Source organism: Dromiciops gliroides, chromosome 2 (assembly GCF_019393635.1).
Source record: "Dromiciops gliroides isolate mDroGli1 chromosome 2, mDroGli1.pri, whole genome shotgun sequence".
NCBI lineage: Eukaryota > Metazoa > Chordata > Mammalia > Microbiotheria > Microbiotheriidae > Dromiciops > Dromiciops gliroides.
This window is the reverse complement of record NC_057862.1, coordinates 224,355,044-224,604,861: the sequence shown is the minus strand read 5'-3', so window position 1 is coordinate 224,604,861 and position 249,818 is coordinate 224,355,044. Positions and strand designations below refer to the sequence as shown.

Sequence of the window (249,818 nt, the reverse complement as noted above, 5' to 3'; positions counted from 1 at the left end):
ATAGGGAGAGGAGGAAGAAACAATCGAAGAGAAAGTCTGAAAGTTCCAGTCCAACACCCTAATTCCAAACTTTAAAAAATATTAAATAAAACCTACCAAATATACCTTAATCAACTATGCATGAATGCTTACATAGCTTCCTACTCTACATTTAAATCCATTAAAAAGGAAATGTAATAACTAATCATGCATAAATAACAGCATTTGATTTATTTAAGAGATCTTCAAGAGAAAGTTACATAGGGTCATAGAGGACCACAGCAGAGGGCATTGATTCTTATGACCAGATAATATCAGAAAAATAAATGATAGAACCTGATTCCTTGCAACTGTAAGTGCCAAAATAATAATGGGAGTATTATCGTAAGACCACTTTAAATGTGAATTGCTGTTAGTTTAGTCATTTTTTAGTCCAAGACTACCCTTCTAATTAGGTAAAAAATCTTTACTACTTACATACATGTCTATGTTTTGAGAAGAAGAGAAAGAGTCAATTTCTTAAACGTCTTCCCTGAACAAAATCAAAACAGTCATAACTTGTTTTTGACTATGCCTCTTGGATTATTTATATTAATACTAAAAATAAATAATAATCACAGTTATATACCTCTTTAAGGTTGACATTGCTATCATTTGATTTTTCACAACCAGGATAGGTAAGTGCTATTTTCATCACAATTTTTCAAATAAGGAAATTAAAGCTCAAGGAAGTTAAATAATTCACCCAATGTCACCCAACTAGTAATTGTCAGAAACAAGCTTTAACTCTGGTCTTGCTAACTCCAATTCTATCATACACTCCACTGTGCTGCCTACCTCTTCTTTTTCACCCTCATCTATTTTTCACCCTTTATCACTAAATAGTTACTATAAAAAATACCACACATAGAAACTGGACATGTGATTTCATTGCTGTTGGGGAAATACCAGTAGACTTATACAGGCAAGCACCTTCTCTGTAATTTATAGTTTTATAGGTTTGCCTACAACACTGTCAAATGGCCATCATTTGTTTGAGGCAAGGATTGAACTCACTTTTACCAGCACTCCATCTAAGACTCCATACTTTCCTCTCCTCATGGGGCAGGGGATATCAGAATGAGAGGGACAACAACAATTATACACACACATACTCATAAAATCAACATTTATTAAGTACCTACTATGTGCCAGGCACTGTTTTAAGCACTGTTTTAAGCACAGATACTCCCTGTCTTCAAGGGGCTTATAGTCTAATGGGGGAAGACAGTACACAAAAGGAAACTGAAGGGTGTAGGAGGAAGACACCAGGGAGTATATGGCACTGTGGTATCTTATTCCATGAATTTGAAACCAGGCAGATGAATAGTGGAATGAGCTGGAAGTCCAAGTTCTGCCCTCTCTAAAGGAAAGCTTTGGAAAAGATTAGTACTCTACCTTTCAGCCTTGGAATCAGAAAAGACAGGAAACCTAGGGAGGTAGTATTCATGTTGGAAGCAGGTGATCAGATTTGAAGTGATGAGCTTATACTGGATAGGGAAACTCATTCCATGGAGCTGAATCTAGGTAGAGGTATAGATAGGGAGTGGAATACCAATGCCCAATGTCCAATGGCATATATATGATCATTGGCAAAACTGTTACATTTCAAAAGACCTTCCAGTGAATAAACAATCTATGAGAAAACTGGTAAAAAGGAATCAAGTAAGTTATATCCAAGAAAGATTTTATTTCTCTGTCAAGATTGTAATTTTAATCATTTTTAAAAGCTGGGTATAGTTTAACATATAAAGGCTTTCACTTAAATCAAGCTATGAATAATCCATAGAATTAAGTAATCTGAAAGTAATGCAAAAAGCTTGCACTTTGTCTCTCCAAATAGAATTTTCAGAGAGTTCACATTTGTGTTATGCAACATGATGCTTTAATAATGAAAAAAAAATATGGAGTAACAAAAGACTATGGGAAGTGCTGGGTGTCTCAGGTTTCTACTTGTTTTCCTCATTCGTTTTTTCCTCCCAAATTATGTCTGATTTCAGTCAATAGAAGTCCTTTAAATTGCTCTCTTGCTCCCTTTCTTCAAAAATGTGATTACAAATAATAAAAAATAGAATGCTAGTTAATATCTTTCATTATCAGTAGACAATGGAGTATGGACTCTGTGAGTTGCACAGTTGTACAGGGATTTGATTTTATTTTTCTATTTTGCTTTTAGTCATGATTTATTCTGTGTAAAAGCTAAGAGCCTTATAATGATTGGCCAAAGCCCTGTGTCAATTTTGACCTGTTTCAATAAATATAAGACCTGAATAAAGATATCGCCAAACTATGTGGAGGCTATTGTGAACCAGGAGTGTATGTGTTGTTAACAATGGACTGACCACATTTTAAGAACAGTATATTATTGTGGAAGCACATATCTTTTCCCTGTCTTAGATCTCTTCACAGTATTATACTAGCAACAAGAATATATTTTCATTTCTATTGTGTGTTGGCAAAATAAAGACTATCCCTGAATGATCCTATAGTTCCAGTTTCAGAGTAGGGTGCAATATGGAAGAAATGAATAAAACTTGGGCAGATTGCCCTGAAGGATGTTTTTGATTCTTTGGGGGAAAAAATCTCTAATGCAGGAATAGCTTCCAAAAAAGTTCAATGCCAGACTAGCCAAATCAAACTCATTGTTTCTAGTTTTGTCTCCTGTTGGAACTGTTTACTTCATGGAAGGACGTTTGGAGAAAATCAACTCAGAAGATAGAAAATGAGAGGTCCAAGCTACCAGTCTGAATCAATCCAAAGTGTCATTCCCCTCCCATGTAAGAAGAGCAATAGGTGTGGGATTCTTCACTTGAAATCAAATATAAGAGCAGTGTGAGGGCATTTTCTTACAAATTACATGTGCATGTTTTTTAGGTGATCAATGGAGGTTGAAGAGAGGAGTTTTTACTAGAATTAGCTTTCTAATTAATGGGAGTGAATTTAAAAATGGCCTTCAGAGGAACAGCTGTGTTATCTATTGTTTATGGAACAGCCTCATAGTCATACTTGTTTTTGGCATTGAAATAGAAATGAGCATGATTTGCATAAGTGGAATGTTACTTGCTCAGTTGATTATTTATTATTCTCCATTTTCCCTTTTCCTGTGTGTCATTTGTTCTATTATTTTAATGAACCTTGGCATTTAGACACAGAATGACTGTCAGCTCTGTAACCTCACTGCACAGTGTAAAGAAATGGATATAGATCATTTACACTATTCTAGATAAAGAGGAAATTTAACAGTATACATTCGGATTAGCTCAGATTAACAATAGTTGTTGCTCTAAACAAGTGACTGTCCAAAAGACAGACATTGGCTGAAATTAAATAATATCCTTATTAGATAATATATGTAAAGTACCTGCAAATCCTAAAGCACTGAATAAATTCTAGTATTCTCCTGAAAAGGGCATTTATCACTTTTAGGATGAAAATTTATTGGCCTTAGAGAAAGCTTATGCACAGCAGGTGTATTGTTGAGTGATCTGAGGACCTTTGCCTCAACCACTGGAAAATTTAAATGCTGTCAATCCATTATTTAAGTTAAGAATTGCATTTGAATTTGTGTCCCCAGAATAAGCTGTAAATACATTTACAAACCTTATAAACCAAAGAAATAAAACTTGGATGGCACCTTTATGAGGATAGTGATGCCAAAAGAAAACTTACATATATTATATAGTACCATAAGATTTTTTCTCATAGTAATCCTCTAAGAAGCATATGGTTCCCATTTAGAGATGAGGAAAGTAAGGCTTAGAGAGAATACTATAGCTCACAGAGTTGTAATTTAACTAAGACTCAAAATTGGTTAAGAACCTTGGTTTACAGTTACTCCGGCAACAAGCAACAGTGTTGTCTGTCATTTTCAACTGTATTAGAGATCAATAAAGGAAAGCAGACATTGTACTTCACAGACCTCTTAGTTCAATTTTTTCTAACATGTGCACCTTTGTAGTTAAGTATATTTGAATTATCCCTGTAACAAACTTCCACAAGAGTAAAAACTATGATTAACTTAAAATTGTGAATTTTTTACTTAATTATTCCTTACTCAGCTGTACTCTTCTGAACTTCACTATGGAGTCTAGAACCTTATCCTACAAGATCACATTAACTATGAAACTCATACCTAGTCAGTATTCTCAGGGGCCCTCTTTCTAATGGAAGGGGTGGAGGGTAGACATGGATAACTCCTCCTAGATTATCCATGTAAGAAGGGCACCCAGCACAACTATTTCCCCATTTTCCACCTAGCTACTCATCATTCCCCAACCCCTCATGGAATTCACTCCCTCCCTGCAAGGTTCTCTCCTCCTCCATTGCCTTCCCTCATTTGATTTTGAGGTCTTTGAAGTCAGGGACAAACTTTTTTTTTCTTTCTATACCTAGCACTTATTATTAGGTACTGTGTACCTGATATGTAGTGGCTGCGTAATAAATGTTTATTAACTTACTGACTTCTAGTATAGTGAGTTGCACAAAGTACTCATTTAAATGAATGAATACTAGAGTGTTCATTCTTTTAAAACTGATGAGTTTTAGGGATGTAAGTCTTTTGTTAGGGACAGCTATAGTAGATAGAACATTGGGCTTAGAATCAGGAAAACTCATCTTCATGAGTTCAAATTCAAACACTATCTATGTTACTGGGCAAGTCACTTAATCCATTTTGCCTCTGTTCTTCATCTGTAAAATGAGCTGGAGAAGCAAATGGAAAACCACTTTAATATCTTTGCCAAGAAGACTACAAATGGGGTCATGAAGAGTCAGACACAACTGGAAAATAATTTTTAAAAATGTAAGCCACTGTTTGGGATATTATAGCTCCCTCTGAAGGTACTTGCTATACCCATTAACACCTCACTGAAGGGGCAGCTAGGTGGTGCAGTGGACCTGAGGACCTGGGTTCAAAAATGGCCTCAGAGACTTGATACTTACTAGCTGTGTGACCCTGGGCAAGTTATTTAACCCTCATTGCCCTGCCCAAAAGAGAGAAAAAAAAAGAAAAATACAAAACAAACAAAAAAAATCCACCTCACTGAAAGGGCTGGAGATATCTTCTGGGTTTGGCAATTGTCAACCCACTCACATCTCATTGAGAAAGAGTGATTAAGATTCAGCATCTAGGAATGATTTGCTACCTCATGGTAGACTGATCATGAGAGGCAGTGTGGTGCATTGGAATATCAAGCAGTCAGTGAACATTTATTAAGCACTTATTATATGCCAGACACTACATATGAAGAAACAAGGAAAGGACAAACAAAAACAATAGTCACTTTTATCAAGAAGCACATATTCTCCTATATTTTCTCCAAGAAGCAAAGTTTTTTCTAATGGGGCGGCAATATGTAAATATCTATGTACGTAATATATTTGTATATAATCTCAAGGGAGATTAGCAGGGGCTGGGGAAGTGAGGGAAGAATACTGAATTTGGCATCAGAGATCAGGCATTCAGATCATGACTACCTTTTGAGACCTTGAACAAATTACTTAGTGTCTGGGACTCAATTTTTCCTTAGCTATGAAGTAAGGGAATCATAGTAGATGACCTTTCAAGTCCCTTCTAACTCTACATCTATAAATGCTCTGCAAATGTTTTAATTAATCTACTTTTGGATCCTTGTATACTATTTGAGGAGCTCTGCTTTAGGGGTATAAAGCACAAAATCTGGTAATGGGATTATAGTTCCAGAACAGCCTTCTACCTTCAGGCAGGACAGTACCTTGTCTATCTATGACAGATGGTTCCTTCTCAATTATGTTTTCTGTCCATCTGTGTCTTTTTCTAGTTAATGTGAGGCAAATAATTCCTTGTCTATGGGTGGGCTTATAAAATAGGTTTGCTGGATAATGGGTTAAAATGAGCATTCTGAAAGCAAACCTGAGAAATGTGATTCATTCCATATTCATTTATGTGATGGAATTTCTCCACTCTCTTTCCCCACTTGTTTGTGTGTCAACCTTTTCTATTTGAAATATTAAAATAGGAATGAAAAAGAATGAAAATACTTCCTGGAGATAATTCTTTTGAAGGATTGTCTTCTAAATTTTTCTTTCTGTCTGCAAGCTGTGCACTAGTCAATGAAATATTCAACAAATACTGTTCCACTGTCTTCCTTATCACATGCTTCTATTTTACAAAACAGATTGTTTACAACTGTGCTGCCCTTCTGCCTAATGGGCACCCTGGGGGAATGTTTTTGGCTTTGAGATTCTGCTACATATTTTCAACAAACAGCAGCATTGGAACCAATGAAATCTGAGAGTAGTAAACTGTATTCAGTGATCTCTCTGAATGGGATTGTATATGTTTTTTCTTCCTTTGGGGGATGAAGGAAAAGGACACAGGGAGGAGTGAAATGCAGGAACAAATAAGCAAATGATTTTTTTAAAAAAAGAGTGGAATATTTCTTATGAGCTGAAATTTTGCACTGGACTCAACTCTCAGAATAGCAGAAGTTGTAACTTTGCTCTTGTAGACTAAGAAAGGAATGTTAGGTTGCTTTCCTTTGGGCTTCCTGGTTCAGGGGCAGCTCTTCACCAGACACCACTCAAAGATACAGTGGTGTATTTGAGGAGTCAGGAGCCATTATGCAATCCCATTTTGCAAAGGAGTAATACAACTCAGCTACTGTAGGTCTTTATTCTCTCATTTGTGGAGTGCTCAAGAAATTATTAATGGTTATCATTCTGAGTCCACATGTACTTGGTTCCTGATTCAAACTCTTCTCTCAACTGATACAGGGATACACTAAAATGCCAAAAGGAGGGTTGGAAGTCCAAATTCCTCCAGTCCATTTGATGTTCTCAAGATACTCCTCTGGATACTTTTTTTTTTCATTTCATACTTTTGCTACATTAGCACAATGAAATTTTCCAAGTAGTTTATTGTTTCCACAAGTTTTGGAAGTTTCATTGATGAACTGTGGAAAAATATTACTTTCAAACAGCTTCCTTCATAATCCTTCTTAACTTATGGATCTTGGTTCTTACAGATATACCAACATATTTCTCTCCTAAACAAATAATCATTCCTCCTATAGTTATAGGGCCAGTCTTAACCTCCATTTTAATAATTTGGCCTTTACTTATGAAGCTGTTCAAGAGTGCTTTTAGTTCTGAAAGAGTTGTGTCATGTAAAGCAGATGCAGTAGTAACTGAGCACTGTATTTCTCCATGACGCACACTCATCATGGTAGATAATGCTGAAATGACTCCTGGGGTAATGTTTAAGTGACCATTTTCATCAAGAAATTTCATGAAATTGGGTGTGACGGGGGAAAACTCCTCTTTTGTGATTATGTCACTAAGAGTTTTTATCTTAACAGAATGCTTTATATATGGATTCATAATAGAGTCAATCATTTTGAGTTCCTTCAAAAGTTTTATTACTGAGTAACTCCTTTTCTACCACATCCAGTTTATTTTACTTAGATGTGGCAGAATAAAGAACAGTGACATATCTACCTTAAAAACCATACACTTGAATTGGAAGCCTGATAAGTTTGGAAAATTGTCTGCCCACTGAAGTGGTGAAACAGTGTACCTTCTGGGCCTTCCTGAATGCACTGGGAGCCACTATCTTCTCTGGTGGTTGCTGTCCCTCTGTCTACTTTTTATGGATTACCAGGCAGGTCCTTCTTTTTTTTGCAGGGAAATGGGGGTAAAGTGACTTGCCCAGGGTCACACAGCTAGTAAGTATCAAGTGTCTGAGGCTAGATTTGAACTTAGAACTCAGGTACTCCTGAATCCAGGGCTGGTGCTTTATCCACTGCTCCACCTAGCTGCCGCCTAGACAGTTGCTTCTTAAGGATTTAAGCTAGAACTCCATGATCCTTCTTATTTCTGGGATGTAGGCTTTTTTCAACTCCCTTGATAATTTATAGATGATCTTTGAGTATGACCAAGTCTTTTCACCTTATCAGAACATTATTCTTATGTAACATCAAAGGCATTTTAGCACTTACTCAAAGGACTCTGACTTATTGATTCTAAAATTTGTGTGGGAGGGGAAGAGGGGGTTTGGGAGTTTAAGCACCCCAAATATGAGATGAGGAGCTGAAAGTAGCTGCTGAAAAAGGATGCAGAAATAAATTGAATTTGTGGGATTAACAATTAGGAAGCATCATGATAATGTGAAAAGAACCTGGAAGTAAGAGTAAAAAAATCTCATTCTATTCTTGACTTTGAAACATTGGGCAAATAACTTCCTAAATGTTTCACATCTACCTAAAATAATCTAAATCTAAAATCTAGTTCTAAACAATAATAATAATAATAATAATAATAATAATAATAATAATAATAATAATAATAATATAGACTTTAAATAATCTTCCTAATACATATGTCTGACCATGTCACTATCCTGTTCAAGAAGATTCAGTGACTACTTATTACTTTTAGAATAAATGACAAAATCTTTAATTTGTAACTTCTAATCCTTTACTTGAACTTCAGTCTACTTTCTGAATAGTATTACACATAACAGCCCTTCAATTTACATTCCAAACTGACCTAGTTGGTGTTTTCTGTATTTGTCATTCCTTCTCCAGTCTCAGTGCCTTTGCCCAATGCTTAGACTGTTCCCTCAACTCACTTAGACAACCTCTGGCCTCCATCAAAGCTCAGTGGATATGCAACCACTTCTAGAAAGTCATTCCTTATTCCCTTATATTTAGCATGCATGCTTATCAGTTAGAAAGTGTTATCATCCAAGTAGAGTGTAAGTTTCTTAAGGGCAGATGCTAGCTTTCATGTTGTTTTTAAATCACTATCCCCTAGCAAAGTAATTTTTTCATAGTAAGTGCTTAAGAAATGTTTGCTGGATTAAACTGGGTTATAATTATCCCCTATGTATCTCACATTCTCCTCCTTAAACTGAATTAAAGGGTTGGATTTGATCATCTCTAAGAACTCTTCTAGTTCTCAGAATTTTTTCTAAAAAATGCTAAAGTGGGGCAAACCTTAATAATCAAACTGCATGGCAATAGATGATGAACTTTTGGCTAATAATTAAACTCTTTAGCTCAAAGCAGTTGAACTAATATCTTCAGGCCATCCCATGTAACATTGAATTCAAAAAGCATTATTGTAGGTTAATCATCTTAAGTGTGTGCATAACATTTTCAGAGGCTTTTTTTAAATGGGGAAAGCAATTGTAGTGGATATCCTATGAATGACTCAGGCCAAGAATTTTGGAATGAGTTAGCCTAAAGTATTTGTATGTATATATGCATGTTTATATTTCTCTGATGTATGGTAGTTAATTTGCTAATTTGTAAAAGGTTTTCAACTTAATGCTTGGCAGAGATACTAAACTGTGTTCCTGGAAAAAAGCAAACCCTTGGAAAATTGCTTGGAGGTAGGAGTTAGAAAAAAGGGATATGGGGGAAGGGAGCTGTGGTTTATTAGAATGTATAGAGTGATTATAAGAATAAATTAGATAAAGTATATGGAGTACCAAAGTGGTAGAGAGTCATTTAGAAAAAAAAAAGAACAAAGAAACGTTTAAGTTTTAAAAAAAAATGTAACTGAAAATCTTATTTTTTTTCTAAATTTGAGGATAAGAATCTGGTTTTAACATTATGCATTGCAGATGCAGGCATACATGCATGAGCATGTACACAAACATATGGAAAATAAAAGATTTCTGATAACCGCCGACTTCTTGAAAGTTAAAGATACAAAAGTCAAAGATGGGCACATATTTGTGATTCTTTGAGATTCAGGGGATGATAGAACATGTGATGAGCTGAAAAAAATGCAATTTCTTCTCTGTTAATATATATTGCCATAAGGTCTATAACAAGGTACCAGGTGAGGCCTTTCTTGATGATAATGGCTAGTGATTGTCCTAGAATTTCTGAAGCAATACAAGGCAATAAATGTGTAAGGTGATTTTCTGATGACATAATATAGAGCTAGAGATGACTCCTTCCATATATCTGCTTGTATTTTAAAAGATTCTATTTTGCCTCCACACTTTTTCTGTTTTGCTGTGGTGGTTAGTTTAGGGTTTCATCATTCCTTCCTATTTAAAGATAGCTCATTTTCAAATTCAGTAACTTAATAAAATAAAAACAAACAAACAAAACCAGAATTAGGTTGGCAAATAAATAACCTTTGCAGACACTGCAATTTGGCCTTCTAGATTAAATTGGGTCCTTAAAAATAGCCACTGAGGTCCACAGAAAATCACTCAACCCTGGCCTCATCAAACATTATACAATTCAACTCCTTGTGAGTCATATGTTTTCTGAATTCCCTTCTCTTTGTTCCATAAAAGAAAAAAAAGTCTTATCACCACCTTTCCTGCCATACACACGCTCAATTAGGAAAACAAAATCTTTCCTTCTTAAAAAATGCCTTGTTTGGAAGAAGTCAAATACTTCTTTCTCTTAAACAGTAATCAGTAAGACCACATCCAGCTGTCTTTGAGAAATAGAAAATGTTGTGCAATAGAGGTGGGTCTTGTGGCAGGACATTAACTCTTTAGATACTATGATTCATTCCTAAAAAGATTCTATGATAAGTGCATAAAGGAATCACAGAATTAGAATTTGAAGGGGCTTTAATATTTATTTCACTTCTAACTCCCCATTTTTCAGAAGAAGAAATAAGATCCAGGGGGACTATGACTTGTTCAGAGGCATGTTATATGTCCTTCATTTTTGAAGAGGGACAATGACATCACAGAGTGATGTCTTGACTTGCTCATGAATTGGGTTTGTGAGACAGAGTTGCACAGTCCTCAACCTCAATCTCATCTAGTCATTGAATGAAAATGAGAAGATAGAAGTGAGGATGACTGCTGATGGACTAGGGTGCAATGAATAACCTTGGCATCTTCAATGCCTGACCAAGCTCTAAGTGCTCTGTAATGTCTGTTTCAGCCATCTTCATAGCTGTTGGAATAAATTGTTCTTATTCACTCATTCTTCCAAGGGAAGTCTTCCCATGCTTGGAGTAGACATCTCCCCAACTCACCAATGGGTTTGAAATCTGTCATTTACCTTCTAAACTACCATGGTTTGGCCACAGTATTTGCTAAAACTTTTTGGAGCCACAGGTAACAGCTGAGTGAAAGGTGGACACAAAAGGTGGAAGAGTAGCCCTGAATAAGGCTTGACAGACCCTCACATCGCAGTTGCTAGTTTTCATTGAACACCCCAGGGATGCATAGGAAAGAAGTGATGAAACAGGGGTGAGAATCAAAGACCTCTATTTCCAAAACAGATATTTTCCCACTCTCACAGTATGCAGAAAATCCTTTTAATTCACTTATTTCTTTTCAGATGGTCAGGAGCATATTACTCTCAAGTGATAGCAAATTCCCTGGTAAATTCTCCCTGGTAGTAAATCCTCATTGATGCTTACTCAAGAAAGGTTCAGGTATGTATTAGTTTAGCTTCTGACCTCACATCTGATTAAAAGCCTAGGACTGACAAAGACCAGTGGAAGGGTAAAAAGATGGGAACAGCAAATATTTATGTGATTCAGCAGCAGGTACCCTATAATTTGTTTTTTTGTTTGTTTGCTTACAATTCTCGGAGGAGTATTCATCCAAACTTTATTGAGTAGTATTATCTGCAAGACAATTTGCTAGTTGAAGCTTCCCACACTATACATAGTAATATGAAATATAAAGGGATTCTGAAGCACTCTTTTTTATGCTCTATGCAGACAGGTATTGTCTTACTTAATTGTTGTGTTTCTAGCAATGCTCTGGCTCTTGGAGCCATTACTAAATATTAATCTACGCTGACCTGCATCACCTATTATTTTTCTACCTTAACACCTATGTTTCCTTTCTCTTTCCCCTACATTGTGTTTTGGCACATCTGAGGCAGTATCTAGAAGAATCATATACATTTCATCTTTGTGCTCACTTTGAAATATTTTTAATTAGTTGACTATTTTTATTGTTTAAGTGAGCACAGTACATCATCAGAGAAGGTTGCCTTTTTCTTCCTCAATGCATTCTTCTGTTTCTAGTTAATAAATGCTTTGGAGTTGAAGAGGTCTCAGAGAAGCTGCATAGATTTGCATAAGGCTAGTTTCTCTACTTTTATATTTCAGCCTGCATTTCTGGATCAAGTTGAAAACTTGTTGAAAAGATTGAATACAATTTAATTGAGCTTACCTAGCCTGATTCTTGACCCCTATTCATGGATGTGACTGCCTTTTAAAATGAACCTAAATTTATGAATCACCCACTTGACACTTAATCATGCAAATTAATGACACTTGATAAATACTCCTTTTCAAATTGCAATGACGATTAAAATGTGTGTTTTTGTTAACTGTGCCATTTATAGCTCCCTAATTTCAGACGGAGAAGAACACAAGCTCATTTGTTCCATAAATGTTTACAATCTTGTGGCAATGTCTCTGAGTTTAAAATAACCATGTGTCTATTCAAGGCACTTAATTATTAAAACACTTTCTTGACCTCTGATCAAATGTCAAACTCATCTTGTAGAAAGGACTCTGTCTAATTTAAACACACACTGATTCAGATTCTTTCTAGTGAAATAATAGCCAGAATGTTTAAGGCATTATCTCAGAGAGAGACTGAACTATTGTCCACCTAGATTTACTCCCAGTATCACTTCTCCAGAGTTCAGTGACAGTTTATACATAACCTATTTAAGTTCTTCCAAGGTACTATGGTACCTTGTTCCAGTTATGTTTAGTCAGTTTTGTCACGTACAGTTCTTCATGATGCCAATTGGGAGTTTCTTGGAAAAGATACTAAAGCAGTTTGCCCTTTCTCCTGCTCATTTTACAGATGAGGAATTGAGACAAATTGTGTAAAGTGACTTTCTTAGAGTCACACAGCTAGAAAGTGTCTGAGGTCAAATTTGAACTCTGAAAGAAAAGTTTCCTGACTCCAGGTGTGGAACTGTAATGATTGGAATGATGGCACCTGCTGGAGACTTACTGTAGGAAAGCTCCACCATGAGGAGAAGGCCTCTGAGGGCAAGGTCATGCTGCTTTTATTTTGCATCAGGAAGTGATGGTTGCTTATGGGAGGAAGAGGGGTTAGGCTGGCTCCCTCGCTCTCTTTTGTCAGGATGCTGGTGGAGAATGGAGCTAGAAATGCACTCTCCCTTTGATAGATAGATGAATCTAGGCTTTTCTCTCTCTCTTCATCAAATTCTTATTCTCCTTAATAAATGCTTAAAAGTCTAACTCTTGCTAAAGCTCATAATTTATTGGAGACCACTCATTAGTTATTTGAGACAGACTAGCTAGAATTTTAGCTGCATACAGCACTCTATCCACTGTGTCACCTAAATACCCACTTTGCTTCTTCCTCATATGTACATTTCATTGAATGGAAGAAAATAGAATGAAATGAAGGCTCAAAGTTTAAAGGAAATTAGAGGACATGAGGCCAACTTCTCTTGCAATTCATAAACCAAACAATAGTCATCATAAGTGATGACCCCTTTTCTGTACAAACACATCCAAAAACAGGGAGCTCACTACTTTACCAGTAGACCATTTTGTTCTTGTTTAGATTTAAATATCTGAAAGTTTGTCCTTATATTTAGCCAATTTTTGCCTCTTTTTTATCATCAAACCTTTCTTTTTTGTCATCAGGTAAAAATATTTAATTTATTTTAAACATTATCCTTTCTCTTCAATTTCTTTTGAAAATGTAAAGACAGTGAGGCAATATGTCACTAGCAGTCAAGAAATCACCCTCATGATGACATAGGTCTTCTTCAACAACAGAGGATAAACAACAATAACAAAAATAATAACAACATTTTATTATAAATTACTTCATCAGCTTTTCTTTCCCCTATATCAGAGCTCGAAATCCTGAGAGGAATACATATTTTTTTTTCTTTGCAACAAATATTAATATTATTTTTTTCAAGTTACATGTAAGGGTAGTTTTCGACATTCATTTTCATAAGATTTAGAGTTCCAAATTTTTCTCCCTCCCTCCCTCCCTTTCCTCCTCCCCTCCACAAGACATTAACCAGGCTACATATGTACAATCCACAAATGCTCTTTTTATCAGTTCTTTCTATAGAGGGGGTGGGGGGATAATATGCATTGTCATTAGTCCCTTGGGGTTTTCTTGGATCATTGTATTGCTGAGAGTAGTCAAGTCATTCATAATTGCTCATCAAATAATACTGCTATCACTATGCACAATGTCCTCCCAGTTCTGCTCACTTCACTATACGTCAGATCATAGGAGTCTTTCCAGGTTTTTCTGGTATCATCCTGTTTGTCATTTCCTAAAGCACAATACCATTCCACCACAATCATATACCACAGCTTCTTCCATCATTCCTAAATTGATGGACATTCCCTTGATTCCCAATTCTTAGCCACCACAAAGAGTTGTTATAAATAATTTTTGTACAATTTTTCCTCCTTTTCTCTTTTTCATGATTACTATTGTTAATTGTTTCCCTCCATCCTATTTTCTTCCCCAGGATATTTACTCTATTATCTATCTTCTTTCACCCTATCCCTCTTCAAAAGGTATTTCCTTCTGTCTATCCCCTCCCCCAATCTGTCCTCCTTTCTTTTGCCCCTCTCTCTTTATCCCCTTCCCCATCTATTTTCCTGCAGGCTTAGATAGATTACTCCACCCAAATGAGTGTGCACATTATTCCCTCCTTGAGCCAATTCTGATGAGATTGAGGTCTTTGAGCCCATTCTGATGAGTGCTGCCATTCAGTTTAGGTCTTTTCATCACGAATACCTGAAGGTCCTCCTTTTTATTAAAGTTCCATTTTTTCCTCTGAAAGATTATGTTCAGTTTTTCTGGATATGTGTTTTGTGCTTGTAATCCCAATTCCTTTGTCTCCTGGAATATCAAGTACTTGAATGCTATATGTATATATATATATATATATATATATATATATGTATATGTGTATATATATATATATATATATATATATATATATATATATATAAATTTCTTTTTGCAGGGCAATGAGGGCTAAGTGACTTGCCCAGGGTCATACATCTAGTAAGTGTCAAGTGTCTGAGGCTGCATTTGAACTCAGGTCCTCCTGAATCCAGGACCAGTGAGTTATCCACTGTGCCACCTAGCTACCCCCCAGGTTTACATATATATATATATATATATATAATATTAAACACATTTCTGCATTAATCATGTTATAAAAAACAATCAGAGCAATAAGGAAAAACCTCACAATAGAAAAACAACAGCCCCCAAACAAAAGAAATAGTATTGTTCAATCAGCATCCATACTCCACAGTTCTTTTTTTTTTCTGGATTTGGACATCCCCTTCCATCATGAGGACCCTGGACCTCTCCTGTACCATTGCATTGGTGAGAAGAATATAGTCCATCACAGTTGATCAATACACAATGTTGATGATATTGTGTACAGTGTTCTTCTGGTTCTGCTCATCTCACTCATCATCAGTTCATGCAAGTCCTTCCAGGTTTCTCTGAACTCCTTCTGCTCATTGTTTCTTACAACATAATAGAATTCCATTCCATTCATATATCACAACTTGTTTAGCCATTCCCCAATTGATGGGCAACCCCTCAATTTCCAATTCCTTGCCACCACAAAAAGAGCAGCTATAAATATTTTTGTATATGTGAGTCCTTTTCCCTTTGTTATTATCTCTTTGGGAAAAAGACCCAAAACTGATATTGCTGCATCAAAGGGTATGCACAGCTTTATAGCCCTTTGGGCATAATTCCAGATTGCCCTCCAGAATGGTTGGATTAGTTCAGAGCTCCACCAACAATGCATTAGCATTAGCATTCCAATTTTCCCACAGTTTCTCCAGCATTTATTATTTTCCTTTTTTTTCATATTAGTCAGTCTGATAGGTGTCAGGTGGTACCTCAGAGTTGTTTCAATTTGCATCTCTCTAATCTATAGTGATTTAGAGCACTTTTTCATATGGGAATAGATAGCTTTGATTTCTTCATCAGAAAACTGCCTGTTCATATCTTTTGACTATTACTTAATTGGGGAATGACTTGGATTCATATAAATTTGATTTAGTTCCCTATATATTTAAGAAATGAGACCTTTATCAGAAGTACTTCCAATAAAAATTGCTTCCCAGCTTTCTGCATCCCTTCTAATTTTGGATACATTTCAGTACTTGAATTCTTTATTTTTGGAAACTTGCAATATTTGCTCCTTGACCTGGGATCCCTGGAATTTGGCTATAATATTCCTGGAAGTTTTCCTTTTGGGATCTCTTTCAGGAGGTGATTGGTGGATTCTTTTACATTCTATTTTACCTTCTGCTTCTAGAATATCAGGGCAATTTTCCATGAGAATATCTTGGAAGATGATATCTAAGCTCTTTCCTTGATCATGGTTTTCATGTACACCACTGATTTTCAAATTATCTCTCCTGGACCTGTTTTCCAGGTCAGCAGTTTTTCCCAGAAGATATTTCACATTGCCCTCTTTTTTTATTCATTTGTATTTATTTTATTGTGTCTTGGTTTCTCATAAATTCACTGTTCAATCCTAATTCTTAGGCTATTATTTTCATCAGAGAGCTTTTCCACTTAACCCCCATTGCCTCACTTAAAAAAAAGAATAATGTATATTGCCTACATTAATAATAAATATAATTACTAAATTTGTCTTAAAGTTAGTGAAAATGAAGATATTTCTTCTCCATCCATGTTCATGGATTCCCTCAAATCTATACACAGACCTAGGGTTTAAAATCCAGCTAAATAATCCCTTTACTAAACAATAAGTTTTATTGAGCAAGCCAATACTTGGTACTTTTAGTTATATTTTATTTATTTATTTAGAATTTTTTTCCCAAGTTACATGTAAAAACAAATTTTAACATTGATTTTTAAAACGTTGTCTTCCAAATTCTCTTCCTCTCTCCCTCCCCATGCCCCCTTAAGAACTCAAGCAATTTGGGGTAGCTAGTTGGTGCAGTGGATAGAGCACCGGTCCTGGAGTCAGGAGTACCTGAGTTCAAATGCAGCCTCAGACACTTAACCCCAATTGCCTCACTTAAAAAAAAAAAAGAATTCAAGCAATTCAACATAAGTTATATATGTACAGTCATGCAAAACATTTCCACATTAGTCAGGTTGTGTGTGTGTGTGTGTGTGTGTGTGTGTGTGAGTTTGTTTTTTTTAGTGTGGCAATTGGGGTTTAGTGACTTGCCCAGGGTCACACAGCTAGTAAGTGTTAAGTGTCTGAGGCCGGATTTGAACCCAGGTACTCCTGACTCCAGGGCTGGTGCTCTATCCACTGCGCCACCTAGCAGCCCCAACAAAAAACTTTTAAAAAAGGAACTAACAAATAATAATTATACTTCACTCTGTATATAGTTTTAGTTTAGTTTGTTTTTTGTTTATTTTGTTTTGTTTTTTTTAGTGAGGCAATTGGGGTTAAGTGACTTGCCCAGGGTCACACAGCTTGTTATGTGTTAAGTGTCTGAAGCCGAATTTGAACTCAGGTACTCCTGACTCCAGGGCCAGTGCTCTATCAACTGTACCACCTAGCTGCCCCTCACTCAGTATTTAGATACTATCAGTTCTTTCTCTGTAGATGGATCGCATTTTTCATAAGTCCTTCAGAGTTGTCTTGGATCATTTCATTGCTTAAAATAACTGTCATTCACAGAACATCATCTCATAATATTGCTGTTATTTTGTATACAGTACATTTTAGTTTGCATCAGTTCATGTCTGACTCTCCAAACTTTTCTGATAGCACCCTGCTCATCATTTCCTACAGTCCAATAGTGTTACATCATAATCTCATGCAATGATTTGTCCAGCTATTCCCCAATTGATGAGCATCACCCCAATTTCAAATTCAACTTTGTTTAATCTTTTAGAAAACCAATCTAGCAGTGGTATTGCTAGGTTGAAGAGTATCCATGGTTTTATAGCCCTTTGGCCATAGTTCCAAATTGATCCACAGAATGTTTGAATCAGTTTACAAGTTTAATGAGAGTGTATTAATTTCTCATTTTCCCCATAACACCCACAATATTTGTCATTTTCCTCTGCTATCCTATTATCCAATCCAATAGTGTAAGGTAGTACCCAGAATTGTTTTGACCTAAATCTTTCCAATCAATAGTAAGTTGGAACATGTTTTTTTTTTTCAACAGGGCTATAGGTGGCTTTTATTACTTCATCTAAAAACTTCACACCTTTTGATCATCTATCAATTGGGGAATGGCTCTCATTTTAACAAATTTGACTCAGTTTTCCATGTGCTTGATAACTGAGGCCTATCAGACAAACTTGCTTTACATTTTTTTTTTTAAGTGAGGCAATTGGGGTTAAGTGACTTGCCCAGGGTCACACAGCTAGTAAATGTTAAGTGTCTGAGGCCGGATTTGAACTCAGGCCCTCCTGACTCCAGGGCCGGTGCTCTATCCACTGTGCCACCTAGCTGCCCCTGCGCCACCTAGCTGCCCCACATTTTTTTTTTATAGTTACTATTGCTAACTGTATTTCCCTCCATTCTCTTCCCTCCCCTTGATATTTACTCTATTTTCTATCTTCTTTAATCCTACCCCTCCTCAAAAGCGTTTTGCTACTGACTCCCCCCTCCCTTGCTCTATCCCCAATTTTTCCTCCCTTTCATCACCCCTCCCCCTTTAAACCCTTCACTAGCTTCACCTACTATTTCCCGAAGGGCAAGATATATTCCTATACCTAATCGAGTGTGTATGCTATTCCTTTTTTAAGGGATTTTTGATAAGAGTAAGGTTCACTAACTCCCTTGTACCTCCCCCTTCCCACCCCCTCACCCCATAAACTATCTAGCTTCTTTTATTTCTTTATTTTTTGCTTGTTTGTTTTTTTCAAGGGGCAATGGGGATTAAGTGACTTACCCAGGGTCACACAGCTAGTTAAGTGTCAAGTGTCTGAGGCTGGATTTGAACTCATGTCCTCCTGAATCCCGGGCCGGTGCTTTATCCACTGTGCCACCTAGCTGCCCCTCTAGCTTATTTTATGTGTGTTACTTTACCCCATTCCACCTCTCCCTTTCCCTTTCTCCCAGTGTATTCCTCTCATCCTTTATTTTTTTAAGATGTCATCCCTTCATATTCAACTCACACCTGTGCCCTCTATCTAAATATACTCCATTCAGCTGCCTTAATAATGAGAGAGTTCTTATGACTTACAAGTGTCATCTTCCCACATGGGAATCTAAACATATTAATCTTTTAATATCCCTCATGAGTTCTTTTTCCTGTATACTGTTTTATGCTTCTCTAGGTCTTTGTATTTGAAAGTCAAATTTTCTATTCAGCTCAGGTCTTTTCCTTGCAAATGCCTGAAAGTCCTCGCTTTCATTGAATTCTAATTTTTCCCCATGAAAGATTATATTCAGTTTACTGGATAGGTGATTCTTTGTTATAATCCCAGTTTCTTTGCCCTCTGGCTTATTATATTCCATGCCTTCTGATCCTTTAATTTAGAAGCTGCTAGATCTTGTGTTATCCTGATTGTGGCTCCACAATACATGAATTTTTTCCTTCTGTCTCTTTGAAATATTTCTCCTTACCCTTGGAGCTCTGGAATTTAGCTATAATATTCCTGAAATTTTTCATTTTGGGATCTCTTTCAGAAGGTGATCAGCAGATTCTTTCAATTTCTATTTTACCTTCTGTTTCTAGAACAGCAGGGTGATGTTCCCCCAGTATTTCTTGGAAGGTGATGTATAAGCTCTTATTTTGATCATAGATTTCAGGTAGTCCAATAATTTTCAAATTCTCTCCTGCATCTATTTTCTAGGTCAGTTTTTTTTAATTAGATATTTCATATTGCCTTCTGTTTTTTCATTCCTTTGGTTTTCTTAATTGTATCTTAATTTCTCATAAGGTCATTAGCTTCCACTTGCTCATTTCTAATTTTTAAGCAATTATTTTCTTCAGAGAGTTTTTGTACCTCCTTTTCCATTTGGCCAATTTGGCTTTTCAAGCTGTTGACTTTTGTTTTTTCATCAGTTTCCTGCATTTCTCTCATTTCTCTTTGCATTTTTTCTGCTACCTCGCTTACTTTATTTTCAAAGTCCTTTTTGAGTGCTTCTATGGCCTGAAGCCAATTCTTATTTTTCTTGGAAGCTTTGGATGTAGGAGCCCTGCCCTTGCCATCCTCTTCTGAATGTGCATCTCCATCTTCTTTGTCACCAAAGAAACTTTCTAGGGTCAGCATTGTTGTTTTTTTCTCTCTGCTAATTTTCCTAGCCTATTTCTTGACTTTTACTTCTTTTTTAAAGTGGGACACTACTTCCAGGATTCACTATTTCGAGTTTCAGGGGGGGTTCAAGATAGTATGATTTAAGAAGAGGCGTGTTCACCTGTCCCCTGGCTTGTGCTCTGGTCTCTAAGCAACCACAGTCCTGCTTGCTCTTTAACCCTAGAACTGATTCCTATTTCACTGTGGCTGCAAGCTCTGGAGTTCCTGTGCCCCTCCCCTGCCTAAGCCACCACTCAAGACTGCTTCCTGGATCTGAGCATGGGCAAAACAACAGAGTCTCACCTCAGTGCCAGCAGAGACCCCTGTAATCTCCTGCTGCCCAACCACTAGACCCCCTCACTGTCTATGGGCTGAGTTCCAGTAGTAGTTGCTGATGTGGCTCCTAAAGAGGCTCCTAAAGCCTCTTTCTCTGGGGCAGCCAGCTTGTGGCTGGATCTGTGCTGGCACAGCCTGTACAGGTCTGTGCTCCACTCTCACCCTGGTACAACAGACCTTTCCTGCCGATCTTCTAAGTGATCTTTGGCTGGAAAATTATCTCATCCTGTCCTTTTGTAACTTTTCCTGCTCCAGAAATTGTCTTATGACATTATTTGAAGGCATTTAGAGGGGTCCTGCAGAGAGCTCAGGGAAGTCACTGCCCTTCTTCTGCCATCTTGGATCTACCTCCTAGTTATATTTTTATGTGCCAAATCTCACATATTAAATTATAAGATACCCTTGGGAAAAAATGTGCTCTTTTATCCTTTTGTTTCTCCTTCCCAGCACTCAATACATTGCAGTTTACATGAGTTATTGTTTTTATATTGTCTATTTGAAGATGTACTACTCTATTCTCTAGCTGTATCTCAGATACTTCTGGAGGCTGAATAAACTCTTTCAGCCCCATAGGAGCCAAATGATACCAACATAATTTATTGAAGAACATTCTTCTGAAGATGTTAAGGATGCATCAAAGGAAAGTGTATTTGTAAAAATAGACAATTAAAAGATTTTAATGTGAGAATTGGAAACTAATTTTAAAGTTGAAAATACTAATCATCCTCCCCTAAAATCCTTGCCTAATGCCTGATTCTAGAGATAACCCTGGATTCTCAAAGTCTATGCTACTAGAGGTCAAGATAAGACAAGTTATACTGAACAGAAGTTTCTAGTGTGGGTCTTATGATAGACTGTGACACCTTAGTGGAGTAAATTAGGCATTGCATTGAGACATGAAGGCCTAAATTTTAAATTCTTCCTGAAAAAACTCACTCTATGGCACTGGGATAGTCATGAAAACCTCTCTGTGCCTCAGTTTTCTCAACTTTAAAATGAGGGATTGGAATTGTTTGCCAAAAATTGTCCTGTCTCATTGACCCTCATGAGAAACCTGCAAAGTAGATATTACAGAATTTTACAGGAAGAAACTGAGGCTCAGAGAAGTCAAGTGATGTTCACAGGTTCCCATAACTAGGAAATTTCAGCAGCAGAACTTGCACCAAAGATGTATTTACTTCAACTCCTGTACTCCATTCTAGATAGATAGATAGATAGATAGATAGATAGATAGATAGATAGATAGATAGATAGATAGATAGATAGATAGATAGTTTCTTCTTTGTACTTAGTCTGAAAACTAGGAGTTAATCCACCTGATGATGGTGAGCCAACAGGGTAAAATGACTTGCTTAGGGTCACACATCTATAAAAGTCTGAGACTAGATTTGAACTCAGGAATTCCTAATTCCAGGCTCGATTCACTCCCCCACCTAGGTAACCATTCCCAATTTACAGATGAAGACACTGAGGCAGCTAGAGTTCAAGTGATTTTTTTTTCAGGTACATGTAGATAACATCAATTGCCAGGTGTGAATTCGTCTTCTTGACTCCTAGAGCAGTATTCTTTCCTCTGATTCTCAGCTATCAAAGAAATAATAATGTGTCAAGTCCAGCTGAGCCCAATTAACAGTCCCTTTGTATTCTGACAAGTTCAGACCACATATGGAAGTATAATTATAAGCATTTTAAGAGGGATACTGACAAGCAAGAGAGTACCTTGGAGAGGAAAATGAGAGTAATATGGGTTCAGAAGCAATATAATATTAGTAATTAAAGATAGTCTTAACACTTATCCCAGGGAAGAAATAATAAAACATGAACAATCTAGGTATCTACTGGGTAGAACTGTGTAAAGAATACTGGACTGGCAATCAGGAAACTGGTCTTTGAGATGCTAGTTATATGTATGTTCTTTGAAAAAATCACTTTACTCTTCAATGTCTTAGTACTCTCATATGTACCATGAAGGGTTTGGACTATATCAGGTGTTCTTTACCTATAATTAGTGAATTTTTAAAATAGATGGAGAGAAGGGATAGACACACACACATACACACACACACACACAGAGAGAGAGAGAGAGAGAGAGAGAGAGAGAGAGAGAGAGAGAGAACTGTATTTCCATTTGATTGGCTTCCTTTGTAAATGTGACATGGGGGATTTGTGTTGGTGCCTAGGTATTCCTCAATAAAGAATTATATTCTTGCACACAGTCCAATTAGAATTAAAATCATCTTTTATTTGATGCTAGGAAAGTGACCAGGTAGAAAATCAATGGCTTCACCCCTCAGGGAGGAGGGTTTAGAGACACTCTTCTCCTAGAACAGAGGGAACAGGTTGTCCACTTGAAAACTGGAAAGTTACATATTGGGGTGTGGGAATTGTAGTAATATTAAGTTGTAGAGAATGTTTCAATTTTTGTTTTTATTATATGTTTCATGTGTAACAACTGGACAATAATTGTAAAAGCTCTACAAGATTCTGAATTTCCTTAGACATGTTTTTGAGAAGTCTCATTGTTTGATTTGGTTATTGGCAATGCTACTTAAAGCTGTGTTAAGATCAATTTTGTAGGAAATTTTCCAGCTTATTACCAGTATCTGAAACACCTGAGAGACTTTAGACTTACATCCAAAATTCTACAGCTGAGAATTGTTAGTTGATCATCAGCATCCACACATGAAAGACTTTCACTTCACAACTACACCCAGAGCACATCCCAAGAACCATCTGAGATAAGACTTTCAAAGAATTAAATGGACATTTTCCTGTTTTTCTTTTCCCCATTGCATACACTAATATTCACCTACTAAAGAAGAGTGCCCCCTTTAGTTTTTTGTTTGTAATGTCCACCTGCTAAAGGGGAGTGCCCCCTTTCATTTACTGTCAATGTATCACTCAATTTCTTTTATTTCTTTTCATTCCCTTTACATTGTTAGTCATAAGTATCTGTAATGTTATAGCTTAATGTAAAGAAACCATGTTTATTCATGAAACACTGGTGGCAGTGTGAGAACCAGGGGCCTGACCCCTTATTGAGAAAGCATGAAATGACATTTCAAAGGTATTTGAATGCTACCAGCCAATTACCTTGGAGCTGTTTGTGGGGACCATCCTTCTTCTGGTTCAACAGGGGGCTTCCGATAGAAACTGAGGAAAAATTCAGTCTCTTATATAGGTGACGGCGGCTTTCTCTCTCTCTCTCTCTCTCTCTCTCTCTCTCTCTCTCTCTCTTTGCTAACTCCTAATATACTTTAATAAATGCTTAAAAGCCAAAACTATTGCTTAATTTATAACTTAGCTAGTTCTTACCCCCCACACTGAGGGGGGGGGCAGGTAAGTTGAACACACATTAGATTTTTTAAACATGACAGGAGGAAGCTTGAATACTTGTCATATTCCTGAGAGTCAAGGGGGATTTTTTTTTTAATGATGATCCTGACCTTCAGCATTATCTCTGTTTCCTAGCTCTGGCCAGGTAGGAGCCATGCCTAATTGACATTTCTTACTATAAAATTTTATCTCCCCTTACTCCATCAATATGTCTGTTTTGATTTCTAGTTGTTCAATCTAAACTTTAATAGTTCCTTGTGGGGCAGCTAGGTAGCACAATTAATAGAAAACCAACCCTAGAGTCTGGAGGACCTGAGTTCAAATGCAGCCTCAGACACTTGACACTTACTAGCTATGTGACCCTGGGCAAGTCACTTAACCCCAACTGCCTCACCAAAATAAAAAAAAAATAGTCCCTTGGCTCATTGATGTGTCTGTCTTGTTATCTGGTCATCTTTGGTTTTGCTTCTTATGAGAGTCACTTATTCTGATTTATCCTAATCCCCATGTCATATGTATTTAATTTTGTTCATTTACACAAATAAACAAGAAAATAAACAAACACCCCAATAAATAAATAAATTAATATATACATAAATAAATGGATGAATGAATGAAAGAATAAACATATAAATAAGTAAATAGTTGGGTATATGTATTTGAATAAATAAATAAATAGAAAAATGACTAAGTAAATAAATTAATGAATAGATAGATAAATGTGTATATACACACATACATATATCTACGTGTATGTATATGTTTATATGTATGTTAATTTATATGTACATGTATACATATGTGTAAATACACATATGCGTATTTATATTTATGTAACTATTATATGACTTGTGAGATACTTTGTTATTAGACAATGTTTGTTGTTTTCTACGTGGAGTTGGCAGCTGTGGAGGAAGAAGTGCTCTATAGAAATGTAGACCTATACTTTATCTGAAATTTATAGTCTTAGAGAGTTATCTGAGACACTGAGAGTGACTGACTGTCTAAGGTTAAAGTCAAAATGTCCGCATGTGTCAGGGGAAGGACTTGAACATAGGTTTTCTCTGATTCTGAGGCCAGCTGTCTCCATCCACTAAATCATTTTGTCTCTCAGAGTAAGGACCCAACATACAAACACAGAGATACAAAAGTATACTCATAGAATTTAGTGTTTTATTTACAAACTAGAGTGCATGTGCCATGTACTTTGGGGAAGGATTAATTTGTGTGTAACCACATTTGTACTTCAGAATGAAAATGGAAATAAAAGCAATGTTTCCCCTGCATGATGAACATGTCATATATTCTGTTTTAATGCCATATCTGGTAATACCCTGTTAACATCCCACAGCATGACATTGGAATTACCTGCTGTCTGGAAATAAAATGATCACCAAGAGAGATCTAAGATTAAAAATGGGGAACTGTATTTGGGGGCATGAAAGTGGAATGCTGGAACAGACTTAACAGAGAGGGGGGATTCTTAACTAATCTGAGCAAGGATTTCATACTCCATTATTTAGTTTCTAGTTAGTTATTCCACTAGATCATTTAAGAGAACTGTGAGAATTGGACCCACACCCCCTGCTGAGAGGGACATTGTGAGAATCAGGCCTGAAAAGAAAATATGTGACTTTAGTGTCCAGAAGTGATTCTTCTAGGGTTTTGAAGGTCGGATTGGCATCCAGAAGTTGTGTCTAACCCCTGTGGGTTGTGTCAATCAGTGCTACCAGCCAATTAGCTTGGAGCCGTGTGTGGGGATGGCCCTGCTTTCAGTTTCAGAGGGGTTTCTGGGAGAAGCAGCTATAGATCTGGGTCTGTTGGTTTGAGAATCAGCTGTTGGTGGGAGGAATACTCTGTCTCTCTCTTAGATAGCTAATTGAAGGCTGTTTTTCGGCTATCTTTCTCTCGTTCTCTCTCTCCCCTAACCTCTAATATACTTTCATATACATATATGTGTGTGTGTATATATATCTATATCTATATCTCTATATATTTACATATAGATCTATATACATATTTAGCAACAAACATTTATTTTATTTTTTCCAGTTACATGTAAGGGTAGTTTTCAACATTCATTTTCATAAGGTTTAGAGTTCTAAATTGTAACGATTGGAATGACGCCACCTGCTGGATACTTACTGTAGAAGAGTTCTTGGCGGGAGGAAGTGACGCAGACTAGTGGGAGGAGGAAGGAAGAGACGGGCGCTGACTCTGGGGCTCTTTCCTGAGGACGCTGGCGGAGAAGGGAGCTAAAAATGTGCTCTCCCTTTAATAGATAGGAATCTAGGCCTTTTTCTCTCTCTTTACCAAATTCTTATTCTCCTTAATAAATGCTTAAAAGTCTAACTCTTGCTAAAGCTTATAATTTATTGGCGACCACTCATTAGATATTTTAGACAGTTTAGCTAGAATTTTACCCCTTAACAGATGGCTGACCACGAAGAGGAAAGCTGAACCTCACTTCTGATCTTCCAGTTGGGTAAGAAATTTCCCCTACCCTTTAAACTGCTAAGTACTGGCGCACTGGCTGTGTTTTCCCTTTAAATTTTTTCGAATGGACCTTTTAAACTCCCTAATTACCCTATTTTTGATTTTAGTCTGTTTAACCAGACAAATGGGAGATAAGATCATGTTAATGCTTTGTTTTTGTGGATTTTCTATTTTTCTTTTTATTTTTGTTAAAAGAGCCAGCAACTTACTCACACAAGGAAATATCTCTCCCTCTCCCAACCATGCTTTTTCAGAGAAACCTGAAGAGATTCCTGCAGCTTTTCCCAGTTCTAACACTAATTGTTGCTCTAATTTTGCATGCCTGGAGGCAATGACCCACCCTCTAGAAGCTTTTAATCCCCTAGCACCTGGAGGCAAAGTGGGGGAAGAGGAATCCAGGCCTGAGTTCAAAATCAAGTCTGATTCAAATTGTGTTGGTCCCTCCCCTCCTCTCCAGACCCCACCCTCTACTCCTCCTATGGCCAAGCCCATAGCTTCCCCTGCCTGGGAAGTCCAGAGATCTGATGCGCATGCTCAACTTTCTCTAACTACATTTGCAGCTTCAGGCTCAGCCCTTTCCCAGCCTGGCTGTGCTTCTGAGACAACCTTAGAAAGCCCTTTAAATTCCAGATATGCTTGTTTTGTTCATAATTTTGCTAACCTGCTTTTGTCTTTCATTAGTAATCTTATAAAGCATTTGTATGGTGAAAAGACTGACAGACAATATAGAGGGGTTAAAGAAGAAAAACTTAAGCTGAATAAGAATGACAATCATCACCATAGTTCAAGACTCTGCTTCTTTTGCCATGGAAGGGTACATATTTTACAGAAATGTAGAAGTAAGCAGCAAGGTATTGATATGAGTATTGGGGATTTTAGATATCGGAATCAAAAGTGTTCTGAATTCACTCAGAGTAATAATGTCAGTTCAGAGGTTACATAGGATTTCTATGCTATTATATATACATTTTGAAATTAATGGTATGGGTTTATTTTCATAGAGATTTTCATGCTTTTGAGATTGTGTCTTATACTTAGTTTTTAAAACAAGGAGAATATTTGTAAAAGCTTTTTAGTCATGTGATCAAGTTTATATTTTATAATACTCTTTAAGTTCATGTTCATTTAGATTTCCTTAGTTTGAATTTCACTGTCTTTTATTGTTCCATGTGTATTTTCTTCTATTCATTTGTCTATCTAATTTTGAAACATTGCAAGATGGTTTTGATTTTATTATACAATGTTAATTCTAGGAGTATTGTGCTCCCATATTCTGAGTTGTTTGTTTTTGTTATTTTTTCTCAACTGATTATTTGATCAAACTCTTTAAAGCATTTCCCTGGCAAATTGTTTGCCATGGCAAGTGTAAATTGATTCTAGAAGTATTATTTTTGATAAGCATATTCCAAAAAAAAAAAAAAAAGAGGGGAACATTTGTAAAAGTTTTCTTTTTTCAAAAAAAAAGTTGTCTTTGAGATTGTGTTGTGCTTTAACTTGTATTTAAGTATGTTCTGATTTTTCACAAAAGTAATTGTATACTAAGTAAAAAAAAGGGTATTATTTGAAATTGTTGCATAATTATATATTGTGTTCTGAGTCAAGATGTATTCACATTTTTTGCAATCATTTATTATCCTCAATTTTTAAATCCATATGAGACTTGGATTATGGGAATTTATCATTTAAGACATTAATTGCCTTTATTCTGAGTTATCAGATGCCAGTTGGCCAAGATGCCATCCAATCACAAGAGGAATACATGCAAGAGCAGACACTGAACTGTCACATGAGGGGAGACATGCATGAAGTCAAGGTACGGCCGAGGGAACGGCTTTTGACAAATGTTGAGGTTGGATTCTCTTGGTTTAATATTTTATTCTCTTTTTCCCCACAATATTGTACAGATGGCTGGAAGTATTCATCCCACCCATCTCACTTCTACACCTGGCTTCTATGCTCCCTCCTATATGCCTGATGCCATGGACATCTCAATCCCATGCATCTGATTAAGTCTGACTCAGTTTCCTCCAATATGTTCGGTGGCATGGACATATATTCCATCCACCTATTTTAAGCCTGGCATACTGCATGGACAGTACATACTGCTCAAGTGTGGGAATGCTCATATCCCATCATTTCTCTGTTCTTTTATGGTAACCCCCATAATTATCTCAGGTGTCATGATAAATACAGTGTTGAATTTGGCCTTGACACCTGTTACCAATTATATTAGATTTTTTAATTTCTCATAATGGCGTGAGGATAATTAGGCAGATGATGCAAAAAGTGATGAAACAAAGATAAAAAATTATTTTTAATAATTAATATCGCAGCAATTGTCTTCTCAATTACCCTCCATAAGGGGGGGACTATAGTAATATTATAATTTTAAAGAATGTTTCAATTTTTGTTTTATTATATGTTTCATGTATAACAACCAAGATTCTGAATTCCCTTAGACATGTTTTTGAGAACTTTCATTGTTTGATTTGATTATTGACAAAGCTATTTTAAAGTTGTGTTAAGCTCAATTTTGTAGGAAATTTTCCTGGCTGATTACCAGCATCCACACATCAACCCCTGAAAAGACTTCCATTCCACGACTACACCTAGAGGACATCTGAGAAAAGACTTTCAGAGACTTTAAATGAACAGTTTTGATTTGTTGTTTTTGTTGTTTTTTTCTCTTTCTGTTATAATATACACCATCTGTAACATGTATTCTCTGCAGAGGCCCTCCCTTTGCAAGACTAATGTCAAAGCGTCAGTTCATGAGGACAAAAAAAAATCGCCCCTCTGGACAAAACTTTCCTCTCTTCCTTTTCTATATTGTTGTTCACATATTATTAGTTATCAATAGTTATTATATTCTTTTTACTGTTCCGTCAAGGAAACATTTTGTTTCTTGAGGAACAACAGGGGGGACTGTAACGATTGGAATGACGCCACCTGCTGGATACTTACTGTAGAAGAGTTCTTGGCGGGAGGAAGTGACGCAGACTAGTGGGAGGAGGAAGGAAGAGACGGGCGCTGACTCTGGGGCTCTTTCCTGAGGACGCTGGCGGAGAAGGGAGCTAAAAATGTGCTCTCCCTTTAATAGATAGGAATCTAGGCCTTTTTCTCTCTCTTTACCAAATTCTTATTCTCCTTAATAAATGCTTAAAAGTCTAACTCTTGCTAAAGCTTATAATTTATTGGCGACCACTCATTAGATATTTTAGACAGTTTAGCTAGAATTTTACCCCTTAACAAAATTTTTCTCCCTCCCTCCCTTTCCTCCCCCCTCCACAAGATCACAACTAGGTTATATATGTACTATCTATAAGTGCTCTTTTTTGTCAGTTCTTTCTGTGGGGGTGGATAGTAAGCTTCCTTATTAGTTCCTTGGGATGGTCTTAGATCAATGCATTGCTGAGAGTAGTCAAGTCATTCACAATTGCTCATTGAAACATACTGCTGTCACTATGCACAATATCCTCCTGCCTCTACTCACTTCACTATACATGGATGTTCATTAGTCTTTCCAGGTTTTTCTGGGATCATCCTGTTTGTCATTTCCTATAGGACAAGACTATTCCACCACAATCATATAGCACAACTTCTTCCATCATTCCTCAAATGATGGATATACCCTTGATTCTAAATTCTTAGCCTCCACAAAGAGTTGCTATAAATATTTTTTGTACAATTTTCCCCCTTTTATCTTTTTCATGATTAATATTGTTAACTGTTTCCCTTCTATCCTATTCCCATCCCCATGATATGTATTCTATTATCCATCTTCTTTCATCCTATCACTCTTCAAAAGGGATTTGCTTCTGTCTGTCCCCTCCCTCACTTTGCCCTTCCTTCTTTTGCCCCTCCCTCTTTATCCCCTTCCCCTCCTATTTTCCTGCACGGTTGGAGAGATTACTCCACCCAATTGAGTGTGTACATTATTCCCTCCTAATGAGATTGAGGTCTTTGAGCCTTTTCTGATGAGTGTAAAATTCAATTCCTGCCCTGCTCCTCTCCTGCCTACTCCATAAGCCTTTTCCTATTTCTTTCATGGAGGATTTCACCTCTGTATTTCCCCCTCCCCAAGTGCATTCCCCTCAAACCTCAATTTAACTCTAAGGATGTCATCATGGAGCAGCTAGGTGACATAGTGGACAAAGCCTACCCCTGGACCCAGTGGGATTCCAGCCAAAACACAGCCTTGGACACAAGACAATCACCCACTGCACGACCCTAGATATGTCCCCCAACTCCAGTTTTTTATGGTTCACTAGGGTCTTCTATTTGAAAGTCAAATTTGCCATTCAGTTCAGGTATTTTCATGATGAATACCTGAAACTCCTCCTTTTCATTAAAGTCCCATTTTTTCCTCTGAAAGATTATTCTAAGTTTTGCTGGGTAGGTGATTCTTGGTTGTAATCCCATTTCCTTTGCCCTTTGGAATATCATATTCCATGCCCTCTGGTCCTTTAATATAGAAGGTTCTAGATCTTGTGCTTTCATGATTGGGGCTCCACAGTACTTGAATTCCTTCTTTTTGGCAGCTTGCAATATTTTCTCCTTGACCTCTGAGCTCTGGAATTTGGATAAAATCTTCCTAGGAGTTTTCCTTTTGGGATCTCTTTCTGGAGGTGATCGGTGAATTCTTTCAATTTCTATTTTAGCTTCTGATTCTAGAATTGCAGGGCAATTTTCCCTGAGAATATCTTGGAAGATGATATCTAAACTCTTTCTTTGATCATAGTTTTCAGGTAGACCAACAATTTTCAAATTATCTCTCCTGGACCTATTTTACAGGTCAGCGGTTTTTCCCAGAAGATATTTCACATTGCCCTCTATTTTTTTATTCATTTGGATTTGCTTTATTGTGTCTTGGTTTCTCATAAAAACACTGCCTTCCATTTGTTCAATCCTAATTCTTAGGCAATTATTTTCATCAGAGAACTTTTCCATTTGACTTTTCAAGCTGTTGACTTTTTTCTCATGTCTTTCCTGCATCACCTTCATTTCTCTTTCCATTTTTTCCTCTACCTCTCTAACTTTATCTTCAAAGTCTTTTTTGAGTGCCTCTAGGGCTTGAGACAAATTCATATTTTTCTTAGAAGCTTTAGGTATAGTGGCCCTGATGTTGACATCTTCTTCTGAGGGTGCACCATGTTCTTCCGAGTTACTGAAGAAATTTTCTGTGGTCCTCACCTTTCTCTGTCTGCTCATGTTGCCTTTCTTTTACTTGACTTTTAGCTCCTTAAAGTGGGGCACTGTTTCCAGGCCTCAGTATCCCAAGCTTCATAAGTCCCAAGTGGTATGATTTAAGGAGGATCAGGTTCTTCACTTGCCTGGCCTATTCCCTGGTCTGTAGATGACCCAAGGCCAAATTGCTAATGTGTTGTGATTGTTAGCTCTAATGAGCCTGTGCCCTTCCCCCACCTGGGCCACTGCTTCTCAAGCCTACCTCCTGGTTCTCGACAGGGGTGAAAAATCTAAGTTCTGCCTCAGCACCAGAATAGACCCCTGTAGTCTCCCCCTTGCCCAGGGCTCAGCCCTCTCACCAGACTGTGAGCTTTGTTCCAGATGACACTGGTGCTTCAGCTGATTCAGAGGCTCTGGGGGTCTCCCTCTCTGGTGAGGCCTTCCTGGTACTGGATCTTTGTCAGGGTGACTGTGGGGTTGGGCTTGACTCCTGTATCAGCACAGCAGCTCTCTCCTTCTGACCTTTCCAGCTGTTCTTGGTTAGAAAATGATTTCAGTACATTCTTCCATGAGTTTTGCTGCTCCAGGGATTTTCCTATGGTGTTATTTGGATTTTTTTGGAGCGATTGTGTCATGAGTTCAAGAGCTCACTGTCTTTCCTCCACCATCTTAATACTTTAATAAATGCTTAATGTCGAAAGACTGTTGAAAAAGCTTCTAATTTAAGCTGACCCCACATTAGAGTTTAAACATCACAGCTAGAATTTTAGGATCCACAGATGACAGGTAAGTTATCTGCTTCTGAATTTATTCTCTACCTTATAAAATTGTTCTATCTACTATACCATGGTATTGTAAAACTTAAGAAATATAAATGCATGTTTTCTCACTATATCTATAGTTGAAATAATATCTTGGTACTTAGTGATTCACTTGTCTGATTTTCACAGGCTGATAGAAACCTACAAAATTGTACTTTATTTACCAAAAGAACCATACTGTACATGAAAGTATACTGTGGCAGGGTTTTTCCCAAAAAAATGATCAGGGATAAGAAGGTACCATTCCCTTTGCCTTCTCATTTTGGGCCCCTCTTTTTCTTGATTATTTTTATTTCTCAAATAACAAGTATTTTTTATCTATTAATCTTTCCCTCCTACTTACTATGTGTGAGATACACACATACATATACACATATATCTATATACATATATATCTTTAAGTTACTGATCTTTATGTGAATATGTACATGTATATATCCATATGTGTATTTACATATATTTGGAAACCTATGTATTTATAAGAATAAAATTTTAGGAGCTTAAAACTGTAAGACAACTTTTGGTATATTTCATATATAAACATCAATATATTAACTCTGCAACATATCCCTACTTTAAAGATTTCTTTCTTTTTATTAGAAACTGCCTCAGACAGAAAATACTTGTTCTCCTTGCCAAGCAGAGAGATATAAGAGCCAAAGGCAATATCACTTTAGAATATAAACTCATTTATAAAATTTTCTGGAAAAGAATGCTGAAAGATTATGAGCAGTGTTGCCTCATAAAACAGTGAGAAGCAATGAAAGGAAAAAAGAATAAGTTTAAAGAAAGCTTGCTGAGTTTTCCTACTGAGCAAAGTCATCCTGAGGGCATCTGAGTATGAAACTAGAAGGAGGACAGCAAAAAAATGAATAATAGAAAAGATCTGTAAAGATTCTATAAACAATTATTTTCACAATCAAGGATGGTGCATCCACACCCTTTGAATTTGAACATGATAAAAATACCTAAGCAAGCTAATTGATGAGTTGGAAAAGAGAACAAAGGAAACAAAGATGGCATAAGCAGTTGGGCATACTAAATATATACAGAGTAGGGGTTTGTTGGAAATCACAGTTTTGTGGGTTTTAGGATCAGTTCACAAGATATTTAAAGAAAATGCCAAATGATTAGAAATACATTTCAGACTACTTTATTGCAAAGGGGAAAAAAAGGTAACCAAGAGAAAATAAAAATCTATTGATCCCTATTCTTAAATTTTATTTCATTATTCATTTTTATTTATTTTGTGTAAAATTATTAGGTTAATATAGTGCATCCTTAATTGAATTATTTTAAGGGAACAGGACATATTTTGTAATCAATAATTCTATAGTAAATTATATAAATACAATCAAAGGATATAGAGATTTCAAGGGCCCAAGGTACAGATTTGCTTTTAACTATTAAAATATTGATTTGGTATAACAGAATGCTACCTTAAAGTACTTTCTTCCACAAATTGCTTCTTATGTTATGTGTATGGTGAAAAATTGTGCATGATTATTTGAACTATTATACCAGAGATAATATTGTTCAATTAATGTTGAGTATTATAAGAGATCCAAAATAACAAGATAATTATTGAGCAGAGAAGTTTTGCCACTATAATGGAGGAAATATAATACAGTGGGCAAGTTGAAGAGGTTTAACCTGCAGATGGTGAATCCCAAAATATTGCAGCTTCATAAGTGATATACATTTGAAAAAACAAGTATATGATGAACATTTATTTTCCAGTACCTGGGGGACAAACTATAGACCTTATCAATCAGTATTTATACCTTGAATGGTCATTTTGAATGAACAATCAGTTGAGGCCACAACTGAATAAGAGGAAGAGAGCCAATTGGCTTGCTTTTGGAAATTAATTCATTTTAATGACCAAATCCCAAAGGACTCATGATGAAAAACGCTATCTGCCTCCAGAAAAAAGAACAGATACCTTTTGAATATAAATCAGAGCATGCTTTCTTTTTCTTTCTTTTCCTTCCTTTTTTTCTTTTTTCCTTCCTTCCTTCCTTCCTTCCTTCCTTCCTTCCTTCCTTCCTTCCTTCCTTCCTTCCTTCCTTCCTTCCTTCCTTCCTTCCTTTCTTTCTCTCTCTTCCTCCCTCCTTCCTTGTTTCCTTCCTTTCTTATTTTCTTGCACAAAATGACTAATACTGAAATTTTTATATGATTACACATGTAAAACATACCAGATTGCTTACTATCTTAGGAATATAGGAAAGAAGGGAGGGAAGTATAAAATTTGGGAACTAAAAAATTTTTTAAAAGGATGTTAAAATTGATTGTACATATAATTAAAGAAAAAACTTTTTAAAAGACAAAAAAAATCTAATTTCACCTCCACAATATGTTAAAGCATCAGATGGAGACATTAGTTGACTTTGTGAATATACTTGATGTCCCCAAATTCTTTTTTACTTTTTGTGAGGCATTTGGGGTTAAGTGACTTGCCCAGGGTCACACAGCTAGTAAGTGTTCAGTATCTGAGGCCGGATTTGAACTCAAGTACTCCTGACTCCAAGGCCGATGCTCTACACACTGTGCCACCTAGCTGCCCCTATTTTTTTTGTCCCCAAATTCTTAATGCGGCTTTAACTTTTTTTATACTTTTAATAGCTTAACTGAACTAAGATTTTTTGGTGTGAGGGAAAAATCCATCCTTTTCTCAATAATGCTCAGGAACTCAGCAGCAAAGTGACAAAGGCTTTATTTTCTTCTCATGAGAAGGAGGCACCCTAGTGTGCAGCTAGTGGGTGCCGAGAAAGAGGACTCACAGGCCCTGTTTTATACCCTAGTCCCTAACACAAATGGACCCTCCCCTTTTTCATCACTGGTGGGGTTACAATCTACACTTTTTTGCCTGAAAATTTTCTAACTTTCTAAGCCAACTATTTTCATTCCCAGCTTATTCAAACAACTTCAATAGTTCTAAGATAAAAAAGTTTTAAAAATAAATTAGAGAGCCTATATCAAAATAAATTCAACAGACATCATGAGGGAACAATGAGAAATGGTAACATCCTTAGCTCCTAATTTTGATCTAGACTAATGCACAAAATAATGTAGAGGTAGACTTTTCAAGCCTTCAATTAATTCAACAAATGTTTATTGAACAACTGTTCTATGCCAGCCACTGCAATTAGTACTAGGAATGCAAAAACACAACCAAGAGAATTCCTGCCCTGAAGGAGCTTACAGTTGAACAGAAGCAGTATATCCATGCAAATATACAATTTCAAAAACAAAACAAAAATAAAATGTAATTTGAAAGGAGCACTAACAATTGGGAGAATCAAAAATGTTCTGTTGAAATATTTGGCATTTGAAATTAATCTTGAATGAAATTTATTTCCGGAGAAGTGAGGAGGAAAAGCATTCTAGATATGAAGAACAGCATATACAAAACAACATAGGCAAGAGATGAAATATCATGTATTGGGAAACAAAAGTAGATCATCTTGGCTGGAATGTAGAAATATCACATTAGTTTGGAAAGAGGCTGCTGACAGATTGGGAAGGGATTAGAGTACAAACAGAACAGTTTGTATTTTATGTTAAAAGCAATAATGGGCCACTGAAATTCTTGAGTAAGGAAGTGAAATGGTCAACATTGCACTTTATAAATATCAATTTGGAGGCTGATTTTAGAATAGGTTTGAAAACATAGAGGCTGGATGCAAGGAAGACAATTAGGATATATAAGATTGTTTTCTGAATCATGTGACCAATGACTTGTGAGAAATACATTTTCTCTTATCTTTACAATCTCTCAAAATTCTACAAACTCAGAAATATGAGCAATATAGAAATAAATTGTCTCTACAGAGTATAGGACAACATAAACCCTATTGGTTAAGAGAAGGAGGAGGAGAAGGAAAAGAAGGAAGAGGAAGAAGAGCAAGAAAAGACAGACAGAAAGACAGAAAGAGAAAGAAAGAAAGAAAGAAAGAAAGAAAGAAAGAAAGAAAGAAAGAAAGAAAGAAAGAAAGAAAGAAAGAAAGAAAGAAAAAGAAAGAAAGAGAGAGAGAAACCTATGGGAGAATATGTGAGATAGCAATGGGAGGAATTTAAAGAAATGGTAAAGAAAGTGGAAAATCTTGATTCATGGAGAAGTGGAGATACCACTTAAGAATTCTTCTATAGGAAAGAAAGACTACACAATGTGAGTTGGAGACATTAACTGGTTATAATCTTTGGGGATTCCATGGTTAAGAAGACATCTAAGAGATACTGGGCTTCCATGCACAGTATTCTTTAAAACACGTAGAATCAGAGCTATGGAAAGCAACTGACATCTGGAATAATATGAAGTTATGGATCCAGGGAGGAAATAACATGAGATATGAAGGAAATTAACATGGAGAGGACAATAACATATTACATAATTAGGTCAAGTGGAAAATTTCTACCATTGTATAATATCTATCCATCTCCTGTAGGAAATCATATGTACATCAAAATATGTACATTAATTTTATAACATGAGGAAGGCAGAACTTAATATAATAAACAAATATAGGAACAGTAAATCAAAGAAGAAAAGTTTAATATAGATTGAAACAGAATAGTTCAGATTCATTAAGGGAACAAAAGAAAATTTTTAAATAAATGTTCAGAAAATAAAAAGAAAACATACAAAAGAAGTTGAAGGAGAGGAATTATTGAACTACATGAAAATCAGGATAAAGAGAGAGCCTAGATATCATATTTCAAGAAATTATAAAGGGAAATTGTCCTGATATTCTAAAATCAGAGTGTAAAATAGAAATTGAAGAGAATCACAAATTACTTCCTGAAAAGAGACTCCAAAATAAAAATTCACAGGAATATTAAAAGTAGATTCCAAAGCTCCCAGGTCAAAGAGAAAATACTCCAAGTATCTAAAAAGAAACCATTTGGGGGGAAGCTAGGTGGTATGGTGGATAGAGCACTGGCCCTGGAGTCAGGAGAACCTGAGTTCAAATCCAGCCTCAGACACATGACACTTGCTAGCTGTGTCACTTTGGGCAAGTCACTTAACCCTCAATGCCCAACCAAAAACATAAAAAAAAGAAACCATTTGAATCCCATGGTAACATAGTCACGATAATATATGATTCAACATCAAGCACCATAAAGGAACAGAAGGCTTGGAATATGATATTACAGGAGACAGAGGAGCTAAGATTACAACCAAAATTAACCTATGGAAGAAAACTGAGTATAGTCCTGAAAAGGGAAAATGTTCCCCTCTCAGTGCTAGAAAAATATAACCATAAAATAAATAAGAAAGAAGCTAAAGAGATAAGTATAATTTTAAGAAAGTTAGATATGGTAGACTTCTCAAGAAAACTGAATGGGAGTTGAAAGGTATATAAAATTTTCTTTGCTGTACATATCACCTTCACAAAAACTGACCATGCATTAGGGCATAAAAACCACATAAAGAAATACAGAAAGCAGAAATATTAAATGAAACTTTTTCATATCATGATAAAATAAAATCTATATTCAATAAAGTTCCATTGAAATATAGGACAAAAATAATTGGAAACTAAATATCCTAATGCTAAAGAATGAATGGGTCAAATAACAAAACATAGAAATAATCAATATTTTTATCAAAGAGAATGTCAACAATAAGACAATGTGCCAAAATTTGTGGGATATAAGCAAAACATTATTTGAGGAAAAATTTTGATCTCTACAAGCACATATAAACAAAAGAGAGAAATAGATAAAAGAATTAGACATGCAAATTAAAAAAACAAACTATATAATAAAATAAAATCCCCAATTGAATATCAAAATGCAAATCCTGAAAATCAAAGGATAGATGAATAAAATAGAAAGTTAAAAACATTGAACTAATAAATAAAACTAAGGGCTAGTTTTATGGGAAAAATAAAATCAATAAACTAGATAAACCATTGATAAATTTGGTTTAAGAAAAGAAAGAAGAGAATCAAATGATCAGTATCTAAAATGAAAAGACTGAATGCACCACCACTGAAGATAAAAATAAGCAACTATTGGGATCTATTTTACCCATTTATGTGGCAGTAAAACTGATAATCTAAGGCAAATAGATGAATATTTATTTTTTAAAAACATGAATTGTTTAAAATAACAGATGAGGAAATCGAGTATTCAAATAACCTTAGAAAATGAAATTGAACAACCTTTAAATGAGCTCCCTTAGGAAAAAAAAATACTACCCAGGGCCAATGGATTTACAAGTGAATTCTGCTAAACACTTAAGGAACAATTAAGCACAATATCATATGAACTATATGAAAAAAATTAAGTAAGGAAGATGTCTTAACATGTTTTTTTAAATAATACAAATATGGTTTTGAGACTTCAACTGGGCAGAGTAAAAAACAGAAACAGAAAACTATAGAGAAATTTCCCAAATAAATATTGTTGAAAAATTTAAATAAAATATTAGCAAGGAGATGAAATCAATGTATCACAAATAACATATAGTATTACCATATGGGATTCATGCCAACATGGTTGTTTCAGTATTAGGAAAAAAAATAATTTACCACATTAAAATTAACACAAGAAAAAATCATGTATTTATCTCAATAGGTTGAGAAAAAGTATTTAGCAAAATTTAATATTTACCCACATTAAAAACAATAAAAAGCATAGGATTAAATGGAGTCTTCCTTAAAATGATAAATAGTATCTAACTAAAACAAAGAACAAGGGTTATTTGTATGGGGAATAAGCTAGAAGCCTTCTCAGTAAGAAAAGGGATGAAGCAAGGTTGTCCATTATTCCACTATTATTTTATATTCATATTAAAAACACTAACACTAGCAATGAGACGGGGAAAGAAATTGAAAGAATATAAGTACGCAAAAAAGAAACAAAACTATCACTCTCTGCAGATGACATGATGGCATACTTAGGGAGCCCTACAGGATGAACTAAAACTTACTTGAAACAAGTAACAACTTTAGCAAAGTTGTAGGATATAAAATAAATCTATATAAATCATTTGTAGTTTCATATATTAACATCACAACCCAGCACAAAAAAAGGTAGAAAGATAAATTCCATTAAAATAACTATAAACACCATATAACACTTGTGAATTTACCTGCCAAGACAAATGTAGGGACTAGAGGAACACAGTTACAAAACATGTTTCACACCAGGTAAGATAGATTACAAATAAATGGAGAAATATTAATTCCTAATAGGTTGACTAAGTCAATCTAACAAAAATGACAACTCCATCTAAATTAATTTATTTGCAGTGCTATACCACTAAAAATAGTTAATTTTATAGAACTCAGGAGAAAAAGGCAGTTATAAGATTTATCTGGAAAGACAAAAGGTCAAGAATATCAAGAGAATGGGAAAAATGTGAAGGATGGTGAGCTAAGTATACCAGATTTCAAGTTACATTAATAAAGTGAGAATTAGCCAAACAATCTGGTACTAAGAACAAAACAGGTGCATCAGTGGAATAGATTAGGTAACCAATACACAGTAGTAAACCTAGTATTTACTAAACCCAAAGATGCAATCTTTGGGGGGAATAGCTAACCATTAGCCAAAAATTGTTTGGAAAACTGAAAAATATTTTTGAAGAACCTAGGCATAGACCAGCATCTCAACCTACATACCAAAAATAATATCAAAATATATAAATAATTAAGACATAAAGGGGGATACTATTAGTATGTCAAAGAGATCAAAGAAAAGGGGGAAAAACCTTTTATGTATTAAAAAAATATTTATAGCAGCTCATTTTGTGGTGGCCAGGAATTGGAAATTAAGGGGATGCCCATCAATTGCAGACTCATTGAACAAAATTTGGTATGTGATTGTGATTTTATACTATTGTAATAGAATAAATAATGAGCAATATAGTTTCCAAGCAAGCTGGGATGACATAAAATGATTTGGCATTAAGTGAGCAATAACAGGTAAACACTGTACATAGTAACAGCAATATTATAAGGATCAACTCGGAAAGAGATGACTACACTGGTCAAGATTATGATACAAGACAATTCCAGAACACCTATAATGAAAAAATGCTATCTATCTCCAGAGAGAGGACTGAAGCATTCTGAGTGCAGATTGAAGCACCCTTCCTTCTTTCCTTCCTTCCTTCCTTTCTGTCTTTTCTTTTTCTTGCTCTTGTTCTGCCTCCTCTTTTACCTCCTAATTCTTCCTCTTCTTTCAAAAAGCTGGGGCAATTTACTCTTTGTTCTGTGTGGTTTTCATTTTTGATTTCTTAAAATATACCTTTGAAAAGAGACATCTTTGCAAAAGCTCATTGTGTTTTAAATGGAGCTACTTGACTCTACCTTGAAACCCAAATTACTCTGGCATTTATTGAATGGTCAATAGCCCTAACCAAGTCAAGGCTCTATAGCTCATTATTTAGATTTTTTGACTTAGAATGAGTTTAAATAGCAATTGATTTTTTTTCTGGCCAGAAACTCTGAGGGTCTTCTCAGCCATGTTGATATCTTTGTAATGGTAAGTTGAGTCATCTTCTGTATCAACTCTTATCCAGCCTTTTCTCATTGAATAGTCAAGGCCTCAGATAAACTGAGATCTGGGAAAGACCTTGATTTAGAAAGGCCAGGATCATCCACCTCGGCCATGTCCAGTCATCTTGACCTTTGTCTGGGAGCCACTGGACTCCAGTGACTCTGGAAGAGACAGTGAGGATAATGATTTTGGGTAGCTCTGGCCCACTCATATCCAATTCACACAACAAATCAAAACATCACCCTTGTGATATCATTGTTCTTCTTTCATAATGAAGGATGAAAAACAACAATCATTGATTATAAATTATACTCCCCTTATTATCAGTCACCTCAGTAAAGCTGAATATCTCTTGGGATATTTTAGTGTAGGTATTAGGTCACTTTATGCAAGAGACCATTCCTAGTCTTTCTGAATGTTTGTACCTTTCCTCTGATATTACCTCCAATTTGGCCTGTATACATCTTTTACTTATAGAGGTGTTTCCATGCTATGTCTTCCATTAGAATATGTGCTCCTTGAGGAAAGGGAGTGTTTCCTGCCTTTTTTCTTTGTCTTCACAATGTATAACATAGTGCCTGGCTCTATAGATAAAATGCTTAATTGAGATAGTGGAAAGAAAGAATAGCTTTGGAAGTTTTACTCATATTCAATACCTTTTACTTTCTGTCTCTTGTATAGAGCTCTATGTAGGTATACACATTATATGTATACAGACATATGTGTGTCTGTATATGGATATGCATATATGTAAGCTGTGTATATGCTTATATGTAAAGATCACGATATGTTATGGGAGGATTAAGGGCCCTGATTACCCCAGAAGTTGTCTGGGGAGGTCAAGGAACTTTTTCCTTGAAACCCCAGGAATTTTCCCCTGAGATCAAGGAGGCCTCTCCTAGAGCTCAACCAAAGGACAGAGACACCCAAGACATAAGCAGCACCAGATGGAACTGAGCACGTTCCAGGACCAGCACACTACATTTCAGTCCTCCTCACCACATGGATCAGGTAATCCTGTTAGGCATAGCTGTACCAGGAGAGGACAAAGAAACCACCCACCAGCAGACTGCTGGGACCCACCAGGATGCAGTTAACACCCATCACCAGATTGCCCACGACTCATCATCAAACTACCCCAACCCACCACTAGATGACTTCCAACCCATCAACCAATAAGGGACATTTTACCCACGACATCTTAGCCCTATAAAAGGGTACTCCCCAAGCTAGTCAGGGATGAAAATGTTTTTTAAACCTTCTTCCCAGCCAGTTTCTCTTGTACCCCAATAAACCTGTTCTTTTATTCCTAAACAGGACTTGTCCAAGAGTGTAATTCTTTACAGAGGAACCCTAAAGACTCACGTGCTTTCTCCCCATATCAGATGGATGTAGTACCAATTCTATCCCTTCTGGACTGCTTATCTTTATTGCATTTTTTCCTTTCCTTGAAGAATCTGCCATTAGATACAGATAATGTCTTTGATGATTGTGCTGTCTAACGGAAGACAGTTAATGAAGTCAATGTAGATCTGTCCCAAATTGGTCACATATTTCTTGGCATAGTGATTTAACCTGAATGATAACTTTGTTCTAAGGTATATTTCTGCCAGTTCCTGTTTTTAATTTCTAATTGCAGGTTATTGAAATTCAGAGATCTTGACAGTATTTTCCTCATGACAATGTATCAAATCCCAGAACCTGGAATCAATCGCCGTGATTCCAGTGATATAATGTTCAAAATAAAGTAATTTAACTTTATATTGTCAAGTTTAAGCTCCAGATGACTTTGAAAAAATACAAAATAATATAACCTCTTAAATAATTTATAAACACAAGTTTAAACAGAATTTTATCATAATGAAATAATCACGGTTAAAACAAATCTTTCCAAAGTTTACTACCATGTTTACAACCAATGTAGCTTTTTGATTAAATAAGCAAAAAAAAAAAATGGGATAAGGAATTTTCTTTAAAAGATGGGTGCTTTTCTTTTTCTCTAAATACCAACTGAATCATGTACTTTGTTTAAGAAAATGAGGTCATTTTAAAAACACTAGCATGGAGGATGGGACAAGTGCTTTTTCGCTCTATGCCTTTTGTGTTAAGTTCAGCCAAGCAACTAAGGGTTTCATGCTTCCTTTGGTGGCTAACAGTGTTTCCCTTTACAAAATTGCAGCCATTAGAGATTTTTCACATTTGCTGCATTTTTAGATGAAATAGATTTAAGGAAGGAAGCAATGTCAGTGCAAAGCTTTGAGACTTGAGTGCCTAAGTTTTGCTTTGAGATGTGGGATATATAAATAAGACTTTCAAGGAGCATTCTTTAAGAGCAACAGAAATAGAAAGTGTACTTTCTCATTCCAAATTAAAACTAGACACCCAGTAGGGCAAATGTTCAACAAGCAGAGGATGGGTCCATATGTGAAGATCTCTCCAAAGATATTCAGAATAGGTAAAGATAGCATACAAGTGATAGCTCAACCATAAAATATTAATCCCCAAATAATGCCACTAAGGATATAGTCAATTTCATATGCTGCATAGGATGTTGCTTTTGTAAATGAACATGAGATGATGAAAGGTGGACTGATTGACAGGGGGGAACAAAAGTGTTATAGCAAGAATAAAGCATACCTCCTTTAGGAAAAAACAAACAAACAAACAAACAAAAAACCAGTCTAGCTCTATGTATGTATACCTTCCAGCCCAGTGGGGGGAAAAAAAAAACTGCTGATAGGATCTGCAATCCTTGATTTGGTTTTCATCCTGACTATTTACATAAAATTTCCAAATGACCACTATCATTAGCATTCAGGATAACTATTCATTCTCTTTGAGGGGCTACTCATCCCTCCTTCCTCCTTTTCTTGCCTTCTTCCTTTGGTGGTATTTTGGGACATTTTAAAATTTCAATTTTAATAGTAGACTATATGAAAATATATTTTACCCTCTACTACAATATTATTTTAGTGAGGTATTTAGTTACCTGAAATCTTTCTAAATGCCTTCCTTGCTGCCCCTACCATAGTGTCTCTTATATTGTAGGTTTATAACAAATGATAATTGACTTATTTATTGGTAAAAATAATGAATATGTTCTTAGAATCTTATCAATGATGTAGATTAAAATAACTGGACTCTTTATCTCTATATCATAACATATTTATGAGATATAATGTGTTTGGATACTTGATTTGGAGTAAAAGGGCCATGTCTGATTATTCATATCAGGGACCTTTATGTCATAATGCTAATATGATAGCAGTCCTTAAACATCAGAGAAAAAAGAAAGCATAGCACATAGGGAAGAACAATATTTAATGCATTAATCTACAGGATAGCATGAGTTCTCCTAGATTCTTAGCCTGCTATCATTCTCCCTTTCTCACACACATCAGCTTTTCTAATAGCAGGTTTGTGCTTCTGGCTTTTGCCATGTTGCTCCACTCTTTTCCTCAACATGTTGACATCCTGTGATTGTCTTGTTCATAATTTGTGGTGCTTGTCCTGGACACAATTATCCTTACTTTTGTCTCTGTGCCACTGACCATTAATTTCACCAAGTTCCTCAACCTTTTAGTGTATGACTTTCCTAATCTCTAAAATGAAGGAGTGGAGATATGGTACAAGACTGAGTCCCTTATAGATCTAAATAGATTATCCTAAGATGGTAAAGCATGCTAAAGTAAGTAATAATACAACATTCAACTAAAACTTTGAATACATTAATCTTTTAGTCTCAGTCAAGATCTAGCATCATGGGGTTGTGGAAGAACCCTGTACATGGAATGACCAGACCAGAGTTTTACCTCTAGTTTCCAATACATACTTTCTATGTAGGTATGACCAAGTCATTTCTCTGCTTTGAACCTTATTTCCTCATTATTAACATGAGGGTAATACTTGCCCTAGCAACCTCACTGTATTATATAGGGATTGTCTTGTAGACTGAAAAGAACCATGGAAATATGACATATTATAATTCTGCCTTGATTAACAAACATTCGTTACCATAAGTTTATAAAAGACTTTGCATGTAGACACACAAAAACCAAATAAACAAATAAATCCTCACCACCACTACCACCAAAAGACCCAAAATAATTTCATCTGTTCTTAGTCTTTAAGAGGCTAACAGGAGCCAGATAGGTAGTAGCCATAAATGGAGGCTGATTCTGTTCCTCCACGTATGCTCCATTACTCATTGAGAAAGCTTCATACTATAACTGAGAACCATTTTTGTGCAAGAACCCAGCTATAGAAACTATTTCTATGACTATCACTGGACTTAGGAGGATAGATTTCAATCATAGCCCCTCTCAAGACCTGTGTTTGCTAGCCATTTAATTCCAGAACCTATTGTCACAAGTGGAAGTGATATCTCCTTTTTTCTTGGGTCAACAAACTAAGAAAATAAATCCGGGGGAAAAAATACTATTCTTTTGTCACTACCAAACTACTAATTGCAATAATTCTTGTTTAGTTAATCTTTGATATTCTGCACATATTTTGGAGATTCTCTCAAATACTATTTTGTTGTCTATGTCTGTTATTTCTAGATAATTTTCTTTTCTGATTTCTTATAATAAGGTATTCTATTTATTTTTCATTTTTTTTCCTGGAAGATCAATATTGCTTTAATTATCTTTTTTATATGGTTACTTCACCTTCATTCTTCTTGTGTTTATACCTCATGTTTTATTATGGTCTAGTCTTTTCTTCAAAATATTTCACTTTTTGTTGGACTTGTTGATATTTTCCTTGAGAAATTACGTCTGTCATTTGTTTTACTCTTTTAGCTTTTTTGAAGAATTATGGAAATTGTTGGAATTGTCTATTGTTGTTACATCTAGAACTTACATGATTTATTTTAATAGCTCCATCTTCCTGAAGAAATTTTGCTGAGATTTCCTTATTTTTCATGAAGGAAAATTAGAAGTACTTATTTATTGAAATGGCATATTTCTTCAAATACTTATGAATTTCTCTACATTTCTTTATTTAATCAATTGCTTCTTATTTTTTTGTTTTTAAATTATTTTTAGTTTGAACAAAAACAAAACACAAAAAAGACAACATTTCCATGTACACAATACAACATAAAGGATGCAATATAAAACCATGAATTTCTATTTCACACTGTTTAAACTGCTTATTTTTCTGTGAAGTCTCTTCTGTAAGTGTGCTTCTTAACTTCAGTCCTTTTCTTTTTATAGGACCAGCACTCTTGCATTCTTACAATAGCCCTTGATGCCTGACCTATGTATGTACTATCTGTCCATAGGAGTTAAATGTGATCTAGAGCTCTCAAACTATGAGTAATCCTTTGAGATATCACCACAAAAACTCTGAGGGGTCCATTTTCATTCTTATCTCCCAGACTGAATTTCCTCAGTCCCTGGTCTAATTTCTGGGATGTCATAAAGAAGTACTAAGAAGAGGACCCCTTAGGGCAGTATTAATGCAAAATCCCCAAAATCCTTCACAATTCTCTTCTTTAACATTTTTTCACTCCTGCTACTGGCTGCATATTTCATCCTTTATATTAATATTTCCAGCCTTGTCCCCATTCTCTTCTGCTCTTTTCTCCTGTTTCACAACATTTTTTTTTCTTTCCTATCAAGGCTCAGGGATGATCTCATCAAAGTTTACCAATATGGGTTAGCTAGTTGGTGCGGTGGATAAAGCACTGGCCCTGGATTCAGGAGTACCTGAGTTCAAATCTAGCCTCAGACACTTGACACTTAATAGCTGTGTGACCCTGGGCAAGTCACTTAACCCCCATTGCCCCGCAAAAAAAAAAAAAAAAACAAGTTTTCCAATGTCCCCTGTCCTCTAAAACACACCCTAGGCTTGGACTAAAGTTATAGATATCGATAGGATGCAGGACCACACCAGGACAAGTTAATTATAGTCTAGAAGGGGCATGGGACACTGTGGGGCAGGTAAGGGAGGAGGGAATTGGGGATCAGAAGTGACTTCTTGATAAGCAAGTTTTCAGTAATTTTGTTGGAACTACGTTTTGGTTAGTTCTTTGAATATGTCTCCTTATTGCATTTGCTCCTTTAGGAAATGTTTTATTAGTTTTCTTGTATTGAACGGTAGATTTTTTCTCATTCCCCTCTTTTCCAGGACTTTCCCCTATTACTTCATATTGTCTTCTTTTTGTCTCCTAATTATTTGTTCTTTGGAGATATCTTTATCTTGCTGATTTAGATAAGAGGCTTACTGGACAGGAATTGCCTCCAACTCTCTTTCAGGATGCCTGAAACACATTAGGAACTCAATAAACAATATATATTTACTAGTTAAAGTGCTTATTGTTTATAAAAGCCACAAGGTTAGAGCTCACCACAGCTTCTAAGGGAAACTAATATTAATAATAAATAGACAAGATCATGGACATTTGTGGTAAAAATGACTTTAAATTCAATAGAGCTATGCTTAGCTTGACTCCCAACATGTGTTCTCTAATTTCCACGTAGCCACAACTCTTTAGTGAACCATAAAGGAAGGAGACCAAAAGTCACCTCATAGCATGATCTTGGCCCATGAATCAGTAGAAATACTGCTGATTAAGAAGGTCAGAGAAGAGTTTAATCATGTATGCTTGACTGGAGAATTAAACAGGGAAATTATTGACCTGGACAAAGCAGTAGAGCATGGCCAGATAAAGGCAAACATAATAAAAATGTCAAAGAGCCTCACTGTAACAAGAATAATCATCAAGCAATTATGTTACTTAGGTAGTAAGAGGGCTAAACATCACTTGTCCTATGAAAGTCTACATTTTTTAAAGTTGCATAATTATTTCTTCTTAGTGCTTGGCTATGGAAATCACTGGGTTAGTTACAGTTTATAAAACCATGTACCAAGTAATGAAAGCTCCTAAGCAAGAACATTTTAGGTCCAACTATTCAAGAATTTTCACTTCCCTAAATAGATAGAAAAAAAATTACCAGTCATACAACACAGATAATTCTTTGCCTCAGGCATGGCATTGTTGTCTCAAATGAATTTCTATTTTTAACAACCAGAAATAAAGACAAAATATAATTGTTAAATCATGGGATTAATTTTCTAGTAAAGGTGCCATCCTCTGGGAAATTTCTGGGGGGTGGGGGAGGAGCAGGTGGGAAGGAGGAAGAGGGATAGTAGCAGTGTGGTTACATTGTGGTTAGAAAATAAATGAGCAAGGCTTGGGTTAATGTCCTGCCTTATAACCTTGCAGAAAATGCAAGCCAAAGGCAGAACCAAACAATTTTAAAGTAATGGGTCAAATAAAATTTTGGAACTTCAGAGCACATATAAGATTAGGATGAGACATTTTTCTGGTCCAAGGCAACTTGTAAGGTTGGAAGGAGAATTCTTTGTGGCACAGGGTTGGAGCTGGTCAGGCCAGGAATGGCAGCAACAATAGAAGCAAGCCTTGGAGGCAGCAGCTATAACAGGAACAATAGCAGTTGGTAGAAGTCTCATTGCCCATAGACAATAAAAGGACAGGACAACAGTTCAGAAAGACATTAGAGGGGATCCCTTGTAATGATTGGAATGATGCCAACTGCTGGAGAGCTACTGTAGGAAATCTCCACCATGAGGAGAAGGCATCTGAGGGCAAGCCATGTGGTCAATTCCTTGGCTTCAGGAAGTGACATTTGCTCATTGCTACTTTCTATAAAGCTACCAGCCAATCAACTTGAGGAGCCTCCCATTTCTGGGAGGAGGACATGAAGTAGGAAGGAGATGCTGGCAGAGGGGTTCTTCCTCTTTTTGGTTCCTGACCTCACCATGGCAGGTCGGATTCTGGGGCCTCTTAGAAATAGTTACATTTTTACATTTCTCTCTAATCATTAGATGCCAATGCTTTTTAATAAATACTTAATTACTCTTGCTAAAGCTTATAATTTATTGGCGACCACTCCTTAGATATTTTAGACAGACTAACTAGGATTTTAACCGCTTACACCCTGCTCTGGAACTTGGTGTAGGTTTGGACACTAGTTGGCAACTTACCTAGTTGACCTTACCTTGTTATGGGTAGCATTTCTAGCATAGAGATATCTTAAGGAATCAGGAGTCCTTCCTAGATAAGGACCAGAAAGCAGGCCCAGGGAACAATGATCACATCTCTCCCTAGATCATGAAACCTTGGAAGTACTGCAAATTTATACATCCCCAGAATTAATTGTGAAAAGAGTAGCATGAAAAAACTTGGCGCTAAAAACAGTGAATGTCCTTCCCTCCACAAGTGAATAGAAACAACTCTAACATAAAGTTCAAATTCAAGAAATAGTCTATTGTAAGGAATTAATTGTGATTTGGGGTTTTCATAACCTTATTTTTGATTTATTATGATCAGACTGAAAAAATGTAAACTTAAAAGCCAAGAGAAGATGGGTGAGTACTTTGGGAGATAATTGAACAAACAAGAGGAACTCTGACCACAGGGAACATTTATTGAAACTAAATAACTAAGCCTCCCCGCCCCCATGCCCACATGAGTCTGGCTATATTATAATGCAGACAGTCCATGTGGGTGTGCTGAGCCTTTTGGAGACTCAGCATGGCTAAAAACCACCTCTCCCCTTCCTGTGGGGGAGTCAGATTCAGGTGGATACAGTTAAAGAGGTGGTTAGAGAGGGTTCTGAGGGAAACAGGGAAGGAAGGAAGGGACAGTTTGAGGAGCTGCTGGGGTTTTTTGACCTTTGGACCAAAACAGAAGAGACTATAGCTAATAGCTATTGATGTCAGGTATTGGTGAGTTTGTGTTATTTTTAGGTCTTTGGAGCTGGCTGGGCTGGAGGTAGGTTCAGGTTCCTGGGGCCTTTTTAACCCAGACATTTATACATTGTTTCTAGTTCTATTAATATGTTGTTTCTAGTTCTATTAATCTCACTTGTGTGATTCAGATATTGTTTTAAATTTGTTCCCATTAATAAACCTATGTATTGTTTTTGAAAGAGGCTGCTTCTTTTCTTACCTCAATATTAAGACAAGCCACCCAATTAACTCTTCCCATACTAAATTTGACCCTTACATTATAAAATTAACAAACAATAACAACAATTGCAAATGAATCTTACCATAAAAATCTGCTATGGTGAAAGAGATCGAGGCACAAATTTAGAAAAGGACAATGATGTCAAAACATATACGAGCAAAGACTGAAAGAAAAATGCATATTAGAAAAAGTTAAATAAGAATTTTTTGAAAGTTTAAAAATTAAATGAAAAAAGAGTACAAAAAGTGATTTTATAAATCAAATAAAGACGCTAGAGGAAAAATTTGGAAAGGTAATGAAAGAAAATTATGAAAAAAAATTAATAGCTTTGTAAAAAGGTACAGAAAAACTGAAGAAAAAACTCTTAAAAAGCAGAATTTGCAAAATGGAGAAAGAAGTATGAAATTTAAGTAAATAAAATAACTTTTAAAATATTGTTATTAATCAAAGAGAAGCTAATGACTCCATGAGAAACAGTAAAATGAAATTGAAAGAATAAAACAAAAAGAAGTAAATATGAAATATCTCATTTGAAAAAATAAACAACCTGTAAAATAGATAAAAGAGATATTAAAAAAAAGCTTAGATATTATATTTTGAAAAAGTATAGAAGAAAACCTCCCAAATATCTTTGAACAACAGGGCAAAATAGAAATTTAAAGAATCGCCCAATCACCCTTGAAACTTTAAGAATATTATAGTCATATTCCAAAGTTCCCAGGTCAAGGAGAAAATACTTAGAGAAGCTGGAAAGAAACCATTTAAGCACCTAAGAGTCACATGGACATTTAGCTGCTACTACATTTAAAAAAGTAGAAGGCTTATGATATAATATTCTAGAAGGCAAAGAATAGCATACCCAGAAAAAATGAGTATAATTCTTCGGGGGGTAAAATGAATATTTAATGAAATAGAATACTCCTGATGAAAAGACTAGAGCTGAATAGAAAATATGATATTTAAGTAGAACCAAGAGAAGCTTTTTAAAAGGTAAACATGAGGGGGCATCTAGGTGGCGCAGTGGATAGAGCACCGGCCCTGGAGTCAGGAGTACCTGAGTTCAAATCCGGCCTCAGACACTTAACACTTACTAGCTATGTGACCCTGGGCAAGTCACTTAACCCCAATTGCCTCACTAAAAAAAAAAAAAAAAGTAAACATGAAAGATAATTCATAAGAAAATTAATTACTTTAAACTGTTTACATTCCTATTTGTAAAGATGATACATGTGACTCCTAAAGAGCTTTATGATTATTAGAGAAGTTATATTCTACATAGATAGAAGGTATTTGTATGACTTGCTTACGTTGGGTTAATCTCAGGAAAAAAAAATGAAGGAGTGAGGAAGAAGGATGCACTGGAAAAAGGTGGCAGGGAGAGGAAGAATGAGGGAAATAATATCACATAAAAGAGGTAAACAAGGAAGAGTTTTTGTGGTGAAAAGGAAAATGGCATTCAGGGGGTGGCAAATGGCCAGATTTGCTTGAACTCTTGCTCATTTAAACTGGTTCAAAGAGAGAATAGACACACACACATACATACACACACATGTGTTTCTGTATATCTATCTATCTATCTATATACATACATACATATATTGATATTGATATTCATAAATTGTCTTTTATCCTATTTCTATGTTGAGTAATATAGATTTCCATATGTGTATTTATATGTATTTGTGTGTGTATATATGCACATTTGGTATAGTAATCTTTTTTTACCCAATAGGGAATTCAGAGGAGAAACAAAAAAAAGAAAGGGGAAGGTAATAAGAGAGAAGACACATTAGGAGAGCAGTGCTAAGAAGGTATAACCTTACAATTTAGCCCACAGCAAGTAATTTAGCCTTTCTGTGTCCCAGGCAACTATTTAATATTAGAAACTTTAGGAGAGGTCTTGCTTTGTATCAGCATGGGAGATTCTACACTGGAATTCTTTTTTTACTTATGAAATCACAGGCTCTGGACCATCTTTCACCCATCTTCAAAAAAAAAATGTTCAGAAGTAGAACCTACCTCTCATAGTGGATAAAATGCTGGGCTTAGAGTAACAAATACCTGAGTTCAAACACTGCATCTGACAATTATTCAATGAGTTACCCTGGGCAAGTCATTTAGCCTGGAGTTGGATCAGCTAACTCCCTAATAATTATTTAATAAGTCACCAGTGAATTCTGTGACCTGATCAGGAGAAGTCTCTCCCACATGAAATACTTCTTATGCTAAAATTGTATATGTATAAATAATAATGATAGCTTTTACATAATGCTTAAATTTTACAAAATACTTTGCAAAAATTACTCCAATTGATATTTACTACAATCATAGGAAATAGGTGCTATTATTATTCCCATTTTACAAATGGAAAAACTGAAGCAGAGAACAATTAAGTGCTTTGTCAAGAATCACATAACTAGTTTGTCAGATGCTGTATTTGAACTCAGTTCTTCTTGATGCCTAGTTCCAGAACTCCATGCTCTGTATTATCTTATGAGAGAAATAAACTTGTGGGAAAGGCCCAGATAGTTGAGATTTTATTAATTCATCTAGGCTGAAAAGAAAGTGCTGAGGTAATTGTAGTCTCAGGAGCTGATGATCTTTACTTGATTCTCTTCATACAGGTGCCCATATATGTCTGCTTTAATAATGTGATCTATGCTTTTGGCTCAGGAGTGTGCTTCAGCAAGTTCATATTGGCTTTCCAAGTCAATTGTTAAATTGGGAGGGAGACTTTATACCTAAAAAATAAGCAAATGCTACAATTTAATTTATTATTGTGTTGATTGCCCTGACTTAAGTGATGGAAAAATGTTAAGGACCCAGATTAAAATTAAAATTGTGCCAAGGCAGGTAGGTGGTGCAGTGGATAGAGCACTGGCACCGGAATCAGGAGGACCTGAGTTCAAATCTGCCCTCATACACTTAACACTTATTAGCTGTGTGAACCTGGGCAAGTCACTTAATCCCAATTGCCTCACAAAAAAAAATAAATAAAAATGTGCCATGCATGCACACATACACACACACACACACACATATATATACATATATATATACATATATATATATACATATATATATACATATATACATATATATATATATATATATATATATATATATATATATATATTGGTGGGGGGAGCTATTTGGTTTTTTGTTTTTGTTTTTGTTTTTGTTTTTGTTTTGTTTTGTTTTGTTTTGTGGGGCTATGGGGGTTAAGTGACTTGCCCAGGATCACACAGCTAGTAAGTGTCAAGTGTCTGAGGCCGGATTTGAACTCAGATACTCCTGAATCGGGGGGGATGGGGGGGAGGAACTATTTGTTAAACAATTATTAGCACATCCTTGTTGTGGCCTCTTTACCATTCTTACTGCTTTCAATGAGCCACCACTTGGGATTGATAGAAACTACAATGGTCAAATCCCCTTTGTTTTGGTGTTTTGCAGGGCAATGAGAATTAAGTGACTTGCTCAGGGTCACACAGCTAGTAAGTGTCAAGTGTCTGTGGCCAGATTTGAACTCAGGTCCTCCTGAATCTAGGGCCAGCTCTTTATCCACTGTGCCACCTAGCTTCCCCACCGTCAAATCCTCTGAACAAATAAATAAATAAATAAGGGTCCACCTGCGGGTCAGGGAAGAAGAGAGCATAGAGAATAACAGTCTTTATGAAAACCATCAGCTCTCAAGTATTGAGAGTTGCAGTGCTCCCATCCAAGAGCCAGGCACGTGGCTGCTGTTAGCTGGACTGAAGCAAAAGATTAGTGGCCAATTCCATGAAAAATTAAGAAATAAAATGGTTTGGGGGTGGGGTAGTGTTTCATTTTCTCAGCAGCTCAAACTAATTATTACCAGCAGGTCCATTTGGCAAATGGCAGGTTTCCTTTTTTTTTTTTTTTTAACTTGCCTGTAAGTTAAAGACATCAGTCTCTTATTTGTTTTCTGCCCCACCCTTGAATACTAATGAAGTGTTCCAAGCCAGCTACTCCTCACACCTTCTTTCTCCTTTTATAAGCTTTGATTTGCCAGTAAATTATATATGAATAAAAAACAGGGATATAGAGAAGTGAGCCCATAAAAGCACACACTCTTGTGCCTGTTCCCTGTTGCTAGCAATCCAGAAATGGCCACATGTTCACAGCATGCATTGTTTGGCAGCTGCCCCCGTCTTTTCTTCTCCTACCACTATGCTTACAATGCTGGCAGGGTCAGGGCAGTAAAATGCATTTTTCCATAATCACTCGACAATGTTTTCATAAAACCCCTGACTTTTACAAACAAGGGAAGTACCACAAGGGAATTGTCCAGACAACTGAAGGATTGATGCTCACCCAGTCTGAAGAGGTCATAGAATGAAAGAATGGGAGGGATGAGAGAGTGGAATAATGCATATATACATGTACTCATTTCGGCTATGGTTTACAACTTGGCTCTTGTATAAGCCAAACTGGTTTTCTATTTTCTCCCACACATTATATGATTAAGGCAATATGTTGCAAAATTTCAAGAAATCATAAATTCTGAGAACTGCTTCAGGTATAGAAAAATGTTCAAGGCTTTGTGGAAGGCAGTAGTGTTTTTTTTTGTTTTGTTTTGTTTTTCTTTTGTTAACATCATAAGGATGGGTAGATTGAGGTTATGTAAACAAATAAAGATCCCCACCTCTCAATAAGAAATAAAAAATTAAACTTATTTAATGCTTAATTTTTACAAAATATTTCTAAGCTAATCAATCAAAAAGCATTTATTAATCATCAATTATTGTCAGGCACCTTGTTAAAGACATTCCTTGCCTCACTTCTTACCTACTAGAATCATTGAATGGATGTTGCCTCAGGCAAATTGAAATCTGGGGGAAAAAGTTCAGTTTCCCACCATATCTGGGGCCATCTCCAGGCATTTTAATGTTTACTTTGCCAATGGACCCAGGTGGCTCTGGAGGATTTGACTGAGGCTGCTGACTTCCTGTAGCCCTCCCTCATTTAAATCCCATTCACTGCAAGTCATGACATCACCTCAGGATGTAATGGTTCTCTTTGAGAATGAAGATCAAACAAAGCAAAAACAAAAAATAGATCTCATTAAAAGAGATAAGGAAGGAAACTACATCTTCCTAAAAAGTACCATAGATAATGAAGTGATAGCAATACTAAACATATATGCACCAAATTCTTAGAGGAGAAGTTAAATGAGTTACAAGAGGAAATGGACAGTAAAACTATACTAGTGGAGATCTTAACCTTCCCCTCTCAGAACTAGATAAATCTAACCATAAAATAAATAAGAAAGAAGTTAAAGAAGTGAATAGAATTTTAGAAAAGTTAGATAAGATAAACATCTGGAGAAAATTGAATGGGAATAGAAAGGAATATGCCTTTTTTTCTCAGCAGCACATGGCACTTGCACAAAAATTGACCATGTATTAGGGCACAAAAACCTAATAGTCAAAGGTAGAAAGGCAGAAAAAATAGTAAATGCATCCCTCTCACATCATGATGCAATAAAAATTACATGTAATAAATTGCCATGGAAACATAGACTGAAAATTAATTGGAAACTAAATAATCTCATCCTAAAGAATGAGTGGCTCAAACAACAAATTATAGAAACAATCCATAACTGCATCAATGAGAATGACAAAAATGAGACAACATACCCAGATTTATGGGATGCAGCCAAAGCAGTTGTTAGGGGAAATTTTATTGTGTAAATGCTTACATGAATAAAATAGAGAAAGAGGAAATCAATGAATTGGGCATGTAACTAAAAAAGGTAGAAAAAGAATAAATTTCAAATCCCCAATTAAATACTAAATTAGAAATTCAGAAAATCAAAGGAGAGATTAATAAAATTGAAAGTAAGAAAACTATAGAATTAATAAATAAAACTAAGAGCTGCTTTTATGAAAAAATATCAATAAAATGCATAAACCTTTGGTCAATTTGATTAAAAAGAGAATGAAGGTCAAAACAACAACCATTTTAAGTTCTGGGTCATAAAAAAGACAACAATAAAACAATTCCATCCCTCAAAGAGCTTAAAGTCTATTAGAGAATTCAACATGAACATATAGTCATCAAGTATAATTATTTGATTAAATTTAGAATTTTAAGGTGAAAACTAATCCCCCCTTCTTGCTGGGTAAAGGGGATTATACATATTCTCTCCAAACCACATCTTTCTATTCTTGTAAGTTTATTCCAGAAGGAGTAGCTATTCCCTCAAAGCTATGCCTTAGATTGACCTAACTACTCACTTAGAGACAGATTCTCTTAGGAATTTGCATTCTAAGGCTTACCTGAATCAGGTTGCCAAAATGACTTCATTAATCTAGGAGCCTATGATTTCTTTGCATTAGAATCATCTCTGTACTATTTGTAGGAGCTTATGTAAGTTATTGATAAATATCAAAACTAAAAAATTGTCTCAAAATTATGGCTGAGAGATCCTTATTTAGAATTATATAAACATTTTTGACAGATATTTAAATCACAAACCTAGCTGAATTCTGTGTATTTCCACCTAGCAATTCCTAGTTTGCCCTCCATGCTTCAAGTTATATTAATAACTTATTATATTATTATATTAATTATTAATAATTAAAGGCATACAACATAAAGGAGTTTTTATGAATCTGGATCATAGTTTTGTGTCAAGGACAGTACAACTCCTTAGAAACAAATTATGATGATGATGATGATGATGATGATGATGATGGGGCAATGAGGGTTAAGTGACTTGCCTAGGGTCACACAGCTAGTAAGTGTTAAGTACCTGAAGCTGGATTTGAACTCAGGTCTTCCTTAATCCAGAGGCAGTGTTTTATCCACTGTACCACCTAGCTTCCCTCTTAGAAACAAATTATATTAGGATTTATAAACAAACTTATAGGAAATTTGGTATAAATGCCAGTCACTTGTGGTTGAAGGTAGAGGCAAAGGGTAGAAGAAGCAACTGAAATACTTCATTGGTTTTCTCAGTCTTTTGGAAAAGAAAATTTTGTGTCACATCTCAGTGAGTTATTTGACTAACCAGAGGTCCCTTGGCAGGACATGAATGTCACTATGTGACACAATGGATAGAGTATTAGGTCTGGAGTCAGGAAGTTCTGAGTTCAAATCAGTTCTCAAACACTAGCTCTATGACTCTGGGATATCATTTAACATGTTTGCCACAATTTCTTTACCTGTAAAGGACGGATAATAATAACACCAACTTCTCAGGGTTGATATGAAGATCAAGTGGTATGTATGTGTGAGTGTGTGTGTGTATGTATGTGTCTACACATGTGTAGGTTGTATTATGTACACAGTAAACATGTGTACTACACAGGCATGTACAAATGGACACACTATACAAGTGCATGCATACATACATACATATGTTCACACATACATGCACTTGCTTAGCACAATGCCTGGAACATATAATAACCAATTAATATATGTTTAATAATTGATTATTATCTTCCCTTTCCTTGCTCAGGCAACACATTTTTGTTTGTTTGTTTGTTTGTTTGTGGGACAATGAGGATTAAGTGACTTGCCCCGGGTCACACAGCTAATAAGTGTCAAGTTTCTGAGGCCAGATTTGAACTCAGGTCCTCCTGAATCCAGGGCCAGTGCTTTATCCACTGTGCCACCTAGATGCCCCCAGGTAACTTCTTTTATATCAAAAGCTTAATCACCATTTAAATTACATGAAATTTGTCTATATGATTTGCTATTTTTTTTTTATAATCCATAAAAGTCCCTCCCCATTTGTCTCTTGCTAAAACCAAAAGCATTGCTCACAGTTGCTATCTTGCAGATTATCAAAGAGACCTAAAGGAAAATGATAAATTTTGGAAGGGATATAGGAAAATAAGGATATTTATTCATTGGTGGTGGGTCTGTGAACAGATTCAAACACTTTGGGAAGAATTATAACCCAAAATTATAAACAAAAGGTTACTCAATAGAGTATATCTTTTTCCTGTGGCAAATACCTGCTAGGCCTATCTCTCTCTCTCTCTCTCTCTCTCTCTCTCTCACACACACACACACACACACATACACACACACACACACACACATACACACATGATCAAGGAAATATGACATGTTCCTACATATGCACAAATATTTACACCGGATCTTTTTGGCCTGCCTATCAGATAAGGCATGGCTGAATATGTTTTATTTTATGAACATAATGGAATTCTATTATGATGTAAGAAGTAAGGAAATAGATTTTTTTTCTTTTTAAATAGATTACTTCAAGGGAGCATGGTGCAGAATCACACAGACATGCATGCATCTTTGTATTCAGGTAATGAGGAAAATTTATTTTGTTTGATTATAATTGTCACACTTATTTTTTTTTTAATTTTCTATTGCTTTCTTTTAATAATGTGGGGAAATAGAATTCTGTTCATTTAAAAGAAATAACAAAAATTGGGGGGTGCTACAGATGTTGGATGCAGCATGTACTTTCAGATGAGGTCACTAAATTATTAATTTTACTTAATTGTTTTCACTCTGTTACAAGAGTAACAAGTAACTCTCAAGGGTGAGAGTAAATGTTTGTGATGTAAAAGTAAATCACATCAAGCCCTTATCTGGAGTCCTGGTATTCATTCTTGTAATGGTAATACAAGACATTCTGTTCTGCACAACTTCATTCTCCATCTGCTCATCAGGGAGTCTGATTAATTCTCCAACTGGTAGTAAGTGGTTGTAGTAGATTATCTTTGCAATACCGCCTCCAGTCTCTGCAAACAGTCAAGTGGTCCAGTATCTCCACAATTAACAATTAAGTATCCATCCATTCATCCTTCTATTCATCTATTCACCCACCTACCCACCTACCCACTCATCCATCCATCCATCTATCCATCTATCTGCAGTCCAGATATTCTATGCAAAACTATTGAAGGTTTTGACAATGAATTCAGACATCATATCATTTTGTTTACTTCTTTCATGATTCTTTCTGAGTTGAAATGGTAGTTAGATTCCTTGAACTTCTCTCAGACAAGAAATGTACTGGCTGTTAGTATGTGCAGACTCTTTATTCACAGATACTCCAAAATCTAACTCAATCTGTAGATATGGCTATTCCTCAAAATCAACAGGTAAGATATAAATTCAATCAAATTGTTCAAGATAGAATTTCCAGGTATATTTGGAAATGTATATGTTGGCAACTAGGTGATACAGTGGATAGAATGCTAGACCTGGTATTAGGAATGGATAATTTTGAGAAAGTCTCACAGTTATCTATATGACCCTGGACAAGTTACTTAGTGTTGCTCTTCAGTTTCCTCATCTGTAACATAAGGCATAATAAAAGAACCAATTTCCTAGGATTTTTATAAAGTCCATATGAGTTAGTATTTATAAGATCCTTTGCAAATATTAAAGTGTAATATAAATACAAGTTATTATTTTTATTGTTATTGGTGATGGTAGCAGAAGAAGGAACAGCAGTACTGATTTTTTAATATCTCATTTCTAACTGTAATATTTTTTAATCAACATATTGTTGAAATGTTTGTACACATATAACCTATATCTGATTGCCTACTACCTCAGGGAGGACTTATGGAAGGGAAAGAAGGAGGGATAAAAATTAGAAGCCAAAATTATAAATAAAAATGTTTATTACTTTAAAAATAAATTAAGCAAATGAATGAATGAATAGATAAATAAATGAATGAATGAATGAACAAATGAATGAATGAATACATAAATAGATGAATAAATAGATAAATAAATAAATTGATTAAACAAATAAAGAAAGAAATGAATGAATGAGTGAGTGAATAAATAAATTAGTGAATAGGTAGATGAATAAATAAATAAATGGTTGGATGGGTAAATAAGCATATAAATGGTTGAATGAATGAATGAATGAATGAATGAATTCAATAGAACATTTAAAAAAAGAACCTTTCTGATTGTGGCTCCCTTTGAGTTTGGTGCTATTTTAAATTTCATGATGCCAGACTAAGATAATATCACATTTAAAAGTACAATTTCAAAGACTTCTTATTGGTCTGAATGGATCTTGAGAAAAGTATATAGATTAAGAAAATATTTTCTGGTACTACATGAAACTTTCTGACTACTGATTAGGTAACCATATGCATACCCTGTGAAGCTGTCATTCATAATAATTTATGACATGTTTGTACTTCCTATTTCCAGAAGAAGAGGTCAATGAAGGTAACGTCCAAAGGTCTGATTTAGACTTAATTTCTCCAAATATATAGCAGGATTTGTTAGGATTTTTGTACAACTCAAGTAGAGAATACTCTGATACCCATCACAGACATTAATGGGCTATCAGCCCTTGGGCTATTAAGATAATGGTGGCCATGTTGACAATGCAGAGAGGGTGTTGAATGAGGAGTCAAAGAATCTTGGAAAAGTTATTTAAACTCTGTATCTCAATTTCCTCATTTTAAAAATGTGTGCCTTTTACTAGATGGCCTCTAAGTTCCCTTCCAGCTGTAATTCTATGATTTTATATTAAGCTGATGGAATGATCACAAGCCTTTTCAAGTTCTATAACACTATCCTGTTTCCCAAAATATTAAGACATAACAGAAAACCTACAGCACAAGATACACGATGGTGATTTTTAGAAAACACATAGACAAGAATTATATATGTTTAGAAATAACAGATTACTCATTATCTGTACTAGTGAAAGGAGTATTCACATTCATGAAATCACAGCGTCCATGAAGTATTAAAGTTCACAAATTATCTCAAAAGCAGGAGAAATACGCATATGAATAATCATCATCACCATCATCAAAGGTTTCAGGGAGTCAACATGGGGCCCCTAGGAGATGTTCCTACTTCTATTCAGAGTCAACTAACCCAGAATTCAGGGCCCTGATCAATGTGATAGAACAGTTATTGAGAAAATATTATTCCTCTGGGAGGGGGCATTCTTTATGTGTCAGGTACAGAGCTATATACTTTACAAATATTATCTCATGGGGGCAGCTAGTTGCCACAGTGGATAAAGCACCTGCCTTTGACTCAGGAGGACCTGAGTTCAAATCCGAGCTCAGACACTTGACATGTACTAGATGTGTGACTATTGGAAAGTCACTTAACCCTCATTGCCCCAACAAAAAAAAAAAAAAGAAGAAGAAAAAAAGACCCCCCCAAAACAAACAAACAAACAAACAAACAAACAACAGCAACAACAAAACACACATTTTATCTCAATTGGCTTAGATGAAGCTATCTAAACCAATTATGGTGAACAATTATTGTGTACCAGTTATTGTGTTGTGGGTACTTTAAGCCTCATGGAAACTCTGCAGAGTAAGGGCTATTATTATTCCCATTTTACAAATGAGGAGACTGAGAAAAACTGAAGTTAAGTGACTTGCCCAGGGGCACCCTAATGCTAATAAGTGTTTGAGGCTAGACTTTAACTCAGATCATTCTGATGCCAGTTACAGCACTCTACAATAGACTATAGTAGAAGCTACTACATTTCCTTGGTTCACAGTTCCCTTAGTGTCTCAGTAATTTTGTTTCAGCAGCCATAGGTCAAAAGAAAGGTCTACCAGTTACATATATTGAGGAGTTAAGTCAAAACAATTTAATAAGTATTTATGTCTTACCAATTTAGTAGTTATTTGAAAAATATATAATACAATTGAAATAAAAGATTATATTTTTATTTCATTCTTAAATAACCATGATAACTTACTAATAGAATGTGTACATCTCTTGGGCACTATACAACTTCTCAAAACTTGATATCAGATGAACACTATCATCTTCATTTCCTGTACCATATTGCTTTTTGTATCGTACCTGCTTTTTATCACAATGCCCCAAACCCAGCTTTACAAAGATATAACACTGCAAATGGGAAAGTTCAAGAAGTTATTGTTGCAGTCAAAATTACAAATAAACAAAAATACTTTAAACATTTGAGAATGTCATCAAAAGAAATAAAGCACAATTTAATATCAAAGCTGGATTTCCATGAGCTAGCAGCTCTGGGCATCTAAAATATGATCATTATCATTGTGTTTTCCTTGAAAATGTAAAATATTCTGTTATGCCCCCATGAGTTAGTTATAGCTTCTTGGGTGCCAGAGTATTCATTTTGAGAATTGGGACTAGCAAAGGCTTTGGGGTTGCAACCTCTTTATTATTGTAGCTATTTTACTAGTAACTATATTATACTTTCCAGGTGAAAGAGGGAGGATTTTATCCATAGTTTTTTGCAAATACCTTGTACGCACAAGGCTGGTTACTCCATTATGGGAATATGTGGGATCTTTAGACATTTGTTGTTGTTGTTGAGTTGTTTTTGTTGTGTCCATCTCTTTGTGTCCCCATTTCGGGGTTTTTCTTGGTGAAGATACTTTCAGTAGTTTGTCATTTCTTTCTCCTGCTCATTTTATAGATGAGGAAACTGAGCCAAACAGAATGAGGTGACTCACCCAGAGTTCATACACGAGGTCAGATATGAACTCATGAAAATGAGTCCTCTTGATTCCAAGTTCAGTGCTCCATCCAGTGTACCCTTCCCCTATAGAAACTGCTAAAATCTAATGTACTTGACCAGTGATTGACCCTTGTACTTATGAAGTTCTGATATACACAATAACTTATTTAGCCGGTTTTATCTAAGGTAGAGATGTAAGGTATGAAAGTCTCTCTTGATCATAATCAGTTTAGTAAACTATACTATCCTAATCACAATGCCTTTGAGCTTGATTAAAGGGGTTGGGGTAGGAGTTGGAGGTTGAAAGTAGGGTTGGTAATCCAGCTGCTGGCTTATTGAAGATGCCTAAGGCCACTCTATCATTTGATCTCTGTTAATCTGTTCAACAGAAGCTATCAGATATATTGAAGGAATAAGAGTTCTGGGCTCTTCATGGGGATATGTACCCCAACATAAGCCTGAGCCACTGTCTGTACTTACCAGTGAGACTAAAGAGCTGGGAAGCTGCATGCTTTCATATCTGTGACTAATGAACTGCTTAACTATCTATCCTTGAATGCTTGAGACCTTCTTAGAACCTCATCTATGATCTCCTCATAGCTGTGCAATTGACCTGGTTTGTACATTCTCTGAGTTGTACTTGGCTGATCTCAAGGTAGCACATATAGTCCATTATTGGGCCCTTACTGACAGCCTTTTCAACTTGCTAGGTTCTATCAGAGCCATGATTCTTTTGGCCTGTCCTTCAAGAAAACAATGCAATTTGTGTACTGATCCAATCATTCTGGAGATCAATTAGGAACTATGCCCAAAGAGCTATGAAACTACACATACCCTTTTACTAAACAATACCATTATTAGACCTGTATCCCAAATTTTCGAGATGGAGATAGAGATAGAGATAGAAGTATAGGTATAGGTATAGATATAGATAGAGTTATAGGTATAGGTATACATGATATAGAAACAGGTATAGGTATAATATATAATGTATAATATATAATATATAAAAATATACATATGCTATATATGTGTGTATATAAGTATGTGTGTATGTATATATGTATGTGGGGGTATGTATACTATACATATACTATGTATACATATATGTATAGTATGTATAATTTCATATATACATATATGAAAATATCTATTTAACAAACATATTTGTAGCAGCTCTTTTTGTGATGGTTAAGAATTGGAAATTGAGTGCATACCCATCAATTTGTGAATGGCTAAACAAATTGTGTTATATAATTGAAATGGAATATTATTATTCCATAAGAAATGAAAAGAAGGAAGAAGTTATGTGTACTGATACTGAGTAAAGTGAGCAGAACCAGGAGACAATAGCAGCAATATTGTATGATGAACTGAATGACTTAGATTTCTCAGCAATACAGTGATCCAAGACAATCCCAAAGGACTCATGATGAAAAACACAATTTGCCTCCAGAAAAAAAAAAAGAACAGATATCTTTTGCATATAAAACAGAGTATGCTATTTCTTTCTTTTACTTTCTTTCTCTCTTCCTTCCTTCCTTCTTTCCTTCCTTTCTTATTTTCTTATATAAATTGACTAATTTACACATGTATAACTTATATCAGATTGCTTATTATCTCAGGAATAGGGAAAAGAAGGGAGGAGGGAATAAAATTTGGAACTAAAAAATTTTAAAAAGAATGATAAAATTGATTGTACATGTAATTAAAGAATAAAACTTTTTAAAATATGAAAAAGAATCTAATTTCACCTCCACAATACTTTAAAGCATCAGAAGACATTAGTTTAATTTGTGAATATACTTGATGTCCCCGAATTCTTAATGCAGTTTTAACTTTTTTTTAACTTTTAATAGCTTAACTGAACTAAGATTTTGGGGGCGACTTGAAGAGAGACATCTATTCAGCCTAGTAGAAGGAACACTAAAGTTCTAAAGAGGAGAACCTAAGGTTGAATCCTGCTTCAAACATTTAAAACTACATACTTATTACCTTGAAAAATGAATCTTGAGATGCAGAAGCATTTATTTAAACTTTTAATATTCAAATTTAAAATTATTTAAAGTGTGGTCTTTGCTTCCAGGCCTGTGGAAATAGAAATGTACATTGAGAATGTGAAATATATGAATATGTCATAGGATTCTTTATTCATACAAATTAGGACCTGGATTTATTGACTATATGACCTTATTCAAGTCATTTAACTACTATTTTCCTTAGTGTCAAGATCTGTAAAATGTCACATCCCTCCCAAGGTAGTTGTAAGAATAAAATGAGATGGTATACCTAAATTACTTTGTAAAATTTAAAGTACTATAGAAATGTAATCAATTATCTTTATTTTTGCTACAGATGAATATGATTATTGTTGTTTGTTCTTTGTCCTCAAAGAGGATCATGATATTGTGAAGTGATGTCATGAATTGCAGTGAATTGAATTTAGGTGAGGGAGGGCTGTGCAAAGTCACTAGCCTCACTCTCCTCCAGAGCCATCTAGGGCCAGTGGTAAAGATATACACCAGGACGACTGGAGATGGGCCAGGATGTTTGAGACAATTGGGGTGAAGTGACTTGCCAGGGTCTCACATCTATTAAGTATCAAGTGTCTGAGGTCAGATTTGAACTCACATTCTCCTGACTCTAAGACCAGTACTTTATCTACTGTGCCACATAGACGCCCTGATGAATATGATATATTATATACAGAATGTCCCTGAATAAAACAATCAAGTTAGCTTATAACATTCTCATAGTTACTATACACCATAGGTTGAAAGTATTTTTATTCTTACTTTACACATGAATAATTTCATACCTAAAGGTATAATCCTACCACCTCCCTATTAACTCTAGGATCAGAAGCAATTTCGTCCTTTTGTCAGTTAAAATCTTTTACATTCAGATTTCCCTACTTGATGTTCATCACATATGACATTCTTATGTCTTGATGCCTTTGCATAGTCTATCCCTGATTGCTCCAATGCATTTCCTCTTCACCTGCAGGTTCTTGGAGTACATTTCTTTTAAAACTCAGCTCAAAAAATCTACCTTCTACAGGACCCCTTTTCTAATCTCCCAGGTGCTAATGCTACCCTGCTTCTACAAAATAACCTTATGTTTATTTAATCTATGCAGCACATTTTGAGCATGTGGTATCAATATCCCAATCTCTCTTTCTGTTTCTATCTCTGTCCCTCTCTGTCCCTGTCTGTTTGTCCATCTGTCTGTCCATCTATTTCTCTTTCAACTAATTTTAACTAAGCAGTATCAAGTCTGAACTCTAAATAAGTCTGCTCCTTTAGTTAGGCACTAAGGCAGTTCTCTTTAATCCTGAGATTCTCAAAATTTTATTCTTTATAAGCTTTGAGAGATTTCCCTATTCCATACTTACAGAGCAGTAAAGAGGAACACAGGAGAGAATGTTAGGAGTTTCTCCTCCTTCAAGTTAAATGAAAACACTAGAATAAGGCAGACTTTCCCCCAGGAATCTCTTCATCCACAGGAGTCATCTCTCCCTTTTTACCAATCAGAACTGTTCCCTTTTCAACATTATAACCATACTGCCAGCTGTTCTCAGTTTTTGTCCTTTTTTTCCTCCATCAGCTTCTTAATTTTGGTGGTTTAGTGTTTTTAATTCTGCTATATTAGCCTCTGTAAGAAGTTTCTCTAGTAATGTCTCTCTGACTTCTCTGATTTCTCTACTCAACTCACCTTTTTCTGTCATTGATTTCTGATCTCCAGTTTTGTATGCCTTAAATTAGGGCCTCCTTGTAAGTGACCCGTGTCTGTGTTAAGCTGAGATACCAAAAATTCACCTTTCTGTAAAACAGGAGATAAATAGTCCATATGTCAATGTCACATAGTTCTACACCATTCCCTTTATTCAGAGATTCCTAATATTAACATTCTGGGTCTGAAAACAATGATATTCTTAGTGATAGTTTTTTAAAAAGTGTACTGAAGCTATCTCTACCATTAGTCAATACCTTTTCCTCTGAAGAAATATTTTCTTTCAGAACTTTAATGGGCATAGGTGCTTTTATTTGAAGTTCACTCAGCAAAGTTTTGTGATTCTCCACAAGCTACATTTCTTAGTATTTTACACAAAATGTCATTTTTCTTCCTTCCCAAGAAATAAAATGTCCATATAAGAAAGAGGCAGCCTATATATTATTATATATGTGTATGTATGCATGTATGGTACATATGTGTATATTTGTGTACATATATACACATATGCATATGCATACATATATTTACTATTTTCGTGTGCTATATACACATATACATATACACATACACACACACACACACATATATATATATACACACATAATTACATATGCTTTCCTTTCTCATATAATATATAGTTATCCCTTCACCATCGTGGGGGTTAGTAGTATAGTACCCCCTCAATCTGGAGAACCTGTATAAAGTTTTCTGGCCCTCCCTTCATGCGAGAGAAGAAGTCTTTATTATTATGTCATTAAAAAACAAAGTATGTTGATATTATGCAATTCGTATACCTATACCTATACCTATACCTATATTTATCCCTATATCTAATCCATTTCTGAGTTTCTAAACATTTTTCTCTGTTGTTTACAGGCCTTTTTATGTCATCTGTAGCTTCTACAAGGCTTCCAAAAAGTTCCCATTTAATTTCTGATGCCAACCACCAATGTATTGAAGCCACAATGATGAAAGTCATGATGTGGGAGGGATAACTATGTATACCCATACACATACACCTATATCCATATACATGCACACACATATATTTATAGGCTCTCCTTTCTCATAAAATACACAAATCCTTTTTCATATGCTATATGTATGTGTATATATGTGTATATACCACCTATCTCGATATGTATGTATATATTATATATGTATAAATATATGTATATGTAGCCTCTTTCTAATGTGATATATGTTCATGTTTTGTATATGGACTATATACATCATTATATTTGTGCAAGTTTGTTGTTTCTCCTGGTTGAATATACTGTTTATTTTTAACATTTTTATTCTCAGAATATAGCACAATGCCTAGAGTAGAGTATTTGCTTGTATTAGTAGGTGCATAGTGTATGTTGACTTGTTGTTTGGTTGATACAGTGTGTAATGAGAGTGACTTGCTTGAGGTCAAAACAGTTGTAAGTTGCAGAACAAGGGTCCCTTTTGATTCTTCATCCAATGATTTTTGTACTATACTATATTACACTCTCAAAGCTTAAATAGTCCTTGGGGAGACTGAATTGGGACACAGTTTGTGTCCTTTAGTCACTAAATCTCTAGGCAATTGTTGTTTGCCTAGGGGATATATAGCTGTAGCAACATCAAAAAGAACATTAGTTCAGAGAGAAGGTAACACCTCTCTGACCAAATGGAATCAATACTACTATCTTTTATGTAATAGAATTAGGGGGAAATAGAGGCAAGAAGGTAATAGCTGAAGACAGCCACAAACTGGTATGGTCTGGAATTAGGATTAAATTTCAAGGAAGAGTGCATATATTTATTGGAGGCAGGGGGACATACAGATAGTCTATTCCAGACTGAACTATTTTTAACAGATTTAAAGAAAAAAGGAGTATAAAATTGAAGGAAGTCTTTAAAACATCTAGCATAATGATAACTAAATAAGAATTCACTCTCTATCACTGGCATTTGATCTAGAAACCTTTATTTGAAGACTTCTAGTGAGGGGGGCTCACTACCTTCTCAATTTTGGATAGCTCTAATGGTTATGATTTTTTCACATGTTTTTATCTGAACCTAAAATTCCATTGATATAGGGACAACCTGATAAGGATACAGCTCCCATCAATGAAGGCTAATGTTATTCAGAACACTGGAAATTGATTCCCAGAGGCAAAACTGAGATAGAATGAAACCAGGAAGCTCCTGAACTCTTCCAAATTTCCCTCAGAATCAACTTAAATTAAGTTTCTCAACAGATTCTGGTGCTGCAAAACCTGCAAAACATGGAGTGAATTACTTTTCCATCTTAATATAACCTAGAAGATCATTGGGAAATATTTGCTTCATCTGGGTAAAAGGGGAGTATAGTTTAGGGCAGAGGGTATCTGGTTAAGCCAGCAAAAGACTCCTAGTCACAGCACAGATCAGCAGGTGAAGACCTGAGGTCCTAGTTCATCAGGTTAGTGGCACGGAAGGCCAGTTTCAAGGCATTTGGTGCCAACAAAGAAGGCAATATACCAGCTGGGGTACCTGCTACCCAAGAGTCTAGTTGGCTAGACTGGGTAACTCTGGTGCAGTGGAAGCTGCTGACATCTTAGAGCAGAAAGCTAGTGACTTGACTCCTGGCCCCCAATAAAAGAAGCTCCAGATACTTCACACTGTACCCTGGGAGCAGAACTCAACTTTAAAAGGCACAAAAGAGGCTAAAATATGAAGAAACAAAAAAGAACGCTTATCATTGACAATTACTATAGTGACAGGGAAGATCAAAACATAAATTCACAAGAGGACATCAATGATAAAACATCTACATGTGAAGCCTTAAAGGGGCAGAAAAATTTGTCTTTAGGCCACAAGGCCCTCTTGGAAGAGCTCATAAAAGAATTTAATAAGCCAAATAAGAGGGGGAAAAGAAAAATTGGGAAAAGAAATGTGAGTTATGCAAGAGAGAGTCAATAGCTTGGCAAAAGGACAAAAATTGAATGAAGAAAAAAACTCATTAAAAAATGAAATTGGCCAAATGAAAAAGGAGGTGGAAAAGCTGGTTGGAGAAAATAATTACTTAAGAATCAGAATTGGGCATATGAAAGTTATGACTCAATGAGACAACAGGAAAAGTAAAGCAGAATCAAACGAATATAAAAAGTAGGAAAAATACCATAAAATACCTCTTCAGAAAAACAACACACCTGGAAAATAGATCCAAGAGAGACAATATAAGAATTGCACTACCCAAGGACAATGATTATAAAAAAAGAGCCTAAATAAAACTTTTCATGGAATTATCAAGGAGAACTGTCCAAATGTCTTGCAACCAGAGGAAAAAAATACTCATTGAAAGAATCTACTGATCACCTACTGAAAGAGACCCCAAAAGGAAAACTTCAAGGAATATTGCAGTTAAGTTCCAGAACTAGTAAGTAAAGGAGAAAATACTACAAGGAGCTACAAAGAAATAATTTAAATATCAAGGAACAACAATCAGAATTGCACAGTACCTGGCAGGTTCAACATTAAGTGATCAGAGGGCTTGGGATTTGATATTCCAGAAGACAAAGGAATTGGGATTACAACCAAGAATGTACTGCCCAATAAAATTAATCATAATATCTCACGGGTAAAGATAGACATTCAATGAAATAGGGGACTTTAAAACTTTCCTAAAGAAAAGCCCAGAACTGAACAGAAAATTCAATCTACAAATACAAGACTCAAGAGATGCATGAAAAGGTAAAAAGGGGAAAAAACAAAGAAACAAACAAAAACCATGTTACTCATTAAAGTTAAAATGTTTGCATCCCTACATGGGAATAAGATACTTGTAACTCTTGAGAACTATTTCTTTATAAGGCAGATAGGAGGAGTACACACTGACAGAATGTGTGGGTATAAGTTGATTTTGATGTGATGATATTAAAAAAGACTTAAGGGATAATAAAAAGTAGTATACTGGGAGAAGAGGAAAGGAAAGGCAGAATTGGAAAAATAACATCAAAGAAAGAGGCATACAAGACCTATTGCAGTAGAGGGAAAGAAGAGAGGGGCAAGCTTTGTTTTGACCTTACTCTCATCTGATTTGGCTCAAAGAGGGAATAACATAGACCCTCAATTGGGTATAGAATTTTATCTTACCTTATAGGAAATAAAAGGGAAAAGGGGAAAGAAAAGGGTGGGGTGCTGATAGAAGGAAGGATAAACTAGGAGGGGAAAAGGGAAATGACAAAAGGGAAGAAGAGGTGATAGAAGGGAGGGTAGACTGAGATGGCCAGAAACAAAACACCAGTGAGAATGGACAGGGGGAAAGGAAAGAGAAAAGTACTAACAAGGGGAAAAATAGTATGCAGGGTAAAAGACAACAATCATATTTGTGAATGTGAATGGGATGAACTCTCCTATAAGATGGAAGCAGATAGCAAAATGGATTAAAAACCAGAATCCTACGATATGTTGTTTACAAGAAACGTATTTGAAGCAGAGAGATACATACAGAGTAAAGGTAAAAGTCTGGAGCAGAATATATTATGCTTCAGCTGAAATAAACACAAAAATCAGAACACTGGAAATATGTGACTTTAGGCCCCATAGCCATTATGTGCAATGTGGGACTTGAATCCAGATCTTTCTGACTCAGAGGTTAGCTCTTCATACATTAGGACATGTTTCCTCTTCTTTATTCATATCAAATATAAATCTATTTCTGCAACCGTTACCCATAGCTTCTCAGTTAAGTCCTCTGCATTGAAGAAAAAGTTTGTTCTCTTTTCCATGTGATAACCCTTCATATAATTGACAACTGCTACTATGACTTCATATGACTTCTTTATACAAAGTTGATTGTCTACTGTTCTTTCAACTGGTATTTATTTGGCACGCTGAAGTGTGAGGGCTATTCAGCAGGACTCGTGCCTCTGTTATGAGGGCTTGCTGAGCCCTTTTCAGGGCTGCTCTTCACTTTTGTTGTCCATCTGTCATCCAACTCTTACCTGTGACTAGAAAGAAATTGTGGCATACTCAGCAGCCTCAGTCCCAGTAAACCATCTCAACAGATAGGCTAAGCAAGATTGTGGGTAAAAGATAGTCCTCAAACCCATTGTTGAGATTGGGGAATGTCTATCCCAAATATGTGAAGACTTCCCCCATGAAGAATGGGAGGATGAGAACAATTTGTTACAATGGCCATGAAGGAGGCTGAAACAGGAGCTGTGGAATGCTTGAAGCCCAGACAGACTTTGAAAACACCAAAATCATTCACTGTATCCTGATCCATATCCTGGGTCATTAACTTTGACCTTTGTCCTGCTATTGGACATTGATGACTCTAGAAGAAAGAGTCAGGCTGACAACTTTGTGCAACTCTGCCTCACTGAAATTCAATTCACACATGAGTCAAGACATCACCCTATGATGTCATTGGCCCTCTTCAAAAACAAAGGAGAAACAACAACAACTTGGCATGCTATATCTAGTTTGTGGTTATCATTTTGGTTACCCTCTAAATAATCTCCAGTTCATCAGTGTCCTTCAAAAAAATCATGTCCATAGTTGAATACACCAAACCAGATGTTTCCTGGCCAGGTTAAGATTACAGAAGAACAACCACTTCCCTCATTCTATTGTGACTTATTTAATATCTCCTTGGATAACATTACAGTTTCCTCCTGTTGAGGCTTATATCCCTGCTCCCAATACCTTTTCACACACACACACACACACACACACACACACACACACATAATGGGAGATAAACTACAATAAGGGGACATCTCTTGTCTGTGTCCTTATTGATATAATAATGTCTTTCCTGAAGGAAACCTTTTTGGTTTCCTCTAATAATATCTAGGCTACATACCTAGAGATTAGTGGGTACCCTAAATAGCCACTGGTAAGGAAAAGATGCCAGCCAAGAACAATAAAAAGAAAGAGAAGAGGACTTTGCAGCATATCTTACTGAAGCACCATGAAAGAATTGTCCAGTATAATACCTCCTGCTCTAACTGAAAATGAATTATTCAGATCTTGTGAGGTCTGGAAGCTACTTAAGTTTGCTAATGCTGGAATATAGGATACTTAATAGTTTTTCATTTTTATTTTAATGTACTTTATAATACTGTGACTAAAATACTTGAGAATGGGGAGTTAGGATTGCCTTCTGGTCTAACAATGAAAAATTTTTCTTTGGCTTAGGGACTAAAGCTGATCAAAATATAATATTTTCTCAATAATTTCACATGGGGCAGTTGCAGTTTTAAGATAATTCTTACCCTATCATGAATCAGCATGATATATCCATGAACCATTACAAATAAACAACTTCAGAAAGTCCAAAAATGAACAAAAAAGTTATCTATTATCTCTACGTTTTCCTTCTTAGCTGAGTAACTAGGAATCTAAATACCAAATTCAGTGTTTCTTTAAGTGGAAAGAGAAGTAAAAAGCTGTCTTCACATGTCTTTCTAATGATGAGAAGAAAAGACAATTTTATACATATCTCCATAAAGTGAATGACCAACCATTTGAAAAACTGATGTGGCTAACAGCCCAATTCATATCCATTATTCTCTGTATTGGTCAAGATAGCTGATATGAAAAGACAATTCTTCAGTTCAATTTTACTGAGTAGAGTTTCTGTGTTTTTCACCCATTTATATTATTATTACAGAATTATTGGCAATACTTCATTAATCAAGAAATAGGCATGCTCTTAGAACATTAAACCTCAAAGCTGCTGGAAACAGGGAAAGAGGAACTGTGGTATGGTGGATAGATAGTGGATATAGAAGATATAGTGATATCTTCTGTCCAAAAGACCTGCATTCAAATGAGTCAGGTAGACATGTAATAAACATTTGTTAATTACCTAATACATCCCAGGCACTATCCTAAGAACTAGGGAACCAAAGAAAGGCAATAAACTGTCAATGCTTTCAAGGAGATCTTATCCTATTTTAGACAATTTTTACCTCAGTGATGTGCTTAAATTCTCTGAGCCTGTGTCCTCATCTGTGAAATGAAAGGGGTTGGACTTAATGACTTCTAAAGTTTCCTTCCAACTTTAATTCTATGATCCTAAGATTTGAATCAGTTTTAAACTTTTGAAGGTAAGTAAAATTTTTGCAATGATCCAGCTTGTGTTATCTATTTTAACAGTGTGATATTTTGGGGGAAAATTCAGTATATCATTCTGAATGAAATAGAATTGGAATGTTTAGGATAGAATAGAATTGGAGTGTTTAGATTAGGCTCCATTTATGTTATATCCAGAAACATTGGCTTGACTCTCTAACAAGTGACTTAAATTTCAAAGTTAGAAGAGAACATAGAGGTCACTTATTCCAAACACCACTCAAAGTCTAAGTGAATATATTCTATACTATTACCAACAAATGCACTTCCAAGCTCAATCTGAAGAAGACTAGTAAGAGAGAACTCATTCTTCATTTGAGGTAGACTATTGTAATTTTGGAAATCTCTAATTTTTAGCAAGTTATTCCTGAAATTGAGTTTAACTCTACTTCACTATAATTTCACTAGTTCATTTTCTGCCTGCGTGGTTTAAGGGAAAAGAATCTGTTCCCTGCTTAATCAGTACTTTAAGGAAGCTATGTTGATACTAGTATTCTCTCCATAGGTGCAAATTCTTTTCTTTGAATCCCTTCTCCTCCTATGTGATTATTGTCCATTCCTCCATAGATAACTTCATTTTTGTTGTTCTTATTTAGTTACTATCAGTCATGTCCAACTCTTCATGATGCCATTTAAGGTTTCCTTCACAAAGATGTCAGAATTGTTTACCATTTTCTTCTCCAGGTCATTTGACAGATGAGGAAACTGAGGCAAACTGTTTTAAATGACATGCCCAGGGTCATACAACTCATAAGTGTCTGAGGCCAAATTTGAACTCAGGTCTTCCTAAATCCAGGCCTTGTGCTTTATCCACTATACTACCCAGCTATTGCTCAAAGGATGTATCCAATCTTCTTCCTCTAGATCAGGGGTTCAAAACAAGGGATCAGTGTTTTAAAAAGCGGCTTTGGGTCTTTATTTCATTTTGAGGCTTCAGAGGACATTTACCGCACTCCACTATTACCTGTTATTTGTTTAATATAACCAATAAACCTCCTTTTAGAAACCTACATTTCTTCAGTGAATTCCCTTATACCACTTCTAGATGACATGAATTCAAACACCTGAAAGTAATTATTTTGTGCCTTCTAAATCTCTATTTACTTACTGGCTTAAATACCCTTGGTTATTTTTTAAGCTTCTTTTTTATGGCTTTGAGCCCCTTCACAATCCTGATAATCTTACTCAAAATGTGTTCTAACTTGTCAATGCTCATCCTAAAAGATGTTATATTGAAATGTCCTGCATGAGTTATTTGTGGTAAAAATGTTGATCATCTGGTAGCCTTTTCACCCATTCTTTGTGTGGTAATCTTGAAAGAATTGGTCATTAGTTTAGTCCTTGAAGTCTTTCCAACTTTGTAGTATATTCCAAAACTTTTGCTCCACTGACATGGCTTTGAAAAATAATGGGTAATCTCCCTGACATATAACATTGCAATTGAACCTTTGTGGAGTACTGTATATAAAATATACAGATTACATACTTAATCTATTCTTCTCAATCAATTCAAAGAGTTTTAAATTTACATTTAAGATTTGATATCCTTTTAGAATTAAAAACAATCAGGGAGGGAGGAAGCTACTTTTCCTGAAATTTTCAAAAGGATTAAAGAAAACAGAGGAACTTCTTTTTTATAAAGATGAAATTTGTTTCAGGAAGATTCAGCCTATGGAATCAAATAAGCTTTAAAGTCTGAGAAATCTGTGGGTAGATATTGACAACACTGCACAGTAATATGACTTTAATGCCCTATGAAACAGTCACGTGGATGCTCTTGTAGGGCTCCTAAGATGAGTTACTTGGCAAAGAGATCTGTTTATAATGAAATTAGAGAACAAGTTGACATATATGTTCAAAATCAGGGGTAGGTCTTGTCATCAGCTTTTAAGAGTAGGCAGCATATATGTTTCAAAGGCTTCTATCAAGTACTTTCAGTTTCCCTTGGTGTTCCAAAGGGAGACAAGGTGGGAGGGAGGGGAGAAAATGGATTAGTTTATTTGCTTAGAAAAAGAAATATTATTATTTTGTGGGGGTGATCCATCCACCAGAAAGATAATTCAGAATGTTTCTTGCCCACACATTGCAATTAGGCCCTGGAAATGTGGCCAATGTCAACTCTTCCAGTGAGTGTCAGGGATACTTTGATGTCTAGCCGAGCACACAAGACTTGAGTTTTCTTGTCTGCTCCAAAAGACCACACAGGCAAAAAGCTTACAGTTAGCAACTAAGAGCTCAGAGTCTCTGTCTCAGAAAGTATATATGTGATATTAAGTTCAAATTATATTATAGAAACCAAACAAAGAACTTGACATAGGTGTTTGTAAATGAATGTTATCTTAATGACCTGTCCTTTTCAGGTATAAAGCAAGATAACAGAATGTTTGATTGTAATTTCTGTGGCTTATTTATTTATGCATTTATTTGTTTGACAGGTGAATTCCATCAGGAAAAGGGCAATTTGTATGACAACCACATGATGTTTATAAGAAAATATCATGCTTCTTGAACAATAGCTTTACCATTTATAAATAACCTTACTATTGAGAAATTGGAAAGCCTCCAGAGGAAGGAGCCTAGGATGGTGAATGATTTCAAGATCATGTCTTGAGAGAATCAATTAAAGAGGTGGGAATTTTTATTCTGGGGCAGAAAACACTCAGGGAGTGGTTGGAAACAAAAATAACTGTCTTCACATATTTGAAGTTCTGCCATTGCAAGAAGAATTAGATAAGTTTCATTTAACCCCAAAAGGTAGATCTAGGAGCAAGGTATGGAAATTGCTAAGAGGCAAATTTTAGTTTAATATAAAGTTGGGGGATGGTGGTGAAGCACAACAACTTGGAAAAACTTAGAGCTTTCCATCAGTGAAACAGGATGCCTCAGGAGACAGTATGTTCCCTTTTCCTAGAAGTATTCAATCAAAATATTTCATAGAAGAGATTCATGTTACAATATAGGTTAGAGTAGTTGCTTTCTATAGCCCCTTCCCATTCTGAGATTCTTGACTCTATTATCATAGTTAATGACAAATATTGCTATTATAGATACATAGGTGATGATGATGATAGATGATTTAATCAATGAAAAACAAGAATAAAAAACTAAATAGGTAGCAAAAATATTTATTTTAGTATAGTTCAGATTTTGAAAAATGTAGTCACTCACCATAGTATGATTTATCTTATGGTTTTACACAGATAGATCAGTCATGACAACAAATGAAACAAAAACTTAAGCTAATGTTAGCACAATGTAATTAATATACACAAAGGTAGCTATAAAAAGGAGAAAAACCATGAAACTCTCCTCCTAGTGGGTTGATAATAATAGCTAATATTTGTAGAGCACATTGAGGTTTGCCACACACTAAATTAGTTGTCTCATTTATCTTTGTAATAATCTTGTGATGTTGGTATTATTGTTTTCTTGATTTTCAAGAGGAGATTATATCTAAGCAACTTAAATACCCTCATATGACTAAATTTCTGAGTCAGGATTCCTTCTGACTGCAAGTACAGTACTCTATCAATGATACCATATAGCTTCTTTTTGATCACAGAAGAATTTCAGAAGGCATCCTGGATATGTGCTTCCAGCCTATCCCCCCCCCTTTTTTTTTTTTTTGCATGGCAATGAGGGTTAACTGACTTGCTCAGGGTAACACAGCTAGTAAGTGTCAAGTGTCTGAAGCTGGATTTGAACTCAGGTACTTCTGAATCCAGGGCTGGTACTTTATCCACTGCCAGGCCATTTTTTTAAGACAAACTTTTATTTTTTAAATAAGTTTCTCCTGTCTCTATAATAGAACTTTTCCCCCACTATTCTCAGGAGTCAATCTGTAAGGAAAAGACTGGCTATCAAATTAATTTAAAGCCTGAAAAACAACTTATTTTCAAATACTTCTCCTTGAAAATGTTTACATATGAAATGACTCTTCAAGTGAATTGTTAATAATTACCAAAAATATAGATGTTTTCTGAAGCACATGTTTTATTTGATACAAAAGCATTATAAAAGAGAAATAAAAATAAGCATTAGCCTGATTTTCTTTTTTGGATACAGAAATAGATATAGATAGAAATAGATGCAGATAGAACTTTAAGGCTAGAAGCAACCTTGAAAATTATCTGCTTCATTACCACATTTGACAGATGAGAAAACAGAGGACTAAAGAGAGGAAATGATTTACTTCTAATAACACACCTTATTAGCTGTGGTAGGATTAGAACCTGAATACCAGCCCATAGCTCTTTACTAATATCAGTCACCTTCTGTTCATACCCTTTGACCCAGTGGTACCACAGCTCAGTCTGTATCTCAAAGAGATCATAGAAAAGGGAAAAGGACCCACATGTACAAAAATATTTATAGCAGCTCTCCTTGTGGTGGCAAAGCATTGGAAATCAAGGGAATGCCCATCAATAGGGGAATGGCTAAACAAATTGTGGTATATGGATGTAATGGAATATTATTGTGTTGTAAGAACTGATGAGTAGGAGGAGTTCAGAGAAACCTGGAAGGACTTACATGAACTGATGCTGACTGAGAGGAGCAGAACCAGGAGAACATTGTACACAGTAACAACAACATTGTGTGATGAACAATGGTGATAGACTTGACTCTTCTCAGCAGTGTAAAGATCCAAAACAATTTCAAAGAACTCATGATAGAAAATGTATTAGATGATCTTGAAGGTTTCTTTTAGCTTGAAATCCGTAATATTATATCTCAATGCACAGTGAGTAGATCATATGATTTTGGTTGGGAGTTGACTTGCCCCTTTTTAGGGGCTCATAGGTAAGATAGTCTAGTAGACTCTAGTATATATTACCACTGAGGCCTGGAGTAATCAGTCTGCCTAAAAGCAGGAAAGGTTAGAAAAAAAACCTCACCATTCTCCTTAACAGCTTTTTTACTTCACCATGAATATAGTCATTTTAAATATGTTTGAAAATAGAGTCATAAGCTAATGTATGTAAGTGGGCTCAATAACAGAAAATATTAATGAGGAAGAATATAAAAAGAGAGGAACATCAAGGAAGTAACCAAGTTCTGCCTTCTTTGTGGTCAAGGACAAAAGTATACACATTCCATAATTGACAGTTTTATAGACAAGGCATTTTGCGAACATTATCTAATTTGAAGTCCCATAACAATCTTGTAGGGGGATGTGTTACTGGTGTAATAATAATCTTAAAGAAGAGGAAACTTATGCTCACAAAATTTATGCGCATTCCACTCAATCAAACTCAATCTAACAAGCATTTAATATGTGACTGTTATGTAGAAGATGCTTTTTCAGGTGATAGGGCTACATTGAAAAAAATTAAAATAGTTCTTGCTCTCAATGAACTAATCTTCCATTGGTGAATTATCAAACAAATGGTGCCAGATGTAAAATTTAAATTAAAGATTATCTGATTCCAAGTCCAACAGTCTATATATTATTCTATGAATCAATTCAGCAAATATTATATCAAACATGCATCTTTGTTTTTAGTAAAATCTGTTTGAGCATAAATGACATGGTAAACATTTGTTATAATGACTATACATTGGAAATAATATTTTAATTAAAATAGATGGTTAAGAGGTATTAGATATTGTGGCCATGGAATCCATATATTTAAGAAAGATAACTGAGGAGGTGGAGCCAAGATGGCAGAGAGGAAGCAGCAAGCTGCCTGAGCTCTCCTTCTGTTCCCTCAAAACAAACATTAAATCAAGCCTCTGGACGGATTCTGAAACTACAGAACCTGCAAAGAGACAGAGAGACACAGTCCTCCAACCAGAGATAATTTAGAAGACTTCAGGAAAAGGTCGGTCTGACTCGGGCAAAAGGGAGGCCCAGCGCAGGGCAGCAACCCAGCGCCAAGGGGGTCTGGGCAAGTCAGCAGGAGCTGCGGGCCACAGCCGAACAACTGAGGCTCCCGGAACCTGGTTCAAAAATCTGGTGGCCAAGAAGGACAGTGGAAAAACTTACCTGCACCGGCCGAGAGGGCCACGAACAGCGGGATCAGACGCCGGGGTCTGGCGCCTGGCTGGCCGAGCACAATCATACAGGAAGTGCAGGGCGGGGCATCTCCACACACCATAAAGGCCTCAGAGTAAAAGCCCGGTCACACAGAACCTATACACCTGCACAAGAAGCCCAAAACAGGGACCCTGGTGCCCCCAGAGCAGACCTCAACTTAAAGAATAAATAAATAAGCTGCAATAATGAGTAAGAAGCAAAAAAGAGCCCTCTCCATTGAGAGCTTCTGTATCAATAGGGAAGAAGCCAACACAAACTCAGATGAGGACAATAGCCTCAAATTGTCTACATCTGAAGCCTGACAAGGGAAGGTGAATTGGTCGCAAGAACAAAAAGCCTTCCTGGAAGAGCTCAAAAAGGATTTTAAAAATCAATTGCAAGAGGTAGAAGAAAAAATAGGGAGAGAAATGAAAGCAAAACAAAAAAACTATGAAAAAAGAATCAGCAGCCTGGAAAAGGAAGCTGAAGAAAACAAAGCCTTAAAAAATTCATTTGGCCAAATGGAAAAAAAGCTGCATAATCTCACTGAAGAAAACAATACCTTAAAAAATTCACTTAGCCAAATGGAAAAAAAGGTGCATAATCTCACTGAAGAAAACAATGCCTTAAAAATTAAAGTGGGACAGTTGGAAGATAAGGAATCCATGAGACACCAAGAATCAGTCAAGCAGAATAAAAAAAATGAAAAAATAGAAGAAAATGTGAAATACCTCATTGGAAAGACAACTGATCTGGAAAACAGATCGAGGAGAGACAATTTGAGAATCATTGGACTGCCTGAAAGCCATGACCAGAAAAAGAAACTAGATACCATATTCCAGGAAATTATTAAGGAGAACTGCCCTGATATCATAGAATCAGAGGATAAAATCATCATTGAAAGAATCCATCGATCACCTCCTGAAAGAGACCCCAAAAGGAAAACTCCAAGGAATATTGTAGCCAAATTCCAGAATTATCAGGTGAAGGAGAAAATACTCCAAGCAGCCAGAAAGAAGCAATTTAAATATCATGGAGCCACAGTCAGGATTGCTCAGGACCTGGCAGCTTCAACATTAAAGGACCGCAAGGCTTGGAATATGATATTCCGGAAGGCAAAGGAGATTGGATTGCAGCCGAGAATCTATTACCCAGCAAAAATGTGCATTTTCTTTCAGGGGAAAAGATGGACATTTAATGACATTGGGGACTTTCAATCTTTCCTGGTGTAAAGACCAGAACTAAATAGAAAATTTGATCTCAACATACAAGACTCAAGAGAAGTTTAAAAAGGTAAACAGAGGGGAAAAAAAAAGTTACCCTATTAGGTTAAACTGTTTATATCCCTACACAGGAAGATAATACTCATAACTCTTAAGAACTGTAAATGTATTTGGGCAGAGAGAAGGACTTTATATAGAGGGTATAAATATGAATTGTCTTTGATGTGATGATACAAAAGAATTAAGGGGATAAAAAGGGAGTCTATGGGGAGGAGAGGAAAGGGGAGGTGGAATGGGATGAATTATATCATATGAAGAGGTGGAAAAAAACCTATTATAATAGAGGGAAAGAAAGGAGGGGGGAACATGGTTTCAACCCTATTCTCATTAGATTTGACTCAAAGAGGGAATAACATATACGTTCATTGGGATAAAGAAACTTAACTCATTCTTTAGGGAAACAAAAGGGGAAGGGAAAGGGGGGGACTGATAGAAGGGAGGACAAAAGCAAGGGAGAAAAGGGTAAAGAAAAGAGAGGGGGGTGATAAAAAGGGAGGGCAGATCGGGGGAGGCAAGGGTAAGAAGTAAAACGTCGGTGAGGAGGAATAGGGTGAAAGAAGGGGGGAAAGTACAAAGGGGGTAAATAGAATGGAGGGGAATAGACAGTCAGTAATAATAACTGTGAATGTGAATGGGATGAACTCTGCTATAAAACGGAAGCGAATTGCAGAGTGGATTAAAAACCAGAACCCTACAATATGCTGTTTACAAGAAACACATTTGAAGCAGAGAGATACACACAGAGTAAAGGTAAAAGGCTGGAGCAGAATATATTATGCCTCAGCTAAAGTAAAAAAGGCAGGGGTAGCAATCCTTATCTCAGACAAAGTGCAGGCAAAAATAGATCTCATTAAAAGAGATAAGGAAGGAAATTACATCTTACTTAAAGGTACTATAGATAATGAAGTAATATCAATATTGAATATGTATGCGCCAAGTGGTATAGCATCCAAGTTCTTAGAGGAGAAGTTAAATGAGTTACAAGAGGAATTAGATAGTAATACTATACTAGTGGGGGATCTGAATCTCCCCCTCTCAGAATTAGATAAATCTAGCCAAAAAATAAATAAGAAAGAAGTGAAAGAGGTGAATAGATTACTAGAAAAGTTAGACATGATAGATGTCTGGAGAAAATTGAATGAGGATAGAAAGGAATATACCTTTCTCTCAGCAGTCCATGGCACATTTTCAAAAATTGACCATGTATTAGGGCACAAAAACATCATAGTCAAATGTAGAAAGGCAGAAATAGTAAATGCATCCTTCTCAGATCATGATGCAATAAAAATTACATGTAAGAAAGAGCCAGGGAAAAGTAGAATGAAAATCAATTGGAAACTAAATAATTTCATTCTAAAGAATGAATGGGCCAAACAAGAAATCATAGAAACAATCAATAACTTTATCCAAGAGAATGACAATAATGAGACAACATACCAAAATCTATGGGATGCAGCCAAAGCAGTGCTTAGGGGAAAATTTATAGCTCTAAATGCTTACATGAATAAGAAAGAGAAAGAGGAGATTAATGAATTGGGCATGCAACTTAAAAAGCTAGAAAAAGAACAAATTAGAAATCCCCAATTAGACACTAAATTAGAGATCCTGAAAATTAAAGGAGAAATCAATAAGATTGAAAGCAATAAAACTATAGAATTAATCAATAAAACTAAGAGCTGGTTTTATGAAAAAACCAATAAAATAGATAAAATATTGGTTAATTTGATTAAAAAAAAGAAAGAAGAAAACCAAATTACCAGTATCAAAAATGAAAAGGGTGATGTTACCACCAATGAAGTGGAAATTAAAGCAATAATTAGGAAATATTTTGCCCAACTGTATGCCAATAAATTTGACAATCTAAATGAAATGGATGAATATTTACAAAAATACAAACTGCCCAGGTTAACTGAAGAGGAAATAAAATCCTTAAATAAACCCATATTAGAAAAAGACATTGAACAAGCTATTAATGAACTCCCTAAGAAAAAATCCCCAGGGCCAGATGGGTTTACGGGTGAATTTTACCAAACATTTAAAGAACAATTAATTCAATATTATACAAATTATTTGGAAAAATAGGTGAAGAAGGAGTTCTACCAAATTCGTTTTATGACACAAATATGGTGGTGATACCGGAACCAGGCAAAGCAAAAACAGAGAAAGAAAATTATAGACCAATTTCGCTAATGAATATTGATGCTAAAATCTTAAATAAGATATTAGCAAGGAGATTACAGCAAGTGATCACCAGGATAATACACTATGACCAGGTGGGATTTATACCAGGAATGCAGGGCTGGTTCAACATTAGGAAAACTATTAACATAATCAACTACATCAATAAGAAAACCAACCAAAATCATATGATTATCTCAATAGATGCAGAGAAAGCTTTTGACAAAGTACAGCACCCATTCCTAATAAAAACACTAGAGAGTTTAGGAATAGGGGGAGCTTTCCTTAGAATAATAAACAGTATCTACCTAAAGCCATCAGCAAGTATTATATGCAATGGAGATAAATTAGAGGCCTTCCCAATAAGATCAGGGGTGAAACAGGGATGTCCATTATCACCCCTATTATTTAATATTGTTCTAGAAATGTTAGCTTTAGCAATCAGAGAAGAGAAGGGAATTAAAGGAATTAGAATAGGCAAGGAGGAAACAAAACTATCACTCTTTGCAGATGATATGATGGTATACTTAAGGAATCCTCGAGAATCAAGTCAAAAATTACTTGAAACAATTAACAACTTTAGCAAAGTAGCAGGATATAAAATAAATCCACATAAATCATCAGCATTTCTATACATGACCAACAAAGTCCAGCAGCAAGAGATAGAAAGAGAAATTCCATTTAAAGTAAGGGTAGATAATATAAAATACTTGGGAGTCTACTTGCCAAGACAAACCCAGGAACTCTATGAACACAACTACCAAACACTCTTCACACAAATCAAATCAGATCTAAATAATTGGAAAGATATCAATTGCTCATGGATAGGCAGAGCTAATATAGTAAAAATGACAATACTGCCTAAATTAATTTACTTATTCAGTGCCATACCAATCAGGCTACCTAAAAATTATTTTATACAGCTAGAAAAAATAATAACAAAATTCATCTGGAAAAACAAAAAATCAAGAATATCCAGGGAAATAATGAAAAAAAAGTTCACAGGAAGGTGGGTTAGCGGTACCAAACCTGGAGCTTTACTATAAAGCGGCAGTCATCAAAACTATCTGGTACTGGCTAAAAAATAGAGTGGTAGATCAATGGAATAGGCTAGGCTCAGGAAATGCAGTAGTAAATGACACTAGTAATGTAGTGTTTGGTAAACCCAAAGACTCCAGCTTCTGGGATAGGAACTCAGTATTTGACAAAAATTGCTGGGAAAACTGGAAGATTGTATGGCAGAAATTAGGCTTAGACCAACATCTTACACCTTATACTAAAATAAGGTCAAAATGGATACATGATTTAGACATAAGAGGTGATACCATAGGTAAATTAGGAGAGAAAGGAATAGTGTACCTATCAGATCTTTGGAAAGGAAAACAGTTTTTGACCAAACATGAGATAGAGTATATTATAAAATGCAAAGTGGATGATTTTGATTATATTAAATTAAAAAATTTTTGTACAAACAGAAGCAATGCATCCAAAATTGGAAGGGAGGCAGAAAGCTGGGAAACAATTTTTGAGGCCAGTGCTTCTGATAAAGGCCTCATCTCTAAAATATATAGGGAATTAAATCAAATTTATAAGAATCCAAGTCATTCCCCAATTGAGAAATGGTCAAAGGATATGAACAGGCAGTTTTCTGATGAAGAAACCAAAGCTATCTATTCCCATATGAAAAAATGCTCTAAATCTCTAATGATTAGAGAGATGCAAATTAAAACAACTCTGAGGTACCACCTGACACCTATCAGATTGGCTAAAATGACAAAAAAGGAAGATAATAAATGTTGGAGAGGCTGTGGGAAAATTGGAACACTAATGCATTGTTGGTGGAGCTGTGAGCTGATCCAACCATTCTGGAGAGCAATTTGGAATTATGCCCAAAGGGTGATAAAGCTGTGCATACCCTTTGACCCAGCAATCCCACTTTTAGGTCTTTTGCCCAAAGAAATCATAGAAGGGGGAAAGGGACCCACATGTACAAAAATATTTATAGCTGCTCTTTATGTGGTAGCAAGGAATTGGAAGTTGAGGGGGTGCCCATCAATTGGGGAATGGCTGGACAAGTTGTGGTATATGAATACAATGGAATACTGTTGTGCTGTAAGAAATGATGAGCAGGAAGAGTTCAGAGAAACCTGGAGGGTCTTACGTGAGCTGATGATGAGTGAGATGAGCAGAACCAGAAGAACATTGTACACAGTATCATCAACATTGAGTGTTGACCTACTGTGATGGACTATATTCTTCTCACCAATGCAATGGTACAGAAGAGTTCCAGGGAACTCATGATAGAAGAGGATCTCCAAATCCAAGAAAAAAAAAAGAAAGAAAGAACTGTGGAGTATAGATGCTGATTGAACCATATTATTTCTTTTGTTTTGGGTGCTGTTGTTTTTTTTTCTATTTTGAGGTTTTGCATCACTGCTCTGATTCTTTCTCTTGTAACAGGATTAATGCAGAAATAGGATTAATGTTATTATGTGTATATATATATATATATATGTATATGTATAGAGATATATAGATATAACCTATATCAGATTACCTGCTGTCTAGGGGAGGGGGGGAGGGAGGGGAGGGAGGGAGAAAAATCTGAAATTGTAAAGCATGTATAAACAAAAGTTGAGAACTATCTTTACATGTAACAGAAAAAATAAAATATCTCATAAAAAAAGAAAGATAACTACATGTGCTTGAGTATCTCTAAACTGCCAAGCAACCATGTATCCTTCAATACATTGAGTTATCTCTATTCTTGTTCATCACAAGGCATCAACCTCATCTGTTCAAAATATATGGAGAATTCTTGGGTCAGGTAGGTGGAGCAGTGGATAAAGTACCAGCCCTGTATTCAAGAGGAACAGAGTTCAAAACTGGCCTCAAACACTTGACAATTACTAGCTGTGTGACCTGGTAAGTTACTTAACAGTCCCCCCAAAAAAGGGAAAAGGAGAATTCTTTTTATCATAAAAGTATTTTGGTATTTTCCAGTCACCTGTAAAGATAGTTTCCAACATTTGTTTTCATAAGGTTTTTATTTCCAAATTTTTCCCCCTCCCTCTCTTCCCTCCTAGCTCCTCAAGACAGAAAGCAATCTGATACAGGTTATACATGTGTAATCACATTAAACATATTTCTGTATTAGTCATGTTGTGTTAAGAAGAATCAGAACAAAATGAAAAAACCTCAAAAAAGAAAAAAAACATGCAAAAAAAGTAGTAACAGTATGGTTAAATCTGCATTAAGAACCCACAGTTCTTTTTGCTGGACATGCAGAACATTTTCCATCATGAGTCCTTTGGAATTGTCTTGGATCCATTTTATTGCTGAGAAGAGCCAAATCTATCAAAGTTGATCATCACACAATTTTGTTGTTACTGTGTACACTGTTCTCCTGGTTCTGCTCACTTCTCTTAGCATCGGTCCACTTAAATCTTTCCAATTTTTTCTGGAATCTTCCTTATCATTTTTTATAGAACAATAGTATTTCATTACATTCATATACTGCAACTTATTAAGGCATTCCCCAACTGATGGACATTCATTCAAATTATAATTCTTTGCCTCCATAAAGAGAGCTGCTATAAAAATTTAGGAAATTCTTTAAATGAATTAAACATACCAGTAAGAATTTGGAAGTAGAATTCATATACTCATATGCACACAATTCATGAACACACACAAAATATGTATGTGCAGATATTGTATGTGAATATGAATATATTCACTTATATGTATGTGTTGTAAACGTGCATATTTGTATTATGTTTTATAGATGCATGTCATGTACATGTGTTTACATACATGTGTATTTGTAGTGATTGGTTGATCAAGAAAGCCTCTTATCAGTCTGAGTCCAACAACCAATTTGATGAGATTATAGCTAAGGATTGGGATAAGAGCCCTTACCTAATGCTAGGATGAGACAGTGAACTCTTTATTTATCCTCAATGAGAATTACTTCATGTTTACTGGTTGACTGAGGCCCCTCTTGTTGGAGGAGTCTTTCCAAATTTGTATTCACTAAATGTGAGGAGAAATGGCTCTGCCACCTTTTTGAATCCTCTATTTCCACAGGCTTTTGTTCCTTCATATTTATAACAAGGTGATGGGCAAAGGGATTTTTCTTTCCCCGTCCTTTAATAGATATGACAACTTACAGCAGAAGCATATGGAAGTAAGAGACATATGCTTGTTCAAGTGAGATAACTCAATACTTGACTGCTGTTTCTGCTTTTCTGATTCTTTTTCTAAGCTTGGTTCTGAGACCAGGAAACCTGTGAAATGGGCTTTCTAAGCTTAGGAGTTACCTCATGGGTTTGAAAGCTCCTAAGTTTCAGAATTGGTTTCCAAGAAGAGATTTCCTTAGCACAGTTTTTAAGAGAAGAAGGCATACAACAGGATCACCCTACAGATGGCAGACTAAAACCATTTGATGAGTGGCCAAGAGATCTGATAATTACTGCTTTTTGCTCAGATAGTGTAGGTCAAAGGTGAATGCAAAATATCTGTTCAGCAATCTCATGAAGGACCTTTAGCTTACAAGGACAGTATAATGATTTTAATTGAGTATTTTCAGTTTCCTGTGTTTGGTCATGTGGTTCTGAGTTCTTTGTTTCTCACAGTTTCTGTGCTGGGGAAAAAATATGATGGTATACTATATCTGCTACCAACATTGTACCTTGTGCACCTTTGTGGGAGGAAACTTTTTAAAATGACATTTTTGGAGATTTTAGAACCATTTTAAAGCTTAGCTTTGTTTTTAGACCTCTCCTGGAGATAACAAGGTAAGAGTTAAAGAGAGCTTGATTGAATTGGAATCAGAGGTCCCAGTACAGACCAATGCTTGAACAAGCTCATTATAAAAGGGAGATCTAGACCATAGGGTACATTTTGGGAGGGGGGGCAGTGGGGACTAAGTGACTTGCCCAGGGTCACACAGCCAGTAAGTGTCAAGTGTCTGAGGCTGGATTTGAATTCAGGTTCTCCTGAATCCAGGGCTGGTGCTATATCCACTGCACCACCTAGCTGCCCCTGGGTACATTTATTTTTAATAAATGAATTCAAAATTGATGTCTGAGACATTGGAAAAAGGGTTACACTAAAGAATTACATGCTCAAGTTAAGCTCAAGTATTTTGTTTCACATTTGATTTTAACCTACTCCAATACTCAGTCACCAATTTCTAGAAAACCATTTTTAAAATGTTTTTAATTTTAATGTGAACATTTTTGAATTACTGAGACAATAGGAAAGAAGAAAAAGAAAGACTAATTTGGGAAAATTACAATTTCAAAAATAGGACCAGATGAGCTATGAGAAGTTTAAACAACTCTATTATTAGAGGAAATGGTTTAATTCTCAAACTCATTAAATCACTTTAACTAGATTTCTCCCCCTCTTTAAACAAGTCTTTAGTAAATCCATGAGAACCACTCTTGAGTTGCATTATTAAAACATCTTTGATTTATAAATATAGTGCAAAGGAATAAAAACAACAGACGGTGTCCTATGAAAAGAAAGTCTAATTGCTAAAATGCCCTTTTGGTTCATTCAACAGACGTTAAAATTTCTGCCAAGCATCTGTGCTTATGTCAGTTACATCTTTCAACACTGTTGTCAGGTGCCCTTCATCTGTACCCCTAGAATTCAGGCTTCTCTGTGTCCATAATTAAGCCTAGAATTATTGGGGGGTGGAATTCATGTCATGGGATGATTATGAAGGGACCTAAGCTACATTTCATTTCTAGAAATGCTGATGATGGAATGAGATTGTTATGTTTCCCCTTTCAATTACTCACAACCTAATTCCCACTTTGTTTTTCTAGCACTTTCCTCCCTTTATTTGAATGGCAGAAATATTAGCTAAGTTTGTCAGTTTAGCTGCCTGTCCCCTGGAGAAAACTTAGTTCAGAGTGACCTCATGCTTACAGCATGCATGACTCTCCTCCGTATAGTACTCTCTATCAATAAGGGGCTAAAAAAGGCCACACTCTGTCTCCACTGCCTCCACAAGAGAGCTTTATGATGAAGCTTATCCTACAGGGAGGGGGAATCTTGGTCATAGCTGAATTCTATGGCTTATGTTGAGAGTGAACTTTTCGACTCCTAGTGTCTGCCATATCAAATTAATCAGAATAAAGGCGGCTGTTTGCCTGATTATTTATAACATCACAGGAAACTTGGAATGACTTATTAAAGATGGAAATAGTTCTCTTCCCTCTGAAATGAGGCCTGACTTTGCCAAGATATACAGCAACTGGCTGTGTGAGAGAATAGTGTAAAATGCCTCAGAGTTCCAAGGTTATTAAAACATACCTGGCCTTATTTAAAAGCAGTAACGAGCTACCCAGAGCCAAAAGCAAGTACCCAGAAGAAAATCTCAAGGGAATGCTCATCATGGCACATGGAGCTACTTGGACTGGCCTTGGTTTATAAATACAAAAACAAAAATCATGTGAATATCATCCTGCTGATAGAATTTTGCTGACCATAGGATATGGTTGAGTGTGTTTATCATCTTAATAGGCAAAGGGGATCTGAGCTTAAGAGGTGACTTTGAAAGGTTTGAATTTTTTTCTTCTTTTTAATGTTAGCATCTTGGCTTACTTTATAGCACTGGCAAGAGATCACTGATAAGGGATGGTGAATCACTTTTTCAAAGTAAATGCTTCTTGAATAAATATTTTTGTAGCAATAAAACAAGTTATCAGATGACCCTGTCCTCTGGAGCACTGAAGAGAGGAGGGATTACCCCTAGTATCATTTTCATGTGCCAGCACCAATTAGTTGCAAAGTCTAATGACAAATATGATATCTTACCTTGTTGAGTCCTGTGTAATGATGAAAACCAAGAAATTCCCAATGAATGGAAGGAATTTTTCAGTAATATAAACAAAACTTCTTTTACATGTGTTTTCTGATATATCATTTCCCAACCTTTTCTTTCTGATTGCTTGAAAAACAATATAAAAGTAAATAACTATCTCAATTCTTCTCTGATATCATTAATTAGTGTCCTAATTAGTTTCTATAAAAAAGCATGTCTATAAATTTTAAAATAGGTAAATAAAATTAGGTTTTAGGATGTAATAGGACACAATTGGATGTAAACATGTATCACAGAATATAGGGAGCCTATGTTCTGTTTCCTGAGCCCTGTGTATGTCCACAGACATACTACCATTGTCAGGAAGGTGAACACTTTCATTAGCATTAAGTGACATTTAGAGGGTAATGTTTCTGAACAAAAAGTCAAGACAATGCCAAGTTTCGTTGGACGGAAAGGTAAAAAGGGAGTAAGGAGAGAAATAGTAGTTGGAAAAAAGGAAGAAATAAAAGGGGAAGGAAGGAAGGAAGGGAGAGATGGAGGCAGGGAAGAAGGAAAGGAAAGGTGGAGGAATGGAGAAATAGAGGAGAGGAGGGAAAGAGGAAAGGAGTGCGGGAGGAATAGAGGAAGGAAAGGAGAAAGGGAGGGAAGAAGAAAGAAGAAGGAAGGAAAGACAGGAGGGAGGGAGGGAGGAAAAAGGGAATTATTTAATGTTACCAAGAATGTTATTATGTATCTTTCTATGAATCCCAAGGCATAGGTTGCTTACTTTAGAATAGAACACAGAAGGTTTGAATTTATTCCTGGAGCCTTCTTGGGAAAGCCCTTCAATTTACTGTGCCTCGAGTCCTTCTAAATGAAATGAAGATAATTACAATAAATAATGATAAATTAATAGTATCAGAGTGTTTGGAACACTTAAAAATGAACTATATAATGCTTAGTCATCATTTTCAAATATAGTTTTCTTTAACCTTCCTTAAGTTGATAACATAGAAAAAGAGTGACTAGAACATGGTTAGGGAGGATAAGTATTTCTATAATTATTTGCTATTAAGTCTTGTGCCTTATATACCCCTAAGGAGATAAAAGACATAAAGGTCTGATACATGCCAGAATTTCCTTATAGGCACCTTTTGTGGTATAAAATATCTAGAAATAATTTTGGTACACACTGATAAGGAGAATGGCCAAACATATTTTAATATACAGAGGTAATTGCATATTATTGAGGATAAGAATCAACAAATAAGAAATTCAAAGAATCAGAGGGAAAATGAAAACAGGAGTATTTTTTTTAAAGTTTAGAAGTAATTAAATGAAAACAGCAATAAATAGCAAATTAGTTCTGATTAAGTTCAATAATGGAACAATCATAGTCTTAGTGAACTGGTGTCACATAATTTCTTACTTTTTATAAGGACATAGTAGACTACAAGTAGGGAATATTGCATATTGTAAAGAACTAGATGGATCAGCTGGTATTATCTTGCTTTGGCATTATTCTTGATGGTTCAAAAGCAAAATAGGGAGGGGGTATATTAAGAAATTACTGAGCTCCAGAAAACAAAATGCACCCACAATACTAAATATATATGGTTTATAATACCTCTATTAGTTAAAATATTTTTGAGTTGACTCATAACAAAAAAAAAGAGCAGATCATGGAGTGTTATGTTATACTTCTTTATCATTTTTTTCAAAATGAGAGGAGTTCAAGGAAAAATTATTCTCAAACAGAATGACTCATATTACTTTGGAGCTGACTTGTTATATTGTTTGCATGTATTTAAAATATGACCCAGGTATTTTTACCTAATAAAATCTGGAGATATTTCATTGTTGAAATATCCCTCATTAAATATTTCTATACACATTGGTCTTTTAAATCTCAGGCAAAGACATAAAATAATATTACCTTGTTTAACATGTTTATTCCATATTATACATTAAAATCTTGATTGCATGTAAAACATAAATTTTATTATTATAATTATAGAGTTAAACTGAATTCTGCTGCCTCTAGTTTTGTCACATAGTTGAGAACAACAATCCCTCAAGCATGCTGGAGAGAAACTGACAATTTCATTCTTGCCAAAAAACATAGGTTACAACCTGCTTGTGCCTAATCCTTTAACCCTTTTCATCACATTTTTCCCCTTATATAAAGCAAAAGTATTAAAATCAGGCTTTGTAGCAATGATTATTTATTCACAAATATCTACTTTTATGATTGTTATTGTGTATAGAAAGTTAAACCTCATCTTTTTGACTATTAAGAATTTCATCTAATTGTTCTTTATTTTGAATCATTTACTAAATTATTTGAAAAGTAAATATAATTTTATAATTAATAGAAAGCCAGGCTTAAAAGTGGGGGTTTTGCTTTCAAGTTCCATTTTTGACCATATTGACTATGTGTTTCTGGGCAAATCACGTGATCTCTTCATTCTCTAAGTAACTCTAAGACATGGAAGTAGGTGACTGTGGTCATGCAAGGTCTCTTATCCCTACTACTAAAAGAGGGTAAGTCAAGAGAATTGCTTGATCTCAGGAGTTGTAAGGTATAACAAGTCAATTGGGTATCTATACTAAGTCTGGAAGGTTACCAGGCTTCTGAAACTCAGAGGGGGAGCATAAACCTAAAAGGTCCCTCGTATTCCCGGGACCCCAATATTAAGGGAGTCACCCAAATAATGCTCCATATATCAAATTTTGGCCCTTACACCCCTCTGGCTCTCTGGTTGGACACTGACTGGAAAGTAGAGATAGGGTCTCTAAGACCTCCATTTAAGAAGAGGGGCAAGCATAGTCTGCCTTGAGTTAATGTTTGTTGTTACCCCATTAGATTATAAGGTCATTGAGGTCAGACACTATTTTTTTTTATTTTTAGTTGTATTTGCAGCAATAGGTTATGTACAGTGCCTGACATATAGTAGATACTTAATAAATGTTTGTTGACTACTGATTGTAAGAGGCCACTGCACTTTCAGACTGGCCTGGATAGGAAAACACACCTTCCTACTTTCTATTGCCTGCCACACACCCCCAAAAAAGGAGAGGAAAAAATAAAAACCTGTTTGAAGGAGTACAATATAACCTATGAAATCACAGATCCGCCCCCTAACCTATTCTATAATAAACATTTTGTGAAAACATATCTTTCCTTTCTTCATTTTTCCCCTCATACAGCATATAATGTGAATTGCATGATAAAAATTTCTAAAAATTAATGGAGTAGCTCACTGATAATATAGTTTTGCTTCTTTTCTTTTAAGAACTTTCTTTTTCTTTTCTTTTTTTTTAAATGAATTATAGGGAGCAGCTTGGTGGTCTAGTGGATAGAGGAGTACCTGAGTTCAAATCCAGCCTCAGACACTTAACACTTACTAGCTGCGAGACCCTGGGCAAGTCACTTAACCCCAATTGCCTCACTAAAAAAAAAATAAATAAATAAATAAATTATAGGGGCAGCTAGGTGGTGCAGTGGATAAAGCACTTGCATTGGATTCAGGAGCACCTGAGTTCAAGTCCAGCCTCAGACACTTGACACTTACTAGCTGTGTGACCCTGGGCAAGTCACTTAACCCTCATTGCCCTGCAAAATTTCTGTGTGTGTGTGTGTGTGTGTGTGTGTGTGTGTATTTAGCAAAGAAGAAACAAAGTTGATGATTCCCTTTCCATAGAACTTTCATTCTTTCATTCAATAAGTATAGGAAGTGTCCACTCTGTTCCAAGCTCCGTGCTTCGGGCTAAGAATAAAAAGACAGGAACAAAGTAAATTCTGGCCTCAATGAGTTTACATTCTATTGGGGTAGAGGGGGAGAAGAGAATGTACACAGAAAAGTAAATACAAAATATACATAAATTAAACTCAAAATAATTTCAAACAGCTTTGAAACAAGGGATTTAGAGAAATCAAGGTAAAGAGATGGTCTCAAAAGTTTCCTGATACAGATGTGATAAAAAAATAAAAATATTATTTGAAAAGATAATCTATTTTTTATTTTATTATTTTTTCCTTGGAAAAATGTCTACCCAAAGTAGACTAACCTTGAAGTTTCCATTTTATATGTTTTTTTTTTCCCTTCCCTCAACTTTCTACTCATACAGAAAGAAGTTTGACTATCATATTGCCTTTGGTTATGCTTTCAGTAAAAGTAAAGCTAAAAGTATAGATAGGGAATTTCCAGAGATAGTCTGTAATCGTCTTAAATAAATTTAAATATTTTTTTTCTATTACAAATAAATCCTAGACTGAAGATATTTTAGATTTTCCTGGATTTATTAAGGAATTTCCTGAATTTTAAAAAAATATATCCAGAAGCTGATTTTAGTTGAAAGTAACATTCTGTGGAATGCAAGTTAATCTCCCATTTTGATGCAGAAGATCTCAACTTTTGAAATGAACACATTACTTTTTATTTGGACTTTAAGTCAAAACATCACTTTATGTGCCAATATCTGGCTCATGCTCAGTGGCTAGAATTAGAGATCAATTATGAAAGTGATTTGATTGGAACCTCAGCTATAGAAAATGAGAACCAAATAATATTCACATAAATATACACTGGGAAAGTCAAGAAAATGTGCCCCAAAGCACAGAGAAGGATAGGGTACGAGGGTAATTTAGTTAGCCAGAAGGAAACCTGAAAGCATTTGATGCCTGAATATTGGAGGGGTAGCACCAAAAAGTGGGATACAGGTAGAAAGAAGGGAAGGTGTCACTATGTCACTTAATTCATAATTTGTTCCTACTCCTGAACCCTGTGAACATACCTCCATCCAACATCCCAAGATTTGGGTTCTAGAAATTGGATCTTCTAGGATTAGTATAATGAAGTATTTTGAATTATTTTTGTCCAGTTACTCTTAAGATTAATGCCATGAAAAAAGCAACTTGGGCTCTTGACTAGTTGTTTAGAGGAAATGATACAAGTATAAAGCTTTGAACATTTAAAATTAGAAAGGTCAAACCACCACAGAAGATACTGTAGGAAATTGTCTGAGACAACTTGCAGAATGACATAAGGCATTTTTAAAAATACACATTACTTATGCCTACAGGACATTCTATTAATAAATTCTTTCTGTGCTAAAGCAAATCAAATCAGTATTGGCAAACTATTTTACATGCCACCAATAAGATCCTGATTTCTTGTTTCTCCTTTTACCCGTAAAGAGACATAGAGTATGACCATTTCCTGACCCAGAGTGAAATCTGGGAATTAGTAGAATTGCATTTACTAAAGGTAACAAGGGAATTACTTAGTAAGCAGAACATGAAATTTTAATTTAAAATTTATTTTTTACTCACTGCTTGTTCTCAGCACTTAATGGAGTTATAGAGTAGTAATGGTTTGCTTACAGGCAAGCAATTAAGCACCTACAGTCACTCAACAGGACATAGATTTTATATGAATAACTGTTTTATAAATAAACAAGTAGAATAATGAAATGTTTCCTTTTCCTTTATAAGTATATATTTTTCTGTTTTTAAAAGGCAGATCTACTGTAAATAAAAATCAATTTTCATTTTAGAACTATTAAAATATTTAATTCTCAATTCCACTCATTTTAATTTCTTTGATAATATGAAGTTATTTTTATGATGATAATAGTGTCTCAGTTTACAAACATTCTTTGATCAGTGGTGACTCACTTAACAAAATTCTGACCTAAAAGAATTAACAATGGAAGCCAAGGTATACTTTATTGAATGGATACAGGATAGAATATGATCTCCATCACAGATGTAGAAGGGGAAGATTTGTATTTCAAAAGATATAGATCCAATAAATATGAATGAAAAGTTGCACTGGACCTCCTATAGCTCCAAATGAATCTGTGATTCATTTTAAAGTACTGGGGAGCCATAATTAAACAGCAAATTCTAAATAGATCTTGGGATTTTAGTGCTCTGTTAACATTAAATGTGTTAGGAGTGTGATTGTGGCAGACCAAAAAGTTAACATAGTCTTGGAATGTGTTAAGAGAAGCATAGATTCTGGGATGAGAAAATTATAGTCTCTTAGTACTCAACTTTAGTCAGCACATCTAAAGTATTGTGTTCAATATTGAGTGTTGTTAAGCTGTAAATTGTCCAGAGGAAGATAACCATCATGCTGATGGGCCTTGAGTTCATGTCATATGAGAGTTTTATAATGGAATTAAAGATATTTTGCCTATAGTAAAGAAGATTCAGGGGAAGCTCTATCACTATATTTGAGTATTTGAAGGGCTGCCATGTGGAAGGCTCCAGAGGGGAAAACCTGGGGAAAAAATGATAAACGTTGTAGGGAGGTAAATCAAGGAAATCAAAACAATAACAACAACAACAAACAACAAAGTTCCTATAAATTAGAGCTGCCCAAATGCAAAATGTTCTTTCTCAAGAAACAGTGGATTTCCTCATTTGAAATCTTCAGGCAGAATCTGGATGATGATTAGTTAGATATAATATTCCTTTCAGATTTCTATTAGAGTATATACCTGCCAAGGTCCCTTCCAATTCTGAGATTCTAGAAGTAAAATTTCATTAGTGTTTTGTTTCATTTTGTTTTAATCCCTCCAACAAGGTAGATCACAGCCCACGCTGTGAGATTTTCAAATTTTTTTTAAATTTCTGTTTTTGTTTGTTTTTAAATTGGATTTCTCTATTTTGCCCCAGTTTGGTGTGTATTGGACACTCACAGAGCCTGCTGATTATTACATAGAAATTTTGACCTGCACTATTTCTGATTTGGACCAGTTAACATTTCTTTAGGTAACCTGGTAACTCTCTCATCCAAAGGGCTCACTGTATCAGAGACAGACTTAGCAAGAATATCCAGTTGGCTTTAGCCTTACTGCAATTGAGATTTCCTGAGCTCCAGAAATCTACCAGCCTCAGCCTTCCATAATAGCAGGGATTACAGGTGTGGACAACCACTATGGACTCATTCATATCATTATGTCTTCCAATAAATTTTTCTCAGAGTAGAAACAAATGGATGACACAGACATCCATTCATTCCTCCTCACTGTTACTATGTAACTGGCTTCTCTCTGTCTCTCCGTCTGTCACTTTGTCTCTCTCTATTCTGTCAGTGTCTCTATCTCTGTGGCTCTTCATTCTTTATCTCACTGATAGGTCAATAATTTAAGAATCCATGATATTATATCATCTTTGGGAAATAATCTGTCTACTGCTATATAGCATAACCCCTCCATAATTAGGTAGATTGCCTTCAAGAATTATTTTGCATTACATGATATACAAAGAGTAGTTGTTCAACCTATAAGAATGTTAAAATAAGAAAATGTGCGATGAATTTATAACAACTAAAGAGGAATCTACAAAACCATAAAGCAGATTCATCATACACGGCAAAGCCTTCATGAATTAACATTGTGGCTCTAACCCATGTGGCTTCTATGCCCATGAAGATGCAAATGCAAAATACATTGATTTTGACGAGCAATGAATAAGCATGTAGGTGGAGTAGGGGAACAGAAAAGGAAACATTAGGCAAGACAGAGCTAGCTAGGTGTGAGTGGGTTTTGAGAATGAAAGAAAGTAGACTAGCAACACAGACAGATTTCTGGAGTGCCAGAAGGTTCAGTGGAAAGAGCACTAGCACTTGAGTCAAAGAATCTGAGTTCAGAACTTGCTTTGGTACTTGCTAATAGGTTCTTTTTTTCTATAAAAGTATTTTATTATTTTCCAGTTACATGTAGATATAGTTTGCAACATTTGTTTTCATGAGATTTCTAGTTTCAATTTTTTTCTCCCTTCTTCCTCCCTCCCCAAAACAGCTAGCAATCCAATATAGGTTATATATGTACAATAACAGTAAACATATTCCTGCATTAGTCATGCTTTGCAAGAAGAATGAGGGCAAAAAGCAAAAACCTCAAAAAACAACAAAAAAATAAAGATAGTATTGTTCAGTTCAGTTCAATTCTTTTTTTTTTTCTGGACTTGGAGAGCATTTTCCATCATGAATCCTTTGGAACTATCTTGGACCATTATATTGCTAAGAAAAATCAAGTCCATCACAATTGATCAACACACAATGTTGTTGATACTGTGTACAATGTTCTCCTGGTTCTGCTCACTTCACTCAGCATCAGTTCCTGTAAGTCCTTCCAGGTTTCTCTGAAATCTGCCTGCTTATCAATAGTATTCCATTACATTCTTATACCACAAATTGTGCAGCCATTTTCCAATTGATGAGCATCCCCTCAATTTCCAATTCCTTGTCACCAGAAAAAGAGCAGCCATAAATATTTTTGTACATGTGGGTCCTTTTTCCCTTTTTTATGATCTCTTTGGGGAAAAGACCTAGTAGAGGTATTGCTGGGTCAAAGGGTATGCACAGCTTTATAGCCCTTTGGGCATAGTTCCAACTTGCTCTCCAGATTGGTTGGATCAGTTCACAGCTCCATCAACAATGTATTAGTGTTCCAATTTTCTACAGCTTCTCCAATATTTATTATTTTCCTTTTTTTGTCATATTAGCCAATCTGTTAGGTGTCAGGTGGTACCTCAGAGTTATTTTAATTTGCATTTCTCTAATCAATAGTGATTTAGAGCATTTTTTCATATGACAATAGATTGCTAATAGTTTTTTTACCTAAAATGAGGAGATTGAACTAGATGACCTCTGAGGCCCTTCTAGCTCTAATTTCATAATCCTATGACACCTCCTGCCAAAAAATGGGATAAAAGAGGGATCTTAGATTTGAAACTCCAGGAAATTTTCTTCTCATTAAAACATATTCAGAATAAGTGACTATGTGTATTTAGCACATATATGGAAGAAGATAAATCAGAATAGAAGGGGATGAGAAATACAAAGTACCATTGAATCCACACCCTCCCACCCTCAGCTACTGTTCATTCAAAAATATTTAAAACAGGGAGCAGCTAGGTTGCACAATGGATAAAGCATTGGCTCTGGATTCAGGAGGACCTGAGTTCAAATCTGACCTCAGACACTTGACACTTACTAGATGCATGACACTGGACAAGTCACTTAACCTTAATTGCCCTGCAAAAAAAAGAGCAAGAAAAAATTTTAAATTAAAAACAAACTAATAATAACAATAATACTTGTAATGAAGAAAATTCTCAAGGCCTTTTCCTGGTTCTAAATTCTGTAATAAGAATTGGGAAACTCATATTCTTGATTTTACCTTGTTTGAAGGAAACATTGAATTCAATAGTGTTTTATACTTTGCATTAGGGAGTTCAGTTAGATCATCTTTAATCTCTTCCAAATCTATTATGTTCCCCTTCTATGCATGAATACTGGGAATGAAGGGCAAGAAAGTAAGGAAAAAGTATGTAGACTGCTAGCCAAATAAAGTGCTGTGTTTCTAAAAATTGAAGTGTTTTATTTAGCCTGTATAGAAACAAAGGATGGTTGTGTCTACATGACTCCAAAATATTTGGATGAAAAATTTTAGCCATCACCAAGATGTTTGATCTTCAAGACCTTAAATGTAAGCATATTTAAAACACTGAAAAGGGTAGTTGATCATTTTTGTCTGTTCACCTTGTTATTTAGAAATGTGTAGATGCAGCCCATATCTATATATATCATATATGTGTAAGTTCCATTTAATATTACCTTAAGTTAGTCTAGGGGTTGAAAGGGACAGGGGTAGCTCTTAATTAACCTTTTTGTCAGTCATCACAAATTTATTGTTAGAGCAGTAAAATGTTATTAGTTATACAGTTGAGGACCCTTATGGGAAACAGAGACAGGCACAGAGACAGACAGAGACAGAGAGACAGACACAGACAGAGACCAACACAGGGACAGAGAAACAGGGTAAGAGAGAAAGAGATAGAGATACAGAGAGAGAGGCAGAGACAGAGAGAAAGAGCAAGAGACAAAGAAAGAGAGACACAGAGTACGAGAAATAGTGGTACATGGTTTCCCTTTTGTTGATGGTTCACTCTGTTGTAGTAAACACTTTCTAAGAATTTAATGAAAATCACCCAGTATGTACCTAGACACAATATCCATTATAAAAATGCAGATAGTAAATAAACAGTATTTAAACAGAGCAGGAAACAACCACGAGTAAGTGATGCCATTTCCTCAGGAAGAAATAAAGCAAATAGAAGGGAAGTGTAGAGGTAATAAAGTCACCAGGTACCAACAAAGTTTAGAGTCAAAGGGTATGCCACTTTGTAAGTGGGTTAATGAGTCAATGTGAAAACTACTCAAGATTATATGCTTCTGAGGATTATAGTATACTTCACCTACAAAATAAACCCAAAACAAACAAAGAAACAAAAACCAAACACAAAACTGACTACTAGACTTTTCCCTTTCCCATCTCCCATTTTAGAAACTACAATGTTCACAATCTTCCGAAAATCCTTTAATTCCTCCTTTCAGGAGAGAAGAGCTACACTTCCCATCACCACCCATGCAAATAATAGGCTGTAGGATATTAATATTGGAATGAACCTGATAAATAATCTTGTCTAATGCTATCATTTTATACCTGAGAAACAAATCAAATAGAGAGCTTCTTCTCATGTAATGCACCAATAACCCTTATGTAGTTCATATTATTACATAAAGGAAAACTAACAGCCTGTCCTCATTTTAAGTTGAATTAAAATCAATCTGATTAACATGATAGATTTACCATTCAATGTGATAAAACTAGAGGTACTTTGCTTTGGAAGCTTTTGAGGATCAATTCCAATTGGTTCCCACTGAGTGGAGTTGATACTTTCTAGATGATTTGCAAACTGAGAGGCAGAAGGACAGATAAGGGATAAACTCTTGGTAGAAGAGGCAGTCTTATATTTTATATACCCATAGTTCATAAAAATTAATAGGTTGTGATGTCTGTTTTGTATCTGGCTTACTCAATCTGTGTCTCTATTTCTGCATCTGTGTCTGTTTCTGTATGTATGTATATGACAAGTCTCAAACCTGTTGGAAAATTAGGGGGACATATACCCTAAGTACATGAAGACTTTTCCCCAGCAGAATTGGTGGATGAAAACAATTTGTTCCAGTGATCATGAAAGTGGCTGAAACAGGCTCTCTGGAGTGCTTATAACTTGTCAGGCATCAGAGATGCCAAGGTCATCTACTGCATCCTGGGCCATCATGAGTCAACTTGACTTTTGTCCTGCCACTAGATTTTAATGACTCAGGAAGAGAGAGTGGGGTTGTTGACTTTGCACAATTGTGCTTTACTTAAATCCAGTTCAGGCATGAGTCAAGATATCACCCATAATATCACTGGTCCTGTTAAAAAAAAAAAATGAAAGTTGAACAACTAGCTATCTGTCTATCTAACTATCTTTATCATCTATATATCTCTATCTCGATGTCTACCTCTATCATCATCTACATCTACACCTATATAATCTACAAGTATACATGTGTGCCCATATATAGATACACATATCTGTATATATGTGTGGATGCATATAGATTGTAAATATTTGTTTGCTGTTTTCTACTCCCATTTGATTGTGACTTTCCTTAGAGAGGGATTATTTTGGTGTTTGTATTTTTTCATAGTTCCTGTTACATAATAAGCACTTAATAAATACATCTTAAATTTACTTACATGTATTGTATAAGTCATTCTAGGTACAGTTAAATAATTTATAATTAAATGCAATATTTGCTTTATTTCTATGGAGAAAAATGGTCAATAGGTAATGGATTATAAATGTTAGGCTTTATTATAGCATTATTTACATTAGAAAAACAGATTTTAGGAGGCAGCTAGGTGACACAGTGGATAAAGCACCGGCCCTGGATTCAGGAGTACCTAAGTTCAAATCCGGCCTCAGACACTTGACACTTACTAGCTATGTGACCCTGGACAAGTCACTTAACCCCCATGGCCCCGCAAAAAACAAACAAACAAACAAACAAACAAACAACAAAACAAAAAACAAAACCAAAAATCCAGCAGATTTTACTTGTATCTTTTCACTTTCAGGGTCTTTTCTGAACATAGCCCTGTATCAGTGAATACCTGCCACTGGTATCTGATATGCTGATGCATTCTTAGTACTACTGGTCCTTACCAAACACACAACCACTGCTATACTTCTTACAGCTACATTTTATAGTTGTCTCCCCCAAATAGAATAATTACCTTGAAAACAGGCTATATTGATGTTTTTTTCTATTTTTATCCTCAACACAGCATAATTCTTTTCACATAATAATTCACTTAATACATGCCTCATGTTAATTCATTAATTTCTTCCTTTTTTCTTCATTAATCAGTATAAGGACTATCTGATTATGAAACTGTAAATTATCTCAAAAAATAAAACATTTTCATTCTTTCCCTTCTGTTCTTATACAAGGATTGGTTGAATAACATTTAAGTAAAGATTTGAACATCATCTAATCTATCCTAGAGAACTCACCTCCACATTTCCAGAGGGGATTATAAGTCAACTGCAAAAATGAATTCTACCTTTCTTTCCTTGCTTCAAGAATATAATGCAATGCTGACATTAATGGATAGGATGATCAATTTTTAAAACTGTACGTTTAATAGCCTGACCAAGAGACTGAAAGACCAAGAGAATATGATAGTCCATGTGAATTTTTCAGCTACATTCTTCATCTTAGCACTACAATGACGCTACTGTCAGCAACAGTCTAAGCACAATTCTTTCCAAGGAATAACAGTACAATAAATGTTCTGCTATTCCCTTGTTGTCCGTCAGTGCTTTTCAAAGAAACTTAGATAGAGTTGAAAAGATTAATGAATGAAACTGAATCCCTTATTATGTCACATGCACTCAAAAACCTGCCTGCCTTTTAGTCAAATTAGAGGTTGACACTAAATCATGAAAAGGTATAAAAAGAATAGTATAGCAACCAAAATTTGCTACAGAATAAAATGTTAGTGTTCTACATAAAGATAGAAGGAGGACAGAAACTCTAGATTAAATAAAAGCCTTCCAATGTTGTCATAGATTAAGTAGATGTTATTCTATGTGATTTGCTGTACTTTGGGCCCCATATAGAAGAGGAAGTAGAATGTAATAGAAATTTGAAGAAAAATAGCGATGTTTGAGATAGTTGTAAACTTCTTGGGAAGTTGATTAACAAGTTAAATATTATAAATACCAGGCATCAGGAGTGGTGGTTATCAAATTGAAACTGAATAGATAATAATGTACAAAGAATAAAATGGTAGATTTAGCACAGGCAGAACATGATATTATAGGTTTGAATCAGTTAGTGTCAAAGAACTGTAGCCACATCCTTTTTGTAAAAGAAAGGAAAAATACTGGCTGTGTGAACTTAGGTAAGTTATTTCTCTCAGTGTTCTAAGCAACTCTCTAAGAATATAAATTTCAAAGAAGGTATTGACCTGTATTATATATATATATATATATATATATATATATATATATATATATATAACCTATATCAAGTTACCTGCTGTCTAGGGGAGGGGGGAGGGAGGGGAGGCAAGGGAGGGAGGGAGAAAAATCAGAAATTCAAAAGCTTGTATAAACAAAAGTTGAGAACTATCTTTACATGTAATGGGAAAAATAAATAAATAAAATACTTTATTTTAAAAAAAGAATAGCTAATATGGGAATTTTTCCATGACTACTCATGTATAACTTATTTTTAATTGCTTGAGTTCTTGCGGGTGGGGGGTGGGAATGGAGGGGGGAAGAGAAGTTGGAACACAAAATATTTTAAAAATTGATGTTAAAATTTTGTTTTTACATATATTTTGGAAAATAAAATTCTATTAAAAAACTAATAATAAAAAAAGAAGAAGAATTTCTTCACCTGGAAGTTCTCTATAAACAATGAAAACAAAGGACCAGTCCTTCACCTTGAAGTTATACCTTTCAGTCTCTAACCTTGAATTTATGCTTATCACTCAATATATCTACAAACAAATTAGCAATTTGACCATCTGTATTGTTGCATGGTTTCCCTCAATGGTTCAAATTAAATAAGTGTTTCTTCAATAACAACAGTTCTGCCAAATTGGGTCAAAATATTGTTGCATGTGTAGACATAGTTGTGGATGGAAATTAAAGACACGAGGCAGATGGGTAGACTGTAGGAAATGTTATTCAAGTCTTCCTAAGGTTAATTATTCTCTCCTTTTCCTTTTCAAGGTCTCCTGCATAAATGACAGAAGAATGCAATCAGTATAGTACTTGTTAAAAAGGAAAAGAAAACACCACCACCAAGGACACTAAGAAGTGAAGTAATGCATTTTTAATGAATTATTTTCCTTTATGACCTTAGCCAAGTCTCTTCACTGTAGGTATTTTATCATTTGTAAAATATGAGTGTTATACTAGTTGATGTCCAAATTTCCTTATATAATTTTGATAGATATATGATAGATACATAATAGATAGGTAGATAGATTCTATACTTTAGATAGATAGATATAGATATACACACACATATATTTAATACATACATATATGCATATGTGTGTATGTATATATGTGTGTGTATTCCTAAGAAAGCCTTTCCACAAATATCCATACATATAGTATATAATACATATAATACTATACTTGGGTACATGGAAAGAGTTTTAATAAGGAGTTCAGACCCAGAAAACAATTTCTGAAAAGAAAAATAAGTGTTTTACCACTAAGCTTATATACTTATTTATTGAACATAATATTCCAGGAAATAGGACAAACCCTCTCTAGCCTATGTTATTCATTACCACCCAAGAGAAAGTTTTATGTAGTTATTTTTAAATTAAAATATTTTTTCCTTTAAACTTTGTATATTTTTATCTTTTTTTAATGTAATTCTCATAGATGGAGTATACTTCAAATTACAATACCATTTCCACCAATGAGAACATTATTGTCTTCTTACTTCTGTATCCTGAGCATCCCCCAGCCAAATATATCCACACAACACCAATACCACCATGAAGTTAGGATTCCCTTTAATAGGTAAGTGGAACTGTCTGGAAAGGTACTTTGATGGTCTGCAACACTTACAAATTTGGTCTTCTTTTGGGGGAAGAATACATTCAGCATAACTGAATTAATTTGGGTATTTTTCCCCACTTAATATGTTGTCATCCCATGTGTTATGAGTATGTATAAGTATAAAATAACATGAAAAGAAGCAGAGGAAATGCACCTTTCAGAGCTGTTCTCTTTATACTTTTTATTTTGTGTAAGACTGAAAAGAAGACATTTTAATAGGGTAGACATAAATGGATGGATGGATGGATGGATGGATGGATGGATGGATGGATGGATGGATAGGTGATTTATGGGTAATCACTTCTCTCCTGGTACCCTATTTTAATGAACACTTAAAGCATAGAGTTGACATTGGATTCTTAAAATCTATATCAGAGGAAGAAATTTACTAATGTAGAAAGGGTTAATACATGGCCAGAAAATGGACTATGTATTATCTAAGGCCCAGCCTCCCTAATCCAGGGAGATCTATAACTAGAAGTTTGACCTTCATGTAATGAATTGGTCATAAAAACACCTGATTTAACATCTAACAAGTATGGTGAAAAGTTTTGATCTCTATCTGTGAAGGGAGTATAACACTGGAGAAAATTCAGATCCTAATTTTTCAGATTACCTTATACACTGTCAGAGGGTAGAACTCACCAAATGAGAGTACCTTAAAATCATAGGATGTTTTAGAATTTAGAGAATGCTTTCTTGTAATAACAGTAAACTCAATTTATATTTTATTACATTTTAAATAACCCAATTTTCATTTCAGCCTCACTACAAACTCGTGAACTAGGTAAGAGAGTTATTAGTATTTCCCTCCTATCAAGGACGAAATTGAGATCCAAGAAAGAGTATGTAAATTAACTAGTTATATAGCTAATTGCAGATTGAATTAGGCCTGATTCTTACCCCTTTCAACTCAGTAGTCCTTACTAAATAAATGTTTAGGGGACCTGGTTGTTTAAAAATACTGTTTTATTTTCCAATTTAGAAGTTTTAGTATATTTTTCATCCTGGGTATATTATATATAGTCATATATAGGCTCAGAGCACCCAGTAATCAGATCTACATGATGATATAATCTGAAACATATATACAGACATATATACACAGATAGGTGTATTATACATATATGTATTTTCATAAGTGCATATATTATGATACATAACATGCTTATATATTATTTATATCTGCATGTGTGTGCACATATATGTATATATGTGTGTGTATAATTTTTACAAGTTAACCGTGCTCTTCAGCTACATTAGTGGCAGTTTGATATTTGGGAGGTATGTGGAATGAAATTAAATTTATTGGGGTTAGGCTGTGAAAATAGGATCTGCATATGTAGGAATAATGTAATGTATCATATCATGAAAAAAGAAGCTTCCTTCTTCCTGTGCCTCTGATTCATCTATTGCCAGTGTGCTTATAAACTGTTAAATCTATTTAATGGAATGAGCTTCCAAGGAGGTTAGGGGATCATGATCTCTGGAGATGTCCAAAGCCAGACTAGATAATTAACTACTCTGAATGTTTGAGGAATGATAAAATATATTTTGCAAAAATATATCAGGATGGTTTAGATGAACTTAGAAAACCCATTCTGACCTGTGACTATATAAATTTGATTTCTTTAGATGTTGCAGAAATGGAAACTTATTCAGACTACAGTTTCTATAAGGAAGAATTGTATAAATATTTCAAACCTTTGTGGAAATAATATATTCACTTCAAAGATACTAATTACCATATATACAACTATTAAGCTAGAAGTGATCATTGAGTCCAGCCCCCTGTCTTTGAGAAGAACAACATTTGCAAACTCCATGAAAGTGAAGAATATATCCTATTTTAAGAGCTATTGAGAGAAGGAAAGGCTATAACCTTCATGAATAAGCAATTTCAGTTTTTAACTATCTTCACTGCTCAGAAATTCTTCCTCTTGTTACAAAGTAAGCATATTTTCCTCTTGTTTTCTCTTCTAGGTTTCTTGGGTTAACTGGTCAGTATCCTGTCTTGAAATGGCTTTTTATATTGAAAGGAAGATAATAAATTGTTCTTTCAGACTTATTTTCTCTGGATTAAATAAGTCTAGTTCATGTACCCTCCTTTCTATATCTTTTTTTCCAAGAATTTTTGGAATAGTTATCTTTGATCCTCCCTTCAAAATGCACTCCATGCTTTTCAATTAGTTTATGAAGTGCATACCTAAAGCGAGTTTTGCAGTAACAATGCAATTAGTACTGAATCTAGGGGAATTATATACATATAGTTTACTCCTATTCATTTTAAGTCTCAGTTTCATGTTTTTTGGTTATATTTCTCTATTAGTACTAGATTTCTTTTGACATTATTTGCATTTATATTTTTCATTTTTGAATTTGATGAGTTGTTTCTTTTTTGAGAATCTATTGATTTGTACTCATTCCTAAGAATTTTCTTTGTACTTTCTGATGTTTCATCTAATTTATCATGCTTGGTTTGGTTCTAGACATTTTCTCCTTGGCTTGAGGTTGATGTCATTTCTATAATTAATGATGACATTTCCCCCAAAATTGAGATAATTAAAGAAAGATAAATCAGAAGTATTCCATAGCAACTACTATTTGTTAAAAGTAACTGTGATATAAATGTGGAGAATTTAGAATCTGAAGGGTTCTAGTAATATTTCCTTTATTTACAAGTTATATAACCCTATGTAAGAAAGCTAATAGTACCAAAATAATCTAGCTTCTAGTGTTCTTTTGAGGCTTTAGCCACATAACTTAATGGTTTATTAATTGACTGTTATTTGAACAACTTCTGTCTGTGTCTCTGTCAGTCTTTCTCTGTCTCTTTTTCTGTTCCCCTCCCCCTCTCTATAATGTGCTAGACCCCAAGCATACAAATGGTTTTTTAAAAAATATACATACATAGTAGTTGTCCTTAAGAACCATGCAATTAATCTTGTTGGGCGCATGAGACAGGAAACCAAATAACTGTAATACAATTTATAAATTGTTGTTGTCCTCAAGGAGTTTGCAATTAATCTAGTAAATGAGAAGAAACAGGCAGATATATAATTAATAATTTATAAGTTAAAAATTTTATATTCACAAAATCCAAATAGAATGATATATGAAAATAATGGAGGGAAAGATTGCTCCTATTCAGTATTATGGAGGAAGTAGAAACTGAGATTTGTCTTTAAGGAAAATGAGATTTCACTAAGTGTAGGTGGACTACACAGGAAACACTTGTAGTCATAAGAGATAATTTGTGAAAATTTGTAAGCAGGAAAAATAGAACATGAGTAAGGAACATCAATAAGTCAAAGTTATGTAGTGTGCAATGGAGATTATCATGAAATTAAGTTTGGGATATTTTCTTTAAAGGCTTTGAGTTCTCAGCTAGTGAGTTTATGTTTTATTTGGTAAATAACTGAGAGCCACTGAAAGATAACAAGCTAGGAAGTAACATGATCTGAGCTGTTAATATAGATTTCTTTGTCAGTAGTGAAAGGATGTATTGGTTAGATGAGGGACTAGTAGTAAAAGAAATTAGAAAGTTATTACAATAGCCTGAGAGAAAGGCAATGAAAATCTGAGTTAGAGTATTCATGGAAGGAATTGAAATGAAAAGATAAACATGAAAATCTTATGCAACTTTGAAAGAACATGAGATTGCAGGATTCTTCTTCTGTTCTTATGCATGTATTTTGAATAAGTTTTTATCATGTCTTTATTTTCTAATCTCTACAGTTTTCTCCAGGACTCCTTCCATTCCACCTTCTAAAGAGCCATTCTTTAGAAGACATAGCATCTTTAAAGGGAAAAAAAAATTGGCATAGCTGAACAATCCTATGAAAAAGTATGAAAATATGTGAATTTATATTTATGAACAGTTTTCCTCTGCAAAGGTGTTATGTAGGCATGTATTCTCCAAACTTCTTTTTAATATTGCAATATTTACTTTTGATGAAAATAATAAATGTTAGAGAAGATGTGGAAAAATTTGAACACTAATTCATTGTTGTTGAAGATGTGAACTGATCCAACCCTTTTAGAGAGCAATTTGGAACTATGCTCAAAGGGCTAAGGGACTGTGCATACCCTTTGACCCAGTAATACCACTACTAGGTCAGTATCACAAAGAGACTATAGAAAATGGAAAAGGACACACTTACAAAACTATAGCATGTCTCTTTATGGTGGCAAAGAACTGGAAATCGAGGGAATGCCCATCAATTGGGGAATAGCTGAACAAGTTGAAGTATGTGAATGGAATGGAATACTATTGTGCTATAACAAATGATGAACAGGCAGATTTCAGGAAAAAAAATACTGGAAAGACTTAAGTGGACTAATGCTGAGTGAAGTGATCAGAATCAGGAGAACATTGTACATAGTAACAGCAACATTGTATGATGATCAACTCTGATAGACTTGGCTCTTCTCAGCAGTACACTGATCCAAGACAATTCCAAAGAACCCATGATGGAAAAGGTTCTCCACATCCAGAAAAAGAACTTTGGATTCTGAATGCAGATTGAACCATACTATACTGTTTCTACTTTTTGGTTTTTCTTTTTCCTTTTTTGAGGTTTTTTCCTTGTGTTCTGATTCTTCTTTCATAACATGACTAATGAAGAAATATGTTTAATATGACTACCTATATAACCTATATCAGAGTGCTTTCTGTCTTGTGGAGGGGGGAGGGAGAAAAATTTGGAACTAAAAATTTTCTGAAAAAATGTTGAAAACAATCTTTACATGTAACTGAAAAATAATGAAATATTTTAATGGAAAAAATACTTTTGATGTGTGTGTTTATGTGTATGTGTATGTGGGGTTCCATTTCCAGCTACAATATTGTAGTTTTTTTATACTGTTGTCTTGAGTCTACCTGCTTCACACTGCAAAGTTTTATCGCAAACATAGTTTCTACTTTCTGTTTTCATATTTGTACTTGCAATGGACTTATTTTCTGGGATAATAAAATCTGGAAACTTTTAATGAACAATTCTTTTCCTTGTTTTTGGTGCTTTGTCCTCTTTGCTAATGTCTCTACTAATAGATTTTAGATTGATATTTTGTATATTATCAATGTCTGTACCATTATACATTCTTGGATGGAGTGGAGAAGACTTTGATTTTATTATTTCTATAGCATATCTAATAGTTTCTATAATTATTATTGAGGAGAGAGGGAGAGATAAAGACAGAGAGAGACAGAGACTGAGAGAGACAGAGAGAGAAAGATAATTAATCAAAAAACCTGAATCCAATTCTGCAGGAGTTGGGAAGGGCTAATGATGAAGATAACAAAGTAATGATCAACAGAATCCACAGTTTGCAAAGGGAGAGGTAATGGTGGTAGAAGGAGGTATGCTTCAAGTTTCATTTAGCATTACATTTTATTATCCCATTAACAAATAAGAAATGTTACAAGAATGAAGGATGAACGGACCACAATTCAACCAATATAGGGTTATTCTGTATTATTGAGAAGTCAAAAAAGATATTGTTAAATTATTAAATATTACTAAATTCAAGGGAGTTTAAGCTGCTGCTACTACTACACAACATATTCTACAAAGCTTAGCCAACTAATCAATAAAGTACCAATTGAGAAGTATTTGAGTAATTCCTGCCCAAAATACCTACAATAATACATTTTAAAAGAAAATGAAGGATACTAAAACATTTAATTTTCAAACTGTATAAACATTAGAAAGACAATCAAGATAAATCAAAACTCTCAAGAAAAGAGAAATAAAATCAATTAATTTTATCTTAAATAAATCAATGAACTGATCTGGTTTCCTACAACATGCCACTAAAACAAATAGATTGAAAGTTAAAGAAGGAGTGGGCAGTTATGTGGTGCAGTGGATAAAGCACCAGCCCTGGATTCAGGAGTACCTGAGTTCAAATCCAGCCTCAGACACTTGACACTTACTAGCTGTGTAACCCTGGGAGAGTCACTTAATCTCCCATAGCCCTGCAAAAAATAAATAAATAAATAAAGACGGAAACATATAAAATTCCCAGCTAAATAAATAATTCTTAAAAATTGTTAAAAGAATCACAAAATTGAAGACAAACCAAAAATAAGATCAGAGAATTGTTACTATGACTATAGAGGTGATCTCAGTATACCATGTTCATACCTGAAGATATGTGTACCATGTCTTCTTTTCTGCTGACCGGTGGGTCAGTAACTAGGGAAGAAATGTTATGTTTGCATTTTCAGTCATATATCTCATATACTATGGTCTTGCTTGGTATGTGGCACTTTTATTGGGTTCTACTTCGTACAAAGAAGTCTATGAGTCCCTGGGTCAGAAGAGGCAATCAGCTACATATCTTTTTCCATGCACTGCTACTCCTCCTGTTTCTTCTATTCAGAATGTTCCTTGAAAGGGTCTTATACTTAATTATGTACTATTGAACTATATAGAACTCACTCGAGCCTGTCTTCCAAAATTAGTGTGGTAAAGTCCCGAAAATTTTCACCATATACAAATAGGTAGTCAATAAGTAATAATTATTAGAATTGCTTTTATTTATATGTACTACTTTTTAATTACTTAATGTTTCCTATACATTCTCTCATTAAATCTTTACAATAGCCAGATGAGTTAATCATATATTAGCTGATATTTCTTTTTTTATAGATAAGAGAGAGACCAAGAGACAGAAAGAGGGAGAGACAGAGACAGAGAAAGATGGGGAGAGTCATTCCACATCAACGGTATTATATTCAGTTCTATGTGCCACATTTGAGGAAAATCTGCAAATTGTCCATAGGAAGGAAAATAAGATGATGAAGAGCTTTAAGCTAATGACATATAAATATTCACTGGAGAACCTAGGGGCATTTAGCTTAGCCCACACACACACACACAAAAAAAAAAAAAAAGAAAGAAAGAAAAAAGAATCTTGATAGTTATCATCAACAAAGAGGATTCACTATGCTTGATTTAAAATGTGGACATTAAAAAAGAGCAAAATTAAGCTTTGTATAAGGAAAACTTCCTAACAATTAGAACTATCACAAAATGGAATGAGCAGCCACCAGAAGTAGCAGATTCTCTCTTATTAGAGATCTTTCATTAAAGGCTAGATAATCACTTATCAAGTTTGTTGTAGGAAGAAATAGTTTTTCAAATTTGGGTTGCATCAAAATCTCTTCCAAATCTGAAATCCTATGATTTTGTGAGATTAAGAAGCATTAAAATGACTTCCCCAAGGCCATGTGGCTAGTAAGAGTTAGAATAAGAAGGGCAGAGTTTGAATCTCAGCTCTGAGTATGCTACACACATTACCTCTCCAGATATTTTGTGATGATAATGAAATATTTCTTTTAATATTGTAAGAATCACACAGTCCTTATTGCTCTGTGGATTCCATTTCATTCCCAGTAAATTCAGTGGAGCAGAAAATGAGGCAATATATAATCCACTCCGCCTCCCCCTTTCCTGGATTAGTGCCTGGATACTGAGAGTAAGCTTACAAGGTGACAAAACAGCCAATGAATTCATTCTATTCAATTAAATAATCAATCAGCCTAGGTAGTTGGTATTAATTTCCCCAGTCAGACAGTTGGTTGCTGACTGACCTTACTAAGAAACTGGTTGTAATGGCCACAGGCTGACTCAATAGCCTAATAAACATCGTTAGAATCATTCATACATATAGAGATGACATATGAATTGTTTAATCTTGGCAGCAGCAGCCTTTGACAATAGGGTGAAGTAGCAAAGTTTGTTTTCAGGGTCCTAAAAGAATGATAATAATAATGGCTCATATGCATATGTCACTATACAAAGTATGTTCCTCATAACAACATAGAGAATTAGGTTAAAGGTTATTACCTTTGGTTTACAGACAAGGAGGTATAGGATAACATGACTTAGTGCATGCCTTAGTATCTCTTCCAGAATTTGTCATTTTTATTTTCTCTCATATTAGCCATTCTGAAAAACATGAGTTGGTATTTCAGAGTTGTTTTAATATGCATTTTACTAATCAATTGCGATTTAGAAAAAAAAATCAATGTGACTATTGATATCTTTGATTTATCCTGAAAACTGCCCTGTTTATATCCTTTGTTGATGTATCAGCTGGAGAATGACACTTATTTATATACATTTGGCTCAGTTCCTTGTATATTTGAGAAATGAGGTCTTTATCAGAAAAATTTACTGAAACTCCCCCACCCCAGTTTCTAGATTTCCTTCTGATTTTGACTGCATTAGTCTTATTTGTAGAAAACATTTTTAATTTCATGTAATCAAAATTATCCACTTTGCCTCCAATGACCCTCTCTATATCTTCTTTGGTCATAAATTCTTCCCTTGTCCATATATATATATATATATATATATATATAACAGGTAAATTTTCTATGCTTTCCTAATTTAATTATGAAATCAACATTTTTAACCTTATTTTGGTATAATGGTGTGAAGGATTGGTCTATGCCTACTTTCTTACTTTCTTCCAAACTGCTTTCCAGTCATACCAGAAATATTTGTTAAATAGTGAGGGTTTTTTTGTTTTGTTTTGTTTTTGTTTCTGTTTGTTGTTGTTGGGTTTTGTGTTTGTTTGTTTGTTTGGGGTTTTTTTTGGTTTTGGTTTTTTATGCCAAAAGCTTAGATCTTTGGTTTCATCAAACACTAAGTCATTATGGTCAATTACTTCTGTCTATTGTGTACCTAATTTATTCCACTGATCTGCCACTATATTTCTTAGTCAGTACCAGATTATTTTGATGATTACCACTTAGCAATGCAGTTTGAAATGTGTTCCTTCACATGAATTTTGTTAAACTCTTTTTATTCAATTCTATAAAATAATTATTTGGTAGTTTTATTGGTATGACATTGAATAAATAAAGTTAGTTAGAATTGTAATTTTTTTTTATATTGGCTTGACCTAACCAGGAGCAATTAATATTTCTCCAATTGTTTAGAATTGCTTTTAATAATGTAAAAAAAATGTTTTGTAATTGTGTTCATATAGTCATTTTGTCACTGAGTTTGTCATGGCAATTTGACTCCTAAGTATTTTATATTGTCTGGTGGGGTTTTTTTGGTTTTTGGTTTTTTTGTTTGTTTGGGTTTTTTTGATGGGACGATAAGGGTTAAGTGAATTGCCCAGGGTCACACAGCTAGTAAGTGTCAAGTGTCTGAGGCCAAATTTGGACTCAGGTCCTCCTGAATCCAGGGCCAGTGCTTTATCCAATGAGCCACCTAGCTGCCCCTGTCTAAAGTTATTTAAATGAAAATTGTCTTCCTAATTCTTCCTGCTGTGTTTTCTTGGTAATATATAGAAATCTAATTATTTATGTGGCTTTATTTTATATCTTGTAACTTTGCTAAAGTTGTTAATTCTTTCAACTTTTTAAAAAAAATAATTCTTTAGGGTTCTCTAAGGACATCACCATATCATCTGCAAAGCATGGTAGTTTTTTGTCCTCACCTCCTATTTTTATTCCTTCAATTTCTTTTTTGTTGTCTTATTGCAATAGCTAACATTTCTAGTACAATATTGCATGATATTGGTGATAATGGACATCCTTATTTCTTTCCTGATTTTATTAGAGTCTTCAAGTTTATCTCCATTACAGATAATGCATGATCTTGGTTTAAGATATTTGCCACTTATCAATTTTCTTAAAAAGAGTTAAAACATTTCCTATGTTTTCTAGTGTTTTTTAAAACAGGAATGGGTGTTATATTGTGTTAAAAACTTTTTTTGGCTTCTATTGAGATAAACACGTTTTTTGGGGGGGTTGATTTTGTGATTAAAGTGATTGATTAATTGTTCTAAAAGTTTTACTATTATTGAAACTGATCTGAAATTCTGGTATAACTCCTATCTGTACATTGTGTATAATTATTTATTTTGGTTCTATAATTTCCTTGTTAGAATTTTATTTAATTTTTTTTGATATCCATTACTGAAATTGGTTTATAGCCTTCTTTTTTTTTTTTTTTGGTTTTTACTTTCCATGGTTCAGACATCAAAGTAATATTTGCAACATAAAAGAAATTTTGTAGGACTCTACCTATTTTTTAAATAGTTATATAATATTGGGATTCATGTTCCTCAAAAGCTTAGTAGAATTCAATTCTAAATCTATCTGGTCCTGGGGCTTTTTTCTTAAGGAGCACACTTATCATTTGTTTGGTTTCTTTTTTTTAGATTAGGATTATTTAAGTGTTCTTATTTCCTCTTCTCTTAATATCTGCAATTCATATTTTTACAAATATTCATCCATTTTACTTCAACTATGATTTTACTGGCTTATAATTGAGAAAATAACTTCTAAGAATTGCCTTAATTTCATCTTTATTGTGTTGCAAAAATTTCTGTTGTACGGTTAAGATGATGAAAAACAGTCTCCTAGCCAAAGAAAATAGGTTAATTGAGAGACAGATACTGTCTCATAATAAAACTGCTCTCAGGTCTAGGACCCAAAGACCCCGGGCCTTGGGATCCATGGATATTTATACACGAGAATTCCTCCAACAAATTAAACACAACTCAAGTGGTATGTGTACAATAAGCATGAAATAAAGAGAAAGAAACATCAGTCTTTCATCATCCAAATTGCTAACCCTTTGGATTTCATTTTTCCACCTAAAATGGTGCCTCCTTGGGTGCTGGCCACTTGGCTGCTGGCCACTAAAGTGACAATAGATCAGAATCAGATGACTGCAAGAGGAATAGATGAATGTTAGTTAGATGTTTTCTTAGACCTGATGGCAAAATAGCTTTTGAATTTGCTCTACTAGTATCTGTCTTACTTCCTTCATTATTATTATTAGCTTAAGCTACTAAAGAATACCCAGACATGGTTTTTTTGTTTGTTTGTTTGTTTGTTTTTGTTTTTATTTTTTAGTGAGGCAATTGGGGTTAAGTGACTTGCCCAGGGTCACAGAGCTAGTAAGTGTTAAGTGTCTGAGGCCGGATTTGAACTCAGGTACTACTGACTCCAGGGCCGGTGCTCTATCCACTGCTCCACCTAGCTGCCCCAAGACATGTTAAATCACAGTTTTGTAGTATATGAATTGATTATTACCATAGTTAAATCACTTATATCTAAGGGATCTGGAAAATCTCATTTACAATGGGTGTTCTGCTCATTGTTTTTTTTAAATTTTAGATGCTCACTATTTCATTATCTCTTTTTAAATCGAATTGTCCAAAGATTTATCTATTTTGTTGGTTTGTTAAGTTTGTTTTTTTAATTTTGTTTTGATACTGACAATTAACCAAGACAAATAAACAACAACAACAACGACAAAAGATGACTCCCAGTTATTCATCAATTCAGTGGAATATATCTTTTAATTCAGTTTTTGATCTCTTTGATTTTCAGAATTTCTTTGTTTTTTCTTGTGTGTGGAATTCTATAGAAGTCATTTAGGATATTCATATCCAAATTCATTGATATATTATTCATTTGGTTAATGGAAGTTTTGGATGTATAAATTTTCCCCAAGTACTGCTTTGTATTTTGAGCAAAGTATTTTAATACACTGTTGAATTGTCATTTTTTTCTTGGATTAAATCATCTATTGTTTTATGTTTATTTTTACCTACATACATTTTATGATTCTTTAGTCTCCATTTAAGTTCCACTTCTTTCTTCAAAGCCTTTTAAGTAATTTGAATTTTTATTGGGTTGTACAAACAAGAGTAATGTTTAATATCTTTATTTCCCTATATCTTTCATATAATGCTGAGCCAGATGATTTATTTTATTATTGTTTTTCCTTGGTTTTTCTTGATCATTGTTCTAACTGGTTCTATTCTTAGATATTTGAAAGGGTGTATGTATTAAGGCTCTTCTCTCTGAATTTCCACAATATCATCTTAACTAAAGTCCCTAACAAATAGCACTCTCATTTTATAGGAGAATTTGAGTTTCAGTGAATGTGAATTTTACATGGTTATAAGAATGTCCACTGATAGACCTAATGTGAGGCACAGACTGTCAACTCCCAATCCATTTCTCTTCTCACTATAACAAGCAGTATCAAGTTGAGAAACTAACCACTACCTTCCAATTTCTGCTTTTTGATATTCTAGCCTTCCTTAAAGGTCTAGATCAAATACTAACATCTTTATCAAGTTATTCTCAATCTTAGAAACAAATGACATCTCTCTCAGCCAATCTCAAAATACTTTCTGCTCTTTTCCTGCAGCGGTGATATCTTATCTAATTGGTTTTATATTTATATATGTTTTATCTCCCTCTACTCGATTGATTGATTCAGCCATTCATTCATTCATTTATTCATTCCGTGAATACTTATTCAAGGCCCTATTTTGTGCAGAAGATTATATTGGGTTCTGGAGGACACTACTTGTGGAGTACACTGAGAAGGGATAAGACAAAAACACAGGTTATAAGTAATAGATACAAAATATAACATAAGTGCATCAAAGATGCACAATATAAAATGTTATGTGAGATATAATTGGGGAATGTTACTACTGATTGAATAGATTGGGATACTTTCCATGAAAGAGATGACAAGCTGTGACTAATAGTATACTTATGTGGGCAGCTAGGTGGCACAGTGGATAAAACACCTGCCCTGGATTCAGGAGTACCTGGATTCAAATATGGACTCAGACACTTGACACTTACTAGCTGTATGACCTGGGCAAGCCACTTAACCCTCATTTGCTCTGCAAAAATAGATAGATAGATAGATAGATAGATAGATAGATAGATAGATAGATAGATAGATAGATAGATAGATAGATGAATGAATGAAAGAATGAATGGATAGATAAATTAATGAATAAGTGAATTAATGAATAAATAAATAGATAAATAAATGAAGATTATACTTATTAATTCAAATGGCTAAGAATAGATGGAATATCATTTGAAGCATAAACAATAGTTTCTACAATATATAACACTGTCTGAGTGGGGATAAAACTTACTTGGAAGTCAGGGAAAACTCTACATAAGTGTAAAAAAGTGAATTATTGAATTTATTGAATGCCCAGAAAAGTTTTAAAAAAATACTTGCTAGGTAATAAGGATTCAATCTGTTTTGGGAAGAATAAAATTACCCAATCTATGCATAATTAAGCTTACTCTATCAAGAAGATGAAGGCTGGACGGGAGGATGGGGAGTGAGGAGGTAGAGAGATTTGCAAATGAACCATTTCAGAAGTGAATATAATGATGGACTATACTATGTTCTACACTATAATATAGTTAACCATACCATAAAATACCATACCATACTATACCATACCATATCATACCATACTATACCATACCATATCATAGCATACCATACCATACTATACCATACCATATCATAACATACCACATCACACCACACCACACCACATCACACTACAATACACTATGCTGTTTTCAATGGAATTGGTAATAGGAAAGAAAAGGCCTAGAGATAGGTAGTATTTCTATACAGGGGGCAACCTGGGTAAATTCAGAAAACTTCATCATCATATTGGCTGCAAGTTAATGCCTTTTTTCAGTCATAGTATTTTAAAATACTTTGAACAAGGTCGGAGAGAAATTGGGCTCAGTATTGGTGATCAAATACCACATTGAATAAATTACAATGATTGAAGGATGAGAGTATTATGTATGGGGCACAGAAAGAAAAAAAAAGACAAAATGCACCAAAAACCCTCTTGCTTTAGAATTAGGAATTGGGAAGTCCAATACACATACTAGCTGTGATTATAGGCAAATCATTTAACCTCTCAGTATTTCAGACAATTTATCTCTCAGAGGATGATTTATCCATTAATTGTTGATCTGTGTAGGTTCAGAGAGTTTCCATATCAGAGATTCACCATATCGATGAAATCATATGTCCAGAACAAATATATACACATGCATCTTAAGCACTGAAGCAGCTGAGTTGTGGAGTGGATAGAGGTCTAGAATTATAGTCATTAAGAATTGAGCTTGGGGGCAGCTAGGTGGTGCAGTGGATAGAGAACTGGCCCTAGAGTCAGGAGTACCTGAGTTCAAATTTGGCCTCAGACACTTAACACTTTCTAGTTGTGTGACCCTGGGCAAGTCACTTAACCCCAATTGCCTCACTAAGAAAAAAAAAAAAAGAATTGAGCTTGAATTCTTTCTAAATTGCTTTCTAACTTACTATATTTGGACCTGAATAAAGCCATATAACCTCTCTCAGCCTCAGTTTTCCCATATCAAAAATGACAAAAATAATAACTACTACACAGTGTTATTGTGAGGAAGAAATGAGATAACATGTAAAGCTTTTTTGCAAACCTTAACTATAAATGCTAGCTTTTGGTGTTATTGAATGCTTATGTCACCAGAAAAGGAAGAAGTTTTAGTTCTCGTTCATGTCACGATATTGCCTTTAAATATCTAGCCTTTATCTAGCTCACATACTACAGGTTCAATGCTGTTATTAGTCATTTGACTAACCTGTGCACTCTAGTTCAAGTTAAAAATGATTTTAACAGATGCTAAATCTTCAACAAATAATAGCTTTTATGAAGACACTGTGCCATTAGTACTAGTGAGCAAAAGGGGATTTTTAGGTAAGTGTATGGTAAAAACTGACAATGCATAAGTTGTGGTTAAGGGTGGTGGTGGGAGGGGGGAACGTCTTACAGAGGTTTCTGAGAGAAACTGAACAATTTAGGAGTTTCAGGCTCAGAGCTTTCTAATCATTAGACAGTAAATGATTTTAAAATTTAGGTCACCATCAATGTTACCATCAAATAAATCAACTGTCAACAGTCTTTCATGCCTCAGTAGACTCCAAAACCTTGCCCAAACTAAGGTGGTGTGGGTATTCTGCCTATGAAACCAATCTCATGCTCTGATGATAGCTGATAGGTCTGATAGTTTTCAGTTTAGGATGACAAGAATGAGGCCTCCATTCTTCTTCCCGATATTTCCACACCATGCAGTTATGCATCCTCCTTTTAATTCTTCTTTATGTATTGCCTCTCCCTAGAACATGATGAATTCCATCAGGGTAGGGATTATTTTGCTTACTTACCTTTGTGTCTCCAGCACACAATGCTTTGCCATTCTAAATACAAGCTATAAGCTGTCTATCTATCTATCTATCTATCTATCTATCTATCTATCTATCTATCTATCTATCTATCTATCTATCATCTATCTATCTATTATCGTCATTGATCTAATTGCTACAGCTATCACTTAACGTGCTGGCATCAAAGCATAAAAACAGTTAAAGAGACATTTGGAACAAATTCTTTATATGAATTGAATCCTGAGATAATGTATATATTTGAAGGTGTTATTCCTAATTCACCCAAGTGAATGAAGAGAATGCTCTGAATCTTAAAAATGTCCTTAAACATACACACACACACACACACACACACACACACAATCATGTATATATGTATTGATTGACTTTTAGTATTAAGATAATCAGTAGGTCTGTATCTGGGTAGTTGTTCCTGGGCATAGAGGCTATTTAAAACTCTTGGTCCAGATGAACTACATGAGTCTAGCAGTCTTCCTATTTTTCATATTATGATGGTCAGGACTTTTTTTTTTTGCAAGGAAGTAATAGAGGAACCCCATACATATGGTCCCTGAATAACCTGAGTACTTGCTATGGTTGATAGAGGTCTAGTTTTCAAAAAAGCCTTGACTCTGTCCTATGCTATGTGACCATAAGGAAATCACTTAAATTTTCAGTAACCCCAGGCACTTCTCTAAGACTACCAAGTAGCAGCAAGTTGCTGATATGAGTAATTTGAGGGACCTTGCACAGAAAGAATTCTAAGTGGTTCTCAAACTATTTGAGTATTGGGACCCTTTATAGTCTTCAAAATTATCAAAGAACCCAAAGGAATTCTTGACTATGTTATAGGCCAATCATAAATTAAAATATATTAATGCTATTATGGAAATAGTTTAGATGTTTCAGATACCCTGAAATGATTCTCGGGCCCCTCAGGGGACCCCAGAGCACACTTTGAGTCCCAGTGCTCTGTACTTATAAAATCAGATAACTATGCCTCACTAAAAAGTAAATAAGAAAAAACATCAAAAATCCTTTGGAATACAGTCTATATATTTCCCCTTTTTTCAATGTTTGTGGTACAAGACGTAGGAGAAAATAAAACAATGCTTGAAATCAAGGACTTCAGAACATTCTGATAAATCTAAATAGTTGTATTGCAGTCATTTTAATGTGCTAAATTGCAACTGGCTTTTAAAAATCACCCTTTGGAAAACTATCTGAAGCATGACCCCATGGTCTGTCATTTCCAAATCCATATTTCACAGGCTATACTTAGTTACAAAGCTCTCTGATCACCTGCTTCTGGGCCAAGAGGGTTAATGTTAGCAAAGCCAATCTCCTCTTCTGTGTTTCAGTGGAGATGTGCCCTTGCCCATAACTCAATTCTGACTTACTGATCAGGAACAATGATGTTGGTATTTTAAAAAAGGATAATTTTAAATTCATTTCCATGTCTTCCAAACAAAATATTTTTCTAGTTCTTTTTGTTGGCATTAGATGCTAATTTGATCTGTTTAATGTATGCCACTTGAGCATTGGGGAGATTCTTGAGGTAATTTTTTTTTTTTTGCGGGTCAGTGAGGGTTAAGTGACTTGCCCAGGGTCACACAGCTAGTAAATGTCAAGTATCTGGGGCTGGATTTGAACTCAGGTCCTCCCGAGGGGGCAGCTAGGTGGCCCAGTGCATAAAGCACCGACCCTGGATTCAGGAGGACCTGAGTTCAAATCCAGCCTCAGACACTTGACACTTACCGGCTGTGTGACCCTGGGCAAGTCACTTAACCCCCACTACCCTGCAAAAAAAAAAAAACAATCAGGAGACCTTCTGAATCCAGGGCTGATGCTTTATCCACTGTGCCACCTAGCTGACCCTTGATTTATGTTTTTAAGCAGAGAATATTAAAATGGGGTTTGCACAATTCCAGAGCTCAAAATAACTATGTGACTTCACTCTGGCTATTCCAGAATCCTGGAATGAACTGTCCATAACATTCTCTTAGAACCCTATCTGCTAATATATTTACCAGGACTTCACCATCACTGGAGGCTCACATCTGTATAGCTGAATGATGTCTTCTACCCATCTGAAGAAAATTCTCTAGGAAGGGAAATATATTTTAAAGTTTACAATTACATAATGATCCCTGAGTTTTGGAACAGTGGAGATGGTGGTTAAGAGTTTGTGTGTGTGTGTGTGTGTGTGTGTGTGTGTGTGTGTGTGTGTGTGTTTCTAGTGTCTTGTGTAACTGCTCCCATCTGACCATGTAATACTGAGAAAGTCACTTAACCCCTTTAATTCTTAATTTTCACATCTATAAAATAAGGTAGAATAGAAAAACTCTAAAGTAATTTCTATTTCCAATCCATGATCCAAGATTCAGGCAATGTCCAAAGTATTCAATAGGCAGGATGAATTTAATTGAAAATAAGGCTATAGATGACCCACTAGGGGTCACCTCTGGCTCATTGGATTCTATCTCGGTAAAGTCATCAAATCCCAAAACAGCTAGCATAGGAAGTCTAGACAATGTTGGAGACAGTTTTCCTCCTTTCTCTATCTTTGTTCCACCCTTTAGTCCCACAGGGGACTAAATCTAGGGTATTGTAGTATATATCCTTCTTGGGCTTAAGCCAGCTCAGGAGACAGGCAGGCTGTCACAACAGGCATGTCCCAGGTGCATAGCTTTGTTAAGAGATGATCACAGATCTCGAATTAGGAGCTCAGCTTCTCTTCAAACCTGGCATCATTACATGAAATGGAATGTCAGCGGAAATACTTTGATTGTATAAGGAAAGCCTTGTCTGTCTGCCTACAGCCCATGAGCTGCTTGAGGGATCAGGAGCCAGACTTCCTGAGGTTTCCTTCAATTGTCTTCATGACAGTGTGTACGCACGTGTGTGTGCGCGCGCACGAGCACACACACACACACACACACCACTTAGCTATAAACAGATTTGGCCTCAGCCTCCTGCTGAAAAGTGAGTCTTCCAATGATTCATTTTCAACTTTCTTAGTTCTGAAACTGACAGTTTTATTAATTAGAGGAATTTCATTATTTTACAAGGCCAGCTGTGAAACTAGGGGCAAGTGAGTCCCTTAGGCACACTTCCCATTATACATCAATCTGCATACATCAAAAAAAATGTACATAGGCACATTCTATATGCAAGCATATATCATCATCTGTCACATTTGAAGTGATAAGGTGAAACTAACCTTTACATTTTTTTCTCTATGCCAGTTAGGTTACTGATTTACCTGAAGTATCATCAGTGTAGTAACTACTTATTTGAAGAATAATTTCTATAAAATAAAACAAAATTCAAATATATACACAAAGCACATTGCAAATCATGACCTAATTTTCTCTAATTGAGGGAATACCTTTCAAAGAGCCAAGACCTGAAAGAAAGCAGGATGGTCTTTAAATATGCATGCACAAGACAATTAGGTGCAATTAAGCATCTCACATGTGAATGGAATTAGTCCCCAATGGTCTGAGGCCTTAATCTATCTTGCTCTTTCACAGACCTTGAGAATCATCTTGTGTTCCAAGGACAAAAAACTTTTATTAATTGCCTATCCATCAGCAAGGGAATTCCAGTGAGATCCTTTTCCAGGAAAGAAAGTAAAAGTATATATTTAAAGAGTAACTTCATAAAACTGGGACTGGATTGGGGGGAGGCATAAAAATAATATTTAAAGAATTTGTCCTCATAATGATGATGATCAGTTATGGCTTGAATGAGGGTTTAGAAAAAACTGTTGAGTAAAGATAAAGGCAGATGGAAAACAGAAATTTCTAGCTTTTCTGTTGAAATGTATTCATATAATGAGATGTACAACAGGGTGATCATTTGGGCCACTCTCTGCATAAAGACAGATGTTCTGGAGCTGGGGGAAAGAGATCAAAACTGATATGAATTCCCATAGGTAGGAATGTTTTCCTCTCCATTTTTTGGTGGTCGTTACTGGGAATGATTAATTGAAATTCCATTGGATATATTTAAGAGTATCACAAAGGAGAAAATGGGCTAGATGCTGGCATCACATCTAGGTATGTGAGACCCATCCTTACAGAGGTAGCATAGAATGAGAGGCAACAGTTATGGAGAGGATATATTTTGTTTGTATGCTTTGGTGAGAGAGCACTGAGACCTACAGGTGACTGCAGCAGCAGAAACCTTTCAGTACCATAGAAAATGAAAGATGGAAACGAGAATAGAGGCCAAGAGCTTTAATATTAACTCAGAAAACATGTTTTAGAACTCCTTTTCATAAAGGTTAATAATGATTAGTATAATGTACATGGTGATCTAATTGCTTATACCAGGCAAATGGTATACTGAGCTTATCTGTGAATAGCACATCAAAGATGAGAACAGAAAAAGCTGCTTTAGCATGAATTGTTTACAGACCTAATTTAATTAACCTGAATTGATTAAGTAATCTGAATTGATCAATATTTTTCTCATATGAAGGAGTGTGTCTTGTTCTTTGTGCTCTTCCCTCCCCCCCCCCCAAATTCCCATGCACTAGGAAAATGAGTCTTAAGAACACACAATCATTTCTAGGGAGGCACCCCACAGAGGCCCAGGGAATTATTTTTATTAATTTATATTAATTTTACTTCATCTAACTTATCACCTAAATACATGAGATAAGAATTTGTTGATAGTATTGAATATTATCTACTATTTCCTACATCTGGTCACAGTGAGAATATATCTGAAGAAAGATGTAAATCCTGCTCTACATGACTCTAAGAACACCCATGGCAGGATACTTCTTTTAGTAGGGTATGTTCCATGATATTTTCACTTGAAATTGAAAATCAAACAATATTTCCCCACTGAAATAATGGTAAAATATAGAATAGGTTATTAACCTGGTGTCTGTGATTTTTTAAAAAACAATATTTCAATAACTCTCAGTATAATTGGTTTTCTTTGCAGTCCTCTGTATCTTAATTTATGTTTTTAGAAATATTACTCTAAGAAGTGATCCATAAGTTTCATTATACTGATAAAGAGGCTCATGGCATAAAAATGAGGTTAAGAACCCCACAAATAAGGCATGATATTTCTAGCCAAAGATCTGTGGTCTAACTTAGAAACTTCCATAATCAAAATATTTAATCATCTAAAACTGATATATGTATCAATCATACTGTATACAACTTTCTAAAGTGGACATAAATCAGCAAAACAGAGAATTAAAGTAAAGCAATCACTTAAAAGTTTACTCAGGGGGGCAGCTAGGTGGCACAGTGGATAAAGCACCAGCCCTGGATTCAGGAGGACCTGAGTTCAAATCCAGCCTCAGACACTTGACACTTACTAGCTGTGTGACCCTGGGCAAGTCACTTAACCCTCAATGCCCTGTAAAACAAAACAAAAAAACAAAAAACAAAAAGTTTACTCAGTATGATACAATGACCTAGTATACTTTACAAGGCCCTAATTTCATAATTCTTGCCTTGTTTTAACTGTAATTATATATATATATATATATATATATATATATCACCTTAATCAAGGTTTTTTGATGGCATTTTGGGCTTTTGGCAAAATCAAGAAATTATGTTATTGCCTCCTTTTTTGATTATAAATCTCCTTATAGAAAGAATGGATATTTGAGAAAATTTCACTAGGATTCTATATGGAAAGTAATATCACATAGGAGAAAGTGTATAGAGTTCAGAGTGTGAAAGATCCATGTTCAAATCCCACCTCTAAAATAGATTTTACTTTTATTTTTCAATTTTACCAAAATTTCAGCATTATTAACTGTTGTCAAAACTGTTACCAAATTTATCATCATGAAAAAAATCATTCATTAAGTGCTTAGTTCCCATCATTCTATTAGATGGAGTACAGAGTTGTCAGTACTAAAATATGTTTCCAAACAATATCCAAGCTAGGATAGATAATATTGATATTGATACAGAATAAAAGTATAAAAATCTTAATAGTAAGGAGAATAAACAAATGAAATATAAAATATAAAGGAAGGGGATAAAAAAAGATTGTTTTAAGTACCTAATATGTGACAGTCACTGTGCTATGTGCTTTACAAATATTTTCTCACTCAATCCTCAGAACAATCCTGGGATTTAGGTGCTCTTATCCCCATTTTTTTTTTGGTGGGGCAATGAGGGTTAAGTGACTTGTCCAGGGTCACACAGCTAGTAAGTGTCAATTGTCTGAGGCTGGATTTGAACTCAGGTCCTCCTGAATCCAGGGCCAGTGCTTTACCGACTGCACCACCTAGCTGCTCTTATCCCCATTTTATAATTGAAGAATCCATGATAGTAATTGACTTGCTGAGGGTCAGACAGCTAGTAAGTGACAGACACCAGATTTGACTCTGTGCTCGATCTATTGTGCCACCTAATACGAGGGGTCAGTACATTCTGTAAATGAGAGATGTTTGTGAGAACACTGGGAGAAAATATAGTAGAGGAAATCTTTAGCACTTTTCTAGCCCCTGCAGTCACCACATTGTTTTCCTTTTCAAAGGTGCCTGAAAGGCCTTCCCCTACCTGCTCTATTTAAACAAATCCTATGCATCTTTCAGGGTCATCAGTATTTCTACATGAAACCTTTCTCAAGGACACTTCATCAGTTTCTTCCTTCTTAAGAGTGCTATTAGACTCATTGACTGTATCACTCAATTTTGCTGTCAATTGTTATGAATACAGAAAGTACTGTGCAAGGAAATTAGTATTTTTATTCCTTTCATTTTATGTTAAAGTGTTGCTCAAAAAAAAATCTTTGAAATTCAAGAATTTGAAGGGACCTCAGTAGCCATTTAATCTAACCAGAATAAGGCTGAAAGCATCATAGTTAATTTTATTCAGGCAATCCAAAACCAGCATTAATTGCTCTAGTCCTTAATCCTCTGAGCCAATGAAGTCCCTAAGATGATCTCAAAACAATTTGAGGACAACACACACAAACACACACACACACACACCAAACAAACAACATACACTACAAAACAAAAACAAAATCTAAAAACATCCCAAAAAATTGGCCAGCCTGCACGAAAGTAGGGGTGAATTTGGAATAGGATACTGTGAGGGAAAAATCCATCCTCTTCTCAATAATTCTCAGTATCTCAGCAGCGAAGTGAAAAAGGCTTTATTTTCTTCTCATGAGAAGGAGGCACCCAAGTGTGCAGCTAGTGGGTGCCCTGAAAGGGGGCTTGCAGGCCCTGTTTTATACCCTAGTCCCTAACTTGAATGGACCTTCCCCTTTTTCATCACTGGGGTTACAATCTACATGCAAAAACTAGCTAATCAGAACGTAGTATTCCCACCCCTCTTCCTTGTATGGGTATAACTCAGGCGTGGACGTTATACTTCCTAATATGGACAAAACTCTGGAGAAGACCTTATTGAGACCAGGGCTCCTTGAACCATGTGACCTTGCTAATCTGAGGGGGATGAGGGGATCTGAGACCTTTGTCCTACAAACAGGTCAGGGGGAGTATGACTGACTGTTATATCCAAATTGAGAGGAGACAACTACCCATTTCTCACAGATCCTATTTCTACCATACCAGCCTTTGTTAAGTAAACTGTATCCCTGGCTAGAAGCTTGTAATCATTTTATTTTAATTTCTGGTTCAGAAATGAAAATACCATTCTCAGACACCATCTTCTAAACCAAATGTTCACTCACATCAGCTTTTTACTTTTTTTCTAAACTCTGTCACTAATGAGCAGGAGTGATTAAAAAACAACAACACCCCATTTGTGTCCCTAAAGTTTTCAGTTTTGTACCTAGGATTCCATTATACAGCGTGTCCCAATAATATTGGGGCACACATAAACTAATAGTTTCAAACTCCACTAACTCTTTTGGAACACCCTGTATTTGGCAGCAGACTCTAAATTCTTCCTTGTAGTAGTGTTTGTGCCTATTTGAATCATGCAGCAGTGGGCAATAGTCATAATTGTTTTTGATAAGCCATGGAGTGTGGGGTGAGAGAGAGCCCTTACCTTAGATGATTGCCCCAGAAGGGCAACAGACCTCTCTACTGATACCAGGTCAACAAATAGCTGGCTCAGTAGCCCTCAGCAGGATGTCACCACTATTCTTCCTGTACAATTGGCATTATTATATAATGCAATGATTCCTGTGGCATGGTTTTAGTCAAAGTAATTTTGTAATATTATATGAAATGTTGTGAAGGCCTGCTTGTCTATTTGCCAATATTGATGTAACAATTATATCCTAATTCAGAGGGATTTCTAAAAAACATACTACGTAACTGGCACTAAACTAAGTGTTTTATTTTTATTTATTACAATTATAATCTCATTTGAACCTTATAACCATCCCGAGTAGGAGGTGCTATCATTATCCTGACATTAGAGTTGAGAATACTGAGTAAATACAGTTAAGTGAATTACAAATTCACACAATTAGTAACTATCTGGTGTCATATTTGAACTCAAGGCTTCCTGACTTCAGGTCCACAACTCTATGCACTGTACCACTAGCTGCCTAGACCTAGGCCTTGTGATTACATAATTATAAAAAAAATCCCATATGAGAAAACTTCCTCTACTAATACAATTTGTCATCTTCTCTGAAATTTTCAATCTTAGAGAGTCACCTAGAACACTGAAATGTAAGAATCCCACAAACACTACTTGTCACAGATAGGATCTAAACACAGTTTTTCTTGTTCAGTAGCCAGCTTTATACCCCTTATGCAAAATTGCTTCTTCTGTTTAATACTATTTTTCAAACTATTTATTATATTTTAGATTTGTAACCCCCCAAAATCTATCTTTTCCTTCTGGAGGTACTTTGCTTTTAGCTATGGGGCAGGGGGTTGACAAGGTCACTGCAATAAAATGATTATTAATCATTCTTTCTGGGAAATAAATTGTCATTGTTTGAAGTCTCTTCATCTGCCATAGTGTTCTTCTGGCCCCAATCTGCTTAGATTCCTCTTAGCTTCAGACTCAGGTCACCCAAATTTAGAATAGGCTTCAGAAAACCTAGTCTTACGTCCTTGTAGCTTGTTTCTTGTGGAATTGTGGCTTTAACCTTACCTGTTAGTCAATTGTCACTGCAACAGGGGATTACGCTTAAATCAAACTAGTCCCTTGTCTGCAGAATTTGTTGACTCTAATCTGTCAATCAACCTGTCATCCTTAGCTAATACTTGGGCCATTCACACTTATACAGGAGACTTGGGAAATTATAAGAGAGCAACTTTTGTGCATATTTTGAATGTCCCATAACAACTGGCCAATACTCCTTCTTATAGTAAAAGCTAAATAAATTAGTTTGGGTCGATTGATTATTTCTACTTAAAGTCATGATGAAAGCAAAATGATTCCTGTCATGCTGTCCAGGGAGAAAAACCTGTCCTGACCCTTATAAGCTGTCTGCTAAGGCCTAAAGCATGAAATTTGATTACTAGACTTTTAGCTCTCCCATTGCAGAACAGCAAATGCTATTAGCCATAAATGTTATTGGTAGCATTGAAATATTATGTAGCTGCTACTTTGATTCAGATAATGCTTCATGGTTTGCATGCAAGACATTCACTTTGGCTTTTTAGAATAGTTGCTAATTTCTCAAATTTGTGGCCTTTTATTTCTCTCTTTTTTTTTTTTTTGTCTTCTCATGGACAGAACACATTTGAAATACCAAAAGACAATACTAGCAAACACAGAGGGTCCTAGTAGCTAACGGCCTGATGATATTTTAATATAGTAATCTTTGGCCACTGTGATTCAATCAGAACAAGATACTGCATTTGATGCTTTCTAAATCTAACAGATCATAGTGAATTTTATATGCTCCCATATGTAATCCTGCATTCCATAAACAGGCCATAAATTGCCAGGAGATAAATTACTTGGTATGAATGAACATAGTGATAAAGTTCTCAATAAAGGGGGGGAGCAAAACCAAAATGTTTTATGTAAGGAAATCATGAAAATAACTTGAAGTAAGCTTTTTGTTTACTTATTTATTTTTTGTCATTTTGAAGAGGGAAGAAAAAAAATGGAGCTTGACCTTAAAAGGATGTCTTTATAAAGTGGAAAACAGGAATAATACAGTATCATTGAATTGTCTTCTTTGTTTAATCATGTCAAATTTAAACCTTTCAGACTTAGGTTCTTTCAGTATTTGAACTCATTTCAATAAGCATTTATTTAGCACCTATGGTATACCATTCCCTATGTTAGATTCAGGGCCTGTCACTGTGAGGAGCATAAAATCTGTTATAATGACACTCCTAAATCTCTTCTCTGTGCTAAACTTCAGTTCCTTCAACAAAACCTTATTCAAAAAAATCCTTATTCACTACTTCTCAAACCTCTCCAAAACAAAAATTATGCTCCAAAAATAAAGGAAATATTAAAAAGGAGAGAAGCAGCCAATCAGGAGGACATAGATTCTGATAGACAGACACAGACAGATGGACAGACAGATGGACTGATGACATGAAATTCACTGGCCTTGAACTCATTCAGTACACCTACCCGACCATCCATGACTCCAAAACTGAGGCTGCATTAGTAGACACAAGGACTGGAAACAGGCTTACAACAAATGTCACCCCCAATCCCTGGTCCATCCACCCTCTTTCCAATGCAGTGGAGTCCCAAGCTTCATGATGCAGAGGTTGTTTTTCTATGTACAGGTTTGTAGCAGTCCTTTAAAAGCAAAACCATACTGGGGCTCACCAAGTCAGAGGTATCTCTGCAAGCCCTGAACTGCTTGAGAAGAAGCCTAAATCTGTGGTGAAGAGGCAGAGGACCCTTACTACCAGTATGGTAGCTTTCTGAACTACCAACACCAAGCCAGAAAAATTAAGAACAAAGGGATTTTGACAGGATACCAGATCAAGCCACCAAGTGTGGGTGTGGGGGAGAGGAGAGATGCAGCACTCCACTAAGATTGAGTGAAAGAGCTCAATATCCTAAAAGAGCTGTCTTCAAGTCATTTGGGGCAGAGGCCTAAGCTCAGGCCTTTTGACATCCAGCCACCAAACAAACCACCATCATGTGGGACAAAATCAGAAAGTAAATATGGAAAAATCAGGTTAAAAAAACTTAAGTTACCAAAGGTCTCAGGAAGTAAAATCAGAGATCCTGAATATAAGCAGATAAATAATCAGGAAAAAATATTAACTACAGAAAGAAAAATGGCTTTCAGATCTAGTAAATGAGATCAGGAATCTACAAATAAATAGTGCAAACCAAAGAGTCCTGTAGAATATGAAAACAAAGTGGAAACACTATACTGTTTCTAAGTGGTTTAAAAGTAAAATAAGAATTATGATTATAACTATAAAGCAGAATTTATGGCCTGTATAGGAAAAAAATTGCAGAAAACCTAGAATATAAAATGACAAATCTCATCACAGAAACAAAAGAAGGAAAAAAAGATTGGGAAAGCAAATATACAGAAGTAAAAAACACTAGAAAAAGAGAAACAAAAAACAAAAACAAAAAAACAACAACAAAAAAACTAACATTAAAAGAAAATATACTCGCTTTGCAAACAAATCTACTAATCTCTCAAAGACTGGATGTGTAGACAGAACCTAAAGATCATAGGTCTCCAAGAAGGTAATAGGACAAAAATACACAAATCAACAACAACAGCAACAAAATACAACACAATAATGCAAGAAAAAATAAAAGGGAATTGCAAAAAAGTTCTTGATATAGAAAATGAAATACTGATTTAAATAATGCACAGATCGCTACCAGAAACAAACAAAAGATGCTACCATCTTTAAGACACATCATAGTTATATTTAGCAATTCAGTTAAAAAATCAGCTATATAAGCAATCAAGAGAAAAATGTTCAAATATGGAGGAAAGTAAATGCAAATAAAGCAAGACTATTCTGCATACATATCCACATCCACACACACACACACACACACACCAAAAGTAGAAGGAAATGGAATACTGTTCTGAGGAGCAAGAGAACTCAGGATGCAGTCAAGGGTGTCATCCTACAATCTGAGCTTAACCATTCATGGAAAAGATATATGTTGAATAATAAAAAAAGCATTTGAAACATTTTTATAAAGAAAACCATAACTGAAGAGATTTGTTTTTGAAACACTCCAAACAAGAAAATGCAGAAGGAGTAATATAAGCAGACATCACAGCAACAATCAAAATGATTCTGGAAACACCAGTAAGACATTTCTTTCTAAATGTAGAAAAGGAGATGGACAGAAAATGGAGGCAGTCTGCTTACAGGTGATCATTTTTTGTGGGACTATATTACAATCTGGGGATGGGGGTATAGAAAAGGGAAGAGAGGAGCAATGAGATAGAGAGGAACATGTGATATGCTAGAATCAAATCAAGGGCTAGAAATGCTCCTATTGGTGAAAAGAGAGGGTCTTTGAAGGTAGATAGGTTCATTACACAAGTTATGGCTTGAGGAATTTGGTGCTTGAAAAGTCTATTCATGTTACCTCAAAAAGGGGTTGGGCGTGGAACTTCTGGAGATGACTGTCACCTGAATGGGAAGCCAAGTACACACTGAGAAGATTTTGAGGCCAAAGAAGGGGAGGGGTAAGGAAATAAGTGGTGGGCTGCATATTTAGGGAAGTAATAGGGGAGGAGTCTGCACATGAAATAGTATAATCTCTGACACCTGGACTAATTGACATTGTTCCTGGAATGAGGCACAAGCAATAAAAGCAATGTATGGGAAAAGCTCTACAAGGAAATGGCAGAAAACACCAACAGGGAGATCCTAGAATGAATACTTTGGAAACTTTGCATGATTTAAGAATAAAAGAGAAAGATCATATAATTATGGGGATTATCAACGTATGTGGGTCTATGGTAATGAGAAAGAGAATGTGGAAAATTAAGAGAGTGAGAGAAAACCTTTTTGGAATAGATAAAGAAAGAAATTTAAGAATAATGAATTGAAAGAGAAGAGAAGGGGGATATCTATTTGACTGACAGAGAAAAAAACTAGGAAGACATATAAACTAGTAAAAGGAAAAAGGATCTAATAATCAAAACATCAAAGGGAAATAGGGTAATAAAGAAGAAGAGGATCAGGGGAAAGAAGAATAGAAACAGTGGGAACAAGACCACCCTGAAAATAATAATAATAATAATAATAATAATAGGCAGCTAGGTGGCGCAGTGGATAGAGCACCGGCCCTGGATTCAGGAGTACCTGAGTTCAAATCCGGCCTCAGACACTTGACACTTACTAGCTGTGTGACCCTGGGCAAGTCACTTAACCCCTATTGCCCTGCAAAAATAAAAAAATAAAAGAAGAAGAAGAAGAAGAAGAAGAAGAAGAAGAAGAAGAAGAAGAAGAAGAAGAAGAAGAAGAAGAAGAGGAAGAAGAAGAAGAAGCAATTGAAGGAACATAGTACTGTAATTAAAGCAAAAGAGGGGGAAAATCATAACTTGAAAAAAAAACCTAATATTAGAAACAGGAGAAAAATATAAATCTAACTCTACTAATTTTAAATGTGAATGAATTAAACTATCTAATGAAAAAGGTGTGACAGATTGGATAAGAAAAAAACAACCCTACAATCTTATTCACACACAAAAAGTAAATCTAGGCCAAGAGGATAGAGAGAAGCCAACAGGTTGCCTGAGCTCTCCTTTGGTTCCTTCAAAAAACACATTAAATCAGGCCTCTAAACAGATTCTGAAATTACAGAACCCACAAACAGACAGAGAGACATGATCTTCCAACCCGAGATAATTTAGAAGACTTCAGGAAAGGTCAGTCTCACTCGGGCAAAAGGGGAGCACAGTGCACCTCAACACAGCACAGCTTGGAGGGGGTGAGGGCAAGTCAGCAGGAAGCTCTCGGCCACAGCCAAGCAAGTGAGGCCCCTTGAAATTGGCTCACCAACCTGGTGGCTCAGCAGGCCAGTAGTGAGATCCACCAGCACCAGCAGAGAGGGCAGGCTGCCAGTTAGAAGGCCACCCACAGGACAGGCATGACCAGGCACGGCCATACCAGCAGCCCAGGAGTAAGCTCAGGGAGCAGGCCAGGGAACTGAGAAATCCTCAAACCATAGAGACCTCAGAGTAGAGACCCATTGACACAGCCCCTATCTCCCAGCACAAGAAGCTTGAAACGGTGACCCTGGTGCCCTAGGAGCAGACCTCAACCTTAACAAAAAAACAAAAAAAACAAAAAAACAAGAAAAAAAGCTGCAATATGAATAAGAAAGAAAAAAGAGCTCTTACCATTGAGAGTTTCTGTGTAGACAGGAAAGAGCTAAACAGAAACTCAGATGAGGACAATACTTTCAAATTACCTACATGTGAAACCTCAATAGGGAAGATGAATTGGTATCAAGACCAAAAAGCCCTCTTGGAGGAGCTCAAAAAGGATTTTAAAAAGCAATTGAGAGGGGCAGCTAGGTGGCGCGGTGGATAAAGCTCTGGTCCTGGATTCAGGACTACCTGAGTTCAAATCCGGCCTCAGACACTTACTAGCTGTGTGACCCTGGACAAGTCACTTAACCCCCATTGCCCACCAAAAACAAAAAAAACAAAACAACAAAAAAAGCAATTGAGACAGGTAAAAGAAAAAATGGGAACAACACAGGAAAATTATGAAAAAAGAATCAGCGTGGAAAAGGAAGCACAAAGATTGACTGAAGAAAACAATTCCTTAAAAAATTCATTTGGGTAAATAGAAAAGGAGGTGCATAATTTCACTGAAGAAAACAATGCCTTAAAAATTTGAATTGGTGGGGGCAGTGAGGTGGTGCAGTGGATAGAGCACCGGCCTTGGAGTCAGGAGTACCTGAGTTCAAATCTGGCCTCAGACACTTAACACTTTGTAGCTGTGTGACCCTGGGCAAATCACTTAACCCCAATTGCCTCACCAAAAAAAAAAAAATTGAATTGGACAGTTGGAAGCTAATAACTCCATGAGAAACCAGGAATCAGTCAAACAGAACCAAAAGAATGAAAAAAAAAATAGAAGAAAATGTGAAATACCTCATTGGAAAGACAAGTGACCTGGAAAACAGATCCAGGAGAGAAAATTTGAGAATCACTGAACTGCCTGAAAGCCATGATCAGAAAAAGAGTCTAGACATGAAATTCAAGGAAATTATCAAGAAGAACTGCCCTGATATTATAGAATCAGAGGATAAAATTGTCATTGAAAGAATCCACTGATCACCTCCTGAAAGAGACCCCAAAAGGAAAACTCCAAGCAATATTGTGGCCAAATTCCAGAATTATTAGGTGAAAGAGAAAATATTCCAAGCACCCAGAAAGAAGCAATTTAAATATGATGGAGTCACAGTCAGGATTGCTCCGGACCTGGCAACTTCAACATTAAAGGATCACAAAGCTTGGAATATGATATTCCTGAAGGCAAAGGAGCTTGGATTGCAGCCAAGAATCTATTACCAAGAAAAACTGATCATTCTTTTTCAAGGCAAAAGATGGATATTCAATGAAATATGAGACTTTCAAGGTTTCTTGATGAAAAGACCAGAACTGAATAGAAAATTTGATCTTAACATACAAGACTCAAGAGAAGTTTAAAAAGGTAAATGGGGGGGGGAGTTATTCCATAAGGTTAAACTGTTTACATACCTACATGGGAAAATAATACTTATAATTCTTGAGAACTGTATGTATATATATATATATATATATATATATATATATATATATATATATATATATATATATATATATATATATATATACTTGGGCAGACATAAGGATTATAGACAGAGGGTATAAATATGAATTGTCTATTATGTGATGATATAAAGAAAATTAAGTGGTTAAAGAAGGAGTTCACAGGGAAAAGAGGAAAATGGGAGGTGGAATGCATTGAATTACATCATATGAAGAGGTCCAAAAACCCTTTTACATTAGAGGGACAGAAAGGACGGGTGAACATTGTTTCAACATTTACTCTCACTAGATTTGATTCAAAGTGGGAATAACATACATTCATTTGGATAAAGAAACTTAGCTTATTCTTTTTAATTTTTTTTTCTTTTCTAATTTTTTTTTCTTAGCTTAGCTTATTCTTTAGGGAAGCAAAAGGATAAGGGGAAAGGGGGGACTGTTAGAAGGGAGGGCAGAAGCAGGGGAGAAAAGGGAGGGGGACTGATAAAAGGAAGGGTAGATTGGGGAAAGAAGCAAAACATTGGTGAGGAAGAATAGAGTGAAGGAAGTGGGGAAAAGTACAAATGGGATAAATAGAATGGAGGGATATAGACAGTTAGTAAAAATAACTATGAATGTGAATTGGATGAACTCTGCCATAAAACAGAAGCTAATAGCAGTGTCTATTAAATACCAGAATCCCATAATATGCTTTTTACAAGAAACACATTTGAAGCAGAGAGATACATAAAGAGTAAATGTAAAAGGTTGGAACAGAATATATCATGCTTCAGCTAAAGTAAAAAAAAAAAAAATTAGGGGTAGCAATCCTTATCTCAGACAGAGCAAAGGCAAAAATAGATCTAATTAAAAGAGATAAGGAAGGAAACTACATCTTGCTAAAAGGTACTATAGATAATGAAGTAATATCAATATTAAACATGTATGCATCAAGTGGTATAGCATCCAAATTCTTAGAGGAGAAGTTAAATGAGTTACAAGAGGAAATAGACAGCAAAACTATACTAGTGGGGGATCTGAATCTTCCCCTCTCAGAATTAGATAAATCTAGCCACAAAATTAAAAAAAGAAAGAGAAGTTAAATAGGTGAATAGAATGTTAGCAAAGTTAGAGATGATAGATATCTGGAGAAAACTGAATGGGGAAAGAAAGGAATGTACCTTTTTCTCAGCAGTACATGGCACATATTCAAAAACTGACCATGAATTAGGACACAAAAACCTCATGCTCAAATGTAAAAAGGCAGAAATAGTAAATGTATCCTTCTCAGATCATGATGCAATAAAAATTACATGTAATAAAGAGCCATAGAAAAATAGACTGAAAATTAATTGGAAACTAAATAATTTCATTCTAAAGAATGTCATAGAAACAATCAATAACTTCATCCAAGAGAATGACAATAATGAGACAACATACCAAAATCTATGGGATGAAGCCAAAGCAGTGCTTAGGGGAAATTTTATATCTCTAAATGCTTACATCAACAAAAAAGAGAAAGAGGAGATCAATGAATTGAGCATACAACTTAAAAAGCTAGAAAAAGAACAAATTAGAAATTCCCAATTAAATACTAAATTAGAAATCCTGAAAATCAAAGAAGAAATTAATAAAATTGAAAGCAAGAAAACTGTAGAATTAATAAAATTAAGAGCTGGTTTAATTTAAAAAACAACAAAAATAGATAAACTATTGGTTAATTTTATTTTAAAAAAGAAAGAATAAAACCAAATTAAGAGTATCAAAAATGTGTGTCAAGATAATGGAATGTGGTAGATAAGGGGATTTAACAGATACTCAAAAGCCCACCTGGAGATTGAATTAAACTGATTGAATTAAGTGAGAGTGATTGACTACTGATTAGCCTATGTCAAGTTAACAAGATTGTAAGCACATCTAGCTAGCCCTTAAGAAGGTATTGTTCTCAGAAGCTAAAAACCTTAACTGGAGACCACCTTCAAGTCCAGTGAACCAATGGATTTGAATGACACCAGCCAATAAGCTTGAAGAACCTCCCATTTCTGGGAGGAGAACATGAAGGAAGGAGTTGACTCTGGGGGAGGACGTCTTCGTCTTGGGTTTGAGACATAGGTTTGGTGGCAGGACTTCAAGTGGGTGATTAGGAAGGCTAGGATTTCCATGCTTTTAGGAATCTGATTTCAATCTTTCTCTTTCTTTACTATCTTATATCTTTTAATAAACCATTAAAGCCTAAACTCTTGGTGAATTTATCAGTGATTTTAGCCAGTTTCCCCCAAAAACTGGGGGGACAGATTAGAACACACATTTAGAATTTTAAAATAAACAGTTTGGCTGACCACAAAGAGGAAAGCTGAACCTCGATCTTCTGATCTTCCAGTTTGGTAAGAATTTTTTTTTTCCTTATTTACCCATGTGCCTGTCTCTTTAAAATGTGTTTCTCTTAACAGCTAGGCACCTAGGTTAAGTATATATTTTAACCCTTAAGTACTCTTAGCCTTCTATTTTCAAGCCTGGGGACTGTGGTACTAAGCCTCTTCTCCTGGCTTTTCAACCAGGCCAAGATTGACCTTAAGTTTAAGTTTGGTCCTTATGTATTTGAATGTTCTATTCCTATTTTAATTTTTACTTTTCTTTGTGTTATAGTGAGGAAAATTTTGAATTACAAAAAGGGGTGGAAGATAGTATATTTTATATCTTTCAGGACTCCAGCCCCTTGAGAAAATAATTGCAGCATGGGGCACCTACAAGCTACCAATTCATCCAGGCATGACAATAGCAAGGCTTATCAAACTGTGTTTTATGTGGCATAAAAAATATTCTAGCTTACTGGAAAACAAATGGTTAGAGAATGGATCTTTTGACCAATTAACACTGAAAACTCTACAAATGATCCTTCATTTTGAGCCCCCCCAAAATGTAATTTATTGTAACCTATGGAATGTAGCAAGTAAGGAATTGACTGAAAAGGGAAAAAGGAGGTAGGCTTTGGGCCTGAATATGAATGTGAATCTGCCTCTCAGGCTGACACATCAATGAAGGAAAGAAAAAAAAAGAAAAAAAAAGAGAAAATTCATGTTTAGAGGAGACAGAAAGGATAAAAATCCTCCCCCTTCATGAGATCCCCTCCAATGATAAGAATGATATTGTAGTAAGTCTTAGAAGATATATACCATTTAGCCCCAAAGATTTAGGTATATGGAAACAAGATATTCTTAAATTTGATGAGGACCCCACAGGGGTTATTGGCCATTATAGAACAATTTTCAGAGGATATCGGCCCACTTGGAATGATGTTAATGAGCTTATGGAAGCAATATTATCCCCAGGGGAAAGAGCAGACATAATAGCTGCAGCCAATGGCCTGGAAGCCACAAGAAAGGTTGATATTGGGTGGCCTATTGAAGACCCTAAATGGGACCCCAATAACCCTAGGCATTTTGATCTGTTGAAAAAGGCAAGAGATACATTGCTGAAGGCAATGGAATCCTGTGCGAGAAGGACTGATAACTGTCAAAAATTTATAGATACAGTTCAGAGTCCTTATGAGAGACTTAAAAGATTCTATGATAGGTTGTGTAAGCATGCCAAACAACATGTTGTGCTAGACCCATTAAACTCTAGTGTGAGATTAAAATTGGATATTAGATCATAAATCTCCCCTACTTAACCTTTCCCTTAATTTATCTCCCAGACTAGTAAATGGAAGAAGCTTCTGGTTTTCTAGATAGAGCCTTTATTGTATGGTAGTCACAAGGTGATGTTGATTAGAAGGATAGGAAAGTAGAAATACAATACAAATCGTCTTAAGTCTAGGCTTAGTCTATATTCTGTATAAAACTCACCAAACCGAAGGCCACTTTTGGGGAGAGAGACCGAGTCAAGCGCGTGCTGTTAACCAAGACCCGGGACAAATCCAGTCCGTGTCGCTCTGTGCAGCGCAGCCAGGAGACCAGCGGAGCCGAAAAAAGCCCCACTTCTGTTCTCTCCACCCCGGAAGTCGAGTGCGTAGCAGGCAGTCTGACGTGCGCAGCAGGCGGACTGTTGGTCTCCTCCCCAAAAGGGTGGTCCTTCAAAAACTGGCATCTTTCAGTTATCCTAACCGACTGTTAAAAAACTTTCATATTTTCTTACCACACTAGAGATTCCCATATTATCTGTTCTCATTTTGTATACCGGTCCTTCCCAGAAATTTAGAAATATTTTAAAAGGCAGTGACCAGACTGGAATAATTTGAGTCCTGACAGAGAAAAAGCAACAAATATTTATGAAGGAAATGAGAGGGAGGAAAAGAACAGACAAGGATTTTGAGCTCCAGTACAGGAAATAACGAGGCAGTGAAGCTGGGCACTTGAGAATCACTACCAACCCCAAAATCACAGTGAACACTACTGTCAACCCTAGAAATGTTATGAATGCCAGAATTAATATTAAACCCCTAAATTTTGTCAGTGCTGCCAAAAACAAGGATATTTTATAGGATTTTGTAGGATGTTGAAACAAGACATAAATGAAAATACACCCATATTAGAAAAAGAAATTGAACAAGCCATTAATGAACCCTCTAAGAATAAATCTCCACAGCCAGATGGGTTTACAAGTGAATTCTACCAAACATTTAAAGAACAATTAATTCCAATATAATACAAATTATTTGGAAAAACAGGTGAAGAAGGATTTCTACCAAATTCCTTTTATGACACAAATATGGTGTCGATACAAAAACCAGACAGAACCAAATCAGATAAATAAAATTATAGATTAATTTCCCTAATGAATATTGATACAAAAATCTTAAATAAGATTTTTGCAAAGAGATTACAGCTAGTGATCACCAGGATAATACTCTAAGACCAGGTGGGATTTATACCAGTAATGCAGGGCTGGTTCAACATTAGGAAAACTGTCAACATAATCAACCACATTAATAAGAAAACTAATAAAAATTATATGATTATCTCAATAGATGCAGAGAAAGCTTTTGACAAAATACATCACCCATTCCTAATAAAAACACTAGAGAGCTTAGGAATATGTAGAGCTTTCCTTAAAATAATAAGCATCTACCTATAACCATCAGCAGGCATTATATATAATGGAGCTAAGTTAGAGGCCTTCCCAATAAAATCAGGGGTGAAACACGGATGTCCATTATCACCTCTATTATTTAATATTGTACTAGAAATGTTAGCTTTAGCAATCAGAGAAGAAAAAGAAATTAAAGGAATCAGAATAGTCAAGGAAGAAACAAAACTTTTACTCTTTGCAGATGATATGATGGTATACTTAGAGAATCCTAGGGAATCAACTCAACAATTACCTGAAACAATTAAAAACTTTAGCAAAGTAGCAGGATATAAAATAAATCCACAAAAATCATTAGCATTTCTATACATGACCAACAAAGTCCAGCAGCAAGAGATAGAAAGAGAAATTCCATTTAAAATAACAGTAGACAATATAAAATACTTGGGACTCTACTTGCCAAGCCAAACCCAGGCACTCTACGAACAAAATTACAAAACACTTTTCACACAAATCAAATCAGATCCAAATAATTAGAAAAAATATAATTTCCTCATGGACAGGCTGAGCTAATATAATAAAAATGACAATTCTACCTAAATTAATTTACATATCCAGGGCCACACCAATCAGACTATATACAAATTATTTTATAGAACTAGAAAAAATAATAACAAAATTAATTTGGAAGAACAAAAGGTCAAGAATATCAAGGGAACTAATGAAAAATGCATAGGAAGATGGGCTATCTGTGCCAAATCTGAAGCTCTGCTATTAAGCAGTAGTCATCAAAACTATCTGGTACTGACTAGGAAATAGAGTGGAGGATCAATGGAATAGGTAAGGCACAGGAGACACAGTAGTCAATGACTTTAGTAATGTACTGTTTGATAAACCCAAAGACTCCAGCTTCTGGGATAGTGTAATGATTGGAATGACAACACCTACTGGAGACTTACTATAGGAAAGTTCTGCCATGAAGTGAAGGTCTTTGAGGGCAAAACCAGGAGTCTTTTCTTTGGTGTCAGGAAATGATGTTTGCTTGTGGGAGGAAGAAGGGGGGAGCCTGGCTCTCTGACTGGGGCTTTTTCCTGAGGATGCTGGTGGATAAGGGAGTGAGAAATGTGCTCTCCCTTTAATAGATAGATGAATGTAGGTCTTTCTCTCTCTCTTTACCACATTTTTATTCTCCTTAATGAATTCTTAAAAGTCTAACTCTTGCTAAAGCTTATAATTTATTGGCGACCACTCATTAGATATTTTAGACAGTTTAGATAGAATTTTAGCCTTAACAATAGGAACTCAATATTTGACCAAAACTTCTGGGAAAACTGGTAGATATTATGGCAGAAACCATTCATAGACCAACATCTTACATCTTATACTAAAATAAGGTCAAAATGGGTACATGATTTAGACATAAGAGGTGATACCATAGGTAACTTAGGAGATGAAGGAATGGTTTACCTCTCAGATCTTTGGAAAGGAGAACAGTTTATGACTAAACATAAGATAGAGAATAGTATGAAATGCAAAATGGATGATTTTGATTGCATAAAATTAAAAAGGTTTTTTACAAACAGAAGTAATTCATCCAAAATTAGAGGAGAGACAGAAATCTGGGAAATAATTTTTATACCCAGTACTTCTGATAAAGGCCTCTTTTCTAAAATATATTGAGAACGAAATCAAATTGATAAGAATCCAAGTCATTTCCCAATTGAATTGGAAATTGAGGGGCTGCCCATCAGTTGGGGAATGGCTGAACAAGTTGTGGTATATGAATATAATGGAATTCTATTGTGTTATAAAAAATGATGTGCAGGCAGATTTCAAAGAAACCTGGAAGGACTTGAATGAACTGATGATGAGTGAGAGGAGCAGAACCAGGAGAACATTGTACACAGTATCATCAATATTATGTGTTGATCGATTGTGATAGACTTGATTCTTCTCAGTAATACAATGGTCCAAGATAGTTCCAAAGGACTCATGATGGAAAATGCTCTCCGAATCCAGAAAAAAAGAAACTTGTGGAATGTAGATGCAGATCGAACTATACTATTTCTATTTGTTGTTATTGTTTTTTTTTCTTTTTTGAAGTTTTTCCTTTTTGCTCTGATTCTTCTCTCATAACATGACTAATGCAAAAATATGTTTAATATGATTTTACATATATAGCCTATATCAGATTACTTGCTGTCTTGGGGAGGTGGTAGGAAGGGGAGGGAGGGAGAAAATTTTGAAACTAGAAATCTTATAAAAACAAATGTTGAAACGTATCTCTAAATGTAACTAGAAAATAATAAAATATTTATATGAAAAACTAGTAAATCTAAAAAATAAAGACACACAAAATACAGCTAAGGAAATTGGGGAAAATTAATACGCATCAAAAGTGAATAAAAGAAACCACAGATGTTATAATCATACTACCTGACAAAGAAAAAACAAATATTTAAAAAAAGAAAATGAATAAACAGAGAAACTATATTATGTCAAAACATAGACAACAAACCAATTTCAATAATAAACTCATAAGCTCCAAATATCCCTCAATATCAATATTCATAAAGGCAACATCTGAGCTACCAGAAGATATACATAGTTATATAATAGCAACTGAAGGCTTCAATATATTTATCTCAACTTTGTATAATTCTAAATGAAATGTAAGCAAAAGGGAAAATGTGGAACTGAACAAAGTTCTGGAGGAATGAGTTAAAAGAATTATGGTATTGTCTAAATGAGACAACAAAAGAAAATACATATTTTTCTTTTTGCTGAGCACACATAGATCTTTTACAAAAAATTGAGCATATGGGGCAGCTAGGTGGCACAGTGGATAGAGCACCGGCCCTGGAGTCAGGAGTATGTGAGATTTAAAATTGGATATTAAATCATAAATTTCCCCTCTTTAACCTTTCCCTTAATTTATCTCCCAGACTAGTAAATGGAAGAAGCTTCTGGTTTTCTAGTTAGAGCTTTTATTGTATGGTAGTCACAAGGTGATGTTCATTAGAAGGATAGGAAAGTAGAAACACAATACAAATCATCTTAAGTCTAAGCTTAGTCTATATTCCATATAAAACTCACCAATAGAGAAGACCACCTTTGGGGAGAGAGAGACCGTCTGTGCAGCGCAGTCAGGAGACCAGCAGAGCAGGAAAAAAGCCCCACTTCCATTCTCTCCTTGCCTTTTAAGCTCGCACCCCGGAAGTGGAGTGCTAGCAGGCAGTCTGACATGCGCAGCAGGCGGACTGGCATGCGTAGCTCATGCCGTTGGTCTCCTCCCCGAAAGGGTGGTCCTTAAAAAAACTGGCGTCTTTCAGTTATCCTAACCGACTGTTAAAAAACTTTCATATTTTTTTACCACAAGTACCTGAGTTCAAATCTGGCCTCAGACACTTAACACTTACTAGCTGTGTGACCTTAGGCAAGTCACTTGACCCCAATTACCTCACTAAAAAAAAAAAAAAATTGAGCATATGCTAGAGTACAGATATGTTATAAACAAATGTAAAAAAAAAGTAGACATACTATAGAACATAAGGCAAAAGAATGGTAATTGGTTCAGGGAACATAAACAAATGATACAAATCCAACTGGAGATTTAACAATGAAATCCTAAATAATGAATGGGTCATAGAACAAATGAAAGAAACAATTACTATGATAAAGAAAATGATAATGACAAAATAAAAACCCAAATTTCTAGGATGCAGCTAATGCAGTCCTCAGGTAAAAATTGTATCCTTATAAACGTGCATTAACAAAATGTAAAAAGAAAGGGTTAATTAACTGAATATGCATCTAAAATTCAAAACCTGAAAAATAAACAAACCCAAACTAAAAGAAGGAGAGATGTTAAAAATGAGAGAAGAAATGGATAATTTGGAAATAAAGCAACCCATAGAAATGGGTTCTTTGAAAAGAATAATAAAGTTAATAGGGTCAGCTAGGTGGTTCAATGGATAGAGCACCAGTCCTGGATTCAGGAGGACCTGAGTTCAAATTTGACCCCACGTGCTTGACACTTACCAGCTGTGTCATCCTGGGCAAGTCATTTAACCTTCATTGACCCACAAAAAATAATTAATTAATTAATAGGTAAATAAATAAATAAATAAAATTAAATTAATAAACACTTAGCCAATATTACTTTTTAAAAGAGAGTAGAAAAACAAATGAATAAAATAGCAAATGAATAAGGTGAAATCACAGAAAAATCAGAAGAAATAAAAAGTAATCAGCATATACTGTGCATAGTTATGTATTGACAAATATGAAAATACAAAAGAAATAGATTTATACCTTCAAAAATTTCAAGTACTCAAACTATAAGACCAAATATAGATCTAAAATAACTCATAACCCAAAAGTTCCATTAGAGTTGAATGCACAGCAATATTTCATCTTCTTAATTTTCCAGTTTGCTTAGCCATTCTAGAATTAATAGGCACCTACATTGTTTTGTTTTTACCTCCATAAAAGGTATTGCTATGGATAGTATGGTACATATATATATATTCGCCTTTCTTTCTGTTGTTGACCTTCTTGGGATAAGGAGGGATAACACTTCCAAACCAAAAATATATTATAAAGCAGCAATTTGCAAAACTACCTGGTATTATATAAATCATAGAGAGATAGATAAATGGAACAGACTACACAAAAGCAAATTTTAAAAAACAGAACAAAACAATCTAGTGTTTGATAAAGTGGAAAACAAAGTGTTTTCATTGTTCTTCAGTTATTTTTCAGTCATGTCTGAGTTGGTGTTTTCTGGAGGGGTTTTCCATTTCATTCTCCATCTTATTTACACATGAACAAACTGAGGCAAATAGGGTTAAGTGACTTTTCCAGGGATACACAGCTAGTAAGTGTCTAAGGCTAGATTTGAAATAAGGAAGATTAGTCTTCTTGACACCAGACCTAGCACTGTATCCATTGTAACACCATTATGTAGCCCATATTTATCCAATTTTCCCACAAGATGAAAAACTAAATATGAGCAACTTTATCAAATAATTGCCTAAGCCTTGGTACACTATCTCTTCCATATTTTCTTGATTTATCTGTCCTATAAGTGAAAACAAGATTAATTGTTCAAACTAGCTCTTGATGAAGTTCTACCAACTTTGTGATTGATCTCTATTTTTTTGTACATGCCAGTGATTTCTTTAACATAGGGAGACCTCAGTAAGAAAATCCCATTTTTCAATGAAAATTAACAACTATTCTGCATTAAAGTGTTAGAGAGTTGCCTTGTATATTGATAAGTTAAATGAAGACCACTTCTAAATGTAGAACAATCATCATATTAATAAAACCTTATAGAATTTTGCCATGTAGCAAAGTCAAATACACTTGTCTACAATTATAGTATCAACTTTCCAGTTTTTTTGTTTACTTTTAAACAGGAGCAAGTTTTGTTTCTTACATATTCATGTGTCACTTCTTCCATTCTCCATGATTTTTCAATAGCTTAGAAATGATACCTAATTTTATTTTCAATATTTTTAGATTTATTACAACTTGGGCTAGTGACTTGCCTTTTTTTCCATTATTGTTAATCATTACTCATTCACCTCAAGTAGTAGTTCCACCTTTTATGTGATCTTCTGCTTTCTCTTCCTAAAATAGTCTATTATTTATCTGATTTTTCATAATTATCTTGAAGCTTTCATAATACACATTCCATTCTAAATTGTATGTTTATCATTTCTTTTCTTGTGCACCCTACTAAAGCAGGGATCCTACCACTCATTTGTATTTTTCCAATACCCTATAAATGCTATAGTTGATATTAAATATTTGCTGCTCTTTTGGGGTAGAATTACAAATATGTGTGTGTGTGTGTGTGTCTGAGGTGGTATGCAATTTTTTTCAAATATAGCCTAATTTCTGTCTGACTCTTCCTTCTACATTCTTCTCTCTGCTTTTTTCAACACCCTTGCAACCTGAAAGATAAAAATCTTTTAAATTCCACCCCCAAATGTTTTAAAAAGCTTAATTGTCATTTAATTTCTTCATGAGTATATATCCTGCCTTGCCAATAATATCATACACTTATCAAAAGCAGAGAAAATATTGTGAGGAATACACTCCCTTCTCATTTCTATCTTTCAGAGTACTTATTGTCCAGAGAGTCAGACCAAGATGACATAGCAGAGAAGCACTCAGCCAAGCTTCCCCAAATTCCCTTCTAAAAAAGGCTAAAAATACATTTCAAATTGAATTCTGGAGCAGCAGAAGTAAGAGGTCAGGTGAAACAATTTTCCATCCCAAGACAACTTAGGAGATCAGCAGGAAAGATCTGTCTCACTGGGATGGTCAAGACTGGTGAATAGCAAAGACCTCACAGTACATTCCATAAACCAGTGACAGCAGTGGGCTCTGGAGGGAGCTGAATTGGTGTGAGCAGCAACTTTGGGAGCTCTCAACCTACAGACGGTGGGAGTGAAGGGAGGGGTAAGATTTCTGGTTAGAAGTATAGAAAGGGACGCTTTGCTGGTGTTGCATTTAGTACTTGTGACATTGCCCACATGAAGCTCTGGATGCCAATTCCAAGGGCACACTTGTGGTCTACATTGAAAGTAAGAAAAGTACCTGAGTTCAAATCCCAGCCTCAGACACTTGACACTTACTAGCTGTGTAACCCTGGGCAAGTCACTTAACCCCCATTACCCCGCAAAAAAAAAAATACATAAAAAAAGAAAGTAAGAAAACCATTAAAATAATAACTAAAACTAGGAGGTTTTGGGGAGAAAAGCAATAACATAGACAAACCAATAGTTAATTATATTTTAAAAAAAGAAAGAAGAAAACCAAATCACCAGTATCAAAACTGAAAGGGGTTAATTCTCCACAAATGAAGATGAAATTAAAGCAATTATTAAGAGATATTTTGCCTGATTATATGCCAATAAATCTGACAATCTAAGTGAAATGGATGAATATTTGCAAATGTGTGAGGGGTGTGTGTGTGTGTGTGTGTGTGTGTGTGTGTGTGTGTGTAAATTGTACAGATTAAGAGAAGAGGAAAAAATACTTAAAACTATGTGGGGGAAAAAATGATCAAGCCATCAATTAACTGCCTAAGAAAACATCCACAGGGCCAAATGATTCATAAGTAAATTCTACCAAAATTTAAAGAGTAATTAATTCCAATGGGAAATATAAGCAAAAAGGAAGTTTCACCAAGTTCCTTTTTACAACAGAAATATGGTGCTCATATCTAAACCAGGAAGAGCAAAAGCAGAGAAAGAAAACTACAGACTAATTTCCCTAATGAATATTGATGCAAACTTTTAAATAAAATATTAGTAGATATAAAAGAAATGTATCACTAATATTATACACTATGACCAGGTGTGATTTCCACCAGGAATGCAGGGCTGGTTCAGTTTTAGGTATACTATGATCATAATTGATCACATCAATGATAAAATCAACAACAATTATACAATTATCTCAATCGATGCAGAAAAAACTAACACTCATTCCTATTAAAAATAAGACTAGAAAGCATCTGAATCAATGCAGACTTTCTTAAAATGATAAATAGTATCTATCTAAATCATCAGCAGGCTTGATCTGAAATGATGATGTTAGAAGAGTTCCCAATCAGATCAGAGGTGAAGTAAGGATTACCATTATCACCACTATTATTTAATAATGTTCCAGAAATGATAGCTATAGCAATAAGACAAGAAAAAACAAATTGAAAGATTTAAAATAGGCAATGAGGAAGCAAAAAAATTACTCTTTATAGATGATCTGATGGTATACTTAGAAAATCCTACCAATCAACCCCCCAAAAACTACTAGAAATGACTAAGAACTTCAGCAAAGTTGTAGAATCTAAAATGAATGCATATAAATCATAAGTATTTTTATATATAACCAAGGAAGTTCAGCAGTAAGAGATAGAAAGGAAAATTCCATTTAAAATAACTATAAACAATATAAAATTTTTCAGAGTCACCTGCTGAGACAAACCCAGGAACTATATAAACACAATTAAAAAACACTTGTCATACAAATAAAATCAGATCTTAACAACCAAGGAAATATTAATTGATCATACATAGGCTGTCAACATAATAAAAATGACAAATTTACCTAAATTAATTTACTTATTCAGTGCCATAAATAATCAAATTACCAAAGAATTACTTCATTGAGCCTTAAAAAAAAAAACTTAATGTGGAAGAACAAAAAGTCAAGAATATGAAGGAAATCAATGAAAAAAAATGTGAAGAAAGGTGCCTCAGCAGTGCAATATCTCAAACTATTATTACAAAGTGGTAATCATCAAAATATTCTGGTACTAAGAAATAGAGTGGTAGATCAATAGAATAGATTAGGTACACAATTTTAGTAATTTTCAGTGGTTTCCAGCTCTTTCCAGGTCATTTTATAGGTGGGGAAACTGAGGCAAAAATGGTTAAGTGTCTCCCCGGGATAACTTAGCTAGTAAGTCTGAGACCAGATTTGACCTCAAGTCTTCCTGATTCCAGGACAGGTGCTCTATCCATTTTGACACCTTACTGACAATACTCAGGTACACAACACACCACAGTGAAGGAGAATAGTAATCTACTATTTGGAAAGCCAGAAGTTCCAAGATTTTGGAACAAGAAATCATTTTTTGACAAAAATTGCAGGCAAAACTGGAAAGCAGTTTGGCAGAAACTAGGAATACAACAACATCTCACACTATATACCAATTTTTTTTTGAGGTTATTGGGGTTAAGTGACTTGCCCAGGGTCATACAGCTAGTTAAGTGTTAAGTGTCTGAGGCTGGATTTGAATTCAGGTCCTCCTGACTCCAGGATCAGTGCTCTATCCAGTGCGCCACCTAGCTGCCCCAATATACCAATTTATAGTCAAAATAAATACATGATTTCAACATAAAGTTTGATATGATAAATTAAAGTAACAGGAATGTTTAACCTGTCAGATTTATGGAAAAGTGGAGAATTTATGACCAAACAAGAAATAGATAGAATGACAGGATATAAAATGGATCATTTTGATTACACCAAATTAAAAAAAAAAAAGGTTTTGCACAAACAAAACCAATACAACCAATATTAAAAGAAATTAAAGAAATGGGGGGGGAGGGGGATACAGCAATTTCTCTCATAAATTCCTCATTTGCCAAATATAGAGAGAATTGAGTCAAATTTATAAGAATGAGTCATTCTCCAATTGAAAAATGGTCAAAGGTTATGAACAGGCAGTTTTCTGAAGAAGAAATCAAAGCTATTTATAGTCATATGAAAATGTTCTAAATCACTACTACTTAGAGACTTGCAAATTAAAATTACTCTACTTGCAAATTAAAACTACTTCATACCTATCAGATTGGCTAATATGACAGAAAAAGAAAATAACCAATGTTGGAGAGGATGTAGAAAAATAAAGAGGACGCTGTTGGTGGAGTTTTGACCTGATCCAACTATTCTGGAGAACAATTTGTAACTATTCCCAAAAGGTTATACAACTATGCATACCCTTTGATCCAACAATGCTACTACTAGGTCTGTGCCCCCAAAGAGTTCAAAGAAAAAGAAAAGTACCTATATGTATAAAAATATTTATAGCAGCTATTTTTGTTGTTGCAAGGAATTAGAAATTGAAATTAGGAAATGCTCGCCAGTTGGGGAGTAGCTAAACAAATTATGGTATATAATCATGAAGCAATATCATTCTGCTATAGGATATGATAAGCAGTACAGTTTCAGAAAATCATGAGATGACTTACAAAAACTGAATCAAAGTGAAATGAGTAGAACCAGGAGAATATTGTATACAGTAACTGTGATGTTGTACTGTATTGTATTGCACTCTCAATTGTGAATGACAGGTATTCTCAGCAACACAATGTAGCAGTACAATTCCAAAAATTTATTATGATTATTGTGATTCATCTCCAGAGAAAGAACTTATGGAGTCTGATTGAAGATAAAAGTATACTTTTTAAAAAAACAACTCTATTATTTGTTTTGGTCTGCATTTTTGACAGTATGTCTAATATGGTTGGAACTATGGCCAGAAGACTATAAAACCATGCATACTCTTCGACCTAGCAATACCAGTACTAGGTTGGTATCCTAAAAGAAATTTTTAAAAAGTTGAATTCAAAATTGCGGTGATACCCATGAATTGGGGAATGGCTGAACAAATTGTGGGATGAGATTAGGATGGAACACTATTGGGCTGTAAGAAATGATGAGCAGGAAGGTATCAGAAGGACTTATGAAAAGTGAAATCCATCTACAGAGAAAGAACTGATGATATCTTAATATAGATTGAAGTATTTTTTATAGTTTCTCTTTCTAATTTTTTTGTCTGTTTTCTTTCGCAAAGTGACTAATGTGTAAATATTTTGCATGACTGTACATGTATAACTTATATTGAAATGCTTGAGTTTTAAGGGGTGGTAGGGAGGGAGGGAAGAAGAGAATTTGGAAAACAAAGTTTTAAAAATCGATGTAAAAATTGTTTTTACATTTAACGGTGAAAATTCTAAATAAATAAATATACAAACAAATGAATCAATGAATATATACATGTATATGTATGTAAATAGAAATTTGAAAAAAATCATGCCTAAAATGGAAATGTTTTGCATGACTGAGCATGTAACATTGGCATCTAATTTCTTGCTTTCTCAAGTAGGAGTGAGTAAGAGAATTTGGAACTCAAAATTTAGAATAAAAAAAGAATGTTAAGACTTCTTGTTTACATGTAATTGAAAAAAATAAAGTAAAAATTAAATGTAAAAAATAAAATATTTATTCTCTTTCAAGGCTTAGATCAGCAGACATCCCTTTTCTGGAATCCCCTTGATCTCTTGTGGCTGTTAAATGCTTTATCTCTCTTTAAAATGCCCTGTATTTTCTTGTTTATTCATAAAACCCATCCTCTGGTACTTTACCCATGTAGAATGTAAGATCCTGCCATTTATTTATTTTTGTATCTGTATCCTCAGTACCTAACACACAATGTCTTACATACTTCAGTACTCTTTCCAATGGTGCAGATAACAGCCCTCCTATACTTTATAATCTTTTGTGATCTTTGATCATCTACTCCCATAAATCTACCATACTCCATCCATTAAATCATTCAAAATGTGGTGGCCTTCATGTAGCTATCTTGTAATTTCATGAACAAGACCATTTTACCTCTCTACTATATGTTTCTCTGATAATAACTTTCATGTCATTTCTCTTGAATGGTTCTTAGTTACTAATATGTTGTCGCCTATTCATATCTATCAGACATCTCCATTACCCCTTAGGTGACCTTCACATTTGAAACTTCACAGCATGCCTTATACTATTACTCACGGCCACACAATGTTTCAGAAGGATATTTATATTAAAACGATGGACTTTTGTTTTGAGGAGTATGCTGGTATCATTAAAAGTACTATAATTTCCCCAATATAATCTAACCTATTCAAATCCTTTTATTAAATACTTTCCCTATTTTACTGTGCATCTACTGTGTCTAAATTAATATATGCAATGATTAACCAGATCAGGAAAATAGACATTATTTCTCTCTCTCTCTCTCTCATGAACATACACAGACACACACACACACACACACTCAATCTCTCCTGTGTGCCTAGTTAGGCTTTTGAATCATTATGAATCTCATTTAGGGTGCTCTGCAGTCTCTCGGGTTTTGATATAATCAACAAAATGCTATTTTCAAACAGGACCATCTGGAGGATCTCACCATATGATGATGATTTCTCTTTGCTTTATACTCCATGCTGGACTTCCTCCTTTTCACTGAGGTTATCAAATATCTTTTGCAAACATGTATCTCCTTGTGTTAAATCTCAGTGGAAATGTAAGTAAAGAGATGTATATTTCTGTTTCTTTTCTTTTTATTTCCTTTTTTTTTTTTTCAGGACAATGAGGGTTAAGTGACTTGCCCAGGATTTAAACTCAGGCCAGTGCTTTATCCACTACAACACCTAGCGGCCCCCCAAGAGACGGATGTTTCTAATCATACAGTTATTACAGTATTACAGATCTCTATTATCTCTTTTAAGGAATTTGGTGAGTTTAACATAGAGAGTCTTTAAGGTGAATGACATTTTGATCTAGTGGGTAAAATAGATTTTTTTTCATTTCTTATTAGCCAACACACAATAAGTACAGAGAAATCTGGTACTCTCTACACCTTTCAGTCAGATATGTTACTAAGGTAGGTTGTAGCACAGTGGATGCTGGGCCTTGAATCAAGAAGACCTGAATTCAAATCTGGACTCAGACATTTACTAGCTGTGTGACTCTGAGCAAGTCACTTAACCTCTATTTGCCTATTTCCTCAATTATAAAATGAGGATAATAAAAGCACACATTTAGCAAATTTGTAGTGAGGCTCAAACGATATATATACATATACATATATATATATATATACGTATATATATACATATATATTTTTAAGTGCCTAGCACAGTACCTAGAACATAGTAGGTACTATGCAAATCCTTGTTCCCTTCTTTTCCCGTTACCTTACTATAGAAGTATTATCTACCTTAGAATATATAGTAGTGTACAAAGTTTTCCTACTGCCTTCTCATCCAGGATGACTTCACTATTAATACCCTATTCTAAAAAAAGATTTTTATAGAAATGAAAAATTTTTTGCATTATCTTGTTTTACTTTTTCATGTAATAATATTCATTATTTTTTCTTAAGCACTCATTATCCTTCTCTTTTTCAATTATTTTAAGATTTGATTTTTAATACCTTCAAAAGTGTCATCAACAAGCTGGTCTTTATTGGTGTATATTTTTTGTAGTTCAGCTTCACTTCCCATTCAGTTTTCTTTGGAACCATTATCGCTTCCTTAAATGTAGTAGGTATTTTATAAGAATTGGCTGAATTTAATCATTCAATAAGGTATGGAACCATGCATGTCAATGGCCTAAGATTTATATTGTTTGTATTTTTTTTAATTTAGCCACAGAAAACATGAGTTCAAGTGAAATAAGGTGTGTTACATTCTTTACAAAGCAATATAAAAATATCAATGTATAAAGGAGGAATAAAGGAAGAGAACAAACATTTAGTAAGTGCCTACTTATAGATTATCTATGTGTCAGGCACTGTTTAAAATGTTTTACAAATATCTTATTTGATCTTCACAACAAGTATGCCAGCTAGGTCCTATTATTACCCCCTTTTGTATTTCAAGAAACTGACGAAAAGAGAGGTTAAGTGACTTCCCATAGTCACAGAGCTAATAAGTGTCCGGGGTCACATTTGAACTCAAGGCTTCTGACTACAGTTAGCACTCTACTGCACTAATAATTATTAAATAAACTAGCTAATAATTTAATGAATAAAAAGTTCATCTTGAATCAGATTCATTTTAAACTAAAATGAATTGAACAAAAGCGTTATACTTAGTTTGGAGATAACATGGAAAATAAATAATATGCTTACATTTGAGTTTTTAGTGCAACCCAGTCTATATAGAATAACCCTTTCCCCTCCCCCTTCCCCCAGTGGAAATTCAATCTCCCAAAGGGCTCCAGAAGACACAATTCTCAGCTTTTGACTTTCTTCACAAATTCACAGACTTTCATGAACTCTGAGAAATAATAAAATTGGTATAATAAGGCAGATTATGGATATATAGGTTTAAGAGCATTCATTTTGTAAGAAATTCCTCAGATTTTGCAAAACTCAGCCCAAACCACTCATTTTGGATTGATATTGCTATCATATTGAATAATGTGAACTTTTGTTTATAGATGATGCTGACATAACTCTCCATGGGAACGAATGAGATGTCTGTGGCTTACCTATTTTCATAGCCATGTTGGAATTTACATACAACTATCAATCTACAGGATTGTACTTTGCTCAGGATATTGATGCTATATCAGCTTTACACCTCATTTCCAGCTTTCCTTCTATGCTATTTTTATGCTTCTTTATAAGCACATTTTCAGAGAAAGTGCAACAAGGTAGAGATTACATTGTATGTTTCTAAAAGCAGACCTGTATTGAATCCATTAGCATATCTATAGTTCCTAGAAGAGTGTATTATACAGAGATACTTTTAAGAATTGAATTGATTTACTAGTCTGTTTTAGTGGAATAATTATTGGACTAGGAATAAGATGGAGATTTTAGCCCCATTTTTGCTCTTAACTCTTGTGATCTTGGGTAAATCTTTTTAGCTTTTTGGGCCTCACTTTCCTCATCTATTAAATGGGACAGGTTAGACTATATAAATGATACCTAATGTCCAGTACAAACAAAACAAACACACACATACACACACATGTATGACACTATATGGGAAAGTGCTTTGACAAGGGAATGTTGTTGATCCGTAGTTTCATTAATGTCTAACTCTTCATTATCCCATTTGGTGTTTTCTTGGCAAAGATATTAAACTGGTTTGGCATTTCCTTCCTCACTCATTTTACAGATGAGGGAACTGAAGCAAAAAGGGCTAAGTGATTTGCCTAGGCTCATATAACTATTAAATATCTGAGGCTGAATTTGAACTCCAGTCTTCCTGACTCCAGGCCCAGTAGTTCTCTATCCACTGTACCATCTAGCTGCTTCTGATGAGGTAATAGTGCTATGCAAATGTTTAATATTACTATAGGAATCTGCTGATGCTGCTTCCAGAAGACTGAATGATGAATTGAAATTTGACTATAAAAGAGGTCCAATTTCTATAGAGATAAGCAGTATGTAGAGGGAAAAACAGTTGTAATGATATCTATAACACTTGCTGGGCTTCTGGCCTTGGTCAAGTTTCTTCACCATACTAATGTTGATTTTGTTTTTGGGTAAAATGGAAATAATACCTACTTATCTGCTCAATTTGTGAAGCTATGTGAATATTGTAAATTATGCCATGTGAGTATAGCTTAGAAGAAATAGGCGTGTTTAAATGGAGGATGAAAGAGTTAGATGGGATACCATAACTGTTTATCTTGTGTGTACCAGTGCATTTATACATTATATGAACATACAGTTATACCTTCTACACTGTGTTTTTCCATTTCCCATAATGGTTTCAATATATCGCAGATCTACATAAGAAATTAACTGGGAATTTGGGGGGAGTTTTGCAGAAGCTACAAACAACACAGAAAAAGTTAAGAAACTCAGAAATGCATAATATATGTAAAGTATTATATAATATCAAAATATTTTATCTTTTAATATCATAATAATTCAGACTTCTTCACTGGTATGAAGAAAGGGCCAAAAATTTTTATGTGGATTTTCCAGATCATGGGAGCAGTACACCCTTAAAACCCATAATATGAAAAGGATAACTTTGAATATATGTATGTGTGTGGATATATATATATATACATATATATACATATGTGTGTATGTCTATATACACATATATAAACACCTGTATGTGTGTATATATGCATCTATATGTATACGCATATCTATATCTCTATGTATAAATATATGACATGAAACTATGAGTGGAAGTTCTGTTAGAGTTCAGCTCAATAGGAAAAAAACCAACAAAACAATTTCTTGCAATTAGAATTATGTAAAATTATAGTGGTCTGTGTTGCACATTAATGAATCACTGAAAGGCCAAATAAACCACCTGTCGAGGATGTTGCAGAGAGAATGTGAGATCTCATATGAATTAGACTTATCCTCTGATATATAAAATCATAAGAATATATATTAGACCTGAAAGGTACCTAAGAAGCTATTTTCAGGGTGTCCCCAAAGTCCCAAATTTTCTTAGAGTTAAAAACTGTGCTAAAAATTTTGAGACACTATATGTATATCTGAATTCTCCCATTTTATTGGTGAAGAAAAAACTCAGGTAAGTGAAGCAAATTGACCAAGGACACATAGCTAGTTAGTACCAGGGCTTGTAAATGATCCCAGGAAAAGTGCTTCATAAATGTTTAAGTATTATATGTAGTTAATCTATTACTATTGCCTTGTAGATCTTTTATTCAATGACCATTCTAAGTACTGAGACACTCATCAACATAGGTATGGTCACTGGGCAATGGATTTTCTTTTACTACTGAATATCAAAAATATTATCTTCTAAGTAAAAAAAAAAATTGAGTTTCAATATGTATCGGTAAAGAAAATATATACCTCTATTAGACTGTTTGCTCATTGAGAACATGGATGGTCTTTTGCCTTTTTTTTTCCTATCCCCGAAATTTAATAGGCACATAGTAGGTTCTTAATGACTTACTGAATAATTGAATGCAGATTTTAAGCATAGAAGTACTTCTATTATCCTATTTAGACAGGAATTTCATTAAAACATTACTTACTATAGCAGGAGGGTGACTATCTGGCACAATAGATAGAGTGCTCAGCCTGGAGATATGAAGACCTAAGTTCAAATATGGCCTCAGAGATTAACTACCTGTGTGATCCTGGGAAAGTCACTTAGCTCTGTTTGCCTCAGTTTCTTCATATATAAAATGAGCTGAAGAAGGAAATGGCCAATCACACCAGTATCTTTGCTAAGAAAATCCCAAAAGATGTCAAAAAGAGTCAAATATGACTGAACAACAACTCTAGCAGGAATTGCAGCATAAATTGGGTTGATCTTGGAGCCAAAGACTTTAGGCCCTTTACAATAATATAATTCTATATAATTTATTATATGTCATCATTATTATTGATGGTAATCATAATTATAATGATGATCCTAATCTTCAATTCAATTAAATGAGTATTTATTAAGGGATTTCCAATGTGTTTATCATTTTATTGGGTGTTCTGGAAAGATTTAATAGAAATATGTAATACAGTCCCTCAATTGAGGATCTTTTATGCAAGAGACGTAAAATCCATTCAGAGTACAAGGTAGGCTCACATCAAATAATTGCTAGCATCATAAAATAGGACTTAAAATTCATATTTGAATATGATCTACTGCTAAATTATTGATACATAAATTGTGTATGGAATAGCCAAAATGTGCAGTTCACTATTGGTTTGTTTTAGAAAGGAAGGTTTCAGAAAGGAGCTAAGACAACAGTTGGAGTATTGTATTCAATTCTTGGTGCCATATTTTAGAAAGGGCAAGGATATACTGGAATGGATCTAGAAAAGGGAAAGAACACTAATGCATGAGGGTAATAAAGGTAAAAATAATAACAAATTAAGTTCATCTAGACTTTAATAATTGCGAAGAGCTTTAACCAAGTATCTCTTTTAATCATCACAATAATCATATCAGGGAGGTATTTCAGATGTTATGATCCTTATTTTTTAGATGAAGAAACTGAAACTCAGAGAGGGTAAAATGTTTGCTCATTCCCACACAAAAAATGCTAACAAGAATTCATACCTAGGAACCAGCTAGATGGCACAGTGGATAACGCACTGGCCCTGGTTTCAGGAAGACCTGAGTTCAAATCTGACCTCAGATACTTGACATTTACTAGCTGTGTGACCCTGGGCAAGTCACTTAACCCGCATTACCCTAAAAAAAAAAAAAAAAAAAAGAATTCATACCCAGATCTGTCCTGGCCTAAGTACAGTGCTCTTCCACTACACTATACTCTCCTTCAGATTTTGAACTGAAAGCTTCTCACTCAAAAATGTGGTGTTCTTTCTATTATATTATACTGGTTGAAATAAAAAGAATGTTGAATTTTCCTGATAATCTTGGAGTCATAGGACATTAGTTTGAATGTTTGTTCTTTGACTTACTACCTGCATATTATTGGGTAACTCACTATACCTCCTAAGCTTTGGTTTCCTAATCTGTGAAGGAGAGTATTTAACTCAATGAATTCTGAAGTCCATGCCAGTACTATAGCTAAATTCTTATACTAGAATATGAAAAGAAGATAAAAGCTGACTTGTTTTAACTGACAAAGGGTTAAAACCTAGGGTAAATAAGTCAAACAATGAACAATTTGGAGTATATAAAAGTTGACTATGCCACTTTTGATGGATGATCTCCTTACTAATGTTCTTCAGGAGGATACAGAATGACTACATCAGGAAGAGGGTCATTGCAAATGTGATTTCTGTTCAGGTATGATTTGGAATAGATAACTTTTTTTTTTTTTTTTAGTGAGGCAATTGGGGTTAAGTGACCTGCCCAGGGTCACATAGCTAGTAAGTGTCAAGTGTCTGAGGCCGGATTTGAACTCAGGTACTCCTGACTCCAGAGCCGGTGCTCTATCCACTGTGCCACCTAGCTGCCCCTGGAATAGATTACTTTTAAAGTTCTTTTCAGCTCTAACATTTTTCAACTTTGTAGTTGAGAAAAAGCTCTGAAAGGATTGGAAGATATAAAAGATAGTTCTTTGGAAGTAGCCTTTATAGAGAACTAAGAACATATCTAAGAGATGAGAGAGATTCACTGTGATGAATAGCATAGAGAATCCTTTTTGGAAGAGAAGAAGGATTGCTTTTCTGCAGTGCTCAGGTGACCGAAAACATATATTTTTAGTAGACCTGCCCAGTCAACACAGGTTTGGAACTAAGGATATAGATGATGGGGATGACCTAGATTTGGAGTGTTATGATAAGGGGTGATATGAGATAGTATTAATAATAATAATAATAATAATAATAATGAATAGTGCTCATACTATATTCCAGGCACTGTGCTAAGTGCTTTACCAGTATCTAATTTGATACTAACAAAAACCATGAGATGTAGGTGCTATTATTATCCCCATTTTACAAATGAGGCCACTGAGGGAGGCAAAGGTTAAACATCTGCCTAAAGTCACACAGCTAATAAGTGTATGAGGTCAGAGTTGATAAGTGTGAGAATATTTTTAACTACTTGTGGGCCTAATCTGTTGACTTTTGACTGGCTGGCTATCTGACTGCTATTAATTTTCTAAACCAATCTGTTAGGGCCATTTAAAATTTTCCACACTTGCTCCTCCCAAATTGATAAGCAAATGATTAAGAAGCCTCTCCTAATTTAACAGCAGAAAGTTTATTTATAGAAATAAATGTAAGAGATAAGGGTAAAGAAATGCAAAGTCATAGGACCTTCTTGGTGTGTCTCTCTCACCCATGCATCTCCTTAGCTTCCATGTAGCATCCTCTCATTGAAAAGGCCCTGCTTCACTCGTTAACTTCTTTCTCACTACCTTAATGATGAACCCCTGAAAAGCCCCTAACTCGGTACTCTCCTTCCTCTGTCTGCCCCCCCCCTCAGTCTCTAGTGTCTCTTCTTATTAATTTTCTCCCTCAGGTGAAACCTGGGCTTGCTGCCCCCAGGGCTGGCTGAGTCCCATGCCACCCTTTTCAAGCCAGGGACTGGTCAAAGGAAACCCTGACATCTCTCCCATTTTTCCATGACCCTCTCCGCTGTGCACATGGGCTGTGCTGTGCCTTGCCTGGGGCTTTTCATCCTCTCAGTTTAGCCAGGCTCAGAGTCCCTCCTGCAGCTGAAGCAGAGGGGGAGGGGCAGCTCTGCTTGGGGAACCTGAGGCTAATTTTAACACCTACATAAGGAATGAAGAAATTCAATAGTAGAGAATAGTATAGTGTTGACCTATGTGCCATCCCAAGGAATTGAGCCTAGTAAGTATGGAGAGTGTAACCAGCATGGGAATACTGGCCTGGAAAAGTCCTACATAAGAGACATGAAGTTGTAGTGGTATAATAAGGCATAGAAAGAGATGGAATGGTAAAATATCATAATTTAATATAAGAATTTGGAATTCTTCAACATGGCATCCATGTACAGAATAGTAAGCTCAATTATGCGATGATCCATATGAATATTTTAGGTGGAATACATGGATATGTTATGGGAGTTGAATAGATTGAAGAACTGAAAAGTCCTCTATTTTAGAAAATATCAACAAATATGTTGGAATCTCCTAATATGAGTGTACAACTTGTCATGGAGGAGACTATGATCCAGGAACTAAACTCATTGAAAAGGGAGAGAGAATGTCCTGAGAATTATTAAGTAGCAGTCACCAAGATTTGAACTGAGTGATGCATTTGGATAATGTGACTCTAAAATCAGGAGAATTCAGTATTTACTAGGGGGAGTAAAGGGAGAGTCTGGAAGTGGAGATGAGGAACAAAGACTATTTTGACTCAGCAACCAATTCCAGTGAGTCTGGGAATGGGTAGTATGAGAAAAAAAGTATAATCAGAAAAAAGTGGCAGCATAGCACATAAAAGAATCCTTGATCACCACATCACTCCAAGATGCCAAGCTTCTTTCAGCTTGAGGCTGGCTGCCTATCTTGGCATGACAGCCCAGGCAGTTGAATTTCTAGACCTTTAGTTGTGCTGGCATTTCCTTCAAGGCTTATTGCAGGAGTTTGGGGAAAAGTGTGTGTCAAGAAATAAACTGCCAGTTTGAGTGCGCCTAATTGTGCAATTAGGCGAACCATTGCAAACTTTATAGCATTACTGTAGGAAGGCAATTACTTGCTGCCATACAAGTGTTGTGAAGTGGAACTGAAAGAAGTTTGCAATGCCAAAGGAGGAGTGGCCAACTTCCAAGCTTGAAGGTATCTGGAAAGGTCTATGAATTCTAGTGTAGGGAGCTAATTAGGGATAACTATGTTTTTTGGAACATGATAACAAATGATGGAAATAATTTTGCTTCTAATCCAATACAATTGTGTCACAGGGAACCTGTTGTGCATCATATAGAGGTAATACATTGCATGGTGGATAGAGCAATAGTCAAAGAGTCAGGAAAGGCTAACTTCAAAGCCTATCTCTTAAAATTACTTGTGTGAGCCTGGGCTAATTGCTTAACTTGTAGTTGCCTTAGGCAACTCAAGTTGTGTGTGTGTGTGTGTGTGTGTGTGTGTGTGTGTGTGTGTGTGTGTGTGTGTGTGTAGCTATAGCATGAACAGAAGGCAAACCCCAGTGAAAAGTATTGGCAGACAGGCTAACCCAGGTTGAAGGTAACTAACAGGCTTTTCCAATTGACATGAAGGTGGTTGAAGCAAGTACTGGGAAGCACTTAGAGCTTGGCAAGATATCAAAGACACCTAAGTCATCCATTATAACCCAAGCCATTGATAGTATTCCTGACTTTTGTCTTGCCAATGAACTTTGAGCACTCTGGAAAAGAGAGTGAGGCTGATGACTTTGCCCAACTCTACCTCACTTAAATCCATCTCATCTTTAAGTCAAGTCAAGATATCACTTATTTTGATGCCATTGGTTTGCTGTGAAGATGAAGGATGAACAATAACATCTACACATACTTACCATGTGTATATGCATGTATATATACTCATATACACATATGTTATTGTATACAGGTATATATGTTTGCATATACTTGGGAGATATGTATACATATATGTGTATTTGTATGTGTATATGTTTATATACAGAAGTATGTATGGGAGGTATGTGTATATATATGCATTCATATATGTGTGCACATGCACACACACATATATACACACATACATATATATGTACTTGTACTCATGTGTATTCTACATGCTGTTTCCCCAGCTAGAATGCAATTTTCTTTTATATCCCCATAATTTAAGACAGTTCCTGTACATGGTAAATACTTAATAAATTCTTCTTGATCTATCAATTTGAAAAAAAAATGTCTATAAGGTCATCATCACCAACATCAACATCATTTAACCAAACTATATTGATCTTTATTTGGGGACACTGTGTCAAAAGAAATTTGCATATTGCATTTGTGCATTTGGGTGAGGTTACCCAAAGGGCACAAAGAGGTTCTTGGTGGGCAGGAATAAACAAGATGCAATATATTACAAACGAGGATTTATGAAGGAGAAAGAGCATATAGAATTCCCTGAAAGAAATAATGGCAAAAATGATGTACTGATCATAGGGAAAGAATGAAAACTAACAAATAAACAACCTTGGTGCTCCAATGCTTTCTTCACAATCTCAAATGAATGAGAAGGCAGTGAGCACATTGAGTATAAAACCCTTGTTATTCATCTTAGGTGAAGAAATAGTCAAGCATTGCATAGAATGGTCTGAAATCTATTCTTTGCCATCTGCATTGTTGAAGGGAATACCCATGTCAGTGTTATCACAGATACATAGCAGAATTCCACTGTAAATAGACTGATTCTAAACTAAATCACATAATACCTAAATGAAAATAAATGATGAGACATTAAAAGCATTTATATAATTTACTCTTTCTCTGTGGAGGCAGGTACAGACATGAAATCTTACTGCAGAGTTATCATTCTTTATGAATCAAGGATGGGGAACTTTCTCTTCATTTTCTTGTACTATTTATCACGCAACTTTTGCTTTCTAGTTAAGGCAGACACTGGCTTATAGTGATATTACCTATAACACTGGTGGAAAAATAACTTCCATAGAAAAGCACCCATGCCGGGCTATAACAAATATTCCCATTGTTTATTTTACTCCTGAGAAAAATGGAACTCAAGCGAATGAAGTAATGGCTTGGAAATTACTTATATCTGGATGCTGTTTTATTCTGGATATTCTTTGCAGTCTTGAATAACCTCTTCTATTCATTCCTTAGTTGAGACTTCCTTCCAAGAAAAGTCAAATTTCAATTTTGCACACTGAATTCAAGGACCATATTGAAAACAAATGTGAACTTATTCTAAAATAACCTGATGCTATTTTTTCCATACGTATTTTCCCTCTATTATCTCCCCCACCCCCAACACACACACACTCACACACACACACACACACACACACACACACACTTCTTTTTTTTCTGAAGTCTGAAGTTTTTTCTGTCTTGCTTTAAGCATTTTTTAAAAAGAGGCAAACTGACAAAATTAAATTCTGGCAAACTCTACAGGTATATAATGTTTCTAGGTAGAGACAAGAATAGCAGAAAACATCATATGTGAAATGTAAATCATCTTACTTTTTCACTATGTCCATTTTACTCTGTTTCCTTATTGGAGACTGCCATTCCCCTGCTCCTTGTAGATGAAAGCAGAGCAGAGCCAGGCCAAATTGTGACCTCTGGGAAGTTTATCTTTGATGTCTTCCCACTTCCTTTCCCTTTATCCCTCTTCCTCTTGGTGGAGCTCCTGCCCCACTACCACATACCACATACAGGCTAGTCAGACAGAGCCTTGTTGTCTCAAATGTCAGAGTCTTCACTAATGTGTACGATAACAACAAGAATAACAAAAGTATTTCCCTGCATCCCTGGGGAGGGCAACTTCAACTTTAATGAAATTCAGTGAACATTTACCCAGAACTATGCTTGGTTCTCCTATGGTAAAAGATAACTCTTTAATACTGAAAAGCCATCAAAACCCCAAGGAATGGGGGGCAGCTAGGTGTCTCAGTGGATAAAGCATCAACCCTGGATTCAGGAGGACCTAAATTCAAATCCAGCCTCAGACACTTGACACTTATTAGCTGTGTGACCCTGGACAAGTCACTTAACCCACATTGCCCCCACAAAAAACAAACAAACAAACAAAAAAGTGCAAGGAATAAGTTTCAAATGCATGACTTTCAGATATTCTGAGACTCTATTAGGGACATTATAAAAAACATAGTTATAGATATAGAAGGCAATTTAGGGATTAACTCATACATCTCCCCTTATTTTTTTTTTTAAGTGAGGCAATTGGTGTTAAGTGACTTGCCCAGGGTCACACAGATAGTAAGTGTTAAGTGTCTGAGGCCGCATTTGAACTCAGGTATTCCTGAATCCAGGGCCAGTGCTCTATCCACTGCGCCACCTAGCCGCCCCCATCTCCCCTTATTTAAAGATAAGGAAACTAAGTTCTAGAGAGGCAAAATTTCCTTGCCCACAGTCACACATATAATCTGTTGGTATGTTGTCAAATATTAAAATATAGCTTTTGTATCTGCCTGTCTCCTACAAACAGATCAGAGAAATAATGTTTAATCTTTCCTACAAATTAATAAACAGATCAGAGAAATTATAATATATCTCCTACTAACTAGAAAGAGAACATTATATCTGCCTGTCTCCTACAATGAACCAGATCAGAGAAATAATTTCTCCTACAAATCAGAGACAGAAAAAAAAAAATACATCTCCTACAAAAACAGATCAGAAACAGACAGAAAAACATAATATCAATTTAATATTTTATTGTCCCAAAAAGAAAGTTAACAAAACACATAATCATGTGGAGACTTCCCTCCTAAGAGAGAAGCTCAGAGGACTCCCCATTTCTGAGGATATATATGGTTGTAGTCCACTGATTACAGGCAGTCATCTGTTTCAATAGTATGATAAAGAAATCAACCCAGAACCAAAAAGTAGTTTAACAATTTCAGTTATAACAAGTATGGAGGAAATACAGAAGCATCATGATAAGACTACAGGATTCCAAAAAAGGGTTTGGAAAGGATGAAGAAGCTTAGATGTTACCATAAGATAGGGACTTACTATCCTGAGGGAAAAGAAGTCACTAGGTAAGGTCTTTTATCTGCTAGCTATCTGTGTTAAGTTTGGAGTTCAGTTGAAAGACATTTTGAGCCTATTAATCCTATTAATCCAGGGTTTCATAAAATGCCCCTTGGATAATAAGGTACCTCCATCAAATCCAGGTGATCCATTGTAAAGAATTAATTGTTATTTGAGATTTTTATGCCTTGGTGAACACTTGCCTGGGGCTCCACAAACCGCAAGGTGCTCCATCCACTGGTTGTAGCCGTTGCCAGGGCTCTGGCACCTCACATCATCACCACTTGCCTACGCCTACATGGGCCTGGCAAAATTATAATGATTGGAAGCCTAGTGAGGGCAGTCATGTGACTGTCAGTGTGGCCATCCCATTGGCTGGGGCTGTGTGGGGAGTTTCTAGGTTTGGGGGAGGAGAATTGGGCATTCTGGGTGGAAGCTGGAAAGCGGCAGGCATTCTGCTGTGTAGTTTCAGCTGATTCCTGAGCAGTGGTATTTTTTCAGGTATTATAATTTCCCTTTCCCCATTTTATTTCCTTTCCCTTGATCCTACTGATCCTGTTTGTGTTTTTTTTTAAGTTTCTTCTTGTTAAAATAAATCTTGTTCTGTTTTGAGGGAGACTTCCTGTCTCCTTCCTTGCCCCAATATTGCGGTGAGCCGCTTAACCAGCACTCCCCAAATAAAAATTGGTCCCCACACCATGTATTCATATTAAAATTATGTATACATACATATATACATATATACACATACATATATAATTTTTCTTCCTTAGAGGTTCTCTTCAAACCACACTCTGTTGGTTATATCGAAATCAGTCAAGTTCCTTGTTGTAGAGAATGTTTCATCTTTGTATTTATTTTAGCTCCATCAACTAACATAGTTTTTGGCATAGAGTGCTTAATATTTTTTGATCAATTGATGGAAAAGAAGAACTTTAAAGAAATTATTCATGAGCTGTAAGCATTCCACTCTTTATAGTCTCTCTCTTTAGCCACTTTTTGCTCTTAAACCTCTACTAGCCTTGGAAAATAGTTGAAAAATATACAATCAATTACTATTCATCCATTTTGGAGACTCAAGTCTTAATGACACATTATATGTTGAAATAAGTACTAGACTGGAGGGTAAAACGCTTGGATTTCAGTCATTGCTATGTCACTTTAAATAACCTTTTCTAATCTCTTTAGATCTGTTTCCTCCTTTGTAAAATGAGACAATCGAACTAGATAAGAGATCTTAATCTTGTGTGTATGTGCCTGTGCTTTTTGTGTATGTGTGTGTGTGTGTGTGTGTGTGTGTGTATGTGATATACCCCTTTGACACTCTAGGATAACTTATGGATACCTTCTCAGAATTATATTTTTAAATACATAAAATAAAATTCATAGGATTAAAAAGGAAATCAATTATATGACATGCTTGCTATATGTGTGTGTGTGTGTATCACATATGTAAAAAGATCACAGACACCAGGTTAAGAAGATCTCTAAGGATCATTCCAGCCCTGTGAGTCTATATAATTTTCTTATATTGACACTTGCTGGTTGGTCATTATTAGGATGTTTAAGTTCTTAGCTTTGGATTTAATTCTATGAAAAAAATAACGTTCTACTTTCATGGGCAGTTATGACAACTGATTAAATAACGTTTATTATAAAGACTGAGCTTTGAGGAGGTAAAGGATTTTATTTTCACAGCTGCCTTTGCCCTGGATTTTAGCTAGAACTACTTATGCAATCATCAGGGGGAAAAAAAGAAAGAAAGAAAAAAGAAAAGTACTTTGGGTTATGCTCAGCCCACAGGGAAGCAGGAAATACTGAAAATCTCACAAGAAATCCCATTCTTATGTAATTTCCATTCTAATTACCCTCATTCTAATAGTCTTGATAAGATTTCCAGCTTCTTATTTGTGTAAACTGACATCAAATTTTGAACCTTTTGCAGTTCATCCATCACTACTGGAGCCCACCCACCTGTTCTCTATATTTTTGTCAATGGTAGTAATGTTTAGAACCTATGTTTGAAGGTGAAGAGCCTAAATAACAGCAACTACAAGGGCATGTGTATACAGCTGTGGCTGACTCAGATCTGGACAAAAGGCTTAGTTATTTCAATACCTCTTGGACTATCCTGATCACTCTGCAAGTGATTGAGTCATAGACATATCACTTTTATCTCCTTCCAGGATATCTTAACTTTGCTACATTATAAAATTTACATTTGCATATGAATGTTTAATTCTATTGAAATTTCATTTAATTTCATCTGTTTACTAATTATTTTATGGTACCTTCTCAATACATCTCATTAATTGTCCAGCATTCTCTTGAGGTGACTTTTATATAAAGGTAGACCTAGATGAAAATGATATTAAAAATGTAAAAAATAATAAAAATGTTGGGAAAATGTGTATTATAATTTCCTTTTATAAATGGGTAAACTGATAAGGAATAGGCTACTTTTTATGGGGGGGGGGGCAATCAGGTTAAGTGACTTGCCCAGGATCACACAACTAGTAAGTGTCAAGTGTCTGAGACCTGATTTAAACTCAGGTCCTCCTGAATCCAGATCAGGTGCTTTATCCACTGAGCCACCTAGCTGCCCCCAAGCATCCTGCTTCTTTTCTTTTTTTTTTTTTTTTTGGTGGGGCAATTAGCGTTTAGTAACCTGCCCAGGATCACAGGGATAGTAAGAGTCAAGTGTATGAGGCAGGATTTGAATTCAGGTCTTCCAGAATCCAGGGTCAGTGTTTTATCCACCTAGCTGCCCCAGAATAGGCTACTTTCACTAATGAAAGTTATTTAGTGTCAGAGGTGGACTTTGATCTTAGAACTAATACTAAGTCTACTATTAATTGCCTTTTTAATTTAAGAATGGATATTAACAAAACCTATCACCATTTCTAAAGAAGTTTAACTCGTATAAAGACATTATCAAGATAAGAAAACTATAAAAAGGCTAGAAATTTTCTCAACCAACAAATATTAGCTCTCCTTGCTGAGTGGAAAAAGATGGGAGCCAAAGGCAACAACACCAGTTTAGAATAAAAGCTCTTCTGTAAAATCTTAGAGAGAATATAGTGGAAAATTATGAGCATAATTATTTCATAAAGTAGCAAGAAGCAGTTGAGGGAAAACAAGTTTATAGAAAGCTTGGCGATAGACCTAAATAAGAAAATCATCTGAGTGATACTAAAAGATGAAATTGAACTGAGAGAAACAAGCAGGAGAGAAATGGAAAAGATCTGTAAAGATTTTGATAAGAAACTCTTCCCTACCAATTAAAGTGTAATCACCACATTTCAACTGTAATATCACAGTCCTAGATGATAAAGTTGAAATAGCACTGAGAAAAATAAAGATGGGAAGATCATCTGAACTAGATCAAATATACACAAAGAACATCAATCCTATTGGAGGGAAGATAATTTTGAGAACATTAAAGTATGGCAAAGGTATCAAATATTTAGCCTACAGGCTAAGCATAGCCCTTAACACTCCGAAGTTCAACCTGAATCAGATTAAAATGTAATTCAGAAATATTTAACAAAATAAGAAAAGATAGATATTAAAATTTTAAATTAAGTCAATCTGCGACCCACAGGATGCTTGTGTATAGATTAATGGCTCCCATTTCAATATGAATTTGACACCATTGAGGTATTCATTCATGAGGTATATGAAAAAGGGAATATAACAGAGGTTTAGGAAAATAGTATACCACATTATTAAAAAAAAACAAAAATAACCATGGCAGAGAATACTGGTAACTATAGGACTGCATGTTGACTTTCATATTTCTACAGAATATCTATAAGAAGAATCATACATTTCAAGAAAATACTTGGTAAAGGACTGAAAAAGAAATAGTCATGCTTTCATAATATTTTTCTGTAGTAGATCACATCTTTACCAATACCCAATTTATAGAAAGTTGTTGAGAATAAAATATACCTTTATACTAATTGTTTATTTACTATGAAAGAGAATTATTCAGCAGGAAAAATAATTAAAAGCTCTTCTTGAACACAGTATCTTCCTCACATATGCCAAAATCACACAGGTTCCTTGAAAGATATGACAAAAGAAGTGACTTTGGCCTTTCTGGTTATTATTAATTTTTGTATTTTGTATTTTTTTATTTTTTTTAGTGAGGCAAGTGGGGTTAAGTGACTCGCCCAGGGTCACACAGCTAGTAAGTGTTAAGTGTCTGAGGCCAGATTTGAATTCAGGTCCTCCTGACTCCAGGGCCGGTGCTCTATCCACTGTGCCACCTGACTGCCCCCTCTGGTTATTATTATTAAAAGCATATATCAATTGAGGAGATTTTGTTTGCCAAAAGTATTTGCTTTTACCACAGAGGGTATCCTACACAGTGTACAAATAAAGGAGGAATTACCAAGATATGATGAAATCCTCTAAATGAGGAATGATATTGTGCTGATTGCAACAAGCTCTGGCAGACTAAAGAGCGACCAACAATAAAAAGACCAAGTGTGTCAACTGAGATAAAAGTTTGCTTGGTTCTTTGAGGTGTTCTTCAGTTCTGATCCTTCTAATGGAATGGAGTCTGTATTCATTCAAGAGTCTGGCCTAAATAATAACAGGAAAAGGCAGTTGGTGGAAGACTATTTCTATTTTGCAGACTATGATATTCATTTGGAGAGGCACTACATAGATCTCGTCTATCAGCACATATATCATAGACACTGAAAATGAACAATGAGCTGGTCCCAGAATTGAGCAGGAGAGGTTAGTGGGCTGAATTTCTTTTTTACAAAATTAGTGCTTTTTCAATGGCCCCAATGTTACTCTGAAACAGAGGCCATGTTTTTTATAATCACTACTTTTCAGGCAGTGCTATCTGGCAAGGAGATTTAACACACAACAATCTTTGGAAAATTAAACCTGAGGGTCACCCAAAGAATAACAGAAAGGAACTAGTTAGTCATAAAGAACATCATGCATAAGGCAGCTAGTTGGCACAGTGGAAAAAGCACCAGCCCTGGATTCAGGAGGACCTGAGTTCAAATCCAGACTCAGATACTTGACACTTATAGCTGTGTGACCCAGGGCAAGTCACTTAACCCTCATTGCCCTGCCCCCACCCCAAAAAAAGAATATCATGCATCGCAAATGAAATCATGTAAAGAACATAATTAGAAAGGTATATGAAAATTTTAAAAAATGTGAACTGGTCATGAAGTAAGGGTAGGAGATAGTAAAGTGACAATTTCTGTACCTCTTTGGTACAGAACACATTCCAAAACTAAAAAACATATTCCAAAAACTCAAAGAATGCCCAAAGTAAGTTGGCTGAAGGGGAAAATTGAATGGAATTTCTTGTCTCTCCAGTGCCTGGTACATAGTATGTGATTAATAAATGCTTGTTGATTGAATGTTGAAAAATTTAGGTAATAATACTATAGAAAAAGACATGGATGAATTAGATTAAAATCTTCATTATCAGATGTGTCTATATCATTGAAAGTATTCTTTTGAAGCAATTAAAGTAAAAGTAAATGGTGTTAAATGTTAAAGTTAAAGTAAATAGTGTAAAAAAATCTTAATTACATTACCTAGAATCAAGTTCCAACTCTACTATTTTCTATACATATGATCTTAGGAAACAAAGTTCTCACTGGGACTCAGTTTCTGCATCTGTGATTTAAGGAGTTAGAAAAGCATGGCATGGGGCAGCTAGGTGGCACAGTGGATAGAGCAACAGCCCTGGAGTCAGGAGGACCTGAGTTCAAATCCAGCCTCAGACATTTAACACTTACTAGCTGTGTGACCCTGGGCAAGTCAGTTAACCCCAATTGTCTCACCAAAAAAAAAAAAAAAAAAAGAAAAGCATGGCAGCTTACAAGATAGTTTTATAGACTTGGAATCAAGGAGATGAGTTCAAATCCTGAATGGAGGCAAATCATTTGAATTTTTTAAGCCTCGGTTCTTTTGTCTAATAAAAGGTGCCTTTTATAAGTTTGTCACTACTTGTGGTATTAGGGAGTTTATTCCCCCCAAAAAATAAATGAGAATATAAAGGTGGCTAGAAATCATGATTAACACACACACACACACACACACACACACACACACACACACAAATGAGGATAACCTTCAGGAATCTACAGAGAAAAAGATATGACAGAGAAAGGAAATTAACTTAATGAAAGTAAATTTGGACAAGACACTTAAAAAAAAAGATTAGTAAAATATGTCAGAAAGACTTATGTAGAAAAAATAACTATACCAAAAAGTATTGGAAACCAGTAAGCATAGGAGAATAATAAAGTAACCAACTATTGCATATCAAGATTGCTGAGGGGAGTACACAAAAAACAACATGTAAAATGGGAACTAAGCCAAGTTAACAAAAGAAAATAAAACATGGTTTTTTGGGGGAAATAGCAAGTTAAATATAGATAACAAAATGTAGATATATAGATAGAAATATCTATATCAGTAGATATGCATATAAATGTATATAATATGTATTATAATTTTACCCAACCTTGTATGTATATACATATAAATGTATATGCATATAAATGTATATAATATGTATTATAAAATACTCAACCTTGCCTCTGACTTTGCACAGACTTCCCCACCCTGTCTGGAATTTCTTCAGGTTTCAGGTCAGGTATTTATCTGTACTTTCTATGTGCTTCACTCCAGCTACTGCTCTGGAGATTTCACAAATCTAATTCTTGGTCAGTTATTCTTGAAAATTCATCAAATGCTTCACTTGGTATACAATATGGCTTCCTTAGTACCTATAAGGTATCCAAAGTAGTGTGTATTATTTCTGAGAGATCAGGCCTCACCTGTCATAACAAGACAGCCTCTGGAAAGATCTTGAAATCTGAGGCATTCTCGCACCTGCTGACAAATTTTCCCAGTAGAGCATCTTCCTCCCTTGCTGTATTACATATTTCTTGGCAGCCTATAGGGAAAGCTGTCAAGATTATATATTAAGTTATTTCATATTATCACCTCAGGTTTTTGTTTTATGTGATTCTCCCTCCTCTTTTGGAAGGAAGAGATATTGTATGTGTTACTATTAAGGCGAAGCAAAGGAAAATGTTCATACTAATTTCTCTGTTGGGAAACTTTCAGATCAGTTGTGAAAAACACTTGAGAAGATTAACAAGTTTACCTTGTTAGTTAAATTGTTATTCCCCCCCAGTTTCCATAAGCCTGTCTAATACAGGAAGGCTCTCTGAATCTAAATGTATCCATGCCTATGGTACTTCTTGTTGTTTGGTCATGTCTGACTCTTTGTGATGTCATTTGGGGTTTTCTTGGCAAACATACTGGACTGATTTGCCATTTCCTTCTCCCACTCATTATACAGATAAGGAAACTGAAGCAGACAGAGTTAAGTAAATTACCCAGGGTCACAAAGGTAGCAAGTGTATGAGGCTAGATTTGAACTCAGGAAGATGAGTCTTCTTGACTCTAGGAATGGCACTCTATCCACTGTGACAATTAGATGTCCATATATACTGTACTACGGCAGGAGTATCAGGAGAGAATTTAGTGATATGAGCAATTATTTTAGGTTTAGGGAAGAGAAGGCAATAAGGACAAAGTAGGCAAGAGATGTGGATTACCTAAGACATCATGATATAATGGACAACAGAATTGTTAGCGGTATGATGCAGGGTAATCTCTGAGCTGGAGTTTCCTTAGAGAGACTGAGCAGTCCTATCTTATAGGATTGTTCTGAGGATCTAATGTCACATCCTTTGTGAAACCTCAAAGGCTTTACCTCCACTCTGGGCCTTTTGCTCCTACCCTGGACTTGTGATTAGCTCTGGCTTCACCATTTCTAATTTGACTCAACATATGCCAGGCTACTGCTCCCTACCCATCTTCCTGCCCTACAATCAGATGAAATCCCTTCCTTCATTATGTTTTCTACTAGCTCTGCAGACAGTAATCAGTTCAACAGTATTATTCCAAGAAAGAAAATGTCAATCAATTGCTCTATGACTTAATTCATCACATCAAAGTTTCCCAGACCATAATACCCTCCCTGACTACTTTTTCATACATGGATTATCTTCCCTTTATACATTTTGTTTTTTTTTTTTTTTAGTGAGGCAATTGGGGCCAAGTGACTTGCCCAGGGTCACACAGCTAGTAAGTGTTAAGTGTCTGAGGCCAAATTTGAACTCAGGTACTCCTGACTCCAGGGCCAGTGCTCTATCTACTGCACCACCTAGCTGCACCCCCTTTATACCTTAAAATAAAAAATTTTTGAGGCCAGCACTGTCTTGGGTTTTTGGTCTTTGTATCCCCAATATCTATCGTAATGCCTTGGTACATATTGAGTACTTAATACATTTGTCATTAATTCATATTCGTTCACATAAATGAAAGCATTATTATTGTCTAATGCCCTGATATGCATTACAAGGATAAATTTCCTCTCTTCCTAAAGCACGATTGGTTAAGTATAGAATCTCCCAGGATTTTGTGATCAGTCACTAAATACAGGGGGGAAAATACAAAATTTGGCTGCAGATTGACCTATAATAAATTCATATCCACCGGAAATAAAGCCTTTGCATATTTGGCATTTGGCTTCAGCCCCATGTCTCCACACACACAGCTTTACATACCAACAGTGCAGGAATTCTCCACTGAGAAAGTAATTTTAATGGCTGGGTCATTCAGATAAACAGAAATCTGATAGAAACATGATCAATTCTCCAGCATGTAATTCATAAGGAATTGCAACTTCAACATAACTAGGAATTTATATGCACACAGGCACATACAGTTAGGAAAAGATGCATCTGTTTTTATAAACTCACTTGAAACCTATTCAGTTTCTTCCTGAGAAAAAATATAAGCATAAGTCACTCACTGGGCATCAGAATGTATTTTGTATGTGAATCTTTCAAATGTTCATGTGTTTAATGTCTTCTTTCTAATAGCTGGATAATTAGAACCGTCTCCTTAATTTATATTCACAGCCATAGTCAAATAGTAGGCTATCATTTGTTCTCGCCTACATTTCTTTAACTTTCAAGTTCAACATTTCTTCTTTGATAGCTGTCTTCACTGAGTTACCTAACTTTTCTGTTTTATTGTTAAAGAAAAACTATTTTTTGGTCATCAAACACAATAAACCCTGATAAAACATTCTTGCTGAAGCTATTTAGAGTTTAAAATATGATTTTTAAAAGGGTAAATGACTTTTGTTCACTGTGGGGAAATTGGGGGGACAGAGTTAGATTAATTTTAATGATGTATAAATTAGAAAATAGAAAGATAATTTAGTTTTTGTTCTTGCTATTGATTTCATCATGTCTTTTCAGTATTTTGTGGAGTGAAAAGTGATGTTGTTGAATACAATGAGTCACAGATAGCAAGTGGCTAATACTTTGGCATTTATTTTGGTATATATGACCTTTCAAAAGTTAATTTACTTCAGAAAATGCATAAAAGAATTAGATAGCCCAAGGTTTTCATAGAACTTCCATGCAGGTTAGAATTCCTGCTAGTTTAACTGTGCCGGTAGCTGAGGCCAATGAGCAGTGACTTGGACCAGAGTCAGAGAGCTAGTCTATAAATCTACTCACAATGGCCAAAAGCAATAGAAATCTAACAAAGGTCTCATTAGAATTCTCATTCACATCCAATGATGTCAATCTCGAATGGAATTTATAATGACTTATGTTGAATAGCATGCCTTTTATCTCTCTAAAAAACCCTAAGCATTCTGTGGAATGCTTTGTCATCCTAAAAGACATCTTTTAATAACCTTTGTCAATGGGTATTCTTCTCTTTAAATTCATATTGCAATCAGTTAATTCATACTATAAATGTTCAATCGATGATGATAAATGACAAATCCCAGTAAAACAGTCCTTTTCCTCAAGATTAAAATAGTGAGCCTGTGTGAGTTTGTATGTAATATCCAGTTACATACAAATGAAAAATGTACCATTCCATTTTATGGGAACACATTAGCCATTGTTTCCTTCTTTTCTGTTACTAGTTTTGATTGTTTGGTGTTTTAGTTTTGTTTTGATTCTTTACCAACTCATTCTGAGAAGCAAGATGAAAAACAGAAGGAAAGCTATAGGTTAATGTATGTCAATCATCTGCATGAACATATAAGCTAGGTTTCAATCTGGCTGGCTAACAAATGTGACAATTTTGGATTAGCCGATAATTTTTTTTTTTATAACTAATACCCATTGTCACAGATAATGCTGAAGTAGCTCTTCCTGGGTGGATTAGTGCCACCCTAGTCATGAGGGCAACATTAGATCCACAGATTAGTATTGGATTTTCCCTTATGAAGCCAACTGAAATAGCCACTGAGAAAACCCAAAAGATATGTTCTTTCATTTGGTGAATCATTTCTGTATAAGTAGATGACTTGAGTGAGCTACCACAGTAATGATGTGAGGTACACAGTTCTCTAAGGTCAAGTCAGCTACACTGGAAAAAACTGTGACCAAATAAGGATTAGGAATACTTACAAAACTCTTACTAATCTAGTAAATTGGAACTTCGGTACTTTATTTCAGAATCTCTCATCAGCATAAGACACTCTCACACCATATAACAGCTTAAGAAATTAGAAGGTCAAGTAAAAATTGAATGAAATTGTGATGAGTATTTGTCAAAAATTCTGAATTTTCTTCGAGTTTTTCCTCTAATGTGATTCAACATCAATATATTTTATTTAAGCAAAGAATGGAGGAACTGGACTTTAAAGATAAAAATGAAATGTGTCTGTTACAAAGTGATCAGAGTCTAATAGAGGAGCTTATAATGCATAACATAAACTTTTATTGGAGAAACAGCATGGATTAGTGAATAGTGAATAAGGTCTTGGAATCAAGAAGATATGAATTTGGGGGCAGCTAGTTGGTGCAGTAGATAAAGTACCTGTCCTGGATTCAGGAGGACCTGAGTTCAAATCCAGATCCAGACACTTGACACTTACTAGCTGTGTTACCCTAGGCAAGTCAGTTAACCCTCATTGCCCTGCAAAACAAACAAACAAAACCAAGAAGATATTAATTCAAGTGATGTTTCTGACATATATTGCCTTTGTGACCATGGGCAAGTCAGTTAGTTCTAAGTGTCCTGGGTAACTCTTTAGAAATATAAGATACTGAGCAGGAATTGATAGAGAAAATTTACTCAGAAAGCTTTCTTTAATAAACAAAAAACAGCATCCAGTCCAAAAATGTAATAATAAAAAGATTCAGAAGCTATAAAATTCATTAAACTTTTTCAATGTACAGAAATTTCATCTATCTACTTCTCAGAATACCCAGCATAATTATATGTTCATGCATATAAAGAAATTAGTAAAAGATCCTTACTAGCTATGTTAGGTACAATGAATTGAAGCAATCCGTATGTTTTGAAAGTCTACTTAATGTCTCCAGTTCTTGATCATACAAAAGTTGTGGAAAGCAACATTTGAAATAATCAATTTATAATTAAATTGATTACAAAGCACTCTTTACTGAAGGGTGTGGTAATAATATGTTTTAAAGTCATATAATTATTGTAAAAATGTACGTAAATATTAATTATTATTAATAATGTACTCAGAATTTTAAAAATGCAAAATCTGTAGATCTTTTCCCCCCCACAATCCATGATTCTTCTGGAAATTAGTCAAATTGTGAGCCTATATTCTTAGAGAGTTGCCAGATATCCAGGGAGGTTCTAACTAATCTGTAGTAATAAAACTTATAGATAGATGTAAGAGATGAGATTTGAATACATATCATCTTGACACAAGTCCATTCCTCCATCCATTATATAATTCTGCCTTTCCTTGGAAGAACATATTTAATAAAAGTAACAGCACTAATTTCATACAGTGCTTTAAAGTATTTGATATATGTGTTCCCACAAAAACCTATGAGATAATGTAAATATTATTTTCCTCATAATTTTGTGAAGTAGGACTCTGAGTTTAAGTAATTTATTTATTCACCCATTCATTTATATACTTGTTTATTCATTTTTTGTTTACTATATTTGGATATAAACCTAGGCATTCTGACCTACTACTCTTATTATATACCGACGCCTCTATCTAGAAGGAACTCGCAATCAGACCAAAAAACTATTGTGAAATTAAGTATTGAATCCATAGTCCTGGCAGAGCTTGGGGTTATTCATGGATTAGACTAAATAACAACCCAAGCCCTGATACCAACATCAATATCCAAACCTCAAGTGAAAATGTACACCAAGCTGTACCTTAGAAGATGATCTAAGCACCCTGTAGGCATAGACTATAGAAGGAAGATTTATATTGAAAATTGAATTTCTTAAATGGAAAAATTGATGTTACCACTTCCTTATGTTTCCATTGAAAAGACAGGTGCATAAGAAAGCCAAGATATATCCTCTATAAGCTTTTAGAGTTAATTCCAAAGACTAAATGTAAAAAACAGGCAAAATCCAGATTTAACAGCTGTTTTTTTCCCCCTTTATGTAAGCATTCAATGTCAAATAATAAAAAATGCAGACTTTATTTTTAAGTACTCACTGTCTAAGACTAGGCACCCAGAGTCTACTTAGACATGCATTCTTCTTTCCCTGCTGAGTAGGGATCGACCTCTTCAATACAACAGTTTATCCTAATTGGTCCTATTAGAAAAATGAGGTGCATTTCTCTGACTAGCTGCCCAAACAATAAGCCCCAGCTGTTTTCCCTTTGCCTGAGATAAATGATCTCTGGCCCATTCATTCTTTAGGGTTCCACATCCCCTGACCTTAGGACCCAACTATAGACCAAATCCAGAGAGGATTTTATATAAAGACGTGTAATCTCTAAGGAGAATGACTGACTTTCTAGAGAAGTGAAACTGCCTTATTACTTCATATTATTCTGGCTGCTAAGAAATATTTACTGAGTAAAACCACATCCATTTTGGCTCAGTTCCACCAGTACTATGTCAACTCATTGGCCATTGGACAGAAATTACATACTGCATGTATCAACAATTAAAAGGATGTCTATATATAACAAATTACATATATAACATTATATATTCATAACTATGTATTTATGCATGCATATATGTATACATATCTGTATACATTTAGATTAGAGGTGCCATTCCACTATGGATAGAAAATCACTTTGGCAGTGATAAAGAATTCACATCCTGCCTCTGATAGATGTGAACTCTGAGATAATTGGAAGTCAGTTAAGATTTCAGCTATCCAAGATCCTCCTAAAGAATATAAATTACGGACATGCATCTGTAAAGAAAGTTTCACAACAATGAAATGATAAATCTGTGCCAAAATAGACATGGTCTAAAAATGGATAGTAGCACCTGAAAACCTGTATAGAAATAAGTATTATACATACATATATACATACACACATATATACTCATATAAGTATACATATAAACACATGTTTATGGTATATATATTCACACATATATAGATATATAGCCTGTATTAGTGCATGTGTGGATATATCAATATATGTACATATAGACAGAGGAGGAGACAGAGATAGAAAGGGAGAGAGTTAGACAGAGAGAGCTCATCTACTCATTTGAAAATAGCAGTAAGCAAAAATAAAAGAAGGAAAGTTTATGTAGCATATTGGTACCTCTCAGATACTAAAAAAACTAAGATGAATAAATGTAATTTATGGGTAAATCTTTTTATTGAGAACTTTTATCATGGTATGAGCACATATGTTTTATATTAGTGGAGGAAGCAACCATGTAAATGAATTCAGATTGATACCAATTTTAGAGTTAATTACAAAATACTTACAATCCTTTCTCAATTACCAAAGGAAAGGCACACGTTTTCTCCCTACCCCAAATATATCAAAGAAGCATAAGAATATATAGAAAAGTCTTTAGCTTTTAAATGTCCCAAACTTTTCCCACAAAGAACATTGTTGCCTATACATTGGCTAAGTGAGGCAAGTTTCTCTTAAGATGGTATGTAAAAAGCAAAGTGTGCAGACATATCTATGTGCCTTAAACTAATAGAAAATAAACATTTCAGTTGGCAATCTAAGTAGTCCTATATGACAAATAGGATGAGAACAAGGACAACAGGAATAATGTTACTAGCAAAACAATATTTCTGCAGCATTAATCTAAGGAATGTGAATTAGGGGAAAAACTATATATATATATATATATATATATATTTCTCTTCCTTCTTCTCCACAAATAACACTCATCATTTTCCACCACCCAATTCTATTTCTTTAGCATCTTTATTGGCAGTATTAGGACATTTAAAGCAGTTGCTAAGTACAAATAAACCTGATTGTCTTAGGAATGATAACTGACTTTGATCTTCAGGCAGACAAAGCTGATGTCTTCAGAGGCCCACATGTGAGCTGTTAACATGGTGAATTCTCAGATGAAGAAGCAGTTCACATTTTGAACAACTGAGACTACCCTCTTCATAATAAAGATGTAAAGATCCAAATTTGGATTGAAAATGAGAAGTTTCATGACTATTATACATATTTTAAATATGCTACTAAAAGCAAATGATTTCTACTCTTATCCCCCATCCCTTTCTTCCCTTTTGAGAGCTGAATTCATTGAGAATTATGATTAAAACTGTAACATTTATTGCAAATTAATACCCCAGGCCTGCATATCATTTTGTTACCTGATACTGTTTACCAACAGTATCATTAAACCCTTTGTTTAGGGCATCTGAAACTGTGATTCTGTTCACCTATTTCCCCTCTGTTACCACCCTTATTAACTCACACCCACACCCATATACTTCCCTTCTGCCTCCCCCACACTCATACACACACCCTCTTTAGGAACCATAGGAATTGAAGATCAAAAAGAAGAATCAGTCTTCTTTTTTTCCTTTCTTTTATTCTTTGAGTTGAAAGTTATATTTCACTTGCAGATGTGAGAAAACAAAGGAAAAAGGCATGCTGGGAGAAGTAAACAGATAGTAACCAACAGTAGTTAAAATTGGATTTGAATACCTCCCACTTTGGTAGGAGCTGCCTGGAGGTTCCAGTCATTTAGTAATATTTTTTTTTCAGAATTACTTTCTGTGTGATGGGATCTAGTAACACAGAGGTTTACAGTAGTTTCCAAGAGCCCTTCAAATCATGTGAATGAAAACTTACACAAAAGAACCAAATGTAATCAGACCAAAGTGTTTATTTTGTTTTAGGAGCTGGAGCCTTAGGTTACATTTCCTGTCACAGTGCAGAAGCTTCAAACTATAGATATAAATTCTACAAGCTGACTTAAGAGGCAAAAGTTGTTCTTTAATGCATATTTGCCTAAGAGCACTCATTAGAGAAAAAAATTTAAAATAAATGCTAACTTTTTTTGTGTCTCAAGCAGTTCTAAAAAATGAAACTATTTATCAAGGAGAATGCCCAATATTTAAATTAAATTCTAAGTGGGCCTCACTGCTCACCACACCAGACCAGGCATATAAAACCTTCAGAGCCACTGTCTGCCATTGCTGGATGATATAATAGTTTAAAGTAGTGCTCAAGATTTATGAAATGAGCGGCAGGTATGGTGAGAGAAGAAAATAGAGATTCTAAGAGGAAGCCTCAGAAAAGAGAAATAAATGTGGTGCTGGACTTAAGTTGAATACTAATCTCAGTCTGATAATTTGCAAAAAGTAAAAATGACCATAGAATCACATCTTTGAATGAGAACCTGCTGTCATAATTTTGAACAGAAATAATGAGAATTTCATGAAATCAGGAAGCAATACCTATGGTCTAGGCCTAAACAAGTAGCTGACTTTAGTCAAGAAACTTCAACCCAGTCTCAAGATAAAAAACAATACCCAAAACAACAATAACAAAAGTCTCACACAATTTCAGAAGATTGGGAAGTCTCTTTTTCCCCCTTAGTAAAACTCATATGGTTGTGATTCCTCACTCACCAGATTTTCGTCTGTAGTAATAAGGTTCAATTTTGGAGGATGTGGTAGTGTCATTTATGATGAAATAGAGCTGTCCATTTCCAATGTAATTCACTTGTATGACCCCCCAGGGCATAAGAATTGGGTTTGATCTCTAGAACCTGCCAAATATGGATGGAAAAAAAGGGGGGTGGGAGTAAAAAAAAGAAGGGGAAAACAGAAAAAAAGAAACTACACGGGACTGCTGTCAAAAGTATTTTCTAAGCAGGAAATGGAAATGATAAGATTTGTTATGTTTCCTACATCAGGAAATTTAAAATAGAAGAAATTGTCCAATTGCTTATTGACAGTGTAAACCCTCATATGCAGATTCATTCGACAAATAGGTTATGTGAGTTTTTCCACTGTCCAGTTTTACTCTCTAAGACTTGCCAAAAAATTCCTAGTAGTTAAATATATTTATAAAGGTAGGCCTCTTTCCTCTTATCTTACTGCCCAAATCCCAATCCTTCTGGTGAGAGGTTTTAGCACTACTATTGAAGTTGACTGTACCACTCATTTTACCCATCTTCACTATGTTCCAATAGCTATAGTGTAATGCCAGTCATGTCACTTATTTGGTTGTTTGTGTCTGTGTTCACCAAAGCCATTTCTACACCAAGTCTCCTGATATAATTTCCATTTTCCGGAACCAAAAACTTCTACACTCCTCCTTCCATTGTCTTATCCAGAATCAAGCTTCCATGCCACTTTGAAGTCACCTTCACAGTATTTCACTTAATCTCTCCTTGCCCACTAACCATCCCATATGCTTTCTGCTTTTTGTGTCTAAAGTCCAGGAGACAGCTATCTACAATAGGTGCCTCCACTTCCTCTCTTATCACTCTTATTTTGAACTCTCAACAATCTGTCTTCCAACTTCATTGTTCAACTGAAAGTATTACCTCCAGACTCACCCACAATCTCTAAACTGTAACCATTTCTCTTGATCCTTATCTTTCTCAACCTTTCTACAGACTTTAATACTGTCAGTCACTCTCTTCTCCTTGACAGACTCTTCTCTCTAGGTTTTCATAACACTACTCTTTCTTGGTTCTCCTCCCACCTATCTGACTCATTCTCATTTGGAACAATTAAAAATTTGAGAGACATACTTTCTGAGTAATTTAATCATTTTGTTAATAAGGCCAGCAGGTTATTAATAAAAGTTTGGTCATTGGATATCTCTCAGACCTGGACTTTGAAAGAAGGTGGCAAGCACTGAATCTCCCCAAGATAGTCATTATTAATAATTATTTCTCACACATTATCATTTTCTATATCTTTATCTATCACGCCATTTAACCATGAATGTCCCATAGGGCTCTGTTCTTTACTCTCTTATTTTCTCCATCAATAGTTTCACTTTATGATCCCATGAACATAACATCTCTATTTGAATGAATCCTAATCTACTTATTCTCACCTAAAATTTCTAGATATACTCTACTTCTTTTGTGCCACTGATTTCTCCTGGTTCTTCTCCTTCTCTAAACATTTCATCTCCTTTTTTAAAAATTTTTTCTTTTTCTTTTATTTTTTGTGGAGCAAAGGGGTTAAGTGACTTGCCCAGGGTCATGCAGGTAGCAAGTGTCAAGTGTCTGAGACCGGATTTGAACTCACGTCCTCCTCAATCCAAGGCTGGTGCTTTATCCCTTGCACCACTTAGCTGCCCCTAAACATTTCATCTCAATACTTTGTTGGATCTTTAACCAAGTTATATCCACTAACTACAAGTTACTCACAGTGCTCTACCCCAAGCCTTCTTCCCTTTTCCCTCTCTACTTTTTCTCTAGCTGATCTCATCAACTCACATGGATTCAATTACATCTATGCCAATGATTCTTCAAACTACTTATTCATCTGTGATCTCTCTGATAACTTCCAGTCTCACACCTTCAAATGCCAATTACACATATAGAACTAGATGTTCTATAACTAACTTAAGTTCAATATGTGCAAAATTGAACTAAATACAATAATATAGTAACTCCCTTTTAAACTTCCCTGTTATTACCGAAGAATTGATCATCTGGAGTCAAATATAAAATCTTTTTGTATTAAAAACTCTCCAACATGTACCTTTCTCTACCAATTTTGTTTTGTTTTGGTTTGTTTTTTACCTTTCACCCCTCCATTTCGATTATGATCCATTAAAAAAATTAACTCCTTGATGTTTCTCAAACAAAATAAAACACTTATTGTGTGACCTCGGGTAAGTCACTTGACCCTCATTGCCCTGCAAAAAACCAAACACTTCAAAAAACCAACTTTCATGATCATCACTGAAAATAAATTTGTGTGTAGAGGAGATAAAGCATTAAAATAATCTCTAATGAAATTTAACAAGTAGCCATAAAAGAAAAGCAGATATAGAACATTTTCTTTTATTGAATTTCATGTGTATGTTTATACATACATGCATACATTTGTGTGTATGCATATACCTATATGTATATATACATATATTTATATACACACATATTTTTCAGGACTATAAAATAAGCAAATAACTAAATAAAAAAATTAGATAGATGGATGTATATTTTCATGCAAAAAAATGTAATGGATTAATACTTTTCTTACTTTCATATTTTTAAAGGGAGAAAAAAATATGCCTATAAAGGTTTTACAAAAATTTAAGACTCATAAACACAATAACAAAATAACAAATTTCTCTTAAAAATAACAATAAGTGAAAGGATTTATGTTCATATTTGGACCATAATAAATAAAATAGCAAAATAATAATTGCCCTTAATAGCATAGTATTCCAAATATAATTTGTCAAGTGTCTGAGGTGGGATTTGAACTCAGGTCTTCCGAATCCAGGGCCAGTGCTTTATCCACTGCACCACCTAGCTTTCCCATTGCTTTGTTTTTTAGAAGACTTTCTCAAAATAATGTAGCATAACATTACACTTTCTGTTTTTGATCCTTAATTTGTGTTTCAATTATTTTATCAATAATACATCTTCACATATACACGTTGAATATAAAATAACCAGATTTGCTGATGATAAAAAGATAAGCTTTTTGTCAAATTTATTATTTTACATTTTCTAAAGACAATAAATTTTCCTACTCTTTGCCCCCAAGGTGGATTGTTATTATCACCCCACCTTTGACACACCAAAAACAAACAAAAATCCCCCCACTAATTGAAAGATTTAATCCCTGTTGAACAAATGTCTATATTTCAGAGACATAAACAAAATATTGATAAAATTAATTTGAAGATACAAAAGTCCTACATATCAAAGGAAATAATGGGAAGGGAGTAAGAAAGAGGAAAGATAGCATTTCTATGGCTCAAAATATATTCTTAAGCAATAATTATCAAAACTACTTGATACTGGTTTAAAATGGAAAAGAATGTAAATGGATAAGAATATACAAAGAAGAATCAGGGGAAAAAATCAAAATCTGTATACCACTGTCAAATCAATCCATAAATTACTTGGAAAGTATGGGATATGTGGGGCCCCCCATCAAAAGTTGAAAATGCTAATATCCACAAATGGGGGCTGGACTCCTCCCAGTCTAAAAAGGGGTTACCTCCCCTCCCCCTTCCCAGAAAACTGAATCACATGATGAGAGAGACCCAAGGTTGGTCATGTGGGGAAGGAGTTTAAAGGGCTGTCTCTGTGTCTCCTCCCCCCATTGACTGCACTGCATTCCGATTGGCTAGTTTTTGTGCCAATGTCTTGGCACATAAATTATAACTGGGAAAGAAGGGAGGGGCCAGCCCTGTTAAAAGATAAAAGGGCTCAGGCCCATGTTTTGCTGCCATTCCATTAGGGAACAGGCCCATTCTCCCGAGGATGTAAATAAAGACCTATGATACTTTTCCAACACTGAATCCCAGACATTTTTAAGTGGGGTTTCTCACAGAAAGTAATTTTTATTTAACAAATATTTTAGGAAAAGTACAAAGTATTTAGAAGAGACTATGTCAGATATCATTCACTGTTATAAGGGGGAAAATTCTTAACCAAATGAGGGCTATAACAAAAATTACAATAGATAATTTTGATTACATGAAAAACAATTTTTTCCGTAAAAAAAATGATGAAGTTAGGATAAAAAGACAATGCATCAATTGAGGAAAAAATTGTATCAAATATCTTTGGTAAAGGTATAAAAGGTACGTATCAAGGGTAGAAATAGAATTAGTCCAGATACATAAAATTAAGGTGTCTTCATTGCCTAACAGAGCAAAGCATATGAACAAATAGTTCTTGATATAAAAATGGAAACCATGTATAAAATGATTCCTACAAACCAGCAATATAAAATGCAAATTAAAAGGACCAAGAAGTTTTACCTCCCACCAAGAGTAGAGTAATAAAAGTGACACGAGTAGTAAAAAAGACAAAACTTACATGAATATTGGACTGTCTCTGGGAGGGCAGGAACACTTAGGTGATATGAAAACAATTTCAAATTATGCTTTAAAAAAAAGTGATTTAGGTGTTCATAATCTTTGCCCAAGAGATTTCACATGGAGACATTTAACAAAAAGATGTAAAAAGACAGAAAGATTTCATATACAGCAAAATGTTTTTTAAGTACTTCTTGTGACAGCAAATAATTTTTAAAAAATAATTCCAACCATTTGAGAATGTCTAAACAAATTTTATAGCATGCATATAATGGAGTAGTATTATGCTTTAAGAATAATTAAATATGAAAAGTGTAGGGAAGCATGGGAAGATTTCTTAATATTTGATTCTATGTGAAACAAATAGAACATGGAAAAATATATACATTTATTACAGTATTGTAAATGGCAAGAACAGGAATATTAAGCCATGCGATATTGAATTATAATGGCAGGAGATTTGACCCTGCAGGAAACTATACCTCCCTGTGCTTTTTTTTTTTTCACAGTTGGGGATCTATAGGCACTTCTTGTATGGAATACTGTCTAACAGTAGTTTGCTAGACTGTTTCCTCTCTCTCTCTCTCTCTCTCTCTCTCTCTCTCTCTCTCTCTCTCTCTCTCTCACACACACACACGCACACACACACACACACACACACACACACACAATATGCTCTTGCTCCCATGCTCATTCTCCCTCCCTTTTTTCCTCCTTCACTTTTTAGAAAACAGTCTTTGATAAGAAGGGGAGAGGGGAGAAATATATTTGGGAATTAATGTGATGTAAAAACAAAAGATAATAATAAAACTATGATTGAGAATCCCAATGAGATTTTGCTGACATACTGAATGTTACTTTCCCATTTTCACTAGGCTCTATGTGTAAAAGACATAATCCTTGAACCCAGGATTTTCTGACTCTAGGTTGCTATGTTAGGCTACCAACTACATATTGAAGAAAAAAAATCACTTTAAAATTGCTAACCAATATCTGTGGAATATGGAGATTTTCTTTTTGAGGGAACTTTTTCTCTATGTGTTTTGCCTTTCATTATTTTCAATCCATTGATGATCCAAGTGCAAACTGCAGGTCTATCACTATGATGTCTAATTGCAGAGACCCAGCTAAGTCCACTAAACTTTGTTCATTTGGCATGTTTCAAGAGAACATTAAGGGACATGTCATAAATTTTCTCCTCCTTTTCCTTTTGCTCTTCCTTCCTTCCTTCCTTTCTCTTCCTTCCTTCCTTGTTTCTTTTCTTCCTCCTCCCTCCTCCTCTTCTTTTCCCTCCTCCACTCCCCCCCCATAATCCCCACCCCTCCTCCTCCTCCTCTTCCTTTTTCTCTTTCTCAGCTTTCTCCTCTTCTCTGCTTGGTCTCTTCTCTCTCACTTAACCTTATGATGAGTGGGGGGAAAGAAGATTCTGCCAAATGATTATATTGTATTTTAATGAGATTGGTATGTAGTGGATATATTAACAAGCAACTTGAAAATGTTCAGCAGAGGAAATAATTAGGAGAGTGTTAACTTTTATATAGTCAGTATGAAGAAAATATACCTGAAGTACTTGGCTATGTCTTAAGAATGATAAAAAAAATCCTGATTATATTCTTTCCCACAAATGAGACATTTTTGAAGTTATAAATAGCTTCCATGATTTCTATTCTTAGTTCAACCAATAGTATAAAAAAATCCATCCCATTGGATTATTCATTTGTAATTTGCATCAACTGGAAGAATATTAACTCAAAACAGAGATCAAGTCCATGAGTTGCTGATCAAAAGAGACTTAATTACTTAGCTCTGGAAACTAATGTCTGTGGTCTGTGATTCTTTTGGTATATGAAAAAGAAAAAGCTAGAGAGATGTGCCAAATGAATGCCAGCCAGCTGACAATTTGATTATATTTGAAAGGACAGTATTTTAAACAGGAGAAACTCTCTGGTTCACAGCCAGGGTCTTCCATATATACAAAAACATATTGGGTATAAGACTTTGGGCCATGCATGTAAGCACATTGAATGGCTGGCTGTTTATGGTATAATCAAGGAGGACAGAGATAGAACTCTAATGTTTAATTTCTTATAACTTCTTCCATCAAGCAGGCCAGAATATATTTGGCTTTCTATCACTTAACAGCTCTGATTATCTTTCAATGATTTGATTTGGTATGTATTGCCATTATCTGATACAGTCCACATTGAATTCCTTTTAAAATTATTTATATTTTGGGGATGTTCCCTTGTCATTATACTACTATGAGACAACAGTCTTAGTACTTTTTCAATTTTATCCTTTACCTTACCAACTAAACTATTAGTAATAAAACTTTTGGGAATATCTATCTTGTTTACTCAGAGATCGTACTGCTAGTCATTTACATACTTCAAAGAGGTCAAAAACTGAATGTAAAAAAAAGCTTATACCAACACTTTTTGTGTTAGCAATGAACTGGAAACAAAATGAATACCCATCAAATAGGAATGGCTAAGAATATAATTGAATACCATGCCATAAGAAACAATGACTATGAAAAATTCCAAACATAGCAAGACTTAAATGAACTGAAGTCTAGTAAGTTATCAAACAGATTCAGTAAAAGTAATATACATAAAGAGTACAGCAATATAAATAAAAATAACCATAAGATAAAGGCCCTTTTTTAGGGTGGGGAATAGAGTGGAGAAAACATACCTCCTTCCTTTTTTGGAGAAATAGTGGATAAAGAATGCACAGTGTTACATATGCTGTCAGACATAAGCTAATATGTCATTGGATTTTTCTAAATGTTATGGACTGGGGGTACCACAGAAGTTTTCTGGGCAAAATCAAAGAACCTTCTCCTTGAAAAGCCAAACCAAAGGATAAACATACCTAAAGAGATAGGCCCATTGGGTGTGGCTGCTGCCTTTGTGATCTGAGGGTGTTGGAGAGGGTTCCAGAGATTGGAGACACCTCTGGCCCAACTTCCCCCAGGAACCATCAGTGGGGGACTGTCCTCCCCCAATAAGTAGACTTTCCACAGTCAGATGATCACCCCATCAGACCACCATGGTCCTCTATAAAAGTATTTGTCTGGGGGCAGCTAGGTGGAGCAGTGGATAGAACACTGGTCCTGGAGTCAAGAGGAACTGAGTTCAAATCCAGCCTTAGACACTTAACAATTACTAGCTGTGTGACCCTGGGCAAGTCACTTAACCCCAATTGCCTCACCAAAAAAAAAAAAAAGTATTTGTCTGTCTCCTGCTCAAGGAGATAGGTATCTCAGAGAACCATGCCTCTGTGCCATGCCTTCTCCCCATGAGAAGTTCAAGGACTTCTCTATTAGTTTCCTTTCCCTAGCACCTAAATAAAATATTATTTTATTCTAATTGGATTTGTGTGCAAGAGGGTGTAATTCTTTTCTTTCTTTTTTTTTTTTTGGATTTATTATTTTTTGGTTGGGCAATGAGGGTTAAGTGACTTGCCCAAGGTCACACAGCTAGTAAGTGTCAAGTGTCTGAAGCTGGATTTGAATTTAGGTCCTCCTGACTCGAGGGCTGGTGCTCTATCTACTGTGCCACCTAGCTGACCCAAGAAGGTGTAATTCCTTAAAGAGGAATTCCTAAGAAACCCCAACACCCCCAACCCCAACCCCCACCAATTTCCCCCATAACACTCAAGGTATTTTTTTTTTTTAATCTTTGTGAATGAAAAGGAAGGACTAGGGTAAGGTTGTATTCAGAAATGAATGTGATACAAAAAACAAAGGCATTAATAAAATAAGCAAAAAATTTAAATATACATGGGAAAATGATTAAAGAATATTACTAAATGAGAATTGCTCAGCCTAATATATACCTCTTGGCTCCTTGACTTTCCACTTTCTCAGTCCGAGTAAGGTGGGAAGTGGAATCTCAGAACATATATATTTGGGGAATATCATTGTTCTTTTATACATTTGCTGTAATTCTACACATTGGCATAGAATGTACAAGTAGCTTTCCATACAAAGTCCTAGCTGGAGTAACTAGGGAAGCTGTTTTAAAGTTGGGGAAAGAAATAAAGGAATGAATTTAAATGACAAATATATGTGTATATATACACAAGTATATGTATTATGCATGCATATATGTATGTATACCACTTACTAGATGCAAAGCACTGTGTTAAGGAAGAAAGAATGACCAAAAAGGATAGAAACCTAGAATGCCAACACATGTGCCAGACCATCCTTTTGGGCCCACTTTAATAACTACATTTGATTGACAGAATTGGCAAATCCCACTAGGGAAACTCTTCGTAAAATGAAATGGTGACTATGTAAATACAGGGATTAACCTTAAGTACCCTTAAGCACTCAGCCTTAACCTTAAGAATTCCAGGAGCCTCCCTAGGGCCCCACAATTTATTCAAGACTACAAAGAGGCAAGACCCTTGCCTGCCTTGTCTTCATAGGTAGATGGCCCAGCCACATGAATGTTTTCTTGCCCTTGGAAATGTTTTTCTTGCTGTCATGGAGAACTAGACCAAAGTAAGATTTTTTTCTAGCACCTAAAGCTCAGGTCTAAGTAGATGTAGTCTTAATTATTTTTGCATTTGGAATGCGTTTCACATCTAGAAAATATTGGGGGGTGATCTTCATTGCTTGGGAAAAGAAGACTGTCAAAACAAAACAAACAAACAAACAAAATCCCATGGGATCCAATGACGATATACAGTACTGTTCCAACATTGTAACTTATTAAACTTCACTGTTGTTTAAACTAAATAAAATGCATCTGTGTAAACATTCTATGCCACAGAGTGACTTATTACTAGCCTTTTTTGCATTTCTAAAATAAAATAATCATCAATTTAGAATTCAAAAGGAATTAAGGACTCATCTAGGTCAACCTGCTAATTTTATAGATTATAACACTGAGGCACAGAAAGGTCCTCATGGTCAATAAATGAAAGAATGAGATTTTGAACTCAGGGTCTCTGACTCTTTATTCAGCACCACAATGTACAACATGCAGGCAAACTTGCCAACATACTCTTAGAAGCAAATGCTGATAAACCTGCCATTGATGATAGTATCAACACTGAAGATATCCCATAGGTAGTGAAACACCTTCAATGTTTTAAAACAATCTTCAATAAGTCTATAACTAAGTTCAATGATCTTCCACTTTTCTCTCTTTCTTCATAATTACTTTAAATTATTATTCTTCAGTGGATGACACACCAGCAGGGATTCAGAAACACCTGTGTTTATTTAAGAAACCAATGCCTCCCTGTTATCATTTTTCAGCATAAGTGTATCTGAATGGGGGTAATGGTGCCCAAAAGCACTATTATAATTAAGATGCCGCAGTATTTTCATAACAAACGGCAGACTTCCAAAAATACAGCCTGGAAATTGCCTTGTTACAGTTCAAAATATGGTAGTGAAGATTTGATGCTTTTAAAAACAACAACAAAAATGTTTTCAGCCTGATCCTTTGCTTGTGACACTAGTTCACAAGATCGTTATGCTGCTATCTGTTAATTTTATTGTATTTCTTAAAAATAAAGTGGAGGGAAATGCTGTTTTACTATACAGAATTGTCAGAGAGATGCAAAAAAAAGAATTAAATCAGTTGATTTTATTGATTACTTATCATATTTAGTTCTTCCTAATGTGTCATCACTAGAAAGGACAAAAGTTATAATCATCCAGGCAGAATAATCTTGAAGTGCACATTACTATTCATATACCTCATTAGAGTTTCATAGAAATCCTGGGTTTTCAAAGATCTTGCCAGTCAAATAGAATTGTTGGCAGCTAGAAATTTCGAAAGATTTCAGACATGACCCCACCAATGGTCTGTGCCTCCTTTCCCGTAAGAAGAGCTCAAATTCAAATAGACTCATTTTAGAGGCTTGACCACTATGTGATTTTTTTTTCCCCTTTATGTCCAGGACGTTAATTTCTTAATTAAGGTGTAGAATGTTTGCTATTTGCACTGGTGAGTGATTTAGACTTGGTGAAGGAAGTTTTCAAATACCTAACATGAATAAACATTGAATAAAGTAATAAATAAAGGAACACTTAAATGATACAATAGATAGTGCCTGTCTTAGAATCAGGAGGAACTGAGTTGAAATACAACCTCAGACAAACTTACTAGATGTGTGACCCTAGGCAAGTCACTTAACACTGTTTACCTTAGCTTCCTCATCTGTAAAATGAGATGAAGAAGATGGCAAACCACTACAGTGTGCCTGCCAAAACTCCAAATGGGGTCACAAAGAGCAGGATATGATTAATCAACAAAACATCACCAAAATAACAGCATAGCAAAAAGGCAATATCTAAACCTTAAAATATCTAAAAAAATGTTCAGAGTATGAAAGAATAAGGAAATGGCAAAAAAAGTGGCAGAAATTTAGATTTCTTCATTATCTTATTTTTAAAAGGATGTGTACAGATTTGATTCATGCTAGTTTGATGATTCAGATTTGGAAATGGGATAGAAATAAGACAATCACACAACACCTAGCAGTTAACAAAATAATGTTCATTCAGCCATGGATTCAAAAGGATGTTCAACAAGGCTACTGCATTGTTTTAGTTGGATATAGCTTCCTTGGCTCTTTGTTGTCCACCTTGGTCAGTCAGAAGCCTGAGGGAAAGATTCCTCTTTCCTTGGCACATAGTTTACTAGGAACCTGATTTAAACGTTCCTTCCTTATCTCAAAGACAGCTTCATTTTTTTTTTAAAGAAAATCAAAACAAAAACAAGGGAAAAATATTATACTCGTCAACATGAAGTAGGGTCTAAGGATATGACTCTCATAATAGTAGTTGTCAATGTGCAATTTATTGTCTTTTAAGACAATTCCTTATGGATGACTTTTTTTTTCTTTACATCACAAGTATTTCTTCTTCAAACCTCCTAGACCGAATAATCCCTTGGGACAAAGAAAAAAAATCAGGCAGAAACAGCCAATGCACTGACTTTATGTGACAACATGTAAAACATTCTGTACTGGTAATCCCCTGGCTCTGTACCATGAAGGGAGATGTATGTTCCATTATTTGTTCTCACAGATTGTCATTTCTTTTTTGAATACACACACATATACATAAATACATATGCATGGTATGATATATACATATACACATATGATTATATTGAATATATTATGATAATATGTATTTAATATAGATATATGCATATATGGACTATATTTATACAAGCAAGATATGTATATGTCCCATGTAAGCAATACATCGCATTTATGTGTACATTTCTTCACAATAATATTTTTCTTCTTCAGAGAATCCAGTCTAATTAATAAACATATTCCTTTGATAAAGGTATGCCCTCAGTTGGTTGAAATTGTAATTCATTTATAAATGCTCAGCTGTATGATTCTTGTTCATTTCTTTACGTCTTCTTTTACTGGAACAAAAAGGGGGGCATTAGTTGAACTTATATTCATGGTAGTAATATCTTTTCTCTCTCATCTTGAGCACTGTGAGGTGAGATGAAAATATAAAATGATGGATTTTATTGCTTTGGGGATACATAGTTAAATCAGTGTCTCTAGCACAATTTTTTTTTTTCTCCAACGAGATTCCTGAAGTCATTCTTTCAGTTAGCTGTAATTTCTTTATTTTTACATGATTTTATTTGGACTGGGAATATCAAAATATATCGTTCAATTTCTTCAGTTAGTTGCAGATGTATAATCTATTTTCCATGTAGCAATACATAGAAGACAATGATAATGGCATCCAAGGACAACTCAAGAGAGACCACATTGGTAATTATTTATATATATGTGTGTGTGTGTGTGTATGTATATATGCATATATACACAAATACATATAAATATATATTTATGTGTGCATGTATATCTGTTATACATGTGTATATGTGTATATTGTGTGTAGTAAAAATTATTAGCTATAATCTAGTCTGAAAAATTAAATAACTGTGCTTACATGAAAAATCATAAGTTTAGAAAAATTATAATTGGTCCGTGAGTCGCATCAGGGTTACCATTCATATGTAAAATATTTTAAACTAACTTGGGCCTGATTTGAGGGGACTAATCTGACAGGAGGACTAATCTAATTGCAGGGCCTAATCTAACTGGAGGACTAATCTGGGGACTTTTGACTGGCTGGCTATCTGACTGCTATTAATTTCTTAAACCAATCTGTTAGGGCCTTTTAAAAATTTCTCCACTCTGCCCTGCTCCCAAATTGATAAGCAAAAGATTAAGAAGCCTTTTAATTAAATAATCAAAGCATAATTTATTTATAAAAATCAATGTAAGAGATAAGGGTTAAGAAATGTAAATTACACAACCTGTCTGCTTTTAATATAATAGGGCTTTGCCACCTCTTGCCTTAGGGTATGCTCCAGCTTTCTCCAACTTTCATTCTTTTTCTCCTTCACTCCAGATCTCCTGCACTTTCACTGTGTCTGCTCAGCTCCTTTCTTCTAAATTGAAGCCCCTTGTTTCACTCTTTAACTTCTCTCTCACTCCCATAGCCTCAGTCTCCTTAGAAAACCCCCTTTCTATACTGTTGTGATGAACCCAAAGCGCTTCTTCTCTCACTAACCTCCTTGCTTCCCCCAGTCCTCTGCATCCCCCAGTGTCCCCCTTCTGTCTGTCCTCTTTCTGTCCATCCTCCTTTACTCTCCTCTCCAACCTCCTATACTATTTCACCCTGTTCTCTTAATCTTCTGGCCTCCCTCCACTGTCTTCTCCCTTGTATATATGTTCCTTCTCTCCCCTCAAACCTCATGTTACTTGAGCCCCTGCACATGCAAAGCAAATCTGCATAGATATATACATGTATGTATTTGACATTAAATATTGCTCAAAATATTGGGAATTAGGCATGGGACCAGTCAACAACTTGTAATGTTATAGAGAAGTTAATAGCTTATTTTCCTTTTAAAAATAATGTTGCCCATCTTTCATTTCCTTTTCCTTTTCATTTACATTTCATAGTCTATTATTTATTTCAAAAAGATTAAATTTCCTTCAGTCTTTCAATATACCCAGAGTATTTTGAATCTTGATCATTGGTTCATTATTTTTTTTTATTGTTTTCCTTCTAACTACAAACATGTCTAAGTCTCTACCATTCAAAAAATAAACAAAATAAACAAAAACCCTTACAACACCCTACAATTCATTTAAGCTACCCTCTCAATCTTCTAGAAAAAAAAATCTACTTATGTGAATTGCCTCTACTTTTTATCTCCTTACACATTCATTTTTTCTGTTTGACTTTTGGCTTATCACTCAAGTAAAATAGCTCTCTCTAGGGTCACCAGTGATCTCTTAATTGCCAAACTGGAATGCCCTTTCTTGAGTCCCATCTTTCTTAGATTCTCTGTAGTATTTGACACCACTGATCGCCCTCTCCACTTGCACCATTCCCTCTTCTCTGGATTTTCATGTCTGATCATTCTTTCTCAATTTTCATTCTTGGTTCTTTATGTAGATCACATTTCTTAACTATGGGGTACCCTGAAGGCTCTGGGCAATCTTCTATTTCCATACATTGGCTTGGTAAGCTTATAAATTCTCATGAGATCAATTACATCTCTTTACCGATTTTATATGTGCATATACAGGTGTGTGTATTCAGCAGTAGTCTACTGACCTCTACTCAAGCATCTTCAACTGTCTATTGTGCGTTTGAAACTAAATATCACTGTCTCAAACATAACAACAGAGCTCAGTAATAGAATTCATTATCTTATCACCAAACCTCAACCCTCTTCCCAGTCACTATTTCTTTGTAGATCACCATGATCCTTCTCATGTTCTAGACTTAAAACCTTAGCATTAACCTTGACTTTTTTATTATTCCACTCACTGATTCTATTGTCAAATTTTGTTATTTTTATTTTCATGACATCTCTTGCATCTTCCCAGTTCCATATTATCTCTACTTACATAGCCACAAGGACTCATCATCTTTTGCCTGAAATGTTACAATGTCCTCCTTACTATTCTCTCTACCATTGTCTGTCCCTATTTCAATCCATCCTCTACTCAGAGGTCTGGCCATGTCACAACACTACTCAGTAAATTTCAATGGTTCCCTCCCTGTTGTCTTTGGCTTCTAAAGTCCTTAACAGCCTGGCCATAGTTATAGTTGTTCTAGTTTTGGCTAATTTAGGTTCATGAGAGCTGATTGTTACATTTTTAGTGTGAACTTTTCTATCTCAGAGGTAGGCAAATGCTGCAAATCTGTCTCAGAAGTAGGAAAGCAGGCTTGATTTATTTTATTGAGTCTTTAGATTAAATAAAGTGATTTTTTTTAGAAACACATTAATATTGAGTGTTAAACTTAAAAGTATATTACAGATGCATTTTTAAAAAGAGAAAATTAGTTATTAAACATTGACCAATGTACCCATAGTCACAGCCTACCTTTTCATCTTTGTAATACATTATTTCCCTTCCTTGACTTCATGTTCAAAACAGAGTGGTCTTGTTCCCGTTTCTCATATATGACACTCCACCTAACATCCTCAAGGCTTTGCAATGAATAACTCTACCCCATGTCTTGAATTCTCTCCCTCCTCACCTCTTCCTGTTGCAATTATATCTCATACTTATTGCAGAGTTTGATTCCAGTGCCAGTTTCTCTGTGTAACCTTTTGTACCCTACCTTCAGCTCCATCCAAATAATTACTTTATATTCATTTTGTACATATTTCGCATTTTATATACTTCTATATATCTGTACATGTCTCTTCCAATGGAATCTAAATTTCTTGAGGACATGGATTTTTTGCCTTTGTATCCTTTATTGTATTGAAGACTTCCTGACCCATAGTAGGTATTTAATTAAATCTTGCTTGTTGGATTGCTTCTTTACATGTTTCTGCAATTAAAAAGCAGCTCTATGTTCTTCTAAATGAGTTTTGCCAGGCTAATGGTCAGTAAAAAAACAAAAGCAATTGATTCTGATCTCTAATCCTTGACCAAGATCACAGTTCACTTTTGGTTTTTATGGAGTAAAGAGAAATGCAAAGGGAAGAAAGCTAGAAAGAAAATAATGGAAAGTGAAAGGAGAAAAGAGAAAGAAGTAGTAACTTTGGAACTCAAAAGTAGAAGGAGTAAAATATAGGATAGTAAATGGAGTACAATTCTAAATCATCCTCCCATCTCTCAGCTACCATCTTGCTCTTATATATTCAGACAAAAAAACTATCTATCATTGACCTTTATTTGTTTGCTTTATCATTACAGAGTAACAGTAAGGTGTAGTAGTGGATAGAGTGCTTGCTGCCCTTGGAGTCAAAAGAACCTAGATTTAAATCCTGCCTCTGACCCATTCTTCCTCTGTCACCCAGTCCAGTCACAGACCCTCAGTGCTCTGGGCTACTCTCTAAGACTACAAATTCTAGAAAAGTTACTGATATGCATTCATAAAGAGTTTCCTCAGATGGAAATTCCCCATAAAAATGAAATCACAGGTCTCATCTCTGCATCCACAACTTTATGGTTCCAAAGCACTTTTCACGCATTATATCCTTGAACACTCACAACAACTTGCAGAGATAGGTAGTATCTTCTTTAGTTTATCTATGAGGAAACATTCAAAGGGGTAAATTGAGTTCACCAATGAATGTCACCTAGCTCATAAGTGGCAGAGCCAGGAATCAATTCCCAGGCTTATGACTTCAAATCCAGTGCTCCTTCCATTAGACTATCTTCTTATGTAAGTGATTGTCATAGAATAAGGAGTTTATTAGCACCAAGAACTTTTTAAGAAGCTATAAAGGGGCTATTTAATATTGCATTTTAGAAATCATTACAAAATGGACAGACCTTAATCTTCTTCTCATAATGTAAGTTGGGCTCTATTTTAAGGGTGAGAAATCTAGTAGAGAGTGTTTTAGAGTACTTCAGTCTCACTTAGATTTTTTTCTACTTCTGATCAGTGATAATCAATGAAAGCCACTGTTACTCATCAGCAATCCAATTTTTCACAGATCAGGGACATTGTATAGCATTTTAAAAATAGTTACCCTTGTGAGACACAAAGAAGTTTTATTATCAAAAGACAAAGGTTTATTGAGTACTCCCTTACAGGGATACATTTTCTATGTTTTGCCCTTCAAAATGATTATTTTTCAGTTCTCCCATAATCCTCAACTGAAAATAAACTTTCAAACTGCCCCTGCTGAAAAAAAAAAACACCTAACCAAGAAGCTGAGCAGTGTATAGTTAAAATGCTCTAGCTCAGGGAACTTCTGGCTTCTCTTTCTATAAATGGGATTCTATAAGTATGGAATATTATCTATGCTGTCAAATTGTTAATTTATAAAGTCATTTTGTTTTTACATTTTTTTTTTCCTTGTTTAGTCTCTATTTAAAAAAAAGAGGGATTTCCAGGTCAGGGAGGAGAAAGGAAATGAAGGTGATATCTAAATAAAATTTGCAACAACAAGATTTTTTTAAGCTGAAAGAAGGAGCTATAATAAAATAAAATAACCTGTTCCAGGAATTTAGAGAAACAGTTGTGAGTATGGATGTTGTCTTAAGAGTTGGTGCATAAAAGTCACTTGAAACATGAAAGATTGGGGCAGAGCCAAGATGGCAGAGAAAAGCCCTCAAGCTGCTTGAGCTATCCTTCAGTTCCCTCAAAAAGAACATTAAATCAAGCCTTTAAACAAATTCTGAGACTACAGAACCTACAAAAATACAGAGAGACACAATCTTCCAAACTGAGATAATTTAAAAGACTTCAGGAAAGGTCAGTCTCACTGGGGCAGGGGGGGAGCACAGCAGACCTCAGCACAGCACAGCATGGAAGGGGTCTGGGCAAGTCAGCAGCAAGCTCCAGGCCATAGCAGAGCAACTGAGGACCCTTGATCCTGGCTTAGCAGGCTGAGGGCACAGCAGGCCAGTGGTGAGATCCACCAGCACCAGGTGAGAGGGGAGGCTGACAGCTAGGGGGCCACCTACAGGATGGGCATGACCAGGCCTGGCCATGCCAGTGTGCACCAGGAGCAAGCACAGGGAGCAATTCCAGGGCAGTGAGAAATCTGCAAGCTATAGAGGCCTCAGAGTAGAAAGCCAGTGACATAGTCCCTATCTCCCAACACAAGAAGTTTGAAACACTGACTCTGGTGCCCAAGGAGTGGATCTTAACTTAAAAATAATAATAATAAGCTGCAATATGAGTAAGAAACAAAAAAGGACTCTCACCATTGAGAGCTTTCATGTTGACAGGGAAGAGCCAAACACAAACTCAGATGAGGACAATACTCTCAAATTGCCTAAAAATGAAAACTCAAAGGGAAGATGAATCTGTCTCAAGACCAAAAAGCCTTATTGGAAGTGCTCAAAAAGGATTTTTAAAATCAATTGAGAGAGGTATGAGAAAAATGGGGAGAGAAATGAAAGGAAGACAAGAAAATTATGAAAAAAGAATCAGTAGCTTGGAAAAGGAAGCACAAAGAAGCAGCAGCATGAAAAAGGAATGACAACATTTTACTGGAGAAAACAGTCCCTTAAAAATTCATTGGGCCAAAGGGAAAAGGAGGTACATAATCTGACTGAAGAAAACAATGCCTTAAAAATTCAAATTGGACAGTTGGAAGCCAATGACTCCATGAAACACCAGGAATCAGTCAAACAGAATCAAAAGAATGAAAAAATAGAAGAAAATGTGAAATACCTAATTGGAAAGACAACTGACCTGGAAAAGAGATCAAGGAGAGACAATTTGAGACTCATTTGACTGCTTGAAAGCCATGATCAGAAAAAGAGTCTAGATACTATATTTCAGGCAATTATCAAGGAGAAATTCTGTGATATTATAAAATCAGAGGATAAAATCATCATTGAAAGAATCCACCGATCACCTCCTGAAAGAGACCCCAAAAGGAAGACTCCAGGGAATATTTTAGCAAAATTCTAGAATTATCAGGTGAAGGAGAAAATACTCCAAGCAGCCAGAAAGAAGCAATTTAAATATCATGGAGCCACAGTCAGGATTGCTCAAGAACTGGAAGCTTCAACAATAAAGGATCACAAAATTTGGAATATGATATTGCAGAAGGGAAAAGAACTTGGATTGCAGCCAAGAATCTATTACCCAGCAAAACTGATCATTCTTCTTCAGGGTAAAAGATGGACATTCAATGAATTAGGGGGCTTCCAACGTTTCCTGATGAAAAGACCAGAACTTAGTAGAAAATTTGATCTTAACATACAAGACTCAAGAGAAATTTAAAAAGGTAAACGGGGTAAAAAAGTTATTCAATAAGCTTAAACTATTTACATTGCTACACAGGAAAATAATACATATAATTCTTGAGAACTGTATATATAATTGGGAAGACAGAAGGATAATATATAGACAATTAAGGGGTTAAAAAGAGTATATGGGGAGAAGGGGAAATGGGAGGTGGAATGGGGTGAATTACAGCATATGAAGAGGTGCAAAAAACCCATTCCATTACAATAGAGGGAAATAAGGGAGGGGTGAACATACCTTCAATCTTCATCTCACTAGATTTTATTCAAAGAGGGAATAACATATACGTTCATTAGGATAAAAAACTTAGCATATTCTTTAGGGAAGTAAAAGGGTAGGGGGAAAGGGGGGACTGAGAGAAGGGAGGGTAGAAGCAGGGTAGAAAAGGGTAAAGAAAAGAGAGGGGGCTTTAATAAGGGGGGGGCATATTGGGGTAGGCAGGTGTAAGAACCAAATATTAGGAGGAATAGGGTGAAAGAAGGGAGGAAAATACAAAGGGGGTAAATAGAATGGAGGGAAATAGACAGCTAGTAATAATAACTGTGAATTTGAATAGGATGAACTCTGCCATAAAATGGAAATGAATAGGAGAATGCATTAAAAAACAGAATTCTATAATACGCTGTTTACAAGAAACACATTTGAGGAAGAGAGATACAGAAAGAGTAAAGGTAAAAGGCTGGAGCAGAATATATTATGCTTCAACTAAAGTCAAAAAAGCAGGGGTAGCAATTCATATCTCAGACAAAGCAAAGGCAAAAACAGATCTAATTAAAAGAGATAAGAAGAAAACTACATCCTGCTAAAAGGTACTATAGATAATGAAGTAATATAAATAGTAAACATGTATGGGTCAAGTGGTATAGCATGCAAATTCTTAGACGAGCAATTAAATGAGTTATAAGAGGAAATAGCAAAACTATACTAGTGGGGAATCTGAATCTTACCCTCTCAGAGTTAGATAAATCTAGCCACAAAATAAATAAGAAAGAAGTAAAAGAGGTGAATGGAGTGTTTGAAAAGTTAGACATGAAAGATGTCCGGAGAAAATTGAATGGGAATAGAAAGGAATATACTTTTTCTAAGTAGTACATGGCATGTTTCCAAAAATTGACCATGTATTAGTGCACAAAAACCTCAGACAGAAATAGTAAATGTATCATTGTCAGGTTATGATGCAATAAAATTACATGTAATAAAGAGCCATGAAAAGGTAGACTGAAAATTAATTGGAAACTAAATAATTTCATTCTAAAGAATGAGAAGGTCAAACAACAAATCATAGAAACTATCAATAACTTCATACAAGGGAATGACAATAATGAGACAAAATACCAAAATCTAAGGGATGCAGCCAAAGTAGTTCTTAGGGGAAGTTTTATATCTCTAAATGCTTATATCAATAAAACTAGAAAGAGGAGATCAATGATTTGGGCATGCAACTTAAAAAGAACAAATTAAAAATCCCCAATTAAATACTAAATTAGAAATCCTGAAAATTAAAGGAGAAATTAACAAAATTAAAAGCAAGAAAACTATAGAATTAATCAATAAAACTAAGAGCTGGTTTTATGGAAAAGAACAATAAAATAGATAAACCATTGGTTAATTTGATTAAAAATTAGAAAGAAGAAAAACAAGTTACCAGTATCAAAAATGAAAGGAGAGATTACAGCACCAATGAAGTAGAAATTAAAGCAATAATTAGGAAATATTTTGCCTAACTGTATGCCAATAAATTTGACAATCTAAATGAAATGGATAAATATTTATAAAAATACAAACTTCCCAGGTGCAGTGAAGAGGAAATAAAATCCTTAAATAAGGCCATATCAGAAAAAGAAATTGAACAAGCCATTAATGAACTTCCTAAGGAAAAAATCTCCAGGGCCAGTTGGGTTTACAAGTGAATTCTACCAAACATTTATAGAACAATTAATTCAATATTATTCAAATTATTTGGAAAAATAGGTGAAGGAGTTCTACTAAATTCCTTTTATGACACAAATATGCTGTTGATACCAAAACCAGGCAGAACAGAAACAAAGAAAAGTATAGACCAATTTCCCTGATGAATATGTAGAGCTGCTCTTTTTGTGGTGGCAAGAAATTGGAAATTGAGGGGTTGCCCATCGATTGGGGAATGGCTGAACAATTTGTGGTACATGAATGCAATGGAATACTATTGTGCTGTAAGAAATGATGAGCAGGCAGATTTCAGAAAAACTTGAAAGGACTTGCATGAACTGATATTGAATGAGACGAGCAGAACCAGAAGAACATTGTACACAGTGTCATCAACATTATGCGTTGATCAACTGTGATAGACGTGATTCTTCTTAGCAATACAGTGGTCTAAGATAGTTCCAAAGGACTCATGTTGGAAAATGCTCTCCAAATCCAGAAAAAAAAATGAACTGTTGAATTTGGATGCAGATTGAACCATACTATTTCTATTGTTTTTGTTGTTGGTTTTTCTTTTAGAGGTTTTTTTTTTCTGTTTTACTCTGATTCTTCTCTCATAGCATGATTAATGCAGAAATATATTTATTGTGATTGTACATATATAACCTATATCAAATTACTTTCTGTCATGTTGTGGGGGGTGAAGGAGGAAGAATAATTTGAAACTAGAAATCTTTTAAAAGCAAATTTTGAAAACCATCTCTAAATGTAACTGGAAAATAATAAAATATTTATGTGTAACAAAAGATGAAGATTGTGTGTGAGTGTGTGTGTATATACACAAACATATATATATACACATACATACACATACACACATATATACATATAAACACATATATATCTGTATACATCTACTTATATATGTGTGTGTTTCTGTGTGCATATACCCACGCATATATTATCATTTTGTTTGAATATGGAAAGTAGCCCAAAAGGTCAAAAGTTAAGATGAATTAACCTTAAGAAGGATGTTCTCCATAAGTTTATAAGGGTAGAGAATAAATACAATTGATTCTTCCTTTTCACTCTTTTCAAAAGAGCATGTAAAGAGTTTCACTTCATTTTTTTTTCAGCCAGGATCTTTTTGGTCTCCTATAAAAAGAAAATGAAGAAGAAGAATTAGACTCTTGATGGTATTAACAAGCCATTATGGGAGAATCTGATGGACTTGGCTAAAATAAATCTTTGAAAGTCCAAAATCTGAATAATTCCCTTCCATTCAAACAATGAATTTGACTTTCAGATTGTCTGAAGTCTTTTAACCATAAAGTGGTAGCTTCTGACAAAATGCCTAACCTTATTCAATAACAAGGCCTAGTGACTTATTCTATGCAACTTAGCAATTGTGTTTTTCACACAATAACAGAGAATACTCAAGGAAATATGATGATTTTTATGGTTGTTAGATAACTGGCTACTTTGAAATGAAATAGGGGGCAGCTAGGTAGCTCAGTGGATAAAGCATTGGCCCTGGATTCAGGAGTACCTGAGTTCAAATCTGGCCTCAGACACTTGACACTTACTAGCTGTGTGACCCTGGGCAAGTCACTTAACCCCAATTGCCTCACAAAAAAAAAAAGAAAGAAAAGAAAAAAGAAATAGCACCTTTTTATAGGTGGCAGTACTTTTAGCATTATTTTAGGGGTGTGGTCTGTGTGGATTTAATGAAATAGGCTCTTGTAGTAGCCCTCACCGATCATGGAAATTTTGTCTTCTTCCCTTTAGGATATGTTTTCATGAAGTCACACTAGTAGAGAAGCTAGTATATCACACAAGGATGAATTAATGCTATGCAGCTTTTTTTAAAAAAATTCATAACCATAGAAGAAAATATAGATATATATGGGATAGATATATATGTATATGACTCCTTCCACACCCATATGCCCCTTGCCATTTGAAAGGAATTTCCCAAACTCAGGAGTTTCAGAAGCACTAATTAGGTGTTTGGACATAGACCTCCCAGTAAGCAGTTTCCAGTGGGAGCTAAAATCTGGTCCAAATGTTGTTCTGCTCCTAACTTCTTAGAAGGAAAATACAAAGCAAATAAGGAGAACTCAGGACCTGGGGTACTTCATTCTTTTTCAAAGGCCGTTCTTCATTCACTGGACTGTCACTGGCTAGTACTTTTAGTCCTATCCTCTAAATGCTTTCTGGCATAGCTAGCTATAGAACTGGACTACATAAAACCACAATTGTTCTGTGTGCTATTTTCTCATGAAAAGTGCTCTAAGCTCAAGGGAAAGTCTATGCACCAAGGAAGATGGTTCCAGGCCTAATTTTCCTCCTTCTCTTCATGTACTTTCTCTTATGGAAGATTAGTCATAGGATGATCATTCCTCTTTATTCCCTTCAGCTTTTTTTCTTATGTGATGGTTAAATAATTATTATAGATACATGTTATGAGTAAGCATATTATCAATTTATTAATTTATATCTCTAAGAGATTTGCCAAGTGTCTGCTTAATGTCTTGTGGTCCCCAGAGTGAGCATGTGGCCCCAAGAGCACATGTGGTCCCCCAGAGAGACATCATGTTTTCCCAAGGAGACCCAAGAGAGAGAGAATGAGAGAGAGCATATGGCTTCCTGTCAAGGTTTTTTATCCCCTTTGAGGTGGGTCATTATACATGAATCAAACCTAATTGAGTTATTATACGTCAAACAAATCTAATTGGTTAGGATTATTTAAATATAATTGGTTGACATGACTTGAAGGTGGGTTGTATTAAAATTAAGTACAAGGATGATATCAAAGAAAGAAATGCAAGACTTCCACTCAAGCTGCTCAAAGCAGAATCCCTTCATTTAGGGTTGGTTTAGTTTCATCAATAAATCCTTGGACTATCTGAACAAAAGAATCTGTCTTCACCTAAGGCACCTTTTGTGAGCTTATTGTTTGGGTTAGTGTTTGACCTAGATGAGATCTGATGAAATCTCTTAAGGAGAACTTCTTTCAGTGGAGGAGGATGGAAAACTAAGAAAAAGAGATCTCTGTGTCTTCCAAGATATTGGTTATTAATAATAAATTCTCACACTTAGAGTAAGCCTTGAGAACATATCTATCTTCAAAATCTTTATACATGAGACAAACTAAAAACCAGGGGCCTCTGGTTCATGCATACCCTGTCCTGTACCTGGTGGAGTAGAATACATATTTCCCTTTGTTATTTCTCTTCAACATGAAATTATGGGCCTTTGTCAAGGCCTCTCTACCTGAGGCATTTTTTTTTTGGATAAGCTCCTAGTTTTTCATCAGTGGTCACTGAATATAAACATTTTCTATGAACTTTCTTGAAGAAGTGGGCCTTTATTTCTCTTTCCTAAAGGAAGAACCAAAGTATCCCCTTATAAGCATTGAAAGCTGACTTTCTGGTATGAATATAGATAGTCTTCATCTTTTTTCCTGAAATCATATGATGACAAACATTTTCCCCACTTGACAACTATCCCCATCTTTATTAATAATGGGACTTCTGTTGTTTCCAGGGTGGACAGAGTGAATATTCTGAATTCATTTGAAGCATAGTTTGGCACATGCCACCAACAAAACTGTCCATAGAAAGCCTTTGCCTGATTTATTGAAGCCAAGAATATTCTTTTGCCTTAATTACCACAATAATTCAGAAGAAAGTGTACCCCCCAGCCTATATTACACAGATAATTACACCCAATTCTCCCTTTTCTCTTTGTTTGTCTAGACACAGTCATCTAATATTCCTCAAGTAACTTTTTAAACTTCATTCCCCGAAGTCCTTTGAGTCATATTTTAGTACAGAGCTACTAAATTATAAGGCAATTCTGTAATTGCAATACATTTATCACTCATGTAAATCATTCGATTTTTACTTAGAGCCAATACCAAAGCTAATGATATATTTTACAGGATCCAGGGCCTCTTCCCAGTTATTGATGGAAAGAAAAGCCACAATTTACAAAGTTATATAAGTTTATAATGTGAAACAAAGAAAATAACCAACATTTGTATGCTTTTCCTCTAACAATGAAGCATTTAGAGATGAATGAGCAGCTCATATCGCTATCAATAAATTTCTATTTGATTGTGCTAATGGGGAAAATTAAAGTCCTTCAACACAGTTAAAGTGGCTATAATTGGGTTTTGGCAGACTTAACAATGAAGGGATCATAGAATCTTAGATCTTTAGAAGTTGACGGAAGCTAAGAGGTCAGGTGGGAGAACTATCCCCCTATTTTAAAGATGAAGAAACTGAGACCTACTAAGTCTAAATCACCTTTCTAGGGTTGCACAACAACATTGTCATTGATAGATCCTGGGTTTCCTACCTCCTAGTCTAACATTCTTTAAAGTGTACTCCTGTGCCCTCTCTTTTGGAAAACTATGAAATGATGGAGAAATCTCCAGGTCCCTGTCTTGCAAGAAAAATTCAAAAGAAAAACAAGAAAATCCAACTTGTTTTTTCTAAGTAAGGGTCACAGCTTTGATCTAGGTGCAGTGTCTTGGAGCCTGATATTATGGCCTTTATGCCAGCAAATGATTGATTTATTTCAATAAAATATTAATAAATTCAAGATGCAGTATTAAATGATGTCATAGGCTACATCTCCATGTTAAAAATTTCATGGTTTTACCAATTTGAAAATAACACCATTTCAATGGAAATTGAATTAAAAACTCCTCATTTTATGATGGTGCTTCTCTCACATAGACTACAATTTAAGACCATTCAGAAAGAGCATTACTTGGAATTCTCATCAGCTAATAAAGACATTTCTATTTTACCTTGAACAAGTAGGAAGAATGGGAAAGTGAAGAAATTTGCAAAAATGTAGCCCCTTTATTTGGGCAAGTGCAACCAAGTGGTTGAGTGGATAAAACATTAGGTTGAGAATCAGAAAGACCTGTGTTCAAATCTGGCCTCAGACACTAGCTAAGTAATTCTAGATAAGCCATTTAACGTCTGTTTGTCTTAGTCTCCTCATCTATACTATGAGGATAATATTAGCATCTACCTCTATGGATTGTCGTGAAGATCAAATAAAATAATAATTCTAAAGTGCTTAGGATAGTATTTGGCACACAGAAAATGTCATATCAATGTTAGTCAAGGAGGAAGAGGAGGAGGAGGAAGAAAAAAGGAGAAGGAGAAGGAGGATGAGAGGGAGAATAATCAAGCTAGGTTATTTGTGCATTTGGGATAAATTTTTAGGAATTTTCAGCCTAGCATCAGCAAAATTTCAAAATTTGTTAAGGTTTGTCTCAATGTTATATAGTCCTTACCTCTCTTTATTTGTTATACTTTACTTTCACTCACTTTTTCTCTCCTTCTCCCACCTTCAAACCCCATCGCCATCTCTTCCTTCCTTCTGTCTAAGTCTCTTCCTATCCCACTACTGATCTCTCTTTCTCTCTCTCCTAAAGGTCTACTTTGCATACCTGCCCTTCGCTTCTAAGTAACATTCATATCTATGTTTTCTGGATAGTTCTGAGGAATATAATTAATCAAACAGGCATTTCTTTTTTTTTACTTTTGTTAGTTTGGTTTTTTTAATAATCAAATTTTATAAGCTTGTACCACTCAAAAAAACCCAAACAATAAACAAGTCATCAAACCAAATATGGAGAAAATCTCCAAGTAAAATTTTAAAGTCATAATAGCTAAGATTTATGTGGTGCTTTAATTTTAAGAACACAATATGTATTTAAACCAAATAAGAATTGTAACTATGCATTTACCCTCTTTCCTTCTGAAACCATCTGTGTACTTTTAAAGATACATTGCTTTTGCTATGTCTTGTCAGGCTTTTCAAATTGCACCATGATTAGGAATGACAGCCTGCGTACTTCAATAGCAATTACAAAGAGAATTCTTCCTTGGAGAATCAATTAGATCCTCCTTTCCCAAGAGGAATCCAGCATCAAAGCCTAATGAAATACTAGAATATACATTATGACAGAAGTTCTTTTTTTTTTTTTGTCATGGACCCCTTTGGTGAAACCTAGCCAATGCCTTCTCAGAATAATGTTTTTAAATGCATAAAATAAAATACACAGGATTACAAATGAAACAAATTATATTGAAGTACAGTTGTCAAAATATTAACAAAATATATGAGACTCAATTTAATAACCCTTGATTAATGAGAAGATAAATGGAATATGTTCTGGTAAAACTTTTACTATAATTATAGCTAGCATTTAGGTGACTTTAAAATTGCAAAGCACTCCCAAATTTATATCTCCAACTCAAAACTCTCTACAGACCTTTAGTTTTATATTTTAAACTGCCAGCTAGATTTCTTTTTGTTTGTTTGTTTGTTTGTTTATGGATGATCTGATGGCAACTTACATTTGACATGTCTAAAACCTAAGTAATCTTTTCCCCCCAACCTGGCTTCATTTTTTCTATTTCTTTGCATGGAACAGGCATTCCAAGAGTCCCATGGGCCAAAACCTTGTAATGATCTTTTTACTCAACCCTCTTCTTTGGTAAGTTGATGGTCCTGTTGCTTTTTATCAATACAATGTCTCTCATATCTTCTCAACTCACACACACACTATGACGATCCTTGTTTAGGTTTTTATTGTGTCTATCCCTTCTCCAAGCCATCTTTCCCACTTTTGCCCAAGTAGTCTTCCTAATATATATATAGTATATGTTTAGTGAGGCAACTGGGGTTAAGTGATTTGCCCAGGGTCACACAGCTGGTTAAGTATTAAGTGTCTGAGGCCGGATCTGAACTCAGGAACTCCTGATTCCAGGGCCGGTGCTCTATTCACTGAGCCATCTAGCTGCCCTGTCTTCCTAATATATTACTAGAGCAATGGCACTGCTCTGATAAAAAAAAAAATCAGAAAATTATTATTGTATATTGAAAATGTATAAATGTATAAATGTATAAATTCCTAATCCTGACATTTAGTTCCTCTACAATGTCTCCCAACAACCTATGCATCACAATCGTACACTGTTCCGTTCACATGCTATATGTACTAGTCAGAGTATTCCTTGTTCTTGTTCTGCTTTTTCCTATTGTCATTTTTTTCCCTGCTGATCTTTTCCATGGAACAGGATCTGTTTCCCCTATCTCTATGTGTTAGAGTCCATTCAAATTACAGCTTGGATTCCACCTACTGTATGAGTCTTCTCCCCTTCATACTTCAAATGAAAATAATCTTTACTTCTTGAAATTTCTTAGTCCTTAATCTAAACCTTTCCTCTAATATTATTAGTTTTTCTTCCTTATACGGCAGTCATTTGGATACTTAATTTTACTACTTGTTAGACTGTAAGTTTCTTGAGAACAAGGTCTGTTTCAAATCTCTTTTTGTTTCTCTCCTCTACTGCCTACTAGAGTATTTGATACAGGCTAGGTCCTTCATAAATTTTTGCTGCTTTAATGAACTAATGGATTAGAATGTTATTTGAATCCTAAAATATACTGATGATCATAGTGAATGGGATGAACTTCACAACCCATCTATGCTTGTCCTTCTTCTGTGACCCATATTCTTCTATAACAATTGGGGCAGCTCGGTGGCGCAGTAGATAGAGCACAGGCCCTGGAGTCAGAAGTACCTGAATTCAAATCCGGCCTCAGACACTTAACACTTACTAGCTGTGTGACCCTGGGCAAGTGACTTAACCCCAATTGCCTCACTAAAAAAACAATTTAAAAATTAAAAAAAAATTGCAATGGAAGTGCCCCACCTGCAGACTTTCTTCACTTTTTTTTGCCACCATGAAGAGGCCAGTAAAGCACTAGGGCTCTCCACGTGTTGGAGAGTGAATTTTTATGTATCTTCAGATAGATAATGTCCAAAGTTTTACTTTATCTGGAAATAAAACATTTTGTGGTTGCTCTGCCTATATAACTCAAGTTATATTGTATATGAAACATGGTCTATGGTAAGAGTAGGGTTGTGTCATGCAACTTTCTAGTCTTCTAGTGGTAGGCCTTAACTTTACCCTTTCCAGGGAATATAAATGTTGCAATGGGTAGAACACTGGAACCGGAGTCAGGAAGATTTGAGTTCAAATTTAGCCTCAGATACTTGTGACTCTGACAAGTTGCATCACCACTATTTGTCCCAGTTTCTTCAACTGTATTTTGGGGATAAAAATAGCAGCTACCTCAAGGTTGCTTTGGGGATCAAATCAAATTATACTAGGATAGTACTTGGCATATAGGAGGCATTTAATAAAAATTTGTTTCCTTCTTTAATTTTTGCTCTCCCTCTCTCCCTCCCTCCCTTCCTTCCTTCCTTCCTTCTTTCCTTCCTTCTTTTTCCCCCACTCCCAAATAAATACAACATTTAGTACTGAAGAAAAAAGCCTACCTTGAGTAAAACACTGGAAAGGACAAAGAATGTTCTCTCCCATGTGACTTTTTAGGGTATATGATTGCTTCTGAAAGAGGACAATTGGCCTAGATAATTTTGCCCTTAGCCATACATATTATAACTAAACAGTATGACCTCAAGTGAAGTGATAAAATTACACTTTGCCTGTTAAGGGAAATGTTCAAACTAAACTACATCATATAAAAGATCAAAAGATCTACAAATTGACAAAGAAGAAAAATTCAGGTAATTATAAAGAGACCACTTTAGGCATGAGATCAGATGAAAACATGCAAAATGACAAATTTTCATGAACCTGTTGTGGTAATGAATGTGAGTGAGGAGGAGTGGATGTTATTCTTTTCTGCCTTCTGTTCTCTGCAGCATTTTTCTCACGTACATTATTATTTCATTGTTTACTGTGCAGGAATCCCAATTACCCACCGACTTTAAATGTGAATGTTTTTCTCTTCCTGTATGTTGTAAATCAAGAGTTCTAATATAGATATTAAAGTTATGTTTATATGTACTTAAGAAATCAGAGGCAGAAGTCCAGGCATAAATGGGTTATGAGTTTGTTATTAAATGCAGATTTAAATTCCCTCAAGTAATGTCTGACATATGCTGTTACTCTCAGTGGAGACTGTGCTATCAATCAATTTAAAAGTTCTATGGACTACAACTTATGACTGTCTACTACATGTCTTTCGCAAAGCAGCCTGCTTTGCATCCAGTACTTTGCATGTTGCTTTAAGTATTTCTACATGTTTTTTTTCACCTTATCATGTCTCCAGAAGTATGTTTCAAAATACTTCATCTCTATTTTTCCCTCTTTATTCCCTCTATATAAAAGTTCCTGTTAATTAATTATAAACAATAATTTTAGGGCTAAAAGGGACTTCAGATGTTTATTAAACCAAACCTCTCATCAATGTATTTCAGAACTTCATCACCTTAACATTGTAATATATTTCTATTTTTCTTCCTGCCTCAAGTCTCTCCCCTCTCCAATCTATCCTTCATGAAACTGCCAAAGTGATAATCCTCAAACACAGAAATAACTATATCATTCCCTTACCCAGTGAACTCCAGTAGTTCCCTATTTCCTCTAGTTTCAAATACAAATCCCTATATTTGTAATGTAAAGCCCTTTATCATATGGGGCCAATTTAACTTTCCAGAACTATTCTATATTATTCTGATTCCCATAGCCATACAAAGGAATGTTATATATGTAAAATGGGGATGCAGGAGTTGCCAGGTCTATTTCCCATTCTGCCACTAATTCTAATGACTTGGGCCAGTCATATAAAAGGACATGCTTTGCCTTTTCTCAGGATTCCTTTGCATTTTTTAAAAGTGAGAATCACTCCCCAAAAGTTCTTTTATTGAGCTTTATCTATTGCTATTTACTGTATTAGAATATAAAATATTTTAGTATTATTGTGAAAATAGTTTTGACCATGGGAGTGCCCTGAACGTGTCTTTGGGACTCCCAGGGGCTCCCAGGAACACATTTTGAGAATTATCAGACTGGATGATCTCTATGCTTTATAACTCTAGCATTCTATGTTATGCATATAGGAATTGATGTTAACCTTTCTTTTGTTAAATTCTTCAATCAAAAACATGCCCTTTACTTCTATTCAAGAAATAATTGAAGGGGGAGGTGTTCAATGTATTCTGCTGATAATGTCTGAGAAAAAAAATTGTTAGCCAGAAGGGAGACTAAATATTACACCGTTCTTTTTATTTGTAAACAGAATCCCTCCAGGATCCTTGCTTGAGAGGAGTTTTCATTAATTACATCAAAGAAAGAATGGCTGTAGTAGGATTTGGCAATTCTCTTGTATCATGATTGGGCCAGAACTCTACCCCTAAAGCAATGGCAGAGGCCAGCCTCATTACTCATGAGGAGTGATGAAATGAAATCAAGCCCATAAGGAATGATATGTGCTCTGAAATGCTCAGTAGTAGTACATCAATGGTACCTCCAGGGTTCATCTGCTACTTAATCCATTTTATTTTATTTTTTTTCCTGTGGGACATTGATACATTGATGAATTATGTGCCAAGGTCCAATTGCCTTATGTAGCTTTGCAATAACATCATGTTTCAAGATCTCAAAGCATTGTATATTGATGCATTAAAATCCAAAGGATAAAATTTTAATATCACTCACTAGGCTTTCCTAGGATGTTTGTAGCTGTCTAACACACACACACACACACACACACACACACACACACACACACACACACACACACACCTCTCTCTCTCTCCAGAAAATTCATCACCAGATTAGAATATCAAAATTGGCATAAGATTTGCTTTTAACAAGGATAGTATTGTATGGTAAAAAGAGAAATGTATTTGAGAAAATAATACCACATATCGCTTTTGTTATGATTTTTATTATTAACAATCATCAATAATAATGACATACAAGTACTTCACATATTGCAGTTTTCCTTTTAATGAGCCTCTGGGGTAGATGTAGAAAGGATTATTATCACTCTTTTCACAGGTGAGATTATCTGTCTGAGGTCACAAATCTAGTAAATGTAAGAGCTGAGGTGCTCAAGCCCACTTCTTCCAGTTCTAATATGGGTATATAGTACACTGTACCATATTGCCCCTTTTTAAAAATAAGCAATATGCATTGGTTGATGTTAGTCAAGAATTCTTATCTGCAAGTGGCTTTGACAATCATTTCCTATAAGATTTCTACTTAAGCACTTCAAGACATGCCTAAAATCTTACCTACAAAATGTGATATCCTTCACACCTATTTGTTTAATTCTTCCAATAACTCAGGGCATGGGGGGAGGGCGGTACAACATGTTCAAAATGGGAGATTTCAGTAGAATTTTTAGGAAATTAAAATCCACTAAGCATTTATTAATTATCATTTATAATCAAGGAAAGGGCCTAATTTTTATGAACAAAAAGAAAACCAGTTCCTGACTTCAAGGAACTTATCTTTCTCTAGAAGATCTTATTTTTAAATAAAATTATTACTGTTTCTAATAGTTTTAGTAGTAGTAAAGCTGACATTAAATATACATATTATATATCTATATCTATATCCATATCCATATCTACATATCTATATCTATAGGTATAGGTATAGATATAGATATAGGTATAGGTATAGATATAGATATAGATATAGATATAGATATAGATATAGATATAGATATAGATATAGATATAGATATAGATATAGATATAGATATAGATATAGATATAGATATAGATATAGATATAGATGTAGATGTAGATATAGATATAGATGTAGATATAGATGTAGATGTAGATGTAGATGTAGATGTAGATGTAGATGTAGATGTAGATGTAGATATAGATGTAGATATAGATATAGATATAGATATAGATATAGATATAGATATAGATATAGATATAGATATAGATATAGATATAGATATAGATATAGATATAGATATAGATATAGATATAGATATAGATATAGATATAGATATAGATATAGATGTGGGTGTGGTGTGGTGTGGTGTGGGTGTGGGTGTGGGTGTGGGTGTGGGTGTGGGTGTGAGTGTATGCCATGCTTTGAGAAAAGTAAAATCATTTTTTGGCTGAAAAAAAAAATCACCCACTGAGGCATAAGCAAAAAAACCCCAACATATATACAAAGAGATACTTATGAATGCAAATACTCTTGGGTCAGTATACAATAACAGATAAAGAAAACAGAGGTTTACATAAAAGTCAAGAGAAAGATAAGAGATATTTCACTGCTGGATCTAAAAACTGTTCTGCATCCAATCCTTTGTTCATCAAAAGTAACCAGCCTCCCATCAATTAATAGACCTTTATCCAAGTGTTTACCACTTATTTTAAACTACTTTTACATCTCATACATGTGTTAATTTTACTATTAATACATTATTTACTTTTAGACCAAAGTAGATATTAAGCCCTTTGATAGTCATATCACTAAACTAAAATGTTGAATTGAAATTATCTTGATAATTCTTCTACTTCCAAGAAAAGTAACACTGCCACCCAGACTGTATATTCAGTTACAGAAATTTCTTGTTCCCTTTAGCAAGATCCTGTGAACCAATTGGATATGGGATTAGCACATCTTAAACATCCATTTAGTGAGGATATCAAGTCATTTTATGACTTTTTTATTCATTCATAAGAAACCACAAAGAGGAAGTTAACTCCCAAACTCCTGTGGCAGATAGGTGTCCTAAAGCTTGAAGACATAAGGGAAAGGAAATGAGTGAGTAGTGTTCATACATGTGAAGCAAACTTTTCCCATTCCTAAAACACGTGGTGGATTTTTTTATGAAAATAATTATTCTTCCAAACAATCATTGTAAAAAAACCCAAACTCATTCCAAATAAGGATGTCCCATTATGCATAAGTACTTAACAATGCATATTTGATTAAAATAATTGTGCTCATACTTAGTGAAAAGTAGTATCTACATCCTAGTTTGTATCTGTTTTTGACTAAAATAAAAACTGCATAATTTTTGTATAGAAAAGAACAAAAGGGTCAATAAAAAATCCTTCCATTATGTCACAAAAATATAATATACACAAAAAAGAAATGAAACAGTAACACACAATACTTCTTCTTAAAGTAAAATAAATAAATTAATGTTTTTTATAAGGCAATATAGACTTTGTGGGGCTCAATTGACTCTTTGTAGCTTCAATCAAGGTCTAAAAATGTTTTTTTTATTTTTTTCTGTGATATATGTGTATGTATATATGTATATAATATACACACATATATTATCTCTTCATCTATATCATTTATGACATATATGTGCATCATGCAGACAGGGATCTGCATGTGTGTACATATATATAAACAAATACATATATATATTCATAATGCATATATGTATATCTGTGCATACACACACACACACACACACACACACACACGCATTTGTATTTTTCAATTACTTGAACACTTATATCATGGTCTTCCTAACCTATCCTCTACTATCACTCTCAGACACTTGAGTATTCATGTTGATGACTTCCTCTACATCATCTATGCCAACACCCCTCTCCTTAACCAAACATTACATGGCACAAAATTGTATCACTCAGAGTATCCTAAACTTCAAACTTCTATTCCATATTCTTCTTATCTTTGACCTCTCCTAATTGTTCACTCACACTAATCCTACAAGTCTTCTTCATTATGGCCTCAGTGCCTTTAATTCCTCCTTAGTCTTTGAGTTCATCTCACCATCCCTGACTTCACTACCCTCCATATCCAGCCTTGAGCCCATGATTAACTCTAGATATCAACTAGGCCTAACCCCAAAGAGGCATGTTTCTGCTCTTCTCAGCCTCCTAATTTTCAATGCCAGATAATTTGTTCCCTCACCCCCCACTGAATTATATTTGTTTTGTATATATTTTATATTTACTTACTTATAAGTTTTCCTTTTGGTATCTCGTTCAGGAGGTGATTGGTAGATTCTTTCAATTTCTATTTGACCTTCCGCTTCTATAATATCAAGGCAGTTTTCCCTGACAATTTCTTGGAAGATAACATCTAAGCTCTTTCCTTGATCATGGTTTTCAGGTAGACCAATAATTTTTAACTTATCTCTTCTGGACCGATCTTCCAGGTCAGCAGTTTTTCCCAGAAGATATTTCACATTGGCCTCTATTTTTTTATTCATTTGGATTAGCTTTATTGTGTCTTGCTTTCTCATAAAGTCAATAGCTTCCATTTGTTCAATCCTAATTTTTAGGCAATTCTTTTCTTTTCTTTTCTTTTTTTTGTATAAGGTATTTTATTTTTTCCGTTACATGTAAAGATAGTTCTCAACTTTTGTTTATACAAGCTTTACAATTTCAGATTTTTCTCCCTCCCTCCCCTCCCTCCCCAATCCCCTAGACAGCAGGTAATCTTATATAGGTTATATCTATATATCTATATACATATATATATATACATATATATGTATACACATAATAACATTAATCCTATTTCTGCATTAATCCTGTTACAAGAGAAAAAATCAGAGCAGTCATGCAAAACCTCAAAATAGAAAAAAAAACAACAGCACCCAAAACAAAAGAAATAGTATGGTTCAATCAGCATCTATACTCCACAGTTCTTTTTTTTTTTTCCTTGGATTTGGAGATCCTCTTCTATCATGAGTTCCCTGGAACTCTTCTGTACCATTGCAATGGTGAGAAGAATAGGCAATTATTTTCATCAGAGAGTTTTTCCATTTGGCTTTTCAAGCTGTTGACGTTTTTCTCATGTCTTTCCTGCATCTCCCTCATTTCTCTTTCCATTTTTCCCTCTACCTCTCTAACTTGATCTTCAAAGTCCTTTTTGAGCACCTCTATGGCACGAGACCAATTCATATTTTTCTTGGAAGCTTTAGATATAGGGGCCCTGACATTGAGATCTTCCTCTGAGGCTGCACCTTGATCTTCCTTGTCATTAAAGAAACTTTATATGGTTCTCACCTTTCTATTTCTGCTCATTTTGCCTTGCTTTTACTTGACTTTTAGCTCCTTAAAGTGGGGCACTATTTCTAGGCTGCACTATCCCAAGCTTCAGGAAGTCCCAGTTGGTATCATTTAAGGAGGAGTAGGTTCTTCACTTGCCTGGCCTGTTTCCTGGTCCATAGATGACCACAGACCAACTTGCTAATCAACCAGCTTTGTGTGCTGTGGTTTTCAGCTCTGACAAGCCTGTGCCCCTCCCCCACCTGGGCCACTGCTACTCAAACCTACCTCCTGGTTCCCAGCAGGGGTGAAAATCCTAAATTCAGTATCAGCACCAGCAGTGACCCCTTCAATATCCCCCCTGCCAAGGGTTCAGCCCTCTCACCAGATTGTGAGCTTAGTTCCAGATGACACTGGCACTACAGCTGATTCAGAGGCTCTGGGGGTCTCTTTCTCTGGTGAGGCCTTCCTGGGACTGGATCTGTGTCAGAGTGACTGTGGGGTTGAGCTCCACTCCTGTCTCAGCACAGCAGCTCCCTCCTTCCTACCTTTTAAGCCCTCCTCCATTGGAAAATGATCTCAGCACATTGTTCTGTGGATTTTGCTCGAGATAAATAGTTTTAACTCTGACATGTACAGATTAGTATTTTCTGAAGGGTACTAGCTACATAAGCACTATTTATTATATTTCCAGGTATTACAAATGTTTTACTAAATGGAGTTTTTATAGGGGGCACATCCTATTAAATATCCTATGACACCACGTTACAAAGAAAAAATGCTTATTGGAAACAATTACCAGCATTCCATGTTCAATAAACCTGTGAGCTTAAGGCATAGGGCAGTATCATCATGAAACTTACTTCTGATTTGTTTAAATGAAATTCTGAGAGAAGAAAGGGAAGCTGCAAAGAGAAATTACAAAATTTACATCTAGAATTTTAGGAATTCCACATTTTTCCTGAGACCCCCATGAAATAAGAAGCCACTATTGCAAAGAAACAATTCTCTACCAATAAGATGTGGCAGTCTTTAAGCATCATGCCTATAAGTAAAGAAAATGCACACACACACACACACACACACACACACACACACACACACCCTGATTTTCTCACTTGAGAATTGAGTTTCCAACAGTAATCATCTAAAGGTGATATTCTCTGTGAGTATGTAAAGATCAATTTGCTTGATTATTTTAGTACCAATTAAATGTTTGTTTTCAAAATATATGTTTCCCTGTTCTAGCAAGATGGCTGAGTGGGAGGCTGTGTATAATCCCCACAACAGTTAAAAAGGGGGAACCAAAATAATTCCTCATGAGTAAATAAACACAGGAAAACAAGCCAAAAGACTGTGGAAATGAAAAAGCAGAAGTATAACTAAAACAAGGAAATATTAAATAGTAAAACACTTAGATAAGAAATCTGCAAAATATAATAATGCTTTGAGGACCATGGGTAGAACCCAGTGAAACAAAATGGAGTAACCACAAGTACCCTGAGTGACCAGAAGCCTTAATAGAAATAACTTGAGGGGTGGCTAGGTGGCACAGTGGATAGAGCACTGGCCCTGGAATCAGGAGGACCTGAGTTCAAATGTAAACTCAGACGCTTGACCCATACTAGCTATGTGACCCTGGGAAAGTCACTTAACCCCAATTACCTCACCAAAACAAAAAACAAACAAACAAAAACTGCAGTCTTGATCATGTGATCAAGAACATTAAGGACCAGACATTTTCTCTGGTCCCCACTAACCCCCAAAGATAAAGGGAAAGGGGATTGGGAGGGGGGGATAATCGCCAAGAGTAGGATAATTACACCTGAATCCATGGGATAAGAAAGCAAGAAGCCCAATGCTATACCAATTTTATAAATTCTTGGTGGAAAATATAAAGGCATTATAATTCACTTTATTTTGGTAATAATCTCCTTGCTAGAGCAAGGAATAGAAAATGATCTCAGGGCTTGTGATTTGGGACCCGCTCAGAAATTTATTGCTTTCTGCAAAGATGCTGTTGTACCACACTCTTACCCTTTCCTCACTGTCCTGTTGGCATAAGGAATTAGCATAAACTCTAGCCAAGCAGAGAAGGGAAGGGGAAGTGTGGAATTGGACTCCCTTCTCCCTGGGGAAACCTTTATATTAGAAAATCTCAAACCTGAAGTAACTTTGCCTAAACTATAGACTGTTTTATCCCTCAAACTTGAAGAAATTGGCAGACCCTAAATCTGTCTGGGCAAAGAACTAAAGAAGGGAATTTGGTAAAGGGGCCAGTGTTCATTTGGGGCCTAGAGGAAAAAGAACTAGAAACTACTGAGAAAATGCTGACCCTCCAAGAGCTTTTTGGGAGCTTATGAAAAGTACATACATTGTTGGATGATACTGGGGCAGACTAAGGGAATGAACCTACCATTAAAGAAGGAATGATCAGAAAATGAATGAATAAGCAAAATTAAATAGATAATAACAAGAATAATAATACTTAACATTATTATAGCACTGACTATTTGACATGTTTATTCATTTTCAGTTGTGTCCAACTCTTTGTGACTCCATTTAGGGTTTTCTTGGCAAAGATACTAGGTTAGCCATTTTCTTTCCCAGATCATTTTACAGATGAGAAAACTGATGCAAACATGGTTAAGTGATTGTCCTAGGTTCACACAACTAGCAAGTGTCTGAGGCCAGATTTGAACTCAAGAAGATGAGGCTTCCTTTCTCCAGGCACAGCACTCTATCTACTTCTTCACCTAGCTGTCCTGCTAAGTACTAGACACTGTGCTAAGCACTTTACACTTATCTCATTTGATCCTTACATCAACCCTGAGAGGTAGATGCTATCATTATCCCCACTTTTTGAGGATACTGAGGGGTCGAGTGACTTGTCTAGGGTCAAATGGCAGTAAGTAACTGAGGACCAATTTGTACTCAGATCTTCCTGAATCCAGGCCTGGCACTCTATCCACTATGAGAGAGAGAGAGAGAGAGAGAGAGAGAGAGAGAGAGAGAGAGAGAGAGAGAGAGAGAGAGAGAGAAGCATTAATGGTTGTGGAAGGAAGGAAACTCAATGAAAAAACCTAGAACACAAGCAGATTCAAGGTGTTTATGTTGCCTATCTAGGTTATGTGTTTACATGGATATGCTAGTTGTGGATAAAAGTAAGGTGTGAATAAATATCTCAAGGAAACCCATCTTTCTCAGAAAAACTTTTATTCCTGCCTGGAAGGGAGCAGGAGATTGGCCCATGATATTGGCTGCTATATTTACCTATACAGTAATAGAATTATATCTATCTTCATAATTAAATAGTTTTCTGGGGGAGTAATTTTTTAGGTTCAAGTAACTCTCTTTGTCACTGTACCTTAATAGCAGAGAGACCTAAGATATACCTGAAGGAATGACTCCCTTCATATGTATGCAAATTGTACAAAGATCATCAAATAATAGCAAAAAAAAATCCATTTATCCAAGCTGATGGTAAAAAGAACTCAGAAAAGTTGTATGGGTTGAAATATACCAGAAATACAGTGGGAGAATGAGCCTTCTACTGGAGTGAGATAAATCAGCTTAAATGAAAGGGATTCCCTGATATCATCAAGAGGAAATTCCCCAAAACCTCTACCCGAGATTAGGGATATATTCAAAGCACCAACTTTTCTACATGTTAACATCTTCTTTGAATATTTGTCTCCCTCCAGAGATCTCTCCCTAAAGAGATATTATATCTGGATATATCCTCTCTTAATGGAAGAAGCTAGAAGACCAGGATCTCACAGGATCTCTCTGCTCACAAGATCTCATCAACTCCTAGTCTCACGCAGGTACAGAGCATCAAGTAATCATTCTCTCCACAAACAATAACTAGCATTTACATAGTACTTTAAGGTTTGCAAAGTTAATATACACACATACTTACATATACATATATATGCATATATGTATATGTCCAATGTTATTTGTTCCCCACATCAACCCTGTGAGGTGTTATTATTTTCCCCATTTTGTAGATGAGGAATATAAATAGAATCTTAAGCAATTCCTGGCTTGAGCACTTAGTAGCACAGATAAATAAATAGAGAAGATAATAAAAACAAAAGATGAATACCAAGACTTACAAAAGAATATAAATGTCTCTCAATAAATATTGCAAAACATAAGAAATTTTTCTAATACCTGATGAAAGACTGAAATTTGTGGATTCCCATGAGTTCATAAAACCACTGTAGGGTATTCCAGAATGGTTCAAGAGACAAATTTGGGAAATTGAGAGAAAAATGAAGATAAATGGTAGAAATAGTAGCCTGCACAGAAGAAATAATTAGCACAGTAGAAAAACTTGGATGAACAATGGTATATCTTTCAAAAGAAATGTGAAAGATAAAGGAACAGATGGAAACTACAAATATTCTGAATTAAAGGACAAGCTGAATAAGAGGAATAGAAAGGAGTAATGGTAAAAGAACACATAATCTCTGTTAGAGATGCATTGGACCTAACACCCTGTAACTTCAGGTTTAATGTTGGGACCAAGTGAGCCACTCCTAGTTTCTTAAACAGTTAACAAAAGACTTGCTTTGCCCTAACATAGCAATGATATACAATAAAGATGTGGTAACCCTTAGTTCCCTTACCCCTCCTCCATATTACCATTCAGAAATGCTTCTTTGCAGCACACAGGGCATAGTGAATTACATGGTCTTTGGTCATACACCAAGTCTGAAGTCATTGACCTTATGATTTTGGGACTATTTATGACTTTAGGTGACCATGGAATCATGTCAATAGAGCTAGTCAAGGAAAGAATACAATTTTATTCTTTACTAACCCTTGAGACAATCAAACCATGGCATTGTTGTCTTTTAAGGAAAATATAGCCTAATTTAATTTGTTGGGAAGGTGTCTAATCAGGGGAGAGCCCTATTAGGTGTTGCTCCCCAAGGTGGAAAAGTCATAAGAATCTTCTAGAGGACTTTCTCCCCATTCCAGTGTTGTTTTTGTTTGTTTGGTTTTTGTTTGTTTTATGTGGGGCAATAAAGGTTAAGTGACTTGCCCAAGGTCACACAGCTAGTAAATGTCAAGTGTCTGAGGCTGGATTTGAACTCAGGTCCTCCTGAATCCAGGGCAAGTGCTTTATCCACTGCTCCATCTAGCTACCCCCAAATCTTTTTATTTAGGTTTTTTTTTGGGGGGGGGCAATGAGAGTTAAGTGACTTGCCCAAGGTAACACAGCTAGTAAGTGTCAAGTTTCTGAGGCCATATTTAAACTCCCAAATCCAAGGCCAGTGCTTTGTCCACTGTGCCACCTAACTGCCCCCCATTCCAATGTTTTTAGAGAATTTATTCACCAATCTTCTTGGCATAGGCAGTAATGAGAGAAAAAATACATTTTTACCCCCCCCAAAAAATCACAAAAAAGAAAAACAGGTGAAAAATATAGATAACAAATCCCAGAAATCTTATGCTTTCTTGCTCTCTTTTGGAATGGCTGAGTCTCAAATCTCAATGATCTGGTCCATGTGGTAAGTGATGTCAAATTATTACAGTTCATACTCAGTTTCCTTCTACAAGAAAGTGAAAATGAATGAGAGAAGCACCAGGAGTACTACAGTCACACAACATATATTGACACACCAGCACAATAATAGATACTTATCCTAATGATGATGATTAATAGGGGCAGCACTAGGAACGTGAAGGTCACAGCACAGATAATGAAATTCCAGCACAATCATCAACTCTTCACCATGCATTTGTATCATCTGTAATAAAGTATCAAGGGAGTCATAAGGTAATTGCAAGCAGCCTGTCCCAAGATCAAAGCTGATGGGAGCTTCTCCCAATACCATCAGCATTCCATGGCTCATACACAAAAACGTCCCACTCCCTGAGAGCTATATCAGATAAATGTTGGGAATACTTGCCCTCTCAGTAGAGGAATAAGAATGTACCAAAGCAGGTGAGAAAGAACTATGTCCAAAACCAGTCTTTCCTTATCAAGTAAGTACTCCTAGAAAATGAATCCAAGAAACCAATAGAATAATCCCTTTCTATTAGGGTGGAATTGATTCCTCATAGACATAACTTCTGGATTGTTGGACAACTGACTTGGGCAGTTGGATGCACGATGATGCAATTATTCATTAGTAGTGGTAAACAAAAAAACAAAAAACTCTTGTTCAGAGGTAGGAGAGTGCTATTTTATCAACTGGGGACATATGGAGGGCCACTTGGGTTAGGTGGATGTCGTACTTGATGCAAAAAGCACTATTGGGGCAGCTAGATGGCGCAGTGGTTAAAGCACCGGCCCTGAATTCAGGAGGACCTGAGTTCAAATCCGGCCTCAGACACTTGACACTTACTAGCTGTGTGACCCTGGGCAAGTCACAACCCCCATTGCCTGCAAAAAACAAAACAAAACAAAACAAAAACAAAAAAGCACTATTGAGTCCCACTAACACTGAGGAGATCTAGGAACTTGTGATTTGGAACGTGCCATTTCCACTTAGAAATAGAATCCTCTTGTGGTCTACATATTAGACGGTCTATTTCATATCTTACAACTCATAATAAGTAACTCTGGGCATCTGTTGAGTAGCAAATAGATTCCAGTGTCAGATTAGCAAGTGTTTTTCAAAAGTGGTATAATGAGGGGCAGCTAGGTGGTGCAGTGGATAAAGCACCGGCCCTGGATTCAGGAGGACCTGAGTTCAGACCCGGCTTCAGACACTTGACACTTACTAGCTGTGTGACCCTGGGCAAGTCACTAAACCTTCATTGCCCTGCAAAAAAAAAAGTGGTATAATGAGTGATTGCTTTGGGGAAAATGAAATTCCATAAGCTGAACTGTTGCTTATTCTGGCCACCCCTTGATGCCTGTCTAAGATTTGACTTACATTTATCATGATGGATATAGACCTCCAAAAACATGATCCTTGCAAATTCATAAGGACACAGGTGACTAGACAGTGGACAGCTGCATTTAAGTCTTCTAGGGTTGTAACCATGTGAAAAAGTTGGAATTATGGGTGATTTCATAAATGGAAAATGTTGTTTTTCCAAAACCTGAAATAGCAGAGAATGGCATATTCTGTACCGTGCCTAGAATCCTCTGGGTTTTTCCCAGAGAAAAGATAGATAGATAGATAGATAGATAGATAGATAGATAGATAGATAGATAGATAGATAGATAGATAGATAGAAATGGGTAGATATATTGACTCCCAAGTGTTCAGGATGATCCTACCTCCTTAGTGTTCCCTAGGTATCCTTCACTGAATGATTCAAATAAGCCAGAAGTTTAGAGTACTCCTTGGGCCTTGGCTGTAGTGAAAGGGTCCCTGCTATCTTGGTGCCATATTTATACTATAGAGTTTTCCCAGTACCTCCATAGTCTGGGCAGCAATTAGTATCTTTCAACTCTCTTTTTCAGGAGCCACACCCAAGACTTCCAAATTTATAAATCCTGGACCTGTTTAACAGTATAATGAAGTCTATAATTCCATCACTGGAATAACCTTTTTTCTTTCTTTCTTTCCTTCTTTCTTTTTTCTTTCTTTCTTTCTTTCTTTCTTTCTTTCTTTCTTTCTTTCTTTCTTTCTTTCTTTCTTTCTTTCTTTCTTTCTTTTCTTTTTTTTGAATAACGTTTGAAAATTTTTTAAAGAATAATTAACTTTCTGTCAGAATAAAAAAAGTATTGCCCCCTCATGCAAGTTCATGGATATCCTGAATCCTATCCAAAGACCTCCCTTTAAGAATCCCTGCCCAATATGAATGTTTGTTTCTTTCTAGGCTTTAAAGAGAGGCTGTGAGTCAAATGCCTATTTAATTCCCATGTGACCCCAACACAGAAGGAAAAAGAAACATTTGGTTTAAATTGCCTATAGGACATTAGTCATATCTACAAGCAGTGTTGATTTGGTTAACTCTTTCTCAATATGAATAAGTTAGCAAGTAAGCATTGTACTCTCAGCAATCAAAGGTTCTGAATGCCATGAACGAGTCTATGCCATATCTGTCTTCATACATGTCCTTGCACATGTATGATTACAGGCTGGCTCTCATAGCTTGTGTACCTTGTATGTCAGCATTGTGTAGACTGTGTCTCTGTTTCTTAGTTTCTTTCTTTCTGTCTCTGTCTCTTCTCTCTCTCTCTCTCTCTCTCTCTCTCTCTCTCTCTCTCTCTCTCTCTCTCTCTCTCTCTTCCTCCCCTACCCAATACTCCCTCCATTGTGAAATAACTGTCTTTGTTTTAAATTAGATGTTAGAAACACATCAGCCCAGAATCTATCTTAAATGACAGACACATACTAGAACCTTGTACACAACATTAAGATGAAGCCTATGCCAGCCCAAACATTATGGATAAAATAGTCCATAGTGTATTTCTTTGAATCTATATCCAATACGAAAATAGAAAAAATGAAGCAAATAACTAGTATTTTATTTATATGGATGAAGGGAAATATTTCCTTTCCAAATGATATGAAGAACAGCATCCATGCATGTATTTATTAGTCCAAAAAGACTAAAAGCTGTGTCATGGTGGTAGAATGTCAATAAAGTTCACTATGTCCCATCGCCTTAGGTTATGCCTAAGTGCACACACAAATTTCATTTGATGAAATTGTTCATATGCTAATCAGTTTAGTCAGTCAAAATAGTTCCAGCAGTTTGTGCATGTAGCTCAATTCAAACAACCAATTAGTATTTGGCAAATTTAGTCTAACAAGTTGAATTAGTTGTGCAATCAGACAGCTTCAATCTATCTGGATGGGTCACAGAAAAATCAATTATGTGGCAAACCAAATGGATCTCTAAGATGGCCAAATTGCATTTATTTTTCATGCTTCAATCTGTTTATTTGGCCTAATATAGAAATATCAGAATAAGAAGAGGAATGTGCATTTTATATCAGAGGAAAAGAATTAAATGGGCAAAGGTATGAAGGGAAAAAATGTTGCTTGGCACAAGGCTAAGGGGAGTTATTTCTGTCATTTTACATTTTTTTAACTATAAGTAAGAAGACAGAAGCTTTAGAATAGGACCCAGAGTTGCCTGAGTTACATTAAGTAAAATTATGGAAGAAAAATGTAATTAAAAGTTGAAAGTATTTCTATAAAAAATGGGATTTAATTTTGCTTGGTGTTTGGCTGGATGTTGATCTTAATATTATAAACCAGAACCAGCTAGTTACACATCATGTAGAATAGTGTGTTCCCTGATATTGTGAGTCAATAGCATTTATTGTGTGTCACATGATACTCCCCCAAACTTTTGTTTTCTCTAGAATAATCCTCAGATGACTAAAATTAGCAGGTATTAGTTGAGATTTGGGTACACAAAGCAAAATTAAACCACTGTTGTAGTACCCAAGTGTCTAGTATACACATAATAAATAATGTTTTTTAGAAACAGAAAGGTATCTTTTCAATATGTTCCAATGAATATAAGCATCATTTGGTGCCTGCTCCCTCCTTTTCCTATCCTCTAGCCTTTACCCCACCAATAAGTCACTAAACTTCAGATGAACTTTTGTTTCTCAGCCTAGTACATTTTTAATGCAACCCATCTAGTTCAAGCCTAATTTGTATTTAATTTCACAAACCTTGTCATTTAACACCAAGCTATCAGTAGAAATTTTGAAGGTGGCTTTTAAATCTGAAGTCTAAACAGTGCAGATCTCCAGCAGGGAAATATTTTTTTTCCAATTATCTCTTCTCCCCCTCCATGAAAAACAAAGAGAAGATATTTTTCTTAATGGTCTTATTTTGTTCTTTCTGAGAACACACAGCTGAGAGAAAATTGTTAATGTCTGAGAAGCACAAATTTACTGAAAGGGACCCAAAGTGCTGAATTCTTTCTTTGCTTCTCCATGACAAATTACATGTGAGGGTAACTTTTCTTGTCAAATAATAAACAGTGTAACATATGTAAGAGGTCGGGTTTTTTTTTTAAGAAAAAGATTCTTTGCATACCAAAATGCAGGGTTCCATTAACCAAATTGTAGGGAAGATAAATCTTAGAAGGGCAATTTCTTTTATGTAAGTTCAGATGACTGTCCATAAATGCTTTCTTTTGATTCAGGACATTTTTTGGTTATCTGGTTCTAACATTAAGTCCATCAGATGGAGAAGCTATCCCTCCCCCTAAATAAAAAAATAATAATTACTTTCCATTCTATTCAAATGTATTTAACATTTATTGTATTTGGATGAGCCTTTTGGAATAGTCACAACTTTTTTCCTCCCTAAGGACTTCTAGAAGTATAGTTTCTTGTTAACTTAAACTGTGTAATCTTATTACACAACAGACATAGTTTGGGACTTGGACTTAGTTTAGCAAGCACACTGACAGTGTTCATATCCCAACAAGTTAATTCCTTATAAATTGACAGGTCTAACTTAGAAAAATGAGGCAATTGAGAGAGACACTGTGTATTCTTTATATATATTCCTTTTCTTAGAGATTTAATTGACTCCTGTGTATTTAAATATTACTATCACACAGATAGCACTCAAATCTTACCTCTTGTAAATACCCTTTTCTCTCTGCCATAACCTTGCTGTAGGCCTTTTTCACCTCACACATGAGTTATTGAAATATTCTTCTGGCTGGTGCCCCAGCCACAATTTCTCCACAACCTCTCCAAACTATGTTATCAAAGTGACCTCTCAAAAGTGTAAGTCTGACCATGTTACTTCTCTTTCGAATAAACTCCAGAACATAATAGTAGATACTTGATAAGTACTTATTAACTAGACTTGATTTGTCCTGGCTCCCAATTTTCACATAAACATCTACAATTCATCATATGGGAAATAAAATTCATTATTTTCCTCCTTGAAACATCTCACCTAAAATGTTTCTATTTCTATTAATTTTATTAGAATCTTCATTTTTATATATTTCCTAAGATTCATTACCTAGAAGTTATAATTGACTCTTGCATTTCCCTCAATCTCCATATTTAATAATTTTCAAGCCTTTTAAATTCTACTTCTACAGAATTTTTTCTTTCTTTCTTTTTGGCTCTCCAATTTTATAGCTACCACCAGATTTCAGGCCCCCATTACTCCTTACTCCTTTAATAATGTACTAATTGGGGGGGGCAGCTAGGTGGCACAGTAGACGAAGCACTGGCTCTGGATTCAGGAGGACCTGAGTCCAAATCTAGTCTCAGACACTTGACACTTACTAGCTGTATGAACCTGGGCAAGTCACTTAAACCTCATTGCCCTGCAAAAAAGAAAAAAAAGAAAAAGAAAAGGAAAAAAAAAAGAAAGAAAAAGAAAAATGAAACACGTGAAGACTATACCTAAGAGCAGCCTGAAACAGAGAGATACTATACCTCTTTAAGGTCAAAGAAAAAAAATAAATGTACTAATTGGTGTCCTTACTATTTCAATCCTGTCCATTTAATCCTCCATTTAATTGCCAACATAATCTTCCTCAGACTGATATTCCATTACCTCCAAGATCAAATATGAAATCCTCTGTTTGGATTTTTAAAAACTTCATAATCTCATTCCTTCCTATATCTAATTCACTTCCACATATTCTATCATGCAATGATGTTGCCCTCCTTATATTTCTTCCCAGAAGATACTCCATATCCTGCACCAGTCAGTTTCATTGACTGACCCTCATGTTTGAAACCTCTCCCATCTTACTTCCACCTGATAGCTTCTCTCAAGTTAGTCTCACCTTCTTCAAGAAGTATTCCCAGTCTCCTTTAATGATGGTGCATGTAATATATGTATCAACTAGATGGTACAGTAGATAGAAGGCTGGGCATAGAGGCCAAAGACCTGAATTTAAATCTGGTCTCAGACACTTATTAGCTATGTGGTCCTGGTAAATCACTTAACCCTGTTTGCCTCAGTTTCCTCATCTGTAAAAAGAGCTGCAGAAGGTAATGGCAAACCACCCAAGTATCTTTCCCAAGAAAACCACAAATGGGATCATGAAGAGTCAGACATAACTGAAATAATTAAACAACATACATATACATGTATGTATATATAACCCTATATATATATATATATATGTATATATATATACACAAAATCTGTATTGTAAGAAAATATTAATAATGAATTTCCTGGGGGGACCCAAAAATAAGTTTCACTCCTTTCTCCCCTCCCACTATAGAAAATTCAGCTCTTGTCTGGAACAAGACCAAGAGAAGAAAAGAAATGGAGATTGATTTTTTTGTTTAGCTCAGTGAACTGATGGGATTAAACCACACTTTTGTCCTTCAGCAAGGGTCTTTTCTCTTATATCATCAGTAGTTCATTTTAATTTAGACCACCCTCAAGTCATGTCAACCAATGAAATGGAATGATGCTAACCAATTAGCTTTGACTAATGTATAATGACCTGCCTCTATCGAAAGAGTATACAACCCTTAATGAGGGTCACATTCTTGGCCCTCTCTTTACCCATTCTCTTGGCCCTGAAGCTGTCTCGTGGTTTGCACTCTTCCTCTTAGGACTAGGCAGGTATGAAGGCCTGAGACTATGAGAAGTTAGGGAGACACATGGTCATTTCTTTATTGATATATAATATTAATTAATAATAAAACCAAAATGAGTGCAATAGCCATTACTATATAAATAGCAATTAATTTATAAAATACAGTAGTAGCAAATAATTTTTAAAACAGTAATGTGTCTAGTGGTTCACATGTTGTCTCTTTTATTACACTGTAATCTTGTGGAAAGCAAGAACTGTTTTTGACTTTATATTCTTAATGCTTAGTATATTGCTCAGCACATAATAGTAGATACTTGATAAGTACTTGTTGACTAGACTTGACTTATTCTGACTCCCAGTTGTGCCATAAACATCTACAATTCATCATATGGGAAATACAATTCATTATCTTTCCTCCCTAAAATGTCTCACCTCAAAATGGTTCTATTTTTATTAATGGTATTAGAATCTTCATATTTATATATTTACTAAGATTCATTACCTAGGAGTTATCATTGACTCTTGTGTTTCCCTCATTCTCCATATTTAATAATTTTTAAGCCTTTTACATTCTGCTTCCAAAAAATCTTTTCTGTTTTTATTTTTTGGTTCTCCAATTTTATAGCTACCACCAGATTTCAGGCCCCCATTACTCTTTACTCCTTTAATAATGTACTAATTGGTGTCCTTGCTATTCCGATCCTGTCCATTTAATCCTCCTTATAATTGTCAAAATAGTCTTCCTCAGACTTCCTTTTCCCTGCTTAAATACCTTCAGTGACTTTCCATTGATTAGATGACAAAGTACACAATCTTCATCTTTACCCTTAAAATACTTAACAATTTGCCTTCTACAAATTTTCTAGTCTTATTTCATATTATTCTCTTCCAAAGTCTATGTTTTAGAAGAACTGGAATACTGACTCCCTCCCCGCTTCCAATTCAGTTCTTCATCTCTTTATGTAGGCATTTGTCTAAGATGTTCATCATACCTAGAATATATATATATATATATATATATATATATATATATATATATATATATATATATATATATATATATACTCATTTCCATCTCTCAGCGTCCTTTTCTTCATTCACATCTCAGCTCAGGTGGCTCATTTTCATTTTTAAACTCTCTTTCTTGTCTCAATCTACCTCATATTATGCTAATATGTGAACATTTTAAGTCCTCTCTGTAGAATGTAATCTTCTTGAAAGCAGCAACTACTGCTTTGGGGTTCTTTGTATGCCTAGCACTTAGCAAAATGTCTTGCACATAGGAGGTATTTAATAAATGTGAGCTAAATTGGATAGCATCCACAACCAACAAATTTCAGGCTTCTCCTGTTTCTTATTCTTGGTAATGGGGACCCCAGGAAAGATTGGCACCTGCATACTGCCATTGGCTATCTATGAGACCTTGGAAAACTTGTCTAATTCCCTGTGGCTCACTTGCCTCATGTGTAAAAATGAGTATGTTTAATTCAATGACTTTTAAGGTCTCTTGCAGCTCAAAGAGACTATGAAATTTATGAAGTTTATGCATCCATTTCCCAGCCAAGATCACACACAGAAGTAATGAAATATTATGAGAGTAAGGATATTTTCGAAATGTTTACAAGTCTTTTTGAAACAGAGAGAAAAGAGATTTTTTAAAAGCCTAAACAAACACAGAATGTTCCCAAAGATTATCAGCCAGGTTGTGCTGATCCAATGGAGTTCCAATACAAACCATGTATGTTCACAACATGTCAATCCAAAGTAAATCTGGAGACCTTGTGTGGTCTATCAATCAATGGAGCAAAGTGTGTAATAAAAATGAATAGACAGTCTCCTTTTCCACTCTGACTAATATAATCCTGTTTCTGGGAACATAACAATAGATTAGAATAAAGGTATAACTTGGCCAGCAAGTACCCATTTGATATAATCAAGACATTCAGTAGGTGCCAATCTGAAATGAAAATCTCCCCAAAATATTTTTTTTAATATTGAAGGTATAGTTATTCTGCCAGCTTCAATGTGCATAACTGAATTCTACCTTCTACATACTCCATTGTATGTGGGGAATGGGGCTAAAGAGAGGGGAAAAAAGTGTCATTAGGTATTTTAAAGGATTCCATGTGGAGTATGGGAACAGATCTGTTCATTATAAGTGTAATGAAGGGCCTGTCTAATGAAGACCCAGTGCTTACCATATACTCATATCTGTACTTTCTATTAGTTTATAAAGAACATTTGCATACATTTCCAGGTCTACACTGTGTGTATGTATGTATGTATGTTGGGGTAGGGAAGTTTCTATTTTTGATCAAGAGTTACTAAAAAGCTTGTGTTATGTGATGATTTTTCTCACTGGTATCAGAGTTAGAGGAGTCAATGACTCAGGGTTCACTGGGCCAGAACTGAATTCATATACAAAAGAATTAATATGTCCCACCATTATCACATTTTTTTTGGGGGGGGGACATTTTTTCCTCACCTTCAGCAAATGAATATCCTGAGCTGTATCATCCATTAAAGATAGTAGAGACCCAGAGGAAAAATGGAGCCAAAAGTAGAGGCCTGTGAGAAGCTAATTCAACCAAGCAAACTGTTTGACCTAGTCCAGCAGTTAATGGAACTGAGATGTAATAACTTGAGAAGAAGCAGTCAAGCTGAACAAAGTTGGCAGGGGGCGGCAGGGGTGGGGTGACTTCTCCTTTGCCCTAAATCCAACTTGGCAGGGATTCCAAAAAGGAAAAAAAAAAAGAACTCCCAGGTCCAAAAATTCCCACCAAGTTATGTTGCTTTAAGAACTTTGTCCTTATAGCCTATTTACCCCATTACATAAGGGGTTAAAACAAACAAACAAAAATCTTTCCTAAGAATTAGAACTGTCCAAAAGCAAAAGGATGTACCGTTATAAAGTCAAAATGGATAAATAAGTTAGACATAAAGAGTGATCTGAAAAGAAAACTAGGGGAACATGTAAAATGTACCTGTCAGATCAAGAGAAGAAGGTCAAGGTAAGAGAAGAATTAATGATGAACCAAGAGATAAAGAAGACCACAGGAGATAAAGTGGATAGTTTTTATTTTATGAAATTCAAAAGCTTTTGCACAAACAAAACTAATGCAGCCAAATTTAGAATGAAAACAAGATAATGGGTGAAATTAAAACAACTTTCTCTGGGGAAAGCCTCGTTTTTCATTTATATAGGGAACTGAGCCAAATTTATAAAAATAGTGAGTCATTCCCCAACTGATGAATTGTCAAAGAATAGGAACAGAAAGGTTTCAGAAGAAGAAATCAAAGTTATTGATAGTCACATGAAAAAATTATTTAAACACAAATTAAAACAACTCTGAGATACCATTTCACAGCTATCAGATTGGCCAATACTACAGAAAAGGAGAATGACAAATTCTGGAGGGGGTGTGGAAAAATTGGAACACTAATGTATTATTGTTGGATTTGTGTACTGTTCAATCATTCTGGAGAACAGTTTGGAATTATGCCCAAAGGACTCCAGCCATACCACTACTAAGTTTGTAAACCACAGAGATGAAGAAAAGGACCTATTCATATAAAAATGTTTATAGCAGTTCCTTTTGTGGTGGCAAAAAATTGAAACTTGAGGGGATGTCCATAAAATGAGAAATGGCTAAGTAAGTTGTGGTATAGAATTGTGATGGAATACTATTGTGATATAAGAAATGGTGAGCAGGATAGTTACAGAAAAACCTGAAAGACATTTATAAAAGAATGCAAAGTGAAAGGAGCAGAACCAAGAGAATATTGTACACAGTAATTAGAGTATTGCAAGGATGATTAACTGTGAAAGATTTAGCTATTCTGATCAAGACTGTGATCCAAGAAAATTCCAAAGAATCCATGATGAAAAATGCTATCCACCTCCAGAGGGAAAACTGATGATGTTTGAGTACAGACTGAAGCATGCTTTTTTTTTTGGGGGGGGGGCAGGGCAATGGGAGTTAAGTGACTTGCCCAGGGTCACACAGCTAGTAAGTGTCAAGTGTCTGAGGCTGGATTTGAACTCAGGTCCTCCTGAATTCAAGACCAGTGCTTTATCCAGTAAGCCACCTAGCTGCCCTTAAAGCATACATTTTTAACTTTTTTTTTTCTTGGTGAGTATGTTTTCTTTTGTAACATGGCTAATATGGAAATTTGTTTTGCTTGCTCAGTTTCATATTGCCTACCTTCTCAATGGGTGGAGCAAGGGCTAGAAGGAGGGATAGAATTTGGAATTCAAATGTTTCAAAAATTAATTTGGTTTTTTCCACGTAACTGGGAAATATTTAATGAAAAAATAAAAATGTATTTTTTTAAATGTAGTAGGAGATTGCCTTTGTACTTAAAAGGATAATACATCTAGATTTGGAAGGGACCTCATCTAGTTCATCTAATTCCATTTTACAAACAAGGAAAATAAGGTCTAGGTAGATTAAGTGACTTGCCCAAGATTATGGGTGGGATTTGAATCCATTTCCAAAATCAGTGATCTCTTCACCTTACCATGCTCCCTGAATGACTTTTTAAATAATTTATACGATTTTCTCTAATTGCTGTAGCATGGAAAATGCTCATTGTTGACCTCCTTAGTTTTTTTCAATCATGTGGGATTTTTAGACCCCTTTTGAGGCACTTGTTAAACCAGAATTGAAAACACTCAGTATTTTGATATGACATGATGAACCTCAAATAGTTCACTGGCTCCTGTGATAGTGACAGAGGGGGAGGGGTGACTGCTTCTGGTGTTCTCATGCTTTGACTCTTATGTGTGACAGGTAATGTACTCTATCACTAGATTCATCATAAATGAGCATAGGGCAATGTTTTCTTTCAGTTTTGATGGGGTTTTTTTAGTTTTAGTTTTGTTTTTTAATTTTTCAATGGTTCTTTTCCCCATTCTGATCCTAATGAGCAGGGTAGACTTTACTAAACAAACTTGTGCCCACAACCTTTGCCGTGTGTGTGTGTGTGTGTGTGTGTGTGTTGTTTTTTTCCACCTTATATTTTCTTTTCTGAATAGGTAATTGAATATTGTTATTGGTTTAAGTATTTCTTGACTTCCAGATGAGGTTGTGAGTTTGAGAGGTTTGAGGCCCTAACTCTCAAAAGCTGGAGGTTTCTAACAGCTGGGAAAACAACTGCTTTGGAGAGAGTAAGTGAGGTTTGGCCCAACCTCAGTCATTGTACATGTAGCAGGAGTCGTTTGAATAGTGAAGATCTGAAGCAAAATTTAAAAAGGAAAAGGAAAAGGAAAAGGAAAAAAAAAAAGACTAATCAACATTCCTCAAAATCACTTTATATTCTGATGAGGTTTAAGCATCAGCCTTTCACCAGATTGAAATAATAGTTTTAATTGAAGTCAATGCTTGTTGCGCTCTTTATGTTTTGCATTCGCATGTGTATGAATAAAATACCATCTCTTGTGTGCTTCATATTTAAGGTTATTCTTCCTATTTCTGGTTTTTACTCCCATTTTTTAGAAAATTCTAGATATAAACCACAATATAAACTTTAAACAGTTTCACAGAGTGCTGAAGTAGGAGGTCAACAAGCCAATGAGTATAGGAAAACAGATCCTAGTCCCTCATACTCCCATAATTGAAGGCCATTTTCTTCAGGATTGTACTCAGTAGGAACACATGCTTGAGTTCATAAGAAAAGAGCTCCCCATTGTCCTAGATTCTGCAGACCTAACAGGTGTTAGAACCACTTTCCCAAGATGTTGCAGAAAGGATTCCATTTTCAGTGTAGGTTTTACTAGTTGAACTCTCAGACCTCATCCATCTTTGTCCTAAGGTTCTGTGATCTAAGAATCTAAACTGTTGAGCTGTATAGCTTAAATAAAATTGACAACAATCTTCAAAACACTACCCATTTTTCCTCTGTGGCTTCATTTTACTGGTATGTTGATTCCTATCTATAGAATGTAACCATTTCTAAATCATTTGGGAATTCTGGGATGGATAAAGCTATTTAATTTCAAATCCTATGTTTATTGTTATAATTACTATTATTATAAATACATTCATTTCCTGCAACAAGATATATGTATCTGAATAGTGGACATTTGTTTTGTTTTGTTTTGTTTTTAAATAAATGTCCAAATAAGAGAATTATTTAACCATCTGTATGTTTTAAGAGATAGGAGGAAAATGTGTGTGTGTGTGTGTGTGTGTGTGTGTGTGTGTGTGTGTGTGTGTGTGTGGACACATATGGAACCCCTAGAAACAGAAATGCTTTTTGTTTATGTATTTGACATTGACATGGAAAAATTATTAGCAACTAAAATTATTCATGATCAATGATTTCTCTCTCTCTTACTCTCTTTTTGTCTATAGGAAGTACATAAAATGGTATAACTTGAAAGTCTAGAGAGGGAAGAAAGGAAGGTATTTGCAGAAGGGTTTTTGGTTTTTTATTTGTTTGTTTTTGCTTTGTTAATAGTCAATTAGTAAAAAGAAGAAAAATAGACTTGTGTTGGCTACAGAAAATTCATATCTAAGGTCATAAATGCTGAATATTAGGACACAACGTATTTCTTAAGGTTCTTCTTAAAGAAACCTTCAGGAAACCTTCAGTGCCAGCTAGTTGGCACAGTGGGGGCAGCCAGGTGGCAAAGTGGATAAAGCACTGGCCCTGGGTTCAGGAGGACCGGACCAGAGTTCAAATCCTAACTCAGACACTTGACACTTACTAGCTTTGTAACCCTGGGCAAGTCAATTAACCCTCATTGCCTCCCCTCCCCCCCAAAAAAAAGAAACAAACAAACAAAGAAACCTTCACCGGCATTTTCAGTCACATATAATCACTGATAAATTATTGTACATATCATTGTCAGTAGTGTGGGAGGCCAGATGCTGCACCCATGGGAAAGAAACATTTTGTAAAGGAAAAGTATTGAAAATGTGGTTACTTCCAGTTCAGTGTAAAATGTGTATCCCACCCAGAAATAGCATCCTGGGCTTTACTCAACAGAAGCTGCTGAAAACATAAAGACAGCATAAGGTTATAAACAAACTATAAAGTAAAGCTAGAGGAGACATTATAATGTGATCTCTAATTTCCTTTCTACTTTGACTAGTTAGTAACCCTCTCAGGAGAATTTGAACTTACAACTTACATCTAAGGGATAGGAACATGCAGAAAGGGGAAAAAAAAAACATATTGTGGAAATTCAGTTGGTGCCAGTCAGGAATGAAAATATCATACTACTTTTGGTAAGAGGTTACTCTATAAGAGGAAATTCTCAGTGTATGGAGTGGGGAATGGGGATATAAATCAAAAACTCCCCTTGGGAAGAACACATTATTGATGTTCTCAAGTACTTCCACACAGATGGTCACAAATGAGACTTTACATCTTTGGTTTTGAAGAAGTTCAATGTTTTACAGTATGGTCCATGTTGATACTAAAACAGTAACCTTAGTGCAGTGTGAACATATGTCCCTAAAATTATTAATGATGAACAAAATTTCATTTAGATAAACTTGTCTGTATAGTGTTTGCTAAGGAGAATTCTTTTAAAGAAGGAATCAATATATATATATATATATATATATATATATATACACATATACATATATATATATATATATATATATATATATACGTATATATATTCAAAGAACATGCATTTAATATTACAAGAAATAGAAATAGTTAATATTATAATATTAACAATTTTATGTTATTTTAACCTATAAAGTGATTATCATAAATTATCTCTTTGATCTTTCACAACGTTTCTTTCAAGTAGGTCATATATGTATTTTGTGCATATTATTATGATATAGATGAGCACATCATGGATTATAAATGATCATCGATATAATCTTGCCTCACAGATAACTTAATGGGTAAGTCATTTAATTACTCTTTGCCTCAGTTTCCTCAATTATAAAGGGGAGTTAGAATAGCACCTATCACAAAGTGTTATTATGAAGATCAAATAAAACAGCACATGTAAAGCACTTTGCAAATTTTGAAGCACTAAATAAATGTTATTATTATTGTTGTTATTGTTATCATCGTCGTCTTCATCATCATCATAGTCATCATCATTGTTGTTGTTATTATTGACCTGTCCAAGGTTAAATAACTAGTAAGAATTATAGCCAGGACTCACATCCATGTTTTCTGACTCAAAGTCCAGTGCATCTAGTTGTTACAGTGGGAGAGATTTCTACAACTGGAATTAGCAAGACTCAGGGATTCAAATCTCACCTCAGAAAATCACTAGTTTTATGTCCCTGGGCATGACACTTAAACCCATTTCCTTCAGTTTCCTCATCTGCCAAATGGAGATAATAATAATACCTACCTCAAAAGGTTATATCAAATAAGATGATATTTGTAAAGCATTTTGCAAATCTTAAAGCCCTAGGTAAGTACTGTTATTACTGAGTATTTTCACAGACACCCTGATAAAACTTCTCTTCTCTCTTTTCCATCAGTAATTTTATATCAAAGTATTTTCTATATCCATGGTGTATACAAATTATCAGGTTTTTTTTTTTAATAATTGTCAATGACAAATTGGCAAGGTGGAAATAAGTTGTGACTGTGAAGGAAATAACAAGCTAAAATAACTTGTGGACTCAAATATCTCAATTTAATTCAATTCAAGTAATTTGTTAGTTGTTAGGACCTGTTCTTGGTGTTAGATATTCAATGGCAAACAAATACATACATACACATGTATACATGAATAAACAAAGCATTATTCCTGACCTCAGGGGGTTTGCATACTACTGGAAGAATATAACCTGAGGGGCAGCTAGGTTGCACAGTGGATAGGGCACCAGCCCTGGATTCAGGAGGATCTGTGTTCAAATCTGGAACCTTGGCAAGTCACTTAACCTTCATTGCCCCGCAGGTGGGTAAAACAAAACAAAACAAAAGAAAAATACAACCTGAATACATATAAAACACACATATACATATATGTGCATATGTATACATATATAAATAACTCCATATATACATACACATAACTATATATAAATGCATACATATATGCATGCATATATACAGATAGATAGGGATAGATAGGGAGACAGACAGAGAGAGATTGATGGTGAGTGCTTATATGAAGTTAGGGCATGGGGAGATGAAATGAAAACTTCTCTTGATAAGAATACATTATTGATTTTCCAGAAATACACACACACACACTTGAGATAGAGTCAGGAAAACTTGAGTAATTTGTTACCAAAAACAAGTCACTTAGCCTCTCTATTCCTCAGTTTGCTCATCTGTAAAAAGAGACTCAAAAATCCTCTAAAATACTGCAAAATTCAATGTTTCCAATCCTTTGACAAATTGTAATTTAAAAGAGAGAGAAATTATGCCTGGGAGAATCAAAATTTTTGTCTGTCCTTCATTCTTTTTCTTTCATTCTTTCCTTTTTTTGGGGGGGTGGGGCAAAGAGGGTTAAGTGACTTGTCCAGGGTCACACGGCTAATAAGTGTCATGTCTGAAGTGGGATTTGAACTCAGGTCTTCCTGAATTCAAGGCTGTTGCTTTATCCGTTGTTCCACCTAGCTGCCCCTATTGTCCTTCATTCTTAAAGAGGACCATAACTTTGGAGTGTGAGAAAATAATTATTAATAATGGATTTCTTGGGGGGACCCAGAGATCAATTTCAGTACTTACCCCCCACCCCCACCCCACTCCAGAAAGTTCAGCTCTTGCCTGGGAGAACCCAAGGGAATAACAGAAATGGAGATAGATTCTTTTTTCTAGCTCAGTGAACTAGATACTGGACTTCGCCTTGGCCCTTCAGGAAAGGGTCTTTTACATACTCTTCTCTAATGTAATTTGTAGAGTTCATTTTAACTTAGAACACCCTAGGTTCATGTCAGTCAATGGAATTGAAAGATACTAACAAATTAGCTTTGATCAATGTATAATGACGTGCCTCTATCAAAAGAGGATAAAATATTTGGCCATGCCAGGGTTTCTCTCTCTTGGTACATGTGTGCTCTTACTCAGGACAGTGTAGTTTTTGTAGGTTTTCTGAACTCTCCTTGAGATCATGTGCTGTCTATCTGAGAGATAGCATGGGGCTGGGGCTTTCCTCCTGTTTGTGCTAACTGCCATGAGGTCAATTCTTTACTGATATATATGTATGTATACATGTATTATATGATATTAATAATAAATGCTCACTATACAACACAGTAGTAGCCATAATAAATTGAAACACACACACACACATTTGTGATGTCATGACTTGCAGTGAATTGGATTTTAAGTGAGGAAGGGCTGTGCAAAGTCACCAGCCTCACTTGCTCCTCCAGAGCTATCTGGATCCAGTGGCAAGATATTCATCAGGACAACTAGAGATGGCCCCTTTTATTCAAGGTAATTGTGGTTAAATAAGTTGGTCAGGGTCACACAGCTAGTAAGTGACTGAGGTAATATTTGAACTCAGTTCCTCTTGACTCCAGGGCCAGTGTTCTATCTACTATGCCACGTAGCAGCCCTTGGATCATGATAGAGCTCATGACATAATATCTGAGGTATGACTAGAATGAAGTTGAGAACTGTGGAACTATAACTACAAGGCAGAGATGAGAAGGGAGTAAATTTTAGACAAGACCTACCATCTATTCTTGGCAAGAAATGAATTGGCATGTAAAGGCAACACTGTAATCTTTGACTGGAATGGAAATTGCATGAAAGGGAATAATGTGAAATTAGATGAGCCAGATTATCAAAGGAATAGATCTCTTGAATGAACATTGATTTACTTTACAATGTGTAATAATCCCTGTGCTAGGCATTTTGTGAGATAAATTGGGCATGCTCATGATTTTCATTGAGGTTTTATTAACTCCTGAATTCTGTTCTTAGATTGTAAGCTCCCTGAGGACAGGGACTATATTTTGCCTCGTTTTGTATCCCCAACACTTAACACAGTACCTGGTACATGTTATGTACTCAATAAATGTTTTTTTGCTTGACTGATAATTTTGACTACTAAAACTCTAAAATCCATTCAGATGAAGGGTTCCTAACTTGGAATCTATAGACAACTTGAAGATTTATGAAAAGATTTCAGGAATGCAAAAAAATATTTATTTCAATGTAATTGGTTTCCCTTGTAATCCTGCTTTATCACATTCATTTTAAAACATTACTCTGAAAGAAGTTACATAGACTTTTCAGATTGGCTTTAAAGCAGTCTTTGAAATAAATGAACAAACAAAAATAAAAACCCTTCATCTATATCTATCTCTTCTTAATCCTTCATTTTTTTTTCCTGGGGTTTCTATAGCCTTTTCTGTTTCCTCCTAAACTAAGGAAAATATAAGTTTGAAACTAAAAATCTGAACAGATAATGGAGCATATTGCCTCTATTTCCTTTTTACCTGAAATAATTAGAAAGATTTTCTTCCTAAGTGTATATGGCAAAAGAAAGTGTTTGATCAGAGGTTGATAGTGCTTAGTTTTGTTTTTTACTTTGGGTATTTTTTGTTTGTTTGTTTGATGTGTGTGTGTGTGTGTGTGTGTGTGTGTGTGTGTGTTCCTTATGGACAAATATTCTAGAGCCAAGTAAGTAAATTAGAATTTGGAAGGCAACAGACAGTTTGTGTTGGAAAGCTAATCCATAAAAAATAAACACAATCTGGTCATTGACTACCCTTCCTGGGCTTACTGCTCATAGAAAATTAGGAGGCGCTAAATGATTTACACTGCTTTGAAAAAACACAATTGCCACAGTTTTAATGCAGTTCTTTACATTAAAGGAGATCTTGTAAACTACAAAGAAGGTGCAAAACCCAGCACTTTAAAGGTAATTGAACCACATAGATGAAGCACTCTTTGGAATAACTTGACAGGGAAGTGATTAAATCCAGAATTATTTAGTATTTCATACATATTACATGCTGCCATATGCCTTGTAAAGACACTGGATGGTACATACATACTTGTATTCATCATACATATTTCTAAATCACTTTCAATAATACATGCATATAAGTATATGTGTATTGTACACACACATATAAACATATGTACATATATACACAAAGACTATTTTTTTCTAACTTAAGCTCCCCACCTCCCACCAGCTGTAGGCCTGAATTAATAGTGTGTTCATAATGCCAGGGCCTGATGATGTCTGTATTGGATAACTGCAACCATCTCTTTCCTGATCTATTTGCCTCTAGCACCACTCCCCTTCAATCTGTCTTGCAGTCTAATGCCAAAATCATTTGTCATGTTATTGTAATAACTATTTCATCTCACTCACCAAGAATATTTCAATAGTCTCCCATCACTCACTATTTCCTAGGTAATATCCTTCTTCTGCTTTGACTTTCCACCAAAAAGCACAAGTTGGCCCAGTCTACTTTGTAGCCCCCTCTTCTGCCCACTTCTTTTCTACCACCCAAACCATATTCCTTAGCTCCTGATTTTCATATTCCTATCACTCCTTCATATATTCCCTCTCAAAGCTCTACATGTTTGTCCTAGTCAATCAATCAATTAACAACCATTGATAACACCTGCTATGTTCCAGGCAGTGTGCTAGGCACTGAGGGTACAAAGACAAAAACAAATGTTTCTTGTTCTCTGGAAACTTGCATTATATCAAAGGAAAGCATGCATATGCAAGTACACATGAAATAAATTCAAAAGGAATGCAAGGTGATATAAGGAAGAAAAAATAGTAGTTAAGGAATTTAGAAAGGCTTCATGTAGAAGATAATGATTAAGTTAAGTGTTGAAAATCAATCTAGGAAGCTGATGTGAAGAACATTCCAGGAATACAGAAAAATTAATACAAAGATTGTTGGTGTTCATCTTGCATTCTCAAAGAGGACCAATGACATCAGGAGGTTGATGTCTTGAATTTCAAGTGAATTGGATTTAAGTGAGGCAGAGCTGTGCAAAATCATCAGCCTTACTGTCTCCTCCAGAGTCATCTGAGTCCAGTGACAAGACATAGGTCAGGTTGATTGCCCTGAATGCTGTAGGAGACGGTGGCCTTTTTAAGCTAAGGTCTTTCCCAGGTCTCAGTTTGTCAGAGACAACACCCAGGGAACAGAACAGCAAGAACAGATTGGCTTGACTTTAGAGTATGGAAAATGGAAATGTCTAATAGGAGACTGGAAAGGTGGTTTAAACCGAGTCAATCACTCTCTTAATGGAATTTAGATTTCTCTTTCCTCAAAGGAAAAGACCAAGGAATGCTAAGGTCAGTTGTCCAGAGAACACAAAGGCCAGTTTTTGAGATTTAAATCCCCTTCTTCCTAAAACAGGAGGAAAATGAGAGAAAGGCAATGCCGTCAAAATTAAAAGAAAGTTTTTATTAAGCAAGGGAGAAAATCTAGCATGATCATGGGTGCTATTCAACTTATTGCTGAATCGGACACCATGCAATAGATTACAAAGGTTTATATACAGTTTAAACAAAGACAGGTAAGGAATTTGGAGGAAAAGTGAGCTTCAAAAGGTCTATTTCCAAAGGGAGGTATGTGTGTGTGTGTGTGTGTGTGTGTGTGTCTATAATTTCAAGGGTAGAGGATGTGGCCTTTGTTACACAAATCAGAAGGCATTCTTGGTGATAAACAGTTAAGTTCAAGGTCTTGATGAGATCTCTTCAAAAAGAAAAAAGGTTATTCCAAAGTTGGGGAATAGCTGAAGATAACATCCATATCCTTAGTTACATACCCCACAGTCAGAGAAGCCTTGGTTTGGCTTCAGGATTACTGATTCCCTTCATGTCCACCTCTCTCAGTCAGCAAAAGATTGTTCCTGTCTTAGCCAAAGAAGCTAGTGCTTACACAGTTGTTCTGGTTACCTAGATAATCGGAGGGGCTTAAGCAAATCAAGGTACCCATTTTCATATTAGGTTAATCAGTACATCTAAGTCTATCAGCCCCTCTTCTCCAATCCATTAAAACTTTTCCAACTCAAAGTAAGATATAGATTCTAGTACCAGAAATCAATCATTAGAATTTAAAACCTTGGAATGTCTTTGTGGGGAGATTTAGATGAATTGGTGCAAAGGGAAGTGAACAGAACCAAGACAATATTGTAGACAGTTAGCAGCTATATTAACTATGATCAACTGTGAAAGCCTTAGCTAGACCAATCAATACTACCAGCAAAGACAATTCCAAAGGACTCATGATGAAAGGATTCATATTATCCATCTTCAGTGAGTGAACTAATGAACTCTGAGTGCAAAGTGACGCCTTTAAAATATTTATTTTTCTTACCTTTTTTAATGTGGCTAATCTGGAAATGTGTTTTGCATTATTTCACATAGATAAGTATTGTCATATTGCTTGCCTTCTCAAAGTACAGTGGAGAGCTTGCAGGGAGGGAGAACATAGAACTTAAAATTTTTTAAATGAAAGTTAAAAATAATGTTTTTTAGAAATAAATTCTAGGGGCAGCTAGGTGGCACAGAGGATAAAGCACCTACCCTGGATTCAGGAGTACCTGAGTTCAAATCCAGCCTTGGACACTTGACACTAGCTGTGTGACCCTGGGCAAGTCACTTAACCCCCTTTGCCTGCAAAAAAAAACAAAACAAAACAAAACAGAAAAATAAAATAAATAAATTTTTGCCAATTAGAAAAAAAGAATTTTAAAAATAATTCACCCAAGTGTGCACATTATCAGATTTTGTCAATGTGTTGGTTAATTTTGCTGGACTGCTTTTTGTTTTCTTTCTTTTTTATTCTTGGTTTTAATTTGGAAATGATGATTATGTGAAAACAGAAGATATCAATAAAAAAGAAAAAAATCATATTGTCTGGATGCCTAAAAAATGGTGATTTAATTGAAGCAAATAACTCTCTAGTTTCCCCCTTCTAAAGACAAATGAACTTCTTGCTAAGTTCCAAGGCATTGAATTTGAGCCTTGGAAGAATCTGGAAACCCACTTCTATCTGGAGCTACTCAGAAGAATCCTAAAAAGTCCTAAATCTTCCCTCTTCTGAGATGAAATTGGGACATAATTGAAATGTTTATTCTAGACAATTGCATAGGGAGGCATTCAAACTAATCTATAGTTGAGATTTAGATCTGGCATTTTAGATTTTGTCTGTCTAGAAAACAACAACAAAGTTTGGATCTAATCGCTCAAAGAAGCTAGGAAGTAAACCTGAATTCCTAGACTTATTTGATTTCAGACCTGACCTCTGAGAACTAAACCAGAATGTTTTGGTGTGGAGGGTATAGGATAATATCAGTTACAAATTTGGTTAGAAATATATTTTTAAATTCCTTATTAACTTCACTTGCTATCCATGAGTTATACAGGTTTTTTAGCCATGGGAAGACATTTCTCTTCCAATTTAACAGCTGATTAGATTGGAACAGAAAACCCTAAGTAGGTTACAAACTTTAGCATAAAGCCACAAAGCACCAAATTTCAAGGACTTTTGACAGCACTTAGTGTCCTTCTACAGCTAGAAACAATGGAACTTTCATTCTGTTTAACAAAAATAATTAAACAGGAAGCTATCAGGTGGCAGATAATTACAAACTTCATTTTGACCCTACCACCTGCTTCCTTTTCCCTCACCTTCATTCAATTAGCCTTATTACAGTGACTCTAGACTTGTGAAACTCCCCTAATAATCAACAATCAGTATATTCATCAAACTCAGGTAGTTTTTCAGATTTGCTCTAAACTCCAAAATCTAATTCTATTCTGTGAGGACACTTTTTTTAATGACATTTGCTAGAAAAGCATTTGTAGTGGAAAACTACAAAATTATAGTAATTGAGAATTCTCCTTACTACCTTCAGCAGCCTAGTCAAATCCATTGCTGAAAGGTTCTGCTCAATTTCTACCTACACCAGGAATTCCTCCTCTTTAGATAGATACAGGATTGAAAGAGTATATACTTATAAACAAAGCACCCAACGACAATATCCACTACCATCTTATTTCAGATCCATACACAAATTTTCCCCAATTCGGTGAAGTCTCCCAACTCATCAATGCATCCAGGGACATCTCCTGTCATCCTGATCTATATCTTGCCACTGGATCCAGATGGCTCTGGAGAAGTGAGGCTGGTGACTTTATACAGGCCTGCCTCACTTAAATCCAATTCACCTGCAAGTCATGACATCACCTTCCTGATGTCACTGGTGCTCTTCAAAGAACAAAGGACAAAACAACAATCCCCACCCTTAGTACCAAGTCTACTGTTCCATTCAGGAAAATGCTCCCCACCATCCAAAAAATAAAATTAAATAAATAAATAAACCAACTATCAACAAATAACCCAACAAATAAAAAAGAAGTATAATATTACTGTTATAACAGTATGAAGTATGAGCCAAAGAAAATTCCCTATTTTATAAATCACATAACTGTGATATGAAGGTAGATGGGTGGTTGGGATAAAATTCTCCTTAAAAAGAAATGAGGACAGGGCAGCTAGGTGGCACAGTCGATAAAGCACTGGCCCTGGATTCAGGAGGACCTGAATTCAAATCTAGCCACAGACACTTGACACTTACTAGCTGTGTGACCCTGGGCAAGTCACTTAAGCCTCATTGCCCCACAAAACAAACAAACAAAAACAACAACAAAACAAAAAGAAATGAGGAATTGGACATAATCATTATCCTGCTAGGGAAGGAGGACAGTTTATGTTCTATTTTAGGAGTCAAAAGAAACAGAATATATGAAATGCCACTAAATATAGTGGTTTCTCTTCAGATGTGTGATAGTTCTTAAAAACTTTCTTTTTTCAAAATTGGGTGTCTTTGTGCTAATGGGTTGGCTGAATGATAATTTTCAGTTCAATGAAAAGGAAAGACATTACCTTTGAAAGCAGACCACTGATAATGAGACGATGTGCATACAACAGGTATCTACATGAAAACAGAAGGAAAAACAAATCAAATTGTGTATATGAATATTTCTAAAATTGACAGTTATTGTAATGATCCAAGGGAATGGCAAATTTCATTGTTTATGGTGAGATCTAAGTTAATTTCATACTATTACAACAAATCATACAGCTGCACTGATTAAAATTTATTGGCACTAGTGAGAAACAAAATTGTTTATATGAAAAATATATATTTACCTTTTCAGATAATTTCTTCTGATCAATTTTCTTTCATCTCCATTATTTTATAATTAAATCATTAAGTCAATAACAACCCACATCTTTGTAGTATTAATAATACTATCTTATTTTACCTTCTAATATTACCTAGATGTAAGTAGGATAGGTACTATTCTTTAGTTCGAAGAATTCCAAGTCAAATTCAAGAGCTCTGGTACTGAGCCCAATGTCCAATACTCAATAGGTATATGACTATTGTATAACCCATGGCTTGAGCCATTTGTATAATGTTGTTCTCACCAGTGAGAATTGATTATTCAATGTTCTATGACTCAAGAAAAAGCAGACTTGGAAAGAGTTTGGAATAAGAGTGATTCTATTATATCTTTGAGCTTTGAGAGAAAAGACAAGTAGTTCAGATTCTCTTTAATGGAAGATCTCTGAACAGAGAGAAAGACACTCAGAAGTAGCTAACATTTGGGGAGACCTTGATCATGTCACCCACTCCAGCTTACTACATTAGAGACTTAGGGCAATTTCCCTTTGGGAGACATATGGTACTCCCTCTCTCTCTCTGTCTCTGTCTCTGTCTCTGTCTCTGTCTCACCACATAGCTGGTGGGAGGATTTATTCATACTGTTTATTGTCCACTACAACGTAATCTGTATAACTTCTTTCATTTCTATTTGCTATTGGCTTGGATAAATGAGCTTATTTATTATTCTGTGTGGTCTTTGAGTAAGTGGCTTTTGGTGAGTAGGGAGTCAAGCCTTGGTAGCTTAAGGCACTCCTTCCCTACTAAAAGATAGAAATTAGGGTGAATCTTGAATTTAAAAATTATTTCTTCTAGACTAACAATATTTATGGAGTCAGAGAGTTATAATTCTAGACTACTATCCCTTTCTAATATGAGCAGAGTGGTCAGCCTCATGGTAGCAATCTCCTACTTCCCCTCCTGGCAGAAATCTAAGTCATTCTTATAGAGGAGTGTGTAGAAGAAACTGTAGAGACATTAATCCCCTTCTCCTTTTCAACAACTAGACACAACCATGTGGACACACAAAACTTGCATGGGCAATCCACAAACAACACATATCTTACTACAGTAAGTCACATAATCTTCCTATACACAGACATAAATACATAATTATGTCACATTGTGATTGTGAGATATGTTTCAAGTTTGCAAATACTAAAGTGTTATGTAAACTATTGTTACCTACCATTTACAAATATGAAAACTGAGGCCTGGTGAGATTAAGTGATAAAGACACATAGCCAGTAATTGTCCAGTTTGGGACCAGAACCCAACTCTAATGACCCTAACTCTTATGTTTGAAATGTGATTAAAATAAAGGGAGAATAGTTTTCAGAAGACATAAGGAAAGACTTACTATCAGAAACCATGACTCAACCATTGAACAGATTGCCTAGAGAAACTATGCTCTTTTTTATTTTATATACATATATATACGCAAACATACATATATGTACATACAATATATACATACATATACATATATGTATATATACATACATACACACACACACACACACATATATATATATATTTAAAATTTTGCTCTTTCTGCTAATGAAGGTAACTAAATCCAACCAGAAGCCCTCTCTGCATGAAGTCATTTCAGCACAGACGGAAACTTTTATTGTGCCACAATTGACACAGTCTGAAAGTGTCATCTTGTGCCATGTTGAAGAGGGTGACCATGCTAATTCAGGCTGAAATAGGCCCAGAGAGACAGATGGCCAACTGAACCAAACTGAAAATTTCATGCAATTTAACTCAACTCAACAAACACACTGGGTACTATACTAGGCAATGGGGAAGACTTTGTAAAAAAAAAAAAAAAGTTTAAATTAAATAAGTGTTCTCTCCTTATAGAGCATTGTATTTTTGATTCACTCCAAATCATATAGTCATGTTCTTTGAAAATAAAGTGTTTTGTCTTAATACAGATTTAGAAAATTTCATAATACCAAAGGCTCAATATAAGGAAACATTGAGTTCACAACAAGGCAGTAAAGACAGTCAGCTTTATTGAATGGAAACACAAAAGAAAGGGCAGTCAGAAAGACAGAAAGAGAGAGGTCTACATGGCTCCCTGGGAGCAGTTAGGAACCCTTCTGAGTCCCACAAGAAATTGAGCATTCTCTCCCAAACCAGTAAAATCTGGAGTGTTTTTATAGGCTTCTGATCTGGGTAAAACAGGACCAGGTACTGAGGGAAGGGAGCAAGGAACCTCCACCTGGGGACTGAAGCTAATCCATTCTAATAAGGTTGAGGGAAGACTACTGGGGAATTTCAGTGGAAAAGGAGTTTGGGGCAGTTAGAACTCATCTTACTCTGACAGGGTGATTCATCTTTCCTGTCAACAGTTTCTGAGTTTCTCCAGGACTTCATGTTTAGTTGATTTTGGTGTATTCTTATATGCTTAGAGGCAAAAAGGTCACTTGATCACTTACCAAGAAGACAACATTTAGGACTCTGATTCCTAAATGATTTAAGTCTTGATTCTTATGTGAATTAGGTTCAGTACATTGCTTCAAATATGCAGGCCATTTTGAATTAGATATCCTTACAGTGTGATATTTGTTGTACTTGATCTACAAACAAAAAGCTAATGGTAAATGCAATTTCATGGGAAACTTAATGTGGATCTTGAAATAATTTGTGACAATAGTCTCATTTAAAAAATAAACAAAATAAAACAACCCCCCCCCCAAAAAAAACAACAACCTACCTTTGGAATTGTCATGGATCACTGTATTGATGAGAGTAGGTAAGTTTTTCACAGTTGAACATGATTACATAATTACAATATTACTATTACTGTGTACAAGGTTCTTCTGGCTCTCATCACTTTATTTTGTTTTAGTTCTTATATATTCCCAGGGTTTTCGGAAACGATAATTTTTATAGCACAATAATATTCCATCATAATTATATATCACAATTTATTCAGCCATTTACCTATTGATGGGCATCCCATTAATTTCTGATTATTTACCACCACAAAAAGAGCTACTATAAATGTTTTTTGTACAAATAGATCTTTTCCTCTTTTACTTGTAGTAGTGGTACTCCTGGGCCAAAGGGTATGCACAATTTAATAGCTCTTTGGGAATAGATACAAATTGTTTTCCAAAATCAATGGACCAGTTCACAACTTTACCACCAATGCATTGGTGTCACAATTTTTTCACAACCTCTCTAGCATCTGCCATTTTCCTTTTCTGTTATGTTAGACAATCTTAGTGGTATTAGGTGGAATTTCAAAGCTGTTTTAATTTGATTTTCTCTAATCAATAGCTTTGAAGGTATTTTAAGGTGACTATTGATAGCTTTGATTTTTTGTTCTGAAAACTGTCTGCTCATACCTCTTGATCATTCATCAGTTGGGGAATGATACATTTTTTTATAAATTTGGTTGTTTCCTATGTATTTGACAAATGAGAACATTATCAGAGATACCTGCTGTTAAATTTTCCCCATTTTCCTTTTTTCATTCTTATTTTGGTTGCATTCATCTTGTTTGCACAAAAGTGCTTTTTTAACAGATTAAAGTAGAATTTTATTTGTTAGTTACTCTTTCTAAAGTTATGTCATCCATTTTCTTTCACAACCTGATTAATGTGAAGTTGTTTTGCATGACTGCACATGCATGACTTATATTGAATTGTTTGATTTCTTTTTTTTAATTATAAAAGTATTTTATTGTTTTCCAGTTACATGTAGAAATAGTTTTCAACATTTGTTTTTATAAGATTTCTAGTTTCAAATTTTTCTCCCTCCCTCCCCTCCCTTCCCCCCTCCCCAAGCCAGCAAGTAATCTGATATAGGTTATATATGTACAATAACATTAAACATATTTCTGCATTAGTCATGTTATAAGAGAAGAATCAGAGCAAAAAGGAAAACCCTCAAAAAAGAAAAATAACAGCACCAAAAATAAGATAAATAGTATGGGTCAATCTGCATCCATATTCCTCAGTTCTTTTTTTTTTCTTTCTGGATTTAGAGAACATTTTCCATCATGAGTCCTGTGGAACTATCTTGGACATTGTATTGCTGAGAAGAATCAAGTCTATCACAGTTGATCAACACATAATGTTGATGATACTGTGTACAATGTTCTCTTGGTTCTGCTCATCTCCC

General features: G+C 35.2%; 1 pseudogene; it reads right to left on the bottom strand.

The window, feature by feature from the left end:
- Window positions 1-6,969: 6,969 nt before the first annotated feature.
- Window positions 6,970-153,160, bottom strand: LOC122738610 (annotated as a pseudogene).
- Window positions 153,161-249,818: the final 96,658 nt, after the last annotated feature.